The 288,358-nt window shown below is 41.5% G+C and overlaps 3 protein-coding genes and 2 long non-coding RNA genes across 9 annotated transcripts; 3 read left to right on the top strand and 2 right to left on the bottom strand.

The window, feature by feature from the left end:
- Positions 1-8,242: 8,242 nt before the first annotated feature.
- WASHC5 (WASH complex subunit 5) lies at positions 8,243-36,853 on the bottom strand. Its single transcript, XM_075023951.1, has 29 exons — positions 36,721-36,853; positions 35,362-35,662; positions 32,943-33,088; positions 31,766-31,850; positions 31,396-31,496; positions 30,255-30,447; positions 28,150-28,302; positions 25,560-25,673; positions 24,253-24,424; positions 23,243-23,370; positions 22,254-22,383; positions 21,014-21,126; positions 20,223-20,389; positions 19,518-19,593; positions 18,731-18,841; positions 18,466-18,606; positions 16,898-16,978; positions 16,109-16,210; positions 15,275-15,454; positions 14,445-14,569; positions 13,877-14,039; positions 13,011-13,113; positions 12,821-12,900; positions 11,694-11,797; positions 11,086-11,215; positions 10,872-10,968; positions 10,321-10,474; positions 9,952-10,039; positions 8,243-8,670 (listed from the first exon to the last, which is right to left on the bottom strand). The coding sequence occupies exons 2-29, from the start codon at positions 35,545-35,547 to the stop codon at positions 8,614-8,616; spliced, it is 3,480 nt and encodes a 1,159-aa protein (XP_074880052.1). The 5' UTR covers positions 35,548-35,662; positions 36,721-36,853; the 3' UTR covers positions 8,243-8,613.
- A 91-nt stretch (positions 36,854-36,944) lies between these two features.
- Positions 36,945-172,286, top strand: NSMCE2 (NSE2 SUMO ligase component of SMC5/6 complex). Its single transcript, XM_075023952.1, has 7 exons — positions 36,945-37,091; positions 40,204-40,351; positions 67,708-67,814; positions 102,080-102,233; positions 168,159-168,259; positions 168,588-168,694; positions 171,908-172,286. Exons 2-7 carry the CDS (start codon positions 40,219-40,221, stop codon positions 172,065-172,067), a joined length of 762 nt encoding a protein of 253 aa, XP_074880053.1. The 5' UTR covers positions 36,945-37,091; positions 40,204-40,218; the 3' UTR covers positions 172,068-172,286.
- Positions 108,082-115,459, bottom strand: LOC142029306 (uncharacterized). Of its 5 annotated transcripts, none has more exons than XR_012649900.1 (5): positions 115,276-115,459; positions 113,421-113,546; positions 112,485-112,730; positions 111,778-111,919; positions 108,082-108,265 (listed from the first exon to the last, which is right to left on the bottom strand). It is a non-coding gene; the product is annotated as an uncharacterized LOC142029306 (long non-coding RNA). The 5 variants fall into 5 exon arrangements; XR_012649896.1 differs by having other exon boundaries at positions 113,421-115,164; XR_012649897.1 differs by having other exon boundaries at positions 111,778-111,936; positions 113,421-115,164.
- A 9,646-nt stretch (positions 172,287-181,932) lies between the features above and the next one.
- On the top strand, positions 181,933-187,569 carry TRIB1 (tribbles pseudokinase 1). The gene is made up of 3 exons (XM_075023953.1): positions 181,933-182,516; positions 182,923-183,215; positions 185,306-187,569. The coding sequence occupies exons 1-3, from the start codon at positions 182,211-182,213 to the stop codon at positions 185,772-185,774; spliced, it is 1,068 nt and encodes a 355-aa protein (XP_074880054.1). The 5' UTR covers positions 181,933-182,210; the 3' UTR covers positions 185,775-187,569.
- Positions 187,570-203,767: 16,198 nt separating this feature from the next.
- Positions 203,768-204,778, top strand: LOC142029543 (uncharacterized). Its single transcript, XR_012649951.1, has 3 exons — positions 203,768-204,062; positions 204,171-204,424; positions 204,542-204,778. It is a non-coding gene; the product is annotated as an uncharacterized LOC142029543 (long non-coding RNA).
- The last annotated feature ends 83,580 nt before the right edge of the window (positions 204,779-288,358 follow it).

Below are 288,358 nucleotides of genomic sequence, written 5' to 3' on the forward strand. Positions count from 1 at the left end.
GGCATGACGTCACACGGTATGGAATACCCCTTTGGCCAGTTGGGGTCAGCTGCCCTGGCTGTGTCCCCTCCCAACTTCTTGTGCCCCTCCAGCCTTCTTGCTGGCTGGGCATTAGAAGCTGAAAAATCCTTGACTTTAGACTAAACACTACTGAGCAACAACTGAAAACATCAGTGTGTTATCAACATTCTTCTCATACTGAACTCAAAACACAGCACTATACCAGCTGCTAGGAAGACAATTAACTCTATCCCAGCTGAAACGAGGACAGCCCCTCATGTAAATTAGTGCTCAGACTCTGTCTTCTTCCTTCGTTGTCTTCTTTTGAGTAGGTGGTATCATTTGAGTAGGTGGTCAGTGAATTGGTGATCGCAATCCTCCCCTGTAGGAACTACCTTTTACGTACTTCTTCCCTAATCTTGGCAGTTCCAAGCGGTTCTTCAAGGTTTATTGACCAGCCCACAATCCATTACCTTTTCTGACATAAACATAAAGCCCCACTGTCTGGTAGTTAGCTCTTAAACCCTAAATCATGTCTGGTTATTGTTTCCCTATTTTAAATATTAACTGATGGGGGCTATACACAGGACTTTAGCAGCTCCCTGGTTATTTCAATCATATTATACATATTAATTGATAACAATTCTACTCCATATAGTGCCTACACAGGACCTGTCAGGTACTGTATTTGTCACATACCATCTTTATACTCAGATAAATTAAAGCCTGTAATGGGAAGGCATTTCTTATCTCAGACTTCTGTATTACCAGTCATCACTGCCCAATGCTGCTGAAGAGACACTTTTGATGCCCTGGAACAATACTCTGGGGAGCTGCACACCTTAAAAATACCCTTTGTGGTGGGTTAACCCTGGCTGGATGCCAGGTGCCCACCAAAGCTGTTCTATCACTCCCCCTCCTCAGCTGGACAGGGGAGAGAAAATATAACAAAGAGCTTGTGGGTCGAGATAAGGACAGGGGAGATCACTCACCAATTACCGTCACGGGCAAAACAGACTCAACTTGGGAAAATTAACTCAATTTATTACCAATCAACCAGAGTAGGGTAAAGGGAAATAAAACCAAATCTCAGAACACCTTCCCTCCACCCCTCCCTTCTTCCCGGGCACAACTTCACTCCCTAATTCTCTACCTAACCCCCCCAGCGGGGCAGGGGGACGGAGAATGGGGGTTTACGGTCGGTTCATGACATGTTATTTTCTGCCCCTTCATCCTCCTCAGGGGCAGGACTCATCACACTCTTCCCCTGCTCCAGCGTGGGGTCCCTCCCACGGGAGACAGTTCTCCACGAACTTCTCCAACATGGGTCCTTCCCATAGGCTGCAGTTCTTCATGAACTGCTCCAGCATGGGTCCCTTCCACGGGCTGCAGTCCTTCAGGAGCACACTGCTCCAGCGTGGGTCCCCCACGGGGTCAAAAGTCCTGCCAGAAAACCTGCTCCGTGGGCTCCTCTCTCCACAGATCCGCAGGTCCTACCAGGAGCCTGCTCCAGCACGGGGTTCCCACGGGGTCACAGCCTCCTTCGGGCACCCACCTGCTCCGGCGTGGGGTCCTCCCCAGGCTGCAGGTGGAGATCTGCTCCACCGTGGACCTCCCTGGGCTGCAGGGGGACAGCCTGCCTCACCAGGGTCTTCCCCACGGGCTGCAGGGGAATCTCTGCTCTGGTGCCTGGAGCATCTCCTCCCCCTCCTTCTGCACTGACCTGGGGGTCTGCAGGGCTGTTTCTCTTACATGTTCTCACTCCTCTCTCTGGCTGCTGTTTTCTGTCCCAACAACTTTTTTCCTTCTTAAAAATGTTAATACAGAGGCGTTACCATTATCGCTGATGGGCTCAGCCTTGGCCAGCAGTGGGTCCGTCTTGGAGCCGGCTGGTATTGGCTCCGTCGGACATGGGAAGCTTCCAGCAACTTTCTTACAGAAGCCACCCCTGTAACCCCCTCCCCTGCTACCAAAACCTTGCCACACAAAGCCAATATACCCTTATAACCGGCTTTCAAGGACTGGCATATCTGTAGAAATGATTGTCTTGATTTTATTCAGTTGTATTCAGACAAGTAAATGAAAGTGCTTATTTGCCAAATGCAAGGTAGAGAAGAACACAGCATTCAAAGGTTTAAAAGACAGGAGCATGCAGAAATAAGATTGTATCTGCATTAGCCTAGTGTATAACATCAGCTTTAAAAGCCCTGTGTGATTCAGCCAGGAAGATGCTTGAGGTTTCAAAATCTTTTATCCTCATACAGCCATTGCAGCGCTGGGGAGTCCTGCACCAGGGCATGTTTTAACGCTGGAAGAGCCTCGATGGAGATTCTTTTCTGGGATGGCAATGCAAGTTACAGATGCCTCCTCTCCCCAGGAAGGCGTTTCAAACGCCCCATTAACATGCAGGCTAAATAAATGCAAACATCCCCTGAGCAGATCCGAGTGTGAGTCTTGTACTGGAGCTTATCTGAAGCCAGTTAATGAGCTTTCTTGGGCCTTGTTAACCAATTAAGCAGTGGGTAATGGTGCTGGGAGATAACGCTGTCTGCCACTGTCAAAGGTAAAAGCAATATATGGGGTCTTTTGTTTCCCATGGGAACATAAACTGAGAATTACATTTTAAGCATACTGCTACTACTAATTTGCTCTTAATTCCCACCAATGCTAATGGGAAGCAAATAGCTTGCGGTGGTACTGGCTGTCGGGTGAGCTACAGCCGCGGCAGCTCTGGCTCGTGGGCAGCAGCGGGACGTGACCCCCTCGCAGGAAGGGTCCTGCCGCCGCTGTCGAGTGTCCCAGGGATGGGGTTCGCAGTGGCGTGGAGTGACCGGCACCCTCTGTGCAGAGCAGCAGCTCGGTCCTGGGTCCCTGCTCTGGTAGGGAGATGAGAATTTAGGGGTTTTTTTTGTTCCTGCCTGATCCTTAATTTTTGCATGACAAAGATGGAGATGGATAGATGGAGAATTTGAAGATGGAGGACATTATTTGATGTTGCTTCATTTGTATATAACTGGATTTTCATTAATGTCTTATTTGTTGTTACTTTTTAAAAAATACAGAATGTGAAAGCTGGAAGCCTTGTTTTCTGTAGACTTCTATTTATTTTGATTATATGGAAGGATGAGAAAATATCATGGGTATAACCAATAGATGTCTGCTAGAATCGTACCTCTATAATTATTCTAAGTATTAATTTTCCTGGTTTTGTCTGAAGAGCCACAGGTGTTAAAATTAAGCGTCATAATTAAAAATGGCATAAATTGCATTTTAACTTCCATGGCACGCTATGTAGTGGTCGGTTTGCACCTGCCTGAAGTGAAAGGGAATCCCTGCACTGGTGGTTTACACCCATATAAAGCACGAGATGGTAATTTCCAGGGAGGAATGCTGGTTAACTCTGGCACCGTGGGTACGTCCCAAAGCAGATGAGTTCACAGTCAGGTCTTCATAAAACATTATTGAGACTTCGGGCATAATATAATATTTTAAAGAAGAAATACAAGGCTATATTCCCTGCTGAGGCATACTGTGATGAGCTAGAGTGCAGGAAAGATGCTTGCTGATGTTTACAGGCTACTTCAGCTGCAGAAGCTAATTGTAAGTATTTTTTCAGAGTTTTTTTTCCAGTCCATCTGTGAGCACTAGTTTTCCTTAATAAAATCATTATTGATTTTTCTGCTTGCTGAGTCACAGCAGTAATTTACACTGCCCTTGAACAGCCCCTTGTAATCTGTTTTTCCCCCAGGGTCCAGTGTAACTCTTAAACAGGACCTAAAACTTTTTTTTTTTTCTGCAATCTTACCATTGTGTTCCCTTTTTCTCCTGATATACATCTCCATTTGCTTATCTGGTGTCACTGGTGAATTATTAAGAGAAGTCATCGTTATGGGGTTAACTAAAAGGGTTTTATTAATGATCAAACGGTAATTAATTGATAACTGAATGAAAATCAAATGGTAATCGAATGGTGATTAAGCAATAACTGAATGATAGTTAAACTGATTTGATGATGATTTAGATGGTGGTGGTCACTCTACTACTTACTACACTTCTAATAATAGCAGTATATATAAATGTCGCTAGCATACAATATACCTGTAGGCCTAATGTAAAATGTCATTTACCTCGTTATAGATATCAGACACCGACTGAGGGTCTCTGAACCTCGAGGAGTAACCTTGAGAGGCGTCCCTGCTCAAGGGGGAGATCACGACCGTGCAGCCCGCTGCCGAACAAGGGAGCTCAGTGGGCTCAGAGGGGCTACACATTTTTATGGCGTGAAGTGATTGACTCGTAGTCAAACTTCCCTTTGGAGCACGTGCAGGAGCGCAGCTGTAGCAGTTTTAACTGTATCTAGTCTCACCTCGGGCTGGTACTCTTAGCTGCTGGTAAGATTTCACCAGGATTCCTTAGTTCCTGAGAAGATGCGGCCCAGCACAGTTCTCACGGTTTGCACAGCAGGGCTGATCTCAGCCAGGGCTTCTTGTCGGTGATGCCTGAACCAAAGTGCTGTTCGCTCGCTCAGAGTCAGGGCATCCGTCACACCTGGAGGGACACGTGCAGGTCAGAAGGGCACCGGCTGCCGGCGGGGAAGCCTACGCTCTATCTCTGCTGGTAAGAACATGCCAAAGCTCTTGTGTGGGCAGGGACATGGGTGTTGGGCAAGCCTATGCCTGCTGGTGAGGGAAGGGCTGGACTCCTAACGAAGTCAGCTGCTGGCACAGAATGCAGGAGTTAAAATCCTTCCCCCTTGAAAGCTAAGCCACTGTGACACAGCTTCAGCTTTTGCAAAGTTTGATTTGGGAATAGGTGAAACAATTCTTGTTGGTGCTGAACCCCACAGATCAGTACTTGGTCTTTCAGCAGAGGAAGAAAAGCGGTTTGGGGAACATATTCAAACAATGTGGGCATACAGAAGTCCATGGGGGCTGGTGGGATGCACCCCGGGTGCGGGGAGAGCTGGCAGGTGTCAGCGTGAGACCACTCTCGATTATCTGTGAATGGTGGTGGTGGTCATCCTGGGGCCTGGACGACAGCAAACATCACTCCTGTCTTCAGGAACAGCAAGGAGGAGGATGAGGGAAGCTGCGGGATGGCCAGCCTCACCACGAGCCCTGGGAAGGAGATGGAGCAAATAGACCTGGAAACTGTTCCCAAACATACAAAGGACAAGAAGGTGACTGGGAGTAGTCAGCATCGATTTACAAAGGGAAAACCGAGCTTAACCAACTGGCTCAGTGGCTGGGCCCAGGAGCGTGTGATCAGCAGCACAACGTCCAGCTGGAGGCCAGTCACTAGTGGTGTACCCCAGGGGTGGATACTGGGGCCAAAACTGTTTCATGTCTTCATTAATGACCTGGGCAGTGGACCCTCAGCATGTTTGCCAGTGATACAAAACCAGGAGGAGCAGCTGACGTAGCAGAGGGTTGTGCTGCCGTTCAGGGGGACCTGGACAGGCTGGAGAAATGAGCCGACAGAAAGTTCATTGAGTTCAGCAAAGGGAAGCATGAAGTCCAGCACCTGGGGAGGAATGACCCCAGGCACTGGGATGACTGCTGGAAAATGACTTGGCAGAAAAGGCCCTGGGATCCTGGGGGATCCCAGTTCACTCCCGCAGTGGTGGCCACCAGCCTCCTGGGCTGCATCAGGCAGAGCATTGCCAGCAGGTTGAGGGAGGTGATCCTTCCCTCCGCTCAGCACCGGTGAGACACATCTGGGTGCTGCGTCCAGTGCTGGGCTCCCCAGTACAAGGGACAGATGGACTTACTGAAGGGCCATGAGGACGATGAATAGTTTGGAGCATCTGTCATAAGAGGAGAGGTGGAGAGAGCTGGGACTGCTCAGCCTGGAGAAGAGCAGGCTCCAGGGGGATCTTATTCATGTGGATAACAGCTGATGGATGGAGGGAGTGAAGAAGATAGAGCCCAGTAATAGTAAGTGGTGCCCAGTGACAGGACAAGAGGCAATGGGTACAAACTGAGACACAGGAAATTCCATTTAAACATAAGAATAAACTTTTTTCACTGTTCAGGTGGTCAAACATCTGGGCAGGTCACCCAGAGAGGTTGTGGCATCTCCACCCCTGGAGATACTCAAAACCTGACTGGACATGGCCCTGAGCACCCTGTGCCAGCTGCCCTGCTCTGAGCAAGAGGGTGGACTGGACAGTCCCGATGGGAGACTTCTGACTTAACTGCAAACCAATGGAGACAAGGAGGGTAGAGCCCAGCACTACAGGGAATAGGCAGGGATCAGCTAATCAGGAAATCATGGAGGAGTTTAGTCCCATCTCTTTTTCTAGAAGTTTTTCTCCTGATGCTTTCCATCCCTCGCATGTAAAAGCACAGAGAAATAATAGCGGTGATGCCTGTGCCAGTCTGCTCAGGGTATTCTAGAATTAAATTTACAAATGTAGTAAAAAACCAATAAAAAGTTACATTCATTGTACCAACCTGAAGCAAGCTGAGCATGAGCACAATGTTGTCTGTCCTTGAGTTGCTACCATTTGTGAGAGACTGAAAGAGTTAATGCCTCAAACATTGTGGTGGGGCAAGTTCTGCTTAAAGACAAACCCTGCACAGCAAGGAACCAAGGTGAAAACCCCATCAGCTCAGACATCAGCAACAGGAGGCAGAGGAGTGCTGGAGGTTTGCCAGCTCCCTGTTCTGATAAAGAGCAAACAATGGCTGTATCTGCAGGGATGGAGAAGTTACTCCAAGCCCAAAGGCTCACAAACTGCTCATTAACCTGATGAGTTCGGGTGCCCGCTTGAAGGAGGGGCAAGGATGATAAAAGGACACAAACTGAAGCCCTGGGCTCACAAGCCCACCGGCACTGGACCCCTCGGCTGACTGAACCAATGCTGGACCCAGGACCGGTGAAATCTTTCTCTCTTCCTTTTACTCTCTCTGTCTTCTTCTCTCTTTCCTTTTCCTTTTCCACAATCCCTACACCTCATCCGTTTCAAGATATAAACCGTTGACCAAGTCTGAGACTAAGAGTAGATCCAGCCACCCCTGGGCCCTTCTCTGAGGAGGAGTCTGGAAAGCAAGGGGGTCTGCTCTCAACCTCATGACTCAACAGGAGGGATCTCCTTATTCCCTGAAGTGATGTATATGGTTACACGGTTTACAGAAGTAGTCTTATGCCAATTCCTGTTGTGAGAAACCCTGCCGCCTACTACCACGCCTCCCCAGTTCAGTTTGCTTCTGTCATAATTAAAATCTTTAACTGATCATTTGGTGTTGTTTCACCTTAATTTAGCCCGAGGAAACTTCGAATTAAACACAACTCCCTGGTCTGTCCAGTCTGGGTCATGACACCATTGCACAAAGCCATTCAGCCTCCTGCTGCTTGCCTGGCCTTGCTGGAGCTGCCCATGAGGCTGCCAAGCAACTTTTTAGCTTTTGATAACTTACAGATGGCACCCTGCTGCACTACGTCCCAGCTTCGAGTCCATCTGTAGGTGCCATCAACGCCCAGGTGCCCAAATTTTTCATGGGCCCACTTGGTGAAAGCTTCATCATGGGGTGGCAGAGCATCAGGGGACGGGCTATCAGGAAGTAAAGTAGTGTCATTAATTTGACCTGATCAGTCTGCTGTAGCATTGTGCTCCTCTCTTCCCCGACACTCTGGGTGACATGAGCATCAGCATGTCAAACCCACAGGCTGAAATTCACATATTTCTGGGTTAACAGCTTCCATAAATCCTGACCCCACTTACCAGTAACCCATGCAGTTAATTCCTTGTGTACCATCCCGAAGGCAGTATGTAACTCAGGAGTGGTGGTGTGGGGTCTTTTCTAATATCATGAGCGTGGCCATTAGTTCTGCATACAGGCTGCCATGGTGGAGCCACAGCCCTCCCTGCTACAAGCTCTGGGGTGCAAGCTGGTCACTTACCAATGGAATATTGTTGTCCCAGTGACAGAACAACATCCCCCACTGGCTTTCCCACAGCAGTCCCTAGCAAGAAGATTATGCCAGGTATAAAAGATTCCATACCAAGACTGCAAGTTACATGAATAAACATCTTGCCCTGAACATTAGGCATGTTACAGTTGCACTGGAAGAAATATTTATGCCTATAAATAGCATGGCAACACTTTTCAGTTATGGCTATTTAATTATTTTTCTGTCCTTTATAGAGGAAAATTAACTTTTGTAGTACAGAGGTGGATACCACACCTCCTTTTCACATTCATTCTCACTAATGGTTCTAACACTTTGGAATCTTCAGTCCTGGCAAACTATCCAACACCTTTATTTCCAATTTCATTGTTCATTTGTGATACAAAAGTCAAACTTCCACAAATAGTTCTTCAGAACAAAAACCTAAATGATTTATACATAAACAATTACATACAGCATTTATAATGTGCAGTACAAAATGTACACTGTTTGGATGAGATACAAATTGCGTATCATGCCAAGATTTAAACAAGTGTTAATTATATAGACTAGTGCTGATGGTTGCATTTCATAGAGACAGTTGTAGGTACTGCCTTAAAGCACAGAAAAGAAAGAGTTCTGAAAAGCTGTACTTGTGTCATTCTCAGTCCCCAACTCCCCATTTCGAGTTTGGGTGAAAGACTTGGTCCTTCTTCATATTCATAGAACAGTTCTGAATTCATCAAAAATGAAGCTAGGCACATGTGCTTCAACAACCTAAAGTAAACAGGAAGGCACAATTAGGTGTTTTCTTCATTATTCATTTGTATTCTCTATTCATCCATTAACAAGACAATTAACCTATGAATCAAGCAGACAACACTATTGACCTGAACCACCCCAGCTTCAGGATGTGCTCCTGGATGCGTTCTTGCTTGGTGCACAAAGGGAGGGAGGAACACCATGTCAGGCAGGTAAGGCAAACCCTGAGCTGTGAGGAATTGCCAGGACCATAGGTACTGTGTAAGACTGGAGGAATGCTGACACCCTCACTGGTGTTTCTCTACGTAGCACCAGGCTGAAGTGGAAGCTAGCATAGGTACCACATACATCAGCTGCAAGACTGACATGGGGACCTTCTACTACATTGCAGTGTGGGCTGGAAAGAAGAGAGAAACTGGAAGAATCTCTCTCTCTCTTTTAGTTGTGAGTATTAGCTGGGAAATGGCTTATTCAAGAATCATTGAGGTACAGCCTACAGCAAATAGGATAATGACTTACTTTTAATACCACATATAAATAATATACCATCTTCAAATGCAGTTAAGTTGCATTTAACCCTAAAATAAAGTCTCTCTACAAGCCCAGACTTTCAGAACTTCCCTTGCACGTGAAATAAAGAAGCTGCCTGCTGTGCTTTGGCAGGAAGGGAAGGGAAGGAAATCAAGCACCGGAGATGGTGTTTCACCAAAATTTAGACTTCCTAATTAGCTTTTTGCCCTGCATTTAGAATACTGCTAAGCTTGTTACTACTTAATTCTGTAAGATCTCAGAACTTCTACTTTATTTCTTCTCTTCCCAAAAGCCCCCCAGCAATGTACATGCTCTCCAAAGATTAAATGGAACAGACTCTTCTTAAATCCACACCAGGCTGAAATCCTTTCTCTATTTTGTATCCTCTTTGTGTTTTCTAGAAATTAATTTTTCCATAAGGATACCATGACTAGTATAGGAATTGTTACTCAAAGTATGCAAGTAACACAATTTGTAATTTGTACAGGGTAAAAGAATTCATTATGACCCATTCCTATCAAGTAACAGATTTTTCATCTCTTTTTCCTTTTGGAAATCTTTCACAGAATATCTGAAACGGGTCAATACTGCTTTTTGGACAAAGTTAACAAGTCCATTATTTTGGATATTTGTTTACAGATGATGCCATGTTCCAGAGTAGATATGCGTAATCAAACTGCTAGTATGTAACCACAGCATAAACCAAGATTTAGCTCCTCTGAACAGCTCAGCGCTACATATAGGAGACATGGAATTCCTTCTTACCTTTCTTGGTAACTTTGTGTAGCGAATGTAATCTTCCAGAAACATGAGGGCACCCACTACATCAGCAGGCATTTCCGGTATCTTCTGGCTAAAATTAAACCACCATGAAGATCATATGCTTTCTAGCCTATCAGTTATTTGGATAAAATCACATGGAAACACCAGCCTTCAAATAACACTGTTTCCACTAGGTACCATGTGATTCCATTACAAAAATAAATAGTATTTTAATCTTGTATTTAGTCAAATATATTGTTATTATTATGTCAAATATACTCTGCTAGAAAAACATACTGAAGAAGCAGTGATAATACTACTGAAGCCCTCTTCACAAAGCTGATACTTAGAGAAAAAGTAAAACATGGATACCTTGTGCACTGTTCCATCGTTGAACGAATGAACTGACCGATCAGAGCCAGAAATTGTTCTGTGTATCTTGAGTGAAACTGTTTCAACAGGGTAAGGAGTCCCAGAACTAAAGGAAGCCAATCAATCTGATCAGCTGGCCGCTTGCACACCACTCCTGCACAGAAAAAAAAAACCCAAACAACACATGTTTATAAAACAGAACATATTCTTTATAGCAGAGGCAAACTCACATAATATACTCTAATGCTGTGCCTCCCCTTCTGCTTGCCCACATATAAAAATTAAGAACTAATGTAACAACTGCATGTCTTCCATAGCAAATAGCTTAATGATATTAACTAAGGGATAGGATGAAATGAGAAAATCAGGAGTTTGGATTCTGTTTCCTACTCCATTGTATTTGGCTTCAATATTATAACAAACCTGTCTGGACACAATGGACTAAAGTCAGGAACCAAGTATTTTCTATGCAGATAATTTTACTATCTTCTCTACAGATAATTTCACATAGGTTTTCATTAGATTTAGACAAACAACAACTTATACAATACCTAAATTTCTGTTGTACTGAAGTTTTGGAAACTGGGAAATGAGAAATAGGAAGTTGACGGTGGGAAAATAAGGCAGACATTTTGTTGTTATGTAGATCTGGGGGAAAAGAAAAAGAAGAGGAACACGGTTCAGCCACATATTTTTTTTTTCTCAGTTAATAATCAATGCAATAGAAAAAGCAAACTGTACCAAGCACTGGAATGTAAGCCTGACCTTATTTAATGGATTGTGAATGCCAGCTGCTTCCAGATAAGCTGTGATTTCATACAAAAGAGTGTTGTCTTCTTTAGGATAAGGTAGTGATGGGTTCTGATAATGTGCTTCAATGTCAGCCAGTATTGCTCTAAAAGGAAAAGAAATTGATTATATTAAATACATATTTAAATTATCCCCAAATAAACCTTACGCAATGCCACATGTCATATTAAAGTAAAAACTTCAAAGACACAATACCTGTAAAAGGTTACAAGCAAGATTAAACGACCTTTTTTGGAATATCTTTTTACAAACATCATATTTGTTTCAAAATCAGCACCACACATTTTCACTGTTCTTACTTCTCATCCAAATATGACCTCAAATCCAGGTATAACCAAATGCAATTAGAAGCTGCACCATCCATTAGCATGTTCACACAAATTACTTGCCAAGTTATTTATTTTTAATGTTTTTGTTGCGTTCAAATTCAAATACTCATCAACAAAAACCTAAATACAATCAGACTCCACATTTTTCCATAATTTAGATTTTAAGGATTGCCAAGTTGCTAACAATTACATCACAGTAATACATGCAGCTCTTCAGCACATTTTGCTTCTTACTTATTGAGATTTTCCAAAGCAGCAGCCAAATGCTTGGAGTCAAATCTGCAGGAATAATTTAATTCATTGGTAATCTGTCGTCTTAAAATCTGCATCTGACCAACCTGTTGAAACAAACAAACAAAAAAAGGGTGGGGCATTATGCTCAACACAAGGAAGGAAGAGTAAAGTTAAACTAAGGAAAAACAATTTACAGTTAAATAGATTACACAAAGTCCTCATTACACCTAACAGCCTTTGCAGGGCTGCCCAAAGCAGGGACATACACTGTGGTTGGAGATACTTCCTCATTCTGGTAACAGGGTACTGATTCAAACTGCCTGCAGTCAGAACTGACAGACCCCAACTGCGCAGTGCAGTCAAAGGAGAGGAGTAGTCACAACGCTCAAGATTTACACACAGCTCATGGTAGCAAATACAGGCAGTGTGAAAAGGGCACTAAAATGGTAACAGGTATAAAACCCCAGCTACTTGCTTGTTTTTCACTGGCAAGTGAAAATGCTTGTACTCTTTTCCCCATCTATCCCTAGACCGTAGGGTCAGCAATGGCAGGGATAAAAACCATCAGAGAGGTTTGTTGCAGTCAACCTTCCCCTTCCTTCCCTGACCATTCCTCTTCTCTTCAGTAACATAAGCAAACATTCACATCACTCTGAAAAACACTGGTTGCAAAATATTGTTATAAAGACAAGATAGAGAGACATGTTAATGGGCTAACTTGTTTAAATCTTTGGCATGGTAGACTGCCTTCTGTGTGAACAAGGCAAGTTCAGGAAATGCTACTGCTCCAAACTTTAGCCTCAGGTACATTATGTTCACAAGGTGCTGTGGGGATTCTCAGAGGTCCTGATACTGAGCACTAACTTGGTCTTCCCAGATCAGATCTCTAGTGCCAAACTCCATTTTTGGCGAACTGTTACATATGAATCTCAGCGCCAAGCACTTTGTGGAGTATGAACTGTCCATACAAACAAAGCTTAGAAGCTCTTGCAAATCCAGGCCTGCTTCACTCAGGATGTTACAGAATTGCAGGTCAACATAATACAACATTGTAAAAAAAAGCAGATTAGAGTATATAACTAGAGCCTAGAGTGAATTCTGTGTATCACTAAGTAACATAAACCTACCTTCATTATGGAGTCTAAATATGCTGTCCAGATCTTCTGAGTTTTTGCAATTGCTGCAGAATAAACCTTGTTTGAATTTGCTGAGGAAAGAAAAAGGGTAAGGCATTAAAAACAGAACACGTAAGAAGAGAAATAAATGCAAGCGTACAAAGACAATGGCTTGCTTTCATCTTAACCAGTAAGCACTTACCTATAATTCCTTTGAGAGGGCTGACAGCATTCATAAGTGCTTTTAAGGTATCCTGTACTGTCTTGTCACACAATATATTTTTCTGAAACATACTGAGGAAATTCTAAATAGAAGAAAGAAATAAGTAAGTAAAATCCTCACACATGTACTCTATGCTTAATCTTGGTGGTACAAGAGCCACATTTTTTGACAGCAGGGAAAGAATATTTCCACAGATGAAGAGTTGAGGAATTCTGTAGTTAGACTTTGTGCTCTTCTGAGTTATGCTAATCAGTGATGCTAATCACTGTTAGGACAATTAGCAGATCCCCCTCATCAATATGTAATACCCACTGTAGACAACTATTAATTCAGTTTTTGAGGAAGAACTGTCTTCATCCATACTTATTTTCCTTAAAATCTTTAATCAGCCTAGGATTGGATTCTTCTCAGAAAATAAAAAAAATTAGTTTCACATAGAGGTAGGTATTAGTGAAAAAGTCATTACAAGAAATTGACACTTTATTTATTTCACGGTAGACCCAAACAACCTAATTCTTTGTTGATATCTAGGCAGAAAGATAGAAGTTGACCTGAGATGAACTTTTAAGTATACACAAAGTGTACACCTTCAAAAGGCATTCCTTGCAAACCACTGCTTAATGTAACACATAACCTGGTGTTACACAGCACCATTTATTCAAGAATACCAACTTTCGTAATTATATCTGTAACTGAAATTCTTACCTTTGGGTTTGAATACACATTTTTCAAATGCTCTTGATTTCAATTTACCATTTAAAAAAATTAACAGATATTTTATTTCACTAGAAGTTACTAAACAATAAAAGCATCGTGACCTTGAGAAACCAAAGTTCGAAAATTACCTGCAGCTCCTTTACAATCATGAAACACAGCAGCCTGTCTAAACCATTGAGACCAAAGGTACCTAAAGTATCTTGGATCTCTGAGAAGAGACGACTATTGGTTACTTCCTGATGAGTTTTGATATCATACCAGGTGTTCATTTGGTCAATGTAACACGTGATTCTGAGGAAAGAATAAACAAACAAATACTTCAGAACAAGTTGCAGACAGTTCCTGTGAAAATCTGAGTGATGAGTTATCTTATTCAGGCAGAGATTAGAAAGACTCGCTAAGTATCTCAGGTGATGTTTAGTTACTCCTCTCTCCACAAGGATTCTGTCACCCTTTCCTGGTTTACCTCTCCTTTATTTGTGTAACACACTGTTTTCCTCCTTAGACTAAAATCACAACTTTTCTAGACCAGTTTTTAAAATGTATAGGATGGATTGTGTAAATTTGGTTTTAGATAAAGATGGTGATAAAACAGCTAAGGAAAAACTAGTTGTTGTATACTTTGTTTGTATATGGTGGAATTGGAGCAATCCAATGCATGGTGCTTTAATACAGCTTGTGACACACAGTACTTACTTTGGGTCTGTGATCCTCAGGATTTCTCTACAAAGCCGACCAATAAACGTTACAGATTCATCCACAGGTGTGAATTTTGGTATGGGAATGTGAGTAGACTGGTATATGCTTTGCCAGTCTTGAATCTGAAAAATAAGTTTTAGAGTAATTTGCAGTGTTACCATTGCATGTTTTTAATTTGCTTAGAAATTTTATCCCTTTTGTTTAATTTAAAAAGAGTACACTGTAAAACAATATTGTAAATTATACACAGCAGAATACTATAAATAGAGAATAAAGCAAAGAGTGAGTCTTATGACAAAGAGCAAGCAGAAGATAAGTGTGGAGGTTGAAAGAACTACCTACGTTTCTGGTGAGAATTCCATCTGCTCCTTTCTGCAGTAAGACTAGCCACCATTTTGCTAGCTACATTTAAGATCTATTCACTCTACCACTTATGAAATATCACAAAGAGCTGGTAACTACTGCAATCTTTCTAAGCCTGCATTCTGATGGCTAACAATAGATACAGAGAGGACTACTGTGATTCAGTAATTATTTTCTGTTTTCTTTGAGAAAGAGAGCAAGGATATTGTTCACTGGCAAGAGATACTAAAATACTCTGGGGTACTTTGCTCTTCTTATGTACAACTAATGCAGTGGGGATGCTGAAATAATTTAGAAAAAAGCTGGAGGCAGATGTTTTACATAGTAGTTAGCACATTTAGTTTAAGTCACAACAGTATGGACGGTGCACAGTGGGGTACATATGCTCCATCAGTCACAAGCTGTAACGTCCAAATATTAAGACATTTATCATCTTTTTACTCATTCTTGTTTTTGACTAGCACCTTTGTTCTTAAGAAGTTATTGCACTCCTGTTCCACATTGTAGTTAATAATACGAGACACTTCCTCTTGCCAAATTTTTAAACCATATATGTTGACATAATCCTGGATATATTCAAATGATCGATGGAACCCATCCATTGTAGCTGCCATTTCTTTCAGTTTGGGCATCAGTTCGCTTGGCTACAGATGAAAAAAACAAACAAACAAAAAAAGATAAACCCAAAACTGTGAACAGGTAGAATGCAAAGAAAATATATAAGGCTTCTAAATGCCTTTACACAAAAACCTCTAGAGGATTTCACTATGCCCCAGCAAAAACTGAAAAGCACTGAGAAATTTATCAAAGGTTGTTTGATACCTGAAGTAATTCTTACTAAATATTTTTTCCTCCTGCTTTTAATGTCTATTTTAGGCTTCAGTGGTACTACTGACTGATCTGAGAGAGAGACTCAAGAATCTGGACAGGATCAAAACAAGGAGTCACTCTCCTTATTCTATCATTGCCTTTCTATGTTTACCTGGCTTATACATATCATGTGCTGTCATCAGTCGTCACAGACAAAGACAGAACTGTGAAGTCAGAATTGACAGGACACTTGGCAATAGAATAAAAATATGTTTTTGAATTCTGTGTACTCTTAGCAGTTTATAAACTCATTTTAACATCAAATAAGGCATTCCAAATAACCTTTGAGTTCAAAAAGTGTACTTTTTTGCAAAAAGGAAATCTGTACAGAAAAGTATGAATTATTTCCTAGAAGGTACTATAATAAAAGAGGTCCCAGCAAACCCAAGATACATAAAAAAATAAAATAAAATCAAGCTGTTACACACCTTGGCTCTAGGATTAAAGATGAGTCCCCTGTGAAGAGCCAGAGCTACCCGTTTTACTAGCTCTTTCCTTATTCCATCCTCTAGTAACTGTTTTGGGTCCACCTAAGTCGAAGAAACATTTTTTTCTTAAAGTCAGAAAGGTATAAAAAAACCAAAAACCAAAAACCAAGTATTTCATTTGTACCAAGAAAGATACTAAGTACTTATGACAAATTGGAAAGCACTGCTAACAGATGCACTTTCCCACCAGTGCTTGTCCAAAGAATAAATATTTGAACACTTGTACTAGGTAATAAGCAGTTCCTTTAAGTTGAATGGCAAAGGTCTGCAGTTCCCCTATTCAATCTTTGTTAATGATCCATTGAGAATGTTGTACAATTCTAAGAAGCCAGTATGCATTAAGAAGTGTATATTTCTTCAATTATACTTGCTCCTGGTCCTGAAAGAGGTATCTTAATGCAGGAAGAGCAGTCTTTGCCAATGGAAGAAACAGCTCTTCAGAAAAGCTTGCAGTCATTTTTCCAGTAGGAAAAAAAAACACAACAGAGTGCCAATTAAGGCTGATTAATTTATTTACAATCAGCACTGTGGGTTCTTAACAACCTTAAATAATACAGTTCTTTTCTGAATGTCAAGTTAGGTGTCACCATTTGAAAATTTGTATGCAAACTTATTTTTTCTTGGCTTTTTATCTTTTCCTCAAGGTCTTGCTTAATGTGCTGAAATATCTGTGCTAAAGTGGTAATTGCCACTGAATGACGTTTTCCTACTAGAATAATGGAACATTACCTTGATGATACCAACTAAAGTAGTTTTCATCATGAGGATACCTTCAGTGAAGATTGAAATTGCGTGGGTTAGCTTGGCAACCTTCAATAGAAAGAGAAAATACAATATATTAAAGTGATTCAATAGATTAAAATAATTACACTAAAAAGGTATACATCTTTCCCAGTGGTAGCTTCCCATTTTAAAGTAATTTGCACTGATATACTTTCAACTTTACATCTTGTTCTAGACTTACTTATACTACAATAATAATCTTGCTTTTAATTAGATCAATATAGGTATGTTACCAGTAGGAAAGAACAGGTAACACTCAGAGGGCTTTACAGAGATTATGGGAGGAAAGACCTAGCCAGCTATATCACATGTGTACAAATCATGGACAAAACTCTTAAGTTGGTACCTTTGAGCTGGCTAGGGACACAGCTTGAAGTAGTTATTTCATAATAAAGCCTGCTGCCAGCAATGAGTCCACTTCAATATTTCCACTGATTTAATACAGTAGCACATTCACTTAGTTTTAAATTATTAGGTGAGCATCCTTAAGCTCAGAGTTCAGACAGGCCAGTCTTTTGCCTTTAAGACATTTACAACATAGAACAGAAACAACATAGTTCAGACTTATGATTCTACAGAAATCAAAAGTGAAAAGCTTTTGTGTGAGATGATTAGTTTCCCCTCTACCTCCTCAAAATAAAATAAATATTACTGAATACTGCCTCCTCCTCCATCCCTGCCTCCCTGCCTCCCCCCCGCCCCCCCCCAAATAAACTGTCTTTACAAAGTTTAATGAGGGAGTCTAAACCTAGTGTTTAGGTCTGAATGTCAGCTTAATCAGAGACCACAGCCTGTTTGTATAAAACTCCTAACAAGTAAGCACTTTGGCAAAAACTGCTGGAAAAAGCTGGCATCTTAACTGCTAATTGGAGAGATCAAAGATGCGTTCTTTGAGGGAAGGAGTTACTGGTCTACTCAGGTTTTTGCTGCTCATCTTTCTCTGTTCAAAATAAACCCAAGTAATTTTAGTGTTTGCTCACTCTTCCAGACTTATAACAGTGCAGAAGAAAAAAACCCATACAAAAAGCCAATGAGCAATAGCAGCTTTATCTGATCAAACCAACATGCCTCCATCCTGTCTTCACATTTGAGGGCAGCAAAAAGCTTAACCCTGCTGACTTATTCAGCCTTCAACCTTCTTCTCCTGGAACAAGCATTCCAAATGTGGAGAGCTTCATTTCAGACTTGGGTTTTTAGTTTGTTTTTTTTCCTCTCTACCTAAATAAATCCAAAAATCTTTACCCTCATTTATAAATATATTTAGTTTTCCTTCCCTTTTCTACGAGATCAAAAGTTCAAACTTTTACCAACAGAAGAGCAAAAGTTACTCATCTGTCCTCAGGAAACCTAAGATATACTCATGATAACACTAGTCAATTTTAATTGTTACTCAGTCAACAAATCCAACTTCACTGTTGAAGTATAACTCTATGGAGCTGTACCTATTTTAACTTAGGCTGGAGTTGGCCACTTATAACATATTCTTTTTCAGAATTCCCTATTTTTAACTGCACCTCGTATCGTGGTCCAAGCTGAGCATAATCTCGTAGTTTGTCCTTATCAAGGCGAGTAGGCACTTCAATAATATCATGAGTCTGAAGCTTTATAATTTTGAGAAGAGATGTAAACATGCTTTCTGGAATTATCTGTAGAACCTTTGTAAATGAGAGAACAAGCAAGCACAGTCAGTATATTCTCATTAAAAAAAAAACAACAAAAAACTTCGATTAAGAGAAAGTAATTAGAGAACAAGACAATTACACCTTTTCAAATGCCTACCTTTCTTACATAGGAAACCAACTCGCCCGAATAATACTGTGATACACTGAGAAGATCAGGACTGTTTGCTTGATTGATGCGGAGAAGTGGCAAGTCAAGTGCAGAAGCAAGCTAGAAATAAAGTTAACATTCTAACTTCACATGTCTGTTTTTCTAATGTAAATTACATGCTTGATCTCTCCTGCTCAGGCTCTTAACCTACAACTCAAACCACTAGATTCTTCTTAAAGAGCAGTGTTACTACATCAGGTTTGCCAACAGAAAAAAAAAAAATTGTTAAAAGTACAAAAAAGTCCAACAGCCTATAATGCTACATTCCCCTTACTAATTTTTTTTAAATCTTACCAGCTGCACAAGATATTTTTTTCATTGTAATTTTACACTCCCTTCCATGCTATTTCGCACTTTTATTTCTACAGAACATATTTTCATTTGATGTCAGATCTTCATGACAGACAAAGGGCATAGCCAACATAACTTTTGTATTTCCTTCAGCCTCCTCCAATACATATGCAGGGGATCCCATCTATGCACCAATGTCTGCAGCAAATTATTTGCCTAACAGCAGTAATATAACTGGTTGCATAAAAAAACATGCATAACTTGGTTTTATTTTCTTTAAAACTAACCTTGGGTTAATTTAATACAGTCTAAAAAACCCAGATATAGAAAATGTTAGTAAAAGGAAGTTTTGACTCTTCTGTGACTTCACAGCCTTAAGGCCTATTTAACAAATGCTTTGGTTGACCTGCAGTGTTCAAGTACCTTCACCGTTGTTCATGCTTACCTTTAGGAAAGTGGCTCTGAGTTTAGTTACCATAGAAGGACTGACTCTTATGCTTTCCTGCATAATAGATGTAAAGCTGGGGTAGGAAACAAACAAAACAAATCAACTTCTTCCCCTGAAACTCTCATTTTAAACTCTTAAATCACATGTCACCAGCACCAGTGTAATCTAGAAAGAGCACAGGAGATTGCTAAAGAACTTCACTAGAGGAGAATTTTGAGCTGAAGAGATATTGGCTCAAAAAAAACCCTGTAAGATAAAGGGGTAGGTGGGGCAAAAGAAGAGGGCATCAGGGAGTGTAAACAGCCAAGGCAATGAAGTAGCAGCTCAGCAAAATCACACCATGGAAAACGAGTTCTCTAATATTTGTCTTTCATTGTTTCTTTTGGTTGAAATAGGAACTCCAGTATTCTGGAGAACACTTAACTAGACTAAGGCTGGAGACAGAAGCTTATAAAAATTGTTATATTTAGAACAGGATAGAGAGCAAAAAGTTAAGAGTATCACTTAACCTGCAGGTAACAACATAACAAGGATGACTGTTAATTCTTGTTTGAGTTGATTAGGGTTAAATATACTCAACAACTCACAGAACAAGGCTGGTTTTAAATTGGAAATTTTATGGTATTAATATTTATGCATGTTATTTCCCACAAGTTTCGCAAATGATGACTGACTTAGAAGAAAAAGCTCCTGCTCAGATACCTGTCAATTAGTTGCCAAGCATAAGAAAGATCACCAACTATCTGCATGGTGATCAAGACCTCTTCTTTAATGTTGATAGTTCGGATCATCTGATGGAGAAATTTCCGGGTGTCAGCCAGAAACTGGCAAACTTGCAGGTTAGTTTCCAGCTGGTGAAACTCTTGGACCTATGTTTAAACAAACCAACCACATAAAACAATCCTTTTTTTCTGTTCATCTTTAAGGACAGCAATACAAATAGAATCAGTAAACTGACATTTCTTCAGGATATTATTACAGTAAGACACTTAACAAATACTAGCCTACTTTAGAATGGATTAAATAATAAATTTCACAAAGTTACTCAAAGAGGTGTACTGTGAAACACCATACTGAGTATTCTTTTATACCCTGGAAGTAGAAGACATGCATACATAACAAATACGGATATTTTTATTTTGCCTTTCGAATTACTTTTTCTAGTTTCAAATGAATTTATTTTCAGAATTTCTAATAAAATGAGTAATGTTGCCAAATAACATTTAATACTGAATTAATTTCTTAAAAAACCCCTACTAATCCTCAGATGCAGGTGGCATTATGTTTCATGCTATATACCTTGTTTTACAATCACGAGGTCTATAAGCAAGTCCTGCTGACTGTATATATAAAACTGCAAAGATCTACAGACTTAAACAGTTGTTAAAATGCGGATCTGTTTTTTAACTCATCTATCGGAAGTTGGTGCATGTGTATCAAGCCCTATTTTTCAAAAGGACAAGGTCATTTATCTCAAAAATTCTTTGCCATACCTCCTCTAGTGCCTGTATTAGCTGCACAGTTTTTCTGCCTGCTGCAGTGGAATCATCATAGTTTAGAGACATTATTTGCTTGGAGATTTCTCTGAACCAAGCCTGAAGGTTTTCTATGTAAGAACAAGAAAAATTAATCAAATCTTTGCATGTACAGTAAGCAACAAAGACAGGGTACTTGTTAGTAAAAAAAAAATAATAAAAATTCAATGCTATACATGTAGGAGATTATTTAAAATGTCTTCATCTTACTCTTAAAACTCTAGTCTTTCAGCATGTAGACTTGTAAAGAGGCAAATGCTCAGCTAAGTTTCACATACAACATTAAAAAAAAACAACTACCAACACAAATGGGCATTATAAAATCTACACAAGGATGATAAAGCCCTTTAAATCATAAATTTGTGTTTTACAATGTTAATTGCCTTTGCAGTTGCAATTTCTATGTTTTAGCTACAAGTTTGCTGACCTGAAAACGATAAAAGGAAATATTTCAGTAAGGTAATTCTGCTTTTAATTGGAAGCAAGTGAGAAAATTGCCTGTATTCTAAGTTTTGTTGTTTTGGATCGATCACAAATGTTGCCCTTATATTGACACTTTATGCAGTGTTCCTGATCAAATGAGAGAGTGATTTACAATTCTTATTCTTACGCTAGTTCAAGGGAAAAAAAAAAAGAAAAAAAGAAATGTTTCAAAAAACAGAGCAAGAAATTTGGAAAGAAATATAGATTAATTGCTTTTAAGTCCTTGGACAACTTGGAGAATCAGAGAAATACCACTCAGTGCAGAAAAGAAGTAAAAGAAGGTTTGAAAAGAGGCCGATACAACAGAAATCCAGTTTACAACTAGGGAAAAAATGAGAGGAGAGGTTAAACCACCCCCTTATTTAATGGGCATGATCTTCGCACTCCTTTGTACATAGAACACAGTAATGTGATGTCCATTCTACACAGAAAAGTGAACTGGCATTTCATAGTCTTACCTGGCATATCTAAATAAAGTGATAAAAAATATTTAAAAAAAAATACAGCCATCTAAATATTAGGTACCTAAATATGGCTTACATGGAATATATGCAGAAAACCTAAACAAGACAGCGTGTAAGAGACCTCTATGCCAGCTGAGGGATGTGAAAATTTTTCTTATTATCAGTATTAGCACCATGTATTTTCTTTGGTATCAGCTTAGAACTAAAAAACCAAAATTATTCCCCCCCCCAGTTTAGTTTTCAATAATTACCATTTTTCTCCACTCTAGTGAGAGGTTTAACTCCTGAGAAGACGTCAGCAAGCTCAGTCATCCTTTCAGATCCCTCTTTTTTATAGTTCTCCCATTTAGTTTGTTTTTCTGACAGCATCTGCTTGAACATCTGTTGAAAAATGAAGCATTTGGTTTACAAAACCAGCAAGAAAGCATATTACAACAGATGAAATAAAATACTGAAAACAGATGGAACCAACTTACAGTGATTACTACATAACTTCAAGATCTTGCCAGAATATTAAATACAAAATTAAAAACATTAAGAAATACAGCCAGTGTGATGGACATACAGTAATAGAAACTAACTGAATTTTAAAAAACAGTACAATGCAGATATTACTGATTTTTAGTCACTTATAAAAACATCCAGTAACTTTTTTAGCTTAGAGATCCTAGAAGACTCTGGTCTAATGTTGACTTACACTTCGCATAGTCCTCTCAGCCTATGCAGAGAACCCCAATTCAAAAAAGCACGTACATGAAGTTAAGCATGCTCTTATATATTCTACCAGGTTAGTACCAGAGCATTAATGGGGAATCTTTTAGAAATGGCAGAACTTCATATATAGGTGTAAGAGTTTTCTTAGCAGCTCATCCTCAACATACATAGGCTTTCATTTCTGTTTAAAAGAAAGCCTGAAAAAGAGAAGTATGGCAGGATAAAAACTTGTGCAGCTTGCTCAACAGATTCTATTATGCCTGTTATCAGGATGTTTATGCAAAATTCTGAGTAAATATAAACATGGTGGGTAAAGAACAAAACCTGCCAATTATTGGCAAGACTGCAAAGGTCACTTCCAAGCAATAGTAGTTTGTAATCTTCTTTACAAAACTCACAATTAACAAATCAAAATAATCGTTCTTTATGTAAGTGGACTGTGTGGTAAATGTGCCACTATTATACAAGTCTTCAGTTCTGTTCTGCCATTCAGGGGAAAATGTTGAAGAAGGCAGCAGCACATTACCTCTTTCAAAATAAATTCAAATTGAGCTGTATCCAGAAGCAGCTGGAAAAGGATCCTGGGATTGTACCTTGAGTCTGTTAGAATTTGATCCTTTATCTGGCGGAGACGTTTGTTATTTGGATCACAAGCTGAAAATGGAAAGACAACATTTCTACACTGTTACAGAATTTGGCCAAGCTTTTCAATCTTTGTAAATAGACTCTTATTAATAGCTTGAAAGCAAAACCATTTTGCTCTGATATGTAAGTCCCCACTTGTTCTCCATTTACATGGGTCTCACCACCCTTGTACAACACTTCCTTAGAAGTGGAAATAATTAAGGTTTCTGTGGTGCTTCAGCCTTCTTAAAACTCTTCTGCTGGCTTCTGCAAACTAAATGTGAATTTAGTACACCTGACTGAGAAGCCCAGAGATCAACATTTCTGAAAATATTACAGAAAACGCATGGAGGTATAACAGAAACCCTCTCACATACCAAGAAGCCCCAAGGACAGCACAAACAGTCAACCGAGAGAATGTCTAAATAGGTAAGTTTACAGACCCAAACTCATGTCAGAGACATTAGTCAACAGTTTCAGTTGAATTTCAGTTCAACAGAATAAACCCCTTAGTTTTAAACTATTAATTACCAAGATATTACAAAGTTGGCTACTGCTTTCCTTTTGGTGCTAGGTAAAACTTTCAGAATGATGCTTTAAGTGACAAGGCAGAAAAAGATACAGTTCTCAGACTTCCCCTGCAGAGTATTATTCAACAGGATCATGACTTCTCACACTACTTTTTATATCTGTGTCTAGCTTGCAAGAATTAAGGAAATGCACATGTGCCGTTTCAGCCAAAGACTTTAGAAGACTGTTAGCAAAAGAACAGCTCAACAATCTACTGCAAACAGTAGATGAAACTCTGCTGACTTCAACAGCAGCACACAGAGCTTCCCTCGGGATGCAACATGAAGCCCTGGTATAGCGGGATTGACAGCTCTGTACTACAAGCCTAGCATGAAGCCTTACCTGTATCTGCAGTGTGAAGCATCAGCCAGCGGATTGCTACATTGCAGTCTCGCAGGCAATTCAGCAGCTTGGGAATATTGTCCAGCACCAGCTCTTCCCTTAGACAGCCCTCTTTGAGAAACTGTTGCACCTGAGTGTGCACTCGCTCAGTGACTGCAGCGTATCTGCTTGCCTTAGAATATACAAAGCTTGCATCAGTATAATCCTTGCCTTGAATGGAATACATCATGTACAACGTGACTATGGCTTCCCAAGAACTTAAAGGTCACACAGATCAAAATAGTGCTATAAAAATTATTATCATTACTAGTAGGCAATATCAGACACTGCAACTGCATGACAAAGGATGCAAGCTAAATTTTAAAGCAAAGAGCCTACACAGGAAGCATAATGTTTCAAAAATGCAGAGTTGTTAACTTCCTGTATTCACTTATGTACTCTCTAGAAATCATTCCTAAAAAATGGTACTAATATTTTATTGCCTAATGAGGAAGAACGACAACAAAAATCTATTCCAGAATGGAAATACTTGTTATGCACTAAATGTCAGTTCTACTTAGTGAACTTCTTCCCTAAAGACTAAGGAAAAATGTCTGCTCGTATTCCCTAAGTTTACTGGACAATATATAGTACGGTTCTCCTAATTAGACACTTCTGTGTGTTCTTTCTTGAACATTAGGGTCAGATTCTAAGGAGGCATTTAGTTATCATCAGTCAACTGATTTGTTGATTGTGCAAACAATCAACCAACGCAATACTACCCACTGTTTTTTAGGCATGGAAAAAATGATTTCACATAAAAAGAACTAACTGAATTGCATCACACAGCATTCCAGTATCATTCTTTTAAATCAGATGCTTTTTCCAGATGATCGTTTATTTAATTTGGGAGGCCCCATTTAAAACTGAGTGTGACACTCCATCAGCATAAATGTGTAACTTCCAAAACTGTTATCTATGAAAGACCAAACACTACAGTCAGCTTAAGACACCCCAATAACGAACAAAATGGCGATGACTGCTAGCATCTATTCAGTTAAGTCACAACCCTGAAACTTTTACGAGAAACAAACACTGCAAGAGGAAGTGAAACAAGCAGTGCTGTGAAGACCAGATTTTGAAGCTTTGAAGTATCTTTAACTCAAAGTCATGTACAAAGTGATGTATTCAAAGAATTGTACTTGAATGTAATGCAAAGAATTGTGTGCAAGAAAAAAAGACCCATGCATTATTGATGTCATATAATATACTTGAGATGCCCACACAGCTTGAATCTTGCTAAAAATACTCAACTCTGGTTTATATACCTGCTCTTTGACATTTGAAAGATCCAGTGTGTAGTTGAGGGCAGTTTTAGCAGCTTTGTATGGTTCCCATGCTTCTGCTAGATTTACAGTGATTCCCATGTAAATGCTAATAACCTAAGATTGGAAGCAGAAAACAAGAAGTTGCATTGGTATTTTTATTAGGAAAAAGACATACTTTTAGCAATATGAGTAGAAAGTGATATGCTGTGGGTATAAATATAACTAAATTTTTTTTGCAACTGTACTTTTTGCTCCACCACCTTTGGAAATCAGGGAGTAAGACGACTTTGAAATAAAAGGCACACAGTTAATTAGAGGCTTAGTTCTGAAAACAAGCCCACAGTTCTTTCAGTCACTATGTATGATCCTTGGCCTCTATTTTTTCCTCTATGAATTTATGACTTTTTAATTTCCATGATGCTATGCAGAAGACTGATGAAAGCAACTGGGGAAGCGACTATGACAGTGGGGGAAAAATGATCTGAATGAATCCTACTCTGAGAATGCCCAAAGGACCAAACTGAAATGTAAAGCATCTTCTATGGTGAACACATAGAAAAAGAAATTATGATTCCACTCTGTGATTTTTAAGAAGCAAAGAAGAACTGATTTCAGACCTCTAGCCCAAGTTTAAATGTAATTAAAAATACAGAATTGTGGTTGACTTACAAGCATTTGTAAGATACTTGATTAAAAATGGAAGCCTTGGCTTACTGACAGATGGAGGATATACAGAGCTCTGGAATTACGAGCTTTGTCACACTATTGCTCCAATATTCCTCCATCCAGGAGTGATCACATCTAGGGGGACACTGTCAGCCTTTGAGCTCTTCTGACAGTGTCAGAAAGGAAGCCAGTAAAGGCAAATGGGACACTGGTCTGCTGATATGAGGATCCCTCTCATATTATTGAAGTGAAGCTCATTATTTCCTGTAGAGCACAGCTCCTCAAAAGGCTACACTTCAACTGCTAACAATCATTTGAAATCAGCCTAAGAGTCAAGTATTCTGTATGATGCAGCTTACTCATCCATACCTGATCACAAGAAGATAGGTGTTGTCTTAAAAGAACAGTTGGCACTATGAACTCAAGAGAATAAAAATGCTGGCATAATCAAAAATTCACAATGTCAAGTTCTCATTTCTAAAATAAGCTTGCAGTTTTTCAGAAACTGAGGGGTTCTCATGTCTATTAATAAGCAGCCATTACAGTTTCTTCCCTCCTTTTTTCACTGTTCTTCTTATGGTACAGAAGAATACAACTTGAAACCAATAGATACACACAAATTATTTTATAATTTCTTTGTTAAGTCTGATTCCCTTTGATATAGACTACGTGGGGACTCTATTGCTACATGCCAGCCTATTTCAGTAGCATTTTTTGCAGACTAGGGCTTCTGGGTGGAAACCCTAAATCTCAATACTGAGACACACAGTAATTCCATTTTGATCACTGCATCTGAAAAGGTCTATAGAATTGCACAGAGTGACAGGTTTTGCTTCTAAGTTATTTGGTCAATGGCATGGAATGAATCCTTAAACAAGTTCTCAAGTAACATCAGTGTGGGGGCACTTCTTGGAGAGCAAGGCTGTCATCCAGATCGTCCTTGACAAGCTGGTAGAATTCACCAGCAGAAACCACGTAATGATAAATACAAGGTCCTGTTACTTAGAACAAAACCAAACCCTTGCAACAGTACAATCTGGGAACTCACTGCTTATGTAACAACTATGCAGAAAAGGACTTAAGCGTCCTGGTGGACAAACTGAACATGAATGAGACATGCAGCCTTATGACAACAATGAGTAATCATACACTAGGCTATGTTGGCCATACTGTAGCCAGCAGATTGAGGGAAGTGATTATTTCCATCTAGTCAGCCTTCATGAGGTCCCATTTAGAGTAACGTGTCTAGATTTGGGCTCCTCAGTATGAGACAGACATGGACGAACTGGAATGAATCGAATAGGAGGTCACTAAGACCCTTAGAGGGACCCACTACAAAAGTGGAGGCTGAGGGAGTTGGGTTTGCTTAAGCTGGAGGAAAGAAGACTACGGGATCTGACTGCGGTATTCCACTACCTAAAGGGAAGTTATGAATAAGACTGAGCCAGACCCATCTCAGAGGCGCACAGTGAAAAGACAAGAGGCAACAGTCACAAGCTACAACAAGGGAAATTCCAATTGTACAGAAGGAAGAAATTCTTCACCATGAGAGTGATTAAGCACAGCCACAGGTGCCCACAGAGGCTGTAGACCTTCATTTTAGATATTTTCAAAACAATTGGACAAGAAGATGCCCATATTACCTTCCAGCCTACACTCTTCTACAATTCACTTTACCATGATGGTATCACAGTGGTTGATTTAAGCATTTTAGACAATAACTGATATTGTCAAAGGATAGTTTTCCACACTTATCCAGAAGGTTTTACTCAGACCACTTCATTCTGAACAAAGTAAAATTTCTCCAGAGAAGAACCTATTCTAGTTTTAGGACATGTTTTCTATAATGCACACTAAAAGGAAGGTAAATTTTTCCTATAACATTAAATCCAGGGGACAGTTTTAAAACAGAATTATTTTTTACCCAATTATCTGGAAAGTATTTATCCACTATCTCTCTCATTTTTGCTTGTTGAGTGTGAAGAATAGAAGGGTCAAAATACAGTATCACATAGAGCATAGCAGCCTGAGTTGCCAGGGCAGTGCTGCGGTGTTCTGGTAATGGATATGCCGAAACCTAGGAAAAGGGAACAAACCAAAACTGTACATAATATAATGCAACATAAACCACTTGCAAAGATTATGGGGCACAATAAAAAGTACAGTATATAGATAATAGGAGGCAAGGAGGATATGTGGGTAAGCTGGACATGCTTACACATGCAGCGTATTTACCAGACATATTTCACAGAATATAAAAGTTGACTGTGTAAATGTCTGCTAACTTTAACAGGATATAGTAAGATATTACTATGCTGTAAATGAGTCAAAGGAGGGATGAACAAAGAGCTTACGATGAGTTGAAAGGAGCAGAGTTAGAAATAAGTATTTCATAGCAACTGGGTATGTTTAGTTTTTCTCAGATAGAAACAAGTATTCATTTAACTGAAGTAATAGGCAATTAGGATGCAGGTAATTTAATTATTCGCCAATGCCATGTACCAGCAAGATCAAGAAGATTCAAATTATAAACTGAATTTTCATTTAAAAAAAAAATAGGATAATATATTAAAAGACCTTCATACTAACAAAAAAGGTTGCTATCAAAATAACATTCAACAAGGCATAATGATTTGTTGTTAGGAAAACGGTTCTCTGCTTTTATTTAATAACATTCTATTTTTCTTTAATTTTGTTTGGTTATTTTATTAGGTTAAGTGTGCAGACTAGTAAGAAAAATCAGGAGGCTTCTGCGCACTGCCATCAAGAATAAGCTGCAAGTATCAAAGGAGCTAATACCTTAGACATAACATAATTTAGTAAAACAGGCTGTATTCAGTTTGGGTTGAGCTGAAGATTTCTACCCTACTTTTTGTACTACATTTGGAAAAAGTACATAGGTTATAATCATGCTTTGTATAGAAACATTATGTTTTCCATTATCAACTGTAAGCATTACAAAATAAAATTAATGAATTGTAATATTTTAATGCAAAGGCAATAAACCAACAATATTCTATGAAAAAGAGGAAAAGTAATTTTGATACAACATACCAGCTGATTTAAGTAAGATTTCTAGGTTAAGTACTTTACAAGAGCATAGTCTCACAAACACTTTACAGTTTCCTGTCAGAGACACAGATTATGTCATAAAATGGGCTTTTTTCACAACTTGCTAAGTTCTCTGTTTTTTGTTTCTAGAATTCTGCACAACTTAAAAAATTCTTACAGTACAATACCAAAAAGGCAATTTTTCCCTGTTGAAGGTTAATATATCTGTCAATTGTATGAAAGTGTTTTTGATAAGGTCCCTACTTCTCAATTATTACTCCTGCCTAAAGTTTTAAGCCTTTATTTATTTCTTACAATTGTTCATTAATCTTCCAATGCTGGTTTTCTGGCATCTATAAACTGCTTCAGTTTTCCAGGATTCACTAAAAGTGTGCCAATAATTACAGAAATAAGATCACTTGTCCATGCTTAAGACTGAAACCTGCTCAAAGGAGTCATATTAGAAGAGACTGTAAATACAGTAGCCATTATTCATACCTTGCTTCAATTTTTGTTTTATTAATACAATTGTCATACTCAAGAACTGCAATAATAGTGTTCCTTTTTAAACACATTGTCTACTAATGGATGATGAATCTCTTTGCAGTAACTAAAAGAATGGGAATCTCTGAATGTATTAAGAGTTATTGAGAGTGAGCAATCATTTATGATTTAAAGACATTAAATAAAAAAGGTTTCTTTACAGTGAGATTGGCCAAACACTGGAGCAGGTTGCCCAGAGATGTTCTGCAGTCAGCACCTCTGGAGATACTTAAAACCCAACTGGGCACAGTCCTGGGCAATCTGCTCTAGCTGACCCTGCTTGAGCCAGGGGGCTGGACTTTGTGATCTCAAGAGGTCCCTTCCAACCTCCACAATTCTGTGATTTATTTTTTTCTAGGCTTCATGGTCGAGTAACTAACCAGAGAAACCATTTTATATTCAGTTTTAGATCCCTCTTATCTCATAGTAACTTACCTGGTTATAAATGTCATCTGACCGTAAACGGCCAATAACCATGCTAATGAATGTTTCACTTATGGGTACCCTGCTGAAGTAACTCTCAGGGTAGTTTGGAGGTCTTTTAGCTCCAGGTTGGCTTGAGTATCCAGTGCTTCGAAGCAATTTACAGATATCATCTAAATTGGAATCGGCAGAGGATCGGGCTGCACTGTTTTACAAAAGAAAGGAACAAAAATTGAGCTGTATGACCTAATTATTTCCTCTTCTTCCCCACCTTGTAACCATGCCTTTCCTCCAAGAAAATGAGCAGATACTAAGGTCTGGGAGATTTCCGGCTCTTTATTCCATGAATATAATGTTCCCCATATTATAGGAGGACACTGATAAATATCCATACTGGAATCCCAGATAAACAAACAAAGCACAAACAGAAAAATGAACTTTATTCAGGAACAGAAACAAGTAGCTTTATATTCAGAGGAGGAGGAGTTTTGTTCTGCTGTTTTTTTTTCTATTTCTTTTCTCCTCCCCCTTCTGAATTCCCCTTGTCGTTCCACTTCTGTATTCCAGAGTTAAGGAATTCTCTCTCATTATATACTGAGAGGCATAAACATAGTTAAAGAAGCATAGAAACAGGATACCTCCTTTTTTGTATGTGTGAAAGGATTTGCACTGATACCCTTTGAGACCCTAACTGTCATACTGTCATGATGCTGTCAACCTACCCTGGAAACTCATTATTGATTTGACTAATCAAGCACTGAAACTACAAGAAGCAATACCTTTGTCATCTAGATACTCATGACTTTTCACCAAGATTTCGCACACATTTGGGAACCTGTGATACTTTCATAGCTGGCACTTGCAACATTGAAACTTTAGCTGAAAGTTTACTTGTCATCAGACTTCAAATTTCTACTGTGACAGCATGAAAAATCTGTTGCTCCAGTTTTGCAGCTAGACCTGGAAAACCAGCTAATTCAAGGAGTTCTGTCAACATGCAGAAAGCTCTGCAGAATTACTAGACTGTATCTGTAGACAGTCAGAAAGTTGCTGATATTTCCATTTATCTTAATTCAATAATGTAGGTAACTGAATATACTTGCATGTTACATCTTTTCAGCCTCGAGTGCTTCTGAAAAACAATATACATTACCTGTATCTGTAGTAGGAAACCAACATTCTTTCTCTGACTTCTCCTTCAATCTTCTGGTCAATGACCAGTAGCATGACTCCATATAAATAGAGCGCTTCACACTGTTTAGAAAAAGGAAAAATGAAGGGAAGAAATCACATAAATACAATTTTGTAGTTACACATAAAGACAAACGTACTGGCAAACTAACCCAACATCAACTACATAGTCAATACAACATGAAAAATGGCAGGCTGTACATTTTTGGTCTTTGTCCTCCTAAAAACAAGTCATAGCATTTCCATGCATTCAGTAAATTTAAATCTTTGTCTAGTTTGGCACTAAACTAGTTGGTTCATTTTCTACTATTACAGAACTGTTCAATACTTACTAGAAGCTGTTTTCCATCTTCATTAAGGAGGACCGTTTCTAATGTTTGCTGAATGTAAATTCCTTCATTGAGGTCATCTAAATATCTAGGGATCATAACAAAGAGTTGGTCATTGACTATTTTGCTCTCAAATTGCATGTCCTCAGAACTCAATTTGCTGATTTTCTCTGGAAGTCAACAGTCACATCAGAACATTTCCCTAGTACAAGCAGCATGGAGTTTTTCAGCTAAAGAAGAGATGCTCTGCTATGAAATGAGAAGCTAAAACTCCTAGCTAGAGCCAACCAGTTGGCAAAAGCCTCCTGCCATATCCTGATGGTGTATGTGAAATACACCAGAGGATACTCTCTAACTTACAGCTAACATTCTCTTAATCTTCTTAGGGATGGGTAACAGCCTGAGAAGACAGTACTGAGAAGGCTTCTACTCCAAAATTTATTAAAACTGTTATTTTCAAGTTACCTCAGAAATATCTCCTGGAAATACCATAAATTTATCTCAGTTGCAATTTGGAAGGTAGAGCTAGAAATAGAGTATGTTCATCTTGATTAACAGAAGTCTTCTTCCTATTAAAGGATTTTCCAGTAACACTACTTACTAACAAGTAATGTTAAACACTTAATTTTTTAATTAATCTTTTCATATAAGATCAATAACAAAAACAATTCTTACACTTAAGATTCTCTGGAACTTTTCCTTAGACTATTTAATGAATCTTTCATATTGGTTTTTACAGGTAAGAGTAGCAAACTTGAGAATATGGCAACTCCACTGAAAAACTAAGTTCAGGAAAATACTGCCAATGAAAGTTAAAGAAAAAAACCCTACCTGATATTCTGTTTTGCCAGACCAAAAAAACCCTAGTTTACTAATACGGAGTCTCCTTTTATTACAAAAATCTTCAAGACAACCTCCAGGATAAAGAAGAAAAACTAGCTCTAGCTTACAGTTGAGGAAATGAGGTACAGAGGTTAAATGTTTTCAAGTCATTTATTATGCTGGTAAGCAACAGTAGGAGTAAAAGTTAGTGTTCATTCCAGCAATCCAGGTTTCCAGATGCATGTGAATATGGTTCAACAGCGAGTGTATTGGGTCTCTAAGGAAAAAGCTTCTCATTTTTAAGACTAAACAGTAGTCTAGTCTCTAAGAAAATCCACATGGATTTAAGATACCATACCTGTTTAAATCTACAATGTATTTATGTACACTCTGAAAAGCTAGATAAAATCTTGTCAAAATTTCAATGTTGTTTTCACGAAATTCTTCATCTAAATCCAGTAACTCAGGTTTGGCTTCCAGTTTGCCTTCACATGTCTCAGGCCCCTAAGAAAAGAAATTAATCTTTAGAGACAATATTTGACTTTGACCTCTATTTTACTTCTCTTGGTGAGCAACCACCACTGTGCGCATAACACCAGAATTAACATTTCTTATTAAAACAAAGATCTGTAGTTTTCCAAGCTACTTCATGATTGAACATTGATTCCATAAAGATGAATTTTACACTTTGTTACAATCTGCAATGATTTTAAATATGATTTATCCTATGTAACCAATGGAAAAGAATAGTTAATGCTTTGGGTAAAGCCCCAGTGCATCTGAAGCCACTGTGTGTTTTTTGTAGTGCTAACTATTTCCCTGCTGGAATTTTTTCCTTTACACATTTGATCTGATTGATTTCTCAGATTGAAATCAACACTGAGACCTCACAAAGATCAGTACCTTTTCATACATTTAAACTGCTTGAAAATATTAGACCTGTTTTTTTACAGACTCTGGATCTAGCTCAGCACTAGTCCCCCAAATTAATGCAGAAATTATGCCATTAAAAACCGCGGGGGAAAAAGGGTGGGATGAAGAGCCCGACTTCCTTAAAGCACTTGTACAAACTTTTCTAACCATTTAGCACTGTCACCACTTCTCATAACCACCATTTGGTCCTACCATCACCATCTAAATGAAAATACCATTAATGCTTAATTGAAAATATTATTAACATTTAATTGAAAATACTGTTAATGTCATTCCACAGACCACTTACAATAGCATGTGATCATGGCTTAAAAGGATTTAGTCAACACAAACTCCATAAAAATAGCTTAAAATAGTTAAAATAAAATATCAAGCTTAATACCCAGCCGACAATTTTTGTGTGGTTTTAAAAATGCTCTTCTGCTTCTCTTTTCATGCAAAATACCTACATAAAACAAAGGATAAAAGCAAGCCCCAAACTGCCTACAAGTTCAAATGCACAAAGTAAACAGCCTGTATTTTCAAAACATCAAATCTCTTCTCATTAGGTAATTATAAGAATCATGAATATGGAAATAGCGCATTCGCAGTGAAAATATCTGTAAACTCACTAATCTCTGCTTTATTAAGTAGGTCTTCTATGGATTTTGGGGTGATTACTCTGAAAAGCAGCAGCACTGTTGTGCTTTCTTAACATTCAAAAATCTTACAATTTCAAGGATAATGGTATTTCTCACCAATTATACCTATCTGCTTTTAAATTTGCAAGTAATTTCTGTAAAAAGAGACTTCTAACAATTACTTAGATCTAAAGATATGTGGGAAATCATTTGTGCTCAGGGTTTTCAGTGTCCAAGGCTCACAGTGCTTGACATTTACAACTCTTACTAAAAAAAAAAAATAAAATAAAAAAAAAAAAAAAATCCCCCGTTGCTTTACTATTAACACTTCTTGTATTGTACAATCCAGATAAAGTCAGATTAGATAGTCTCTGTAGTTCCCTCTTAATCATGCTGGAGGATGACAGAGGGAAATAGGTACTGCAAGAAGCTTACTTTTGTAAGGGAAATAAGGGCTTTTCATGGACACTACTCTTTGATTTATTTGTTTATTCAGCACATGTGACAAGTCCAGTGAATGAACAATCACAGTACTGTCAAACAGGAAAGCAGAAAGCAGTTTTCACGGCTGCAAAGAATAAGCTACAGATAACCAAAAGAAGATGGGCATACTGCCCACAGTACTGCTCCAAAGGAAAACAACCAACTGCACAGGCTCAGAACCTGCTGGTGAAAGTAGAATTTAATGTTCCTGCAGGAAATAATAATAATCATAATAATTATAATAATTAAACAATTCCCAGAACCTAATACTTAAGTTTCATATAATCGGTATTCATCAAAGTTCACAGTCCAGATGACTCGTCAAACATTTTGAAAGGTGTAGCTGGGACTGCTCTTGAATGCACTTAAAACTGCCACCCCCTTCTTGTCCTGATACTCTCCATGCAGGTACCAGTTATACTTATATTCTGCCTAGGGGTCCAAGCACAGAAACTTCACTAGACTGCTTCTGCTCACTGAAATGAGTAAGATGAGGCTGAGTATGACCAGAAGTATATAAAATACAAAACATCCCAGAAGTGGAACATTAGCATGCTAGCATATCCCAATTGCTATCTCAGTTTGGTGAATTTCTGGTAAAAACTAAGCAAGAAGTCATGATAGTAAATTCTGAAGAATGCTAGTAATAAACACAATAGTCAAGAATGGCTGTTTCATAACCCGAAGCACCCTCATGCAGGACAGGAATGCTTTAAGAAGTTTAAAAATAAAAGGATTTACCTTAAAATAACTGAAATCAAATATGATATCCCCATACTTCTGTTGATCAGCCTTGTCCTTCAGCCTGAAAACACCAGGAATAAATTCAGAAAGTCTCAGAAGTTCCGCAATGATGGCATTTCCACAGGACACAATCCGAAGAATTGCCTGACCACAGAGATTGTTTTCAGCTAGAAAATCGACCATTGTGGCGCTGGACGTGACAGAGCAGCAGAAGTCCTGCAGCTGGATTCTGATCGTTAATCTTTAGGTTATTTGAAGAAGAAAGTCTGATGATGAAACTAGCTGCGCCATTAATAACCTGTAAAAACAAACCCAAGTACATTCAGAGTGGTTCATGTTCGTATTCTTGATAGTTTAATCTACGGGGATGTTTAAGCATACTCTCAAATCTTTGAATTTATGAAAACTAAATTATCCACAGCTTTGTAAAATGAAAAAAAATGCACTGAGTTCATCTTCAGCACATATGCTGTGTTTGACTCAGTCTCCTGTGTGACCAGGCAAGGAAAGCACGACCTTTTATACCAGAAAAATTTAAGAGAACTATTGAAGAATGAAATGATCACAAATACTGAAGCAACTGAGACCACGCAAGGAGATGGCAGCAAGCAAAAACATATAACAGGATGTGTTTATAATAGCCACTTTAAAAATACAACCAAATTGACTGTAATAGGCTTTAGCAAGAAGGAAAACTTTTATAGCAAATGGAAAAGATAGAGTTCCCTTCCTTTATTTATTGCTGAAGGGTTAGCTTCCGTGCTGTGGTTGCATTTCCTAGTTGCAATTCCATTTACTGACATTTCCTGCAAGATAGGGAGGGCAGCGCTGCTAAAAATAAGCTTTTTATGTTTAGAAACATTAATGGAAGTTATGACTTGACTTTTCACCAACGACCTTCCAACCTACTGAGCCAAATTCAAGACGACAGTGCCTCTTCTGCCCCCAAATGAGAACCAGGAGCCCGGCCTTCCCGTTAGGCGGGGTGCAGGGCGTTAGCGCTGCAGCAAGCTGCCCCGCAAGGCCCTCAGAAGGGCCCTACACCCCACAGGAGCCGGCCGGGGCTTTGAACCACATCCCATCCCATCCCATCCCATCCCATCCCATCCATCCCTCCCCGCCAACGCCAGTCCCCGTGCCGCTCGCACCTTCCCGCCTCCCGCCCAGCCCGCGCTCTCCCTCACGGTTTGAACCTCGCCTCGGGGCTAACGGCCGCGGCGCGAGACCAACCGCCAACCCCCTCAGAGCAACAGCGGCGGCAGCGGCGGCGGCGGCGGCGCCCCCCGCCCCGCTCCCGCCGCCTGCCCTCACCCAGCGGCCTCCCCGCCAGTTCCACCCCCGCTCGGCGGCGCTCACCTTCCCCCGCCGCTGGTGCGGTGAGCGGCGGCAGCAGCGAGGAGGGTGCCCGGCTCCGTCAGCGCCTGCGGGCAGGGACGGCGGCCGCCCGAGGGTAAGCTGCTGCGGCGGCGGGTGAGGCGCGGGCAGCGGCAGGCGGGGAAGAAGGAGGCGGCGGCGGCGGAGCTCCGAGCGGCGCGGCCGAGCCCTCCCATCACATGACGGCGCCGTCATGTGGAGAGGCGCCGGCTGATGAGGCGGTTCCGCCGCCCGGCCGGCCCGGCCCGCCTCCCCCGGGCCCAGCTCGCCCGCCTGCTCCTGCCGCCGAAAGGGTCGGTGCGGGGGCCGCCGCCGGGCCAGGAGCCCCTTCGGGCCTCGGCGGCTGGGACTAGGTGAGCAGCAGCCGCTGGTGAGGGTGGCTGCCCTCGCCGGCCCCTTCCCCTCTGGCGGGGTGAGGGCAGCGCTCTCCCGGCCGAGGGAGCGGGAAGAGGCGGGCGGGGAGGGGATGTGGGGCCGTGGCCCTCCGTGCGTGACTGACGAGGGGCAGGCTGGGCCGGGCCCGCTGCCCTGGCTTGTCATGGACGGGGTAGGGCAGTAAGGTAGAGGGCTGGGAGAGCGGAGCTTCCTGCTCCGTGGGCTCTTCTCCCGACCTTTGTGGCAGGGGAGTAACGTCTCCCTGTGATAGATGGCCACCGAGCGCATCTAGGGTGTAGACACTAGCCCTGGTAGTCAGTGAGCACTTGTCACCTATAGATCTTGTGTTACAGAAGTAACTCTTTTTCTTCTTATCGCTGCTTTGTAGTTTGGTATGTTGAAGCGTAGAGAAATTCGGTGATTTGCTCAAATCTTTAAAATAAGAGGCAGAATAGAAACTGTAATTTAAGTTTGCTGCTTGGTAATCCTGTCTGGACCATTTGATCACTCATTGTTGAAAGAAAAAAACGCTGCCTCAGTAGTCTCACTTGGTCTCCTTTTCAACTCTGATTTTGCTGGTTGTATTTTCCAGAAGTGAGGGGCTTGGGGGCTGGGAGTTGCAAATTTTAAGTGCTACATTGATGCACCCATTGAAGACCTTCCTGGCAAAAAAGAGTGCCTTAAAAACACTGCTGTTAAGTCAATTCCAGTGAGGAATGTGGCTTTTCCTCTGAAGGCAGAATGAACAGCTGCAAGCTGAAGTTGAAGAATTCACTTAGAAAATTCAAGAGTGAAATCTTTGCTTGGGATCATAAACAGTTTCTAAGAACAATAATTTTTATTAAAAAAAAAAAGGGAAAACTTGTCCAAAAGTACTGAACTTACTTTCCAAAAGAGAATTTCAGATGAAACTACCAATGCAATGGTATGATTTAATATTGTAAACAGTAACTTATGTTCCTGTGTAGTTTGCTCAGTGTTTCCACAAATCTCAAGAGAAGAAAGAACCCTTTTTAACTTTGCACTGTTGTTTTTTTCAGATTCCTGCCTTTCACAGTGTATATCTGTGAAATTTCCAAAAGAACAGCAGGCTTTCTCAGTGACTGAGATTTACCAAGTTGAAGAAGGGAATTAGGTTCTCACTATTAACTTTGATACACTAAATGGGCCCAGAAAGATAAAGCTGCTAACTTGATTTTATGTGACTGTTTAATAGTGTATATTTGGATCACACAGCTTCTATACAGTCTAAGATGGCAAACAGGTGCTTTAAAAACAAAGTTAAATAATGTAACAGCTGAAAGCATTTGTTATTAAATCTTTAAGAACATCGTTTTCCTTTACATTCAAGGAGTTCTGTAAGGAACTTTTTCCTTGTCTTCTGTTGTCAGTTTGACAGCCTCTAAAGATCTCTAAAAATAGCAATTACTGTCTTTTGATGGGGAGAGCATGAGCTGACATAATGGAACTGTTGAAGGCTGCTGCCTCATCTGTGACAAAATGCACCTGTAGAAGGGGATAGAGAGGAAGGCAATTTGTAGTTCAGAAGTTCAAGTTGTGGTAGACTTGAACTGTGGTTAAAATATTGTTGGAAGCACGACCTAAAAATGGTGTCATAAAAGGTAGTCTTGAGTGGCCAAGCACATTTTTTTAAATGGAAAAAAAAGAAAAAGATACAGAAGAAAACATTAGGAGAGAAGAGAGCGTGACAGCAGGTCTCATAGTCTGCATGATATTTGTGAGAAATGTGGCAATGTTGTTTAGGTTAGAGGGAGCACAAGATGTAGTTCTGGAGTCCCAGGGAAAGTAGTAGAGGGAGATACAGCCTTACGTATGCAAAGCTTGGGCAAAGCTTTGTCCTTTCTATATAGATATTTTCCAGATTTCTGTTGGACTATAGCCTGTCAAAGGCTATTGTTGATAGAACAACTCGTCCCCTTGTTATTTTGTGTATGATTCAGGTAAAACTTCTGGTATACCCCAAATTTGGTTGTGGATTCTGTTCTCTACCTCCCCCAATATGATCTCAGTGTAGTTGTTGAACATATCAGTTATTCTTTACATGGACTAATGCAGTATTTCTGTCTATCCAAGACTTTTGGTGGGTTTTTTTGTTTGTTTGTTTTTTATGAACAACCATGTATCTAAAGCTGAGCAGAATTTTTCTTATCTCCTGCAACTTTAAAGGATAAAAATCCACACACCGGGTTCATGTTTCTTGTAATAGCTACATGTTGTCCGAGCAACTTATGGCAAAGCATGAAGAAGGAAGAGCAAAAGTTGAAATTTTTGAGAAGAAACCAACTGATGTGAACAGTGTGGATAGGCACAGCATAAGCAAACCCACTTGAAGGTTGTATTAATGACAGAGGAGAAGCAGTTAATGCCCCCAAGGCTGTAGGTTGCGGGTCTGTATTGGAAAGGAAGACGGTGGTAAAGAAGATAAACACGATTCCTCTGCAACACTATTCTGTGCAAATGGAACATCAGTACTAAAATTTTGTAGCATCTTTGGGGGAGGTAGAGAGCATTTGTAAGGTGGGCTTTTATTTAAAAATGGTGCTAGGTGTTTTACTGTTAAGTACATTCTTAGAAGAGTGGCCCTTTGGTAGATTATTTTTCCAAGGGCCAACTGTTGAAACAGGCTTGTAGTTGCTGGGCTGAATTGGATGTGAGAAGTCATATTTCTTTCTAGCCTAATTGATAATATACCTAGAAAACACAGATGAGGTTTTGGGCATGTGGGCTTCTTTGGATGTGAAATAGGGCAGTAATTTTCAAGTGAACATAATCATTGAGTTTGAACCTCATGGTGGTTTAGCAATAGGAATGAACAGATGAAAACTGCAAGTTGATTTTTGTGGTGCAGTTTTGCCTAATATTGAATAGGAGGTGAATTGAAAACCTCTGGTGAACTGCAGTTCCACTGAAATTACTGACATCTTGGGAGCTTAGATTTCATCCCTGCTTTCTGATGTTTGCAGTGGTTCTATCGACACTGCTTTATGGTTAGTTATCTGTACTTCTGTTTTCTCTCCCAAATTAATTGGGTGTAAACTGCATTCAAAATGTTGTATCTGTTATTTCTAGAGTAACAATTTCAAGATGCCAGGCGGTGCAAGAATCTCATTCAACTCTGTGGATTCCTCTCTTTCATCTTTGAAAAACTGCCAGTCTTACATAAATACCGGAATGGATATTGCTACTCATGTTGCCCTTGACCTTGTGGAAAGTTTTAGTAAGTATATTCTCTTTTGTATTGCATCCTGAATCTGACGGATGAGTCCTAAGCATTTGTATTTTGACTTAGTTACTGTCAACATCTATGTTCATTATAGGAGCTGTAGCTCTTCTGGCTAGACCAGGGTGTTTTCGTTCCAATCACTTCATTGCCTAAAATGATAAATTCAGTGAAAATATAAGTACCAGGCAAACATTATCCCAGCTTTTGTAACACCCAAAACTAATTGTGTTCCAGTGGTTGTTACCCTACAGCTTTGTAAAAACTTTAATGTTGCTGAGCAAGATGGAGAAGGCCTCTTAAGTGGGTGAATAAAATGACTTTTCATTCTAATACTGGTTCTTTGTGTGTGTTTTATTTGATGTTTAGGGCAAGATATATTAAAATAATGCTAATGATTTTGAGTACAAAGCTTGAGACACCTGTTAGGGAATGCAATTTTTAAAAATGCTGTCTCTTTCTCTGCTGAAAAGCCCTCTTAGGGTGCTTCATTTTGGACATTTGCAAAATGGGTTACCTTAAGTCTGTAATCACTTCTAACAGTCTTGTCATTGCTATTTCACTATAAAAGGTGCACTGCAAAGCTACTTCTCAAAGACAAACATTAGGCATCCTGATTCTCTGTCTTCTTAGATCTGTGATAATGTTTTCACTAGGAAAAAATAAAAACTTTAAAGCTCCAAAACCCTAATAGTTTTAATTACGAGTGGAAAACAAGAATCCTGTGGAACAGAGTTTTGCTGTTCATTATAGATCTTGCACTTAACTAAGCCAAGGGTTACATACAATCAAGGTGAATGCTTTTCTCTTTGTCTACTGTGATAGTTCATTTTCCTTTGACCTTTTTATCCATACTGCTGTCAGAGACAATTGACATGTCATTTCTAGCAGGGTAGAGGAAATGGAAAGCTTGTCTGAACTGTCAGGTGGGGATTCCCTTTGAGGTAAAACTGGTATAACCAGTTCTGTTTCCTTTCTGCTTTTGCAGTCACCATCTCTTCTACTTGGCCATAAGCAATACATGGAAATACAGTGAACGTACCGAATTCTTTCAGTCCCAAGACCACAGAATGATGCACAGAAATTAGTTATTTGTACAAAAGTTAAAAGCTTTGATTAATTTCACCTTTCAGTAGAAACCCCTGTTGCATTCCCATTTGGAGGGGTGAAAGGCAACTTAAGCTCCACTGTGCAGGTCTGTAGCTGGAAGTCTGTGCATTATAAGCCTAGGAAATGTAGTTATCTTCCTCACTTACCTGCTTCTGACACATTAATCTTTAATTACAACCTTGAAATTATTTTGTCCCTTTCATTCAGTAACCAAAGGGACCATATTTAGCATTCTATCCTGAGAGGAGGAGATTACACTTGATGAAATACCTATGGTCATTGTTACAGTTAAGTTATACCATGTAACTGGAAAACAGCTCCTAGACCATAACATTCATTTTATTTTAGCAGGGGCAACTTTCCTGTAGAATCATAGTTACAGAATTATCAAGCACGACCTTTTAACACAGCCCATCCTGTTGCTCTACAGAAAAGGTATTCCAGACTTGTATTTGTAGTTTATACCTCTTTGGTCTGGTGTTACGGTGTTAGCTTTTTACTTACAATAGTTGTCTTCACTCCTACACTTTTCTTTGCAGATGTATGTACATGTGTACATGGAACAAACAATGAGTGAAGCTCCTCACTTATATAAAGTTTGCTTTTCACTCCCTTGACTACTCCACTTGGACTTCAAGTTCTTATGTCCTTACGCAATGCCATCAGGAAAGATACAGGCTTTCTGTGGCATAACATACTTTAGGTAAACAAATACTTCCAGTGTTTTAGAAGTAGCATCATCTGATCTGCCATACTTGACTGTTCAGCCCTTGCCTCCAACTCATATGTGGCAATTTCTATTTCTAGAATTGTTACTCATCTATCCTACTTTGCTTTCGTGTTATGAGGCAAAATATTAATTTAATTTTGAGCTAGTGTTAGATAATATGTTTCTGCATTCTTGTTCCTGTCCCATTTGTAATTTGTTTTAATTTCCTTTACAAGATTTAACTGTCCAGCTTCGGATAGGTTTCCTTGCCAGGCTTTATAGAAGCAAAGAATTCTATTATGACTATTATTTTATGTTACAAGCACTATTTCTGTGAAAGTATTTTATTCCTTTGGACTTTCATATTGGACAATGCTGGTTTTAGGAATAGTACCAAAAATTTTCATAGCAAGTACATGAGAGAAGTTACATTTACATCTGAAGATAAATAACTGAAAAGGCAGGAAAAGTTAGTGCAGTTAAGTCATGTCTCTTTGTTAATTGCTATTCTCCACAAGCCTAATCCTGAAGACATTTACTGGTAAGCATATTTATTCAATAGTACACAGTTGTGTTTGCTGGACTGGCTACTGTTTAATGTGGTATCATGGAGGGACTTCCTATAAACGTACCTGATGCTAAGGCAGATCAAAAGATCTAACTGGATCACTTTTCCCCACTTTCTTAGGTATGATAGTGGGTTTGCTCTGGTGCTGTATTTGAGGTACTTTCTGGGCAGCGAACACCATAGGGTTTTTTTGTTTGTTTGGTTGGGTTTTTTAACAATTAAACAGTGATTTGTGAAAGAACCTGTGTGTGATTTTTCTAACTTCAAAGCTCTGGTAAAGCAGATAAATATAAATTAACAAATTTAAGTTTTCTTTTACATGTGTAAAGGGTTCTTATGGTATGCCAATTTTGTGGGTGTTTCCCTGTTCAGTAAAATAACTTTCTGCACATTAGCACTGTAGGGCTAGAAGAGGCTCTTCACTTTCTGATGCATTTAGTGGAGGACAATACTAAGAAGGCTTCCAAAGAATGTAAAAAGAAAGCAGTTTGGTGTTTCCGCACTTTTGTATGCATGTAAGTTATAAAGCAGCCACGATTGTTCAGGTAGAGTGAAAATCAGAGCTCACTAGGGGGCAGAAGAAGATAGGAAGTAAGCAGTACAAAAAGCGTCGGAAAGAAACTGGCCTCTTTACCTGGCCGTTCATCTGGCAATGATCCTTGGGTAGCCTAAAGTCCTCTCCGGTTAAATCATGCAGAGAACGAAGAACTCTTACACTGGTTATGGCAGCTATAAAATCCTCTCAGAATGATTTTGAATTTAAGCTTTGTAAGCAGATGGTGGTAGTGTTACATAGAATAAAGAGGGAATAAAACTGCTTGTTTGATCGTGAAACCAGAGGGCTGCGGATAGGAAGAGGTGCCAGACTTGTGGGCAGGAATTGGCTCAGGGTACTCCATGATTTATAGTAACCTCGTAACCTATAGTAACCTTTCTTCAAACATCTCAGATGCTTTGCGAAAACTGGCTAAGCCTCTCAACTCTCTGGGAGGTATATAATGGTTGAAGGAATTACTTACTTCACCACCACTAAAATGAAACCCTTTTGGGTGAATAATGGTTGCTGTATAGAAACATTGTAGCTGTATCATAATCCAAAAGAAAAAAAAAAAATTCCTTCAACTGACTCAGACAACTGAGAGAACTTTATTAGAGAAGATAGAGGTTTTTGAGTTGGACATCGGGGACATTAGATTAAATTGCTTACTCATGAATAAATATCATAACAGATCTTTCACACCTGTGTTTTGACATAATGTTTGAAAGTTTCAGAACTAAATCAAACACTGGTTTTTCATTTCAACAGTAATTTCATATGGAGAATGCCTCCTGTTGAACTGAGACTATCCTTTCTCTCTGCACCATAATTCCTTTTAGGAAACTGCTGTCTACCTACTGACTCACTTCAGTCCTGCTTAAATGGAATTTGACGGGGGTAAAGGCTGCATGGCTGCAAGCCAGTGCATGTACTGATGCTACCATTGACTACTGTGCCTACTGTTCATTACTGTGCTGCTGTAGTTAAATTCGTTCTGTCTTAAGAGCTCTATGTACATCTATTCATCATTATATTCTGAAAAATGAACACTTTTGCTCTTCATAGTTAACTTACATGAGGCCATTGCTTTCTGGCAGTAACAACAGAGCCTTTCAGTTTGGATACAGTTCTGAGGTTTGGGGTTTTTTGCCTTTTTTTTTTCTCCTATACATTAATTGTGCTCAGAACTTCCTATTAACTTGGTATTTTCCCCTATAGCTTTTGACTTTCTGTTCTGGAAAGATAAAGTAATCTCACTGGACACAGCTGTTCCAAGGAGTAAAACAACTGTTGGAGAAATTGACAGGGGAGGAAGGGTTCAATTAAGTAATTAAACATTGTAGCTCTGCAATAAGTAGTGGTCAGAGAAATGTAGAAGAGCAAGGGAGTCAGTTTCACGAATATAAATTGCAATTCAGGTGACTTTGAAAATCTAAAGATTTATAGCCTCTCATCACATGGTCCTCCATTTTGAAATGTAGGACAGAATGTACCAATTAATCTACTTTTCCATGACCTTGAAGGAGTTTGTTTTACTACTTTCTGCAAAATAATAATACTAATAAAAACAATGCTTTCCCATTTCATATGAATAATGGAAAGATTAAATACCCGCTATTTCTAGGCAGTTTCATGTTAATCTCTACTTATGCATATAGGATGTCCTCTTGATATCTGTTTGCAGCCCACAATAGTAAATTTAAAATTATTCCTGTCCATTTAAGCTTTATTTAGTGCTGTGAGATGTTTTGGGAGTCCTATTGAGAGATAATATGGAAGTATGGATTTTTTACTTGGAACTGTAAATAATAACAGACCTCACATGAAGAAGTCAAAAGGAAAATATTTCACAGTAGAATGAAAACAGTCTGAAATATCTGTGAGGCCGCTAATGATATAAACACTCAGAATCTGTTCCCAGCTTTGTACTACCTCCCCTTTCTTTTGTGCCTTCTAGCATCTTGTTCACTGCTGCTGCACTCTGGAGAGAAATCTTAAGTTAGCTTTAACCACAGTGATTCCCAAGTCTCTTTCCTCTAAGGAATCCACTGTTCACAGTGTGCCATAAGGATGAGATACTTAGACTACTGTAAGGTTCATTGCAAAAACTACACTTAACCAAGTCTTAATTTCATCAGTGACTCTATTGCTTAGTCCACTAATACATTTACATTCATTTTGTTCTAGTCCTGTGTAGATTTATGAAAAGAAATTACTAGTGTTAAATATTCAGGTCAGGCATTGCTCATTTATGAATATGTATGATCTCTAGCAAAATAAGGCAGAGTTTCTGTTAACTGCCATTAATTTAGGTGAAGAATAATTTTAATGCATTTGATCCTGAAAACCTTTTATTTTTCCAGTAACTTTATTGATGTCCATGAAGTTAAATTGTCAATTAAGACGTCCCTGTCCATTAAGAATCTGCAGACTTGTAGCATTGAGCATTTTCATGGTGTTGTGTTGTGAGCATGTGCTGGCAAAGAGACAAAATTTTAGAAGATCCTGTAAGGGATTAAGGATCTGTATCTAGATGTGAAAACTAATTTCACCAAACTGAATGTCAAAGGGAAACAGCCAATTTAAAAGCTCATTTTATTTAATGAGTTAAAAAGAAAGTTTTCTGTCTGTCTCAGTCTTTCTGCTGTTTATCTTTAGATACCAACATTGTCTAAAGCTAGTATTTTTCTCTTCTTTTAAGAATACCACTGTGGTATAGAAACATTTTAAAATGTTTCTATTACATCTAAAACCAAAAAATGTTTTTATATAGAAACATTTTAAAATGTTTCTATATAAAAAAATATGTAAGCAGAAAACCAAACTGTGCACAGTCTGTTTCAGTATGTCCTCCCTGTGCTCAAAACACTCTTGGATGTTCTGTGGCCCAAGCTAGCAAAATACTGAAGGCAAGGATACACTGAAATTCTTCAGTGGTCCACCAACTTTCAGAGTGGTCTGTATATTTTAAAGCTTAAGCACATGCTTATATCCTTTGCTGGATTGGAGTCCTAATAGATATGTGAATTTGAAGGTGATGGTGTTTGAAATCAGTTATAATGCAAGTAAAATCATCTAAGTTCTACTATAATTTGCATCTTCCTAAATTTAGCCTCAGTCTGGTTTTGAGCTTTAGTAGTGTGAGTGAAAAAAGAATTCACTAAGTCAGTACTTGTTTGGCAATGTCTCTCAATTGTAATGCTCCTAGTATTGAACTTTAAGCCCTGTGTTGACACCTCTGCACACTGAGGAACAAGCTGTTTGCACTGCTAATTTAACTTCTCTTAGTTGCTGAACTGTCTTTACTTAAACTACTTGAAGTAGTTCTATAGAGTTAGAAAGCACTGCTGGACATCCATGCGAAATACTTGAAGGATAAGTCTTATTCTCTGCTTTTGGAATTAGTGTAACCTGCTATGTGTGTTGAGTGATGTGCTGATAATGATATAAATATGCTGGCCCAGTATAGGTCTGCCATATCCAAGACTGGCATCTATTCCCAGCTCTGCTGAAAGTTATTGGGTGTGAATTCTATCAACTTGCTGAGGATGGCAGTTTTATCTAACTCCTCAGGAGAAAGCAGCAGAACTTTCTCAAGAATATGGGACTGTGAAGTGCAGAGAGCTGTACATAACGGAATGAAGAAGACTAACTTATGGTCATTGCCAGGCTTGCAGCCCAGCAGCTTGCTCTTTAGAGGGGCCGTTGCTTTTGTGTGGGCTGGAGCCAAAGCTGTGTGGGACTGGGAAGAATGTCCAGTACAAATGGGAAATAATTGGGAGGGCTTGAGAGTATGTGAACTACAGATGAGATGCTAAGAATGTCTTAGCATAAAACTTCTGAAAAGCATTTTAAAGCATTAACAGATAGGGTTTTGTCTAATTAGCTGAACTGTTTTTCTAGTAGAGAGCAAGATGCTTCCTTGATGTCTGGGACTTTCTTCCAACCATACATCATGTTCCCACTGTGAAGTGTAGAGGCCCTGGAGCGTAGAATAGCTGGGTGGGAAGCAGTTACTGCACCTGAACTCTAATCTCATTTGGGAACAAAAGATGAGCTGCTTTGCTTTTTCTTCAAAAACTTGCCCTAAAATGTCATGGTCAGCTGCTGCCTGTGGCTGCTTGCCACCTGTATTACATAGCAGTGATCTTCCTGTAACAATATCAGGGTCTGCGTGAGAATTCCTCCTCTCTTTCTCCACACTTTGAAGGATTTTTCTGCTCACCAGTAGGTACAGGGCAGGCCCACGGGCCTTACAGAGTGTTAGTGATACGATTCTTTGGCATGTGCCCCAGATTAAGTTAGCCCTTTACAGCTCTGTCTTTTCCTGCTTGTCTGCTCATTTCCTATTGCATAACCTGCTCTCTCTGCCAGCAGTTTACCTCAATTCCGGCTGCTTATCCCATTTGTCTGTTCCCCTTGCCTCAGAGTTGTCTGTGCGCTTTTCTTCATGTGTGCTGCACTGCATCTCACATGTGCAATGTCATCCCTTTACTGACTGCTTTCTCTTCTCCAGATTGCTTGGGATCCACTTATGTCATGGTGCCTATTAAATAGTAGCTAAATGGTAGTTGGTAATGTAGGATCTTTTTTCAATGTTAATTTAGCTCTGTGAGATTACCCATGTCACTTTGATTTCCCTTACTGCTTTCTTGAAATGGTGTTAAACAGGAATCACTCTAAATGTTGCTGACCCTTGTTGACATAGGAAGGGGTGTAGAGAATATAGACACAGCAGTTAGCCTAGTTTTATGAAATTATTGACAGCCTTCTAATAGACGGTTCATGAGTTTCTGTGGAATATCCACTATTCTTACATGCAGTGGCTTTCTAAACATACTGAAGCAACCTATAACAAACAGTCAGACTTGAACATCGTAAGTTCATTCATCACTGGGAGCAGGGAACTTGTCCATGGAAGTGTCTCTGTCGTTGACCTAAAACTTCTACCTGGAATGGTGGAAACTCCGGTATAAGGATGGACTCTGTAGCTGTGTCTGAATATAAAATGTTTTGGTTAATTTGTTTCCTTCATCCTTTTTTTTTTCTAGTTATTTTTCATCGAAAATTCAAATGCATGATTCCTGCAGCACCATAGCATAACATGAATCTTAACATTGGTGAAGTTCTTGTGCATGAAACAACCATGATGTGATTGTTTTGGGACCCAGAAATAAACCTGCTGACACCTGTGCTTCTAAAATCCTCATGCTCTGTTAATTTCCATGGTGTTAGAGATCATTGTGCTTCATAAAAACAATCAAAACATAAGGTACTTGTCCTGAGAACAGGCTATAGTATATAGGCTAGAATGATACTTTGCAACCTGCTTGAGTGAGGTAGCGTGAAGGTCCACTGACTGAGGAAATTAGTAGGACTAAACTTTGACTTGCTATCCTGTTCTTGTCCAGGGAGGATAAGCTGTGTGAAGATGTTTTCTTGGACATCCTACCTTCCTTCGCATATAAGTTGTGGTTTTGTTAGGTTGCTCTCCAACTCATAGTGGCCTCATAATGGATAAAGCTGTGGCCTGTGTTGTAGAGACCCTGCACAAGGAATCAGAACTTTTTTTTTGCCTTGTGAGCCCATATATCTGTGAAGGTGCTCATGGGAAGCAAATAGCAGTTTTATATGCAGTGTAGGACTAGCATTAGAATTGAACAATCCATTACTTCTTTATGGACACAAGGGAACAATCTTACCTGGATTTGAAATCCCCAAGAGTGTGCCTCAGTCTCTGAGAATTTACTTTGTCTTTAGGTTAGAGTAAATTCCAAAGAAGGGTTGCATGTTTTTTTTTTTTTCTTGTCGGAGAATGTAAGTGTAGAATGTCAAAGTCCATCCTGGAGATAAATGGCTTTTCATTGATGCTTGCTATACAGAAATGTTTTCTAGCTATGAGAGAAGGTACTGTAGAAAACAAAGGGAGTCCAGTAATCCATGAAGTTCAGTAACCCTTCTGTGTTAGCCTCTACCAGATGCTTCCTGTGAAGCTGCAAGAATTCCCTCATGATTCCAAGCTGTTCACAGAGGAAGTTTCTTTCTAACCCCAGGCATTTGTCTGCCAGAAGCTGTTTGTTAACTGGTCTGCTTTGTTGCTACACCAATGTCTGTGGTACTAATTGGTGGCATGCACAAGCTCAGTGTAGGGACCACAATTACATCTTTCTGTTTGGGAAGATTCTTTTTCCTGTTGTTTAGAGTAAACTTGTATTTTGGGGTATGTGAGATAAAATGTTTCAGATTCCCTTTCTCAAAAATACTAATTTTGTTTTCCTTCAAATCCCTCTCTTAAGATTCATCCTTTTAGGAGAGATGTTCTTCTTTATCTTATGCTTGTCCTCTATTATGTTGTGCTTCTTGGATTATTGTATAGGTATTTAATCTTTCAACTAACAGTGAGGAAGATATGTATGTCTTCTTGAAGTAGGTAGGTAAATGGTGTCACACTTTAACTATTTCTTCTTCAAGTAATTTTAATTTTTGAAACAAAAAGGACTGGTTGGGTTCTTGTGAAATGTTTTTCTGAAGACAAAAAATTACCTTCTGTGCATTATGCTTTTCAGTCAGTACCAAGATTTTGAGAAGAGAGGGTTGGATTAATTTTTTATCCTACCTTTGTGCTTCAGTAATTACAGTGTAAAAATGACTTACTACATTTATAGCCAGCACTGATGAGCCCATTGCTGGAATATACCAGTTGGTTCTGAAGGCTGTTCTTCAAAGAAGCTGTCTGAAAAATGAGAATTTGGAAATGTGCCTTGTTTCAAAATCTGGAAAAATATGACTTGTAATGAAAGATTTGCGTTCTTTTATATTTATCCAAAAACCACCCTGACCATAGTCTGTAATCTTACAAAGTGGGAAGAAACAAATATGTGGGGATGTTATTATTTCCTAGTTGGAATTTTGACTGTAAAAAGAACACAGTGCAGCGGGGAGGGGGAAAGTAGCTATATTAAGCAGCATGCTTTTTGTTCTGCAGGCTCTTTCGCGTTTTGGGTACTCGGTAAGCTGAGTGCATCCAAGTATCTTCGTTCCTCAATGTTTGCAGTTCTGGAAGGAAAGAGAAACCCATTAGGTGGCAGCAAAGGCTTTCCTGCAGCATGTGCCTTCACTCCTTCACCTGCGGTGGTCAGTTGCTGTGGCACTGCAGTAACTCACTCCAGGAATGGATTTAGAGGTGTTGGGGCCATATCACTGCACTCTTGCATTTAGTAACACTAAAATATAAATGGAGGATTAACATTAATAGTGGAGAAAAAGAATTTGTATTATCAGTTCATAGATTTTTAAGCCTGTTTGGGACCAGCATGATCTACTGGTTTGACTTCCTGCGTAATACGGATCATTGCATTTCGTAGAGTTATTCTTGCGTGAAGCTGGTATGTTGTGGTTGAACTAGAGAGTATCATTCAGAGTGAAATCCAGTCTTGATGTAAAGCTAGCTAGCTGAATAACTGTCTTTAGTGCATTCTCATAGAAATGTACTGACAGCTTGCACCTGAGCAGAAGGTCATACTCTGGACAGTCTTGGTTTTTGTCAGAACTTTTGTGAGTGCTCAGATGAAAACTGCATGATTTTTATTTCTCAGGTTTCGGTAGGTGTTATTCACATAGTCTGATTTCAAATACACACATACGTATGTATATGTGCATTTTAATGCTTTTTTCTTATGTATTTTCGTAAGCAAGTGGGTAGTTTTCTCCCCCAGAGGTCATTGTGAGTTAGGGAGGTTTGCAGTCACCTGGTGGGTTACCTCATGTACCCATAGTCATTATAAATTTCTCTGTGTCCTAGACCTCATAAATTCTCAGCGGTCTTCAAAATAGATCATAAGTGGGATTTAAATGCTGTATAGACCTTTTTGCAGACCCTCTGCATGCTAGTGATGTTAACCTTGAGAGAATAAGTGAGCTTACAGCTGTAAGTTATAGGCTTGAAATTGCTGGGTGAGGTTCTTTGGCCTCTACTATGCATGAATTCAGAATAGATGATCCTAATGGTCTGTTCCAGCTTCAAAATACTATGAAGTACTGCAGAGGTCTTGTGTGGGCTCTTTAGCACAAAGATAAATCAACCTCTTTGAACAAAAGCCAGAGAGGAATATTTTATCTGAGTAATTTACTGTATGAAAATATTCTCTGTAGTATATTAATCTGTCATTTTCTTATCGTCATATTTCTGCCACAGAAATGTGGCAAAGAGAAAATACTGCTAACTCCTGTTTAAATGTAGAGGCATACAGTATATATAGAAAGTAGTGTGGGCTTTGAAGAACCCATTCTGAAGGCTTTAATTTTTATCAATTTAAGTAGATCAGTATTTAGCTTTCAGTGATCTAATTGTATGCCTAAATAACTAGAGGGAGAGGAGGAACCCACAAAAGTAGAAAAAAATCTGGGGTTGGCAGCATTCAGAAAGATTAAGAATATAAAGCAATTGTATTTCTTTTCTTGATTTTTTCCATTAGGGAAAGATTTATCTGGGTTGAAAGTAAGCATTGTGTTGACATGTTCTCAATGTTTGGTCAAAACATGAGAGAAGCCCTTATGTAGACATGATCATTCTGAAACCTTCATCCTGACCCCTACCAATAGACACAGGACGCTCAACTTTTTTTTTCTTTTTTTTTCTTTTTTCCTTTCTTTTCCTTTCTCTTCTTTGTTCTTCTCTTCCAGAATTCAAGAACTTGTGACTGTTTTTTTTACCATTCTTTTTTTGATACTCAACTTTTTTGTCAGTGCACGTAGAATTAATTCTGAGAGGTTTTTAATACCTTCAGATAAAAATAAATATAAAAAGAAAACTTAAAAATGCACTCTGACTCAAATCCAGATTTTATTACATGTTTTCATTTACACCAATATTATATAGTACGCTGATGCTCTACTAAAGCATGGTTAAATTCCAAGAATCTAATTGGGAATGTTTGCTTTATCAGTCAGAATCACATGTAAGACTTGTGTGTTCCTTATGATTGCTGACACTGAGACCTATGAAAAATTTCATCCTTTGGAGGACAGGCAGAGGTTGGTTGTCCGAATTGTAGGTTTAGAATATTTTTTATTATAATTTTCATAGATTTTTTTTTTCCCTTCTCATTTTCATTCCCATTTTCTCTCAAGAAGAACAAGAAACTCATAATAGCATTATATGAAAGGGATAAAACAACTGAGATCCTCCAAGTCTGATTTTGCTGAGGCCTTGAGGGTAGGAACAAGTGTGCTTTCAAATTGGCATTGCACTGTGTGGCCTTGGGCAAGTCATTGAAGTTCACTAGGCATCAGTTTCCCTTCTATAAAAAGAGGTGTCAGGAGTGTTTTGAGAGGATGGATGAACATCTGAATATCTCAGACTCCTGTGTAGATACTCACTTCTGTTGTTGCTTGTGTCTTCCGTGCTTGTGGAAATGAAGTTGCAAGAGTCTAGAAATAATGTGAGTTGTCTATAATCGTGGTAGATGATTGGAAAAGGTAGGGGATAGGTAGCCAGGAAAAATATGTGTGCAGGGGAAATAAAAGGCAGCAGAAAACAACAGCCTAACAAAGATGTCATATTTACCATTTGTGAATTAACAAATAGGATGTATCACATCTCCAAGAACCATTATAGGTGATGTGAAATGGTTTGAACTACTGAAATATACACAGGGCACTAAGTGAAGATTTGCACTTAGATGAAATTTATGAGTGGATCCTACAGCCATGTCTACAGGAGGATAGTCTGATGTTTCTTAGTGGTCAATAAATGATACTATGTGAAGAGAGAAAATACTACACTGATTCAAAAAATGTGCTACTAAAACTGCTTATGGAAAGAAAATTTACAGTGAACCCCACAGTCCAGCAAAAGGTCAACTGAAGTGACAGAGAATCCATTCTATCTCTGAATAAACAGTTCAACCTTGCATTTTCTTTCTTCATTAGCTTTGTTTCAGTTTTCAGGCACTGAATCTTATGTTTCTGTCTGATAATCAAAGAGCCCAATATGTTCAGAAATCTTCAAGATGGTAGCGGTAGATCATGAGCAAGTCACCTTTAGCATATCTAACTTAAACTTTGAAAGTTGAGCTGCTTTAGTCAGTCTTGATGTAAGTCACACTTTCCAGGCATTGAGTAATTTGTGTTGCTCTTTCTTTGAAATACTGAAGGAGCTTATTGAAGGAAAATGCAATTAGCAAGATTTAGTCTCATGCTTGTTCGTTTAGAAAGAGCCTTTGCCCTAATTATAGACTATGTGCCATGTAAAGATAGGGATGCATCTGCAAAATTGTCAGCGTAAAATCGGCCCCTTTTTTTTAAAAAAAAAAGAACGATCCCTGTACCCCTCTTTAGATGTTGAACAAGGGTCTGTTATTCATCATGAGCATTGTACAGCACAACCTTCTGTGTAGGGCATACAGTAATAGACAGGTAACCTGCCATCACTCACATTGCTGCCCCAGCCACCCTTTCAGGCATTGTTTGCATTAGGTTAGTTCCCAAATTGTGCACTACATAGCAGTTACTGTTAATGACTGGTGAGCTTATGTCTTTTTTGTTATTGTTGTTTCAGTTTGTGGTTTTTTGTGTGCTAATGGACCTTCATGCCAGTAAAAGAAGATCAACAGCCATGAGTCTGTTAGAGCTGGTATTATATAAAAGGGTGGGAGAAAGTGGGACGTGACCCCCAAAGATTGTGATCACCAGGAAGGTATCACTTGCTAATAGAGAAAGAATCAAAAAGCAGGCTAGCAAGTGCTTAGGGAGAAAAAGAGCAGGAATGGGGGAACTGGTTGAGGAGGAAGAGAAGTGGAGAGGAGCAACTGGTAAAGAAATGCATAATGAAGGAGAAGGAGAGGTAAGAAATAAGAAAGCCACAGCAAAAGGATTAAGCAGGACAGTACGCTGATCGTGCTCTAGATGATGAAAGATATTTAAATGCCTTCCTAATGATGTTTCCCATGTAAGCAACTTCTGTAGTTTCCACAAAGGTGTTAGCTTTTGCAAATGGGAAGAATAGTCTGGCATATAAATTGAAGGAGGACTGGTTCATATGGCTGAAAATGAGAAGAGAGATCTGGTCTTTCTGATTGGTCTCACGCTAGAGTTGTTCAGAATATATGTGTGTGTGAACCTCCTTACTTTTTTGACATTATCAACAAATGCTATAGAGTGCGCTGAAATATGCATGTGCTGTAGCACTCAGTAGAAGGTGACAATCTCAAACTGTTCCATAAATTACATATCATGAACTTTCTTATTAAAAAAGACTTAACAAAAGGAGCCAGCTGGCTTAAGGGAAGGTGGCAGATGAAAAGAACACAATTCAAAGAAGTGTTCACACATTAAGGAAGTATTTTAACAGGCTTTCCCCAGACTGTAAGTGGGAATGGAATTATACATTGCATGTAAATGTCAAGTGACAATAATATCTTCTGAGTTAAATCAACCTTGCAAACTCTTTCCTATTTTTCTTAAGCAGATGAATAAAGTTTAACTTGTGATTTCCTTACTAATCGTCTTAGTAAGCAGTGGGTGAGTAGACTTTTTACTGTATGGGTAGATCAATGTGACATTTTCACAAGACTTTTTGTTTTTAAAGTTTATTACTTGTGGGTGTGGATCTAATTCACAGCTGGTTTTGAGTGAATTAGGTATGCCATCACTCATACAAATTCTGTATTTCTTTGGTATTTTTAGATTAATCTTTTATCCATGCTTTGTTGGAGGTGTGTAGTCTATCCTGATATCTCAAGGTAATCTCAAGGTAATCAAGACTTCTCCACTGAACATACTTTAGTGCACAGATTTGGCCCAGTCACTTTTATAGAGAACCAGATTTTAAATAGAACAAAGTTCAAAAGCATATCAGTATAAAGGGGAGAAAATCTCTCAACTAGTACGTGTCAGCTACACAAATCTCAAGCATAGTCATATGGCTCTGAATTTAATTTCTTTTAATAACACTATGTCTGATAGCTGTGTGATAGTTTACCAGTTCTGTTTAAGTACTGAACAGAGGGAGCCTTCTACTTCTTCCTATCTAGTTACAGCACATTTCCACATGTTTTCAATTTATATTCCTGGTTTTTCAAAACTGCCTCTTTAAATGCCATGAGGCCCCCACAAAGCTACTTCTTTCCTACTATGGACCAAGATAACAGCGTTATCTAAAAAACATGCTGAGACACCATCATCTGTGGTGTACTGTAAGCCATCAAACAAATTCCTGTTTCCTCTCAAAATCATAAATATTTGTGCATATGTGAGAGACCCAGGCAATACAGAATTGCATTGCCCTTTTTTGCACAGAGATGTGCATTTTCCACATGATAACAAAGTAGCAGCTCCTCATAGTAGGAGAAATTTTTGTATGAAGTTTGTGGGAAATGAAATTCCAGCAATAGAAAGATTTAGCTCTGTCACTTACCAGTATGCAAGCAACAGAATGAATGCCACATACCAGCAATTCATGCCAAAAAAGGGAGATCTGCCAATTCACAGAAGAGGTTTTATGCAAAGGAGGCCTGCTAGAGGCAGAATGAATTGCTGGTTTTCATTATGCTTGCAGTTTGTGTGCAGTCTTTGCCTTTGCCTTGTCTGTGTAAGACGATTAGGTTATGGGTTGTGTTTTTTTGTGTTGGGTTTTTTTTTTTGTTTGGTCATATTGAGGAATTATGGGCTCTGAAAGTCCTAGCTTTAGTATTGCCGCATGGTTAGCACTTCAAGTACCATATCAGTGTGTGATTCATGCTGAATTAGATGTTTTGTGTGGCGAACATCGCTTGACCTTTGCTTGCATGAGACATTGGTTTTCTAGACTCCTTTAGTTTAACCTTGGTTGTGTTGTCTCTTAGCTCTCTCCAATAGAAACTGGAAACTATCCAAAGTATGTGGAAGTATCTACATTTTCAACAAACAATTAACTTTGGAGATGATACTTATCTCTATTTCTACTAAAATTCCAATTTCTGATACTCTAACAGATCAGTGTTTCTAATTTTAAAACCAAAATCTTTCCATTGTTAGCTGTGTATTATGAATCTGATTTACCTTTTGTTTATTCCTCTATGTATATGGACCAGTGTCATCTCTGTTGTAAGACACATCACTGCTCTGTCCACAGTGGTGTACAATGTGGAGTTGCCTGTCAGCCAGATTGTCTAAAAAGCTGACTGTAAAACTGGATTGTTTTTCCACCCTGAACTGCTTGCTGCTGCAGCTGCAGTACGGCTAGTGCCCAGGCTAGTTAGCTGAAGTCCAGCCTTGCTTTGTCTGGGGCTACTGATTAGCTTCTCTAAATTCTGAAGTCAGTAATGCCAAGGGTAGTAGAAGCAGAAATGCAAAAACTTAAAATGGGAGACTGTGTGGGTTCAGAGAAAAAAAAAAGTTATATTTGGAAGTATCTAATCTAAATATTTGGCATTTAAAAACCAGATATATTTTGGCATTTTTCCTCCCCCAGCTGTTTCATTTTAGGTCAATAATGTTAAAATTTGAGTGCTGGAAGAGTGTTCATTTGTGTCTGCATGAAGCTGTTGCTGTTCGTTGTGGAAACTTAGTTTGGATTCTGTGGGTTCTTTTGTGGGGGAATATAACTATGGCCACTGAACTGAGCCAAAATAAGCTGGTGCTGGATTGTCTTGAAGTGAAGAATTGTCTTGGTCTTACCTTCCTGTTTGATACGTGTTCTACTGCTTTAACTTGTACTAGAGCTCATGCACGCTGCAGTCTGCTAATAGGGCTTTGCTTGCATTAGAAGGAACAGCTCGCTCAGTTTTAGTGGGACCAGTTTGTTGAGCAGTTCATGCACAAGCCGTAGTAGACATCTGTGAAGTACGAAGGGAGTATGCAATGAGGGACCAAGAGTGAGACTGCCTCTGTACTGAAACTGCACTCTCAGTCACTCGCGAGGCACCTCTCCCATACTTCTGTCCTGCGTCATGGCCCTGTTTTCTGGCCAGACCATTGATGATGCACCATGTGACTCCTATTTCTTGTGGTGCCACATGCAGCATGTCTAGTCTGTGCAATTAGATTTCTAATTGGATATATCTGCACCAGACTCAGATATTATGGTAGCTTGAGCCCAGATCCAACACAGTTCCGTTTACTGAAACGTTAGATCTGATTAAATAAGCTCTGATGAGGGCTTGGTAGCTTGGTCTCTGAGCTAGGCTGCCTCCAATTCTGGACAGAGAAGTAATGTTTCTGAGAATTTTGAAGGTCTTGGGTGAAAAGGGTTTGTTTTCCTATCTTCACTGATTTTTTTTACTGAAATGTCGTTCCAGCCCATTTCCTGTTTCCCCCAAACAGAGGAAATTCTAAGTAACTACTGCATTTCGTTTAATGTAGGTGCAGTTTGAATGAGCTTCTCTGAGATGAGAAATATAATAGGTTCATTAACACAAGCAAAGTTTTTTGTGAAAAACCTAATGGTATTGTTTACTGCTGTATAATAACAATCATGCCTTTTATTAGAGACAGACTTGCACTTCCCACTAAAATATTTATTTTCCACCTGTCAATAACCAGAAAGCATTAACACGATTGACTTGTGAGCAAAAGAGGGGTGGATTATCTCTGTAGAATTCATAATGTGCAAGTAGAGATCTTGTGTAATACAGAAGAAATTGTGCTTCTTAAAATAAATAAATTCTAACAAGTTGGAAATGAACTTGTTGGAATCATAAAAAAATCATAAAAAAATGATTTTGCTGGTATTCCTTTCCAGTGGAAATCATAGATAAAGCAGCCTGTGAACCTTTAATGGAAATTGTAAATGCCCATTAAAAGCCTTGAAATAAAATACTTCATTTGAAATAGCAGTTGTAGAAAGTGTTCTGAGGGATCAAAGAGTAGCAGTTACACCACCTTAACAAATATTTCACTGTTCCTTGTCAGGGAAAACATTTCAAGAAAATTTTTGCCTGAATTCTAATGTTACCATATCAAGTTCTTAGAGGAGAAGGTGGGTAGAAGGAGGACAGCAGTAGACCCCCTGTTTTCAAATATTCCCAGCCCTCCCATCTCTCATTCTGAGGAAGCCAAGGTCAGGAGCAGCTCGGGGCTCTGAACCATGCTCTATTGTGTGGTGTAGACATGCCCACGCCTCCACAGGCAAGAAGCTTGTTAGTCATAGGAAAATCCTTTCCCATTAAAATTATTAGTGAATGTTGTTTTCAGCCTTAATTTCATCATGTGTTGAAATCCACTGAGAAGAGAGGGATATATACATATATATATATATAGTTAGGAAAATAGAGAGGGTTTTGTTATTTATTTTATGAGAGATTGCCCAGATTTCTGTGTGAAGAGAAAATATGCCTTGTACTTGCGTAGAAAATACAGGTGTGGTTCCTCTACCTTTTTCTTGGCAAACAAGTTGGTTTAGGAAGTTATTTCCCCCCCAAATCCACCCTGCTACAGTTTGCCACCCCCTTAATTGTACTGGCACAACTGTTTGTATATCTGCACTTCAGATTCAATTACTGGAATACCTGGTTTGGGGTTTTTTTGGTTTGGTTTGGTTTTGGAGGACAGAATGCTATTTTTATCTTCGATTGTTTCATTAATCCGATTTACAGTATAACCCTGTGAAAAGTCATGTTATCCTAGCTGAGGGGCAGCAGAGGAGGAACACAGACGAACAGCAAGGAGTACCTGGGGAAGTGACCTGTGAAACTCCCTTTGTTGCCAAAGAAAAGGTACATGAACCTCACCCTTGGTGTTTTCTTGCTGCTTGTCTGTCAACATAACTTGTCCTGGTTTCTGTTCTTCTTGGGCCTGTGGATGTAGATAGTATTGAGGAGTGCTGATTTACTCATTTGCTGAACAGAGCATAGTAGTTCTGGATGGGTATCACCATAATGCCAGGAAAGTGATACAGAATTATGACAGAGGAGAGCTTGAATTGCTTCTCAAAACTGTTGCATCTTGTAAATGCTTTATCCTCCTTTCAGTGCTTTTGCTTACTAGTTACATTGCCTTTGTTAACTTTAAATTGGTCTTACTGCAAAATTAAGTAGGTGTTAATTGGTAAAATAAAGATTAACCTCACTGTGACCTTGGAATTTATTTAGTAAGGACAAAAGAGGTGCTGGTCAGGTGCTGGTCTCTTTTGTCTGAAGGGAGGGAAGTAGCCTGGGAGTTGGATCACCCTTCATATTTAGTCAAGCAAGCATCCATTTTTATTTGGGGAAGTGTGTACACACTACCTGTCTTCATGTCTTTGTGCTGTATGTGTGGCATTAAATATAGAGGTTACAGTAGCAAAAAATATGTAGATATGATATAAAGACTTGTTTCTCTTTCTGTTCCATAGCAAACTGTTGACTTGTATGAGAGATTAGTTGATGTCTTTTTACTATTTGTGTGCCTCAGCCTAAATTAAACCATCTTGATTTGTGTTGCATATTTTACTTTGGGTTTTATAGAGGAAAGCACGTCAGCACATGTTGGAGTGTTTTGCTAAATCAAACTCTCTGTGAGAACCCTCTTTACTTCATTAGGTATTACCACAGTGTCAATAGGTGTTCGGAGGTATTGCCCTTCTTTACGTTGCAGTCTGTTTTGGGTGTTGTGGCAGAAATAGCTGTTGAGATAGATCTTTGTTACTGCTCTCAAATCTAAACTGGGATCATTATAACTTTTTAGCCTTCCCCTGGTAGTCCTGAAGAAAAAAAAAGTACTGTAAGGAAGTTGCTTTCAAAAGCACTGTTGGCCTAGTTCTGCTGGCAGTGGAGTTAAGGGAGTTTCATGTTGAGCAAAAGTTTCATGATTACTTTATTACAGAATAATATAGTAAGTTATTTTCAAAAGTGGTTAGTAATACTGGGTGCCTCAACTTCTCTGTGCCCACTCTGAGATGACTCTGTTTTCAGAATGTGTGCAACACCCACTCACTGGAAATGCTGTCCCCTTGACATGTTTCAAAGTGGGCATTCCACAATTGAGATGTTTCAAAGTGGGCATTCAGACCCTGCATGGTCTGTTTCTGTTGAAATTCTGACTCTCTCTACAATATAATGTATGTGGGTTTAATTTCCATGGGATTGGCAGGAGCCTCCTGGATCACTGAATCTTGTCTCTTCCCATTTCAGACTGTCATAGCCTATAGGGAAATGGCTTGTAACACAAGATGAGTTTTTTTTGTCAGGAGTAGTCTGTAATCTAACAGACACTCTTGGCTCATCTTACTTGAAAAAAAAATAAAAATTAAGCAGGGAGAAATGGATAATTGAAAATTTTTTCAGTCACTTGCTGAGTAAAACAAATGTTTAAATCCAGACTGACAAGCATTGCCCTTTTCTTTCCAAAATAAAACCTCAGAAGACTGTACTCAGGTACAAGCAAAATGCTTGACCTGAATTCAAGTATTGTAGTTTGATTTACAATTTCTTAACAGAAGCTGAGTAGAAAATAAGATGAAACTTTAGGAATCATTCACAAGCAATAGTTCTGGTGCAACTGTGGGCACAGTCAACTAATGGTGGTGTTCTGTGCTGGTCTTTACAAGTTCTAGTAGTACTGTCTCCCACACTCCTCTCACTTTTATTCCTTCTACTCAGATTTTTTCTTTGACAGAATATAGGAAACTCAGATTCAGCTTCCTTCTTTGCTTGAGAGGACTTGAACTTGAACTCACTTTCAACCATCTTCCAGAAGAATGGTTTAGAGACAAGGTTATTGGATATTGAGGAATATCATAGAATTACAGGATGGTTGAGGTTGGAAGGGACCTCTGGAAGTCATCTTGTTCAACCACCCTGCTCAAGCAGGGCCACATAGAGTAGGTTTCTCTTTCTCTCATTGATGTATTTTCATTTTGTAAGACATACCTACTTTTCACTGGAGTGCTGGTACCTAGGTGAAGGTATTGGTCTGTAAAATCACTCATGCTCGCTTGGTCTCTAACTCCGTGTATATGAAAGCTTTCTACGCAAGCAGAATGGCTTCATTAGTGGACAGTGAGGGAAATCCAGCTCGAAATACTCTACAGCTAAGTTAAGGCATTTCCTGAGAAGTTGGAGGTTTCTTTAGGACTAGCTTCAGCAGTAAGTAGATTATGACTGTTACATGAAGGGAAATTTTGCAATTGCTGCCCTGAGTTCCCCTTTACTCCCATCAGTTGCCATTCCCTGTATGGTTGTTGGCCCTGTAATCAGCAATAATTTTTCTTCTCTTATGGATTGCAGAGGTTAGTTCCTATCCAAAGGGCTCCATGGAGATTTTTGGGCATTCTATTTTCAACCATTTCTCTGGTTTTAATGTGAGGACACCTGCATTCAGGAGATGAAATTGGTTTTCTCCAGTCTTTTGCTGTTCCTTTGTATTGCTTCTGATTTCTTTTAGTTCAGAATTTTCTGTACTAGCATTCTGCTCTTTTTGCAGCCTAATAGATAAAATGTGTTACAGGTCAGGGAGATGAGATTTAAAAAAAAATCTCCTTCGGTGAGAGTTTTCTGAGGAGCTGTCCATGTATGCGCAGGAGAAAAAGTGAAGATGCGCCCTCAGTGCTGCAGAAACAATCAGTCTCCTGTTTTAAGTTCCTCTTGGTCTGTATAGTCTGGAGTACTGTATTGGTTTTATGTGGCAAGGTTTTGGTAGCGGGGGGGGGTTACAGGGGTGGCTTCTGTAAGAAGCTGCTGGAAGCTTCCCCTGTGTTCGAGAGAGAGCGAGCCCATACCAGCCGGCTCTAAGACGGACCTGTTGCCGGCCAAGGCCGAGCCAATCAGTGATAGTCGTAACGCCTCTGTGATAACATTTTTAAGAAGGAAAAAAAGTTGGGACAGTGAGGAACAGCCGCCAGAGAGAGGAGTGAGAACATGTAAGAGAAACAAGCCTGCGGACACCAAGGTCAGTGAAGAAGGAGGGGGAGGAGATGCTCCAGGCGCCGGAGCGAAGATTCTCCTGCAGCCCGTGGTGAAGACCCTGGTGAGGCAGGCTGTCCCCCTGCAGTCCAGGGAGGTCCACGGTGGAGCAGATCTCCACCTGCAGCCTGGGGAGGACCCCATGCCGGAGCAGGTGGGTTCCCGAAGGAGGCTGTGACCCCGTGGGAACCCCGCACTGGAGCAGGTTCCTGGCAGGACCTGCGGATCTGCGGAGAGAGGAGCCCGTGGAGCAGGTTTTCTGGCAGGACTTGTGACCCCGTGGGGGACCCGCGCTGGAGCAGTGTGCTCCTGAAGGACTGCACACCATGGAAAGGACCCATGCTGGAGCAGTTTGTGAAGAGCTGCAGCCCGTGGGAATGGCCCACGTTGGAGACGTTCGTGGAGGACTGTCTCCCGTGGGTGGGACCCCACGCTGGAGCGGGGGAAGAGTGTGATGAGCCCTCACCCTGAGGAGGTGAAGCGGCAGAAAATAACGTGTGATGACCGTAAACCCCATCCCTGTCCCCCTTGTGCCGCTGGGGGGGCTTGGTGGAGAAATCCAGGAGTGAAGTTGTGCCCGGGAAGAAGGGAGGGGTGGTGGGAAGGTGTTCTGAGATTTCGTTTTATTTCTCATTACCTTACTCTGGCTGATTTGTAATAAATTGAGCTAATTTTCCCTAAGCTGAGTCTGTTTTGCCCGTGACGGTAATTAGTGAATGATCGCTCCTGTCCTTATCTTGACCCGCAAGCTTTATGTTATATATTTCTCTCCCCTGTCCAGCTGAGGATGGGGGAGTGATAGAACGGCTTTGGTGGGCACCTGGCATCCAGCCAGGGTCAACCCATCACAAGTACCATGGCAGGGTTCAAGTATATCTAGACAGAGGAGGGAAATAAGACAGTGGTCTCCTACATAGGCCTATATCCTCTCACTACTGAGCATCTAGACAGTAGAGGCACATCTCGCTACTGTCTTCTCCAAGTGTTTTGTGACTCTATTCTTAAAGAGTGTGGGTTGGCTGATAGTTTTTTTCAAGATGTCTTGTCCAACTTGAGTTACCAACAGTTCTGAGTAGACCAAAATTGGGGGCACAGAGGGGTTTCTTAGCACTTTTGGTTTTGAAAATGAAGTACTTGCTAAAAACAACAACAAAAATGCTTAGCTGTATCCTGAGTTGAGAATGTACATTCTCCTCCAGAAGACTGAACTAAATCAAGGAGTCGGGGAGCTTGTGTTCCCTTGCTGTCAGCAGTAACTTGAAACCTGCTGGCAAAGTGTGTATTTTATCTGCTGCTGGTGCATATGAAGAAGACAACTGTTGCCGTTGGCTCAAGTGACAGATGTTTGTGTTACATGTGTTTTAAAAGTATGAAGTCTACTGTCAAAATTTGTGGGCAATGATATACTATTCTTTTGCCTTCAATGATGGGAGAGCCTTGTAGAAAAAACAGCATGTAGCCTTGAAATTCAAAGCAACCTAATACGTAGCGCAAGAGGTAGAACTGACAATGTCCTGTTTTCTTTAAATTGAAAGTTTGACTTTTGTTAGCCAATATTGTAAAGATATGAAGTGTATATATATGTATATATCTATATTTATGCTAACCCATGTTGTCTGTGCTTAAGCATTCATTTTAAGTACTGTTATATTTGTAGGCTTAAAGCCTTCCTGTAATTTCATGGTATTCCAGACTATTTTGTGTTTGAGATAGTCTGCGGTGGAAGTGAATGCTTATTTGAATTGCTGTGTATTGGCTGCAGGACAGCTGTAATACCCTAAATAAGCAAATACTGATGTTGTAACTCTAGCACAGAAAAAGAGGTAGTTGTGAAAAATCTTTAGAAATTCTGCTAACTAGGGAACTAAGTATGAACTCAGATGTTAGACGGAAATGCAAGTTTTGGATAAATGGGTGGCATTTTAGATGAGTGTGAACATAGGAAGTATTAAATCAGTGCTGACTTGACTCTATCCTATTATTGCAACTTCTGTTTTAACACTGTGGGGTTCATGATATGTAACCCAGCCTACAGTTTGAAACAGCAGTAAGGCACCTGAGCATGATCAGTTTGGTCTCTTATTAGAAATGAGAAATTGAAATCTTGCTAGTCTCTTTACGTAATTTTGTTCTTTAATATTTAGGGAGACTTTTCAGAATAATATCCCTGTTTCCATTATAATAAGAGATCATAAAGTCATGCGAGCTGGAATTCATAATCATGAATTGTGCATATTCAGCCAGCTAATTTTAACATGATGCACATGGGCCTTTGAAAATGAAAATTATGGCCTTGAACTGGGCTTTCTGTGAGTGAAAGATGTAATATTGCAAAATGTATAATCTCTGGGTGGTGAGGGTAAGGACTTGTGGAGAAATGCTTACTAAACTGAACATATTTAGCCTAGATAACAAGGAAACTTAACTACAGTATGCAACTTTGATGAAATTTTGTGGCAGTAGCTAAAAGCATATGCAGAGAGTTTGGAATGCATTCCTTAGATATGAATTAGAAACAAGATTAGGATAAATTTTGATTAGATAACAGAAGGACATTGATCCAGCACTTGCAAAGCGTTTGATTTTGGTGTTGAGCTAGGTTGTTAGCCTGCAGAATGCAAGGTTTGAGTACTTTGGAGAGTTAGCTGGCTTTGTAGCTGGAGCCTGGCTGGAGAGTATTCAGCAGATAATGTGGTTATAGTCTGCTGGAAGAGAGACAGTACCTTGAATCCCTTTACGATGAATCTCCACTGCCTTCCTTACAACTGAAATAAAAGTAGCAGTGGGGCTTGCAGAATGGATAACGGACAATGCCTTTTGAATCTTTCAAAAGCCTGATATAATTATTAAATTTTGATTCTTCTCGATATTATAGTGCTGTTAAACTAATGGGTTGGTGGGATTTGGGAAAGTGAGTTGTGGGATGGTGGCAAGGAGAGGTAAGTCTTTCTTTTCTAGTTTCTTGTTCCCTAGTAAGATCAGGTCAACTGGTGTGTTCCGATTAGTCTATGATGGAGTCTGTTGTAAGGGAAACATTGAAGGTGCTGGGATCTCTGCCTTGGTGAGCTATAAAACTTTACATCCCTATGCAGTTCCCATAGCTTCTCATCATGTGCACCCAAGCTCTCCTCTGCATCTGCTCCTTACCAGGGAGGGGCAGAAGTGCTCTTAGCTCATCAGGGGAAGGAAGAGTGTGGTGGGAGCAGAGGAGCCATGCAGAGCAGGGTATTGCAGTGTGTAATGTGGTACGACCAGAGTTTTTTAAAGGCAAATAGAATAGGCTGTAATGTTAAGTTTTCTCTTAAATCTTGTTTAGGAGATGAGGAGATGAGTGGCTGGGAACAACATGGGAGAATTCCTCTTAGCTCTCAGCACCTTGGACTATGGGTTGAACTGCAGATAGAAAATGGATCCTAGTATCTGTCAAAGAGCAGAAATAGGGGATGGACAACAACTGACCTGTATACAGTCCTTCAGATCTATCTTCATGTCCATAACAACTTCAAGAGCAGGGTATGATCATGTGTTAGTGATGCATCCAGCGATTTCCCAGTATATATAACATACTTCATGTGCATGAAAAAACAGCAAGAGGGAAGCAGCAGTGAACATCAGAGGCTTAAAACAGGCCGGTGGATGGTTGGAACGGTCAGTACCTGAAGAATGTAGGGCAGGATGTAGTTACAGATAATGTCCCTCTTGCCTGAGCTGCATTCCTCCTCTTTGAGCTTTATTTTAATGCATCTCTCAAGTTGCAACATTATTATTCTTTACCTAAAGCTTTTTTTAACTTATAGGAAAGATGATGTTAATACAGCTCTCTTGGTGTTTAACAATGCACTTCTCTTCCCCTAAAAAAAGAAAGATTTAGGCCACTGTAGTTTCTTTATGTTGTGGATATGATTCATTTTGGCCATGGGAGGAGAATGACAGTTACTTGCTACACAAACCTTTCCTGTGATTCATGGAGTGCCATTTGTGTCAGCCTTGAAGGAGGCACTTCATATGCTTCCTAGCAGGAAGGAAAAAGAGCATGATCATAGTTACCAGATAGGATATGGAAATTGGGTGGGAGGGAAGGGAAAGGGGAGAGGGAAATGCTGATTATTCAGAAGAAAGTTGCAGGAATGCCAAGATTCTGTCTGCAATATGCATTCATCTACTTAATGAAAAATGGATACATACCAAGCCTATATATAATTAAGGGAAACATCATGACTGTAATTGCCATGTTCACAAAATAGTATGGCTTATTATGTAACTTTTTTGTGTAAATATATCTTAGCACTTTTCCTTCTGTCTCCTGGATCTATCACTGTTTCATATGGTATGAAGCTCCTATCCCCAAGTGATGTGTTTCAGCAACAGTTTCAGGTTTTGCTTTCAAGCTAAGGCGGCCGTATACAATGCTTTATGTTAGCTTTCTGCAGAGACAGATTTTTGTGCTCTAACATACTAATATAGTTAGCAACTTAAGAAGTGCAGTAGCTTGCCAGATCAGAAGATGTTTTCCTTTCTTCACAAAAAAGTAATTTAAAAAGCTATACCACAATTTTCTTCCTAAAAATAAGAGCACAGATTGGCTACTTAAACTGCTTGTAAAGAAGAATACTCCATTAAATGACAGCCCTTAATGCTGCACAGCAGACTTTGGGGCTCTTTAATGGCTTCCAGCTGCTTCCAGCTGTTTTCTCTATACCTAGAAACTGCAGGGTAGGAATAAATGGGAATAGAAGTGGAAAGTTATGTTTCCTAATTTCTTAATTTCCTAAATAGGTTAGGGGCTCATGGCTGGCTGTCCTCCCGCAGTTGGCAGTATTTGGTGTGGTACATGCACCTGTGTCAGGAGATACAGCTGTGGCTGTTCAGCCCTGTAGCATCTAAGAAGAGTCCTTATCCAGCCAAGCAGATGCACAGCAACATTAGAATGGGAAAGCAAAGGTGTAGTTAGAGATGAAAGGAGTGAAATTAGGAGGAATACAGAAGAGAATAAAAGTAGATGTGAATTACTAAGCACATGTCTTGTATTCATTGATTTTCACTGGCAATTAAAATTTTACTGCTTGATTCACCAATGCTATTCAGTCTTCCATTATTTCCTGTGTTATAAAATGCTGGCTCTGTTTTGATTTTGCAGTAGCTATGTTTATTGGGGATAAGGGGTCTAATTATAGCTGTGAACTATACTGTACTGAGAGGGCATTTAAGTTTCTTCTGACTATTTCTGAGGCAATGTGATGAGTCATGAAATATAACTTTTGCAGAAAATATCCTGATTGCCTAATGACTAGGTGTTGGTAGATGAAATTACACACACTCTCTCTTGTTCACATGAAACCAGGGAAGTGTCTTTCTGAGTAAGCTTTGTTCAAGTTACCCAAGAAATGTCAAGGTTTACAAGTTGCAAAATAGGAAAAAAAGTATATGTTTGAGGAACTTGAAAACACCTACTGTGCCTTACAGATGCTTGAGATATCACAGCATTAATACTTGTCTTCATATCTGTAAAGAAAACTGCTGCCTAAAAATAATACAACTGGTCATCCATGTACAAAATATTTTGTTTTGCAGATGATGTAGAGGATGTTAACAGTATGGAAAGTGTCATGTTAGAATATGCTGCAATGGACAGAGAACTTAATCATTATATGAGAGCAGTTGAAGAAACGGTAAATCAGGTAAACTGTCACTTCTATTAAAGTTATGAAAATATATCCTTATTTAAGTATTTTCTTTCAGTAGATACCAATGTTACATTAAAACAATACGGAGTTGGAAAGATAGCTCTTTGACAGGTACAAGATACTAAAGTTGCCAGTACAACTATTAATTTTTCCTCCTAGCTCGTGCAGTGTGATACAGTTTCTAATTCCTCCCCACCAAACTTGGGTCAGTTGAAATATGGGACAAACAGTGCTTTGGGAATGACCGAGGACTGTGTAGTTAAGACACCGTAGTCTCAGATGTTACCTGGTTCACGTATTGCAGAAGATGGAAGCTGCGTAATGAATGAGGCAGCTGATTTCAGGAATAAACAAGTGGTTGTGGCAGCGGGGAACTGATGAAGCCTGGTTTCCAGTGTCTTCCTGCCACATGAATTTGCTGGTGCTGTGAGGTTGTTAATTGTTCACACAATTAACTAGGGTCTCGTTTGCTACCTGACCGCTCATTTTTGCAAGAGCTGTCGCATTTCGGCCCGTTCAGGGGTTTTCTAGCTCGGCGTTGAGCATGACTGCAGTTGCGCGGCAGGTGCCGGGGCTATCCGCATGAAGCGCACCCAGCACGGGTTGCGTAAGCTCCTTTGCATTAGCGAACCGGGCTCGACGGAGGACGCCGGGCGTTAGGCAGCTGAACGCCAGCTTTCGGAGGACTTCGCCCTCTCTGCCTTTCGCGGACAGGAGGCGACGTCGAACAAACCCCCTCGTACCTCCCCGCTGCGCCCCGAGGGCCGGAGCGCGGCGCCCGGGGAACGGCCGCGGCCGGGCGGGGCCGGGGCGCGGCGGCGGCGCTGGCCGCCAGGGGGCGCCGCGGTTGCGTTCCCCGCGGGCCGCGCTCCGCTCCGCGGCGGCCGGCTCGGCCCGGGGCTGCCGCGGGGTCCCGCCGCCTGCGCAGCGCCTCTGCTCCCCGCCAGCGCCGCCCCTCCGTGCTGGCCCTTCCCGCTCCGCCCTTATCTCGTATGTCCTCATGATTATCGTCCCGTCAGCCCCCTTTGATTCTCTGTCGCTGGCTGTTGCACTCTGCGTAATCCACTCAGCTCTGTAACCTTGTTACCCCGATTCCAGTGCGCTGCTGCTGCTGCTGCTGCGTTCTCTCAGGCTGTCCCTGACCGTGCTCCTTCGTTTTCTCTTTTCTAATCATCACAGCCTGGCCATTAGCAAGCAAGGTATTGAAAGTGTAGGCTCCACGGCAGATCCAGACATTGAAAGAGTCAATTTCAGTGCAGTCTGTACTTGATCACTTTATTTTTGGGCCACATCATGCTTGGAGGACTCGACTTTCTAAGTAACCTATTTTAGGGTCTGCAGATAGACTTCTAGGTGTCAGTTTTGTATGGATGTCTCTAGAAAAGGCAAAAGCACATCCCTGATTTCCTTTCAAGGTGTGAAATCTGTGTTTCAAAGCATTAAGGTAATAGAGCTTTTCAATTAAACCTGTCTTGCTATTATCTTGCTGTTGTTTTTTGCTATTTTTAAAACAAAACAAAAACAGGAGAGCAAAGCAATGCATTTTCCACTAGTTCTGTTCTGAGAAATGCCTACATGGTTTTTATTTTGTAGAAAGGTTTTCCTTTAATTTTTAAAAGCATCCTGAGTCAGATGCTTAACCGAAAAATCTTCATTCAGAGAATTAAATATTACGTGCTTAAAAGGAGTTGAAAACTATGTATGCATCAGCAAATGTTGGGCAGCATTAAATACAGCCACTGTTCCCCATGCAGTCTTCAAATGTACTTTTCAACTCAGATGTCACCGTAATTGCAGACCTCCTAGTTTGTATATGTCAGAAACTGGATGGATCAGAACTTTTTCCTTTTATTTGGAATTTTCATGATTTTTAAAGCTTTCCTAGTAAAACATAATGTAGTCCTTGCATCATTAGAGATTAATCACGTGTATCCAGACTTGACTGAAACATAGTAGGTTTATATTTTGATTGTAAGCTATTAACTAACTGGTGTGTTATTGTTATAATAGGAATTTCAAGTAATTTTCAACAATGTAACTTTGTTAACTATTCCTATGTATCAGCAGAACACTTTCTTCATCCTTAGGAATATAGAGTAAGCCCGTGCCTTCACCAACAAAGCACTCAAATCCTGTTTACTTCAGATGCCTTCACTCCCAATCTTTTAAGTTAAGCAGAAGTTTAACTGCTTGACTGAAGTGAAGATATTTTTGTGGGTTTAGGTAGGACAAAGATACATTCATGATTTTTAGGACTGGATTCAACAGCATCTGTTGTGTGCATATATATGCTTGTATGCAAAACCAAAAAAAGTCCTGGAAGGGTTGGTTTTCATTTTTTCTCCCTTTTTCCCTAATGTAGCTCACTTTTGTTGTGTCAGAGACTCTTCCTTGCTTTGCTAAAACAGGCTCTTTCCCAGTTCATTCATTCCTTAAGTTTTACAAATGCAGCTTCAAGACATTTAACACATTTAAGAGACTACATGGATTATAGAGTCAGTCATGGCTGATCTATTAGCCTCTAGCCACATTTCTCCTATCTCTGTTTCCTACCTCGCTCTAGGGAATTTTCTGTACTTTCCACTGCCAGCATCCTGAACAAAACTTTCTGAGTAAGGAAAAGAAGGGTATATAAGCTTATGGAGTAAAACAGAGATACAATCTGTTCTCTAAAAAGTAACAGCTAGTGCTTTGTTTTGGAGGATAGCTACATGCCATGCCTCTAGAACTGCACAGCGTATCTCCAGTTACCTGTCAGAGACAGCTTAAAATCTGCTTCTGGAAAACAGGTACTGTTGCTGAATTTGAATGACTGCACCTGGAGGTAGCTGTAGAAAGGCTTAGGTTTAAAATAGCCTCCACTGGCTTGCTCCCGGGTTCCATCTGAATTCCTTACCTGAGGGCTTTCTCTGGGGAGTTGCAGCTGGTCATTCGTTTTCACAAGCAGACTGTTTTTCATATACAGCGTTAACAGTATTTGTCTCAAGCTGCAAAACACATTTTATCTGGTTATTTTGTGAGTTTGCATGGTGTCATTTTTTCTGGTCTGTAGTTTCTTCATACAGCAGTGAATCTGAAAGTATGTTATATTCTGTGTTTCACCTTCTAACCACCTGCTTGTAGTGAAATGTCCAACTAGAAGTTAGCAAGATAAGGAGACAGCAGCAGTTAGAATTCCTGATTTATTATTTTATTCGGTGTACCTTTAAATTATATTGACAAAAAGATGATATTGTACAACACAAGTATGTAATGTAAATAACTAGGCGCTAGCATGAGATATATTCACATGTTTTTAAAAGCCAGGTTTTTTTGTTGATTTAGGCTGCAGTAGGTGGAATGCAGAAGGTGAAACATACCAGCATCCTCTTCTGGTTGAATCAGCAGCCTGTTGAGCAAGAAATGAGCAGTTGAATCACAGTGTTTCCAACAATAGGCTGTGGGAAATCCTTTGTGGAAACTCCCTGTGCCACTGGATTTTCTCGTACCTGTGTAATGACTGGACCCCTACTGCTGCTTCTTTTTTCATTTTTAACGGGTATTTTTAAAATAAATTAGCCAATATTTGGGTCCTTTCCATGCAAAGTCTGGACAGCACTCTTGGTGTAACAACAAAAGACTGATGGAGCTGGAGTATCTCTTGCAGACTTCCTTATACTCTTGAAGTGGACCTAAGTGACTGGGACCCAAGCTGACTTAGCCAGTTAAGTGTCCCCTACTTAGGGAGAGCTCTCAAGTGGCCAGAGCGCCAGCGTATTGTGCCTGCTCTTTCACTCCCACTCTACTTTCTAGATTAGCAGGGGTGTTGGTGGCGGACTTTGATCACTATCTCAGCTTTTCAAGCATTTGGCTTGTTTGGGACTCTAAAAGCTGGGGTAAATTTTCTGAAGTCCCTGGACTTCTCTAAATAAAATGGATCACAATGTATTGTAGATCAATCTAGAGAACAAGGAAGACATAACTAACTTTCTAATGTTGCATTATTCCTGCCTCTCTTTCCTTCTCCTGCAGGGAAAGAGAACCTGGGCTATTTTGTTTCTTTTGCAGGTGAGAGCAAAGCGTTGAATGTGGTAGTGGCATCTCTGGCAAAGATTGCCTAGTACTTCCTCTTGCAAGTTACTGCTTTGCCAAACATCAATTTATCTTTATTGAATTGTGTCTGCCTTTTGCTAAGCCTGAGCGCTGTGAGGGAGGATAAAATGTAAACCTGAGTGAGATGGAAGAAAAACACAGGACGTGTTTAAGAAAAATGTTAAGAGCCATGTTAAGAAAGGACTGAGAGTGGGAAGAGGTAGATGGAAAGGTAAAGGACATGGGCTTGGGAAGTCATGAGGTCATATAGACAGATGAGAAACGAGACAGGTTGAGAGTGCTAGGAAGGAGGTGGTGTTGAGCTGGAAGAAAAAGGTGGAAATGTTAGAAATTACATTGATGCTTGGGTTTTATCCCTACTTCTGCTACAGCTTTCCCATGTTGTTCTAGGCAAGTCATTTCTATCACCATGTCAGTGGCTGCTGACATCTTTGTTTTCTGATTGTCCTGCATGGAAACTGATTTGAGCAATTATAACTGTAAATTAGATCAAAGGTAATTATAGTTTGAACACAGGAAGTTAAATTAAACATGTTCTTGTATGTAGTTTTACAGATAAACCCCAACAAACTGGTGTAGGTGTGTGTCTTGCATAGGGTTTGAAATCTGGATGTGTCAGTCATTCATGCCTGTGTGACTTCACACCTTGTCAAGTGTTCAGTGTTCCTTTGGCAAAGATGTGGAGTGCACCATGTTCCTTATACAAGAGCAGTTTTGTCCCTACAGAATATACAGGAACTACTCTTACATTTGTTTTGTATTTTTGATAATAGTTCCCTTTAAACTAGCAAGTTCATTGGGCAGGGGATAAGAGTGGGTGTTTGTTCACTTTGTCAGTAATTTCGAGCAGATTACTTAGTACTGGGGTCTGTTACCTTCATGGCCAAGTGTGTAGGTTTTAATTCTGCAGAGGAATAATTCCCTTCAGTGATGTAAGTCATATTAATTCCAAATGTGCAGCTTGTGAGTGATCTAAGGAGCATCTGCAGAAAAGGACAGAATTGTATTTAAAACTGCTGTACAGGAGAGTCCATGGGCTATGTTAGACTTGCAAACTATTCAGAAGAATTGCAGTTTCTTCACTTAAAACCCTTAATATAATGCTCTCGTGACTTGGACAGTCTTCCTTGGTCTCAGAAAAATGAAAGGGACTCAAAGGTAACATCTCTGTTACCCGGGCTCTGCCAGCATAGCTGTGTTGGCCATGGGTCCTACTGGAGAAGGTTCTGCAAATATATCCAAGTAATCTCTTTTGACAAAGCAGACTAAACCAACAAAACACTTTCTGTAGTGGTAGCTCCACCTGCAGTGTGGGTTTTGAACAAATAGCAAGGTCAACCAGGGCATGTGATTCCACTCAGCTCCCATCCTCCTTGGTGGTACAGCTATGGGAGCAGAACTAATGTGATGACGAAGTCCAGTCTGTGTAGCAGGCACTGACAGTGTCATCATTGACCTCCGCTGCCTGTTAGAGACAGGGCTGTGCTTCAAAATCAGATTGTCACTTAGTTTTCTGTAGGGCTAAGTAACAGGAAGACTATGAATCCCATGGGATTCGTGTGTTTTAGTTGATTCAGGACTCTTTTGCCAGTGACTGGCACTGTGATACCCATTACAGTGTTGGCAGTGAAACAATTTTTGACATGTAACTTGCTAGTTTCTTGGAACAAACAGCCTTGTTTGGTGCTGACGCTTTCTTAATGAGCACTTTGCTCTTCTTCTTGCTGCAGTGTCATGACAGCATGTTTTAGGGCAAAATCCACTGATGATATCCATATCTGCAACTGTGACCTTTACTGTTCCAGTTGAGTTCAGAGCATTTTCTCTGCTACGTGCAGTGCATTAGTGTTGCTTGATTCTGAAATCTTGTATGCTAGCCATGAAAATTTTGAGACCTTCTTTTCATCAAAAAAGTCCTCTGCTACACAGAAATGGCTCAGGAAGATGTTTGTGGAGTCTGCTACCATGAAAACGGGTTTAGTGAAGTGGATATATCTTTTCTTGGGCTGGCAGAAAAAATAAAAGAGCTCTTATAGTCTTTCACTGCATTTATTCTGACTCTGTAATTGTAGAAACTAGTGAATCTATCTTGAAGTTCACTTACAGTGCACCATCAGCAGCAACAAGTCAATCCCCTGGTAAAGGACATTGTACCTGTGCAGTGTCTTCTCTCCCATCAAACAGTAAATAGATTTCTGGAGAACTTGCTTCATCTTCAATGTTATTGTTAACAATGGCTGTCTCCTTGGCCATTATTCTGGTACTTTGAATGCTAACTGGAATTGCTCTTTAGTGCTTGTTTACTTGCCTACTAATGAAGCCACTTCAGATTCATAATTCATTTTACAGAATATGCAAATTACGGACATTGGATCAAATCCTTATCATGACTCGGGTAGGATAGTAGAGGAAAATAGTGTGTGACTCTATAGTTGTGCCTCTACATGTATATAATGCCATAGGGCTTACTGAAACTTTTACAGGCAAACTTAATTCTGGCATTTACTAGCTATGGAGTTCTTTAACATTTTAAAGTTTCTTCAGTGCAATTTCTTTGATATAATTCATAATCAATAGTGTAATGCTTGCTTATAATGCTTGCTCAGTCCTACTGCCATCTCCAAACAGTAATTCAAGCAATATTGCACTGTTGTAGGCATGTACTCCGTTTCCTGTAGAAACTGGGACAAGGATGCATTTCAACACATTTCTAATATTTACTTTATAATATTTACTTTACTTTTTTGTGTCTGTCTCTGTATGTGTTGGGCTAAGCATTTGATGGAAGCCGCTTTTTTATTTTCCCAGAATTAGTAAGCTGTGTGTATAGGTCACTACAATAACATGTTAGAGTCCACATTTGATGAGCTGCAATAAAAATATTTTTTTAGTGAGCAGTATATAAAGAAGTAGGACTAGTGTTTTATTTTATGTGGGTTATATAGCACATCCTCAGTAGTGTGTCTGAGTGTCTCATAGCAAGCATAAAAACGTGTCCTGCTTTTTGGAGACTAAACCCTGGAAACCCTTGCACATGAACATAGGTTTATTTGACTTCACTGTGGTTACTTACATTTGTCAAGCTAAACGTTTTCCTAAAAATTTGCAGTGTCAGCACTGTAGTTGCCTTGGCTTGCATAGGTAGCAGTGGGCCAGGAGGGGCCACAGCTGGTTAGCAGAGTGAGGATTTGGGTGAAACGAAATGTTCTGGACCTACGACTGTCACATGGAACTGGGAGATCCATAGACAGGGTGGCAGCAGGGATAGTGTTTAGAACAAGGAAATCCTCAGAACCCCATAGTAATTTGAAAACTGTGTTTGTTATGTTGGGCAGTGGTGCTGCCCAGTAGGTAGCAAACTAGCCTGGGATTAAGGAGGACTGGATACTATTTTCAGGTCTACTAGCAGCCTATGTGGTTGACCTTGACAAATTGTTTCACTCTGTGCCTTGGGCTACGGTCCCATGTTCATTAATACCATTTTTGTGCAGTACCAAATCACCTGGTAGCACATTCTCATCAAATAAGCCAGATCACATGATACCGTGTTTATGCTGGCTGTATGCCCGTTGCAGAAGGACAGACGCTACCTGATGGAGCATAACTCTGTGCAAAATTAGAATTGGCTGAGTGGGTTGCACTTAATCAGGGCGTCATGCAGCTGTGGTGTTTTTGATCTTGTACTAGACATACTGAAACTGAATTTACTATCTAGTTCAACCATGATCTTGGTCATGTGGATAGCATCCCATATCTCTTGTCTGTAAAGAGTTGGTTTTTTTTCCTACCTGAAGATTTCAAAGCAATTTGAATTCGTTTTTTTAATGATTTGATTTTAATACCAAGGATTGTAGTTGGCAGTCTGAACTGTTTCTGGAATTCCAGAAGGTCACAACAGAGAGCAACCGAAAGTCTCTGTGGTTTGGATCCCTGCTTTTCTAGGCACTGTCTGCATTTCAGAGTCAACATGAGTTAACTCTGTCTGGTTTAGTTTAGCCTAGAGGAAGAAGATAAAATTATGAAATGTAATGAAATTGGTAGGTGTTGAGGTAGATAGCCAGTGCAAATTAAAAGGCCATCTTCATCTCAAATCATGGATTATTATTTTTTTGTTGATGAAACTTATTACTGGAAACACTGGAGTTGTAGTTTCAGTTGATCAGTAGTGAAAATAGTCTTTCAAATTAACCATCTCATCTAGAAAGCTCCTGCTGACAGTCCAAGGATTTAAATGCTTGGGCCAGGGAGTAGGGGGGGGAGTGCTAAAGGCTGGATGATTCTCAGCAGCAGCAGGGGTTTTGACTTGAAATTAATTTCTCCTGTTAATTGAACACACCCAAGTTGATCAGTGTCTTTGGGGAGGCAGTTCTGGAATGCCCTCCATAAAATGTCTCTCTCCAAATGTTCAGTGTTGTTTTAATTACTGTAATTGTTTCCAGAAATTATATGTGTATGTTTGGTGTTTTAATATTCCTCTCCCAAAAGTTTAAATGTTAGGTCACTCATTTAAAAACATTTAGTCTTTCTCCTAGTATGTTTTTTAACTGACCTTATCAATAAAAATATTCAGTTACACAGATTTTTCCTCTGCAAATTTCTTAGCAGCTTTATAATGAATCACAGACAAAATGTTGCTTACAGCATTAACTAGATCACACTTTTTTGTAGCTGCTACTACCATGAATTTGTTTTTGTTAAAGAATTTCAGTTAAGAAGGAGTTCGTAGAAGTTGCTACTCTCATTCCTAGCTTCCTCATAAATTACATTATTTGGGACTTTTTCTGGTTGAGCTATCCAATACTGGGCATAAGCAGGAGGAGTGTGCATACAACATATTAAACGTAGTTTAGAATGTACCAAATTCTTGCAACTTTGTAGTATGGATTGTTCTGAATGTTTTAACTTCTACAGAACTGCATATTTAGGACCTTTGTTAAAATGGAAAGAACTAAAGGTTTGTGGAGCATTTCTTTGTTTTATTTTTTGATGTTGGGAGTTAAGAGCACCTTTTTGATGTTTATTTCATTAAATTGTATAATGGGTTTCTCATGATTTTTAACACATGCGCTGAACTTGTTCTGCAAATGTCAAATTGTCTGTCTTTCTCACCTTTCATATTGCTCCTGTTGATGGGAGGTAGTGCTTTGATTTAGAAGAAGCAGCATGACTTCTTTGTGTTTGTGATTTGCTGCAGTATGTAACTATGCCTATTCTAATGCCTACTAAAATAAAAAATAAATCTGCTTAATAGTATATATGCATTTTATTATCTTTCCAACTTGAGGCAGAGGTTTCAAAAAAGACCTAAATTCTGTGAGAAATCAATAACCAGATGTCACAGTAACTCCCAAATGTGGCCCCATTGTTGATAACCTACTGTGAGTTACAAACACTGTGCTTGATAATAAGGGTTGGCAAGTTGGACTAATTTCTGGGCTCTCATCTTATTTAACTGAGCTAAATGCGTAGCCTGAGTAAGCTGATTTAACCAGCTGAAGTATTTCTTTTATCCTTAGACTTGTGTGTTAACACTGACAGTGCATGAAAAATATTTTAAAAAACTTAAGAAAATAAGCGTGTACATCAGACACATTCAAAACTTGCTTGTAAAGTGTAAAGTTCCCATGTTAACATCTACTCACACATACTATCCCTGATAAATTCTACAAAAACAGAGAAATGAAAAGCTCAATGATGTTGCTACTGTTAACCCTTCTGGCTCTTTTCAAATGTTGGTGCCTTACTGCATTGCCACTGCTTCTGTGTGGTGTTTATTCAACAAGATACTCATCCTTTGTTCAAAGCTGTTATGATGCTATTTTTTCCCCAGCAGTCTGTTTTGTGGGAAGAGGGATAGTAAGGACTTGGATGCAGTGGTGAGTTTACAAGGGTTGCTGGGAAGATGGCAAATCTTTTAGGGAAAACTTCTGGGGTGTGGTTTTGTGGTGTGTGATAATTGTTGTAATGATGAAGCGTGGGCTGTAGATGAAATGGTTCTCCATGGATATTTTTATGCTTAGTTGGAGGTGATCAAGGGATACAGGTAAAGGCTGGGCTACACTAGAGGCAGTTTGGTCCAGTTCAGTAAAACTGTCTATTGAAAGAGGGCGTTTCTGGACTTAGCTATTAACAACCCCACTGTATGCTCTCATTCCCCACAAAACAACCCCACCTTCCTCCACTGCTGTCTGTTAAATTCCACTAGCTACTGAAGCCACAGCCCTCATCACCACCTCTTCTCCCCGGAGTCATGTTGATTATGTTCAGTTTGGTGGGCAGCTCCCCTTCCTCTCCCCTTGCTTCCCCTCTTACAGCCTGCTTATGCTTTAGAATCCCTTTCTCGTCTTCTTTTGACCAAAACCAGAGTTGCATTTTGTTAGTTGGTGTCATGCACTTGGAGAAGACTTACAGACGCATTGCCTTTTCTCCCTTCCACAGCACTGCATTATATCTCTTGGCAGACAAAATCTGACAGAAGAGTGGAGATCCTGTTGAACAGTGTCTTAAGAGAATCCGGCCCATCAGCTGGATTTGCACAGAGCTGCCCCATCAATTATAATGATATATGTCTCTGCCAACCGTCTATGAGCTAATTAGACCTGAGTATAGCTGGTCATCCTCCTTAATGTACCAGTTAGGTTTGCATATGCCTGGCCTCCTTCATCAGTCAGGCTTATAAACATATACCAGGCAAATCGCATCAACCAGGTTTATACTCACAGTATGGGTAACTATAGTTGTAACATGTATTACAGCTCAAAGTGAGTTTACACTCAGCCATTTCAAAACCCCACAAAACTCAAACTCAAGCTCCTTATATTAGTCCCTCCTTATGCTAGTACTTTTCAGTACTCATTTGTCTGTTAAATTTTTAATAGAAGAACAGTGTTTTATGGTAAGGAGAAAATCCAGCTAAGGCAAAAAGCACCTACAGAGGGTCACAGGTGTGGCTTTACTTCTGTTCAAGGAGAAACTGTCAGTGAATTCAGATAAGGGGTGACTATAGTAGAAATGTGTACAGTCATGGATGGAACAGAAGTGCTTGTTCACAATGTGTTGCATAAAAACAAAGAGCCATTTAATGAAATTATCCAGCAGCAGGTTTTAAAACAACAAAAGGAAGTAACATTTTGCAGCGTGAATAATTACATTGTGGAATTAATTGCCACAGGATGTTTTGGAGACCAGAAGCATTAATGGGTTCAAAAAGCTACTAGACAAATTCGTGAAAGGAAAACTCATTGACAGCTATTAGTTGTAAAGATTCAAATACAGTCACTGTCTTGGGAAATCCCTAAACTGCAAGTTGTTAGAAGTAGGGAAGGTATAAGGTGGGAAACGGGAAGATCCTTCTATTTGGTGCTCTTGTTGTACTCCTACTCCAGCTTTTTGCTTCTGCCAATGTCAAAGACAAGAGAATACACTGGATGGATCTTTGGTGTGATGCAGTACTCACATCTTTATGCAGCAGAAAACAAACTACATAGAAAATACAGAGTCCACAAGCACTACTGCATCCTAAAATTTATGTTGACTTGCTATGTAGCTTTAGATGAATAACATTTATACTCTGTTTCAAATGTGTTTTGGAACGTAATTCTATCTAAAAACTACCTTTTGCCACCACAATTTTAATATTTGGAAAGTCTTCGGGGTATCTAATAATTTAGCTCCTGTGTTCTTACTCATATATTTGATGATTTAAAAAATAAGTAAATGAACAGCTCCTGCTCTGGGCATTGTTACATAATTGAAAAATTCTTAATCTCAAAGCTCACTTCAAATCTGTATCATAAAACCACACAAACCATTTAATAATTAGGTACTAGCAGATAAAATCCAGCTTGAAGTTAGCAGAGCTACACCCACTTGGACCAAAGAAGGGAGGAATCTTCAGCTAGATCCTTGTCTTGCAGCCAGTTTTCTCCTTTAATTCCCAAGAAAAACTTACTAACTTGTTCTAAATAACAAATCTTGCTTGTAATATTGATGGGAGAAGGTGAACTACAGCTCTGGGTGAGTATCTGCTGGGACCCCTTCTTATAAATTTGATGAAATTCCAATTTACAAACCTGCTGTGATCTCAGCAATGCCAAATCTGATGAAATGTTTTCCTGGATAGTTAGGTCCCATACAATGTACATTTTGTACTTTTTTTAATAGATCAGAATCTGGAAGTTTTAAGATCAGTCCTTGAGATTCCTGGATCAGTGAACAGAAAAATGTCTTTTATATCCTCATCAACAGTGTTATAAACTAGAAAGGTGGTCCAACTGGGATTATATATATGGTCAACTAAGTTGTGACTATGGGCTGCTTATTACAGGAGATACTGAATAAGAGACAGCAAAGCATGTCATATTTTTTTAAAAAGAAAGCACTAAGTTGATAGCACTGTCAGAAAAAAATTGTGATTTTACATGCACTTTCATTACTTGAGGAAAGCTCGGCTCCACCATTTTTATAACTTTTCTTCAAGTAGTATTTGCCTCTCTTAGCCTCCTGTTTATCAGACTAAAAAACCCCAGCTGCTTCAACTTCTATCAAGCCTGAGCCCATGGCCCCTCCCCAGACTCCAGTTTCTCCATGTACCTCTTGAACTGGGGAGTCTACTGGATGCAGTTTTTCAGCTATTGCCTAATCAATGCTTCATATAGGGGGAGAGTAACTTCCTTTGTCCTGCTGGCCACACTGCTCCTAATGTAGCTGGTATCCAATTTGCCTCATTAGCAGTGAGAAAGTTTCCTCACGTTTTGCTTAGTATCTACCATAACCTCCCTGTCCTTTTCAGCAGAGCTGCTACAAAGCCAATCAGTTCCTAGCATGCATTGATGCATGGAGTTACCCTGCCCCTAGAAAAGGTGCAGAACTTTTCTTGTTGAATTTGACATTTCCAGTCCTGAATTTCCTCAAGGTCCTTGATCAAGCTCTGCTGCTCGATGTGTCGAACACCACTAGGTTAGTGTTGTCTAGAAGATTGCTGAGAGTGCATTGTGTTGCATCCAGGTCATTAGTGAGGATATTGAACATTTTCAGCCCTACTGTTCACCACTGTAATACTCTGCTTGGTACTGGCTACCAATTGGATATCAAACTAATGTTTACTGTGAGTGTTACCCTCTGAGCTCAGCTGTCCTGGTAATTTTCAATCTAGCTACCAGACCATTTGATTATATCCACCACTCTCCCCACATCTGCATTTCAGGTCAGTTCATCACATAAGGCAATCAGTTTGATCAAGCATGAACTGCCCTTTGTAAGTCCGTGTTTGTTGTTGCTGATTACCTTTTTGTTCTCTGCATGTTTGGAGGTGGATTCCAAAAGGATGTGGTATGTAATCTTTCCAGGGGCTGAGGTGAGGCTAACCGGCCTGTAGTTGCCTAAGTTCTTTTTCTCATGCCTTCTTTAAAGACAGGCATAGTGCTAGCCTTTTTCCAGTTTTCAGGGGCCTGTCCCAATAATCATGCTTTTTTTTTTGGAGATGACAGGCAGGACTCTTGGAGTCATATCAGCCAACTCTTTCAGCACTTTCAGATTAATCTTGTCTGTCCTCATAGGTTTGAATACATCCAGCTGCTCTAACTCATTCCTAACTTGTTGTCCCTAACCTGTTCCTTCCCACACCATCCTTGTACACCTGGAAATCTAGGAGTAATCTTTGCCTGTGAAGATTGAGGCAAAAATGTATTGAGTACTTCAGCCTTTTCCCTCTGCACAACCACTAGGTTGTCTCCCCCATTCAGTAACATCCCCACATTTCTGAACTTACACAATTCCATCTTGCTGCTCTTTATATCCCTCACTCATTTTAATTCTAAATGCGCTTTGGTTTTTCTAGTTTTGTTTCTAAGTGCCGAAGTAGTGCTTTTGTACTCCTTTTTTGTTGCCTGCTCTTGTTTGCTCTATGCTGTCTTTTTGCATTAGAGTTCATTAAGAAACTCGTTGCGTGGTCAGGTAGGTCTTCTACTGAAACTTCTAGTCATCTTGTACAACAGGATTATTTGTACCTGAGCACTCAATAAGTTTTCTATAAAAATTTACCAGCTATCCTAGGCATCTTTTGCGTTAACTTCCTGGGAGATTCTGCTGAGCTATCTCCTGAATAACCCAAAATCCACTTGCATAAAATCTGAGTCTTAGTTCTTCTCCTTACCTTCCCCGTCTTCTTCTGGATCCTGAATGCAATCAGTTTGTGGTCACTGCTCCCAAGCTACTATCTGTGACCACATTTGCCGCTTGTTCTTCCTTGTTTGTGCACAGAGGTCACGTAGAGTATTAACTTTGTTTGGTGTCTCTAGCATTTGCATTAAAAAGTTATCACCAATGCAGTCTAGAAATATCCGGGATTGCTTGCACAATGCTATGGTGCCTACATGGTTGAAATCCCTAATGAGGACCAAGGCTGGTAATTGGGTTGCTTTTGGTAGTTGTTTGTAGACAGCATTATCCACTTTGTCCCCTTGCACAGGCGGTGTGTAACAGGCCCTCACTGTTGCATGGCTAATGTTGCTTTTGCCTTTGCTTTTGACGAGAAGATTCCTGTCAGATACATCTCTGGTTTCACACTGGACCTCTGCATAGACAAGGAGGTGCTTTGTAAGAAAGTGCTACTGTCCTTCTTTATTGCTTGTTCTCCTTGATCAGCCTCCGCAACACTGTTCCAGTCATGGATGCTATCCCATTTGATCTTTGTGATCCTGATCACATCAGAACTCTCTGACTGTGCAGACTTCCAGTTCTTGTTTGTTGGCCAAGCTCTGTGCATTAGTATCCAGACACTTGAGGTGCATGCCCTCCCTCCAAGCAGAAATGTGTAACTTTCCCTTTTGGCCTTTTCTCACACAAACTTTCTCCTCCCCTCCTTTACCTCTGGGCCAAGTACCCATTTCTCAGTGAATTTAGTTTAAAGCCATCCTCACTAGAATAGCAAGTCTCTTCACAGAGATGTTTTTCTCTTTGTCAGGTGGCTTCCATATCTTTGTAGTGGTCTGTCCTGGTTTTGGCTGGGATAGAGTTAATTGTCTTCCTAGTAGCTGGTGTAGTGCTGTGTTTTGGATTTAGTATGAGAAGAATGTTGGTAACACACTGATGTTTTCAGTTGTTGCTAAGTAGTGTTTAGACTAAGTCAAGGATTTTTCAGCTTCTGATGCCCAGCCAGCAAGAAGGCTGGAGGGGACACAGCCAGGACAGCTGACCCAAACTGGCCAAAGGGATATTCCATACCATGGGATGTCATGCCCAGTGTATAAACTGGGGGGAGTTGGCCTGGGGGGCGGATCACTCTTCGGGAAGTAACTGGGCATCGGTTGGCAAGTGGTGAGCAATTGCATTGTGCATCACTTGGTTTATATATTCCAATTCTTTTATTATTATTATTATTATTGTCATTTTATTATTGTTGTTATTGTCATTATTATTTTCTTCCTTTCTGTTCTATTAAACCGTTCTTATCTCAATACATGAGTTTTACTTTTTTTTCCTGATTCTCTCCCCAATCCCACTGGGTGGGGGGAAGTGAGTGAGCAGCTGCTTGGTGCTTGGTTGCTGGCTGGGGTTAAACCACGACACAGTCCATCTTCATTGAATGACGCATTGTAATCAAAAGAAACCAAAGTCTTGGTGATGAGAGCAGCTGTACAACCGAGCATCAGTCTGCTTGATACATCTGCTAGCCAGGCCTCTCCATTCACTAGAAGGATTGAAGAGAGCATCACTGTGATTTCTGCCTTCTGATGTTTGCTCTGAGCTCTCTGTTCCATTTGAGCTGCTCAAGGTTTCCCTTGGCTGTGTTACTTCTGTCCCACAAGGGTTAGCAGCAAGAGGAGGAATTTGGAAGGCTGGGTTAGTGTTGGCAATTTCTCTGCAACATCAGTGATCTAGGTTACGTTCTGGGCAAGCAACAGACTCACTGGGATAATAGGGATGAATTCTTCTGTTTCACACAGGAGCATCATCAGCCACTAACACCAATGCTTTCTTTAGTGCTGGTACTAATCCAAAGACTTGAGATACCCACTCAGAATTTTCTCCCCAAACACTTCCTGCTGTTCCTGAAACTGTTTGCTAGGCACAGCTGGAGGAGGAAACAGAGCTTTATTCCTGTTACCTGAAGTCACAGGCTTCCAGCTTCCACCCTCTGCAAGTTTGTCTCCTCTTCCTGGTCCTTCAGTCATACCTTTCTTCTTAGAATCATAGAACAGAATCATAGAATCATTTAGGTTGGAAAAGACATTTAAGATCATGGAGCCCAACTGTAAAGCTAACACTGCCAAGTCCGCCACTAAACCATGTCCCTAAGTGCCACATCTACACATCATTTAAATACCTCCAGGGATGGTGACTCAACCACTTCCCTGGACAGCCTGTTCCAATGCTTGATAATCCATTCAGTGAACTAATTTTCCCTAATATCCAATCTAAACCTCCCCTGGTGAAACTTGAGGCTGTTTCTTATTGTACTATCACTTGTTACTTGGGAGAAGAGACCCACAGCCACCTCACTACAACCTCCTTTCAGGTAGTTGGAAAGAGTGATAAGGTCTCCCCTCGGCCTCCTTTTCTCCAGGCTAAACAACCCCAGTTCCCTCAGCCACTCCTTGTAAGACTTATGCTCCAGGCCCTTCACCAGCTTCGTTGCCCTTCTCTGGACATGCTCCTGCACCTCCATGTCTTTCCTGTAGTGAAGGGCCCAAAACTGAACACAGGACTCGAGGTGCAGCCTCACCAGTGCCGAGTACAGGGGAACAACCACCTCCCTGCTCTTGCTGGCCATACTATTTCTGATGCAAGCCAGGATGCCATTGGCCTTCTTGGCCACCTGGGCACACTGCTGGCTCATATTCAGCTGGCTGTCAACCAGCAACCCCAGGTCTTCTACCAGGCAGCTTTCCAGCCACTCTACCCCAAGCCTGTAGCTTTGCATGGAGTTGTTGTGACCCAAGTGCAGGACCCAGCACTTGGCCTTGTTGAACTTCATACATTTGGCCTCGGCCCATTGATCCAGCCTGTCCAGATCCCTCTGTAGACCCTTCCTACCCTCGAGCAGAGCAACATTTCTGCCCAACTTCGTGTCGCCTGCAAACTTACTGAGGATGCACTTGATCCCCTCATCCAGATCATTCATAAAGATATTAAACAGAACTGGCCCTAATACTGAGCCCTGGGGAACACCACTTGTGACCAGCCACCAACTGGATTTCACTCCATTCACCATTCCTCTTTGGGTTTGGCCACCCAGCCATTTTTTTACCCAGCAAAGACTATACCCATCCAAGCCAGTTTCTCCAGGAGACTGCAGTAGGAAATGGTGTCAAAGGCTTTACTAGAGTCTAGGTAGGCAACATCCACAGCCTTTCCCTTATCCACTAAGCAGGTCACCTTCTCATAGAAGGAGATCAAGTTAGTCAAGCAAGGACCTGCCTTTCATAAACCCATGCCGACTGGGCCTGATCACCTGGTTGTCCTGTACGTGCCACATGATGGCACTCAAGATGATCTGCTCCATAGCCTTTCCTGACACTGAGGTCAGACTGAGAGGCCTGTAGTTCCCTGGATCCTCCTTCTGACCCTTCTTGTAGATGGGTGTCACATTTGCTAACCTCAAGTCAACTGGGACCTCCCTGGTTATCCAGGACTGCTGATAAATGATTGAAAGTGGCTTGGTGAGCACTTCCACCAGCTCCCTCAGTGCCCTTGGGTGGATCTCATCCAGCCCCATAGACTTGTGTGTGTCTAAGTAGTGTAGCAGGTCGCTAACCATTTCCCCGTGGATTATGGGTCTTCATTCTGCTCCCTGTCCCTGTATTTCAGCTCAGGGGGCTGGGTACCCGGAGGACAACTGTTCTTACTATTAAAGACTGAGGCAAAGAAGGCATTAAGTACCTCAGCCTTTTCCTCACCCTTGGTCACTATGTTTCCCCCTGCATCCAATAAAGGATGGAGATTCTCCTCAGCCCTCCTTTTGTTGCTAATGTATTTATAGAAACATTTTTTGTCATCTTTTATGACAGTAGCCAGATTAAGTTCTAGTTGGGCTTTGTCTCTTCTAATTTTCTCCCTGCATAACGTCACAACATCTGTGTAGTCCTCCTGAGTTGCCTGCCCCATCTTCCAAAGGTCATAAACTCTCTTTTTTTCCCTGAGTTCCCCAAAGCTCTCTGTTCAGCCAGGCTGGTCTTCTCTCCTGCCAGCTTGTCTTTCAGCACATGGGGATGGCCTCCTCCTGCGCTTTTAAAACTTCCTTCTTGAAGAATGTCCAGCCTTCCTGGACTCCTTTCCCCTTCAGGTCTGCCTCCCAAGGGACTCTGTCAACCAGTCTCCTAAACAGGCCAGTGTCTGCTCTCTGGAAGTCCAAGGTAGCAGTTCTGCTAAACCCTGCTCCTTACTTCTCTGAGAATTGAAAACCCCATCATTTCATGATCACTGTGCCCAAGATGGCCTCCAACCATCACATCACTCTCAAGTCCTTCTCTGTTCACAAACAACAGATCCAGTGGGGCACCTTCCCTAGTTGGCTCACTCACCAGCTGTGTCAGGAAGTTCTCTTCCACAGATAGGAACAGGAACCTCCTGGACTGTTTCCTCTCCGCTGTATTGTATTTCCAGCAGACATCTGGTAATTCTTACCCCAATGGAGCTTAAGCTTATGTCGTAGAGAAATTTCTTTGAAGTTCCTACTGGTATCCTGTGCAGCACCCCTAACGCAGTGAAGCCCGCTGACCTCTCTTGGCAGCTCCTCACTGAGCATAGCAGTGACTTGATCTGAATGCACTTCCCCGGCTCCCTGCCCCAGGGAGGAGCACTGGGCATCTGAGCCGGCCAAGCCCTGGATGGCAGAATGTACCCTCAGCACTTCCATGGAGGCTGAGGTTGCCGACGTTCCAGAAAGGCTGCACCGGTGACCTGTGCTGTGTTATCACCATTTGGGAGCAACTTCATTTGGTGACAAGTCTGGGATTTACGCTCCCTGCAATCCAGCTGCCATATTAACTGCTTTGCTTCTGGTTTTGTGTCCTGATGGCAGGGCTCCTTGTTTCTGGTATTCCCTAAGGCACACCATCTCATCTCTAGGTGAGTAGGAAGCTGATACAAGTTAACTCTGCCCCTAGTGAGATTCCCACCTGGCAGGGAGCTCCTCATGCGTCTGGTTAGTTAGTTAGTTCCCTGCCCTGTTTGCTTGCCTTGTGATCACATCACACATTGCTTCCTCTTGCACTGCTGTTCAAAACAAGGGGTTGAAAGTGGACACGAGTTAGCCATGCTGCTTTAGGACTAGGACTAGCAGTTCCAGTTTCAGGATAGGCAAATTAGGGTGATTTACACAGGATTTGGTTTTATGTGCTTTCCACAACAACCATTCAGTAAAGTAAATATATGTTGTTATTTTTTTCTGTAAAGTATTTTTAGTAAATCCTCAGTCCCTGTTTTATTGAATGACTAATGCATTTTGGTACATCTGAATTACATCTATACTGAGTCATTTTGTTTTGTAATGACATATTTAAATGTTTAAATCTCTACAGAAATTAAATATTGTAAAAGACTTTAACCTTTTGTTCTGGGGGTTGGTTTGTGCCTGTATTATATCACCACAAGCCTCTGCTATGGCAAAGAACTGTACACTGAAGAGTAACAGAATGCTGTGTTGCAAAAACATTTCTGGAAACCATAAATGAGCCAGTGTGTTTTTGCACAGCCAAAATTTTGTTTTTTTGAATCAGATCTTCCCCTGCTTGCTGTGTAATGTTGTTGCATTTAACATTTCACAATACTGTTGTTGGACTCTTAATTTTTCCTAAGCCACTGTTCACCCAACATTTCTAAAATTTTCCCTCATCTCTTCTCAGACTGTAGTTACTTCACATTTTGAAACTAAGGCTTTGTTTATGGGGAAGGTTTTGCCAGTGATAGAACTAAAGTAATTATATCAGTGTTCCCTGCATTCTTGCTTTTCTTTTTGGTGTTTTTGGTAGGGTTTTCTTTTGTTTTGTTTTATTATGTTAAACTTTCATGTAGGACATGTAAGCTGAAATGATGTAAAAGGATCTGCAAGTTTTGTAGTGGGATAACTGTAAAATAAATATAAACATTTATTGCTTGTGTAGACCAGTTGAACAACCTTCCTTGAATTACTTTGTCATGTGTACTACTTCTTAAACTACTTCTTCCCTAGTCTGCTATCTTTCTTTTATCAGCTCAAGATGCCCTTATAGTCCTTGAACAAATGCCTGTTATACCAGGCTGTCCTTATTTTGAAATACCTTACAAGCTTTCACTTGTGCTTCATTATCCTGGATTTGTAATCTGTGTTTCTCCTGATGTGTGTTTTATATTGCGTCTTTGCTTGTGTGCCAGGTCCATCATTTACTTGGCGAGCTCTTTAGGGCAGAGAGCTGTTCATCACATCATGTGCTTTCTGAAGCCCATACCATATTTTTAGAATCCAAAGAACAATCATCAATCATTGTGAAAGACCAATATCCCTTTATTGTGATATCTATGAATACTGTTTGAGGCTTCTCGTTGCCTTCTCCAAGCAAGGAAGCAAAACTAAGAACCACAGAAGAAGTTGGTTTTGTACTTGCACAAATGGGTTGTATTGTGACAAAGGGTTTGAAAAAGACCCCCCCCCAGCAAACAAACACACACACACAAACCAGCTAGCTTTCACCACTGAGCAGGAGAGCTGGTACTATATATGAGAAGAATGGGAGATATTTGTCGTGGTAATTCTGAAATGAATGTGACTTTCTGCTCTGTGAATATTTGTATGTAAAATATAGAGAATGGGATTTTCAAAAGTGCCTACATTATTTAAGAACCTTGCAGAAACAAAATGAGAGACTGAATCCACAGCTGAATGGTTAGGCAATAACCTGGGATGTGGGAGAGTCAGGTTCAAGTACTTGCTCCAATTATCTTTTAATTAGTTATACAAAGTGGAACGACTTCAAACAGGAGAGACCAAGATGTCTTACCTCTGAATACCCAATAGCCTATGGGCTAGGACAGCTAATATGGGATGAGCAGAGATTTGAAAACGGGTCACTCACCTTACTGATGACTGTTTTAACCACTGAGATATTAAATCTGATAGCATGTGAATTTCTCTCATCATGGTTTATGAGGAAGGATTTGCCTGGCTTAAGCAACTGACTCAAGGAAAGGGTTTGTGGTGGAGGCACCGATTGCCATTAGAGGAATAGGACTGCCTGTCTCTTAGACAATCTTTGCTTAGATAGCTGGCTTCTGTGATTCCTGTCTTTTGACATTGGCTTTCTCTATCCATTTTATAAAAAGCCTGACTGTCTAATTTCGGGGGGGGATTGCGTTATGTAGCAGGATCTCTAAAGCTTAAGTGCTACAATTTGCATATTTGCTACGACTTAGTCTTTTTGTGCATCTAGTGGTCTACCACAAAGTAGGGACTTATTATGGTGCCGATGGACCAAACAGTGCAAAGGACTTTTAGCAGGGCTGACATATTAAATAACAGACATAAAGACATGACATATTGTTAAAATGTATTTATTGCTAAAGGAGGAAACCATGCTAATATACTAATTACATCATCTTGAGAGACTCATAATTATCTCTACAGGATTTCATGAGTCCGCATCCATTTGATTTGTCCTAATTCAGAGCTTTGTCATCCTCATCTGCAATCTCTTGCCCAGATGGAGCATGGAAATCGACACAAGCGTTCCTAATATGCAAATAGAGATCTGCAGTCCCACTTCAAAGCAGCAGCTTCTGAAGTGGGAGTTTTAATTATTCCATTTTGAGTTAGTGACTCTGCAAAAGAGTTTTTTCTTCTGCCAGTGAGTTGGGTGTTCTTTTTTTTCAGTTTTGTTACCCAACTTGGAGTAAGCATGTCTCATTCTCTCTGTCATGCGAACAATGAAATGGTTGACCAGTTAATGATCCATCTGTTTACTGATTGTAATCCATAACTTCCTCAGGGAGTTGTTTGTCCTGTTCTTGGGTTCTTTTGCATGTAGTATTTTATATAACAAGATGAGATTCCTCATTGCTTGTTACAGGAGTCTGTCATGAACTTGAGGAACAAGGGCAGATATCAACTGCCGTATATTTTGTAGAGATGAGCTGTGTCCGCTGTCAAAACTTAAGTCCCTTGGACAAGAGAATGTGCTGGCAAGGTTGGTGGAGAAGAGAAACTCATAAAGTAAGAAATATTATCATGTGACTGTATATTGCATGGCAGAAGACAAAAACAAAGGGGAGAAATCATGATGGGGATTGGTAATAGTTAATCTAGAGGAACTGACCAAAGTAGCAAGTGATTGGCTAAGTAGCTGAAATTTCATCTGATTGTGAATAACTACAGAGCAGTGTCAAGTCAAATTTAAATATTTTGCTGTGACATGTACTCATAGAGAAGATCCCTGTTGAAGCATGAGATGCAATTAAAAGGTTTAGTTACTTAGGGTGAGTTATACTGTTCCACTTTGGATGGTGTAGTTTCAATTTATAATGAGGTGACTTAAGGTGGTCACTGACAGTTGAGGAAAGTGTGCAGCAGTAGCACTTTCAGGACAAAATATTCCCAGGTACCAGTGGGTGCACTTGGGAGAGCACAGACTACAATACCCCATGAAGAGGTCAGCATAACCTTCCGTTCCTGTGAGGCTGCTGACCCATGCGTGGAGGGGAGGCAGTCACTCACTCCATCTGCTCCCTAAATCCTTTGCCTGTGACTCAGGACCTGGTGTTTGATGAGAACGTAATATATAAAAGGAATAATGGAGGCATCCCATAATTAGCACTAGTAATAAGAGAGGAATCAGTTTAGCATGTGATATACAGTGACTGAGTCAGAAAAATGAAGGAAAAGTGAGTTTGATAGAATTATAAGAAGGAGAGTGCGGTACTGAAAAATTGTGATGAATGGTGATGAGCTTGAAAAGAAGCTAAAAAAGGGAAAGCAAAGTAATATGAGAAAGAGGAAGGACGAGTTCAAAACCAGTACTAAATATAAGAGCTAGGACTGTAAATTCTGGAAGATGTAGGGAAAAGTTCGAATGGCAGGGGAGGTGTGATCAAGAGAGTTGGCTGGCATAGGGTTTATGCTAGCAGCCTGAAAGAATTTGGGGAGACAAATTTGATAGTGTTGCAGAAACTGAGGAGAAAGAAAAAAATGTATCTATTGAGTTTGAAAATAACAGAAAGGAAATATTTGCATGCATAGAGTGATAAGTTCAGAACAAAGTTACTTCTTTTTTATGCTTTTAAATCTTACGGTAAGTGATAGTTTCTAGTCATGGACAACATCACATTTCTGGGATTGTCAGCCAGCATAATGGGGATGTTTTTGATAGTCAAAAAAGTACTGAGTTTTTTCAGTATTATGGCCAAACTCATACTGGTTTGACTTCCTGTATGAGTTAAGTTCTTATGTAGACAAACAAGATTTCTACTCCATAACCTTTTTTTGTCAGCTGAGGCAGTATTAAGAAAAGTGTATTTAAATTTGAGGCTAAGCTTTTAAATTTATTTTGCTTTTACAAACAGTATTTCAACAGTATATGTGAAGACTACTCCATTTAGGAATTCTTCTATTTTGTGCTCCTTTTTTCTTCTTGCCATGCAGACAGACTCTCAGGTGGAACCATCTCCTTCAGCCTTATAGCTGCAGCTGAGGACTCTAATTTTTTTCCTGTTCCTTCTCACCCTGCTGTCACATTTTGCAGACATGAGTTAACTAATACTGCTGTCACACACCAGTGTCATTCACAGAAATTGTTATTTTAACTATGAACTATTTAAAAACTGTTTTAAATTAAAGTTGGATTTTAATTACTTCCAGCAACACATAAAAATCAAGGGCTTATGTGTAATGGGGGAGTCTATATGGGCTGGAGAGTTGGAATATGATTTCATTTTTAGTCATAATTTTAAACCTGGATTGATAATTCATGTTTAGATATTTAAAAAAGCATTGCATATAAATTGCAAGGGTGTTGCAAAACAGATGTCTCTGAATTTTTAAAAACTCTTCTTGTGTGCTTTCTATTCTACAGTCAGCTATCAGATTGCATCCGGTATCCACCTTATGGTTAGGTCTTACTATTGCTAGTACTGTGTTTAATTACAGCTTAATATATTGTTCACAGTTTTTCCTTTAATGTGGAGAGTATGAAGCAAGCTGGTTTTGAGCTAAGATGTGGAAGTTAATGTAATGACCTATAATAAAAAAGCTGTTTAGGTTTCATCAGATTTCTCAGGACCCAGTTTTGTGAGGCTCTGTATAAAAAGGGATGCTCTGGAATCAGGAAGTTGGGCTCAGTCGTGCAGGACACACAGCTGTCATAGCACAGAAACAGACAGTTACGAAGGGGTTTGTGGACATCATAATAAAGGAAGATGCTTTTAAACAAGGATTTTGAAGAAGGATTTAAAGATACATTGCCAAATGTTTATGAAGAGCTTTCTCACAGCAGGAGGACTGGGAGAGAGAAAGTGCGAATGCATTTGTTTTGAAATTCAAACAGGGTGACAGGGACTGGCATCATCAGTTATCTACTGGCAAGAACCAGTCTCTTGATGCTCTGATAGATAACAGGAAAGGTGTGGATAGACTCCAAGGATTTTGGAAAGTTGGTGGGAAGGACGTGTAGGGTGGTAATGTAGACAAGATTAATCCAGGCTGTTATGCAGCATATGTCTTTGCAAAAATTGGTGACAATAGAGGAATGTATAAGCAGCTTAATCTAGCATACTAGGAGCAAGGGCCCTTTCAGTTCTGATACAGTTCTGTTTCTGAGGCTTTGCTGAAACTGCGTTAATAACAAAAATGGGACCTATAAGCAAAGAGGAGGAAATGAATTGCAGTTGAAAATATCCTTCTCTGTCAGATGATATACTGCCTGCAGGGAGCCTATAAAAACTACAGAACTGAGATATTGTGGGACACCTATATAACAAAAAGTGTATGTTAGCATTCCAAAGTGTCCTGTGCAACAGAAAAGCATCACTCGTGCATGTACTAGGAAAGCACATAGTGTTTACCAAGACAAGGGAAGAGTGCAAGCTGTCAGCCAGAACTGGTAAATCAAGAAGGATAAGAATGGAAGTAAGACCTAGGATTTAGTGGCTAATAACTATTGAGGGCTGTCCCAATAGGAAGCTGGATAAGGAAGCATCACTAATAATGATTGAAGAAGGTGATATGTGGAAAGGCTCAAGGGAGACACTAGTCTCTAAGGCATCCGCAGTAAAGTGCAAAATAAAAGGCAGTTCTGCCACAGGGCACAGACTAGGACTGTCATACAGGTGAGGTGTTTTGTACCCACTGCAGTGTAAGGTAGGTACTCCCAGTTTATGAGGAAATTCGGGGGAGCTTACTGCAGTTACACTTGTCATGTTTTTTTTCTGCTTAGTGCAGCTCTGCACCATCACTGAGTTCTCTGTTCTGTGTTAAAGGTGGAGCTGACCCTGATGGAAGTATTGCCATCTTGATCCATATATTAATACAGATATATTAATTTGATTAGTCTAGGCTGTAAGTGTCAGCCAGGATATATGTTTTTCAACTAATGTCAATTCAAATAAAGCATGAGTCTGTACTTAAGAAATCTTACTGCTGTTTTCCGAAAGTGTAAAGGTTACATTTAGTCTTAATGAAAAATGACAATATGACTCACATTGCTGCTTTGGAGACTATGAAGAAGAAATGCTATCAGTGCTGAAGAACTTTTTGAGGACAAGGATATAATCAGATGAATGAAAAAAAAAATGAGTGGAATAAAAATTGAAAAAGACTGCTTGACTTTCCCTGGAGGAATACCCAAGGAATATGGAAAACATCCCTCTGGAAAATCAGCTGATTTTAACAATGCATGCTGTATGCAGGTCTCCAAAGGATAAGTTACACTTTGTATTAAACAGGGATCAGCTTCACAGCTGGCATAAATCAACGGTGTTTTGTAGGAGCTGGTGAAGATAACACTGAATTGTACTTGTTTTGGGATTTAGCCCTTTATTTCCACACTGTGGAAAACATGAGGTTTAGTGATCTCAGTCAACCAAGCAGAGCCATGCAAGAGTAAACAGGTTGTTAATCTGAAATCACCTTAGGGCCTTCTTCTGCTCCCACTGAAATCAATGTCTAAATTCCCATCAGTTTGAGTGGGATATTAAAGAAAAAAAAAAGCTCTAATATCCATGTTAATGTATTTTCTAAATATGTGAATTAATCAGCATCTTGGTAAACTGGTTCAACAGCCTGATGCATTTGCTGAATCAACCTTGCTAAAACAGATGCACCATCTGCCTCACAGTTTCTAACATGCTGTTAAAACAAAGCAACATTTTTATAAGAATAGTTATTTTTGCTGTTATATGCCTTAATCTGTGCTCAGGCAAAACTACTTAGAACAAGATGCTGTGTATCTCTAGTGCCCCCAAATTAGCTTGCATATGAACTATGTTTGTGGCAGAACTTTAAAGTACATAGAGAAGAAGGGATTAGTAAATTTATGTACTTGCTCCTCCACTGTGTCTCGAACCATATTTTTTAGGTGTTTTCATAAATGTCTCCCAAATACTGTAGAATTTTTTGCTTTGTTGTATTCATACTTCATATACTGAAAAACTACAGAGAAACAAGATGAGGACAGACTTCTGTTTGGTTGAAATCATTAAGAAAATTCAGTCTAACCCTCATGGCAAACCAGGGGCAGTTGGGCTTTCAGAAATGCTGAAGGGATTAAGGTGCTAAATATCCATTAACTTTCTTCCCTTTGGTACCTTGGGAAAACCTCACCTCTAATGCTAACATATATTGTCTTTATGAGCCAGTTTTACACTATTGGTAAAAAGTAGTTTCAATACTGGTATTTCAATAGGATCCCCTTTCATTGCTTCTCTTTACCCCTTTGCACTTTGTAAAGCAGCACACAAGGGGTCTTGGAGAGAAACAAAAAGATGTTCACAGTCTTGCCTCTACCGTAGTGGGTAACTGGGGAAAACACAAAGAGTAGGTTTTTTTCTGTTAAAACATGTGCAGAGTAAAGCATTTTGCTTGAGGTGAAACTTCTAACAGATGGGAACCCCAAGAAATGCTGTTCAGGCTGTAAACTTTGCACTTGCGCCAGACAATTTTGTTTCTTCACCTAGTGCTCATTTACTGTAATCCCACTCTGTATATATGGTTCCTTTCTAAACAGGAGAAAGAAAGCAAACAGTGTGGGCCAAAGTCCATTTCTAGTCTTGCCAAAATGACTCATGTGCCACGACTTGTGAGGAGTTCATTTGGATATACTCCAATATACATGGAAGCAGCGTGTGCCCCTCTGTGCTTCCTTTCTTTATAAAGGTTAAACATCTCGAGGTGTGTTCAAAGTAGGGAAGAGAAACTGTGGAAGGTACTAGCAATTTCATTACGGGGGACAGCTTACCTACAACCACCATATTGACATGCTGCCTTTGAACCATGGCAACCCTGCCTCACCTTCAGACTGTTACTCTGGCAGCGTTTTGGGATATTTGAAATGTGCTGACAGTCATTTTCTGTTGTGCTGGCCTGGTTTAATAGGCAGCATGTGTCATAAGTATGGGTCAGCCCTCATAAATATGCCTCTCTTGGCATTTCACAATTGTCTGCGAAGGTGTTGCTCAACTGGAGTCCCAGCCCTGCAGCCATGATGTATAGAGGTGTTGAATCTCCTGAATCAGATGTGGGCCCTTAGGCAGTTCTGACTGCGGCAAAGCTGTGTTCAAACTAGTGCAGCTCCTGCTGCTGAATGATGATATCCTTTTTGACATCCCTTACAGATGTTTCCAAGAGCTGTGTTTTATTTGTGCATCAACAAATGATCTGATATTTGCTAAGGGTTTGAATCCAGCCATTGAAGAATAATAAATGACTGTTTAGGTTGAGCTGAAATTTTGCAGCCTGATTCAGTTACAGTGGTGACTCACTTAGAGTCGGTTCTCACATGATTCACAAAGTATATGGGTGACTCAACCCACAAATTTACTTAGCTCCCATGTTATTTTCCCTCTCAGTGAAAAAAATTGGTTATAATAAATAATCACAGCAAACTTTGACTTACCCTGAGGTAAAATAAATGTGTGTGTTGAAAGACTGCATATTTGTAATAATAAATTATTTAGTGAGGTGAGGATGAAATAATAGGACATAGGAATTGTTAAACAAGAAAGAAATGTGACATGCATTTTTGATTGATTTTGTTGCATGGCAGATGTAAATAAAGGAAGAATAGTTATTTTTATCTGATGGAGGTGCTCAGAGAGGCTGTTTTGACAGTGTCCATACTTATTGCTATAGCCAGCCAATTCTTGGCATTTGTTCTCTGAAATAAGTAGTTTTAGATATGTCCATGTCTGAGTCAGACATTTTAAAGTGATGTCAATTCAGAAAGTGTGAGATACCTAGGTTCTGAAAACTGGGTCTTTGTAGGATGTCTTAGGCTAGTCACCCCAAGTCCCGAAGTACCTGAAGTTGTGTGCCTGAAAAATCTTGACTGAGTTCCTCTACAATATTAAATTCACAGAGATAAGAAATTCTGTCCTAACAGGATCTATAAGATACCAAGTTTTTCTCCAAAAGATGCAGCTGCTATCAGTGTTCCATAAGCATATGCACAGGCACATTGCTGTAGTGTAAATACAGTCTAAATTACTATGAGTTTAGAGTTAGCTGGAGACATCAGTGTATCCTTTTTTGGGTTGTCCCAAAAGCATGTAAATATCTGGGTAACTACATACCTCTGAGCTTCGTAGCACTGAGTGACTAATCACCCTCCCTTTCATAAATGAAACAACAAAGAATCTGAAAAATGAAGAAATTCTGCCATGTCAGCTGACTTGGTCATTAAAAAGGTCATTAGTAAGCAGGAATGTTTCTTTACCTCACAGATACCAAATGTCAATAATATCCATAAATTAAACTTTAAAAGTCCATATTTTGTAAGGATTAAGTTACAGGGAAAAAATAATGCATGATTTGAAAGATTAAGGTGAGAATTCTGAACACTTTGGAAAGACAGTTCTTTTGCAGATTGTGTCACTGGTTTGAGGAAACATCAGTGTGGTTTAGGTATGGCAAGAAATTTGTGAGAAATAAAATGGATGGCACTGGCAAACTCCCCAAAACCAAAGGACATAAACGATTGCCCTGAGAAATTAGGAACAGCGACAGAATTAAAAATATGCAGCTAAAGGACTTATATGCTAGTGAGAGAAGAAAGAAAAGGCTAAGAAATAATCGTGGAGTGTCACATACTGAACTACTGCAATGCAAAGTCCAGTGAAGCATTTTTGTGGTATGCAGAATGCCGCTCTTTTATCACAAAGTTTGCCAAGCAGCCACAAGGCAAACCTTGTTTCAGACCTCTTTGTAGAGAGTGAACCAAATGCACATGTTAATTTGAACTTTCCCTCAGCTAAAGGAGAAGGTAAAAGGATGGCTTTGTGCTCAAAGCACAGAACCGGGATTTATTTATTCTTGGTTCTGCCAGTCTCCTTGTGCAACCTTAGGCCAAGTTATTAATCTCTTCATTCCACGGTCTCCCCATTTGTAAAATACAGTTGATGGTACATATGTCACAATGGGCATTTGAGGCTAAATTCTTTAACGTTGGTAAAGTGTTTTGGGATATAATACTGGGAAGGACAAATTACTAAATGTTGCAATGCTACATGCAGAGTTATGCTAATTAGTGCATTTTTAGGCACTGATTCCTTACTGTATGTAGACTAATACCGCAAGCTGGTCCAATTTTAGTCTATGATACCTCTGACCTCACTGGTTCTGGGGTTGATCTGGAACAGAATAATTTATTTCCTATTTGGTGGTTGTGGTAATTGATGAAATAAAAATTGCCTAGACTGCCCCTTAGAATATCCTGAGTTTACTGTTATCTTAGACTGTGCAAGCTGGCCTTTCAAAAAGCCTGATTTTTGGAGGCATAGTCTAACAGCTTATGCATGGAATAGACACACTGCCAGTGAGAGAATCTACAAAAGGAAAGCTCATCCTTACAGATAGATATTGGCAGAAGTCAAAGACCTGCCATGAACTGGCTCATTTCATAAGCATTTCCCATCAAACGCAGTAACCTCTTTGCACATGTCAGCTGTGACCAGGTGGTGTGGTGTGTTGCCATGAACAAATGTATCTTTTGATAGGTAAACCACAGCTACGTTTTTCTAAACAATTATTTTTTTGGTATTTCTAAATGTGTTTTCCTGACAGCACTGCTGGTAGATCATGTATGGAGTATCATTAATTATCATGTATAACATGTCTGTTCTCCCTCTTATTGCTGAGCTCCCATGTAAATACCCATGTGGTTCTTTGCTGCTATGGGACTGTCACAGCAGATGCTTTTGCTTTTTCTATTGCTGTAAACAAGCTGTTGTGACTGATACTTCTTTTCACCATATGTCCTGAACACTCCCAGTTCATAGTTATATGTCATTTCGAGGATGCTTTGTAGGGTGTGTATGCCTCCACCCCATTTCAAAATCAATGTAACTCTCAATGGATTGACTAATGACTGCAAGGTGTTACTTAGCATGCTGGTTTTGGCTGACAGTGCTACTAAACGAACAGTTGTTTGCTTAACATGGCTTTCATGGTTCCCATGTGAAGTAACTTTTACTGACAAACTGAACATGCCAATGGCTTCAGGTTTGCTAGTAAGCATTTATCTGACATGCTGCTCAGACCAAAAAGAAGTATTACCCCAAGTTGTCTTGAATATTGGTGATTTTGCCCTGTTCCTTAGCCATATCCTATATTTGTATTGTCCTCGCACATTTTGTTATGCTGATCTCATCATCACTACATCCATCATGAATCTGTAGAGTAGGAGTGGGTGGTGGTAACTAAAGAAAACTGTAATGTACCTGTAAGGGTGTTGTGCTGATGCAGTGTATAAAATGTTGCAATTCTGTCCCACCATGAGGAACTGATGTCACATTTTCTTTCATTTGTTTTCATTTATGTTCTTGGGTTAGAACCATTCTCAACCCTCTTCATGGAATAGGATATGCAGCACCAAAGAGAAATTGCTTGTGCACAGCAAACGTATTTGCTTGTTATTACAGTGGGTGGACATGCCTTATTATTCACCTGTGACGTGTTGACCTTCCAGAAGGTCTACCTGGCATTTCAGTAATAGCATATGTGATGGTACAGTATTGAGTGTGGTCAGGAATGGTGTCTCTACTAATCATTTTAATGAAAGCAATCATTGGAAGTGAACAGAAACTGAATTTAAATTGTAAACATGAAAGAAGTTAAACTACAGGAAATAGCATTCTTTGAGCATCTCTCTCATCTGACTCTTTAGGTTTCTATATTAGATGGTTGTCTGAGCCTATGTCATATGTGCTGCATTGCTGGATTATCCTCACAATGTAATGTATTGCTATTGGGAATATAGCTGGTGTGAAAGACTTTTTTTTTTCTTGGTAACTGGTGGAATTGTTCATGTTCCCTTTAGCAAATCGCATGCTAGCTCTTACTTTGTTAGATATATGGCAGCAAGCTGTGTGATTATAGTTACGTAGCCAAGGGAGGGTGTTGTATAATTGTTCTCCTGAGGTTAGTACAGATGTCTACATGCAAATTTTTGTAGCTCCACAGTGGCAGGGGCAAGGCTTATTTGTGTGCATATAATGCAGCTTCTCAAACATCTGTCCTTTTTGCTAACAGAACAGTGTAAGTTACAGTTCCTGCTCTTTTTTTGCTCATATATGTAAAGACCTTTAATTCTGGAACTTGGAACTGAGAGAACCACTGTTTCAGCTAACATTGGCTGTGCCCTTCTCTTCACCTCTCACTCTGAGGGTATGATTGAAGATCCTATGTGGGTTAATTTCTGTATTCAAATCTTCCATGAGTCAAGAAAAAGATAAAAAGAGCCTGATGTAACTGTATCAATGTGTAACATAGTCCCTGTGGAGAGAAAAAGATTATTGACATTGTCTTTGCTACAGATGGGTGTCTGTAATGAATGTCCACATAATTTCTTTTACTCTTTGTGTGAGTATCAGCAACTTAGAAGCACTTTGTGAGTTGTTTTTTTTAGTATACACAGCTGGATCTTCTATATGGTATCTGGCCATAGTGCTGTCATTTGTGATGAGGGCAGGTCTTAGTGATGGGTTGTTATTTGGGCTGTGCTTGTGAGTGTGGTCCTGTGTTTATATGTTATTTTTATGTTAAAGAGAGAATGTCTGTAAAAACAGCCTGATGAAGTTGTTGCAGAAAGGAATATGTTTGCACCACATGTTGTCCGAATCAAATCATTGCTTTATAGTGTGTTGGATTATGAAAGTATTTTGATTTAGTAACTGCTTTCTTGTGCTTACATACACCTGATGGCCAAGTTTCTTCTTCAGCAGAGTACTGAACAATGTTGGTTTTGGTTGTGGTAGGCCTTCTTTTGCAGCAGTTTGCTGTGATGCTGACAGAGGCAAATCATTGGAGTGTGTATGATTGCCCCCATTGCCCTGGGTGCAGGATGTTCTGTTTTCCTTTGCTCCTTTTTTCAAGTTTCATAGGATAAGGACTGTATGCTACTTCTTACATTTATGCATCAGTTTGAGCGTCTGTGATGACATGTTGTTGGTCTTTCATAGTCACTGTGCTCCTTTGTTACAAAGCTATTCCTGAGTCTTTCCCATTCACAGTTGGATGTTGTGGTAGGTGATCTTTTATCTCCAGGTACCTTTGAAAACTGCATGGTATCACCTGGCAGTGCATGGTTTTTTCTTATTTTTCTTCTTGCCACAACTTGCATCTGCCTAAAGTAAACGTGCCAAACTGGCTTCACTCTTGGAAGAAGTAATAGTTCTATGGATTGCTTTGCTTTGATTAAAAGGAAAGTAAAGTTTTCTTGGCTACATAGCATTTTATATATCCGCAAAGTCCATTTTTACATGAACATTTATTATTTCTTTGGTTCCTGAAATAAAATATATTCTGTAGGATTTCCAAGGTCTCTGTAAACTCTGGAACCTGAAACAATTTGATGAAGTGGACCATTTTTTTCTCAGTAGGCTTTTTCCCTGTCTTTCACAATGAATAGTACCATGGTTTGGTGAGGGGCAGAATTTAATGTGTGCGGCAGGGGAAGAGTGGCTCAGCAGAAATGATGCTTACCTCTTTTTTTCAGATTGGCATGTTTTGCCATAAGTTTGGGATAGAAGTAGGCTTTGTCTGGTTCAGAAAATGCTTAGCATTACGGATTTGACGAATGTCCAACTTCGGTCAGAGTTTGTGCTGTTGCTGATCATCATTGCATAGCACAGTCCCCACCACCTGTAAGCTAGGTCTTATGAAGACCTGTCAAAGGTACCGTTCCCTAGAATTTAATGTTGGCTTGAGAAACAGAAGGGAAAACTCTTAGTTATTGTTTTTTGGGGTGCTTTTTGCATTCCCGAAGTGCTTTTTGCATTCTTGGAATATCTTACTATTGCCTACGTGATGACTTCCCTTTTATTTCTAGTTATTTATTCTTCAGGTCATTCCAGATGCAATTACTGTAAGCAAGTGCTTTTCAAGAAACTGTGTTTTTGCCTGCCTATATGGCATAATGCTTCTTGTTTGCACAGCACAAATAAATTGAGGTGGTTTCCTTTTACGTTAGCTATCTGTACTGCTTTTGCTGGTGTTATCCCACTAATCATGCCTGTAGATTATTAACTTCTGTAAAGCTGATTGAAAAATGGTGAGAGAGTGGAGGTTTTTAGAAAACTCTTAAAAATGTTATTTCTGTTTTTCAGTTATCTTCTCACTTTTTGGACAGACTCTTATTCTTTGGTTTCATTCATATTCAGTGTTATGCTGGTTGCTGTTAACGTGTTGACCTTTACCACTCACGGAAGTAAATTTGACTGTGGATTTGACAAGGTTCAGTTTTCCCTATTGTTAGTGTGAGAAATACCCTGTATACAGCAACTGAGTTAAATGACACTGAGAAGTTAATCTCTACATTTCACAGTTACTTTTGCTGAAATAAATAATTACCTGGAGGTTATGGTTTCACAGCAGGAAACCTAACTGTAGTCAAAAGAAACTGAGATTATGTTCTTGAGTTTTTGCTTGATGTCTTTTACTTTGCATTAAAATGTGTCATATTGAATAACATTCTATTTCTTATTCCTTACAGATAAAACGAGAAAAACCAGAAAATATACCAGATTTAAAATATTTAGTAAAAGAAAAATTTACTGCACTGGAGAGCAAGAACAGTGACTCAGATTTGCAAAGGAATGAAAAATATATGTATTTTAAGGATCAACTTAAAGAGATGAGAAAACAATGTAAGTCTTGTTTAAAAAAAAATAGATTCCTTGAATGCTAAATGGTAAGATGTGACTAACTGCCCTAAAATATAGAACTGCCAGTTATGGCTTAAACTGAGGTGAGTGTTCTTATTTAAAAATTTACTTAAATTGATATCTGTGTAGAAAAAAGCCAGTGTAATTATCTTGGTAGTTTTATTTAGACTCCTACAGTTCCTGATGCGTTTGAATACAAATATTATGAAAATATTGCTTCACATCTTTTTTTTGTAAGGTGGACCTTTTAATTTGAAGAGTTTTTCATTTTTTTTCTTAATTGATAGGATCTTCTAAAAAGATTAGGTAAGCTGTTTTCATTTGTCACTTAAACAAATTGCTCCTGTTTCACAACTTTAGGTTGTGTTGCAACTCTAAGAAGACCTTTGCTTTAATCGTAGAACTATATTGTTGGAAAATGCTTACTGTGTGTGTTCTCAGGTTTACAGCTTCTATGCACGCACCCGGTAACACTGCAACTTACAAAAATCTGTTTTTCTTAATTCATGTGATTTATCAAGTGTTAAAATTTTAAGTTATTTGTGCTTGAATTACCAGAAAAGTTGGAGAGTGAACAGTTCTAGTATTTATGCAACACAAAAAAATTGTATGCTTTTATTGCCCTGCACATATAACAGCTATTAACATATCACTGTGATTACTGTTGGCAGGAAAGTTCATGGGCTCTAACACTATTTGTGCTGTTCTTCCCCAATCATGATTATGTTTTGAAATTATATTATTCTGCTTGCTGTCCCTTGACCCCTGTACATATTCCCTCCCACCCTACATTTTGATTTCAACATAAACTGGTATCTCAGGAACTTCAGGAGTCATAGATTAATGATTTATACCATTGGAAAATTATATACTGGATGCTCTCCTGTAGCTCTCCTTGAGTTTTGTTTTTTCGGAGCCTTATCCAAAACCCACTGAAACGAGTGGAAAGAATTTCCCTGCTGACTTCACTGGACTTTGGATTGCTTCCCTATAGAGATTTACGAAGTGTGAGGACATGCTTGACAAGGTGAATTTTAGATCTGATATCTCAAGACTCCCTAGGATTAGAGCTTGAGGGCTTAATATATTTGTTTCCTATCTTTATGGGTTTTAAGATTTTGGATTTGAGTATTAGCGCTGATCTCTGAGTTTAATAGAGCTCTTGGCACTACTCTAAGAATGAACATACCAAGTTGCAGACCACAAAACAGTGTAATTTTCACTCCCTACATAACCATAAAATTACTACTGCCCCACCATTATGTTGTAATTCCTAATTTCCAGGTGTTTGTAACTGAGAAGATAAAATCTTGATAACTGACTTTGGATTTACTTTCCACCCTGTAATTGCCTGAAGAAGGGGTGTATGCCCTAATAATGCATTCAGCTTAGGCTATGGGACTGAGTTCTAACTGGCAGACCTATTGAAAAAAAACCAAATTAAATAAGCACAATAAGAATTATTCTTTAAAAAAAAAAATAATGAGGACATCATTCTGCTACTACTGCCTGAAATCCAGATTTGTCTTATTAGCCACTTGGACTTTTGTTTTGGTTGTGCACAGAGGTCAGATTGTGCCCCAAATGAAATGCATGATGATGTTGAATGGACTGCTGTGTTCAGTATGTGGACTATTGATCAGCTGGGACAGCTTGCGTTTTGTAGAATTCATGATGTTTTTGATGAGGTAAATCCATCACATTTGCTCCTATCGCAGCATTTATTGCAATTTAAAAGGTTGAATGGAAAGTTGTTAGTTTTCACAAACAGTCTTGGATGCAATATGATGAACATGTATTCAAATAAACAGTCTGGTGGAGCCCACCTTCTTTTAGAATCATAGGATCATAGAATCGTTTAGATTGGAAAAGACCTTTAAGATCATCGAGTCCAACTGTCAACCCAACACCACCATGCCCACTAAACCATGTCCTGAAATGCCTTGTCTACATGTTTTTTGAATACCTCCAGGGATGGTGACTCCACCACCTCCCTGGGCAGCCTGTTCCAATGCCTGACAACCCGACAACCCTTTCAGTAAAGAAATTTTTCCTAATATCCAATCTAAACTTTCCATGGTGCAAATTGAGGCCATTCCTCTCGTCCTATCACTTGTTAATTGGGAAAGGAGACCGACACCCACCTCACTACAACCTCCTTTCAGGTAGTCGTAGAGAGTGATAAGGTCTCCCCTCAGCCTCCTTTTCTCCAGGCTAAAAAACCCCAGTTCCCTCAGCTGCTCCTTCAAATTTGAAATGGAAAACTAAATGCCACCTCAGGTCTGCAGATAGAAAACAGGTGGAAAATTCAAAGTTAAATTTTTCAAAGCAAGCACAATTCTGCTGCCTTAAACTTGCATCAGTGTTGTGTCTTCTGCCTAAATAATCTGTGGATCCACCATAAATTCACTTTCCTACTTTACTTTCCTCTTCAAAAGGCTCTTTTACCAGGAAGGCTCCCAGAAATTCTTGAGTAATCATGGGTGACTGAAGATCAGTGGAATCTGTTTATATTCACATATGTAAATTTGCTTCTATATATATGATACAGTGACCTGGAACCAGTCAGACTGTCCAGTTCTCTAGTTATTGTAGTTCTGTGATCTTCTTGCCATTACCCTTATCCTCCCTCTCTCCTTTTGTGTGTTTTTCTCACTCGTACCTAGCCTTTAAAAAGACCCATGGAATTGAATATCACAAATTTATTCACAAGCTTAAAGATGACGGATACCCACATTCTTACAGGATCAGGGTCTCTGGTCTCAACACCGTTGTGAGAGGCTAAACTGACACATGGACTCCATCTGGTACAAAATGCCTCTTCTCATTGTTGAGCTCTATGTAGTAAATTACTATGCTGAGATGTGTAATTGAGCACTGTCAATACTATCTAACATATCACATATGCCATGTAGAAAGTACTGCAAAGAAAGAGTGGGCTCAGAGGTAGTAATTTCTGGGTTGTGATACCAGCTGAGCTGAAGATTCATAAAATCTCTAAAAGACATCTACTAGTTTTGATAAATTGGTGATTTACCCTACAGCACATTGTGTGTATGTGTTATTTTTTTTTAATTTTGCAAGGAGAACATTAAGGTCACCCTGTTAAATATATTCAGCAGCCATGCTTAAGTCAAGCCATCTCTATATTCTTTAGCTTCTCCTGTATGAGTTGTGATTTCAAAAGCATGAGTCCTACAATACTGGTCCCATAATACAGCATATTACATGTCTGCAGATTTTGGGACACACTTTAAAACTACTTGGTGTGAGTTACGCATATCGATAACTTCATCAACAGCTACCTGGTTAGTATTTTGTTTTCAACTATTAGTCTTGCCAGGTTTGGGCACAACTTAGTGCATAGCTCCTGGCCTGTTTCAAGCACATATATACAGTATGGTCCAATTTTTAGCTCTTTCCTGGGATTTGGTTTTATTGCTAAATCAGATAAAATACAAAAACTCCAACCAGGTTTTCCCAGAGGGGCTTTCCTGGACTTTTCTTTTGTCCCAGCCTTTTCTATCTCAAAGGAGCACATGGGGTAGATGCTAAAATGATTTGCCTTTCATGATGAGTTACCTTTAATTATTACACACCTTCTATGCAGAATTTGACATTTGTATTCTAGAATAGCTGAACAAGGAAACATTATATTCTCACATGGTCTTGCTACTTAGAAATTAACTAGGATCTGAAGGAGAAAAACTTTCTTGGCACAGTTTTTACGTATGGTGCAGAGTGTGAAGCAGTTAAATATAACCTTATTTTAACAGAAAATTAAGAAAGCTAATACATTATCTCTCTTGATACTTGCTGCCACAGTGATGAAGGGAGCTGCATGGTTGTTTCCTGCCACCTGACAGGTGACATGCAGTGCAGTAGGTAGCTCTAATACTCAGGGAGGAGAATGGCGCTGTATCACCTTGAGATTGTCCTCTTCTCTGGGCAGTTCTGTGGGAAGGAGACCTTCTTAGCTTTGAACTTTAGCGGCAGCTAAGGTGCAGAAATGAAATTGGGAAGGTGCATGTCTGTGGCAGTAAGAATGATACCATGCCTCAGAGAAGTTTCTGTTCTGCTCATCTTTCAGACAGTTTGCAGGCATTTTCCATCAATCTGTGAGCGTTTATTATGCAGCTACTTTAGCTGGAATTTGTGCAAAATGATGCAAAATCTCCACCTCTGATGATACGTGTCAAAACACTGTCAGACAGATTTTATGTGAATAGCAAGTGATTTTTCTGAAGTCTGTTTTCAGAATTATCTTACATTCCTAAATTCCCACTTCTTATTTTTAATGGAAAACATTTCATTTTTCTGCTCAAAACTGCTTAGAATGTAAACAGTAGAAAAGAATTGTTGATTAGGTTTTTTTTAGTATTATTTTAACTATTTTGTGTACCCCAAAAGGGCTGCATTATATTTTCCAAATAATTGAACACTTGGAGGGATATTGACTAAATCTGCTAATATCAGAAAGTTCTAAATTATTGCATGTGTAGTTTGTAAGGAAAACTTTCTGTGACCTTAACCCTACATAACTGATGCTCTCCTTACACATAAGGGTCCTGGATGTGCAAAGTGCTTAGTGATCTCCTTTTGATTAAATGAAATGCTTAAACAAGTTGCTTAAATTAAATTGCATGAGTAGGTCCTTTGAAATGAGTGAGATTGCTGGCATGTTTCACTTCCTTATTGGAGTATAACCACAGTACAGAACCTTGCAGGACTGAGCCCATAGGAACTAAGTCATGATTACTGCAGGAATTGTAACTTTGCGTTTTGTATCTTCTGTAAATTTAAAATCCACCTTCTGTTTAAAGTTGTATTACCAAGTCTTTTTATTTCATGCCAGTATATATATATCAAAGGCATCTTCTGGCACAGAGTATGAGAATTTTGCCTTCACAAAATGAAAGTAAGATCTGTCTTTAATCTCTATATATCAGTTTAAATTTCTGATACTCTGTGAAAAGAGCTAATCAGAAGGTATAATCTCTACTGCTGTGACCCTAACTGCCACTGCTGTATTTGCTGAAGGTTATTTAGTTTCACATTCGGTGAACAAAGTATGACAGGTTTCATAGCCCTTTTATAGCAGCTAATAACATGCACTTTGGAATCCTTGATAACTACAGCCTGTATGAACACCTAACAGATGCATGCTTCAGTAGTCATTTTGTAGAAAGTGATAAGTTTTGAGTGAAGGACAATATTTCTGGTTATGCCAAACAATTTAAGGAGTGAATCTGGTAAATGTAGGAAAGATAATATTTTTTTGATAGGTAACAAATCATTTTGAGACGCAGTAGTAGTTCAGGCAACTTTTGTCATAGGAAACTAGTCATTGTAATGTACTTTGGAAAGTAGCAACACTGCAGTTGTAAAGCTCTTTCTTGCCCTCTCCACTGAAGAAAAAAAAATCTCAGAGGTTCTGAAAGGAAAAAGTATGTATCATGATTCAACATTTTACTAGGACAGATTTATAGTCATTACCAATAAGCAAATATTTTGAAAAGAGAAGGTTTAAAATTTAATATTTAATGTTCAAGTAGACACCACTATGCCCTGTTGATACATGTATTTTAAGCCATGCATATGCTGAGAAATAATGATGTAAAAAACCTCTATTTTAGATGCAGTTTGGGGTAGAAAAAATGACACTGTGAAAGGAATAATCTTTAAATTCATAAAACAGTCTTTCTGGAGATACCAGGAAAGACTGAAGTCTTTGATTTGCTTTTAGTAGGATAAGAAAACAAGCTGCAACAAGACACTGTGTAGTATATTGCTTGACAAGTTTCATCCAATTAATCCTCACAACATCACATGGAGGTAGGGAAGTTAATTTTATTCCTCACCATATAACAGAGGTGAAACTTGAGTAAATAGTTGAAGTTACTTGTGTGGAGTCGCATAACTGATTTGCAGATCTGGGTTTCTCTTCCATTGTACTTAACTTCTTAGTTGGTCTATTTTCATCTTGATACTTAGATGGGTTGGCAGAGGATCAGCTGAAAAATAACGTCAGTGTATTTTTCTTTGTATCTTCAATATAAAATAATAATAATTTAAAAACCCTTTACTGACTAATTATGGGAAAACAACTTCAGCACAAAAGTTGCAAATTCTAACTGAAAGTGGGATTGGTATTATGACAATTCAATGGTGTGTGTGGGATACACACTTCTTGTTTATGTAAAATTCCTTATAGACAGCCCTTTGACTAGTAAAGAAATGAAAGATGATCTAGCACTTAGGAAGGTTGCTTGATGTTTAGGAGACCTCGGTTTAGTTCTTTGCTTTGTTACAGTCTTCTTGTATTAGATCAAGTCATTTAGGTTCCAAACAGATCACTGGGAGTTAGTGCCTAAAATCTTTGTGGGTCTGAACCTACTACCTGTGTCTGAAATTCAGCTATGTATCTATTGTGTTTGTAGACTGTGCAAGGAGAGACTAATGAACGTAGACTGGCTCATATCCATGCTGCTCCGGGCTAGTACACTGTGGAGCAAAGTACCCATGTCCGCTCTGCACTGCAAAACACTCAATTGCCCTGCTTCTCTTGAGGCACTAAACCATCATTATTATTTTTTGTGATTTTTTTCAGTTCAAAGAGCTGGAAATCGTAACATAACTGTGTTTTAATCTGCCAGAGTAATGTTTTCATGGCATGATACTGAGGGAGCAAATTGCAGCCCTTGAGGAGTGACATGAATATGTTTAGAGGCATTTGTGTGAATGAGATCTGACTTCTGGGTAGGGTTAAAGGACTACCCTGAGAGAGAAACTTGGCATGGTTTTGTGCTTTTGGGACTGTCCTGTCTGAATATGTTCTGGAAGGAACTAGTTGGCTTGCTCAGGAGTGAGCTAGCCCACTTGTAGTTTTGAAGAATTAAAAGATCAGGGCCTGGGAGTGAAATGGAATGAGTTAAAGTGATGATGATTATGTCTGACATACAAACCCTCTATTTCACAGAGTTACTGGAAAGAGAAACAAGCTAGAGAAACAAACTAGATAAACGGGATGCTCAAATACTATAGCAATGGGAGCTATACAGTACCTAAGATGAATACCCAAAGTGCAATATTACTATCACAGCAAGGACAAAGTGTCCTTGCTAGTTTGCAAAGAAGGACCCACTCTAGAATGAATGAAACTGTCAAAACTTTCTTTTGCAATCTCAGACAATTTTTCTGGGTCAAAAATTAGCTATGTTGATAGGATAACAGGCAGAAGCTTGCATTAACAATAATTCTGTTAGTGGATTAATGAAGAACATAATTGCCAATGGATCCAGTGAGGGTTTCTTGGATGAAATGATTGCCTTTCTAATGTGATTGATCAAAATAAGAAGTTTCTTGCTTTTGCCTTTAGAACTGTGATGTGGAATTTGTAGTTAAAAAGGAAGAGGAATCAACCCACCCCCTCAAACAGCCCTTCTCCATTGTAAGTAACCTGGAGTATAGGAGACCTGGTTTTCAGTCTCAGCGATTTAAAATCAGAACTTGACTGACTCTTGGCCTACGAGGTGATTGTCCTGTAGCTCTGGAATCAGTCTCCCTCTCTCTCTGTTCAGTGTGTATATATAAAAAGGAGAACAACTGCAGAAGGAAATACTGAGAGACAGTGACCCTTTAGCACTATGGTAAAGGCAGTCAGCTGAGGGAGGTATCTAAATCAGAAAGAGCATCAGATGTAGGTCTCTCCTTTTATAAGTATCTGCCCTTCCAATCAGTGAATACTTGAGGGTAAACTCTTTTTATCTCTTTCTGTGTCTCTCATCTGATCAATACATATATTTTAAAAACATGTACATTTTACTGAATTGCAAAAGTCTTTGCAAAATATAATTATTGGTTTTATATCAGCCTGGCTTTCAGATCAGCACTGACTATATAAAATCTAGAAAGGAAATGGAGTGTTGCGTAGAAATAATTTTTTATTATTATTATACACTTAGGGATAATACTTTGGGTAATTTATTGTTACTGTCATGGGATAATTCTGTCTTAAGTGAGCACATTGATGGCTACCAGGATGGCATTTTTACTGTTTGTAAGAACATATAGGTCAGGTAAGGAGCTTCTGGATGCTGATTCCGTTCCCTTAATGATGCATTCAATCACATTATCTAATAAAATGCCATCTTAAAATATATTAATTTTTTCCCCTTTACTTCTGTTGGAAGAGTGATGAAAAACCTTAGAACCTTGCTCAGATGGTGAGAAATTTTCAGGCAAATCAAGCCTGTGACCAATTTTTTGCTCATTTGTTCTTGTGCCAGCACTGCACCTTAGCTTATATAGATGTTCTCCCTCAATGGTGTTTAGTTCAATTCAGTCAGTTCCTGTTTTTCTTGACTCTATGGTAATCCATTTGTGCAACATGGAAACTTACAAAATCTCATGTCTTGTGACCATATTTGAACTCATCAGAAATGTTTTATAAATTTCAGATGAGTAAGAAGCATAGAGATAGATGCTAAAGCTTGCCTGTATCTGAAATTCTGAAAAATTCAATAGATGGATTATACCTTATGGAAAATTTGCTTTCTGTTAATAAAACATAAGCAATTTCACTGAGAGTTTTCATTCACTTCTTTCATGGTGTAATATTTTTCTTGTAAAAATCTGAGCAGTGAAAACGCAAGGACTGCCTCTGCCAGCTCAGTACAATTTTACTTGCCATTATGTCTTTTGCATGCTATTCAGACAAATTTAAAAGATAGAGGATGGAGGAATTCCATTTTTGTGCCATGAGGTTACAGCTTAAACTTGAAGTGTGATCACAGGACAACAGGTAAAGAACAGTCCAAAGAGAAGAAAACAAAGAAAGAGGAAAGAGAGAGCATCTCAGTGTTACAATTTTTCAGTTGAGATGTTCTCATTTTGAAGTTAGGATATTGAGGAGGAAGAAGGAAAATAAAGCTCAATGGAGCCTTAAACTTAGGGAACTTTGTTTTATTTACTCATTTTTTCTGTTACTTGAGTATTTGTCTTACTCCTGGAGGGACAGTAGGTTTTTTTTACGCTTCCTATATGTTAATTTTAATCATTTTTATGTGGGACTTTGTGCCACCAGTGTGCACAGGGATCAAAGGAAATACTACTTCAAGTAGAACTGTACTCCAAGTAATGCATTTGGATTGAGTGCCAGCACAAAAAGCATTTGAGGAAGAACAGGGAAGTAGATCTGAGATAATGCTGACTAAATAGTAATCCACCAGCGCATATCACACTGCATGGTAACTTCAGAGTACCCCAGTTCAGAGAAAGGAAAACACTTGGTGATTTTGTGCTTCCTGAAACTGTTTGCCATGTAGCTCTTTGGTGTGTCCTTCAAAAGAGCGGCAGGTTGAGCTAGATCTTGCTTTGGTAAGCATCAGTGTAGCTTCTGAAATCAATGGATTTTCCCTGATCTGTACTTGCAACATGCGAGTAACATGCAAACTAGTAATGTACAGCAAGATTAATAAACATCTTCTAATTCCTTATCAGAATTTCACGTGCAGTGGCTGCTTACTGTAATTTTTGGTATCCATATTGTTTCATTTCCTTCTTGAAAGCCGTAGGCACCAATAACCTCACAGTAAAGCATGATTTCTTTCCAACTTGAATTTTGTGCCACTAAATGTACTGGAGATCTTCTTCACACTACCCCAAACCTGTTCAATAAATTGAGCTGAAATGGAGGAAGAAAGCTAGAGAAGCGCTAAAGGACTGCAACACCCATCATGTAGGTTTGTGGGCCTCAGACTGGATGCCCGAGCCCAGAGTTAAGTGCCTTAGCTCCCTCAAGGAGGGTTATGGCACATTTGTGTGAACAGCTTCGTTCAGTGACGAATCTATTCTGTCAGCGTAGCGTGCTTTACATCTGTACATCAATCACAGTATTGTATAAGATGACTAAAAACCTGCCAACTATAAACTAATGCAAAGGGAATGAATCAGGACTTTTACTGTGAGACTGAGCACACATGCTTGTATTATGTAGCTGGAGAGGAAATGGACCATGGCTCTAATCTGTGGATTTGGGAATTTCAGGCGCTCAGATGATTACGGATGTTATCAGGGAGCTGAAGTGGTAATTGTGTGTACTGTATCTCAGCGGTAACCTAAGATAGGTTGCTTTCAGTCACCATTAGCACGGTAACCTAAGATAGGTTGCTTTCAGTCACCATTAGCACAAAATCAAAGAAGTCAAACACCTTCGTTGGTATTTATACTTACCCTAAAACAGCCTTGGAGCATTCAGATGTTCTGTCACAGCTGAGGAGCGGTTTAAGTTGTCATCTTTCAGCTGTTATTGGCTCTCATTTGAGACACAGCATCTGACTTTACAAGTGTGGATAGGTTTATCATGTCTTATCATCTCAAATATGGATGTAGATTTGTTGTGTTACCAGACTTGCCATGAACGATCTCAGGACTAAAGGCAAGTTTCTTAGCAGGTATTCCACCAGGCACCAAAAATACCTCGTGAGGGAGAGAAGCAGTTAGTGGAGCGATAGTGAGAGTGCTTATGTTTTATATCATAGCATTGTGTCTACAGCAGTTGCCCAGGAAGTGATGCAAAGGAATTCACAAATAAGCATCTAAGAAAAATCCCTTACGGGGAAGATGTCACTTTTGGCACCTCTCTGGATCCTCCAGATGCCCCAACCAGATTACTGGAGGCTGGACAAGAATACAGGAAAATGTCACTGTAGGCTTTCCCTGCCTTGTGCCCTCTGTAGGGATTTGCTATTATTATTCATCATCAGAGTAAGACTGCTGGATGGGATAGACCTTACGTCTGACATCACACAGTTGCTCACAGGCATTTGAGCAACCCCTTGGCGGTAGGTTAGTCTGTAGAGGGCACTCTTCGGCCCTGCGGTTGAAGCAAAATCTGCACCGTGAGCAGCTGGAAATGGAAGGGGGCTAGGAAGGATGTGAAGACGGTGCTTGACTGTGTACTCCAGTACAGCAAGGAATGGGAAACTGGGCTCTCTACATCTCCATCACCACCTTGTCTTCTTCTGCGTGGATGGAGCTGTGTCTACTTTCAAGAGCCAAAGAGGGCCCAGGACAAACAATGTATTCCTTGTTACCCAGGCTGGGGCAGCTCTGGGCATGTACAGAAGTCAGAACTTAAGAACCCTGGAGAACCTGGGAGGGGCTTACCAGTGTTAGATGCCTTCAGGGTTAGGAGGCCACTGAACAGGATTTTTCATCATTTTGGACTTTAGTGTCTGTAGTTTGCTTCAGTTCTTTGGATCCGTCCCAGTCTTAAGTATTCTCCCTCACTCCCTATTTGAAAGTTTATGGGTCAGTCCAAGACTTAATGAAAACAAAAGAAATCTTTCCAGGAAGGCTGTTCATCAAGATGTATCTATAAACTTCCAGTATAAACTAAGTGGCTAGTTTATAATCATATAGGAAAACAGGGGGAAAAAAAGCCCTGCTTATTGCAGCATGGAAGAAGACTTCATGCAGAAAAGCTAGAGTTTTCTTTGAGGGGAAAAAATGTAAAAGCTTCCTGATTGCTTTATCAACCTCTACAGTAAAAATAGTAATTACTGCAATTTAAGACCAATGAATAAATCACTGTATTAAAATGTGAACAAAAAAATTTAACAAGCAATCATATGTAATCATTTGGCAGCTCTGTTGTAAGTGTGGGCAAAGTAAACTATTCACCTAAGCTTTGCTGTAGCATCTATCGCTTTGGGTTTTTTGTTGTTTTTTCTCCCTGCAACCCAGATTAAATTCTCCCTTCCTGCTCTTCAGCAGAGTTTTGTTATGCCATGTCGGATGTCTACATCAGTTGGGCTCATATTCCAGAATTCCACAAATGCCTGCTCACCTAAGAAAACAGGGCTGTGCAGATAGCTTCATTGAAATCATGCCTGCATATGGGTTTTGTCACATCACAGCTATGTCATGGAAAGATATTTTCCAGCTCTGTTGTACTCTCTTTACCACTTCTCTCATTTTACCCAACTGTTCCCCAGCCTGAACCAGCATCCTTCCTCGTTTTTCTGCGGCAGCTTTCCCTTTTCACATGACGCCACAACCTCCTTCCTCCCTTCAGTGCTCCTCTTTGGCTTTCCTCCCTGCTAGCTCCTCCTTAGAAGTGTCACAGAGCATGTTACCCATGACTGATGTACTAAGTTTCACTAGTGAGGCCTTCATGTCAATCTTGTTTAGTCCTGAAAAAAATATGTGTAACTTCATTATCACGATAAACTGTTTGGTTCATTTACACTTGCTTTTGACTGCACAGTTACTGATATGCCAGCATGCTGCCAGCTCAGTTGTGTACACAGCACAAGCCATAATTTAGAGGAAAGTAGTGGCTATTGACCACTAACAGTACGGTTGGTGGTGTGCTAGCTATGGCTTTACATTTTTGTTAGAGTTGGAAAAACTAGTAGCTGACTGAGTCATGAAACCCAATGTAGCAAAATTCAGTTGTAAATGAAAGAGGAACATTTCCATATTCTTAATTTGGCTTAATTCCTGTGCCTAATGGCTGTGTATATACCATAAACATTGTGAAGGAGCAACCATGGAAACACTTGTTTTCTTGCATTGCTAAATTTACTCTGGGTTGAATATTAACACAGCGCCTGGCATTACTTTAAAAGCAAAAATAGCTAAAGCGTGACTCACTATGAGTCATTTACTGCTAGTCCTGCTATACTGCCTAGAGCTTGACATTGAACAAGTTGGCAGCCTGCATTGCTACATTTTTTTCTAGGAACTTTGAACACATTTCATTCTTGTGAATTCTCTTGTGCAACAATATTAAACACAGCAATGTGTTTATTTTGCTTCCAAAGTCGAATGAATCAGAAAATGGTGAAACAAAGAGTATTTTTCTTGGAGATTCTGGAAGAGCTGGATTCTGAGAATTATTTTTTAGCTGCAATAACAAAATGATTGCATGGATGTTAAAAGTTAATTACATTTTATCCAGATTATGTAAGATATACTTTAAACATTTTAAAATATCTTTAAAAAAAAAATTACTTGCATTTTCGGCAAAGGCATACGTGGAATCAGAAAGCTTAGCCTGTAGGTTGAGAACGTTTTCTCTTTGGTTGGCAAAGGTTTTATAATGGGAAGGCAGTCAACTCTTAAGGGGCAGACAAAACGAGGCAACTGTATTCCTATTGGCCTCTGTATTTAAAAGGCACACCCTAAATATGGTGCTTGGTATCTGACAGCGAGTAGCTTGCTGGCTGACTAGGGGAATGCCTATAAAAGATCAGCTGATTTCAGTCAGATGTGAAGGGGTAATGAGAGAGGGCTGAAACCAAAAGCAACTTGCTGAGGCAACCATGTGACGATATCCTGAAATACACTGGCAGGGCCAAATATCACTCTTCAGTTTGCTAAAATTTTGGTTCCAGCCAAATGTCATTTCTAACTAAAAGCCAGTTCATAGAGCAATAGATAAGGAAAACCTTTAATATTTTCCATAATTTTTTCTATTTAAAAAAAATATTACTATGATAATTGAAGAGAAATCTTATCAGCACACAACCTTCTGCATATGTTTAAAGGAGGTACCATAAATCAAATTAAAACACTAGCAATGTAAGTTCAAAACATCTACAAAAGTAAAATCCCACATACCTGGATACGGTTGAAAAGCTTGCTATGTTTCTCTTCCTTTAACTACAGATGATGGAAATAGAGACTATACGGTACATTCATCTGTACACTTAATAATACATGCTGTTGCAGGATCTTTATAAGCTAAAGCATTTTCTTTATCAGCTAATCTGTTAGAACACCAACTTCAAAACTTTCTCTTGAAGTGGTTTCCCTATAAAAAATCTCATTATGATGACTCAAGAGAGAAATAAGAATGATTAATTAAGCTTAACAGTGGCATCCTATGCATTGTCCTGATGTGCACTATTCTACATTATTTCAACATGAATTTGTGATTAAAAGTAGAGACATAACTGCACTGGAGAGAGTTCTGTTTAAAACTTATAAATGTTTAGTAAACTTAACTAAAATAAGGTTAAAGTAATTTTTCTTTACATTTTCCTGACTAACAGTCATACTAAAAAATGATACCATGTTATTTTCCTAAACCTAGAATGAAAAAAAAATTGTGTTATATCAAACAGTGTAAAGTGGGACAGGGTTTTGATTTTTTTCTGTTACCTCTTTGACAGTGACCCCCAAATCACTGTTATTAAAATGGTTTCAGTAGTTACTCATGGTATATGCTCTTTAGCAATCTCTTCATAGCTACTGAATAGGCTGTACATCAGCCACACCTCCAGACATGTTATGCAGAATATAGACATGAGAATTTATGTTAGGAGTAAGACTGTGCCTTTTAAAAGACAGCTCTGTGTAGGAGGTTTTTCTGCTCTGAGGATCATCAGAAACATTGGGGCTGCCTAAGGCATGATAACTGTTGGGCATCTCTATACATGTCGTGTAAGTTAATGCCTCTATTAAGCTATAGCAAATTATTCCCCTCACATATGCGTGTGTTTCTGTGTATACATTCACACATATTGACACAGAGAATATGGGCAGGGCAGTGACATGGAGTCTTTCTCTTTAGGGCCTATCAGAAGACCATGTGCTGAGCTCTAGATTAAGCACACAGGAGCACGATAGTCTAGCACTGCATGGGACCTTCATTACAAAGTATTAACTGTTTTTCATAAATACGTAAGAAATACTCTGTTGAACTGAAACCAACATCCTATGTTACATGTGCATCCTAAAACGACAGATGAAAACTCTCAGTTCTCAAATCACTTTCCTGTTCCAGTTATGAATCCAAGATGATTTTCTTTAATATTTTCATATGACAAAACAAACAGAACACATTATGCAAAGCTGTAAATCATGCACAGTGCTGAAAGAATTTATATCCACTTAACCACTACAGGCTGTGAGGATGTCCATCTTGTTGCATTCTTCTCCTGGGTCTTGAAGTGTGTTTAAGGTACAGTATAGGAACCAATATGTCTGGGAGTTGATGATAGAAGAGTGATAGGAATTTTTGACTAACAAATTGTGTTCTGTGGATATATTCAGTTTCAGCACTGCTTTTAACAGCAAAATGGAGGCTTTTTTTCCTCCCCCCTTCAAACTGATTTTATCAGGTACATCTAACCTGAGGAACTCTTTTTCATATATGATGGATGGCATGCTTAAATTCCTTATTCCTCATGAGTTGTGAATAATACAGTTATTACTAAGCAAATTTGCCATTACATGTAGTACTTGCATAGCGTGAGCGACAGATAGCCAGAAGAAACCTGTTCTTTGTCTGTTGCACTATTTTTTATGTGACTGTACCCCTGTAGAACCAACCTTACTGACTAAGGTTGTCCTGTGATCCTTTAATCTTAAAAATAGCCATTTTTGCTGGAGTTTGTCTGAGGTTGATTCATGAGCATAGTCATACAAGATCCAGTAGCATCATTGGACTGACTGTTAATCACTGTCACCTTTTGAGAAGAAGAGACTGAATGTTAAATTGCTCATTTCTAAACAGCTGCCAAATTCTTTTTCAAAAGCCATTAGTCTAGCAGATTTCACTGCTTCTGTTTTTTGTTTTTTCCACACTTAAAATCTATGGCAAGCCTTTTATACTTACGGTGGCAGGTGTTTTTGTGAAGTATTAGTAGACAAATTTGCCCTGAGATTAACTACAGACCAGAAACTGCAAACAGGTGTTTGCAGTTGAAAAGATCTCCCAGGTCATGAGAGTCCTTGGTCTTGGGGGAGTCAAGTCACCGAAGGCGATACGAATAAAGAGACATGCTTTTTACTAAGCAAGTTAGAAACTCCTACTTTAAGGCATAACACACTAGCTTGTGTATTTCAGATCAACTGTGCCAGTTGAGAAGTTCAAGATACTGAAAGTTAACTTTCTGCATCAACACTGCACATTACAAAGTTAATGTCCTAAATCCACATTTAGGAATCTAAATCTGGAGCCATATTTTTAGTTTATATATAAACTCAGAGTATCTCTTTAGCTCCCTCATAGAGAAAATTGATTATCTTCTTTATTATGTTGCCCTCTTTATATCAGGGAATGTCTGCAGCTCAGGATGAGTGTTTACAGACATGTGCAGACATATTGAGTTCCTCTGCCTGCGTTGTCTCTATATCTAGCCAGTTCAGTGCCATGCAAATGTGGCTATACAAATTCTGAATCAGCACTAGCCTCCATCAGTTCACCCAAGGGAATGGGCGAAGGAGCTCTGTTTACACCTACCTATGCAGATATGCTGTCAGATTCTTCAAAGTTCCAGAGAATGAAGATTGTAATTAGAACAATATGCTCATATTTCTGCTTATATAGATGTCTCTACATGTGGGTTAATTTGCTTTTAATGCTTGTTCGTTCTGAGCAGAGGTCAAGCCTCTGCTTGAGACATCAGCATGATTAATACTACACTGGATATCTAGCACAGCATCATTACTGTATTTTTTTAAGCACGTAAAAATAGGTAGCAAGAACTGAGAAGTTTTTAATAGGCTGTGAACCTGTTGACATACCTTCTCTTTAAAGAGGAGCACACAAAAAAAGAAAACATTCTGTATGTAGGATGTGTGAAGTTTATTCCAAAACTGCTTGAATAGAGTTGTTTAAAGAAAAAGATCATGTTTGCAGTTCAGGTATTGTTTTAGACCTTAGTAAAATACTACAGAATGTGAATCAGTCGATAGTTATATGTGATGAGCAGGTAAACAAAAGATTTATTTCCCAATGGGTTTTTCATATGATGGTGACAAACTCCATTGCACAACAATGGTCACATTCCAAAGCTGCAACCAGGTTCTGGAGGGCTTAATTTCACAACTGCTTGCTGTGTCCTATTGCATTACAGTGACCTTTCAATAAAGCAGGGAGATTGCTCGTTTGTTTTTTTGTTTTTTTTGTTTTTAACTTAAAAACTGAATGAGGATATAGTGCAGTGCCCTACATCATAGCAAATTTTGTCCTTGACATTTTTAAATTATGTCCTCTAGTAAAGTACTCAGAAGCTTTTGTGTTTTCTAGCTTTTTATTAAACTTATAATGTGTAGATCTACTTAAGGTTTGCATTTACATTGGCAATACAGTTAACTGTAAAAAAAAGTAATTCTGACATTGAGAGACTGACATTAAAAGTATGTTTTTCTGGTGTAGCAACTTATATATCATCCTTTTCACATATCAACACAACAAAATTATTTATTGTTTAGCTTATATGTGCGTGGTTTTTTTTCAAGGTGAACTTCCTGAAGCCCTGATTTCTAAAAATTATTTTTAGAAAATATTTTTTTTTAGAAAAAATAGCTACAAAGCAAAAATAAAGTAATGTTAACATGATATGATATAAGAAGGATATAAAAAGTCATCTAAGTATTATTTAGTTCTTGTCTGTTACAATTTATTTTGTGCTTATGACATTCCCTACATAGTGACTTATTTTGGAGTTTGAATTTTAATAACATGAAGCACTCTGCTACAAGTACACTCTTACTTCATAGTGTGAAACAGTTATGTAATCTTCAGAATAATGTCAGTGAAAAAATACTCTGAAGCTGATAAATGAAGACAGTATCCAACAACCTGCGAGCAAGCTGAAGAGGCCAGATCTGCAATGAAAAATATTTCACTATTGGTCCTGGGAAGGCAAGTTAGAGAGAAGCCCAACAGACACTAGCCATAACCAGCAAAGAGCAGCTAGTTAGCCAGTTTCTTAAAACAGGTGGGTCTTAGATCATCTGTGTCTCATAGGACTGTGAACATCACATTTAGACCTGAGCAGGCATTAAGTGAACAGTATATAGATTGTGAAGCTTGAGTAAATGCCTATTCATGATAACTGAATAGTAACTATTAAGCCCATTCTCAGCTACAACCTTGCCCATCATCCACATTGTTTATGTTGGGTGTGTGCTCAGGTGCAGACTTAGGTCTGAGCCTGGGAGATGCTCTCAATGAGGAAAGCTTGAGGCTGGTAGCCTGACCCCAAGCTGTCAATCATGTGGTCTGATCTGATCAGATGCAGGGAGATCTGATCACCTAACAACTGCAACTCACCAGCAGATCACATAACCTCTGCTGTTTGTAATCATAATTTGGATGCTTTGAGCCTGAGCTACAGCTGTGCTGGCAGCTGGCAGCATGGTGCCAGCTGTGACACCTAGAAGACTTTGCTTTCAAACAGCTGTTGACTTTACAGTATAGACAGAGGCCAAGAATTACCCCTGAAATTCAGTGAGAATTAAATTGAATGTGTAACACTAGCTTCAAAGTGGTCTGTAGTGTTAGTGTCAATAGATGCCTTCAGAAGAGTCCATGGCTCTAATGACATTCCTAGCAGCGAGAAAAGGTCACTTCCATAGTGAAGGTCTCCCCCCAATTTCCACACCAGAAGGAATCTTTCTGTGGTGCCAGTGAGTCTGAAAGCAGTGTAAGCAATTAGCGAGAAGAGCTTGAAAATTCCAACGCAAGAAGCAGGACTGCTCAGGAGTGGAGGCGCTTGGGATTTTTCAGCCTGATTAGCTCCACTGACAGAGAGGTGATGTATGCTAATTACAGCTCCTTAACCTCCTTAGAAGCAGTTGCATAAAAGCACAGAACAGCTCCATGTTGAAACATAAGGCACTGCAGCATTCCCTGGCTTCTCTACATTGGTATTCTCAGACCATCTGTACAATCCCTTGACCTGCCTGGATGATGCATAGAAAGGTGTGTCTGTGAGCCAACCCGCCAGTGGTTGTGGGGACAGGAATGGGAAAGTTTCTCATTAGGATATGTGGCTGAGTAATATAAGCCCTGATGCTATCTCTTTGGGTCAGTCAGCCTTTGAGAGTGGATCATGAAAACTGCCGTGCAGTATTTAGCCAGTACTCTGTCATGCAGGTCTGATCCAAGTATAAAGAATAGAAAAGTGCTTTTTTATGTAAAATGTCTTTCAGCTTTACCAGGTGACATTTTCTAATCTGGTGTGGTTTTTATGCTGTCTTCATTATAACAAGAAATAACGGCATTTGATCTATAATAGGCAACGTGATGAATTCTGATTGTTCACTATTGCTTGGAGGGGGAAGGAGAGATCAACACGATATTTAAATTAACTCTTTGTAAATACGAAAGTCTCGTCATAGATAATGACTGTCACATTTTTTCCAGGAATTATAATGAAAGGATGTTTTCCAACTATTTTTCAACACATGTTTTCCAGGTGGTTCGTGGAACAGATTGTTTAAGACTTAAAATAGAAAAGCAGTCTTTAGGCAAAAAATTGTTTTAAGATACTGTCTTTAAAATAAACAACCAAAGACTTGAACAAAAGATCTAACTTGAAATAATGCTTTCTGTTCTGTTTTTTTTTTCTAGGCAGTTCTCTTTAAATTGATGGTAGTGTTGTAACAGCAAAATGTAATTTCTGTATAGAGATTAATTCATAAACAATAATTAAATAATAAGGGATGTTTTATATATGTAGCACTACAGTTTAATCTGAAAACCTTGCATATTGTATGGACTTTTATGAGACATTACAGGAAATATGTGCCACAGCAAGCACTTCACACCATCAAAAAATGTGCCTAGATTTTATGCAGGTCGTCAGCATTGAGGTAACTGTCATCCCTACTCTATAGTGAACTTTTTCCAAAAGTTCTATACACATTTGGTTTAATGTTTGGTTTCAACATTAATTCAGGTGAAAATTAATATTTAAGTGAAACCTGATGACTGTAAACATGGCAAAGAGATGTTAGTGCACTTTTTTTTTTCTTGAGAAATTGCATCTTCTAACTGGTTAGGCATTGAGTGCAGGGATCCTTCTGTAACCATTGACAATGTCACTTCCCCAGATCCTGTTGTAACTATTGACATTGACAGTCTTTTTACTTCTCAGTTAGCTTTTCTTCAAGAACTGAACTGGAAGCTATTTGACTTCTCTTTCTCCAAAATCTAGCAAAAGTACAGTATTCTGCTGGGTTTAAGAGTAAATACACAAATGACTTGCTGTTCCTGGATGAGATGTATGAATTTTACATTAAGAAATAAGTATTTTAAGCACACATCAAAGGAAGTAATGATGTACTTGAAGTGCTGTTAGAAAGGCATGTATTAAGTTTGAACATACTATTAACTAATTTCAAGTCTGTCCAGAAACACTGAAGAATGCAAAATATATGAGCTAGGCCTATACCCATGGCCACGGTGGGACTTGATCCAGCACTGTTATTCTTAAAATTTGTGTTTATGGTCTTTTATAGTTATCAGTGTAGTCAATTTAAGCAGGAATTTTCCCCTTTTACTAATGTTTTTAAGATACCGTGTATATTTTACATGCTGTGTATATATTCACTTCTGTAACTGTGCCTGCTACCTACTCCTGTCAAGTGTTGTGCCAGCCATGGGGGATTCACTGATTTGAGCTCTATCTCACACTCCTTCCTTGCAGTGCCTTTATCTCTGCGGTCTTTCCTTTTCTGGTCAATGGCTGATGGATGTGTTCTGAAGTTTTGCTCTAACTGTGGCAGTGCCATCTAGCCAGATCCCAGCTTGAGAAGATCTTCCTAGGAGGTCCTTTCCTTGAGAAACAGCCTGGCACCAGAACCCCCTCTAGACATTCAATCTTGTTCGTCCTCACTGAGGATCTAGATATCCACTGCCCTTGTGGTTCGTCACCAGGTACATGGAGGGTTATGCATCAGTGTTGAGTTATGTTGAGACATCTCTAATGATGAGTCCTACAACCTTGCTCTTAAATCCTGCCTGCTGTTGAAGTAAGAACAGCAGGAGGAGCACTCTAGGTGATTCCTGCTAATTAGGCTGATAATCCAGCAAGGCTTTTTAACTCTTCTGTATGGAGCCTACAGTAAAAGCTGTTTAATATGCAGTCTAGCTTGTGTAATAGTAAATAAATCAAACTGCTTTGACAGTGTATTGTGACTGCATCAGTTTAGGAAAAAAAACACAGTGGATTCAAAATACCTGCTTTAAAAGTTAGGAAAATCGAACACAAAAAAATGCCTTTGCTGCTATTTTTATTAATCTTGTATTCTTGACTTACTTCTGTGAACTAATTTTCCTGGAAATAGATTTTGTGTTAAATCCTGTTGCTCACCACCACTTATGATATTAAGCCATATTCTGATAAGTATTAGCTGTTCAGAGATTGCACAGCAGAGCTGCCTGGCATGAAGCATATGTACTAGCACAGTTCCTTTTATTTCGAAAGGCTTAGATGTCCTTGCCAGTGCTTCACTGTAACTAAGTTTCCCTTCATTTTCATTTCCTTCATTTCCATTATTTTCAAAAGTAGTCTTATTTTTCTACTTTCAGTTTTACTCAGTTATTTTTCATCCTTGATCAGTATTTTTGTTTTGGGATGCTACAAATGCAGACACACAGCTGTGACAGCTGTGAATTTCCCGCAGATTTTGTCTTAAATACAGCAAATTGCTGCTGTCAGTACCTGTTGTAAAGCTGTGGTTGTCTGTTGCTTGCTACAGGGTAATGGTTGCAGTCGTATTTTGCAGCCACTCAGGGTATCCACCCATAATGTGAGCATGTAGTCTGACTTTTCTTTTTAAAAGCTGGCTTATCCGTACAGAATTTTGCAATACTGAGACCTCAAGTTCAGTGAGCTGTTTTTCCTGTCCTAGTAGAAACTGAAAATGACTTACATTTCCAGAAAGAAAGGACCATGTAATTGTGTAAAAGATTGTATTTACAGAAAATGTCATGGAACGTGGAAGGTACTATTTTTGCATCCTTATATTCAGTAGATATGTTGCAATGCTATAATAACTGTTTTTGCTAAACCTGAATTTCACGACTATTTAATCCATAGGCCCTGCTTATATAATGGATGGATTTATCAGAATGAATTGAAAATGAAATCCCAAGTTCTTTACTTCAGAATTGAAGGGCAGAAATCTAGACACATTGAATAAGTTCTGAATCTACAGATTTAGAAGGTTTGAAAGTGAATTGTGTATGACCATTCTATTTTAACTGTTTAAAATAGCAATTGCCAGAGTAGATGAAAGCAGCAGTTCATGAAAGGAGTTCATATATTCAGGTTTCCTGTCCTGAGGGAGACAGACATACTGCTTTGGAAGAAAGGGTAGAAACCCAAGCAGGGATCATTATGTCTAAGGACAAAAAAATATTCCTGACTTCCTCATTTAGAGAGGTTCATGTATAACCCCGAAGAAATATGTTTTCAGTTCTTTTAAATCATTTTCTTGGTGTTCACACTTCAATAAAGACATCTTCATTTCTCTGCAGATGATCTCAGTGCATTCTAAGAAGTACAAAGCAACTGTTCAATGCCAACAAGTTGAGGTTATACCCTTTCAACTAAGATAGCGTAACTGGAAATAGCAGTTTCCAGTCCATTGTAAATGAGAAGTAAAACCAGTTAGCTTAAACCACTGTGAAGGTGACTTTTAAAGGATGTTCTGACTGTGTGAGCAAAATCTAAACAAGCAGAATATACCTTTCTGACCATTTAGCCTTTCCTGTCTGTGACTCGTTATCTCACTACATCCTTGACACTTGCCTTTGTTGCTGGTCTCAATCTTCCAGCTCTCCTTGGGTACCTTTATCCTTTCTCTCATGACACCTTACTAAGCATAGGAGAAGCTCCAAGACAAAGTCCTGTCCTCCTCCAAGTGTCTCTTCAAAACTGCTCTGCTGTACTGCGTAGAGAGCACTCTAATCTAATTACAGGTGGGCAGATGGCATGTTGTGATTGTTCTTCCTCATTGGCTGCAAATCCTGTGCATCCTATTATTTGTTACCCCGTCTTTGCTACCACCCCCAGACCAACCCACTTGTTTGTCTCCTCCACCTGGTTTGTCTTGCCTTTTAGGTTGCATGCTTCAGAGCAGAGATTGTCATTTTACCTAGTATAATGCTGCTCTGATCAGGCTGGCATTCAGATGCTACTGCAATATAGATATTATGTAATTGTAATACTTCTGCAGAGATGGAACAAGTGTTTTATATAAAAAGAGCTTCATTCTCTTCCAAGATGCACCACATGCAAATATTTTGTGGGCTTAACTATGAGCAGAAGCTTGTATCATACACATCTAAATAGAGCTACTTTGGCAGACTCCCTGTGACAAGAGCCAGCATTCTATGAATGTAATTTAATCAATGAACTGTATTTAAACCACTGAAATTTATTCAGTCTAAACATATCCAGACTCTTTCATGACAAACATTTAATCCTTCAAGATTGCATAACTGAGAGATTTAGGGATTAGTTAGCTTTGAAAAATAGGTCAGGGAAAACATCTACATTTGGTTAAAAGCTAATCGGGCAAGGAAATAAGTAAAATAGTATAAAAGCTTTAGAAGAAGTCTTTTGCAAAATGAGTTTTATGTAATGGTACAAAGAATGTTTTCTATTTATGAGAGATGCAGAGCCTCATCCCCTCCCTTTGTTTACACTGCTAGAATTCAAGGGAAACTCCACTAAACAAGTGATGCAAGTGTGTGCAGAGTTAGGAGTTGTGTATTTTGTTTCTCTTGTATCCAATGCTTTGGAATAACTTCATACAATTTTATAAAAACTTCAAAATTACTATTAAGAGCAGTGATTTGCAAGTAATGGACACTATCAAAAGTTGCAGTGAAAATAGGATTGCAATCCTAGAAGGGGGATTATGAAAGAAAAGCTTAGGAATCACTGCAGTGGGGCTGTTGACCTAAATCTTATAATCTCCCCAACCACTGAAGTCTGAATTCCTTCTTTCAACTACTATTCAATTTTTCTTCCTCACTTCACCTCTTTTGCTCTCTGAAACAGACTGTCTGCTTTCTAGGGCTGTCTGGCATCATGGAATGGCTTGTATTCTCAGAGGTTATACAGTCTTACCATCTGGGTTCATAAGGGTTTTGTTCTGTCAGATTATTGGAGAAATAAGTTCCAAAATGCCCTACAAGCTGGTGCTCAGTTTAATCAAGGTCTTTGTGATTCATAGAGAAAGAGATGCTGTCTCTGAGGTGCACTGCATAAGTCTGTGTAACTTTGTGCTTTTGAGTGTTATAAGAAGCAAAAAACACAGAAATATCTTCAAAACTGCAGCACAGCTCACAATGCAAAATGTGCTCCCATGAACAGGGATTGCAGACTAAATTTTTTCACCTCATGAAATTTCATTGTAATACACTGAATACTTTGCAGTTTAACATCAGCAAAGCTAAAATCCATCGCAGCACTAGATCTGCACAGTCTTCTAGTTAAATGAACAGTTGAACAATATTTAAAAAAAAAAAAAGTTTTATTGTCTACAGTAAGTATCTCCATCTCCAACATATCCTGGATTAAAAAAATGAATGTTCTCAACCACTACATAGAGTTGCTGTAAAATTAGCTGGTATTATAATTCCTATGAATACAGTTCTTGCAACCTTATCCTTTCTCTAACAAAACATACATTTGCCCTGATTAAGGACTGTGGAGATTTAAGCGACTGACAGGGTGTATTATTGTTTATTTGTTCAAGGTTTTTTAGCTTTCTAAAATTTCATTATTTCAAGGTGACATGAATGTAACTAGCCAATTTATCTCTTTCTTTAAACAGTTACCATTGGAACACATGGAGTGTTTTATTTTTCTACCTGAAAAAGAGTTTTAGTAAGTGGCAGTTTGTATTGCAGGCATGTGATATCGAGATGGCAGCTTCGTTACAGAAACATTGAAAAGCATGCTAAAGGTTAGCTTGAGTTGAGCATTCAAACTTAGGTAAATTAATAATGAAGCTTCTTACTAGGCTGGGAAAATGAGAAAGGAGAAAAAAAATACCCAGCAATGCATGAATCATTGACTTGTGATCCAAAATTCAGCATTAGAGTCCCTTGTAGCACTATGAAAATCTCTTCTGTAGTTCTGTAGAACTGATTTCCTCTTTGTTCTTTGCTGTTTTCAAATCTTATTTTATAAGCTATTGTTTTCTGTGCTGTGCCTTCTCAGTTACCTCATTCCTCTGTTAACCGTCTGATCAGATGCTTTTATATGCATCTATTTTCTTGTCTTATTTAACACAATACGTTAGATTCTGATTCAGCTGAGAAGCAGGAAGATAAATGGCACAGGGTTTTGATTCCCGGTTCTAGGCTCAGATCTGAACAGCCCAGATGCTGTGAGGCTGTTGGGTGTCTATAGGAGCAGCAAAAGTCAGTGGAATGCAAAGATGGCCCATGCCACTCATCTCCTCTGTGAGCCATGCAGGTGCCTCAGAGAGGAATGGTGGTATTTTGAGCTTTATTAGCTGAGCTGCAAAGTTTAAAAAACATTGTGGAGTCTGCACAGATCTAAGCTTGATAGAAATCCCTGTAACTTTTTTTATTGAGAGCTTATTTTAGAACTGGAATTTCTTTGTGTCGTAAATTCTATCTCATTTCTTTTGTCCTTGTGCTTGACAGATATGGCAAAACCAGCCAAAAATAGGATTTTTGTTTGTTGAACTGATTAAAATAGAAAAATTCCTATGTATTGAAAATTGTGAAAATACTTGCTGGGAAAAAATGGACAAGTTAGTGCCCTGAAATGATACGCAATGTCCCAGAGTTGACTTGAACTGTGGTGTTCTTGTTTGTGTCACTGCTATGAAACTGGCAGGAATGGCACTTGCAGCTTCAAGAACCCTAACAGTGCTCTAACGCAACCACTCCTTACAAGACCTACCTCCAGCTTCTCTGGCCTGCCATATTCCAAGTCCTGAACACCTACAGTCCCTTTTCAGGGCAGTCAGAGAAAACAGGGTGGCAATGGAGCCTTTCCCATGCAATATGGCTTTGAATTAGACCCTTGGGCTTCCTTGCCTCTTACTGCTGCAAAGTCTGGCAAGACTAGGATCTTGTGGGCCTTGCAACGGCTAGATTCCTGAGGCTGCAGCAGGAAATTTGGGACATCTAGTACAGTGAGGCTGATATGTGTTTGGAGAAGTTCCTTTTTCCCCAGCAACTCATCAGAAAATCAGAAACATGCTGGTGACATGAAAAAGGTGTATAAATCCACAATGTTTTCTTGAAACGTATGAAATCGGTCAACTATGTTTTCCATTGCAGAATTTGTGGTTAGCTTCAGCTGATCATCAGTTGCTCATGAATTTAAGACAGAAGCATATTTGGAGCCACATCTGGTTTGGGGGACTTTCTGCAGCGTCCTGTGTAAGCTGGCAGGAGTTACATGAAATTGCAGGGTATCAGAGAAGCAGAGAACTGTCATTTAATGCAAATGTCTAAAAGACATTTAATTTCTGCTATTGAGGATTTTGTTTCAACTTCTATACTCAAATGCTGAATTTAGAAAATTCCACTGAGAGGCTGAGATAGCCTAGTCCCCACTATCAATCTTTGTCTTTATTTTCTCGAGTTCACCAGTCAAAACCAGTATTTTCTCAAGACCTTTCAAATTTAGATTAATTCCAAGCATTAGATTTAGTCATGAATCCCCTGGTATAACTGTGTACATAAAAATGTAGATAATGTAAAATATTTATTGTTCAGGACAATTTTTGCAGAAGCCAGCTGTTGAGTCTATGACATGATACAGACTAGACTCCCTTACAGGGGCATTCAATCAGAGCAGCAGGGTTTGTTTCATTATGCAGTGGTATATGCTTTTGATGTTGACTTTCATATTCAGTTGTTTATGACCCAAATTTTGGATTTAGCTTTCAGTTACTGTAGAGTTCACTGCATCATCTAATGTGAACTATCATAAAAGAATAATACCCTAGTGGGGGAAAATGAGACAACAAGCTGGCCATCTTGATACTTTACAGTCTAAAGACAAACAACTCAAATGTGTTTCATAGAAAAAGAAAAAATCTTATGCTAAAATTAACAACCTGAACTGCAGTCCCCAAGCTATAGCTATAGCTATAACTGTTTCTCTGTTAACTTCAGCAGATACTTGTCTTTTATTATCCTCTGACAAACTTGGGAACACAAGCACAATGACAAGACAGTCATAACTAAATGCTGTTCAAAACATAATAGTCATTTTACAGTCAACTTTTTATATTTGTTGCATCACAAAGATTTATTGAAGCGATAAAGGTGGTTATGGAAAACACTGTCCAGTAACTATGGCAACAGTTATTTGATCTCACAATAATTAGCTTAACATTTGGTTGCACAACACTTTCACAATACCTCCTTGGTTAGTTCATTAAACAAAATTAGCTTTTGTTTGAACTTTCATCATTTGTTGTTTTAAGATTAGTCTTAAGGTCATAAGAATTGAAAAATGTATTTTCAAGGTGCTATTGTACATGAATAATTGATGCTATAAGTGAATTTGTTAACCTCTATGCAGTAACACCAAATGTATTAGTTCTAGATGTATTTTGTTGGTTAAACTGAAAATTATGTAATATATAGATATAGGTGTACACACAGTGTCAGTGTGGAAGATTTGTGAGTGCTTGCATGAATATCAATATGTGCACACACATAATTCGAAGTTAAAAGGAAATTATGAAGGCTCTATGGGCAACCTTACAAACTAAGTGTCTGAATTAAAATTATTATTTTATCCCCTCCTCTTTCCCCCCCACATAAGCAGTCAGATAGCCTTTAAGTTACACGGTCACAGTTTACTTTTTCCTCTCAATTCTGATTCAGTATTTTGTATTCTCTACCTTGTTGGCTATATGGTCAATGCCTTTTTCTTACTGCTGTTACAGGTATTGTTTACAGTCTGTAAGTTATTAAATACCAAGACTTCATTGTGTTAAGATGTAAACATAGACAGAGAACAAAAGGCCCATTTGTTGTTTACTGCAGACTAATAAAACACTTTTCTTAATGCAGAGTTAGTGCTTCTGTTGTGCTTTTTTTATGGTACTCATTACTGCAGTATCTGCAAGCATTAATGAATTTGTTTTTACATTACCCATATGAGAGGATTATTATTATTCCCACTTGACAGATGGAAAACTGAAATTCAGAGAGATTAACAAATGTTTTTGGTAGCTTTTGAGAAACCTAGGACTTGGTTTATCAGTTGTTGATGTTATATGGCACACAGTTCCCACTGACTTCAGCATTTATGAAAAGCACGCTGCAGTCTTACGTCAGGTTTCATAGGTCATCTTGAATCACTCCTTTTCTAAATTTGGAATAAGGAAACTCCCTAACTTCCCTTTTCCTTTCCCTACCAGTCTTCTATTTGTTCAGTCCCCCTCAGGCTGCTTTTCCCAGTCTTCCTCTTTCCTCCCCAAGGCTTGCCTCTTACCCCGTTTTGATCAGAAAGCCTCGTCCTCCACTTAGTCCACTTAGTTTAGGCAGGGGAATGATCATCTTCCTTTCTTCTTTCTGGATGCATGCCCAGTCTAGATGAAATTTCAATATTACTAAGCCCAGAAGTCCAGAAGAGAATGTGCAGATTTCAGCTTTTCAGAAAGTTATTGTTGGGTAAAATGGACAGAGTCTTATAGGAAAGACAAAAATTTATTCCCAACACAGAGATGACTTGAGCTTAACTTCAGGTCCCTGCTTCAGCACAAATGGTTGTTGGAGCTGTCCAAAGAACAAATTGTCAGAATTATGGAGGCAAAAATGCATAATTTGCCTTAGCTTTGTGATTTTGGTGCTCTGGATGCACTTTTTTGACTGAAATTCAGTCAGTTTCAGTCCAAGTGGGTACTGTTTAGCAAAATTATAAGCCCTGTATTGCTGTATTACTAACACTGCTATTTCTAATAGAACTGCTGAATGTGATCTGTTTGTGTATATGTTTGAAAACAAAATATCATTAATCTAACTTACTTGATACTACCTTTGTCAGATGGTTTTACATTGGGACATGAAAGAAATGTAGATCTCTTTCTTTAGTAATTAATCTTTGATTAAATTGCTGCTATATTATTGCACTATATACAATAGAGTGCTTTAGCTTCTTCTTCATAGATACAGCAGAAAAGTGGCAGAAAACCCTGAGTATCCACAGGAGAAGCGAAGTCTTGGGGCTGATGCAGAATATAGTTATCCTCTGTGGTGATGTGTTCTAGGGTTGATCCTCTTGTAGCACTTTCAAGAGTCCAGCAGCAAACTTTGGAAAGATTACAGGTCAGAGTTTATCCATATTTTAATAGTATCCTGTCTCAGACAATTTGTTCATCTATGCAACTATTGCTTTCAGATATTAGCACTAGCAGTATTGGCAGGACAGCAGAAATACTGGAGAATTCTGCATGATGCCGTCATACCTTAACAGAATATATTCTAAGTGGCAGAAATTATGTACTTCTTGGGCATCAGGTCTGGTGAGGCCAGAAAGAGAAAGCAAGTTTCATCTGTAACAAATGGCGTGTTTATCTGACAGTACTGTAAACAGAAATCTTATCATGTAGCGATTCATAGCTTCTGAATTTGTGGGCTGAATTGCTATCACAAGTTTTGTTTGTCTGGATGAGACAGATAATGAGATTAACAGGGTTTACTAGAAAAATGGTTTTCCACTTTTCTAACTGAAGGCAAACTGAAAAGACATGCACGTGTAGCTTTAAGGCAAATTCCAAGTAGTGACTGTTAGCTGTAAGAAAAGAGATCTTTTCCCATTTTTGGAAGCAGAAAAAGAAAAGATAGTGAAATTTTTTGACAAGCAGAAGTCTAGACCCATCACCAAAGACAGCCTGATGAGCTAGTAAATCCAGTAGATAGTATGGACTAAATAATGAAGAGAGTATTAGGGGAAATCCAGGACACTTGGACTCTCATAAAGAGCTTCTTATTTGTGGGAGGGCTGGTCAATAGATCCTGGTCCTAGTGATACTGGTGTGATTTGTCTATTGCTAATGCAGTTGTTACCAATTTCAAATGCAGCCTTCACACAATGAAGGTATTGGCCCTTAGAAGGCAAGCCTCAGTCTCATAAAGATTAGTTTGCTTGTTTTAAACCCTACAGTCTCCCAGATGACAGACTGAAAACCATTGACCTACAGTCCATTAATAAATGGGGCCTTACCTTGCAAATCCTTGAAGACAGAAATGTTAATTTTAAGATATTTTTAAATGGCATGGATGCACAAAGCACCATGGTAGTAAATAACATTTCAGGACTTGTATTGTAAATGGTACTAAACTACTGAGGGAACTTTCAGAATTTAAAAATTCACAAGTGCTTTACATGGCATAACCAGATATATATAAAAAAAGACCATTATATTTAAGGTTAATTGTCCAAATTAGTATCTTGAGATTTTTAAAGGAAAGTTACATTCCGTACTGGCTAATTGTCTAAGGTTTGGCTGTCAGCTGCCCGGGTGTGCAGACACCTATTGTTCAAAATATTTGCTTTTGCAATAGCTCTATCTAGCTGTAGCAAAATACACTCAAAGTTGAGCTCTTTCTTAAAAAATGCTTTTGCTCATGATAGTATTGGCCCAAAACCTTTCAGGTAAAGGATTCATAACTACATATATGCATAGGAATGAAGGGTATTCAGCTCCCTTGGGGAGTGTTTGGGTTTGAATTTTAATTTAAATGCTGCCATTCTGGCAAACAAATGGTATCAGAGGAGAGATGAATGCTGGAATTGCTTGAGAAGGAATGGATTTGAAAGTGTAAAGGGAGTGTGGTTAAAGCTGCAGGAGTGGAAACCCTTTCTTTGCATAAATTAGAACAGAGTCTGATTTGCTGCAACTATGTGCATATGGAGACTTGCATTTACACGAGAGGCTGATTTCACAAGATAAGCAATCATGGATTTACCTGTACATCAAGGAACTTTACATTTGGTACATGCTATTTTATCCTCTTAGCAATCTCAGAAGAAAATATCTGGGCAAAGGCACATCATAGTTTCATCATTTCATTTGGGTTTTCTGTTCTGGATATGGAAGTAACTCATGTGAAAGCTATTAAACAACAACAGATTTTGATTCAAAAACTTACATGCAAGGTCAGATTTTTTGAAACATGTGTCCCCAGTCTGGTTAATCTTTGTTTTTTTTTTTAAATTGCATTTCAGGAATATTTTCCTTTTGGATTGGCTCCTTCAGAGTTGCATATTGAAAGAGTCAGTGTGGTCAGCAGTATGGGAGGAACAATAAGGGCATAAAAGATTTTGTTGATGTTTTATTATTTGTTCTCAAAGATCAGTTTTCAAGTTAGTTATGAATTTGGGCATCTGGAAGATTTTATCGTCCTCTTCTTGAGTTTTAAGGGAGTTTGTATTTACGTTGTCTTCTCTTTCTAAGAAAGAAAAAAATATAGCCCAGAGTTCACCAAAATGTGGCCTTCCAGTAATTATTGTTTCTGTAGTCCCCAGCCAAGTATTTGATTCAAGAAAATCTTTTTATCTAAGAGTTGTTTTTACCCCTTAATGACTGTAGCAACTGTGAATATAAGATATAGCTCAGGATATGTTCTGAACATGTGATTCTGATAGTTCTTCCAGGTATTATGCAGGTAGTCTAGCTGGAGGAGACTGGAGATTTTTTGTGTGAACACCTGTTCAAAAATTAAACACAAACACCAAAACCTACTGTCCTATCATTTACATGAATGTGAATCACAAATAAATAAATAGAAATAATAATCAAAATAAACCCCAAGTAATCAGTTACATTATTTAAAATGGGATTTTGCTTTCTTTTCCTTAGCTTCTAATTCATAGGGGAACTGTAAAATCAAATCCAGTCCTGGGAACTTTGAAAAGAAGAAAAAGTCTTAAATGCAGTCCCTAATGTACATAGTTCTTATGGACTAATTAACAGTGACAGATCTCTGCTCCAAGCAGCTTACAGTACAAATACTTTATGGAATGCAATGTGCAAGAGAAAATGCATATTGTTTGTTAATTCTGGAATATTCACTTTGGTGCATTTATATAGGATTAGCTATGGATTCGTTATCCACACAGTGTAGTGTGCATTTTCAGTCTCTTCTTACAGCACTGTGAATAAGCCTCTTATTTGAAGAAAAAGTGCTTAATTGAATTTTCTGTAAGCTGGATCTTTCTTCTATTGTGTTTCCTTTGATTTGAAACGCTTCTGAGAGAGCATGAGCAAAAATTTCAGGTAAAACACCTTGCACAGTTTGGGTGCTACTTGAATACAAATAAATCTGGAAAGTAACAAATAATAAACTTGCTTATTCTCTTCCAGCTACACAGAATGATCAGAAAATATTTCAGATCATAAAACATCCTGTGAGAAATGTTACTTGTTTGTAATCAAACTCAATCTGTAGTGTAGACTGTGGTTGGCAAGAAAATAGACTGTTCAACATCAAATACTCTGTGTTCTCTACACTTACTAGGCTTGTCAGTCTCATAGTTGTTAACAGAAATCAGAGCATAAGCATGTTCCTGGTGTAAGCAGCAAAACTGAATGTCCATCTATTGTGTAATCAAGGAAATATTTTTATTGCCCTATGAAATATGGAGTTTGATAGGTGAAACAAGGCACTAAACCTACATAGCTCTCTGCGCCAGTTGCCTGGGTTGTTGATACCCTTATATAATTCCCTGCCTTGGTCTGTTAAGTCTCGTTTTGCCTCTGTGCTTGGTGCCTCATGAAAGGCATTGCGGACTTGTAGAGCTAAACAGAAGTGAGATACGCATTGAGTTCTGGAAGGGCATGCTGAACATCAAAAAACCGTTCAGCAGTGCACGTTGCTTACTCTTGATTTCATCATCGCTTTTTCCTAAGCCTGCTTTTTTCTGTGGTGGAATTACATGTTTATTCAAGCTATTACCAGCTGAAAATGGCTTCACATGATGCCAAGTGCATCTGTGAAATAATCTCTGGACAGCTGACTTGTCTGTTCTAGAATCATGTTTCTTAAGCAGAAAGTGGTAGAGTACTCAAACGATCCAAAGCAGCTTCTTGCTTACTAGCAGCTGCAGATGAGGAATCATGAAGAGCTCAGACTGCAAAAAGGCCATCCTGATAGGGGAAGTAGAAAGGTTATTATTCTGTTATTCAAAATGTAGATAAATGCAGCAACATGGAAGCTGCTGCAATCTTTATCTACGAAGAAGAAAACTAAACAGAGATGCTGGGATCCTGCTACACAGTTGATGAATGTTTCAGGTATTACCCAAGAGGGAAAATGCTTGAAAGCCTGACAGTTAGTTTCCTGCAGATAAATTACAGGCACTGTTAAATGGAGAGTTTTGCTTTTGACTTCAGTAATACCAAGACTTCATCCATTTGGAAAAAAAGAGTAGAGAATAGTTTGAATTTGCCTGTCAATAGCATTTGGAAATGTTCTGGGCCAAGTTTGGCTTTCCTCTGTGTTTTGTGCTAGGTGCGTTGGTTGGGCATTAATTTCTTCACTCTCAGATCTAGGTTGCCTCATCATCACTTTTCTGCTGAATGTCTAAAAGCACATTTGATTGTGGTTTGTTGCTTTGGTGAATGAGGGACATTACTGATATGTTGGAGGCTATTCTTCTTGCTCTTCACTGCACTTCTGAGAACGGTCCTAACAGGTACTGGCAGACAACTGTATGTCATCATCAACTGTTTTGAAATGCAGCAGCCCTTAAGGCCATATTCTGCCTCCCAGGTAGTTTAATATGATGCCTTGTAGAGCTACCACTTCAGAATTTAGAAAGGAGGCTCATCAGTATGCTGGTGAAATACAGACGTGCCTCTCGTTACTCAGAAGAACCTGAAAGTTCAGCATCTCTCGTGAAGTAATGCTTGGATGATATTGCCAGCTGGCTGTGTTAAAGCTACCTTATTTTCAACCCTGGGAAAACTAAAGTGCTGCCACTGAGTAAAGGTCATTGATAGAAGGAGGTTTATTCTGCCTTTGTCTCCCTGTTTATCCAGGGTATGTGTTCACAAGTAACAAAAACAAGCTAAAGATCTCAGAATCTCTTAGGACCATGCCCTTTTCACAGAAAATCTTCTGTGTTGGATTGTTAGGATGTATTTTTTTCTCACTACCCATTTTTTTGCTGTCTGTGGTTTATTTTGTTTGTACTTGTATCAGAATAGCAGCATATACCTTATGCATCAGCGCGTACAGTTGGGCTTTTCTGTTGCCCATAATTCGTTGAATCACCAACACAGCTGCTCACCAGTTTGCATGCACCTTTACATATATGACTCGTTTTTGGATTCTTTATACTAACTGTTACCAGAGTAACAGGTTAACCGTAGAGTTGCACCATTTCTTTTTAATGAAGCAGATTCTAGCAGTCTATCTGTTTCTTTTGAGCTCTTTGTACTGGTATCCATTACCTTCACATTAGTTTATCTAATACATGAAACCTTCATTAGCTTCATCCATGGAGGCATATGTACTCATGCTGCCTGCCACTTAGTCAGTCTGTTGTGATTTCTTCCTAAATCATCAGCTTGATCACAATTTTAGTGTATTGAGACAGTGAGCATGAAATAAATTCAGTTGACAATTTAATCATGAAATGAGAAGCATAAGTCCTGAAAAGCCCTGAAATAAGGGGCTTTGGCACTGTCACAGGCTTGCTGTATTAATGTGTTTCTTTGAAAAATTGCTTGGGTGCTCTTTAATTTACAATGTCACAGCCTTAAAGTTCCAGCTGTTCAGCAGACTATTGAACACCCTACATGGTGATTTCCATTGTATATCACTGAACTTTTTAACACACACATTTTCTTTTCTAGCAGGACATGGAATTTACAAACTCTTCAAACTCCAAAGTGTGGCTTCTCAAAAACTTTTGCTGTCATCAAACCTAAGACCCATTTTACACTGTCTATTAGAAGAGACTGTGAATAAGTTGAGTAAATGATGACTGCTCTCACCAATGTGAGAGTTCATATAGAGAAAACTTTTTTCATACCTAATGAGATAACTCGATGCAGCAAAAATGTCTCTTAGCTTCACTTCTCCATGACATGCTAGGATATAACTGCACTGTGGAGTCATAGTGAGGCAATACGAAATAAGTGCTAAAAATAAGCAAAATGTGAATCAATTTAATTCTGCCTTGAACCTCAACTGAAGTGTTTATCCAGCTGAATTTGATCAGTATTTTCCAAATAATTGTCATGTGTAGGACTTTATTTTTCTCTTAAAGTACCTATCAGTAATTATTTACTATAAATAGCCATGACAAGCAAGCTGTTGGAACACTTAATATGATTTTGATTACATGCCTGCTGGAGAGTTTAAATAGGAACAGTAGGAAGTGGCAATAAATCAAATGCATGAAACTTAATGACAACAATATTTTGGCAGAAAATCTTTGATTCTGTTTCAAATGTAGAAATGTTTCCTCTTTCTATTAATTTTTGAAAATAAGGGTAGGTTGCCATACCCTTGCTGGTTATCTTTCTTTTTCCCATGCTAGCAGAGCCACAAAGGGTTTTGCTCTTCTGGAATCTTCCTAACACAGCAGCGTGTGTCAGAGAAGTGGTGACTGCCAAGACGCTGGGACTGTTTATTTTAAAGACAAGTACAGCTTTGGGACTAAAATGTATTTTTCTAGGTCTGTTTTTCTCCTGTCTATCCTGCAAAATCCCACACAGCCAGTACTGTCTTTACATTCTTCCGTACTGTAGATACTAGTGGGGAATATGTAAGCTGCTTCGGAAGAAATGCTGTTTTGCAGTAATACCTATTTTGCAGATGGATACTGGAGACCCAGAAAAACAAGACTTACTTCGACAAAAATATTTTCGGGGCCTTAACTCTCAGGGGTTTCAGTGGAAGTTAGGCATAGCATTCTCTTTGTGGATCTGGGTTGAAGTGATCTGTACAGGAGTTTTCAGAAAGTGTGTCAGAACAGAGAATTTTATCCACTTCTCTTCTGTCACAGGCTAATACTTTTTCTTCCAAATCGTGCTTTCTCAATCATATCTTTCCTTATTTTCTCTGTCAGTCTGTCTCTATACACACCTTAAAGCAGAACATATACCTGGAGAGTACTTGCTGCATGGTATCTTTGGCCACATGGAGCCCTAGTAAAATGCCTGCTCACCAGGAGTAAAGCTGTGCAAATGAAACTTATCCCTAATGAACAGGGACATAATTTTCAGAATTAGAGTGCCAGAACCCATAAAGCTTTCAGAAAGCCTTTAAAGTATTTCTGTTCAGGTGGTGAACAAGTTAACATTGTTGAATTTTCTAAGCATGAGAATAATTTCAATAGAGTACTATTAAACTATGGAATTAGTCTGGTCTCCTGACCTGTGGCACAAAATCTGAAATTGTTGTGAATAATAAAGTCTTTATCAGATTTGGAAAAATTAAGTCCCTTTCTATGGCACGCGAGAAGCCTTTTATTTCAAAAAGCAATTAAATATGGACCAGGAGAAGATAAAATAAAGAGCAGGAATAAGTAACACATTTTGTCATGAAGGAGACTCAGTTTGAGGTGACTTAGGGGTCCATTCAGAAAAAAGGTCGTAACACAGTAACTTATTTTATTGAGTAAATTTAAAAAAAAATAATTAGCTTAGGCCAGAGTAGAAAAACTGTGTGAACTATGGTAAGCATTACCTTAGATTAATTCAAGCTAGCACAGATAAGTTTAGGGGCAATGCCTACAGAAAAGAGAACAAGTCTGCATAAGTGTGATTAGACTCAAAACCTTCTGTCTGCCCGAAGGACAGCGGGGAAGTGTCAGCCCGGGTCCCACAGCCTGGCACAAGCACAGGGAGTGGGATGAGGTGCTTCTGCTTGGCAGCCAGCAGTCTCCTCTTCCAAAGGACCTGGTACAGAAAACCAAGGCATTTCAGAAGGAGAAATTAAGTTCTTTTCCATAAGAGATTTTCTTACTTGAGTCAGTACACTTTAAAACACAGACTCGGCTCATGAGGTCAAGTAGATGTTAACAGTCAGATGGCTTTGTTGTTCTGCACTTGTGTTCTTTAGAATAACTCTGTGCAGGAGAGCTCTGACTTCCCCAAGAATGGATCCCAGCAACACACTAGCTTCCTTGTATAAAAGCCTTCTTGATTGCAGGCTTTTCCTCCCAAGGTCTTTAGAAGCAGAAATAATTTCAGCCTAAACCTCTCCAGCTAGATGTTGCCTTGTTTTGTTACGAACAAATGGACAAGAAAGGCCCAAAACAATGAGTGCTTTCTTTTCTAGGTCCCCAAAATCAGGCTCATCACAGTACAGCAAGAGGAAAAGGATCATATTAAAAATGAATAGAGAAAGCTGAGAGATTATATACAAATTATGTATCCTCACCATGAATGCTGTATTCATCTGCAGGGATCTTATCTTCAAAGGGAAGGCAGTTAAACTAAAGTTCAGAGAGAGGCAGGAAAAACTGTTAAAGGCACGAAAAAACTTTTCTTCTATGAAGAAATCTAGACTGGAAATGAAATGACAGAAGAGAGGCCCATAAAATGATGAATCATGCCAAGAAAACAAATTAGAGTGTACAATTTACTCCTTGTTTCAGATAGAGATATGCTCTACAGTATTCAAGTAGGTTCTGTTTAAACCTGAAGAGTGAAGCACTTTCTTAATTTTAAATGTAGAAGCTTCGAGTAATGCAATATTAAAAACAAAAATTAAAGTATGTGTTTTGAATGCCTCCTCAAATGAAACCAAAAAACCTTCATAAGTAGCTTCCAGAAACAGATGTAGTTACATTAGGAAACAAAAGATATTCTGAAAACCCAGAAGCCAAACCTTTACAGAAATTCAAAGACCAAATAGGAAGAAGTCACGTGAGAAGAGTTATTTTTAAGGGCGTAATGATTTTAGTCATAAGTCTATGACGCTAAATAGCCAGCTATTCAGACTGAATGAATTCATTGTAAATATGTGAAAAGGAGAGTCTTACAAATATTTCCAGTAAATACTAAAAAATTAACACATGAATGTTTCTAGGTTGCATTTGTAAAGATGGCTGCATTTTTAAAAGTCGATCTCATTCAAAAAGAATTATTCAAGGATGGTGATGCAGGGGAATTACTCAAGACTGTAGTTAACATCAGATCTATTGAGAGAACAAAAAGCATTCTTCTACAGTGAATAGGAAAAAAGTATTTTCATCTATAGTGAATAAAGATGACCAATAGTTCTGGCACAGTTAGCAAGGTGTGTATGCATGCATTCATATATGCAGGGCTGAATTTAGTAACAGGGTAATGATCACCCAAGTTCAGCGATGACTTGTACATTGCTCACAGAAAAGGAGGTAGAAAGTGTGCTGCTGGAGCATGGTTGCAAAAGTGTTCTCTGTCCTCTCAGTACACAGAGTAACAGGTTCAGATGACATGCTGAGTCACAAGTTTTACAGGAAATCAGCAAGGAAATAAATGAACCTTTAACTGACATTTGTAGATGTTTGCTGCAATAAGAGAACTGTTGGAGGGTTACAAAGAGAAAAACAACATTCTACTTTTAAAAAATTGGATGCAACTTATAAATTAAAAACAAGGGAAAAAAGTTCAAGTTCTTGATTTCTACTGTGAAATCTGCAAATACTGCATATGTTTGTGCTGTAGAAATCCTGCGAGCAATGTCAATAGCACTGTTTACTGCACTGTTCATGTGCGTGTTTGTATTTCCACTTTGCAGAAACTAAAGCCACCTACTTGTATTTTGCAGTCTGCATAATTAGGCAAATCTTCAGTATTGTTTGGAGGGTTTTCTTGAGTGATTGCTTTGTTGTTCCTATTGTGTCTATTTTCAAGTTCCTCCCCACCCACCAATCTGTTGCTATAGCTGAACTTTTCATATTTATGTATGCATTCATGTTTTTCACAGCAATAAATTCTATTCATCTCAATTAAAATGCGTATCCCATCAGACCCAGTGCTACACATATGCATAATAAGAATTAATCCCGGCTCAGAATAGATTATAGTCTAGATGCAGAACTGACAGTCAGAGATTCAGTACTATTCCTAATTTCTGTAAAGCAAAATCCCAAAGATTACATGTGATAACGCCCAGATCTTCTGAGTTCCGAACTATTCCATTGCAACAAGAGTAATGCCTGCTTTGGGGTGCTCCTTGGGAGAAATATGGATGGCCTCTACTAATTTTTTGTTTGTTTTTTTTTTTTCATTATTATTACTTTGTAAAGGTTGGAGGAGAAGAGAGCGATGACAAGGGGTTTTGTTTGTTTTTTTAAGTAATTAGTATTACACACTTTGAGTCCTTTTTTGAAGTAATATTCTGAAAACAAGGTGGAAAACAGTGAATGGAAGGTCCAAATCTAAATTAACCAAGCAAAAGTATCCTGTAAGAAATTGTAAGGCAGAACACTGAGAGTCACAGAAATAATTTCTCAATTGAAGTCAACTTGTTAGATTGAAGAGTTTATACTAAAATAGAGAAGCAAAGCGTAAACATATGCTATTTACTAATTTTCAGCAGAAGTTTCATTAAGCATGCTTTATTTCATAAGTACTTGGAAGTCAGGTTTCATATCCTTTCTGAGTCTTTTGTAATATGAGGTCTTTGTTATGCTTAAATATCCAGCAGTCCCTTTTTCTAGCAGCAGTTTTGTCATTTTACTGTACAGAAAGTATTAGCAATATAGACTATATTTTAATTCAAAAAGATCATCTTCTATAGGGGTGTGATGGGAGGCATCTGTAAAATCTTCCCTGGGTGGCAACAGGACAAGTTACTGCTCTTCTATTCTCTCTTGCACCTTTGTCCCTCACTATTGCCACTGTGACAGTCCATGTGCTGATGGGCTTTTTAGGATGAGGACCAGCAATAAACCCCATTAGTTGGTTATTTTCTTACACTGCTACTGTTTGTATTGTTTTCTTTTGATTGTACATACTACTCCATTAAATATATTGAATGTATCTTGGAGTTTCTTTAAAACACTGGAAACCCTAGAAAAACTAATAAAGTTAGTTCCTTGTCAGCAGATTCACTGAGAACACATGACAGATGATGAATGAACTTGCAGAAGTCCATTGCTTTTAGTATCCTTCTTTAATGATGTTGAATTTCCTTACTCTAATCTAGTATTTGTCAGCATTTATGCCTAAAATAGCTTCTTTGATATTCATGTATTAACAAGAACAGTAGTCATTATCATGGGTACCATTGTGTCAAAACTGGTGGGTGTGCTGATGACATTACAAGCCTGTGCACCCTAAGTACAAGATAACTGGCTTTTACTTAATTACTACTGCATATATACCTGTTTTTAATCACTAGGTCTTGATGTGTTTTACCAACAAAGGCATCTCAAATGAGGAAATTCAGACACTGAAAGGGAAAGCGATTTTCTGAAGGTCACCCCACCAGTCAGTGCAGTGTGAGGAATACGGGCCAATGGCATAGAAAAGCCTAGGAGGAAATGGATCTTCTGTAATTCTGGTTTTGATGGCTTTAGTGAATGAGACACTGAACCACACACTGAGTCATGATGATAGAATTAAATGTTAAAGACTGATCTATTTATTGCTCTGCAGCTATCTTGTGCTGTCAGTAACACCGATCTCGTGTGGTTTTTTTTAAAGTATGAAACTGCATAATTAAAGGACTGTTTTATAATGCACGTGACAGCTTATCTTCAGGAAAGAGTGATGTTTTTAAAGTATTTTTTAAAAGTGGACATGTAACATTTGATGTGCTCCGATGTGATCCTTCAGAAGATGCAAGTAAGCCAATACAAAATTTGTAAAACAAATATAAAAAATTCATTTAACTTCAAGTTCAAAGGTCAAAAATGCACGTGGTTTTTAAGAGCAAAAACATAAATTATGTGTATTGGAGATTCTTTAGCTTTCTCTCTTTTCATAACTTCCTGGAGAATTTGTGGACAAGTACTAATCTCCCAAATTTAGATTTCTGCAAATAAAACAGTAAAATCAATGAGTTTCTTTTTCTTCATGTTAAAGTACTCTAATGTTGTTGTGCTTTACTTTTTTAAAAATCTCAGTTCAGGAAAAAGAGAGACAAAAAAATATGCATTACAGGAAGAACAACCCAAATATTTTTTTTCTGAAAGGATAAATAAGAAATTTAAAATAAGTCTAAAGTAAGTGGAATAAGCTAAAATAAGGCAGAAAATAGGCTAAAAGTTAAATTATTGACTTAATAAAAAAATATAAGTTTACATAGAAGCTTTTAATATGAAAAAGCCAAAACAAAACCTGAGAGGATAGTTGTGAAACAACTGGTGCATGAAGTTATATCTAAGGCATTTAGAACATCAAAACTATTAAACAGATCTTAAGCTGTCCTCATAGGAGATGGTAGCCTTGTCAAAGTTAGATTGCTCTTTACATTCATGTATTCAAAATGATTGTGAAATACTTGGAAGGTAATGGGAACAGAGGGCTGGAGGACTCTCATGTAGTGAATACAGTGCAGCTATTATTAAGATTTATTTGATGTTTTACATCACTGAATTTTAGATGAGTAGTCATTAAAATAACAGGAAGAAGTTAATTGAGTTGGTAGTTCTCTTTGTAGCAACAGAATAGATTTCTCTTGCTGCCTGAGAGTTTTAGGATATGTAGAAATACTGTTAACAAAGAAATTGAGTACTTTAGACAGTTATTCTGTTAACAAATATTCTTGATGTGATATCTCCTACTCTTTTCTTTGGATTCTAAGGCTTAAGAAAATGTAACACAAAATATAAAGATAGGCAGTATAATGAATCATAATTTGGGAAGAAATATATACAGAAAGTAGTTTATGTTGGCTACTTGGGGTGGTTAATGTCTTTCTAAGTGAACATACAGGATCACTTAAGACTGGAAGAAGATTTGTATGAATACTTTTTTGACTGCATGTTTTTAAAATGAAGGACAAGACAAGTGGTGTCAAGGAGTGTTCTAGCAAGATGTTTCAGAGGAATATTGCACAATTCCAGCACTTCAGGGTGGAAGTATTTAATCACACTTACTGTTATGAGATATTTTATTATTCAAGTCAAAACTATAGATATGAATAAATATGAATGGAATTATATTTGGATGTGGCAAATCAACCTAGAAGATTTTTAGTTTGATAATCTCTTGAATAAAGCCATTTATTTACTTAGATGTCAGGTCAAAAGGGTAAATTCTAAATGCATAGAGAAACCACAAATATATTTACATAGCTCAACATTTTTAATTTCCATGCTTTTTTGATTTTGCTTCCAGTAAAATTCTCAGCCATGTATGTTATAGTAAAAGTGTTATTTTCTGTTTAGAAATTTTTTTTATTAAAGAGTACATAGGCAGCTCATAGAACTAAATTTGTCACAGTTTTCATCAAAGTAAATCTGTTTTCTATTTTTCTGATGAGAAAAAAAGTGATTGATTGTGTAATGTTATGCCTGGTGTTTTGTATTTTATATTAAGAAGTGTTCCTTCTCTTTTACAATAGCCATTTCTTTTCATAGTAATGCTAAAAATATCTGTCCCTATAAGGTGGCTGTAGTGAGTTTATTGCCTCCTGACACCAGTTACACATGCAGAATGCAACCTGTTGAAGTCTTGTCTTTGTGGTTCACATGGTCATCAAAAACCAAAATAAAAACATATCCGTATGTCATAACGTTATACCTTGTAATTGGTATATCTTGTGCAATTCCTTCAGTGGGGATTTCCCTTTCTTTCCTGTAAACTGAAATCTTTCATGTAAGCAGTATTTAGACATACTCTTTTGTTAAACTGATCTTATCAGAATTATACAGAGCTTCCCACTTTTCTACAGGGGTTAAGGAGTGCTTATCACAAATGGTACTAGTATTTCAACTGGAAAATGGAGATACTTTCAAAAAGAGGTGGGTTTTTTAAGGCTTAATATTTGATTTTTTTTTTAATGGAACAAAAGCCATTGTATTTCCATGAAGACAGTATACTGAATAGCATATGTGGAGTTAGACAACTCCCTCTTAGGGATGTAAGGAATCCCTTGTTAGTTTATTATCCATTATTGCAACAGCTTATAAACAGGCTTGAGTATTTTGTAAGTTTTATTGATGTTAGAAAATGATTCATTGAAATGTCACAGAAATAGCCTTATAAAACTTCAGAAATATGTCTCATTGTTATGCCTTACTCCTCCCTTCTTTTCCACCTACCAACCTTCTGCTAGCCCACTACCCCACTTCATATGTATTGTCATGCCAGAACACAACAAAACTCTTACAAGACTTGCAAGATGAAAACTTTAACACTTAAACTTAGGAAATACAAGAACTGGCATTGTTTTTTATTTGGCTTTTTGTTTGGTTTGGTTTTGTTTGGTTTTTTTAATTGGTTTTGATCTCATGTCAGATATATTAAGATTAGAATTGATTGAGCAAAAAAATCCAACTTTTTATTCTGACTCAGAATGAAAACTAGCAAATTTGACTTATGTTCATGGGGAGGGATGAAAAGAAATGCCAGAAATGTTTGAATAATTGTACTCCATTATAAGCAATAAAAGAGAATGGTGCAGCTGGCTTGTCCTCACCTCTTGAGAAGATACCCCCAAACCTGCTGTGCGGGGGATCAAGCACTGTCAAATTCCCTTTCAATGTGTTACTACGGGCAATTTAATTCACATGGAAACATACAGAAAAGATTGAAAAGGTAATATTTTATTGAGCCTGTATGTTATCAACTGATTTGAAACATCAGGGTATATGGTGTCCCCTGCCACTAAGGCAAAGAAATACCAGCAGAAGCAACAGTTCATGTTCTGTTTTCTGACCAGCTGCTAGTGAGGGATTTTCCCAGTGCTGAGGTTCTGGAATTTCAAGTTTAATTTCAGACTCAAGGAAAATATGTTGTATTTGTAGAAACTCTCCTATTGCAGCCTTGGATATTTCTCCCTGCTACCCTTTGCAAATTTTCCTGACATTCTTCAACCTAGCCCCTGCTTGTGCCTGTCACTCCCACCTCTTCTCCTTCAACCCAACTGCTACTATATTTTTCATCTTACCATCCTAATTCTTGCCCAATTCAGCCACCTTGTGCATTCCTGCCACTTATCTTACTTGCTACCCAAATCTGCCTCACTTCCCCTTTCTTCTCCTATTCCTAGTTTCCTGTTTTCATTCACTCATAATCTCTGCAGACTCAGATTCTAGACTACAGAAGAGTTTCAGCATTTTTAGTCTCTCCATGTAAAGTAGTTTGTCCCTGTCCTTGATCATCCTATTTGTACTTTTCTGTACCTGTTGTAAGTCCACTTTGTCCTTGAGTTGCAAAAAACAGAACTGCACATAGTACCCTAAATGTGGGCGCACCGGTGTTTTATGTACAGGCAGGAAGGCACTCAGTGTCATGTTCTTAATGCCATTCCTGGTGATGCCAGTTCAGCACTGTGCAGGCATGGTTTACATTATTTTTCTGTAGATTAATCACCTTACATTTGGTTACATTGAAGCTCCTCTGTCACCTTTTTGACCACTTACTTCTGTAAAGTCTTGATGTAGTTCTCATTATCAGGGCAGCACTTGACTACCTGAAAGAGTTTAATAACATCCTCACACTTTGAGATTTCACCACCTCATTTCTCTGGGTCATTAGTGAATATGTTGAATAAAATTGGTTCCAGCAGGGATCCCTAGAAGGAATCACTGGTCCTACTGCTGACTCTTCTCCAACTTTCAGTACGTAAAAGCATCTTTCCTTAGTCCTGCAGAAACAAAGTCTCTAATAATCTTTGAAGTGGAACCTTCTACACCTCATCTCCTGCTTGTGAGGAAATTTTTAGAAATTTTAATTTCCTAAGTAATAATACTTCAGTAAGATATGCGCAGAATTATTTTTTTTTTTTTTGCTAAGCTTTTAACATGCCAAGTTTTGGGGGTGGGGGGACGGTGCCAAGTGTCAAATCCATGACATGATGGTGTCCCTTTCATTGCCAAATATCTGACACTGGATATTCTTGAAATCATCATTTACAACACAATTTTGCTAATCTTTGTAATTCTCACTGTGTGTCTTAGCCTAATCTAATCTCAGAACAGACTTGTACCACGTTTGTGGGATTTGGTATCAAAACATAGGTAGCAGCTAGAGGCAGGCAGCTGGCTCAGAAAATTTCTGTCTGTATCCTTAAAATTTAACAGTATTATATCTGCTGAAAATTGCTATCATTCTGCCCATGATTTCCGTTAGTAAGTTCACATTATGAGTCTGCTGGGAAATGATGCCAAGTATTAAAGCTATGAAATTTTGAAAACATAATTTGGGAAGAAAGGTAGCTAATTTACAGGGATATAGTGTGAGGTTTAATTAATTCAGTTGAAGCATCATTCTGGAGAATGATTCTGGTCTAAGGAGGTCCAGGAATCCTTACAAAGTCATATATTAATTGAATAGTTTTAGAAGGGCAGAGAGTTTAGAGGGCCAGAGAGTTTTAGAGGGTCTTTGTGTTTGCTGGAACTGTAGAAAAGTGGCCTTTCACAATCTAAGCAGGACAAATTAATTCACTTTTAGTCCTGCACTTAATATCCTTCTTCATGTATCTGCCAGGTAAAATACATAGTGAACATTTCCCCCTCCCATTCTCTCACTTTGCCCACCCCAGAGCATAATGCAATTTATGGTGGTAACTAGCCAAAGGAGCTAATCAGGGAGTCGTACGGAAACTGAGACTTGTTTAAATCAAGTCTTAACTCCTGTTTGGCCTCTTCTGGCAGGCCTCCACAAGTGGCAAAGGAAGTTTGCTCTATGGCCTTGCTGAGCTTCGCCAGAAACTATTGGCAGGATGCAGAGAGCAGATCCTCCAAGACAAAATCATTAAGAGGAAACAATGTTAATTTGTGTTGTGAATAAAAATATTTAAAAACTAAGAAGGAGTTCAAACATTTTTAACTGTGCTTTTAGTAATATGGCAGGAATACTTAACTTTCTTTGCAGTTTTCCCTTGAACTTTAGAAATGATCTTGAGCCCTCTGAGATCAGTAGTTTCTGTTAATCCGCTCTTGCACTGCAAAAATACTTAGGTAACTGTAACTGTTTACTTTTAAAGATTTTGTTTTATTCTCAGTAACGCAAGTCTGCAGAAGGAGGCTGTGTAAATAATTGCGTTGGTATGTGGATAAAGAATTACTTTTGTTGGAACATTTTGTATGGAGACAGGAAAATAATGTATGGATAGATACTTCTGAGCTTGTAGATAACTAATGTTCTAATCTGAAGGCCAGTTTTAACATAAGGTTTCATTCAATGCATGAGGTAACTAGCAATACTGTTTCTTAGAAGAGATGCCGATTGACTGTACAGCATTTACTGGCATAAACTGACCCAGTGTTTAGACATTTGAGTAGGTGTCCTGATTTCTTTGAAACACTGAGGCCTAAGTGAAAGGAATTATGCATAAGTGAGCACCTCAAGAATCAGGACATTTTTGTTCAGGTGCCTAAAAATCAGTTTGCAAATAGTATGTTAGACAAATTTCAAGGTGTTGGTCTTTCTTTTATAGGTTTTCTATTTATACAGATGCTTTTCTTTTTCCTATGGGTTTTCTATTTATATGCTTTTCTTTATCTTCTGACTCTAATGAGTTTCTATTCCATATTTGCTTGTTGAATGGTATCTCTCATCTTTATTTCTCTTTTCCTATTAGTTTTGTCATCAGTTGAGAGAAGTTGAAAGAGACAGAAGTTGGCTTTGTCAAAGTGAATATGTATATTTTGTGATCACAAAAAGGGCAGAAGCAGTTTGTTAAACTGGGTAGTGCAAATACTGATAACAGAATTTTTAGCCCAGCTCAGGCTAATGTGCCCATGCTAAAACAGGCTATCAAAGACGCGACTAGAGGCAGGTAGTGGAAGAAGTATAGGGGTTTGAGAGGAAATGTAAGGGGTGCTCTCTCTCCGGTGGTTTAGAACCAATATTCACTCACTAGACTTCCAGTTCTAAGGAGCATAACAGATGCTTCTGTGACTTTCTTAGAAGTAAGGGGCCATCATTGGAAAGGCATCCCTGTGTTCTTGTCATCACCAGGCTCCAGAATAGCCCCTTGGGTATCATTGGTGGCCCTCTTCAAGACCAGGCAGACAACGTGGTTTCTCTAATTCATGTTTGGTGTTGGACTCTAGAGAGCTTAAATATTTTTTACTTTCTCATTTTTCATTTCATAGGCTATTGTGCAAATCTGTCTGAACAGTATATTCTGGCCTAAAAATTGTATTTCTGCCCTTTCTATGTTGATCTCGGTGTTGAGGTATGTAAAAGGGAGAGAGATGGGTTGAGATACAGGACCAATGAAAAGAGGGAGGTTAGAAAAGGAACAATACATGTATGAATTGCAGATAGTAGTTGAAGCTATGTGAGTGGTTGAGGTCACTCACTGATAAAAGGTTAGTGACAAAAGATATGAATCGTCTCTGACACAGAAATGTTAAATTAGCGGAGTTCTTTAAATAGACTGTGAAAGGTTTGGGGTTTTTTTTCAGGCTACCTCTAAAGGTTCTGTCATTGTTTGCATACTAATGAAGCACCCTAAAAGGAGACAGTGATTAAAGTTTTGCATTAAATGGCTTATATATTTTGAAAATATAAAACACAGATAACCTGAAAAAGGAAAAATCTTTTAAAATAAGTATGTTCCAGTATTTGTAGTTGCAGAAAGGAAAAAAGGATAATTGAATGAATCGATCAACATGGTAAAAAATGTTCACTATAGCTCAGCTGTTGGATATTTTCCACAATTAGTTTCTAAGCAAGTATAGTTTTGGATGATAAGCTTTTTTTGTTATTGTTTTTCCCCTCATTCTTTGTTTTCATTGTAGTGAGCACACAAAATCTGCACTTCAAATATTTGAAGATTGCCATAGAATAGACAAATCTATGCTAAAAGAGAGATATGCCATAGACTCCATGAAGTCCATTAAGGATTTAGATCCTGAAAGAGTCAAACTAAAGAGAAAGAGTGGTTGGTGAGACGTTTGTAGATTTAGATATACATTCCTTAAAAGCATCAGAAGACCAAGTCATGCAGTAGAATGCCTAATGCTGAGTTAGGCACCTGTATGTTCTGAAATGAAAACAGACCTTTAAGGATAGGATTTACAACACATAACAAGCTTAAGCAGCAGTATACTTAGAACACCTACGTGATCTGAAGTGCTACATGGAGATGAAACATGGAGATGAAACAGTGTGCCTCCTTTAGACACAGGTACCTTGTTCATGGATGCAGCTAGTATGTTGTGCCATGTACTGTTCCTGTGAGAGACGCTTCCATGTCTCCAGTGAGTAATCCAGAAGCCTGAACTGAGACACAGCATTTGTTTATTTGGGTGTAGATCCCTGTCTCCCTCTTCTCTTCAAGAAGAGCAGGGGTGGCAGGAGGAGACCAAGCAAAAAGTAATGTTTTTGCTTTTTAGTGGTTGGGGCATGCAGCTAGGTGTTGGCACTGGTACTGTTCTCAGAATACTGAAGACTGCGTTTTACATCAGGCAGCATGTGAGTAGTTACTAGAAATAACCCAGGGAGCTAAGGGAGAAGCTCAAAACTTTCTCCTTCCCAGTTGAATGCCCTGCTCTTGGAGCTGCAAAATCATGCTCTGGATTTTTTGGCTCACATTTTCAACCCATTCCTCCAGCTTCAGCAGGAGACATCAGAGTGGCCCCCTACTTCTTCCTTAGTAGGGCTGCAAGCCACCCATGAATACCTGAACTTTTTTTCTATCTTCTTAGTTATTGAAAGAAAGGGAAAGAGTGGCGGTATTGCTTTCTCTTCCTGACATGCTTTGAAAGAAACAATATTGTCTCCTATTATTTAGAAAGAGCTTTGAACTCCAGAAAAGCCTTAGAACTCTAAATCTCTGGTGGTAGGACGCTTTTGCAGAATAAAGCACCAAACTCCCAAATATGAGAGATCTGAAGTGCTGTCATCAGCATGTGCTGTGTGATATCTTTAGCAGTTTCAAGGTTGGTGGTAGTTGTAGATCCCTTTGCTAGTTAGGTGACTTTCCTGAGGCACTATGCAAGACTCTTTAGCACCTAACTTGGTGCTCTCTCTGCCAACGCAGTGGCTGGGCACCTTTGGTGGAATCACTCATAAAAGAATCACTTTTAATTTTACATAGCAGGTACCCAAGAGAGGCATTAATAGAAAGTTATATAAAACATGAAGACTGACAAAGACAGGCAATGATCTGGGTTGCTTTGTGTGTCCTTGTAATAACAGCTTCTGAGGCAGAGCTAACTTTGGCCACAGGATTTATATAGTTATCTCAGTCTATACTGATGATTACTATACATCTTCAATTAGCAATTCGGACTATGGTAACAAAGAACCTTCCTTATACTAAAATTTCTTTATCAGCTCTCCCAGCCCACATGTGCATGGTGAGGAAGGGACCCGCATTGCAATTTGTGTCCCCAAAAGAGATTCGCACCCTCAGAAAACTAGCAAATCCTTATAAAACTGTACTGCATGGCAGACTGGTGTGCCATTGCAACAAATAGTAATTATAGGCATGCTTGAAGCAAGACTTTCATAAAACTGAATGAAAAGTATGATTCATTTCACAGGAAGACCCACCCACCCATTCAACCATTGACATGTCTGTCGTCTTCTTTGGCTTCTTCTTTTTTTTAAGTTTCAAAGGGAAATAAAATGTCTGAAATAGACCTGCCTGAACATATTCCTCTTCTGTATTTAAAACAATTTGTAAAATAATGTTTTGATTATAAGGTTTCCTAATTTCTCAAATGTTAATAACTCTCTGCATTTCCACCCATCTAGTTGTATACTAATCACAAGTATTGCTCAATGGATTAAATCTGATGCTGGCCTCTGATAAAGAAGTTTTCATAATTTCAAATCATATTTTAGTATAAGTTGCTAACATTGGTTAAGTAGTGTATCTCAAAAAATTGTACATGTAACATTAGATCTGTGCATTATCTCAAGACAGTTATTTCCTTTTGGAAAGAAATGCATGTTGTTGTACTGCTAAGATTTCAGTTAGAAACTAGTTTTTACAATATTATAATGCTCAGCCCACTTTAAATGTTCAAGCATCCAATAACTAGATCTTTACAATGTTGCATATTAGAAAAGATGCCTGTGGATACCTATGCCAGACAAGTTTGCAGGATTAAAGCAAGAGTGCAGTGGGGTGGTGCTAATGCTACTGGTTTATACCAGTTTTAGTATGTTAGTGCTGCCTGATTTCTGCACCTTTTTCAGGGGGCTAGATCAGTGTGAGCAGGATTCTAATTATGTTCTTCCAAATAAAATTTCCCCTGCATCTTCAAAAGCATTTTTGTATTATTTGATATTTGTAATTGTATTTGATTTTTCATGCATGGATATGCTTTGTCTAAGTATGACTTAAATTCTAAATTTTGTGTGATCAACAGACTAGACAAAATTCTTCTCAGGATGTTAGCCATGACAGCAGCGTATGTAAAGAGGGATTTTCATCCTTCAGTGAGCTTAGGGACAACAAGATGATTATTCAACACAATTAACAAGACTGCTGGTACTGCTCTTGTGGAGCTCATTTCATGGTCAGGATCATAAGACAGAGTCAAATTCCCTAGTTAAAAACCAAAACAAAATAAAAAAAGCTCCACTCCATTTGTGATTTTATTGGAAGAGGAGAAAGTATTTCACAAGGTCCTTAGAAATTCAAACTTGTCAAAAATGAAAAGCAATAGAGTAAAATAGTGTACATTGTAAGATCTATTTCTGGGCCTGTATGCAGATAGCAGAATCCATAATTTATATGGGAGCATATAATATTGTGTATGGTCAATACTGATATCTCAAATGCAGCCTCAGTTTACCAAATCCAGCTGATCAAAACACCCAATTAGTCAAAGATGTGTTCTTGTCTCCGGACTGAACTTTACTCTTGTGGAGACCTGATTAATGTGCTTTGGAGACCTGTAATGAGGGAGAGCTTAATTATTCAGATTCATCAGCTTGCAAAGGTTTTGAATGATCCCACATAAGCCTGCTCAATCAGCATTCCAGAACATGTGCAACCTGCGTGTGTAACAGTGGTCGTGGTTTGTTTTAAGCATACATTTTAAGGTTAACCCCAAGATTTTCAGTAATGTTTTTCATTACCTGAAGAGATCCCCTCTTCTAGACAACTGATTTTTAATGCTTATTTGAGATGTTTCACTTTATGTACTGAACTGATTATTATTAATTATGCATGTAGTGCCATAAAAGCACTGCCTCTTGACTAGAGAAAGATGTGTTCCCTGCCTCAGAATGCTTGCGATCCAAGATAAGTGAGACAAGACAATGAGAAAGCCATACAAGAATAGGAGGGTGTGGAGTGAAACAAGAGACAGATAAGTGGGAAAAAAGAATCTGACAGATAGGACTCTTGCAGGAGTAGGCTCTGGGAATGCTTTAGCCATGAGGACCGTCAGACTGCTGCCGCACCCAGCTGTGCGCTGTGCGACTTGATGGAGTCACCCACTTCCCCTCTGCTTGGGCAGCACTGCTGACCTCGATTGTCAGCTTTGCTTATTTTCCCCTAAGTGTCCCTTTGCTTTTTCTTGTGCCATCCCTTACAGGAGAAACGCTCTCCAGAAGGAAGGGAGCCCTGGGAAGGAAATTTACCTTCCCTCAACCACCCCCCTTTAATGACTTCCATTGTAGAAACACTAGTAATCCCTGAACCAGTGCTAAACTAAAGCTAATAATACCTTTTTACTGATTAAAAGAAACTAGAAATGCTCTATAAGTAGAAACTGTATGCCCAGCTAATCTGTAGAAGCAAACATGCTGCTTGTACACCATCTCTCTCACTCCACCATCTGTTTGCTTTGCATACCCATTATGTTTTGTCTTTAGTGAAGTGTTTTGTGGCTTTTCTAAAGTTGTTTTTAAACTTACACAGCTTTGCAGCTGGACACATAAACTTGTAGCAGTGAAAATTATGAAGAAGAAAAGTGGAAGATGCTTTTGACAGAGAAGTAAGATACTGTTCTGAGCCCAAGAGAAACATACCCCAAAGTAGGTAGCAGATTTGAAAATAGCACTAAAGAGGTACAAGAAGACTGAAGGTTGGAAAGAGGGAAGAAACCCATTTTCCTACTTTTGACAGAAATCTGGGAATAATGAACCCAGAACCCAGCAGCTCCTCTTTTATGAAATCTTCAGCCATCAGCAGGAGCCAGAATTTCCATTTCTATCCACCAAGTAGCATTCTGTCTGAGGAGAACTGGGCAAAATTCTCATTGGCTTTTATCAGTGAGATTCCCAGTGTACAACAAAGTGAATTCAGAAGTCCCCTATGAGCACAGACAGTGTATCAGGGTCAGAGAGCTGAGGAGATGACCTGTTCCTCCTTTTGAAGAGCTTTTGTGATGTATCAACCTGCATAGTCTTTTACAGGAAAGTAGGCTAAAGCTTTTGATGGCAAAAATATGAATAGAAATACTAACCTATTATTCTGTCTTTGACAAAATAATGCCACATCTAGGTTTTAGCAGAATATCTTGGGCAAAAAGGAGCTGCTACAGACACCTACTCTAGCTTTGGTTTGTTTTCCACCTTTCTTGTAATTTTCTGTATTCTGTTATTCTTGCGATGGCTGCAGTAGTTCTCCAACAAAGACTTGTCAGGGAAGATGCTTAGTGACCTATGGATGCTGCCAAAGCCAGGGAAAATATGCAGAATCTAGAGGTACCAGAAAGAACTTGTGGACTGCTGAAAACAGTGCATCTTAGGTGTTCCACAGGAACAGCAAGAGAGGTACTGAAGCAACCACATATACATGCAAAGTAAATAGTTTTCTCTGCCACTGCATTAGCAAGGAAACCACTTCAAACAACTCTCTCCACCTAGGGAAAAATGTAGTAATAATAAGCAATAGCATAAGTCTCCACTCCTTGCCCCAGAGGTTGTCTACTAATCCTTAGGAGCCTTTGCACTCTGCAGGCTTCCTTTTTCTATCCTCATTTGTCACTGGAAAAATATTTGTATGGGTCAGAGGCATAGTGCAAGTCAAAAAAAATATTATTAGAGAAAAAAATGAACAGTTCTCCAATGAATCCCTTTATATATGAGAAGTAAACAGCAATTTTTCTTCTCCAGGGAAAACAATCTTGTTCAAGAAGCTAGAAATGCCTACTGCTTCCGAGTCTCTGGTAGACCATTGTGCTGATGCTTCTGAAAGGAAACTGAATGCACTTGTGAGGGTTTTCTTTTCTTTCATTTCAAAAGCATTCTCTGGTTTGAGATCTCCCCATGGCTAATTAAAACAGAACACAGAGCGACTTTAGTTATGCACCAGAGTGGGAGTCAGAAGATGTAAGTTCAGTTCCCAGCCCTGCCACCAACTTCCTGGGTGACCTTGGGTAAGCCTCTTGATGTAGATTTTCAAAAGACCTCTGGGCCAAATTTTCATATTGAAGTTTGGTTTTCAAACGAGCTCAATATCTAGTGATTTCCATGATGTTGATTATGGCCAGAATTTCAAGTGAGCTCAGCAACAAATATGCTGAGCTCATTTGAAAATCGGGCTCTTAATCTTTTTCTGCCTCAGTTTCCCATCTCTGACAGTGCTGGTAAGATATTTTCCTTGTCTGTCCTGATTGTTTAGACTGTAGCTCTGCAATGCCAGAAATTGTCTTTTCATGAATGTGTGTAGTGTCTTGTACAATATTGTTTGATCTCTGTTACGGTTTTTAGGCATTACTGTAATGATTGTTACACCAGTGATGTGTTTTAGAAAAAAAGAAACTGTAATCAGAAGAAAGCTTAATTATTGTGTTGTTTCTTGGATCTGGGTGAAGATCTATACTAATTTCTTTAGTTTGCTTGGGAGAAAGTCATCTGGAGAGCATCAAAAGCTGTATTTAAAATCAGCAAATATATGTTAGCTGACTTCTCTCAGCCTGTAGGGACAGTTAATCTATCGAAGAAGCAGGTTAGATCAGTTTGGCATGATTTGATCTGGCAAGAAACATATTGATTGCCTCTTACTGCCTTGTTATCCTTTAGCTGCTTACAGTTGAATTGTTTAATAATTTGCTGAAGAACATTTTCACCCACTGAGTGGTGTGGAATTCCATATGCCTTCCTGCCCCCAATGGTAAATAACGTGATGCCGTTTGTAGTTTCTACTGCACCAGCTCTGTTTGCACTTTTCCCACACTGCTTGCATGCTCTTGCAACATCTCGGAGCAACATAACATTCTCTGTTGGCAAAGGTATAGAGTGCTTCTTCACTTCATAAATGCTGTTTGCTTCCCGGGACCCACTACAACCCATTCTTGAAATTCCAGATCAGCATTGTCAGTGATAATCAAGCTCCTGGTTTCAAGCTCTGTGCTGTACAAGCCAGAGGCCAAATGTAGTAACCCAGGAATGCGTGATTGCAAAGACTGTCACTTCCCAAAGAACTCTGCTTACTGCTAAATGACTGCCCTTTCCACATACCTGTGGGTGTCACTAACACGGTGACTCTTCCCTGTTAGGTTTGTCATATATGGGTGGACAGCACCTCAAGCAGCTGAAAGTTTTGAAGCGATCATTTCCTATGTTTACAAAATCAGCATGCGACTCGCTGCTGTTTTCCAGGTTCCCCTGTACTCCCTGGCTAGAACTATTTATTACTCAAGTATGTGCCCTCTGAACAGCCCTTTTAATACTTTATATGTTTTCTTTTATTTGAAATGGGATGCTGTACCATGATCAGCTTTGCAATGAAAAAACTAGCAGGACCCCTCTAGGAAGTGTACGTTGCAGCAGTTTTTCAGTTAAGGCTGAGTGTGTTTTGTCATGGGGAGAGCTTAACTGTGTTATTTTTCTGTGACTAGCATTTTCTATTGTTGTACTTTTTAAAGGATATAGTCCCATTATGGTCTTTACTAAAAGTGCTTTTCAGCTTCTTAATCTAAAAAATAATTTCCTAAATTGTGTTGCATTTTCTAGTATTGGCACACATGCCATATCAAGGTAGTAGCTGATCCCAAAGAGCTGTAACTGCCAGTGCTGGTATCTGCAAATAAAAGTTTGGAATCAGGGAAAAATTATAGAATCGTTTGGGTTCAAGGGACCTTTAAAGATCATCTAGTCCGGCTCCCCTGCCATGGGGAGGGACACCTTCCACTACATTGGGTTGCTCAAAGCCTTGTCCAGCACTTCCAGGGGTGGGGCATCCAGAGCTTCCCTATTCCAGTGTCTCACCACCCTCATAGTAAAGAATGTTTTCCTCGCACCCAATCTAAATCCACCCTCTTTAGTTTAAAACCATTTCCCCTTGTCCTTTCACTGCAGGCCCTGGTAAAAAGTCTCCCTCCATCTTGCTTACGATCCCCCTTTATATATTGATTCTGTCCTTAAAGGTTTTCCATTCCTTCCAGTCACTGAACCAATTTCCCATATATTTTTAGTAGCTGTAGCCAAATGTGTAGAAAAGGAGGAATCTTAATTACCCATACAAACCAGAGAGTCTCAGTAACGCTGACCTAACCTAAATTCTGAGTTGCAGGGCTGTGCTTAATTTCTGATGTGAAAGTAGCATTGACAAAAACAGGGTGTGCCTTATCTTCATTGTTTTGAAATGGTGATTCCTTAGTGTAGCTCTGTTGCGTTCAGTTTTGGTTTCCTTCCTTCATTAGTGCAGTTTGATTGTTTCTGTTACATTAAGCAGTTTATGTCAAGATAGAAAATCTTGATCTTTCTCAGCGTACATGTAGGGATTGTATGTGTTTCTGCAAGTGCCAGCTAAAGAGTGCAAGGGAAGTTAATAGTTCTTAAGAGGACAACTATAATGTTTCTCCATCCTGGTAATAACTATAAGATTGAAATAGCGAGTGTGATGTTAACTGCTTTGCTAGAAAGATGGAGACTGTGCAGAATGCCATGTGATTTAACTATGTGCTCATTATCCTTATTATGCAGCACAAGTGACACTGCAACTGCTGTCCCATCAATTCAACATTAGGTTCCCTTGCTCTGCTTGTCTTGCTTAGCCATTCTTATTTGTGCTGCAGTGTGCATCTGTGCTGAGGGTGTTCAAGTCCTTTCTCTGTCCCACTTCACTACCCTGTTAAACCTGATCTGGAGAGGAAAGTGTAGACAGAGAGAGACCTTGAGGGCTTAAAAGACTGCCTCATGCTTGACCTGTGTTAAACCCCTCACAGTCTTCCCAGCACATTTCCCATAAAGCACAGTCATTTCCAGATTGTCTGTCATCTGCACCATGCAAAAATGTCAAGGTGAAGTCTGAAATGCATGTGTTGCTTTATAAATGACACCTATAGAATCGTAATGATTTTCTGATGCATGTGGCATTAATAAAGATGCACTCTGGCAGTTACACTCCTGGCAAATGAGAATCTGCAGAAAGAGATTTAAAATAAATATCGATCAGATTTAAAATTAACTAATTACCATCAGAAGCTAGTAGGCTGCTGCAGTTATAATACATGAATATTTATAGCTCAGGGCTTTAGCATTAGATTTTTTTTTACTGACTGCCATTCAAGAAGCCTAATCTTACATCACAGGAGAGGTTGAGAAAAATAACTGTTCAGCTGTTGCTAACTGATGATAGCGTTATGTTTAGCTGCACAAGCCCCCTGTGACATTGTTTTGGAGGATCCTGTATAAATTGGGATTAGCAACATTTTTTATTTCTTTTAGGGAACAGTTTACTGAGGGTTATTGTAGTGAAGATCTGCTCAGTGTACACAGCATAGTTTATGCAGAATGTCTTAGTAAACACACATGCAGTATGTTCCTCTGGCTTAACCTAAATGAAAACCTTGCAGTTTTATGATAGAACAATGGCAGATCTCTAAGTTCCTCTTTAAAAAGAAAAAAATATGTGAGTTTTATTTCTTAACTTGTTTCGATATATTAAATGTTGATTTTTTTTTCCTTTTCTCATGTAGTTTAGCAAAGAAGCATTATTTTATAAATATGACTTACCAGAAAGTGATCTTGTGTTTTTCAGTGCAAGTGTTAGTTTTCTCAAAATAAACAACCAGATATTGTGCAATTACTAGAAGATACTGGTTTCTGTATTGTATTTTTTGCTTTTAGCATGGAACTGATGCATTCCCTAAGAATGTATTTGGCAACTGTTCATAGCCTTAGTTACTCAAGGGGAAGACAGTGTGGTCTAATGGGAAAGACAACAGTCTAGCATACAAGATGTGCTAGTGGCTCTCATATATTCCTGCCCTGTGCCTCAGTTTTCCGCCAGTGAAACAGTCATGGTAGTAAAACTGACCTTTTTTATAGTGCTTTGTGTTCAAGAGAAGAAGGAATTGGGTGTTATTACTTCCACAAATGATTCATTGCTTTAGGAAAATTCCTCTTTTGAGGAGGTTGTTGGGGCCATGGGCTGGTGGCCAAAGGCAGAAGCAGAGCAGGAGATGCAGCCCCAAGCAGGTAGTCAGCCAGCGCCTGGAGCAGTGACCGCAGCAGGGAGAAGCTCTGAGATGGTGCTGGAGTAATGACCATGACATGCAGACAGCTGAGTCTTCTTGCCCATCCCAGAGGCCATTTCAGCAGAGGCATTTCAGGCAGTGCAAAGCTGCAGAATTCAGGATAACTGGAGTGGTAAAGTTTATATCTGAAATACAGAAGAAATTAATTTCTATAGAAAAAGCTTGGGAAATGAACACGACTTCTCTCTTTATATATGTAATATAACTCCAATAACTTATGTGGATATATATAGTGCTTCACTGCACATTGAATTGTAATTACTTGATATTATATATTTCTAAATGAAGGAAATTCATTTTTTAAGTAGCTTTAGAAAGCACTCTGAAGGATTGAAGTGCATCAGTAAGAACAGAATTGCAAATGTTGCTCACTTCATTAATATTAATTTTGAAATAAAATATCTCACCTAAAAGTTTCTTTCAACTGTTTCAACATTGGACTTTAGGGGGTGGAGAAAAGAATATTTTGTCTCCACCATTTCAGTTTCACTTTTTCTTATTTGTACTTCTGTCTTTATTCAAGAGCGATATAGTACATCTGTCTTTTCCTGGTAAAGAGAGGCAGATCTGTCTCTCCAGCTTCCTTTGGGTGAAGGGGGCAGTGGAGCTGGCTTCCTGTACTACAAACCTGCTGATTCCTCCAGGTGAGAGATTGCTCTTTCCTGGGCTCTCTCTGCAGTTTCAGACAGCTGCTGAGTTGGTGCCATCCTTCCCAATCACAAAATCAACAGGCTAATGTTCAGGGATTATAGCTTCATGCCCTCTCACCATATACATCATAAATATTCTTACCTAACACATGACAAACTACATGTGTCTGTATTCACCACTCCCCTGACACCAGGGCTGGGGGAATTATTTTGGTGACTTCTTAAAGGTGTTTTTCAACAGAGCTGTTTAGGATAGAAATACAGTGAAGTCTTTGTCAAAAAGTCTTGTGAGGAGAACATGAAAAGGCAGATTGAAAAGATAATCAGAATGATAATCTTCTAGGGGTGTGATCATTTGGGCTAGCTAGGGGCTTTTCTGCTCACTGGTTCCATAGCAGCCTGTTGGATGGACTGCTAGGAAGCTACGCTACCTGGTCTGCTTACCTGATCACTGCTCTTTTTGTTTTCTGTCCCTGTTACACTGGAACAGTTCTGTCCAGAAGTATTTTCTAGCGGAAGCTTGTTCCACCTGAAAATCTTCCACCAGTTCAGCTTTTCAGAAGTGAATGATTAAAAGAATGCACAAATGACATACTGAAATGGGCAAAGCCAACCTCCAACCATATAGGTTACAAGATACATGATGTTGGTTTTTGTTCAGAGATGTCATAGACATGGTTTCTATTTGTGAGCTAATATGTAGAGAATACTTGGCATGGATTGTTCTAAGAAAATTCTGAATTAAATTACAGAATAGACCATCCAAGGACTGCTAAGGACTCATGCATAAATGGATGTGGCTCCAAACTGCTGTCAATACCGAGAGCTTTCCTCTCACTACTCCTGTCCACCATTAACAATGCCTTTCTCAAGTCCACTGTGGAAGTGGATTAGGCTAAACAGCCAAAAGGCACTCCTAGTGCAGAATAAGAGCGTCCACACAGTGAGTTAATGCCAAGTAGCTAATGCATTCTACATTCACACCCTTGCTTATTTTGCAACAGCTTCCCTGTGTAGGCAAAGCCCTACATGTTCATGTCATTTGATGGTTAGCATTGCATCAGTGACATTCCAGATTCTGACCACAATGTTAGTAATGGAAAGTGGTTCATCTTCTAATGAAATGGTAGGCCTTTTTTTTTTTTTTCCTGGTTGCATCTTTTGCAACTTTTTCTTTCATGTGTCTGGAGTGAATTTCTTCATTTTTTAAATGTGTGTGATATTATTCTAATTGCTGATATATGAAGTGATGCTCTCTAAGCATGGAAATTGCCTTTATACAGTATACTGTATGAAGCAGCGATTGTTCAGCCTTTTTTCTTCTGAAGAGCAGGAGAAAACCCAAGTAATAAAAATGTGCTTTACATATATTTGCAATTTAGTAGCTTGTGTCTGATATATTTTTTCCTCGTAAGATATTCCAGTTTTTGTCTTGCTTTGCTGTACTGTGGCATCCCTAACACTTTTGCTCTATTGTCACATGCCTGGCATGCTTTCATGTAGACCTAGAGTTTCATTTAAGTAGTCTGTTATCAGTTAGGTTCATTTTCAGCAAGCCTTTGGTGTTTAACTTGCTTATGAAGATTACATGCCATTGTGGGTGATGTGTGGAAGAATATGGCCACCTTAGATTTTTCAGAAAGAGTGGCTCCTCTGAGCTTAATGATGAGCCTTCATGACATCTTTTTAGGTAATCTTCACCTCCCCCAGGAGCTTCTTCAGCTAGAGTCCAGACTGCAGTGGTGAGGAAACTGTTGTTTGAAATGTCATCCACGGACTTTGAAGTGTGGATTTCTCATGTTTGTTTGCAATAACAGAGGGAACAAGAAAGCTGCCTCTGTGTGTTTGCCTACCAAACTGTTTGAGTTGCGTGGTTTATAATCAAAGATATCCTTTCTGTTCACATTTCTAAGGACACAGTTCCCACTGCACAACAGTCTGAATTTCCCAAAATCTAAAGGCAAAGATGTTGTCTTACTTCTCACTTTGAATATTGTATGAGTTGAAGGTTTCACAGGGCACCTCTGGAGTTTGGTTTTTTTCTAGGTGGGATTTGTAGTCACATTTGATTTATTAATACATTAAACAGCAAATTGTATCTAGCTTCAAGTGCCTTTCCATCTCCTTCACTTATATTTCTGTGATGAGTGTCCTATAACATTTCCATCAAATCATAATCTCTTTTCAGTTTAAGGTCATTCTGGAAAACTGGCATCAGCCAGCTCTACCCTGTAGTGAAAGGATAAAATGGGAACAGTATTTCTGTTTGGAATAGTGTATTTTAAAAGGGCTGTAGCTTAGTGGGACAAAATACTGTAAAATATGCAAGTGCTGTGAATTTGATGGCATTAAAGGAGTTTTTAGAGGATTGTTGCTTAGTGCAGGATACTGTCCTTTCCTTCCCCACTCTTATAATGTAAAGGGATTTGTTCATCTATTTTGTCTTTCACACTACAGGAGAATCAGAATGGCTTATACTTACAGGATTGTCATTTATTTTGGATTGACCAAATGCATACCTATGTACTTCTTACACAAACATGTGTAAAACAAGGCACATACAAGGGACTTGTCAGTAAATTACCAGCAAATTGCTTGGCCTGGGCAGGAGCAAGTAAATTTTCAATTGCAATCTGGAGCAACATGTTAGAGGCCACCTTCCTTAGATCAACTTGTATATTGCAACACCAGCAAGTAATCAAATTGTGAAGTACTTTAATGCAAAGCCTAGTTTGGCTTGGTTGGCAAATTAAACTATCACATGCCTCTGGCAAAAGCAGAAAGCCTTTGAACTGTCTGACTGCAGCTGTAGCTCGCACACCTTATTTTCCCTCTTAAAAATCAAATTAAACTGTAACCTGCAGCCTCTGTGGTAAGTTTCAAGGAAAATTAAACTGTTGCTAACCTTTCTAGCAAAGATAACTGTCTCAAATCAAGCTGAAAAGTCCAGGCCCAAATTCCCCTCTCCAAGTTTAGACAAATTCATTGGAGGAAAACTCTAGTGCTTATTAAGTACAAAGATATTACCTCTGACTCAGGAAGTCCTTGGCCACAAATTGCTAGAGACTGGGAGAGTTTGCCAGGAAGGTATTACTCTGTGCTTCCCCTCTTCTTTCACTCCTTCTACAGTATTTACTGCAGATCCATCCCAGGGGCAGGACACTGGACAGTTGTTCTGGTCTGCTTCTCTGGATCTGAAGTCTAACCCAAGTTCAGAGCACTAATGGGCATGCTGACCCACCCTTAAGCATTGCCCATGGTGGTCTCAGCAGTGTGTTTCATGGAAAGCAGTGTCTGGGCCTTTCCCCTCCTTTAGACTTCTCCTTGCACCTTTCTCACCCCATGCCAGCAGTGCCCCAGACTCCTTCTGGCTCTTAACTCTTGGATGTGATGAAGTCCTTCACCACCCCCACCTCTCACTATTTTCTGTGTCCTGCTGGCAGGAACACTTGGCATTTGACTTGCCCTCATAACATTCATGTTTTTCTTGGAGCTCTCAGAGATAGGATTTTTCCCAGCCTGGATGAGTTGCTGTTATTTCTATAGAGTCAGCAGTACAATAGACCCTCTTGGGAGCCAAGACCTTGTCTGTCTAGTGGCTCAGGCTTACAAAGACTAAATCCGGCATGCTTAATGTTACCCTTTGATTTCCGGGATTAGTGTCTGACGGATGGCAGGTGAGAAGGCAGAACAGCGCGGCACAAAAGGAAAGAAATCAATTAAGTTTACATTGCAACATGTACTCACTCAGGGCCAGGTTAGAGAAACAGGAATTGGGTAGAGGACATTGGCACTGGAAGCAGTGAACAGACAGCAGTCTGTCTGTCATAGAAGTGACAATGACAACGAAAAGGATCTTTCCTCTAATGCTTTTTTAATATGTATACTATCCATGCTTTATATAATTTACAATATTGCAGTTAATGTCTCCACACTATGGTTTTCTTATTTTTAAAAGTTGCCTTAAAAGTTCTCAGTCTCTCTCAGCAGAGTAGATAAAACTGAGCTAAGGCATATTAGTCACATTTTTATCAAGAGATGAAAGTGATAGAGATATAAAGTACTACCAGCTTTTAATTAAAATTGAATAAGTAAAAAACAGTTGGCAGCTGTAAAATTCATTATGATGTGTTACCAAAAATAGATACCTTTATGAGAATGCAATTTTATTACAACAGTGGGCACTAATTAGCTGTAAACATCATTGCTGAGATAGCCAGATAGAAAATGTGTTACTAATACTCCTAAGAGGTTTCAGTTGGCTGGAATTGAAAACTAGAAACTCTGAAGGCTCTTAAAATGTAATCTCTCAGACTACCAAAATAGTTGTATGTACTTCTGTTACTTAAGGCAACATCTGAATTTTAGGAACAATAACTCAGTGTTTTCTGCATCTGGTTTTAATTTGCAAGGAAAACTCAATTTTACAAAAATGTAACCTGACTTAGCTGAAATATATATGACCTGGTGTTTTTATTTCTTCTTTCTATAGAATAGTCAGACTTGCAGGTTAGATCCTCCAAACTTTTATACATTTCATTTGGTAAAAAATCCCTTTGACCTTGATAAAAATATCTTCCAATATGAGTCTACAGGTATAGATCTACGGTTTAGAGCATCTTACTGACCAGTTCGGGATGTATGTTTGTCTTGCGTAATGTCTGCAAAATTCACTGTAATTGAAAAAAGTTATTTTCCTCTCTCCTCCTGTAATCTAGAACATCAGGCAATAACAACAAATCTGTGGGTGGTTTATCTGATTTATGCTAATTTGCTATTGACTTGTTTGAGGTATCACTTGCATCATCCCAGTCTTGCATATTTATTATTAAAAATATTAGCTGCTTATGAAAAGTAAATATTTAAAATAATTATTCATTTGTGCTGTGATAACCTCTTGAAACCAGGGACCCACTCTGGCAGGCTGTATATAAAATCATTGCAAATGAAGTGCAATCTGAAGGGTTTAAGATAAGCTTGCAGCAAGAGGACAATTTGAATCCAGGAAGATTAATATATCCCACCTACAAGGAGTGGGTCTCGACTGATGGAATTTCAACCATTAAACATGAGGCATCTAAATCACCTCCAAAGCCAGTATGAGAAAGAGGTAAACCCAGCCTTTGATTTAGGTCACATAATTTAGAGACCTGAGGCCTTCAGGGGAGACTCAAGCACCAGTACCCAAGCTTGAGCTCCTATTTTCAAACTTGGCTGCTTCAACATAATCTCCTAGATTCTTGTGTCGGTACCTAAGTAAGCACACACAGAAGTGATGAGTGAAGTGGTGACTCCTTAGCAAAGTCAGAAGGTGCTGTGCGAGGTGAACATTCTTCCAGAAGAGGCCACTTATGTGCCTAACTTGGAGTGCTGAGCTTTAAAAGTAAAATAACAGGCACAAGCCCCACATTTTAAAACTTTACCCACCTGCCTTGGCATCTACATACTGATACAAAAAAAAATAATCATCCTTTGTAAACAATCACCTGTCCTAGTTTTAACTTCATTGGCTGATGTGATGCACTGGTACACTGGAAAAACATGCCAAGTTCATGGGTTGAAACAAAGTACAACATAGAAAAAGATGAGTTTCCACATGTTTTCAGCAGGAAAGATTAGAGCTGCAGTATGTCAAAATTTGCAGATACATGAATTTAAGGAAATTCTGAATCTCTTGTTCTTTGTTGGCATTACTCATGGGGAAAAAAAATCAGTATGGTATTTAAATAAGGCAGCCCATACCAAAGCTGGCACCTGCCAATATTTGCAATATTGTTTAGCTTTTCTGTCTCAGTGGGATTTCACCCATTGCTTTGTATTTCAAAAGCTTCATTAAAAACCCCGACTTTTTCCCCCCCAAAGTTGTTTTTTTGTCAAAATACTTTGTATTTATGCTAGAATAAACCTTATGTATGATCAATCTAAGAATAATATGTGACAGGTTTTCTGTTCGGAAAACTGGTAACTGATGCAAGTCTTTTTCCGATGTCTATACCATTGCAGTTTTGGTATTTACAGTTAAATTGTGTCCACTTTTTGCTTCTGATTTGCAAGTGTTTACTTTTATTAGGGGATCATTATCTGATGAAGGTGTGTTAATATTCTTGGAGATGAAAGCCTTAAAATTATTGAAGTTGGACATTTGAGCTCCTTTTCCCCCTTCATCCACACTCTGTTGATTGACTGAGGCCTTAGTAACATCAAGAAATACCCTTGATGCTTGCCTGAGTATTGCCTAAGTATTTGCAGGAGTACCTGGGTCAGAAGCATTCCTGAATGCTTGGAAAACTCTTGGTATATTGGAATGGAGGGAAGGGCAAGCTCTGTTAAAGAGGAAGGAAAAATATGCAAATAAAACCAGCATACCAAGAGGTGCTGTGATGGAGTGATGGCTGCAATACCGATGCCAAGAGTACCTCAATCAGAGATGTGCTTGCTCACATGGCAGTGTGCTCAGTCTAGACTGGGTGTGAGAGATTGTGATTGCTCCAAGAGTGATGTCTGCTGTTATCATCCGGAAGGTGATGGTATTATACAGGCATGCAGGACTGACCATAAGTTAGGAAACACTGGTCCTTACTAGATGTGGAAGACTGAATACCAGGGATGCAAAAATGCAAAGATCAGCTGATAGTGTGCAATTAGCAGCAAAGGGAACCAAGGCTGAGACTTTGTAGAAGGCAAATCATGAAGTAACTCTAAACCTTCCATGTTCACTTGTGTTTCTCACTGCCCCCTTGGCAGTCAAAGCCAACACAGGCCACTGAAGGATTTCATCCTCTCCAAACCCTGTGTTGCTACATTGCAAACTAGCTTGTGCAGCTAGAGAGAAAAATGTTCTGTTCAGCTTGGGACACCTTGAGGACTACACCCCAGGGCACTGCTGCAAAAACATTGCAGAACTACCCCAAAGGAATGGAAAGCGATGGCGGGTGTTAAGTTTGCTATTATTACCAGATAAGATTTAAGGATAAACAAATGTGTTCAACTAAAAGCCTAGATTCACAATAACAGAGCAAAGTTAGGAAAAGATAAAACAACATGTATACATTTATTAAGGTTATACTTAGCAATATATATCCTCCTTAGCTGCTCCTGTGTCTCAGCTTTTGACTCTGGCTAATTAGTTTCTGCATGAAACCCTGGGCTGGCGTGCCCCTGGGTACGCAGAGTTGCTTACACCTTGCCTTCTTCTTCTGGTAAAGGTGGGGACCTGCATCTTCTCTAGCTCAAGGTGGATTTCTTCTTGTTTGTCTGCCCCTCATTCCCTGGCATTGGGCCATCAGGTGTTTTCTGGGAGATTTCAGTATCTCATTCTGCCCCTCCTCCTTAAGGTTACGTCAATAACGTTTCTACTGTCCATCTCAAATAACACTTTCTTGGCTTTTGTTTTTCACCAGTTATAGTCTTGTTAAAATACAGCAGCATCACTTCACAAATGATGCATTATGATAAATAGTACAAATTCCTTTTAAAGTATATGCTGTGTATACAGGCTATATAGCAAGCCCATTTATGACATTCAAACACAAACTGATCTTGAGGGTAGAACTGACAAATCTGCAAAAGCTCCACCTCACCCTTTGTTAGATTTTGGGGATTCATCTGCATGTTACTGTTTTTTGGTGAACTTGAACAGAGAATACCGAAGGCTTTGCATATATTCAGGCCAGCTTGCTTTCTGTCCCAGCCCTCCTTTCTAGCATTGGCTATAAATAGCCATGCATGCACACACATGCAAAAAAAGTGGTTACCATTTTAAAATCCACATTTTCTAACAGAGACTATGGTACAGTATTTTTTGCAGTATCTTGTTCAGGGAGTGGTACAGAAGTGTGTTGTGGCATCTTAGATATCACCGTGAGATAATGCTTGGCAAATGCTGGTTTTTATTTGCTTGTTTTAAGTATTGGCTACCTATATTAAATATTAAATGAAAATTGTCTTGTTTCCCATTATAGTTTGTCGTCAATCAGATAATGATAATGAGGCCATTGAACAAATCGATGAAGATTTAGCTGTGACTCAGAGTCAGATGAACTTTATTTGTCCCATTACACAGGTACGCTATCACTGCTGCTATAATAAATTGGGAAATAGTTATTTCCTATTCTTCATTGGATTGTTTATTACAAATCTGTAATACTTGTTCAAAATCAGTATAAAAAAAAGTGTAAATTAGAAGCATTATCAGAGAAGAGCAACATTGCTTGGGAAAAAGCCTCATGTAAATAGGAATGCGATTTACTATGCAGGACCTGACCCCGTAATTTGAGTGGAATGCCATGTACGAATGGCAAACACACTTCCTGCTGTTTTACATAAAATCTCATAAAAAGCATTTTCGTGGGCATTATCAGTTCCTTTAAATTAAACCTTGTTGATTACAGATGGAAATGAAGAGGCCAGTTCGAAACAAAGTCTGTGGACATACTTACGAAGAAGATGCCATTCTAAAAATTATCCAGACTAGAAAGCAGCAAAAGAAAAAAGTCCGGTAAGCTAACAAGAATGTGTGGAAAAGCTATTTGCTTTGCTGTGTAAGTGGAATTTTACTCCACTTGTTCTAGGAAATGTATTTGGATTGGCAAGGCTGCAGGAAGTAATACCTCAGTGTCTGCCCAAGTCACAGTCTCCTCATTAGTACTGTGCACGTGAAGGAGCTTTTCTTTTTAATGAAAACAATGTGTAAGGAAATATTCAGGAAGTGTGTGTGGAAGTTACAGCTACTCGAGGTACCTGCACAACAGAAGTGAAGAGATTTCGTATAGCCATGAACAACAAAGAGAAACTTCAGCTTCCTATGATTTAGTTGCTCATTTTGTTCCCACTGCTTATTTAGCAAGCCCTGAAGTTAATGAAAAGAAATAAACATCTCCTCTGTGCACCCTCTTTTGCAGTTATATTCCAGTACAACTGAGAAATACTAAAACACTTAAATGAGTGTTAAAGTGAGAAATATTAAAACACAACTTTTTATGTAGTTCAGAGTTTAAGAATGATCAGACAGAGCTTTAATAATGATCAGACAGGATTGTGCAGTTCCTACTATGATGCAATTAAGTACTTCTTACTTTATATCATCAAAGCAGTCTGCCACTTTCCACACAGGACATATTTTTTTAAATGAAAAGATGTAACAGTTGAATTTTTAAACCTGAAATTCTCCCCAGTAAGTTTCAAAATTAGGGTTGTTTTGATTAAAAAAAAAAAGAGACAAAAGGGGCTCAAACACTTTTTAGAAAAAGTTTAGAGGACATAACATTTCATCATTAATTTCACTTTTTTTTTACACCGTATGTGCTAGAACCTCATGCTTTGGGGTTGATGACCTCATGGAAATTTACCAATTGTGGACTTTTTAATAAATGCGCAGTTTGCACATGCTCAGGAAGGTCTGTCAGAGACTAGCAACCTGATTTCCCCAAAGATAATGCCACAGGCAGCTTACTTCCTCCATCTGTTGCTCTTGCATTTCTGTTGGACTCTACATACTCCGCCGTGGGGGATACAAAGGTGGAGTGGGACTTTTTATTCCATGCTTCTTCCTGGCTACAGGAAAGCACTGCTATGAAATTGAGCATCAGTTGGGGTGTCTAGCCACTACCTTAGTGTCAAGACAGCTTGAAGAAGAAGATGGGAGTGCCTTGCCTGTGTTATGAGATCTAGGGAGAAAAAGTGGAGTGGGCACAATATCCTGGGAATAACGACAAAAGCAGCAACATGGATGGACAGAAACTTGGCTGGAAAAATGAATGGGAGTTGGGAAATACCTCACAAGTCGGACAGAAGAAAGTGAGTGTTCTGGAGGATAGGGACAGGCATGTGCTCAACAGCCCAAAACCATGACAAAAACACCTTCTGTACTACAGAACTGAATTTAGGATGTTCATATCTAAATATTTCTTTGTGTTGTTAAATCCATCAGGAAAACGTCATGGTAGTAGAGATTGTTGTGGTGGATCAAAAGTTTCAGCACTGCTTAAAAACTAATGGGGTCACATGATTGAATTTTATTTTACCTTTTAAGAAATTAAAGACTTAGAGAAATTCTAGAGTAAAAAAAAAATAATCATGTAAGCCATACAACACCTACCTTTAAAAGCTACCTTATACCCAAACTGAAGTTATTTGTGCAGTCTGAATACTGGTCATTCTTAATTTTGAGCTTTTAGCTTGCAACCTTACCATTTTTACAGCAGTTATTCCAGTATGCTAGAAAAGCACACACACAGCAGTAACTCGGCTTTGCTGTAACTAAAGTAAGAAAGACTACTTGGTTTTCTCTGCCCAGTCTCACTAACCTGCTATAATTTTAACCTTTCTCATGAAAATGCAGTCAATTTTGAAAAACCATAGTCTGCTGTGGTGGGAAGACAGGCCAGCTGATGCAACAAGTTCCCCATTTAAGTACCCCATTCTCATGGTCTTGCTACTTGACTGCACTCCCGCCAGCAATATTCAAGTGGAAGCAGGTATCTTGATAGTGCGCAGTCGTGGTTAGGGGTATCCTCTCTATCCTGACTCTGAAATCAAAACTGTTCCTCACTCTGGACTTAGAGAATTGGCTGTTTCCTGACACATACTTTCCAGTTTGAATCCACGGGATCCCTTTGGTGCATTTGGCATTGAGCTGGCTGAATGTCAGCTCTTCAACTGATGTACACACAGCCACCGGTTTTGTGCTGATAAACTTGCTATAGACTCCTTTAGGCAACTCTTACGTGTCTCAGTTTGCTCATTTTTTTCCACTGCCTGGAAGGACATACTAATACTTTATGCTTACAGGAAATGTGAGAAGCTTTCTGAGCACTTGTTATTCATTAATCTGGCAAGCTATTGCTCTAATAAGGTGATAAATGGGAAAACTGAGGTACAGAGAAATTAAGTGACTTATCCATGACAAACATAGTAAGCTGTGGACAAATCTGGAGTACAAGCTATGAGTACTGAGTGTAGATAAGTTCAGCGCCTCAGACAAAAGTTACTCCTAACAGAAGAAAAATCCAGGAAAAGTGTTCTATCTGACTACAGGTACCATCTGTGCATGTCTGGGCCACTGCCAAAGGATAATGACCTTTGGTCCCTGAATATCTTTCACCTTGCTGTCTTTATCTGGCTGTTTCAAGTAGTTGTAAGACTTTTTGCATTTGATTACCATTTAGAGGCTGTTAATTTGACCCCATCTCTCCTTTCTGTTCTTTCTGAGTTCATAAAAGGCCTGGTAAATTTTTACATCAGCTAGATAGTCCACTGGTTCACCAATCAGCCTTTGCAAGTCTCATTCTCTTTTATCTATTTTCCTAGAAATTTATTTCCCTATTTATCTATCAGTGAAGATTATACTTTTCCACTGCAGTTTAATAAGGTAAGAGGTAGTTACCTGCAGTTTGTAGAGGGCTGCAAAGAGAGAAAGCAACACAGAAACATGTCCATGCTATGCTAGTATCATTACTGATGCAGGCAGCTTGTGTACATGAAGCAAGAGAGTGATCTACAGGTGAGAGGCTCTGTCTCTCGCTGTGTTCCTTTCTTCCTTCCTTCGGCTGTTGATTCCCACCAGTTTAGATAAATGGATTTATTTTTCCCCACCTGACAGAGAGAGTGAATCCCAGATAAATACAATAAACTAGCAGATGTTATGTAAAAGCCTATATCTGACAAACACAATTCCTCCGATTTAATAGAGTCTCTCTTTTCTTTTTAACAGATGCCCTAAAATTGGCTGTAGCCATGCTGATGTAAAAGGATCAGATCTCGTGCCAGATGAAGCACTTAAAAGAGCGATTGACAGTCAGAAAAAACAAAGCTGGTCAAGACTGGAGAAGTCAGCTGGATACTCTGCTGCCACAAACAAAATTTGTTGTTAGAGGTCTTGTGAGATAAGCTGCTGATTGTAAGTAGGTTGTGTAACTGATTGTTATTTAAAGTGTTTCATTTATAGGCAAAGTCGAAGGTCTCAGCTGTAACTGAAAGCATTTTTTAAACTGCCGAATATGAGAATTTCCAGTTTAACTTGTTTGGGTTTTTTTTAACCTTCCTGAAATTCTAAAAGTTTGCATTTGATAAATAAAACATGGTTTGCAGCATTTAAGCTTCCTTGTCAGTGTGCTAATTTTTTCAGCATATTAGAGATGCAGATTCTGCCGGCATGTAATAGCAAGTGCTTTGCTCAGTATTGCAGATAGTTCTGTTACTGTCTCTGTAACTGCTGGGAATACTTGGGGTAGGGCATTCTGACCAAGGATTTGCCCTGCTTGGAAGCACGTCCATGTTTTAATACAAACCTCAGGAAACCTTAATAGAGCTTAGTTTGCAGGAAGTGCTGCACATCTATACCTTGTGTGTGGACACACAAAATTACCACTCAGCTTTGAGGATCTTGGCCTTGTTCTTAGAATTTTTGAATGCTCTGCCCTAACTTAGGCTTTTCTTTTGATATTCAGAAGCTTTTATTTCAGGTTTTTTGCGTTTGGAAGTCCCAGAGGACTTAACCTTAATACTGTAGGTTAGGAGACTATAATTATTTACAAATGTATTTCAATAACTAATTTGTAGATAATACAAATATATTATAAACATATGCCTTGAATTGAAAAGCAGTTAATCTCATTATATATAAGCTTCAGATAGATATCTATGCATTTGGGCACAGATCCAAAAAAGGACTTAAAACTTTGTGACACTCCATGTTGATTACCTAAATTGATCTTAACAAATCTAGCAGATAAGGCACTATATATATGAATTAGAAATAGCCGTAGGTAAAAGGAGCTGCCTTGGTGGTCAGATGGCAATTATCTTTTGGCATATGTGAAGCAGAAAATATAGGTTTCTTTGAGCTTTGGGATCCTTAGTGGGTTAGATGGTATTTTCCTAGGTAATTTTTCTGAATTTACAATCTGACGTTTAGTGTAAAATGTAGCTAAGGTACCTAAATGCTAAGCTTTTCACTCTGGGTTACTGTTTGCTAACAGCTTTCCTTTCGTAGACCATTATTAACCCCAATTGCACTTAAGAATGCAAACCACTTCAAACTGAAATTGTTATTTTGTAATTCAAGAATATTAATCTGCAAGCTGATTTCATAGCTAGAAAAGGGAACTGAACCATTATTATTTGCACTGAGCTTTTGTGTTCAAAACACTTCATGGGAATTATGCGTAATTTTCATAATGTGTTCTAACCCCAAAGGTCCATCTTTTCAAAACTCAGCAGTGATCATGAGTGCTTCTGTTTGTGGGAGCCCAGCTGAAATAGCTGAAAGAGTCTGGGGGGCGGTTAAGCAGTATGTACTTATTTGTAAAAATCAGGTCCCTTTTAAGACATCTCAGGTCTCAAACCTATAGTTTTTAAGATGGGTCACTGATTTTCAGTTAAATACCACAAAGGAGAATGTTAACTGTAGCATTTGTCAAAAAAAAAAAAAAAGGAGGGGGGAGGGTGAAATGTCCTAAACTGTTCATAGCTTTTTGTTTCATCTTTAAGTTTGTGGTTAAATTTACTCCAGCATCATTTATAAGTAGAACACTCAGAAACAGAAACTTGCGTTGGTTAAACAATCTCTGCAGTTTCTGACAGAAGTGCATTAATGTTGTCCTCATGGCTCTAATTCAATCCCTAGTGGTAATCAGCCTCCCAAGTTTTCAGCTGCAGAGATGTACATACATTTTACATAGCTGCAGTGTAGCACCTCAAATTTAGTTTGTGTAGGTGTCTGGATGCTTGAGTGTACCTTCCAATAACACATAACATTATAAATGCTAAATTATACCCAGATTCATTTGTACTGACAAACTGGTGGCAGCAGGTTTGGTTTGCTGCCTGTGGTGTTTGTACCAGTATACCCTTAGATAGCTACAGTTCCTGATATGGTCATTACCCTCATGTTCCAATGAGTAATGCTCTAAGGGAGATTGCTGTCTTGGTTACACCTTGTTGTCGTATGTTAGAGGCTTGACCCATAGCAATGCTGGTGGCCCAAGTGGAAGCTGCACTCAATCTGTCTGTCTTAGCTAATCCACAGGCAATAATGTGAACTGCCTGCTTAAGATGATGCAGCTGGGAGAAAAAACAAATAAATCTGAAGCAACACTTTAAATGAAGAGAACAAATAGTCAAGCACTTACTTATTGCCACTCTAAGTGGAAAGGTATTTTTGAACGTTCACATTCCTGCCTCAAAATACATGATCTTCCTTCTCTTCTTGGCTAGGCTGAACCAGGCAGCATCAGTGAATCAGAGAGCCTGAACAACAAGTGCAGGTACAGCCTAAATTCTGAAATCCTTCTCAGTCTTCAGCTGAAAAAAATGGACTGATTTTTGGCAGCACTTACCTGCTTAGCTTTAATGAAAATCACATATTAGGTGAAGAGGCATGTGTATTAAATTGAGGTAGGTTTCCTTCTATCATCAGAGATACCTCTTTTCAAGTATGGCCACAGCCATAATGTCCAGAAAAAGACAAATACTCATGCACTTGTGTCAGGATTGCTGACGAGAGTACTTGAGTCCCATCAAAATCAGTGATGCACCACATAGATTCAACTGCTAGAGAAAACTGCCTCTATTTACTGAAATCAATGAAGTTCTGCCCAGAATGTTTGGCATTTCTGAATTTAAACTATACCATAACATCCAAGGAATGCTAATATGATGAGTGATTTTGTTTTTTTCTCTGAACCTGGAATTTGAGCCATCCTGTTGATTTTTCATGGCTGGTTCGCTCTTGTTGTTGGTTCTTACAAGTAGTTTTCCTCTGAAATTGAAAGATTAGAGGCTTCGTCATCAGCATGAATTGCAGCTGGCACTTGACTAGGTGGAAGGACAGACTGGCCTTGGCATTGGGGAAAGCTTCTGTGCCTGTCAGCTGACCTGATGGAAGTTATAAACCACTACTGATTTATTGGGGTGGCTGTAGTTACTGGTAGCTCTTTGCTCTTTGATTTGCAAAGTTGGGGGTTTGTTATGCAGTTGTGACCTCTCTGTTTCTATGTGTCCCATGTCCCCCATGAACTCCCCTCTGGATAGAAGTAGCTTGAAAGAGTTAAAGAATAAAAATAAGTCTCTGTGATGAATAAGCTGATCTGTATGATTCACAGCAGTGGAAACTCAACAGCAGTTAAACCTTCAAATCTTAATCTGTTTTGGCTATAAGATATCATATGTAAACAGGCATATGTTAACGGTTCACAGGGTAATTTGTGTCTCATTGTTTGACGTCAGAAATTTTGCAACAATATTTAAGGAAAGAAACTCAGAGGTGAGGTGGTTTGTTTTTTTTTTTTTTCATTTCCATAAGGGGTGCTTTATAAATGCAGTAAACCTCAATGTAGCTGAGAAGAGTCTGTCACTGAAACCTGGTGAGAATCTGTCTTGCCAGCGAACAGAAGTTCCACATAGTATTTTGAGTGATTAAAGAAACTTCTAATCAAACATTAAAATAAAGAAAAGGCAAGAGAGATCCATATGCAACAGCTTTCAGTGGTACCCTGAGGCATGAGCCATTAACACAGCTCTCTCACTTGAACAGATTCTCCCCGTGAAGCAGAATTCTCCATTTTACAACTAGAGACTCTGAAGTTTTCAAATCAGTGGAGCCATGACGTGTAAAGATAAAAACTAATCAGGCAGGCATCTCATGGAAGATTTAGCACACTTGTGCTAAAAGGAGTGCACATTCCTCTGTATCAAGGACATATTCATCATTACTGCTCCGGAGCTGTGATCTTATTCATTCTAGAAGAATCAAAAAGACTAGGCTAAGTCAGCACTCCCTTGAGAAATACCCAGAGCAAAAGCAGGGGCTGCAGGAAGTGATACCGGTGACTCAACAGCCAAGGCCAACACACTGCCTTATTTTAGACAATGTCCTCTTGGACGTACTCATGTTTCCTCATGAGTGGCTGATGACAAAGGTCTTACCTACCTGTGGTCACAAGTGCCTCATGAGGTTTTTCTCAAGAATAGCTCTAGTATTGTAGCCAAAACTAGCTTGGAATTCACTGTGCAACTTGATTAACTTCCACTGCCGTTTCAAGTGAATCTTAATCTCCACCTTCCCTAAAAACTTCTATGTATGGATCTTGAGGTACTGTGTCATTCATTAACTGAACATTTCCATAATGAACAGTGCTTTGTTACACAGTGAAAAAGATGCACCTAGGAAAGGGGCTTCCTGGAGTGGAAAACATTAGAATATCCCAAGGACAGGTCTTCCTTTATCTTGCTACAGCCAAAGCCTTAAGCTGATGGCTCCTCACTACAAGTACAAACTAGTACTGACTGCAAATTCCAAGTCTTCCATAAATAATGATTTATTTTCTGGTCATAAAGTACTCACTCTTAATACATATTATTTCAAACACACGATGTGGTCACAGCAATGCTCAGAGGAGAATCCTATGTGTAGGTGCCAGCGAATTCTAGGCTGCCAGCCAGTAACTATAAGAAGTAAAAACATTAGATTGATTGTCAAGCAAGTAAAATTCTGGGATGTGTGTACATCGTACAGTAGTTACCTATGTATGTGCTTAGCCTCTTGGTGCATGAATAATCTCAGTGACTTGACAGGACTGCAGCAACATACAGAAAACACAGTGTGTTTCATCATTTCAAAATGCTGCAGAAAATGCTGCGGTGGGCTGAGAAGAGAGCCTGTCTCACTCGCTTGTTCTGATGTTAGTCCAGACCCAAAGACAGAGCTTGAAAGCACTCACATGAATTGAATTGCATGGGAAGCTTACCAAAGGAAGTGTTTGCTTGTAAACTCAGTATGAATAGGATCTTCTCTGACCGCAAGGGAAATGGAGAGACACTCATTCACTGTCCGCTTGTGCAATCAACTTCTGAAGTAAAAACAGGATTTGAGGTTTAAAACCTGAACCTTCACATGTCCTTCAAGCAACAGAAGAAGTCTTCATGCTCTTCAGTCCACAAAAGAACAAAGTCAGGAGGTGCTGCTCATGAGACTCCTTGGATTTGATAACAACTGGCTTATCAGAAGGGAATTATTTAGATTTCCTAGCAACAGCAACCCTCAGAGCAGCTTCTGTGCGGGCTTGAGGGGAGACATCTGAACACCATTACATTGCACTTCTTTTGATGTCACTATGTGCTCATCATGTGTTTTATATCTTAACAGTGAATCTGCTGCCAAGTCCCACAGTGTCTAAGGATGGTTGTGGGTTTATCACAGATGCCATGCCTGCTGTAAAAAACATTACTTTTAAGTCATTTATCATCTGGCCACATAACTACTCTTTGAGCCCTGTCTGTGCAGGGTGATTCTGTACACTAGTAGATTATGTGCAACCCGCTGGTTTTAAATTGCTGGCTTTCAATCTAGCAGTAGTTTAAGTTTCATTACATAGCTTGAGATAACTTGTAAAATAAAGATATTTATTTTTCATCATTTGCCTGGTAGTTTAATATTAGCTGAAGTATTTGTGTGTCACGCCTCTCTCATACGATAACTAAAATAATGGCTTTTTAATTTCTTCCCATAGCAAGCAGCCGGTTTATTTATAAGTGGCCTAATCTAATAAAGATTTACTCTGCATGTCCCATGAGACATGTTATCAAAGTTACCAGACCTGTCCCAAGCACTAGGGAAGTGGGGAGATATGGTTACACAATTCTCATTGCCTCCGGCTGTTCTAGTTACAAAGATAAAGGGTCAGAGAACTGGAGCAGCGGAGATAATTTTGTGAGCATCTAAGGAAAAGCAGCTGTTCAGGTGAGTGTAGGCACTGGCTGAGGGCAAGACAGGCTTGAATACCATGTAACAAAAATCCCCTTAAATAAAATAACATGCCAGGAAAAGAGAATGTTGATGCCTGACCAACAGAAATTCTAGATTCTTCATCTGGCAGATGCAATAGCACTGCTTGTCTGTTTTAAGAAAGAGAAAAAATATATGGAGAGCAACATTCAGCTTGCCACGGTTTGGCAAACCTGTGCTGGGCAAGACCCTTCCCTTTGCTGGCACATGCCAGATCTGTGATGCATATCCCACGGGATCTCATCTCTGCTCTAGTCCCAGCTCCTCAACCTAGCAGCTGGGACTCCAGGAAGAGAGGAGACAGCGAGCCGTCCTGCTTGCTTTGACCATCCTTTTCCAAGGCAGGATCTACTTTTTGTAATGGTTTTGTAATATCCTTTGACTGGGAGCTCCTCAGACTTCCTTAGCATTTGGAAGGTGCCTGTGGCACGCTGTTGTCCTTTGCCAAGCACAAAGACTACTGATCTGTGCTCCCAAAGGCCATCCCTGCCCCACCTCACTGGTACGGGGCCCCTGACAGACCATCCAAGGCTGGGTGTTGGGTTCCTTGTAGTTTACTGGCTCATCGCAGTTCATTTTTCCAACACCTGGATAGCAAGACTCATCCACAGAGTCAATGTTTTATCCCAAAGTTAGGTCTGTAGAGTGTAATTCTGCACTAATCTGTGCTCCACAATGATTTACAGTGCTGTCCATTGGAGATGCATAACACTGCCTTGGTTGATTTGGAAGGGCTGTAAAGCCATTCAGTCTCAAATTCACCGCAGGCACAGCTAAGAATTGCCATGCTAGTATTCATCTCATGTATGCTAAGCAGGTAGCCCCCAAACAATCTTTCTGGGGGGAGGAGGGGATGAAATGATGAAGGCTTGTGCAGAGAATAGAAGGAGGACCTCCAATGGCTTTTGATTTAAGGAAAAGACTAATGCAGGAGATACACCTGGATGCTTAAAATCCTGTGGTGAGACCTACAATGAACAAGAGACTGCTATGGCAAGTGTGGTAGCCCCATATTCTGCAAAAATCTGAAATGCTGCAACAATTCTTCTGTTCTTCACAAACCTCTCCCTGGAGTTCCTCCTGTTCTCTGCACTGGGTCATAACCAAAACAGTCTTGCATGCAAGCACTGGTGGAGATGGGTAAGGAGGACAAATTCCAACCCTTCAAGAAGCACCATGCTGTGCATATCATCAGACACCATTCTTGGCATCCCCCTTTTTTTTCTGCATTTTGGGGAACAGCCAAAATTAGAAAAAATGGAAAAGCCAAAGTGGGAATCACTTCTCTGCTCTGCATGTTGGAATGAATTTGGTGGGGATGGAGAGGAGTCTGGATGTGGACCTTTTCTTATGATCCGTACCCAAAACATAAGACTGAGAATAAGGTAGTGAGCATTATTAATTTGGTTAATAATTGCTACTCTGTGTTTATTCCTGACATTAATGCTTTGAGTACCTGAAGGCATGCCAGGCATTTTAAAGAAGCAATGAAGGTTTCCTGCTGTCAAGAACTGCCCCCATTTTGCAAAGACCTGATTGCTGGGAGATTTAAGCTTGGGTTCATCTCAGCCACATGTGGACAACTGAAGTTTGGTCTATACAGTCAGCTGGGAGAGGGCACCTACCAGCCCTTCTGGGATGAATTGCCCAGGGGTTATCTTTTCCTGGCCTTTGGGGACTGCACGCCCAGTTTCTGTGCTCCAGTTAGCAGGGACACCCCCACAGAGTGTGAAATCTGGGGAATCCATGTGAGGAGAGGCTGCCCAGACACCAGGAGCTTGTGGCAGGACTATGGTGTGCAATGCTGTGTGTACCTATGTGCTCTGCTCTCCTCTCACACCCCAGATGGTTTTTTGGGGGGACAGGATGACGAGGGGGGCTTTTTGCCCTTCTTAAGGACCAGTGGCTGCCATCCCCCATTTGGCTGCCAGTAGCCTGAACCAAGTACCTGTGCTGGTGGCATAGGGCCAGCATGAGGTGACCCGCTGTGGACTCTAAAAGGCTTTAAATGGGTGGGAGGCTGGGAAGGTGAAAGATACGGCTTCCAGCGATGTGTGCAAATGGATCCTCAGTACGGCCCTTCTCCTCAATGGGGACAGTGAGCTGGCACAGGAGCTGAGAGAGGGGGGTCTTTGGGAGGGTGAAGGCCGAAGGCAGGTACTTATCCCAGGTGCACCACTTGTTTTTTACACTGACATCTTCCCTCCTGCTCACACTGCATCTCAGTCTGAGCATGCTACAGGGGATGCTGTTACACGCTAATAATGCCCGTGAGTAAGTCTATGTAGGTCCATCGCTATTTTGATGTGTCTATACCTTCCCTCTCTTCCCAAAAGCACTGATATACTCCCCCCCCTCACCTCACACGATCTCAGATGTAGAAAGGAGCCCACACTTGAAGCATCCTACCAGCTAAATTTACCCGGCAGTGGCATCCCAATCATAAAACTTCCAGGAAAGGAAAAGTAAAACAAAGGTCTGATGGATACTCATGAGTGTTTTACCTATGAGAGGAACAAAATAATATAGCGTGCTTTGAGAGTTGTGGTGAATTGCTCAGAAACAATCTGCAGACATTAATGGAATTTTTTCGGGGGAAAAAAAAAGAAAGGAAAATGCAGGCCCTGGGATATCCCTTTATGGCATATGCATTTTATGTTTAAATGCATTAATGGGACTGCTATGTTATGAGTCATCCCGCACCAGAGTTTCATGTGTTTCTTAAAATACACTAGAAGTAGCTGAAGGCATGCACGGGTTTGCCGTGCAGTTATCTATCAGGAATCTAAGCGAATACCTGCACGCGTGGCATCACAGGCTTCGGAGCTGGGGGGGGGAGAGAGGCTGTCCTGGGCTCTCTCTGCTGCTTAAACAGACCAGGGTGGGGGAAACAAAAACGGGATAGGAACTGATACTACAGAATAACAAAACGCAGGCTCCCTGTGTTATTAGGGAAGCCTCAGCACTGAATTACAGAAAATTTGCATATATGTAAACAGAAAAGCTGGAGAGTTTCCTTCTGAAGCACTCTTGTCAAAACTACAGCTGTCTGCATTTTTTCCGGGGATGATTTGTTGTCTGTTTTTTTCTCATTTTTCTTCCGTTTACTAACAGTCCTGGCTACAAATCTATTTACTATTTCTTTAAACCCACACTTCTGAGCCCGACTCTCTGCTCCTCACAGGTCACTTCTTCGGCTGCTGCTAGCTCTCGATGCTATTCCTTTTTCGGAGAGCAGAGAGTTTTAGCATAGGAAACACCCAATGCAAAGTATTTCTGATGGTGCATGTTAAGTCCGTGCTCGTGAACGAGCGTTGCTTCGCGATGCAAACCTTGGGATGAATGATGGTTAGTTAGCGATTAGCGAAAAGCAAGAATTGGGGCTGGGGAGAAGCTGCGGCAAACGGATAAAGGAGACGCTCCTGGGAACGGAGCTGGGCTCGCTTTTTCTCCACGATTAGCCTGCCTTAACTTTTTGGTTTTACGCATCGCACGAAGCGATGCTGTCTCGAAAGCAGCGCAGCGGCACCTGAAATTTCTGGCACCGTTTCCCGCTGCTGCCATTTCCAGAAGAGACGCTCATCCTTCGGTTGCCGGTGACTTTTTGTTTTGTTTTGTTTTGTTTTATCGCTCAGCTCGGCTAGCAAAACGCTCCCTGCCTCTTTATCTTTCGGTTTACGAGCGGGAGGCGGAGGCTTCAGGGTTTTGGCGAGCGCTCTGGGTTTAGCCAGGGGCGAGCCCCAAAAGCCCAAAGGGTGATTCCCCCCCCCCCCCAACTCCCAAGCGCTGTCGTCCTCAGGATGGGGAGGAACGTGAGATGTTCCTTGCTCCGGCCGGAGGACCACGGGGCCGGGGTCCACGCCGCGTCCCCCGGACACGGCGGGTCGCGCAGCCAGGCGGGGCGGCGGGGTCCCCCGCCGCCCCGCCTGGCTGCGCGACCCGCCGTGTCCGGGGGACGCGGCGAGCCGCGGGTGGAGCGGAGCAGGCGTGTCCGAGCCTTCCTCCTCCCATTTCCCCGTGCGTCAGGGCTAGGAGGAGGAGGAGGAGCCTCACTTTTTTTTTTTTTTTAATTTTTTTTTTTTTTTTTTTTTTTTAAAAAGCCTCCAACTACTTTAGCGCGGAGTCGGCAGCAGATGGTGGACACGGCCCGAGGTTTCGGCGGGGAGAGCGAAGGGATGCGCCAAGCGCGTACCGCCCGCCCTTAGCTCCGCGCCCGTTCCCGTTCCCCTCCATGAGCCGCCCCGCGTCCCTCCTGCCGGCCGCCCGCTGCCGCAGCGCTCCGGCTAAGCGGCTCCAACCTCTCCACGACGGCCCCGCCGAAGAAACGCCGGCCGCCAAGTCCCCTCGCCTGGCCGACTGCGGACCCCCGGATTGCTTCAGCGCTCCCGGCTCCCCTTGTTCGCCGGCTTCACCCCCCGCCGGCGGGGGAGCGGCGGGTCCCAGCCTGATCGCCTCGTACCTGCTGCTGCCGCTGGCCGAGCGGGAGCAGGTGTCGAGGGCGTTGAGCGTCAGCTCCGGCCGGGAACTGCGCTGCAAGGTGAGCGCCGAGCTCCGCGGGAGCGGATTTTTTTTATTTTGAGGGGGGGGGGGGGTCTCTCTGAGCGCCGGACCCGGGGAGAGCCTTGCAAAACATCCTCCCCGGTTAGAAACGCCCGGCTTGGGGATTTCGATGCGCTGGGGGCAAGCTGTAACTCCGGGTTGCCTCAGAGGACCTTCCCCGAAAGGCTTCGGGGATGGTGGTTTGATTTATTCTTCCCCCCCCCCGCCCTCCCCTTTTCGATATAAAGTGAACAGGAAGGGTCTCGGTAACCGCTTTGAACGGCACTCCTGCCGAGCCCTGGCTCCCCTCCAGCTCCCTCGTCATTGTTTGGGGAGAGTTGCTACGCGAGCGGCTGCTTTCAACGGCCTTGAGAATGAATTTTGGTTTAATTTCCTCTTTACAGGTGTTCCCCCTCAAACACTACCAGGACAAGATCCGGCCTTACATTCAGCTGCCGTCGCACAGAAACATCACCGGGGTTGTCGAAGTCATCCTCGGGGACACCAAGGCCTATGTCTTCTTTGAAAAGGACTTTGGGGACATGCACTCCTACGTGAGGAGCTGCAAGAGGCTGAGGGAAGAGGAGGCTGCCCGGCTGTTCAAGCAGATTGTCTCCGCTGTAGCTCACTGCCACCAGTCGGCCATCGTACTCGGTGACCTCAAGCTCAGGAAATTTGTCTTCTCTAATGAAGAAAGGTAAGCGGTTATCACCAGCCAGCTCCGGGGTGAGTGGGGAGGGAGGAATGCCGCATCCAGAGACGCAAAAAGTGTCCCAGGGAGCGGAAACAGCCGTGTCAGCCAGGCATCACCTGCGAGCGATCCGAGTAGGTCTCCGTCATGTGCGTGTAGTAGGTCACGGATCTAACCGGCACGCACTTACTCTTAGTTAGATCTCGACTGATGAAAGGGAGGAAGCTCGCCGGGAGCTTCCTCTCATTCAGCAGAAGTTCAGTGAAACCCACTGGTAGACAAAGGGACAATAGTTCGGATGCTCATTAGCGCCAGAAGATGTCATGTGTGCCACTCATTCAGTGTAAAATGAATAGAAGGCAGAGAGAAAGAAAGGAGGGAGACCGAGGCGTTGTGCCCGGGAGGGGGAACGGCCCTGCTGGGGGAGCAGGAGGTGTGAGGAGCTGGAGCTCTGGTCCCTGCTCACGCCTGGGAGAGCTGCGGCTCTGGGGAAGGGTCTCCTTGCTGAAATCCCCTGCTGATCAGGGTTACGCTGCTAATAAAGACAGGCTGTGTCCTTCGAGGCTTTTTTCCTTCCGCCGCTACCGCTGGCTGTCGGTGCTTTCCGTGCCCCCTGTGCCCATGGGTGTGGGCACTCATGGGAGGGAAGGGGGGACACAGTTCAATATTGCTTTGGGAATCCTGCACCGAAGAAGAGCGCTTTCGTAAAACTTAGCCCAAAGCCTAGGTTTATAGAGAGGAGATCCAGAATCTAGCTGTTAAATTTAGATTAGGGAAATAATTCAGTATTTCCCTGGAGTGTTTGCTGCTCTTTTAGTGCCTCACCGCATGTGGCAGAGCCAGAAATACATTTTTAATCAGCAAAACTGACTCTGACTGGCTGCTTATCCTGTGGAAAGCTAAAAAAATAAGTAAAAGCTGTAATGGAGTTGTGCTTAATCTGATGAAACTGGAGGTGATATTACTGAAGCAGAATAAAACGCATGTGTTTTTTGTTTTTTGTTTTTTTTTTTAACTGGGCTAACGCTTCTTCAGGATATCGTTTATAAACGTGATAAGAAAATTAACCAGCACTGCCCCTCTTAAACAGAAACAACCATATGTTGACATGCAAAGAAAGTAATTCCTTTGAAGGAAAATATTGCAGCTTTTCCCGCCCATAAGAAGATGAAACATTTGTTGAAATGTTACATTGCACACAGTCTCGCTCATTTGGAAATAACGCGTTGCACAGGCGAGTGTCATGTGCATCCCATTTGGCAAGAAGAGGGTTAAGCAATGGCAGGCCGACTCGGGCTCCCCGGCACAGGTGCAGTTTCAGGGCTCCCGCAGCCAATCCCGGGCCCACGGTTCGCGTTGAGTCATATTTTCCGTTTGCAGAACCAATGGGTATTTGGCGAGGTCACGCTGAGGACAGGCTGCAGCCAACGCATCTACACCCCAGCGGGCTGCAAGGCAGCGCAGAGCCCTTCCAGGGCGAGCCGATGGCTTCCTCGCTGATGCGAAGGTCCCCTTTGCCCCCAAAACCGGAGGTTTAGGGTGGACCCACCTCCCCCTGGGAGGTGGGGGGTGCGTGGGGGGTGCGGTGGTACCCTCCGGAAAGGCAAAAAGAATAAATTACAAAATAAAATTAAAAAATAAAATGCAAAACAAAGGAGAGCCGACGGTCCCTGCATGCGCAGGAGGGAGCTGGACTTTGCAGTTTGCAAAATCACGCAGCTGGACTCTGTTTGCTCAAAGCCTGAACCTCAAATAGCGGCGTGCGCAATGCTTTGCAGCCGATTAACCCCCTGCAGTTGCAGTGCAACCTGCGTACACAGAAGGTGACTTGCTGATGTTCCTCAAGAGCCCCCTGTGTTGTTGAAACCCCCGGCAAATAAGCAGGCGTCACTGAGCGCCTACCCGATGCACATAGCTGCGCTTCCATTACACGGGTCCAGGAGTCCAGGCAACTTCTCCGCTGCAAATTAAAAAATGTTTCCTCTCTTTTTCTTTATGCCGATGTGAGAAGAGGAGTGGGGATTGCCGTGGCGGGGGCTCGCTTGTGCCTGGGTGTTGCTATTTCTAACCTTGGCTTCCTCTCCTGCCCTCCCTAGGACTCAGCTGCGGCTGGAGAGCCTGGAAGACACACACATCATCAAAGGCGAAGATGATGCGCTCTCAGACAAGCACGGCTGCCCGGCGTACGTCAGCCCTGAGATCCTAAACACGACAGGGACTTACTCTGGAAAATCGGCTGACGTGTGGAGTTTGGGAGTGATGCTCTATACTCTGCTGGTGGGACGCTATCCCTTCCATGACTCGGACCCTAGCACTCTGTTTTCCAAAATCCGGCGTGGACAGTTCTGTATTCCTGACCACGTCTCCCCCAAAGCCCGATGCCTCATCCGCAGCCTCCTGCGGCGGGAGCCCTCTGAAAGACTCACTGCTCCGGAGATCTTGCTTCACCCTTGGTTCGAGGCGGTCTTGGAGCCTGGATATACAGACCAGGAGACGGGAACTTCGGATCAAATTGTTCCAGAATACCATGGAGACAGTGACGATATTAGTTCCTTCTTCTGCTAACCGCGAAATCTCAAAAACCTCGGTGGTTCTCACCTCCAGCATCTTCGTAGGGTTTCATTTTTCCACGTTTGCAAACTCAACAGCATCTTAAAGTGCCAGTATGGTCAGAAAAGTGACCTTGTTTAAAATAAATGCCAACCCATAGATCTCCGCTCCCTGAACATACTCAGAGTTTCATCCTCCTGCTCTGCTGGTAGGTGCGTCCCGCCGGCCCCGGAGGACCCGTGCAGCTTTGCAAGAGCCACCTGGCTTCTCTCCTGCCTCCCGCATCCTCTACTGGTGTAACTGGTCGCATCTTGGCTGCAGAGTCTTATGGCTGGCGAGATGTGAGACAGAAAGGCAGCCCCGTCTCTGCTTTCCTGCGGTGGCTACGGGGCTGCAGAGCCCTGGCCGTGACGTGTAGGGCGTGGGGGACACGAGGCGCGCCTCTAACTGAGCAAACCTGACAGAAATGGGTAAAAAGGGGAATTGACTCGGCGTGCCACACTGGCCGGCTTGCAAAGTAGCTTTCTGACTGTAAGCGCACTTTAACGAGGGAAGGAGGTCTTCGCCCGCCACGGCCAGCTGCCTGCTCACTGCTGCACCTCTGGCTGGTGTTGCTTTCAGAGGCATGAAGCTCCTAGATCCACCCGTAAGACAAATCGCTGCTCTGGCTCTTTCCGAAGCAGAAACCAGTGGATCTCCCAGCTGGATCCCCTCCGATGCCATTCGCTGACCAGGAAAGCATTTTGAATAGACTTAAGCCTCACGTTACCATGGCATAGCCTATATAACTTTATGCCCTCAGCGAGCTTGTCAAGTAGCAGGTCTCCTTAGCTCCGAGTGCCAAAACATATCCGTTTACCAAACCGTAACACTATCGGCTGGGGCGTCTTCCCTTGGAAAACGATAAGGGGTATCTTGTACAGTACATGTAAACATGGTTGTGTTTTCCTACAGGCTCAACTCTTAAAAACATCACAACCCCTCTCCTCTTCCCTCCTCTACCCCCCCAAAAAAGTTAGTCTTAAGAGTAAAATCTCCACACGCCCTTAGTTGATTATTCAGGTATGTTGTTTGCCTCTGGCTACATTTTTTTTTCCCTTAAAATTTTTTTTTTTTTTTTGCATGATTATTCATAGACTTTCCAATGTGCGTGGATAATGAATATATCTAAATCATTAGCTTCCTGGGTTGGGGGTAAGTAAAGTTTAGTCCTGCCTAAAATTTCTGCTTTGTTTCACAATTGTGTCCAGTGGCTTATGCAAAGAGATGTCCATTCGCCTTAGGCGAGAGCACGGCTTCTGAAATGGCCGTGAGGTGGCTAACGTATGTCCCCAACACGGCACAGTTCCAGTGAAGTCATTTTAAGGGTTAACCCCCAGCAAGCTGCAGTCCCACCACGCGTTGCGAGAATACCATGTATACCTCATGGACTGTGTACTTTGTACATACCTTACTGTTTGGGGTTTTGTTTTCTTGTTTTGTTGTACTTTGTTTGTCCTACTAAGAGGTGTTGAAGAGCAATTTAATGTGAATTATTGTTGGCAATACTAACTTGACAGAATCATGAGCATTAAGAGCAGGGCGCTACAGCTCTCCGTTGCACTAAACCTCTCATGATTGCTTGACATTTGTATCTGTGATACAGTTTAACCCTTCTATGAAAAACAGTACATTTGTATATATTGGTGGAAAACTCTGCCAGAAAAGCTAAAAACACTATGATGTCCAACTTGTAAATATGTATATGTATGTGGAAGCCTGGATGATAAAGTCTGACTTGTAGAAAGTTTTAATAAACTTGGTTTCATAATGTTTGTCCCTATTTCTTGTCGTGTCTCGAGGGGAATGCAGCATGAGTATGTTTGGTTTAATCTGAAAAGATGGGGTTTGGCCTCGGAGAGGATCAGCTCATCTGCGGTCCCCAGGCGTGCTCCATCGTGCCGGAGCCACCGCAGCCTGAGCCCTGACTCCCCCAGCAATGCCTGGGGTTAAATCCCCCTGGAGATGAGTGGGGACAGGGGATGGCTCCTGCCTTTTGGGGGGTGGAAAGGGCCTGAGATGTCCCCAGAGCTACATGAAATGGGGTATCCCGTTCATCTGAGAAACAAGGGGGAGAGGAGTTACGGCCCTGCCTCTGAACTTCAGAAACCCTATTGCCTTTCAGCACGTGCCTTCGTTTCCATCTGCGCCCTGTGAGCAGAAAATGCTACGGCACTGCAAGGCTGTCGCCCTGCACCTGTGTGCGTGGCAATGTGATGCTCAAGCCAGTGGAAAATCGGATCTCAGGTGTCTAAAAGTGAGCAGCCAGAAGCAGAGGCAGTGGTCGAGAGCATTGGCTTTGACGGGGAGCCGGAGCCAGTGGGCAGGGGCTTGACCCTGCTGCCGGGAGGCAGCGGAGAGGCCGCCCGGTGCTCCCGTTAAAAATGAAGGGAAAGATTATTACAGCTGCTTTTCTTTGTGGCAAGAAGAGAGGAGTATAAATAGCAGCAGTATCAAGGTTAGAGAATGTGCTTTCCTGAAAGAGATCAAGCCACCCTTGTAATCCACCCGGAGCGGTGAGATCATCGCTCACAAGTAGAGAGGAGGAGGAAGAGAGTCTTGATTTTTATTTATACTTTGCCTCATGTTTAACTTTGTCCTTTTGCTTGAAATCTGTTCACCAGAGCAACTGCTTCCAGGCAGCTCTTTTGAGCAGGAGCAACTTTAAAAAGGGTTTTGCTTTTAGAAGGGGAGTGGAAAGAGAAAAGGAGGGAATAGGGACCCAGGCAGTGAGAAAGCAAAGTGCACTGACATTAATTAGGCACCTTGACTCCCACTCTGAGAAACCAGCAATCTGTGCAGTAAGCATATTTTCTTAGCACTTGCTGAGCGAATGTCAGACACCAAAATATCTCAAGTTACTTTACTGATGTTATTCTTGCAAGACTTGTAAAAATACATGCGCCACATAGCCTGGCTGATTAAATTACCCCCTGCCCTACCATGCTTTCAGGCTTGGACAGAAGCCCTGATGCATCCTTTTCAAACAACTGCAGGAGGTTTATGTTTTGGTGAAAGCTTCAAAACTTCCAACCCCCCTTTTTTCTTCCCCTTGCAGTTAAAGTCACCCTTAGTAGGTGAATGTGTAGGTCATCCCATGACTTTATTTCACATGAGCTATGCTGCAGAGCAATTAAAATAAACGCCAAATTGTAGCAACATCTGCGAACAGCCTCTGTGTTGCTTTAGGGATTATAATGCAACATCCGTTTGTACAGCAGAATAAATTGCTATTGCTTCGTAACCCCATCGTTTGTATTATTGTATACAAAGTTTCAGAGCATGTTGAAAGAACCAGCATATTAAGTGATTAAACTTTGATGGTGGGTGTGAGAACTTTGATTTATGCAATGCATACATTTCTTTTTGAGAGAGTCATAATTTGTCTATTTTTAAATGCTGCTTTTGGATGAGGACTTGATGAATCTCTTATGTGTTTCTCAGACCTGGTCACCATTTTCATCTTGAAGTTGAAAGATATTTCTGGCCTCTCTGAAGAGTGCTGGGAACCTTAGTCATCCTCTGTTTACTGCTGAAAACACAAGAAAAGTTGAGGTTTTTCACAACATCCTGGGCTCCATCCTAAACTGGCATCAAACCGCCTCCCAGTCAGGGTAGAACTTGCATCCTAAATATATGCTTTTATCAACTCTTGATACTTTGGCTGCATTTTAGGCACCAGTTCAATAATTTTCTTTTAAAGTAGCACAGGAGAATTTATAAACCAGCTTCCTCTTAATGCGCCAGGTAAAACAGCCAGCTCAGCAAGCTCAGGTTTAAGGTCAACATCTCTTTGCCAAGCAGGTGATACTGCTGAGGTTATTTGCAGTTAATTAGGAAGGATTGGTAGAGGTTCAGTTCTACCTATGCTAAAAAGTGCCCTGATTTTAGGAGAACACCTTCAAGTCAGTCAAAGGCACTTTTGCATCCACGTAGTATTTATGAAAGAAAAGGGAGAAAAGAACAATTTTTTATACAGATGTACAAGATGAAGATTCATTGCACTTGGCTGGATTGCAAAGCCAGTGCAATGCTCTTCTCAAGCTCTGCTTTAATGCACTGAGGTTAGGCCTGAGAGACAACTTGAAAAACACATTTTATTCAATCAGTGCTGAGGGCATTCTGTCAAGCAAATCTCTTCAGAATATCTCTTTATACAAAAGCAGATTTTTTTTCCCCACTGTTTTCATGCTATTGCATTCTGTCAGGGAAAAAACCCCAACGTTTAACATTATGGCACTGCACAGATTTAGCAGCACAAAGAAATATCCTATGCAAATGCTTCTTACAAATACAATGTTTTCCTAGCGAGCATTGAGAAGAATAGCTTGACATGTAACCATGGTCTGAATTAATGCCTTGCAAAAAATGGCTTTGTTAAATGCAACATCTCTCAGAACTATTGTTGGTAAAAGTGCCGTGAAATTTGCAACAGTTCTAACCATGATTCCTCCATAACTTGCAAAATCCTGTTCTCAAAGTGAAATCCAGTGTTCAAATTTCAGCCAGGATCAATTTTTTTTTGCAGCAAAACGACAAATCCTTCAGGATATGAGTTCACAGCAGAAACAATTTTTTTATTTTTTTTAATGAAGCCAGCTACTTAGAAAATGCCTTAAAGAAAACTCATTAGTTTTCATTGCCCTGTATGTATTTATTTACAGTATTTAACCAGCTAAACAAGCTAATGTGCAGCACTTCATTTCCTAATTTGGCTTTGAAGCCGGAGCAGCCGAAGTATCAATTACATTCTGTCAAATGCAAACATTAACATAACTGTATGAAGCAATCATGTTTCTAACAACAGCAAGCACTGCCCAGAGGACCAAAATAAATAAAATTCATAGAGCAAGAGGTAACGCTTTTCTTTACGGCAGGATTAGGGCTGGCGAGTGCCCGTGCGCTTTCCTCTCCAGGGACGTTTGTCTCGCAGGGCTGCGGAGGCAGCCCCGGCGCTGAAATGCAGGTGATTAATAAGGCACTTGCTCACCCAGGGCACAGTCTCATCACAGCGGGTGTGGATTTCTGCATGCAACTCCCACTGTTATTAATGGTTAATTAATGTGTAATTTGCAGAAAGAGATGAAACTGGGACCTCGGCGGTGTGTTGTGAGCACACACACGGGCTTATCATTCGAAGAAATATCAGGGTGACACGAAGGGTGGATGACAGAAAATAAGTGCGGCATGAATCAGCTGCCCCGTGTTTATCATACGGCGCTGTTGTGGGAAAACATTCACCTCCACTGACTACCGTCTCCTGCCAACAACAAAAGTCGAGTTTGATAAATTATTAGTGGAGATGTTCTCAGTGGCTTTGCTTAGATTTTACTCCTCTTGCGCAAATTGCAGATTAGGAAAGGATTAAGTAACAACAGTGTGGCTAAAGTATTACACATCGCGCTGGCGATTAGCCAAAGAATGTAGCATGCAAAAGCTGACATTGCCTAAGAAATCAAATATAGCTCCGGTCACCACAGAAAATGACTCTTCCCCACCACCTAAGGTAGTTGCTCAGTTTCTCCTGTGTCACCCAGTGTCTTGCACCAGCAAATTGTTCATTACAGGGCTTTTTTTTTCCTTTCTTTTTTTTTTTTCTTTTCTTAACTTCCAGGTAGTGACAAAACCATAAACATTTAGATGAATCACAGAAACCATAAATGTAATTGAGTGTAAAGCCATTGTTGGGCCTTGTGATAACATCCCCGTCAAGTCTTGACTTGTCAGATTCCTAGTCTCGCTAAGGTTCAAATACTGCAAGTTTTCTTTGCAGTGCTAGCAAACAGGGGCAGAGTATCAACGTAATTTGGGGCAAAAGGCTGCCCAAGACTCTCAGGCCCGGTGAAAAGGACTTTGCAGATGGGCAGTGGGACACCTGGTGTGAGTGAGTGTTTCCCCCGGCAAGTACAGGCAGCAGAATAAGGCTCACGAAGGTCAGCTGGCAGCCTTTGTTGCAAAGCAGGGGGGCAACAGCCCTCAAAGCCCAGGCGAAAGGGTAAACCCCACCCTGGCGCTCCTGTGCCGTTGTTGGATGACAAGCAACAATTCCTCAAGGTGGGAGGATGAAGCCTCACCCACCCTCGTGCCTGTGCCCAAGCTGCCTGCACCTGGGGGAAGGCAGAATGCTGTCGGGCCAACAGGTCCAGCCAGCCCCAGGAGAAGCACCAGCAGATGCAGATGCAGATGCCTACAGATGTGCGTGGGAGCAGGGCAGGTGCCCGTCGGGCTCCCCCTGTGATGTGCCCCCTGCAGCACAGGGACACTGTCCTTCAAGGGGGCCTACAGGAAAGATGGGGAGGGACTCTATCAGAGCCTGTAGTGATAGGGTGAGGGGTAGTGGTTTTGAACTGAAAGAGGGTAGATTTAGATTAGACATTAGGACAAAATTCTTTACTATGAGGGTGGTGAGGCACTGGAGCAGGTTGCCCAGAGAGGTTGTGGATGCCCCAGCCCTGGCAGTGTTCAAGGCCAGGCTGGATGGGGCTCTGAGCAACCTGGTTTGGTGGAAGGTGTCCCTGCCCATGGTGGGGGGGTTGGAACTAGGTGATCATTAAGGTCCCTTCCAACCCAAACTGTTCTATGTTTCTATGACACCGTGGCCCACTGATGCCCACCCTGGTGTTTAAACATCCTCCAAGGACCTTCCTATCAAACAGTTGCTTGGCTGCCCTTGACCCTATCTGCACTTCGGGGTCTCGAAATGCTGCAGCAGTGAATTCCACAGCAGAGCTTGGCCCTGCTCCATTAAATTACCTTGCTTGGAAAAGGGATGAGCTCCAAAATACAACAATAGGACTGGAACGGCTGAAGAGGACCAACCGGCCCAGTTTTGGAGGGACTTTGTGCTGCCCTCGCTCCTTGTGGGGACCGGAGGCGATGCAGAGCGGCCGTGCTCTGTGCAGGGCAGAGACGGCTGCGGCGCCCGGGGCAATGGGGACTCAAACCCAGTGGACAGAAAGGCTTAATCAGCGAACTCATGGGATGGTTTATCATGGGTCTTGTGATCCTTAATATGTAAAAGCCCTGTTTGCTGAAGTTAATGATCTCTAGGAGATTTCAAACTTTCATGTGAGGAAGAACGAACAAGTGTCCGGTCCTCGCTGTTACAAAGCGGGATTTGAAAGGATGCGTCCTGTGATCTCTTTGGACTATTCCCTGCTTGTCACCGGTGTCCCAGCCAGATGCTCCATGCTGCAAAGGCATGTTTGACCGGCTACCTCATTACAGCAGGCAGAGCTTTGTCCTTTTATCTGAGCAGCTGGCAAAACAATAAATTAAAAAATAAGGCAAAGTCAGCAAATAGTTTTCTTTCCCCATGTGCAAGGTTAGAGGAACTACTCCCCCTCCTCCAGAATGATTTCCTGACTTGGTAATATTTTTCTCAATCTCTTCTTCTTCTTTTTCTCCGGGCACGTGGGGAAAAGCAGGATTTGTGATTCAGCCAGAGGGGGAGCACCTTTTCACGCCGTGCTGCAGCCCAGGCGATTCATGGGCATGTGCCAACCGCAGCGAAAGCCCTGAAATATCTTTCTCTAGCATGGAGCAAGGGTGGTTTTGCAGGGAGAGCGCTTTCGACACATCAGGATGGGACCTGGGCTCCAGCCATGAGGGACCCCCCCCACCCACGGCTGCAGGCTCGTCAGGCAAGCCGTGCTTGCTGGAGACAGCTCTGCCTTCAGTAGCCACGGCCAGGAGATGCTCCCAGGATGGAGCGTCCATCCTGGGACACCTTTCCGTGCTGGAGGGAAGATGCTGGAGTTGCATCTAGCTTCAGTCCCTGGTGCTGGCTATGGCTCGGGGTCGCCGGCAGAGTTTCGGCTGCCGGACGCAGGCAGGGCTGCTCCCGCAGGGTGCCGGGGGCCGAGCTGGTGACCTGGGTCTGGCCCGTGATGCACGTCCTGCTCACGCATGTGGGCATGAGTCAGAGCCCAGGAGGAAGAGGCCTCACCCAGCAGCAGGCAGAGCGGCGCAGGGAGCTGGGGCTGCGTTGCCGATGGAGGTGATTGATTGCTTATTACTGCTGACAGCCTCCCTCGGTGAAACGCCTGCACCTGCGGCGCGGGGAAGGGGGTTTGGAGATCACCAGGTAGCCCACCGCGTTGTCAGAGGTTCAATGCAAAGGCTACGGGATGGGTTTGTAGAGGCAGCTCGGAGCCTGCCTTTTGGCATCTGTGTGCCTTAGAGCTGAAGGACACAAACATCCCACGCCGCGGCCCATCTCCCACGGTGAGGAGGCACAGCAAGGCTGAGCAGATCCACGTCCATCCCCCTCTACTCCGCTCTCATGAGATCCCACCTGGAGTACGGTGTTCAGCTCCGGGGCCCCAACATAACAAGGACATGGACCTGTTGGAGCAGGTCCAGAGGAGGGCCACAAAGATGATCAGAGGGATGGAACACCTCTCCTATGATGACAAGCTGAGGGAGTTGGGGATGTCCTGTCTCAAGAAGAGAAGTCTCTAGGGACACCTTATAGTGGCTTTCCAGTACTAAAAGGGGGCCTACAGAAAAGATGGGGAGGGACTCTTTATCAGAGTGTAGTGACAGGATGAAGGGTAATGGTTTTAAACTGAAAGAGGGTAGATTTAGATTAGATGTAAGGAAGCAGTTCTTTACTGTGAAGGTGGTGAGGCACTGGAACAGGTTGCCCAGAGAAGCTGTGGATGCCCCATCCCTGGCAGTGTTCAAGGCCAGGCTGGATGGGGCTTTGAGCAACCTGGTCTGGTGGAAGGTGTCCCTGCCCATGGCAGGGGGGTTTGGAACTAGGTGATCTTTAAAGTCTCTTCCAGTCCAAACCATTCTATGGTTCTATGCTAGGCAGAGGCCTCTGGAAAAGCAATGCAGTCTTTACCTCTCTTCTTTCCATCAGCTTGACCTCAGTCTTGCTATCTTCAGCACCCGTCAGCTGCTCTTTACCCAGGTGCTAATCTTGCTCAGGCACTGAGACAGCTGAGCGATGGTCCAGCTGCCCCCCCTCCACCTTGCCAGGAAACAGGTGTCCAGATCTTTTGACCCCTGCAAATGATTGCATTTAATTATTTCTGGAAATTCTCCACTGTGGTCTTAGCGTGATTCTTCCAGAAATCAGGTTCATCTTTGCTAGGAAGCTGTCGTGTGTCTCAGGCAAAGGTCAGGATGAATCATTTTGGAAAGCACTCCAGCTGCAATGGACACCCAGCACCGGGTGAGTGGAAGCATGTCCATGGTTTGGCACTTGCTTAAACACAAAGCCCTGAACATCCCCAGCGCTTCTCGGAGTCAATGGGATGACTTGCATAGAGCAACAAATGCCGGGTATGACTGTAAGCAGTTCAAAAACCAGCGGTAGATGGATCACGGTCTCGCAGCTGTGAGATTAAAAGGGTTATGGATTCATTTGGAAACAACTAGCAGGAGTGACTTTGTAACAGACAGGATTATTTAGTCTCACCACATGCCAAACATAGACAAAATACAAGTCAGCACTGAGATTCTTCCAGTGACCATCACATAAACCACCCAACAGGATAACGCACCGATGTGCTGGATAATGCACTTTCCTTAGGTATGTTTGCAGCCAGTGAAGGACGTGTGCAGCCCTCAAAAGCAGAGGGAGAAATTCTTCAGTTAAAGACCTAATAGGGAGGAGTTCAGTTGGGAAGCAATCAACCAAAACAAAAAAAGTATGCGGATAATGGTACAGCCATGATCCAGGCTGCTGCAGCAGTTCAAAGTAAGGAGAAATAAATCACTCTGTGTGTGTATAGAAAATGCATGCTCTGAAAACACACAGGAACAGCTTCTCATCTCATATCTACTTCCTAGGCTGGGCAGCCTAAGGGAGCTGGAGTTTTCCTTTATGGGCCAGCTGAGGATGCTTCTGGTGACAAGGACACACAGCATGATACCAGTGGAGCCATCTCATATCCCAGTTGCTCCTCCTTTGCTAGCAAAGTGTCAAAAAATGCCAGGGAGTTACAGAGGCAAAGACAACCAGGGATGGGAACGACCAGCATGTTGCTGAGTTGTCTGCTGTGAGCCCTTGTGGGTCCTACCCTGTTGGTGCAAGTTAGAAAGGCTTCACTCAAACCAGATGCCTCTGCGAAAGCAGAGAGCTGCAATTAAACCCTGGCAGCCCCACCGTGTCTTCTGCAGGGAAGAGCCAGTTTCTGTGCATGGGGTATCTGGTCCCAGAGATCCCACATGCAGAAAATCCCCAGCCGGATCATAAGGGTATATCCAGAAGTTTTGCTCTGACATGAACTATAGTGCAACTATATTCGGCATATACTCAGGACTTTTGCTCTGGCATAAATTATAAGGCAACCACTGCAATCTGCAGCAAAGTTAGGCTTGGCCTGCCCAGCAGCCCACTGCATTGCCATCCTGCTTGCTGCGTGCTGGGTCAAACCTAGAGATCCTAACTCAGTGTTCACCCAGTGGAGCCTGAGGAGTAACCCAGGGAGAAATTTTCCAGTGCATGCAACATTCCTGTCTAAATCAATGGGAACTGTAGAGTCTGGCCTGAAGTCAGGATTTCAGGATTTGACCCAATTTAACCTTGGCATAAATAGTTGCCCAACTCCAAATTTTTTTTTGTGAGGCTCAACAATTAACTTTCAAAACAGCTTTTAAAAAAAAAAAAAGCGGCTGGGGTTCAGAAGTGCTGTGTTAGCCAGCAGTGTTTTGTTAAAGTTACTTCCACTATTATGGTATTTGTTGGCGTCAGCACTTTGTGCAAAGTAAAGCGCTGCTCTGGGCTCTCCATCCAGGGCAGAGCTGTATGAGCCCGGGGCAGAAGTTGTGACTCTTCCCATATTGGACACACAGGCGCGGTAGTTCCTTTTACCAAATTCAACCATCGGGTTTTTTTTTTACTCACTGGAGTGAAATTCAGCCATGTGCAAAATGCAAGGACTGCTCATTGCTTGGGTCCGATAAGTCCCAGTGTTGAAGGTTTATTGGAGAGGCTTTGGGGGGGACCAAGGGGTGGGATAAGAAGATGGGAAGAAGTAGGAGATGTTTAAACCCTTGCAGAGGGGTGAGCTTTGCCTTGGGGACTCACAGCCTCTCTGTCCCTTCTTGTTTCTGTCAGGGAAAGGATACCGCTTCCCAGGCTGTTTTCAGGAACCTCTTTCAAAGAGCTGATGCAGATATAAAGCTCTTTTTTTTTTTTGCTCACCTTCCGCCCACAACAAAAGACATCATTTCAACCTTAAAGATTTTATTGTTTTAATTACTGCACTGCATCTTGGAGTGTACTATGCCACTACTTGTTAATATATTTAATAGAGCACAGGGGATGCCAACACCATCGGAGCCTGCTGACATTTTGTTTCACCTCAGATCCTGACTTGTTACCCTGCGCTGGGCAGTCCCGTGGCTCCGGATCCGACCCGGAGCAGCTGCCAGGGATGGGTGTCTGGCTGTGGTGGCAGCTGCTGCAATGGGAAGGACAAGCCCAGCGCTGAGAAGTCACTCGTAGCCCTGTTGTGCCCGTTAGGCAAAACCAAATGTATTTTCAGGGAAAACTGGTTTTATTTTCCCTGGGGCAAGTAAATGCATCATTTCTTTCAGGTTTAGAATAAAATCGGTGGGATGGTCAGCTGCAGGGTGTTAAGTAGGAGTGGGTTTTAATCCATGTTTAAGTGCTTTACTGAGTTTTGGTTCAAAACTCTGTCCTGATTTTTAACACTTCCAACTATGAGACATCTGGGCTCTTCAGCTTCACTTGCAAAGGACCATGAAAATAAGAGAACAATGGCGATTTTGGCAGTAAAACTGGCCCACGGAGGTTTAAGAGGCATGTGGACATCCTGCCTCAGCTCTCTGAGATGTTTTGGCACTGGAAGCATTGCGTGGCGTTGGCGTGTGTGATGGCACGAGAGATGCTCAGGAAGAACGTGGCTTCTCCCTTGCAGCGCCCGTCAGGTGGGGTCATCAGTTTTGCGTTTTACATAGGCCTGGGCAACTTTTGGCCTATGAAGCAATTTCTCCCTCACGGCACTGAGCCCTGGGCTGCCGAGGAACACAGGGGAGGACGAAGGTGAGACTGGGAGCTGTGGTGGCCGGGGGACGAAGAGTGCAGTTATGGAGGGGAGATCCAGGATGGGAGCACCTGAGGGTGGGAATTTTGCTGGTGATGCCAGGGTTGCCTGGGCTGCCGGTCATGTTTTATAGTCGTGTGCGTGATGCCAGGCCACCGGCCACTTTGCTCCCGCTGCCCCTTGCCTCAATAAGCGACTGGAGCTCAGCCTCTGGGCTTATTCAGACCAGGGAGGGGAGAAAAGGGGGTGGCGGGGCACGTGTTTGGATGACTCTGAGGTTGCACCCAGCCTACTGAAAGCCAAGAAGAGCTCTTTGACTCACTCTCTGGGCTTGCAAGGGTGATCAGAGAACGGGAGGGGTTCAGTAATAGCGAAAATCTCAGATTCGTGTAGGAACTTTTTACTTTTAGCCTTTTACTTTCCCCTCCGCCTCCCCGCCTGTGACTCAACGCCATCACCGCACGGCAGCGTAACTCCAGGCACACAATCGTCCTCCAGATATTACGACTGTCAGGCAAACAGATTGCTCACTCCATTCCATACTTGGCTGAAAGGATTACAATATAGATTAGGATCAGGATTGCCTTCCTAATGTTCTCAGCCTCAAAACAGGTGTAAGGGGAAAACACGTGAGGGAAATTATTTGCCAGTGGAGAATCTCTCCAGGAGGAATTGTTGGATAAATACTAACTGGAGATTGGGATCAGGCAGCTGCTGAGTTAGGCTTTTCCCACTCGGAGGTAGTCTGAGAGCAGCATTACAGACTGCAGGCCCGTGCAAAGCAAAAATGCCGTTGCATGCATGCATGACGGTAATTGCCTGTGCACTCACACACTGCATCCTGAGAGACTCTGGTAAAATGGTAATAAAATAATGGAAAAAAGAACTGAACACACTCCTTTGCCAGTGAAGCGGCCAACGTATGTACTCGCTGTTGGAGGTGGGTTAAAGAATGGAGTGAAAAGCGTGACTACAGAGCAAGATCCCAAGGATTCATGCATATATACAGCCTTTTGTTCAGGTAATCCTACATATGTTGAGGTTGTCTGAGAACTGCAAATGCAAAGAAAGAGCCACAGGTCCAGAGTCAATACGTATTACTGAGACCCTGGCATCTTTGTTACGGAGTATTATTAACTCTAGCCTGCATGTGTGGGATATCAATTTAGATACTTTCCTGTAAATACATCTGTGCTGGAAAGTTCAGATTGGATTCAGCATGTATTTCTCGCCTGCTTTTTTCAGCTGGATAGACTTAAGCAAACTGGGATCATGTGACTTGCCAAAACCACCCAGTGAGTCATTGGCTCAGCCCAGATTAGATCTCAGGAGCTTTCTAGCTTTGATCTAGCCACAAGACCACATGGCCTTTTTCTATAGTCTTTGATGAAAGGCTACATAAACACACATAAGGGAGTTTACTAAATTTTTTTAGAGGTTCTGAAAAAAGTTTTGCCCCTGCGGCAAGCAAAATTGGAATGGGCTATAAATGGGTGCCATGCACGTATCTGCTGGAGTAAAAAAAGTAACCGGGAGAAAAGTATATGTCCGAACACCTGAAAGAAAAACTGTGCAAATGACAACAGGATGCTCTGGATAATAGTGCGTGGATGCTGTACCTGCCATATGGGTCTTTCCACAAGAGCTGGTTACCTTATAAAGAGACATTGTTGCGTCATCCTTCAGAAAGTATAAACACATTAAGCAATGTTATTCTCTAAAACATCAACACATGAGCTACTTACAATGGACTAAAAAGTCATTGTTGCTTTGAGGATGTATTTGTCCCAAGTGATTCATAACAATCTGTGGCACTGAGGCTATGAAGACTTCTAAAGGATGCCTCCACTTCCAGGCAAGTATCCACGGAAACAAGCCCACAAGTTTGCTTTGTTTGCCTTCTTTTACCTAGGATAACCTTTTAAGCTGCTTTGTAGACAGCCAGGCTTCCTGACTGAAGCATATGTCTATCCCCTCCGGATGCTGGGCTTCGCTTTCTATACCTGCTGCTGACCACCGCAATCCCTCCTGGAGGAAGGGCAGCGGTGCCCTTTGGTGGGGCCGGATGAAGATGAGGACATCTCGGTGGCAGTAGCTCCTATAGTACAGTACTAATGTGGTTCCAGAGGCGGCTGCCAAGAATTGCTTGCCCATGCCTGCCTGCGCCAGGAGATGCGTGGAATGACGAAACCGAAGCTAGCGGAGGGCAGGGGCCGTGTCGCCGCGACCCGGGGATTTGGAGCAGGACCCGAGAGCAGCTCAGATACCCTCGTGCTCTCAGGATGGGCAGCTCAATTAGGCAAAGTCCATCCTCTGGGAAGGGAAAGCTCGATCATGACCACTGATGCCAGAAGACTGTTTAGGCCTGTATATCATCTTTTTAAAATTATTTTCTCCCCTCCTCCCCCCTCCAGCCTCCCTGTCCTTCTGAAATCAACTCTGACATGTAGGGAGACATCCTATAATATTTTGGATCCTGTGTAGCCCCCATGGCCGCCTGGAATTTAGCTCTCAGTTTTCAGAGAGACCCACGTCATTAGGGTAAACCAGTGTGTGTGTGTCTGTGTCAACACATAACAAAACAGATTGTACGCACCCTGAGCTCAGGAACTAATACGTGCTCTGGCAGGAAGACAGCTGTACCAGCGAGAGCACAGGGTCATAAGCAAAGGCAATATTGTCTCCTGTGGGACTAATAAAGACAAAAGACAAAGCAACTGTTTACTGTACTATTGAGGGGGCTGTTTGGGACACTGTACAGGGGAATGCAGCAGCTATTGTCACATGGTCATTAAGCACAGGTAAATGTTCAACCTGAAAAGCTTACGGGAACTCAACCCCAAACTGTACACAGATGTTCTGGGCACTGAGGAAAGCGCATAGCTGAGGCATGTTGGAGAAGCTTGTCTGCTGTCCTCCTCATACTGGTATTAGCTCATCCTACCTTCTTGATTTGAATCAGTTGAACAGCATCCACATTGACTCATGCTTTCTATTCACATCAGTTGTAGAGATGCAGAGTCAGACCCTTTCTGATGCCCTGGGGAACCCAGTTCCTCTGTGCTTCTGCACCAGGACTGGGCTCTGTACAGCTGCCAAGCTCTAAAAGCCTGCACAGCATTTGTGCCCAGTACCAGCAGGAAATGTCTTCCTTCTGGTTCTGCAAGTAACAAGATGTGATTTATGGAGTGAAGTTCTACTTAATAAAACTGGAAATGAGATACTGATGGGTGGCTGTGAGAAGACCACCTCACTGCACAAGAGAACAGGGTGTTCAGTCCTCCAGTCACCTCTTCACAGCTCAGAGGAGGAAACCCCACCAAGATTTTAATTTGCTGTTAGTTGGGTCACTTCATCCAGCCAACAGCAGTTCCCCAGAGTTTAAAAAAATAGGGGCTCATTTCTTAAACTTCAGACAGCTCTGGCTAACTCAAAAAAGAGCCTTCTCCTGATGGAAATGGAAGGATTAATCACTCAATCTAAAAATTAGAAGTTGTTTTTGTACCACAGATCGTAATCAAATTAGATTTATCTCATGCAAGCAGATTAGAGCACTAATTATCAGCCTATGTATGCAGTGTGCACACACACATCTGTGAATGTAAACACCGTATGTTTCTATATTCAGAAATACACACAAGGTTGAACCCAAAAACCCAAGGGGAGGTTATTACTGCCCTGTGTGGGGAGGAGGATCTCCACATCTGTGGTGCTGAACAATCTCCACATCTGTGGTGCTGAACAATCTCCACTTCATCAATGGCTTTTGATGCTTCAGACATCTGGGCTTGTCCATAAAGATGGTATCTTGGAGGTGGAGGATTTGGCAAAGCTTGTGGTGGTGGTGGAACAACAGTTAAGCCATAGACAAGTGTATGGCCTGGTAGGAGTGGAAGAAATTGCATTGAACGTTGGGCTTCTGCCAATGAAACATTAGTAGCCATGGGGCAAGTTAAGCCCTTGTGACCTTGTGGTCAAATTTCTAGCTGTAGCCTCTTCAGGAGAAAATCCAAGTGATGCTGGTGCCCTTGTTGAAGTCAGCAGACCTGAAGAACATGTATCATTGTCAGAAGCCCAAGCACACACTGACAAACTTCATCACTTCTTGGAGACACAGGCTGGTACATCACATTACTTCACTGTGACTGATGGAACTGAGACCTCTGCGGAGCAGCAGAGAGCACCGTCCGGGGGACAAAGATCACTGACTTTTTTTAGTAATGACATGACTGAAGGCCGGCTCACCATATCGAGGGTGGGTTAAACGCACTCTCTCACTCCAGTGTCATAACAGCACATTGCCAAGTCTGTTCTTTGGTGTTCCCACTTCATACAAATTATTGCTAACACACCTTTTTTTTTGTGGTCCCCTTGTGTCTCAGTTTTCCAGGTTACGCTGTGTTTATGTGTGTGTGCATTTGTGTGTGTATGCACATATTTAAAGCAGCTGCTGGCATAGTTGAGTGGGAACATAAATGTAAAATGTGAAGTGTTAATGAAAACTGGAAATTATGCAGGACTTCTCTACTGGATGTTCAAAAATCCATAATATCATGGAGATGGAAAATAGATATGTGGGGTAAGAAACACCCTGTTTAAAAAGAGATGTAGACAGAGCAATATAACATGAAGAAATGATGTATAAAGCAGGCAACCCCCACCAGGAAATAGAACAACGATGATTATAAATTACAAGTCAAAGCAATGTAAGTGATTGATAAAAGGAAACCAAAGGATTAATAGATTATCAACAGCCAGCAGAGTGAAAGAAATGCAGAAAACATTCAAAAAATCATGTCAGGAACAATGCTGCCTCCTCTCTCAAACCCATCCCCATGGCAGTATAGATCAATTATTAAATGTAGATGGTAAAATCATAAACAGTGGTGCAAAAAAAAAGGCAGAAATGTTCAACAGCTATTTCTGCTCTGCATTTGGAAAGGAGCGGGATATTCATCCCATATGATGTAGCGGATGGAGTACAACATTTACCATCTGGAACCATGGAGGATGTGAGGCAGCATCTGCTAAAATTAAACATTTTTCACATCATCTGGCCTGGCTATCTTTGGGTCTTAAAGGAGCCAGCTAAAATGCTCGGTGAAGTTTTATATTTACAAATCTGGGGAAATTCCAAAGATGTGGGAGATTGCCAGGGCAGCTTGGGGACTTAATAGGTGTAAAAGGGACACTCCAGGGAGCAATAGGCTGGTTAGCGGGACAGTATCCCTTGACACAATTGCCAAGAGTTAATTCAGGCCTCCAACAACAAGGCATTAGAAGCTAAAAATAAAACCAATGCTAATTAGCAGGGTTTTGTGGAAGGTAAGTCTTGTCAAAGAAACCTGTTGTCTTTTTCTCCAGACAAGATTAGAGATCTGGTTGACACAGTATTCTTGGCTTTCTCCACCACATGACAGGTTGATTAATGAGCTTGCATTATATGGGATAAATAGGGCACACACTACCTGGATTAAAAGTTGGCTGAGTGACAGATGTAAAAAAGTAGTTATTAATGGGGAGTTAATGGGGAAGCAGCAGACCAGGGATGTTTGAAGGGGTAAAGTCAGCCATATGGAGCTCAGTGTTTCTGTAGCTTTGGTCTGGGTAATTCAAACATATCCACATAACGTTGCACATTTGTCTTGGCAAGATCTTGTCTGTTTGCACAGCACTAAGATACAACTGAGCAATTACCTCCGTTATCCAGGTAGAAAAGCAAGGAGGTAACAGACATGGGCTGCTATTTTAGGAAGCTGTGAGAAACAGTGGCTGCTGAGAAACCAGCTGCTTTTTAAGGGACAGTTTGGGCAGGCAATATCAAATTTCTGGCCTGACAAACCCACCAAGGCCATAAGCAAATCAGTAGCAGAGCTGGGAAGATAGCTCAGCAGTCACTGGCTGCGGGCCTGACCCAGGATGATTCACTTATCTTACACATGTTGCATTTTTCCATGCAGGGAGCAGGCATTGACATCAGCAGAGCCCAGAAGAACTTCTCCCACTGACCAGCACTGATTGTTCACTCTCTTCCCAGCACACGCCTCAACTTCCACCATCAAATAGCTGGAGCAGCACTTCATTTAAAAAAAATCCAACATCCTCCTTTACTAAATGTTTGGTAAAAGATTAAAGAGACAAGTTCTTGTATGCTAATGTGCTCATCAAGTATTTGCTCCTATTTATCACTTCACTTGCTTTGTTGTCGCTCCTGACAACTCGACTATTCACAGGAAATGTGAGTTTGCAGGGTGCCGCACAGGCCGATGTGACTGTTAAACGCAGATGTAGGAAGAAGCCAGGTAAGGTAAACTTTATTACGTGCATTAATATTTTGTTTCTACAGCTGGCAGAGCAAAAAACTTGTGTCTCAAAGTTTGCCAGTACCCTGTCAGCAGCAGGTAGTACCTGGTTTAATGCTGAGGGCTGGCTGCGAGTCTGCAAGTAGAGCCCTGTGCTGTCCTGGGAAGGCTGGAGAAGAAACGAGAAACCCCTCGGGAATGCAGTGCTTACGGCAGAGCTACCCTGCACCCTCCCTCCGAGTGCTGCTCCCTGCCAGGCTTGTGCATGGCAGGGAGAGAAGCAATAGCTGTTCTGAAGGTGAGGGCGAAATTGTCTTTATAAAAAAAAGAAGTGGGAAATGAGGTGAAATAACTGGCTTGCAAATGTTTTATTATCTGTTGGAAACCAGCAAGATTGATTTTATTTCCTCTGCAGTGCCTGTGCTTCACGTAGGAGAGCTGCCAGCTATGATATCTCCCCTTGGATCAACAACCCAGAGAGCAGGAATAACCGACAGCTGGACCCGTTTGGGCTTTTCATAAAAAAAAAAAAAAAAATAAAAAAAATACTATGATTAATAAACAAAACACAGGGCAGAAAGCATCATACTGGGTATGCTCTGGGAAGGGCAGGGTGGTTACCAGTGGCACTGGGGATAGCAGCAGGAGCAGTGGCAATGAAGATATGGGTAGAAATCCTCTCTGGGTGCAGGGGTCCCCAGGGGCAGGGGAGCTGAAACTCAGCGCTTGCCCACACGGCAGCTGAGGTGCTGAGCTCAGAGGGCAACCAGGAAGCCCTACAATACGTCCTGGCATTTATTTTTATCAGTAACAGCACTCTCCATGCTGTAATTACAGCCAATCACCCGGGAATATCAGCAGAAACTCTAACCCCTCCAGCAGTACGACTGCAACAAAACCCAGGTATGCAGCTGGCGCACCCCGCTGCTGCCTCCTGAGGTCCCAGCACAGGACGGAACCCCCGGCCACCTCGTTATAGTGGCAATGGCTAACTTCTTCTGGAGACCCCAGCATGCACCCACCCACACCCTGCAAGTGAATGCCGAGAGCACGGTCAGGGTAATAACTAAAAGATAACGTGTTGGGACTAGGAGAACCTCCTGGGGACCCTCAGGGCTCACATGCAGCTGCAGCATCGTGAGTGAGACTCTTCCCCTGGTCATCGGAGACACCTCCGTGGAGGTGGGGTGACTGGGCAAGGAAGCCTTGCCAGCAGTGTGCTGGGGACAGGGCACCTGCCGAGGTGTTCCAATACCCCTGTTTGTTCACTCACCACACCCTTGGATGAAGAAAGCCTTATCGTTCTCAGTTATCTCAAAATTGCCCGCAATGCCAGACAGCATGACATGAGATGCAGACAAAAGCACTGATGCATAGTGGAAAAAAATAGCCAGGACTCATTTCTAAAGAGTGGAGGTGGAGACCCCCTTTCCTTATCTGCTCACACCAGGCTGAAGCTGCAGAAGTTGCCCCGGACACCGCCAACGCGCACAGCTTCTCCTGATGTGAAGGTGCAGGGGCTGCGATCCTTCCATGGCTCTTACACCCCTGGGGCGTCCTGGAAAGACCATCCGCCTTCCTGGTGGATTAGGGTAGTTTCAGAGCCTGCCTGCCCCTGGAGATCCACTAAGAGGACCTGGCAGCACTTATCCATTTTTCCCAGAAACTGCTTCATTTCTTCCTTTTGCAGGGGATGGGCTGATAGCTCTTGGTTAAATTAAACCTCTCTTCACCTCCTTGGGGGTCAGCTCTGTCGCTGTCAGATGAGTGCTCACATACTGTCCTTCACAAACTGATGGCCAATCCTCCTCTCAGCTACCTGTTTGAGTGGAAATCCCTGTCTCTTTCCTGGAAGCAGTGCACTACAGCCCCTGGCATGTTACTGTACGTGAAATTAAATTTAAACACAATCAATGTGTGTGTCAGTGCTGGTTTCTGGTTGAGATCATTTACTGTGAGAGCAAGTAGCGTGTCCTGACTCCAATGTTTTTCCTCTAGGCAGAGCTTAACACACATTTCAAGAGCACCAGATTCATGGGAGAATCCCGGAGTGGTGGCATTTCTGTGTCTCCATCTGGTGCACAGACACCCCAGTATGCTGCATGCTAAGACATCTCCTGCCATATTTGTAAATAATACTAATTACTCTGAGCTCCTTCAGAAGCACTGGAATTAGAGGGAATAATGAGCAAACTCCAAAGCTGTCCTTCTGAGGGGTTGCAAGCCTGGGTTAATCAGATGGTTTTACTGAGCTCAGAAAACTCAGCAGCTGCAGTGGTGCTACAAAGCCCCGAAAACAAAACACAGCCGTGCCGGTGGGGCAGAATTGGCAGCCCTCACCTAGGCTCAGACCTCCCTAAAACTCCTCAGTGGTAGAGAAGGACATCAAAAGGCTCAGTTCTGAGCTCAGCTGAGGAGTTAAGCTGAAAAGGCTTTTTCTCTTGAAGCAGCAGTGGGAAGCAGAGGCCCCTGGGGAGGCTGCGGGATGAGCTGCCCTGCGGCTGACAGCAGCCCCAACATCGCAGCCATAGGAAGGGGCTCACATAGATGTGGGGTCCACAGCTGAGCTATGAGATCAGGAGTTTGTCAGGAGTAGTACATCAATGAAATCCATGAATCGATGCAGAGGGTGTAATCAGTGCCTTGCAAGGCTGCCAATAGGCCACCAGCAGCTAAGGCTGCAATGCTGAAAGCAGGAGGCTCTGTTTCTGCTACAACCAGGCTGTGTAATTTTTCCAGATTGTTTGGTGCTGCTTTTTTTTTCTTTATCATAGAGAGAAAAAGAAAAATCAATCATTTTCAAAGAGCATGAAAAAGGGCAAAGACCCTCATTTTTTTTGTATAAAATACATATTTTGCAATATTAAAAGAAATGTAATGCTTATGGCAAAATACCATTCTCGTTCATTCATGGGTCAGGCACAATTCAACCTCATTTATGCCCAAGCACCAAGATTCATTTTGGTTTGTGCAGCTGCAAATTTGTCACTCGCTGCCTCAGCCACATGCATTAACCACGGGCTCTCCCCAACAGGGACACACATCTTCATGCCGTGGTCGGTCCTGCGGGGCTGCCCATAGCACAGAAATACCTGGGGGAGCTTCACAGGTGAGTTTTGCAGCCTGCACCGAGTTCTGGCTAAAGGCAGGTAGTCCCACACTGACTCGGTTGCTCTAACGTGGACACGTCCAGACTGCGGTGGCCGGGAGGTCAGCCTGTGAGGAGGACCTACGCCACGAAACGGGATTCAGCGTGGGGCGGCCCGAGGTAGCTGCAGCCCAGCTGGCACCCCCACGGGGCACAGCGAGGGTCTGGCTAGCTCTGGGATGGAGGAGCCAGGCTGTACTGACACGGCGCTGCCTACGAGATCCCAAGCCCTGGCTCTTGGCAGCTACAGCCTGATTTGACTCCACTACATCTGGACTCGACCTGGCTCCTGGCCAGCTTCGAGCGAATCTCTCAACACCGTGCTTCCCACACGTCCAACCCTGGGATTAGCATGGGCAGGGAAAGCTCCCATCTGCCTGCAACAGCCAATGTAGTCAGTCCTATAGGGGTTGATAATATACCCTGGATTTGCTAGAACACTTATCTCCCCAAACCTTTGAAATAGACACATCGTGTTTTGTGTTTGCAGCTTGTGCAAGGGTCCCTGTCCTTGACTGGCATTCCTTGGCAATGCTGCAACATAAATACTAACAATATGCACTATAAATATATATTTTCTAGCAGCTGAGCCAAAATTGAATGAAGTCCATAGAGAGGCATAGACAGCCTCTGGTTTTACAGTGGGACATTTATTTTTGTTCTGAATAAAAAAAATTAATTACCATCTAACAAAAAGTTTTCTGGTCATAGTTGACTCTCAGGCTATGTCCATATTAGTATATTAAACAGCACACATTCCTGGGCCCTGATACACAATCATCCATGCTATTGAATAGTTAAAATGTTCCATTGTGCAGTGCTGGCCGGTGTTAACCTTCAGGCTTCCAAACAATTCCCAGGCACCGTTGTTTGGGAGTCAACAGAGGCTATTCAGCTCTCAATGGGCAGGTTGGATATGGCTACCCTGTTTTGATGGGTAAGGGAATTTAACTGCACGGACATGCTGTTCCATGCCAGTTGGCCTCAGGGTCAGAAATGGTCCCAAGCACATTTATTTTACTGGTATAGACATAGCCTTTGGTTGTGACCACTTATTTAAGTGTGTGTAAACAGGTAATTAGGATTGCACAATTGTTGCTTGGATTAATTGTGTATACCAGATCTTTAAAAGAGGGTGGGTGCTCAGCACCCAATATGCACCTTTTTTTTTTTAAAAAAAAGAAGCAGTAATTGTGTGTAATAAACACTTGAAAACCTGGCCCCAGGGGTCTGTGTAAGGCTGGCAGAATTCAATAGGAGTAGTTGACTTTGCTATTTCCATGGTGGTTTGGGTTGGGTTTTTTTGTTTATTTGTTTTATCTTTATTGCAGTTTCTGAAATTTGTGGCTTATTGTGGCTGGCCAGATGGATGTGAGAGTAAAGAAAATTGGCTACTCAACATTTTTCAGAGAAAATTGCCAAGCTAGAAAGTGGAAACCTTGAGAGTCCAGGAGGGAAAAAGAACAGGAATGGTTAAAAATAGAGGCCTGGGGCTATTGGAGCATCGTGAGCTCTGGCTGTTGGAGACCTGGTCCACAGCACTAGAATCATGGCAGCAGGTGATTTAAACTGATTATTTAAATAGTGTTAATTAGCACTGTAACAAAAAACTTATTTTTTTTTCACTGGGGATCATAATAGGATTTTTTTCTATTAGCAAAATATGTCTTCTTCATATTTCTTCAGCTCGTTACATTACCTACTGCTCTTTAATTCACATTAGATTAATAGCCAGGAAGATTTCAAATGCAGCTTGGTGTGTTTTACCATATTCTCTCTTGATCAGCCTGGATACTTGGGGACTGCATTCCTCAAACTCTTTCCTGCTGTGCTGGTCATTCAGTGCAACCCCAGGACTAGGATAAATCCTGGATTACAGTGAGTTTCTGTCAGACTCATGACCCCACTTGAAGTTGCAGACACTCCAGTTGGGCTTTTGAGCCTTTTATTGGGAATCATGGTGTTAGTGTCAAATTTTTGAAAGTGTTCTTCAGTTCAAGTTGGCTCTAGTTTAACTGTACAGATAAGGTTGAGAGTTTTCTGATTCAGTTTATCTGTTTGCAAAATGAATATAATGCTAATTAATTAATCATGAAAAAAAACTTATTCTGTCTATAGATCCTTTTTTTCGTTCCTTGTAGGATTTCAGAACCTCTTCAAAATGTCACAAATAGTTCCCAGAGGTCACTTTATCTCCTGCTGAAGTACAGCCAGCTTTGGAGTGATCTGTGGCAAATATTTAACATTCCAGAGCAACAATTTAGGCTAGGAAGTGGAAAGGAAAGCCTTGTTCAATTGAAACTAGAGGGACATTTCAGATAGGCGGGATATAAGTACCTCAGTTGTGCTTTGATTAATTACGGCTACCTCCCTAAGGTAGTCATAAGCTTGGTCACCTTTTATAAACAGTCATAAGAGGAAAGGAACTATAGAAAGGGAATTTCAGAATCATCCTTTGCAAACATGAATGAGTTAAACACTATCTGATAAGAAGGCAGTGTTTTGGGTTTTATTTTCAAAACATCCCATGTGTAAATGAGTAATGCAACGTTCAACCTCTTGAGCAAGTGGCCATGTACATAACAAGCTGTTTACTCAAGATACTTCCATCAAATACAATCAGGTTGCCTAACTAAGTTTGCAAGCAAATGTTACAAGACCCCCGTTGCAACAGGTACTGACTGTAAAGGCCTCGCACAAAAGTCTAAGAAAGGATTAAAGCTAAATGTGACATGGGTAGATAGTGAACATTGACGTACAGAAATGTTATCTCTGGGAAAACAGGGTTGGTGACAGGCGGGCTGCTGGAAAATAAAGCCTGACAGGGAGCCAGCAAGTGTAATACTCAGGGAAAACCTGCCAGTCAGGGGAAAGGTGAGAGAGGGGAAAGGTTTAGTGGGAGATTTTGCCCTTTTCTGTGACTGATTAGATCCTTCACAGCACAGAGCCTGGAGCAGTTTGATCTGATTTGACTGCTCAAGGTAGTCTGGCCTGGAAGTACACATGTTCTGCAAGAGCATACTTTTAAAACTACATCTGATACATGAGACCCATGATATAATGTACCAGTTTATCTCAAGAAAGCCATAAAGCAGAGCAGTAATCAGGAAAAGATTCATAACAAAATGCCAGGACATAGATGTATTATTCTGAAACCAATTACTCTCCAGTATTGGAAGTATAAGATACCTGCATATTAAAATTCTTGGTCTTTCCAGATTTTGGCGCAGGAGCCATCAATTTCTGCTAGTCAGACATTATTCTCCAAGTGCTGACATTAAAAGGTGGGCATTTTGACAGTGTTATTCAAATTTACCCATACATTAGCAGGTCAATGTCCTCTATCTAATGCCAGACAGGAGAGCCAACTTATGGATCAGAGACTTGGAGCTGGGACAAGAGTTTCACAGGCCTGGCCAGTCCTGAGGTTCCAGTTCAAAGCTCTGACACATCTTTCTGCATCATTTCACTCTAGACTCTTCCATGAAGTAGGCATGCCTTGGGCAGTATTAAGATTGGCTGTATGTTTAAAACAGGGAGCAGAGGAGAGGAGAAGGAAGAGGTGGAAGGATGTCCACTTTCCAAACCCTGGAAAACTCTGGGAAAAGTATCGAAGAAACTGCAAGCTCAAGAGATGGGCAGCAGGCAACATGGATTTGTTAAAAGCAAGTCATGTAAAATGGATCTTTCCTTTTATAGTTGGGTAAAAGGTTTAGGGGATGGGGAGAAGGTAATGGTCCTCCATCTTGATTTTTGTCTTAATGTAGTCCCACATGACAGGCAAATACGCTCTAGAATAAAACACTATGTAATAGCTAGCAAAATGGCTTGTGCCTGGAAGATAACCTATTAGTTTAACTATAAGTTAATCAACATTGAAATGGAAAACTGTAACCGGTGGAGTTCTGTAAGGGTCTGTCCTGGGTCACCCTTTTCTATAACAACCTGGGTGATGACAAAGCTGCATGTATGTTAGAAGCTGTGGTCAGAATTCAAAATATTTGGGACAAGTTGCAGAAATGGGCTGAAAAAGGAAGAGTTCAGTGGTGCAGGTGCAAAATGTTACATATGAGCAGAAATGGAGTAACTAGACCAATTTGCGACAGGGAACAATTGTTTAGCTGGCAGTTCTCTTTCGAGAAGACTCTAGGGTTATAGTAGATCACATGCTGAACATGAATCAGCGGTGTCATGGGATTGCAAAAAAGGCAGACATTGTATTGGGTTCTGGTAAAAGGAATGCAGCTTGCGAGACAGATGAAGTCATCCTTCTGCTCTACTTATCATTGGTGAGGCCTTAGCTGGGGTATTATGTTGAGTCTGGGGCACTTCAGTAAAGATGTGGGTCAATTGGGAAGAGCCCAGAGGGGGGAAATAGGAATGATCAGAGATCTGAAAAGAATTACTTTGTCATGCTGAGACTGAAGAAATTGTGGTAAGCTTAGAGAAAACTGAAGTGGAACACAACAGCATTCTCCAAATACAGAAAGACTACTTAATTTTTTTAAATGTATAGTGCACTATAAGAGTGGCTATAATTTAATTAGAAAAGATTCAGATTAGTCACTGGAAAAAAAACCCCTAGCAATCAAAGATAATGAAACACTAGAATCAATAGCAGAGCTTGAAGGACAAGCTAGGCAAACATGACAGGAATTACATAGGTACAGTTTCTTGTTTTTAAAGGATCTTTTTTTGAAACAAGGAGGATCATCTTTAGAGATCCTTCCCCTTCAGTTTACCTGGAGTATTGGACAGCATATTTTAGGTAACCCAGTATCACAGCATCACATCATGGCTGACGTTGGAAGGGGCCTCTAGAGATGGCCTAGCCCAACCTGCTGCTCAAAGTGGAGGTGACTAGAGATGGTGGCTCAGCACCGTGTCCAGTCAGGTTTTTAATATCTCCAGGGGTTTAGAATCCACAATGTCTCTGTGCAACCTGCTCCAGTGTTTGACCACCGTCATATGATTTTTTTTTTTTTAATTTAATGGTATTTGCTGCATTTCAATTTGTGCCCATTGTCTCTTGTGCTGTCACTGGGTGCCACTGAGAAGAGTTTGGCTCCATCTTCTTAACTCCCCCCATCAGGTATTTATTCATATGGATAAGATGCCCCCTGAGCCTTCTTTTCAGGCTGAATGGTCCCAGTTCTCTCAGTCTTTCCTTGTATGACAGATGCTCCAATCCCTTAATCAGCCTCCTGACCTTTCTCTGGCCAGTATACCTGGCACTGGACACAATGCTCCAGATCTGTCTCACCAGGGTTGAGCAGAGGAGTAGGATCAACTCCTGATGATGATCCATCATCCAGGTCATCAATGAAGATCTTGGAGTATTGGCCCCAGTATCAACCCCTGGGGTAGACCACTAATGATTGGCCTCTACCTGGGTTTATGCCAGTGATCACAAGTTTTTAAACCTGGCAATTTAGCCAGTTGTCAGTCCACCTCACTATCCAGTTATCTAGTTTGTACTTCATCAGTTCATCCATGAGGATTTTATGGGAAACAGTGTCAAGACCCTTGCTAAAGACAAGACAAACAACATTCACTGCTCTCCCTTCATCCACCAAGCCAGGCATCTCATCATAGACGTCTATTGGGTTGGTTAAGCACAATTTCCCATTCATAAATCCATGCTAAATACTTCTAGTCACCTTCTTGCCCTTCATATGTTTGGCAATGCTTTCCAGGATTATTTACTGCATCACTTCCCAGGGACCGAAGTGATGCACACTAGATTGTAGTTCCCCAGTTCCTCCTCCTTGCCCTTATTGAAGATAGGAGTGACATTTGCTTTCTTCCAGTCCACAGAAACCTCCCTGATTGCCATGACCTTTCAAAGATAACTGAAAGTGGCCTCACGACATTGGCCAGCTCCCTCAGCACTCGTGGGTACATCCCGTGGACTTGTGTATGTCTGCTTTAAATTACCTAACTTGGTCCTCACCCACCAACGATAAGTCTTCCATGCTGCAGAATTTCCCTCTGATCTCAGGGCCCTGGTATTCCTGAAGGCAGGTCTTACCAGCAAAAAGTGAGGTGAAGATGGCATAGAGTACCTTGGCCTTTTCCGTGCTCTTTTCACCATGTCCTGTGCCCCATTCAGCACCAGGCCTACATTTTCCCTAGTTTTCCTTTTGCCGCTGATATATCCTCAGAAAGCCTGAAGTCCAGGTTGTGATCCTGCTTTTTCCCTTCTCCCTCCTTTCAGGATCCTGTACTCTACCACCTTATGGTCACTGCAGTCAAGACAACCCCTGACATTTGCATCCCAGATCAGTCTTTCCTTGTTTGTAAGCATGAAGTCTGTCAATATATAAAGGTGTGTCAGTGTGTGGGGAAGTGGGAAATTGCCATGTGGGGAAGTTCAGGAATCAGATTCATTTCCTGACTGTGATCTGAAAAAATAGAGAATTAGGGTATGGATCTCCTTATTTTCAGTCCATCTGTCTGTCCCACACATCTGCCATTGCATCTGGACAGGAGCTACATCTGAATTCATTTTTTCTGTCTGGCAGGAAAGCAGGCAGGGTTGGCAGGTGTCTGCATTAGACTTTTGAGTCCAGTCCACCATGGTCAATCTGACTCACCTTTCCCCAAATCCTCTACCTGGACTAGGCAAAGAGAATTATTAGAAACTTCTGCTGGGGCTGTGAGGGGAGGTAAGGTGTCTGGAGAAATGGTGAGGGTGGGGATTAAAGAAAGCATGAGTAAGGGAGAAAAGGCAAAAAGAAGGTTAAAAAAAAAAAAGGCAGGACAAGAAAACCTTCCTGCATGTAGAACATTATCCTGGGATCCAGAAGGCTGGTTCAAGTCATACCTCCAACACTGACCTAGAATACAGCTTTAGTTAAGTCCTGTTGTTTCTTTGGGTTGTTCTACCCCCTCCCTCCAGCTGCAGAAGTGTTGAGGGCAGAAGAGGGAAGAGGAAGGGTTTGGCCAAGGAAGATCTATCTATGCCTCCACGCCGCTAAGCCTGCACACAGTAGGCATGTGTAGCCCGTCACATGAGGTTAGCAGTTACGTGGCTGTGTAGCTCTCTTCCTTGTCTGCCTCAACTAGATGTGTAAGCTTGTCTGCTGAAGGAGCTTTTCCTCATTCTTGTAATAAGGTTGTGACCTCAGGCCCCCGCAACGTTCTGGCTAAGCATTGGATTTCCACTGCAGAAGGCCAGGTTTGGTCCACCTTCTCCACACCTGGGAATGGTCTGAGTTGAGTGCTGTGGTGGCCCTTCTTTTCCTGGCTTAGCAGAGAGGGAGGATATTTGGGAGGCTGGAAATGAATGAGGTGAGTTGGAGGATATGGAGGTGACTTTGTCAGGGAAATACAATAGGTTAGTTTGTTTTTCCTGGTTCCAGGGAAATATTTTCTTTTCTCCTAGGGCAGATAGGAAAGTTTATTCCTCTGCAACGATAGCGGCACTTTAACTGAACATGTCCAGTGTTTGAGATGGCTGCTCTGAGGTGTAGTCACAGGAATTAAAAAAAAAAAAAGCAGAATTCCCTTGTTCTGCAAATAAAGCATGCAAAATAAAACCTGAATGAGGTGTAAGGGAGAGGAGGATAGGCAAAATTATCACCCTCCATAGTCAAACGGCACAGCCCCAAGAAGGGATATGGCTTACACTTGCACAAACAGGCGTTACCTTTTGCCCTTGCTAGAAGTGACTCAGCTGCAAATACCATCCTCAATTGATTGTTACCCTGGAAAAACAAATGATTCAAACTTTGTAGAAGGGCATGTGCAAGGCATTGGAGTCCTGCAACAGGACACAGGAGAGATCAGCAGTCTGCTTGCAAAAGAGATCTTTCTAAAGACCACAGCAGCCTTTGAAGCACACTTGAAGGCACAGAGTAGCACTACAGGCAGGCAAATAAAACCTGGCTCTCCCAAAAGTTAATGAAAGTATTGCCACTGGCTAACTTCCTGGGCAACAGGCTGGGAACTGTCCTGCAGTCTCTAAACTGGGATTATATACACTGCAGCAGTACTTACTGGCCTTGGCATGTGAATAAACAGCAGGAACCGGCTTCTATGCAATGAGCAATGGAGAAATATTTAACCTCGCTGAAAAGTCAATATTTTAGCACAAACGCGATTGGGAGATTTTATGAAGGTATTTTGTTTGTAAGCAAACTTCAAAGCTTTTCATGCATTAGTTTTTTAGCTACTATTATTTACATTTTTTAATGGCAAAACAGTTCCCAGAAGACTGAATGGGATGAGTTTATGGCTCCAGCAAACCGAGTGACACATAGCACTTCAGTGCTGGCCATGCAGTGGGAGTGAGAATACTAGGATACCAGGCCAAGCTGTTTCCCAAGGAGATGTTCAAAGTGATGTCCTCAGCCTGAGTTCTGGATTCTACTGAGTGACATAATATGCAAATACCCTGCAGATTAAAGAGAGCTTTCCAGTGCTCCCCACTTCTAAAAACTGTGCAGATGGACTCAAAGTTTAGTTGGCTGTTTTTTTAATCCTGTCTAATTCAATTCTTCAGTGTATTCCTCTAAAAGAATACTTCTTAGTATCTCAAGAGCTATTTTAGGGTTCCCAAACCTTCTGTCAAACAAGTGGAGGGACTCAAGAGAGGTGACCTTGGAAATAGAAGGAATGACGCCAGGCCAGCCAACTGTAGTAGCGGGGGTCCCTACAGCTGATAGAGACATTACCTTAAGTTCTCCATAGCCCCTGAGTTTAGGTAGCAGTTCAGCATTATTAACTCTTTCCATTGACAGTACAGGGAGCTGAGGTAACCATTTTCCCAGCTTAGCAAAGTACCAAAAGCTGAGTGATGAAGTGGCTAACCTGATGCTACTTGGCAAGCCAAAGACTGGAGCCTTATCCCCCAGCCTCCTTTGTGCCTCACTGTGCAGACTCCCTGCTTAGTTCTGTAAAACCACTTAGAGACAAATATTAAGTGTCTCTCCCTCTGGCTTCCTTACCCAAACCTCTCACTTTAATCTTGAAATGCTGTAAGAAAATGGATCCAGACATGTGCTTCGTACAAAGGCCTGTGGCTCTAAATAGATAGTTTAAATAAAAGATGAGGTGCAAAACTGAAAGGTCATGGAAAGATCATTAACCATGTGGAACTGTAGAGTCTGCAGTTTTTCTCCTACCTCACAAATTATTCATTTCCTGCTTTGACGACTTCAAGCATAAATGTGATATTAGTATGGCCTTCTTTAGCACCTCTGTCCCCTAGATTCCAGAGGAAAAATATGCTGTGATTTGCATTGCTTGCTGCATATGAAAAGACGATCTATTTCTCACATGTAGTGCTTCAGAGCTGCACCACTTAAATTTGTCCTGATAACTCCATCTAAGCAAATCCCAGCTGTATAGCTGTTGCTGCTGCTGTTGCTATACCCTGCCCTGTGGATGGCTAACATGACAAAGAAGCCAGGGTTTCCTGGAGTATCTCAGTGGTTAGGATGCTGGCAGATGATTCAGGCACAGAGGGGTTTAATTTTGCTTCTATTCAGTGACCCTGCATAAATCATTTCCCACCCTCTGAAAGTGCTTTGAAAATGATGGCTGACAAGTGGTATATAAGAGCTTGGTGTTTTAGCAGGGCCTGGTAGTCATTTCAACACAGCCATTTTGTAATCAGAGAGACAATAGTTTATACTGGTGCCAATGTATTTCATTAGGGCCCTCCAGTACTATGTGGTTCCCAGTGGCACAGCTCACTGCTGTGCCATGTACACCTCAGCTCTCTTTCCCACTGCCCTGAGCTCCCCATGCCTGTGTTGCCTGGTGAGAGTGATGACTCCAGCTTTAAAGAAAAACTAATATGGTTGGTGGGCAAACACAATTTTCAGTTCTCCTGACCAAAGGGAAATGTGCAGCATGGGAGGATGGCAGACAGTTAGAGAAAGGGAATATGAAGATGGATTTCAGGAGAAAGCTTTCTGACAATGAGATTTGAAGGAAGAAGCTCATGCAACAAGGACCCAAACCACATGGAAATTCCAGGCTTGCTTCTGAGTGTTGAATCAGTGGGAACCCTTCTCAGGAACAGAGCGGAAAGGAAGCACCCGACACTCAGAAGAGTCCCTGCAGCTGGGGCAATGGGTGACTCAGTGAATGTCTGCTCCTTACTTAAGCTTCCCTATGTGCAGAGAAAACCCAATATCTTGTACTTTCTTTAGCTACTTCAGGTTTTTATTACTTCTGGATACTTTTGACCTTTTTGGTTGCCATGAACTGTGTCCATGATTGCATTCTGGAAAAGAGATTGCTCAGCTGGGCTGTTACATTGAGAATCAGGTGGTGCACAAACAAGATTTATACTTTGCTTTTGGTCACTTTGTCTCACACATGGGAGTATTTTCACATTAAGCTGTCCAAATGTTTCTTAATCTGTATCCCTCCCTGTCACGTCTCCTGTTCTTCTTGGTCTTCTCTTTTTTCTCCTGCAATCCTAAGGCCTTTTTTTTTTTTTTTTAAGATTTGTTCAGATGAGGGGGCTTGCTTGCAAAAGTCCAGTTGTAGGATAGAAAAACGTGACCTCTGAATGGTTGTGCCTGTACGACACCATTGCATCAAGTGCTGGCTGACTACAAAAAACATGGATCATTAATTACCAACTGAAAGCTGCTCTCTGCTCTAGAAGAAAGGGCAGTTTTCCAGTAGAAAGCTGTCTATATGCAAATCACCACCTCTGTCGGCATTAGAGACCAGATTGAATGGGTACAGGGGACATCTTTCTGAAGGACATCTCTGTTTCTCTATCAGGAGACACAGAGAGCTGAGTAAGAAGAACACTGACCTGCTCCATCTCTTGTCTCTGTTCTGTGGAGAGTAAGCAAATACGTATTTTGGAGCTAGATTACACCAATGTCCTTAACTAACATCACATTGCTAGAAAGGACAGGAAACACTAGAAAAGAGCTTTTTTTCCCATGTCCTACCTACCTCTTTCACACCTGAATGCTCTCTGCTGCTGCTCATTGTTTCAGGCAGGTTCCTGAGATCCATGGGCTATGCTTTTTACACTGCTGCCTGATTATGTACTCTGAGAGGTTGTGATCTAATCTTGTAAATTGTTCTGAAACACTGCTCGAGTACAAGGTGCCCAGCCTGACATGATGGCCCTAAGAATCTTTTTTCAGTGTTTGCATTTCAACTCAATGCTCTGCCCTGACTGGGTTTCTCTGTTTAAGTGCTCCTTTTCATAAAACCTGGAGGCCAAACAGTTATCTCAGGGTTACAGATAAAGGATTTTCCATTGTGTTGAGTGTATGTGCTTGATTGCTATGTTCTTGTTTTTCTACAAAATTTATGTATCTCTTTGCATCCTCTACCATGTAGCCCTGAAGAGGCAAACTGTTGGCCCAGTGAGGTGTAAGTTGTATTTAACCTATTGGGAAGCCAACACTGTTTTGCTTGTGTTGAGCACCTTGTGTTGAGCACCTTTAGCTTTGAAATTCCATTTCCATGCCGGGATGAAGAATTAGGAAGAATCCCAGAGTGAGAAAGTGAAGAAATGACCTGGCAGCCTCAGCAGCACTGCAGTGAGATTCAAGCAGACGTTGGATCATTGTCACCTACTGTGATAAGGGACCCAAATTTGGCTTATGTACCACATATTATTGTACAAGTTGGCTCGGGTACATCTGCTTGTTTTTCAATTCCATTTTGCATGCCTGCCTTGCTGTGAACACAAAGTTGAGCAGTACTCCTTCAGGCTTGATTTCTATAAAGCAGTTTGTCATTTGGGTTTCCTTTGCTGCACATGACAAACTATGACAAGAACTTTCTGAAGGCTTTCATCTAGTACTCCTGCACACACAAATGATATTCCACCCCAGTCCCAGCAAACGGGCATTTTGAGAGAGCACCTTGTTTTCCAGTGTGCCAAATGCACAGAGCTCTACCAATTTCAGCTGGATTTCAGGTGACTTGAAAGGAACCAGGAACAAATCCAGTACAATCTGCAGCGCTGAGACTGAATTTCACACCAGTGTAACTCCACAGATATGTAACAACACAGGTTCGAGTTAATATGGGAGTGAACAGGAATCCACAGAGTTCTTGTGACAAAGGTGCCCCTATCCTGATGGCCTGGGCCTGTGGGCTAACCTGTGTGTTCCTCACATTAGGGAGCAGCTCCTGCACTGAACAACACCCATGGGTTCAACGGATCTAGCAGCGGTTGTAGTTTGTTCGTCAATACAGAAAAGGGGCTCATCACTTGGCCCTACAGGTTCTCCTTTGAAAGTTTTTTAAGGGTAGCTGTGAACACTGGAAGAAACCCATGCCCCTATCCAGGCCCCCAGGTCTCTTCTCTGTCTGCGTTTGCAGTTGTGTGGTGGAAGCATAGGGCCTGGAAAACCCCCAAGGCATGCAGGACAAGGGCCCCATGTGTGAACCACAGCTCAGCGAATGAGGTCTGGCAGGTTGCTTATGTGTGTAAGGGCTAAACCCCGTATGCTTATGTGTGCTCTGAGCCATCCTTCAAGTGGTCCTCATCAGGGTGCTGCTGAGCCGACACGTGCTAGGCTGCACGTGCAGCAAAAAGTGTAGAGCTGGGCCCAGACAGAAATGGAGAAAGGATTGGACAGCACTGGTAGAAAATGGGTGGAAAAACATATGTTTCTTCATACCTTCCAGATATGCCTTAGCTGCTCAGTTTAAAAGTAAAGAAAAACATCAGCTTGGCAAAATAAAAAAAAAAAAAATAAAAAAAAAAGGTTTCTACAGATTTGTCTCCCTTTTTTCGTTGAGTTTGCACATTTCACTTCTACAGGGGGAATAACAGCTGCAATCTTTCCTCATCACAATTGCAAAGAAATGATCATCCCCTTTCGCTGCATTTCCTAACTCCCCCAGTTCCTCTTTCAGGTTTATGCCTTTTCTGTATGAAGTTCTCTTGGTGGCATGGAAATTAATTGAAATGAGTGTGACTAAGAGGGGAAGACCCAATAATGTCAGGATTTCAGTAGTAGCTCCTGAGTTGCGTAAGTGCTATTTTTACAGCGATTGCAGACAATCTCATGAATCATTGCAAATGTACACAGCTAAACACAGGCTGTTTCTTCCCAAAGGCTGGACCTCAGTGGTTAAAGCTTGTACATCCATGGTGCATGGGTACTAATAATAACCACTGCATTTAGACAGCGCCGTGAGCTGGTGTCACTCACAAACATGATGGGGCCTGATCTACAGAGGTGTAGCGAAACCACAGCACTCATTGAAACAAATCTCCTGCAAGCAATGACCAATTCCTGTAGCCTCCTTGGACTTCCTGAAAAATACCTCACCCCCACAGACCATTAAAAATGTCCCTGCCAGGAGTCTAGAGGCAAAAACGTGTCCAAATCCTCACCTGCTGTATTACTCCCTTCCTTCCTTCGCCTGTACATTATTTAAGTGTCTTCCCCTTGCCTTCAAGGCCAGCTGTAACCCTTAGAGGCCCCTACTGGAGGCAACTTCTGTACTCCACGTACTGTTTGTCTAATTTTCCTGTGGAGGCATTTGACTTTCTTCCGTCTGCATGTTTTGCTGTCTGTAACGGGAACTTCTTCCTGGACTGAGATCGGCTCATTGTTCAGGGCCCATCTGCAGAATTGTCAGCCTAGGCTGTTTCTTTGGAAAGAATTAGAAAAGGAAAAGGGAGAGAAAAAGCTACCCTCTTTACTACATGACAGGTACTAATCATTATTAAGTTCCTCTATAATCTTTATTGCTATTACTGCTTGCTTCCCTTTGCTCTGCACTCCTTTTTTCCTTCTTTCAATCTGAGCAAGCTGAGAGTTTTACCCTGGTGTGCTTTTTCATTCACACTGACCTTGAGATGGCATATTTCATTTTGGGAGAGGCAATATTAATCAGTGTGGCTGCATGAGTATCTCTAATGCCTCATGGAGAAGGCTTCCTGTGCTTCCAGTCCCGACTCCTCTTGGGCTTCTTGGCCCCGTGGCCGCATTACATTACCCTTACTTACCGCACTGTAGTCTCCATGCTGTCTACACTGACAGGATGCATCACGGCAATTTGATGACTGCAGTGCATTACAGAGACGGACTCCAGCCAGGGAGTCTAGCTCATGCAGCAAGAAGCAGGCGTGAGGCTAGTAAATGATGGGGACTGGGGAGCAGAAATGACATTAGCTGGGACAGACAGGTACAGAGATGTGTGAGAGACTCACTTTCATGTAAAGGCTATGCTTGTTTCCTTCCATATTACTGTAAGGGTTGCGCAGGCATTAATGGGGTCAGGGAAACATAAAATACAGGGTCAGGAGAGACTGTGTGTCCATTCCCCAGCTAAAAGGTGGGAATCAGTGACTCAGTGGTGAGGGACAGAGGAATGTAATTCTTGCGCCATTTATATGGCTGCCAGTCTGTAGCTCAGAAGATGAGATTGCTTGGAGTCAGTTTTACAACGTTGCTGTCCTCCTCCAGGCATTTGTGAAGCATAAGGGTGTATGCTCAGAACATTGCAGATTGAGAACGTGTTTCCAACAAGATGTGTATTTACAGTTCGCTGTTGCTCTTGAACCGGATCGGCTTCCTGTTTTTCTTCTGGCAGTTCTGGCTTTGGATGGCCGAGTGTGCTGCTCCTCTTTCACTGCCCATTTGCTTTTGTGCTGAAGAGCAGAAGGACACACTCTGAAGATCCTTAAATCTAAAGGTTAAAGTAGGTTGCAAATTGCTTCTCCTAACCCTGTTATTAAGATTAACAGAGAGAGTTACCCATAAATCATGACAGATTGTTTTTTTTTTCTACAGAAGATGTATAGCTGTATCTATAGAGTTTAAGAGGTTGTGAAGTCACTGCAAGCGTGCTTCCCCAGCCAGAAGCAAAAGATGCTTGAATATAAATTGGAGTAGGATATTTTATTACTAATAATACATCTATTTGTGAAAACACTGTACAGCAATGTTGTAAAATATTCTGCTTTTAAGAAGTACATGCATAGCCACAGGCAACACAAAATATATCTATGTATGAGGTAGAAATATGATAACAACAATGCAATAGAGATGTGCATGTATGTTTACTATAGTATGTAACTGTACTAGTCTCAAAGCATTGGACACGTAGTGAATAAAACATGGGCTTCTCAGTTGGAGGGCTAGGGCTCTGGGACGATCTAGGCATTGATATTGATGCAGTGTCTGATATGATATGTACATTTAATGAAATTTTCTCCAGCTGTGAGCCTTCCGCTCGTCTCTGACCATGTGCACATTTGCTTGAATTGTTTTCATTTCTGTAATTTTGAAGAAACCTCAAGATGTTAAATTCCATGAAAAGGGATGTTGTAAACCTCCTCTCCAACCCTTTCCTTGCTGTCTGTAAAAACTGGGCAGTATGTTACATAAAGGCTGCTGAGAAATAGGATGGAAAAACGCGAATGCTGTTTCAGTGCTTTTAGAGATGAGTGTTTCAAATGCCCAGGGAACAAATTTTTTGAAATTGCTGCTCTAACGAATCCTCAAAGTACTAAAGATGGTGAAGATGTGAGGAATGGTAGACCTTAACTGTAACGTGCATCAACATTCAGGGTGTATGCCTCCTTGGATTCCTGATAAATTAGCTAGTTAGCTACCCTTTATCTTAATCTTACCTAATACTAATTATAGAAGCGCGGGCCCTGTAGGGACTGGGGATTTGTGGCAGGAGCTACACAAGGACAAAACCGTGGAAACCAAAGACTTAGCAATGTAATTAAAAGCAATCTCCTCCCGTTCCTCCTCCAAAGTCCGGGGAGGAAAGCGGGGCCGTGTGAGGCAGTCGGACAGTTGCTGAGAGGGGCTGGATGAAGCTGGGCTCTTCTGAGGGGGAGCTGAGAGCCTGTGGGCCCCCAGAGGGTCCTGTCAGCTGGGAGGGTTTTACACTGGAGCTGGGCCAGCTCGCTGGGATTAAAACCTTAGAGCCTTAAAAATGGTGTCAGGGGGACACTGCGGAGTGGCTGCCGCTGGTGCCCGTGCCCGGGCGAGCGGGGTGCTGCCGCAGCGCGGGGCGGGCGCCGGTGGGGAGGGAGAGCCGTCTGGCACGGCGGGTGAATCACCCGCGCTCGCCCTTTGTTGTCCTGCCTGGGCGCCGGCCAAGGCACTCAGCCATTTTCTCTGAGGTGATCTGACGAGATCGCAGCGCCAGGAGGGCAGGCCACCTGCCAGGAGCCGGAGATCTCTTTTTCTGCAGATGCAGGTCCCGGTCCCCCTCCCAAGGGCAGGTGGCCGCTCAGCCCCGGTGGCCGTGTCACCGTGCCACGTGTGTCACCAGCACAGGGGCCTGTCAGGTCCTGTGGGCCAAGTGCCGCCCGCCATCCCGGCCCTCGCCTCATGTTTGTGGGCCATGGTGGCAGCAGCGTCCGATGGGGGGGCCCGGCTGGCCCACACTGCAGCCCCAAATGTGAGAAGGGTGCCGGCTGAGGAGTCCCACTGCTGCCGGCCAGCCGTTGGCCCCGTGATTCTGTCAGCCTCACTCCCTCCAGCCTTCGCCCTCAGCACTCCTCTACTGCCTGCCCATGGCTGCAGCGTCCTGGGGCTCCTGGAGGTGCCCGGTTATGCAGCAGTCGTGTCCATCTGTCCCTGGAAACATTTACCATTGTCCTTTCTCCCTGCAAACACGCGAACAGTAACCCGTGCTGCAATCCAATCTGCTTCTCTCATCAAGATAGCTGCACATCCCAGCTCTTATTTATTAATCACACCGCCTGCAGCCCTTCGCCTAGGTGGCTGCTGCGTACACAGAGGGTGAGCTGCTCTCCTCCCCATACCACTCGCACTGATGTCACGCTGGGCTGCTCCTGCACGCAGCGAAATGCCTGCCCTGATGCACTGCAGGACTGTCAGCACCTGATGAAAGTGCATGGGGATTTGCTGGCTTTGTGTGGCCCCTGCGTGCTGCTCGAGGCAGAGACCAAGGCAGGCCACCAGCGGCTCTGTCATGATCACACTGTATGGTCTGCTGAGGAAATTCAGCAAGAAAGCAGAGGTACAAGGCCACAAACACTGGAGGACACATGCAACCTGGCGAGGTGGAGCCCAGTGTATTGCAGTGCAGGTTGGGTGGGAGAACTGTCCTGTATCTTGCTCTATTTTTTCACTCCAAACTATAAACACTTAAAGATGTGAATATTTCTTTCTCCTGCAATGAGTGTGTTACAGACCAGATGCTCCTGCCTGTGCACCATGATGCCTTTGGTGGGACAGCTGGGCGCCAGGGGGATTTCTGCATCACATTGCTCAGAGCGATGTTTTCTCCCTAATACCTCTTGTTGACAAAAAAGTGCTTTGGGGGATGTTGGGAAAAGAAACAACTCGACTCTGTGCCTACATGGCTTACAGATAAATTCTGTTTGCTGAAGAAGCAAACTTTTCTTGCTGGATGAAATCCACCTCTATGCTAAGGTGCAAGGGAGCATCTTGCCATTTTGCTGAGCTGGCACCCAGGGGTGAATGGCCTGCCTGGTGAATATAAAAAGAGACTTTCTAAAATGCTGCTTATTGAGCCATGGGACACAATTTATTTTTCTGAATTTAAGGTGAGTCTGTGGTGTTGAAGATGTCAGGGACAGTGATACATGGTTAGAAGTTCACAAAGTGAGAAAGAGCATGAGAGACAGTAATTTAATTTAATGTGTTTAATTTGTGGTATGACAATGTATTTCATTATCCACAAACGTAGTCCACATAGGTTAGAAATCCCCTGGGGACAAGATAAATCAGGAAAGTGCTTGCTTAAATATCTATCATCTGCGGGGACATCCACAACTGGTAATTCCTGGGGAATGTAACAAAAAGAAAAGTGTAAAGTTCTCAGATTCTGCGTAGTTACTTGGTATCACTTCCCAACTGATATCATTACTGTGAAGATGGCAAGGCATGAAGAGGTTTAGTGGAGTAAGATTCAGTGGAAGACAACATTGAAATGCCTTAAGTCAGCGCTGAAAAGTTCATTTGTCCTTACTGATGTGCACTGCCAGGACTCTGCTGTGGTGTGCTCTATCATACCACCTCCTACTTGAATGTGAAATAGTAGGTTTCAACAGGCAGCCTCTTTCTTCATGGGACATTACTCCATTTCAGTGTCTTTATATCACTATGTACTCTGGAATTTCTGAAATGTTCTGGAGGACAAGTGATGACTGCTTGGAGCTGATTATGGATGGGCAGGAAGAGAGCAGGTCTTTCTGTTCAACTTTTTCTTCTGGTACACTTCTGGGTGTGGGGAAGTAGCAGGATTGCCTTCTTCCTGAAGTGCCCTTACAAGCATCAAGCAGCAGGTTGCCTTCCCATGACACATACTAAGGCAGGTTACAACAGTGTTTGGTGGTTATGTCACACAGTATGATGTGGTGTGGTAACACAGCGTGACAGCAAGATGAAATGCAAGACCCTGTGTCAAAAAGTCTGCTTTCAAAACATAGCCTGCTCCTTACCATCCCACAGTGCAAGAAACTTTTCCCCCAGATGTCACATGCTCTCTTGTTGGTCTGCCCCTTTATTAGGAATGTATCTCTAGAGCTTATTTGCGATGGTTGAGCAGGACCTGAGGACAGATCAAAAAGGCATAGGGAGAAGACACTGTGTTTCTGCTGCTTCCCCCTCCTCTCCTACACCCATGTCACTTTAGGAAGAATAGAAATGTATTAACAGCTCTGAATATGTTGTTGGGCATTTCTGAACACCCTGCTGATCCCAATGCTGTTGCTCTAAATTCACTGGATTTTTACAGGTAACACAGGACAAAGTCTAATGCTTATGAAAAAATGCCCTTAAGTCCCCCAGGGAGTATAGCACAAGTTATTCTCCCCCTGCTGCTCTGGTGATGGCCCTCAGCTCTGTCCTGGAGGTATTTAACTGTGTGGGCAGGACTGTGGTGTTAATTATTATGCCCCAGGAAATAAGGTAATTGTGCAATATGTTAAGGAATAGTACCCCTCAACCCAATAACCACTTTCCATTTCATCTTGTTACCTTTTCCAGGCAGGATCCAGGACTTACATTGGTGTATGAAGTACAGAATATAATGATGCCTTGAACCTAATTGTCCTGCCTCACTACAAGTATTTATATCCATGCATTTAATGGATATAATAGTTTATTTACCTGTTTCTAATGACCTCATTTGTAGTCAGCTCCCTTGCTTGCAAGGATGATGTATGGAGACAACAATATCAATATTACTTCTACTAAACAAACCCAGGTAGTGCAGAAAGGTGCTGAGCTGCTGTAAGTAGAAGTACACCTAGGGTCCTCATGACCTAGAATGATGGAGATAGGCTTGGAAGGAGGATTTAAATGGCTAATGGCCAACTTAGAGCCTCAAAACATATCTCTCATTTTTTGTTTCTGGGCACTGCCATTTCTGCCAGGAATGTCTGCATTGCTTCATTACTGCTATACATTTGCATCTCTGGATAACTCTGTGGAGAAAGCAAGCCACGGTTTGCTTCTTCATTAATGAGATTCACAAGGTAGGTGTACTTCCACCTGTCTTGCTGTGATGGTCCAGTCTGACTCTGAAAACAGCTTATGAAACAAAATTCCCTCATGTCTGGACAGGATGAGAGTGTTGGGGAGCACTAACAGCATGTGGGAGGCTAGGGCTTGGATCTGCTTTTGGCTGGCGGTAGAGTACTGGGGTATGCATGCAACTCCATGTCAGCTGGGACTTTGTGAATCATTATGAATGCCTCTGGATGGTGAGCTTCTGTTTTACATTAAAAAAAATTATTTGGAGCAGGGACGGGAACGTGACTCTCCCAGATGTTGGTATTGGGCTCTTAGTACATCAGCCGTTTAATTATAGTCACAATGAATTCACAGAAAGACTTCAGCATTGAAGTCTCACCCCTAGAGAATAGCAAGCCCAGACACTAAATGAACTAATCTACTACAAATTAGGAGGTACATAAAGCTAGCAGGCATCAGGTTTTCACGAATGAAGTTCTGGCAGTCCCTAACAGCTCTGCTTCTAGGCATGTCTGCTTTGTTTCTGCTTCTGCTTTGCTTTGAGTAGAGGAGTAGCTACACCCCTACATGATCCACAAGCCTTCCTGCTCACAGTTATCACCTAGGGCCTGAGCCAAAAGGCATCCCAGGGCACACGTACGAAATCAGACCTTCCCCCTAAAAGTTGCATCCAGGCATTCCTGCGGTTAAGACACTTGGCCAGAACGTGCGACGCACGACCTCCACCTCTTTCTGTGAACCCCCATCTCCCACGGGGCTGTCCCAGTCAGCAGGTATAGAAGCTGTCTCGGGGTGGGACATTCCCCATCCTGCTGCTGCGTACGGTCCATGCCGAACGGGGCCGGAGTCCATCGCGCCAGGGAAGAGAGCCCCACTCCACGACCAGCGGTCAGGGCACACTGCCTGGAAGGAGGCTGAAGCTCCTGCACGAAACCTCCCCGTTTGGGGAGGAGGTGGCCCCGTTGCCCGGGCTGGGTGTGAGTGCGGAGCAGGGCCTGACACATGGTGGCAGTGCCGAGCCGGTTCGGCGGCCGAGGAAGCCCCAGGGCGGGCGGGCTGCAGGCGGGGGGCTCCCCGGAGAGCTGCTCCTCCTCCTCCTCCTCCTCCTCCTCCTCCTCCGAGGTCTGTCTCAGGGCTGGAGGAGGTCGTCTGGGAAGGATGGACTCTCAGGGAAGCCGAAGTAAGAGTGCAAGTACCTCAAGTGCCTCAAGCCAACCTTTTAACAAGAGGGATTGGAATAAGAGGGTGGTCCAAATTCCTGATGCACAGAATACACTCGCTTGTTTTCCTCTTTGTAAACATACAGAGGGCTATCAGAGGTCTTCGTATTGTTCTCCCATCAAACAGGGAAGTACGTGTGATTCCACATTCCTAAAAGCCTCTTGACAGGTGGCAGAGGTGACTGGGGAGGTTAATTTTACTTTCCTAGAGCCACTTGTGGGTGGGAGCTCACACTGTCGTTTTATTTAATTAGCCACGAGGACCTCCAAGCTGACTGAGCAAAGGCATCAGAAGTCCTAAAGAGAGAACTTCTCTGGGAAATGCACAGTGAAAGCGCTTCTGTGATGTGGGCAAAAAATGACCCTTTTGAGAGCAAGTGACGTTGGGCTTTCTGCTATGGTGTTTGGCCTTTTCATGCTAGAGAGACTTGGGAGCTGCAGTCACCAGAGGGAAGCTGGGACATTTCGCTGCTGCTAGTCTTTCTGGGAAGATGTAGTTACGACTAAGTGGGCAGTCATGCTCTCTTTTGTCTGACAAAAGAGATAAGTAAGATGATACATTTGCTGAAGAAGCAATTTCAGAATGTCTAAATATAACATTGGGCAGAGCGTCAGGGTGGTCCAGTTCTTGGGTCAGGTTTTGGTTAAGGGTGTCAGGAGGCAGCCACTTACAAATGCTTGTACAGAGGAAGGCTTATCTGGGAATACTTCAGCCTTGGTGGGATGAAGGAATAGGGACTGGGTTTTTTTTTACACTAGACAGGGCTGAAAATATTAAAAATTAAACATATTCAAAACTTTCTTTTTTGCTTATTGGGTGGAAAGAGCTCATACTACAGTAAAACCACCAGGTTCTTTAACCGCCAGGGAATCTGAGAAAATAACCAATTAGCAAAATAACAGAAGGTGGGTTGCTTTTTTTAAATGGGGCCAGTTTCTGCCTGTCATGTAGAAAAATCCAAACCAAAATAGAAAGCTGTGCCAGTGTGCCTAAGATTAGATGTTACGGTATCAATTCTGTAAGATGTGGAAATATGAAGGGAAATATAGATCTAAACCAGAGTGCATTAATCCCAGTGGTGTCTACAGTGGGATAATCCATCATGATCTGACTTTTTCAAATCCTGTGATGCAATGATCCCCCAGGAAACTTCCCCCAAATGCTCCCACCAACTCATTTCACAGTGGCCACTGACCAGTTGTGAGGTATCTCCTTGGGAAGGTAGGGGTTTATGCTGGATTAAATCTGGCAGACTAAAGCTCCAGTCCTCCAAGTTGCCTAAACATCTCCATTTTACAGTCTGAACAGGAAAAAAATAAATCTATGAAAACCAAATGAAAAGCATCAACCATTTATTTTAAAAACATTGGCGGGGTTTCCTACCAACTGTAGCACTATCTGGTTATCAGTTTTACAGTGGCTCGAATTTGACCTCCATGCAGAGAATTAGCTTCAAGCAGGCACCACTTGAATGGGTGAATTTTAGTCTGTATAATTTTATTATTCCTCCAACTATCACAATCAAGGACATTAGCATAGAGGGCACACTTTGAAGAGTTTATTACTGAGCATTCAACATTTGCTTAAATCCTCAGATCTTTTAAATGTAGCTATAGAGAACACTTTCATGAGCTGGAAGACTTTTTCTTCTGGCTGTTTTTCATTTCCAAGGAAACAAATAAGAATGACTTTGAAGAGCTGATTAGCCTATGAGCTAATTTATGGATATTTCATAGTCTAGTTCTTTTGAGCCTCTTTCATGGAACTGATTTTTGTTTGGAGTAAGACTGTAGATTTTAGTCAATACAGACAGGATTTTTAAAGTAGCTTAGCACTGGCTGCAGTGTTCTCCTCAAGCTTAATGGGAATTTTGCTGCTAATTTTAATGAAAACAACAGTGAGGGCTCTTGAAAATCTGATTTTTCCTGCTTGCTGAACCCTGTGTGTTCACATAGGACATCTATTTAAAGCTCTTTTTATGAAAGAACAGACCACGTTCCATCAACAGTAAGTTGGTACTAAGATATTTGATGGCAAAATCTAGGCCAGGATATTCAGGGAAAATGCTTTGCACTGAGTAGGGGGAAGAGGGAAGGGCTGTAACAAGGCAATTGGGAAAAGTCCTGATGCCTCAGTTTCTGCAGGTGAACATAGGCAGAAGTGCCCAAGGGCTGACATATGGGATGTGTCACAGCCTCTGCTCACAGTGGCACTTCACAGAATTCTCAGATTTGACATTCTGGGATATATTTGACTACGCAGTTTCTTTGGAAAACAGCTAGGACCAGGCCTCCTATAAAATGCATTAGGAGAAAGCTTGTTGGTGTTGTCTAGATGGTAGCTAGTGAATATTGCATGTACACTGGTGCAGCATTACTCTGGCACATGGGAGCTTTAAATTCAAGGCCATTCCATTCCTCTTGACTCCAAAATGTCAGAAGTGTGAATCCAAGAACTATAACTGTATGGTGGTTTTCTTTAATTAATTTATTAGGTGGTTTTCTTTAATTTTTGTTGTTGTTGTTCCTCTTTTTGTTTTAATGAGAAAAGGCTGGTTTGGGAGCTTCACTCCAAGAATAGCTCCTGACTGATAATCCTGGGAGCCCATAGGTGTGTCCTTCTGACATGGAATCAGACAGAAATGTCTCATTTAAAACATCTCACATTCAATTAATTTCTGCTGAACATAAAGCTTCAGCCATTAAAACCTCGCCCGGGTCCCTGGCAGACTGCCTTGCCTTTGAGAACTTAATGCCTCCACGTTCAGCAAGTGAACATGGGGTTGTCCAACAACATTTTTGCCCACCCAGATAATTACAAGAATCTGAACCTTAGAGGGCATTTTAGACTTCCCCTTCCCCCTTTCTCCCCCTGTTCCTTTCTTGTGGATACTAGCAAAGAAGGCAATCAAGAAGCCATTAGAGCAGAAAATCTGCACTGTTCTTTGTTCTTGATGTCTTGAGCCTTATCATTTTATTTTGAACACTGTATGTAGAATATAATGTGCTAGAAAACTATGCATATAGCTCAGAGGCTGTGAAAAAAACAGTCCTGATCCTACCACTGACCCACTGGATGTTGTTAAATAATTTGGTCCCCACTTTCTCATCTGCAAAACTGGGAAACTAATTATTTACTGACCTTGCAGGTCTGATGCAAGATGACCCTCTCCACTGTGCTCTATTCAGATAAAGCACTGTGGTCTGGCTGGCAGCTTGCTGTCTCATTGCAGCCCTGGGGTACTTTTACCCTCTTTTTCTCCTCTTGCACATGGACAACTCTTTGAAGCACAGCAGCAGCTGCTGCCCCTTATTCCGGTGGCAGCACTTTGTCCTGCTGGCAATGATATTAGCTTTTTCCTTTGGTTTGCCTTAGCAGGCCCAGGAGGGGGAATTTGTGTTTGTTTGCCTGGCTAAAGTTAATGCAATGGATTTGGAGTCTGTAAATGCTGAGGACCTCAAAAAATAAGAGAAAAGGGGAGAATAAGACACATGATTTTTAAGATGACCAAAATGTGGTGGAAAGGAAACATCTTTCATGGTTTTTGGTTTCCTTAAGTATCCTGGTACCTTGGAACCACAGACTATAATACAGAGAGTGAAGCAAAGTCAGCCAAACAGATAAATTGATGTTATGAATCCAGGACAGGATATGTCTGATTATCCTTTTCAACTTAACTGATAGGGTTTGCTCTATTTATGGCTAAGCCATTCTGTGATCTTACAGGAAATTGCTTCCTGTACATGCCATTCTTAATAGATTTTTAAATTCATGGCTGCTCTAGGAAAGTGGATTATAATACAACAGATTATGCATTTTCCCCCAGCTTTTAAGAAGCAGCCTTAATGATGGTTATTGTTGATGAGGGCATTACAGAGCATTCGTGTAGCAACCACCTTGAATAGCTTAGTGTTGAAAGCTTTAATTTTCCATTTAATAATAGTGAAACTAGTTAATACTAATTTTATACAATCACTTCCTAAGCTTCTTAGAAAGCATGCAGTCATGGATTTAGTCTGTGCCATGGGGGAATGCCATACATCATGAGGCTCAAAAAACCCCAGAGAGTTATTAGAGCTATGTGTAATATTTTACATCCCGCCTCGGATCCACTTTGTAAGGCCTCTGATTCATGGGCAATGATGACTTACCTGGAGATGGCTGCAATGATTCCTGCCGCCGGCTGTCTGCCCCACCTCTCTCTCGGAAGTTTTCATTCGTGCTGTGAAGGTGGCTCAGCTGTTTGGGAGGCAGCTGTTGAACCAGCACGGTTTGCAGGCCAGTAATATTAACAGAAAAACTGGCACCGGCTTTGGCTCTCCTGAATACACCAAGCTGTAATTTACAGTGGTTCAATTACTGCCACACTAGCAGCTGAGCTGTCTTGAAGCAGGGGCAGGGCTCAGAGGTGAAGATGGGAACCCCTACAGCCATCTCTGCCATCCCTATTCATTAGCCAGATACCCAGATCTGGGTTGGGGTTTGTAAACATGCACGGTGGTTTCTACATACATTCAACCAGCTCTTTTCTCAGACTGACCTCCCACCTTGCCCCACAAGACTCCGCAGGGGTCTGTGGTATCACTGTGTCCCATGGGGATTTCCGTGGGGAGGAGGCAGTTCTGCCTTTGGGACAAGGACCCTGTGGAGCACTGGGGCCTCGGGAGGGATGAAATACACTTTCTTGCAGGAGGCCGGTGCAGGACAAAAGCCCTACGTGTGTCTCGCTGAAACCTGCTTTTGAGGTTTCTGTGGTAACTTCTTCAAAAGCAAATGTCAGAGGGTAATATTGGGTTGGGGATTTCACAATTCACTCTTACCTAAGATGCCCAGCCAAGGGGCAGAGTCAATACCGTGTTATTTAACCAGCTCATGTGGGACATACCAGCCTGTTACTGGTTCACGGGAAAGCCTCCCCCTCCCGTGGCTGTCTCGCTGCGGGTGCCAATAATCAACACCCAAGACTGCCTCGCTGCTGAAAATCACTCACATTTTTTCCCTGCAAGTCACTCATGGGCTGACGATCTTTTGTGAACAGCTTGTGCTTTCTGCCTGCATTTGGTCTCAACAGCAGGACAGAGCATCAGGTTTGCCATCCAGTCAGACAATAACTCACAGCTGCTTTTAGAAAAAAGGAAAAAAAAAGGGGAATGAAGCCCAGTTTCGAGGGCTTCAACAGCTCCTGCTTTTTATTGGACATGTCCTTTTCATCTCTTTTTAGGTGCCATTGAGGGAGATTTTTTGAGAAGTGTGGCTGATGCCCTAATTGTGTGCTTCAAAGCAAGGACTAAAAATTGTTTATGTGGGAAGAGCAGGCCAGGCTTGTGCTCGGTTGTGGTAATCAGCCCTGCTAGCCCCAATTACTGCCCTCCTCAGGGCAAAGTCTATTGGAGGGGCATCCTCCTCCTCCTATGGACATGCAACCTGTCTGAGCCCTCCACTGTCTCTGAGTGGGGGCAGACCAGAGAAGGGAGGAGAGAGAGATTCGGGGGTGGGATGCAAGTCATTGGGATGGGCTGAGAGGGTATGTGCAAGTAGAGAGGGGTGTCTGGCAGAGTAAGAGAGCGGGGCTTTTCTGGGGCTGGTTGCTGAGAGTGGTAAGGGCTGCTCTGGCGTCAAGGCTGGGAGGGAGGGGTGTATGGTGATGGAGAGGCTGCAATGGGAGGTCTAAATCATGGGGACTGCAAAGTGACAACCACAACACTGAAGCAGGACAAGTAGGGGGCTTAGAGAGTAAGGCACCCTGTCTCAGACTGGTTTAAATTTCCTATGGGACACCCCTGCTTCTTCCCACAGCCTTGCCTCTTCTTGGCTTTGAAGCAGGATGCACACAAAAGCCTACCACAAAGTTCCCATCCCTTTTTTTTTTTTTCTGCAGGAAGCAGAGCAGTCCTAGTTGCATATTCAGTAGTAATTTACATGGTTTTGGTTAGTTACACAAGATATGTGGAGTTTCTCTTCCCCTAACTTGAATGTCTTGCACAACTAGTCAGCATAGTGTGAATTGTCAGTGTGAATTGTCAGCCCTACAATCAGGACTACCAACTGCAGTTTGCCCTGACAAAGGAGACAGCAGAAACACAGGGGGGTTGAGAACAGGCAACAAAAATAATTAAGCATGGACAGACTTCCCTCAGGAAGAAACTGAAAAGAATAGGACTACTTTGTTAGAGAGCAGATGACTAAGAGCTATACAAATTAATGAATGGGATAGAGAAAGTCGGGGGGGGGGGGGGTGTTCCTGTTTACCCTCTTGAGCTATAAAAGAACAAGACAATGTTCAGTTAAAGGGGAAGCAGAAAGTATCAGGTGACAAGCCCCACTTTGCTTTGGATGGGATTGAGTGGCGTTTGAGGAGTCTGTCTGACCAGGGAGAGTGGATGGAGCCTCGAGGACTTCACAGTTTGTAGGCACTTAAGCAGATGAATCCCACAGTGTTGGTTTTTTTAAAGGAAATACTTGTTTACATGGAAAATGAGGGTAAAAATAGGAGATAGTATGTGTTTGAAAGCGTTAAGAATTCTTTTTCTAACTGCTGGTTTCATGAATGCAGGGTAAAAATTTCCTTTGTGGACAAATATATAATTTTTGAGCATCTTTCCCTACTGCAGCAGAATGCATTTTATTGATTCCAGCAGTCCTCCTCTGCCACTATCTGACAGTTATATGGTCATTTAAGATGACATTTTCCTTTGTGCTAATTTCCTGCTATTAGCCTCCTGGTATGGGATGTCTGATTATTGGCTCCTTTGCTCACAGCAGGTATAAGCATTGCCATTACAGGCACTGGGACCAGAAGCTGTAAGAACACAATGAAAGGCTGATAAATGCTCAAGAGAAAGACTTTCTTTTCCACAAAGAGCTAGTGCTCATAAAACAAGAGAAAAGGATGGAAAAAAAAGAGAAGAACATCTAACATCTTAGTTAATATATTATATTGTGCTTAAAGTCACGGATTGAAACTGGAGCTGCACTGGATGCTTCAGATATATGGGAATGCTCTGTCCCAGTGCTGTAAAATGGTACCCAAAACTCATCTGAAATATTGGGTCACAGCAACCAATTCACCTTAGATACAGCAGATGATATCAAGGCTCTCTACTACCTGAATCAACTAGAACTTGAATTCTTTGAGCTATTCTACAGTGTCTTGCACAAACATGATCTGATGCCTAAAGGCTCCAATTAGGAAAGGGAATACAAAATGAGCTGCTCACCTTATTGAGATGATGCTCAGCTACCAGAGTAAATGTGGGTGAGGTAGAAACAAACTGATTACTAACTACATGGGAAGATAAAGGACTTGGCAGAACTGGACTAGTGCCCAAACCAGCCTCAGTAATGAGAGAGGGTAGGTTTTCCTTGCTTGTGTAGTGGTCACATATTGACATATAATCACCACAGAAACTCACTGTGTGCTCGCAGGGCTCTAGCACAGTTCTTCTGGGACTAGAGGTCATGCCCCAAGTAGGTTACAAGTGGCGTCCTGACTCAACAGATACTAAACTGTTTGGATTAATATTTAGAGTCATGAGAATGTCAGAAACTGAGTTATAACAGGGAAGTGTTTGAGAACTGCTGTGTGAAGAGCTTTGCCCTGTAAGATGTTGCATACCTGACATACCTGTCCTAGCAAAGTCAATGAAGACATACCTGTGCACTGAGTTGAGCATGTGCTTAAGTGCTTTGCAGGGTCATTGCCAGCACACATAGCCGAGAGTCAAGTCTTGGGCAGTTTCTGGTGCTTCCTCCCCCCCTCTTTAAAAATCTTTGGGTCTTTGGATTGAGTGAAAAAAAAAATATTGAAAAAAGTTCTAAATGAAAATATGTCTTCCAATAAACATGAATAACTGATATCAAACTTTGCAGTCGTCTGGACATTTCAGACAGTTTGCAAGATTATAAAGCAGGAGACCATGATAGACCCTGAAACATCCTGACATTACTAGGAGGTGAAGGGCCAGGTGGGAATGCCAGGGATGTATTCTCTCACTATGCTTTCAGTGGTGTTACAACGAGAGTGACAGTTGGCCTGAAGAAGCTAAAGACTATGTTTTCAGAGTAGCTGCTTGAATTTTAATATGTGATAAGTGGCGTGACTTTCAGAGACACTGATCCTAACGGTTGTATCTGGAAGGTAGGGCATGTTTTGTAATTTTTAGGGTCAGAAGTGTCAGGCAGATGATCTCATCTGGCTACTTGAAATGGGCCATACCATTTAACTTAGTAATTCTTTTGGCTGAAGGATTTCTTCTCCTTTGTGTAAGCAGACACACCAGAGCTCAACAATACATGCTAGCTTTTCAGTTCCTTAATGCTTACAGTCAACAGGACTAATTCTCTTGATGGCAAGATGAAAAACAAGGAGGTAGTTCTTGCCTGATGTTTCTCTCCCCAGTCCATACAGACAATGATCAACTTTACCATGTTTTCTTCTATTAACAAGATATTTTTGTAGTTTACAGGCTAAGTCCTTCATGTAAACTCTTCCTACTTTTTTACTTCATGTAGCCTCTATGCCCAGCTCTCTGTGTCCTATCCCTACTGTAAAGCTCATGAAAAGCAAATCAATGCAGCAGACTGGCAATCTTTTGACTTTGCCTTAACTGAAACCAGAAGAAAGCATACTGGGAAATGGTTGTGAGAAACAAGTGAAATTGGATTAGAAAGTTCAGTTGGAGTAGAAGACCACAAGGAAGATTTCTTCTGTGAACATTTGATGAGAAGGTTACTTTTTTTGGGAAGAACAGAGGCTTGGTGAATTATATGCTCATTTTCTACTGTTCATAGGTAAATCATGCCACTTAATTAATCCTTCAAAAACAAAAGTCCTTTTCTGTTTGTTTGCATGCCCCTGTTCAACTGAGCAGCAACCTTATTTGTTGATCTGACTACTACTGCTTCTAAGTGTTGCTCCTATGTGTCTCTTACTACAGTTCCAAAATTACTTTCCTGTTATTAAAATTTCGGGTCCCTGCAATTTTCTAACAGCTCTTCTACTTGGATCAGAACCCTTGCCATGAAACTGGAGGGAGAGTCCACTGTGCTGACCAGAGGAAAAAAAATCTTATAGGATTGTGAGATTTATTCCTCCTGGTTGCAAAATTAGTGTCCCTTTGATGATGTTTGTTATCTCATATAGCATACCTGGCACATGGCTCAGAAATCTGACATAACAAAGACTTTAATATGTACCTGGATTTAGATGCCAGCCCAATTTTTGTCAGTACAAACAGTACTCACAAGCAGATATATATCCTAGGATTTTCTGGGATATATTTTTTGAATGCTTGAAATTCACAGCATGTTTCCAATCTTCTGCTGTGTGCTTAAAAACCAGGACTTAACAGTAAAAGAAGAAGATGATATTTCATTAGCACAATGTGTTGCAGGTCTTGTAATGAGAAGACCTCCATCTGTGTTGAAAAGTATGTTCAATGCTGAATCTTTAGATTCACCTTGTGGTTATCTGTCATGTCACTTCCCTGCTTATGGGTCATGAAAATCTAGGTTCTGGCTAAAATTTGATTCTTTTTCTCCAGTTGTGCTTACTGCATTGAAGTACAGCTAGTCCAGAAAGAGTCAAATAAAGGGAACTGTGGGGTGTTTTTTTTTTTTTGTGTGGACACTTTAGGTTTATTGTTATAATATAAAACCTTTGTCCATTAGTGATCCGAATCTGCCATTCAACTCTTGAAATCATCAGCCACATACTACAAAGGCAGGCGTGACGATCTGCACCTCAGTTCATTCAGACTGATAACCCTGTGTGAAAGCACTCCAGTTGAGCAGTATGAACACAAGCACCAGAATGGAAGAAGAGTCATGATGGCCCTGATTCCAACTTCAAGGTTTAGTCTGGAGGATGTGTGACTAAGCTGTCATTGTGTATGTGATGGAGGGTGCATGAACATGTGTCACAGGGAAGACATCTAAGTCTGACCTAGTCAACATTGAATCTTCTGTATTAAGTTGATGGGAAGAAGAAATTGGGGTGAAATTGCTTCTGACACTGCATATAGTGAGCCTAAGGTGATTAGAGCAGACATTGGTGTTTAATTTTTGGAGAATGAAGTGAAGGGGAAGGAATCCCACCCACGGGGTCTAGCTGCCTGTCATGCAAACCTGACTCACAGATGTAGCAGGGTCAGCACTGCCACGTTTGCTGAAAGCAAAGATGCTGTATTGCATTCTGAGGATTTTGCTTATCTGGAATATTTCTCAGAGCTGTAGTAACTTATTGCAGCCCACAGTAACAAACTGCTGTTTTCTGAGGAAATCTGAGCTTGTGCAATTCACTTCTAACAGAAAGTGTATTCAAGGTTGAGACAGTGCAGACTTCCCATGTACCCAGAAAGCCTCTCCTGCAGGCTGCTGAGTGTTAAAAGATGCTTATTAACTTTACTTTTCTGGGCATCTCTTGTAAATGGAATGATGAGGGCTTCATAAAATCATTTGTCTTGGCAGTATACAGGCCTCCTTCTTGAAATCCAGCTACTGCTGGCTGCATTCATACCAGAACTGGAAAATCAAGACATACAAACAAAATGGTAGGAATGATTTTCAGTCTCTTGATATTGCTCCAAAGCTGAAAGAAGTTCCAGCCTGAGGATCATGTTTTAGTGTGTCATTAGTAGTTGGCTTCTTTAAATTCCCCTAGGTGGGCAGTTGCATCATTTAAGCATTAAAACTCTCCAGTTTATATCAGGCTTCTTCCAAGCTAACTAAAAGAGTTCATGCTAATGAGAAGCAGTTTTTCTCTAGAAGAATTCAGTCTAACAAGAGCGAGGGATGACAGAGCTGGGGGAGGGAAATGGAATCCCACAGAGATGAAGGTCAGGCAGTAAGTCAGGACCAGAAACAAGTTCCTAGCGTACCAGATCAGGCCACTCTCAGCTTCTGTCAGCTGGTGGGCTGGAAAGAGGAGTTTGAAAGAGGCTGTCAAATGGAGAAAAGAGCACGCACTTACCTGTTTCACTGACTTTACCAATAGAGGTTTTTGAGAGAGGCTTTTCTCTAACAAGCAAAGCAGTTTCATTAACAATAGTGGAAAAGGGAAAAACAAAACATTTACAACATTTTCAGCCTAGTGCTGAGGATGTTACAGTTTCAAAGCATGTATAAGTAGAAAGCACAAGATGTCAACGCTTGTGTTCTCCAGCAAGTTTCTCGCAAAATCAGCTGACTTTGCAGTTTCTGATGGCAAGTGTTGCAATGGTCAGAGACTCTGTTTCATTTCTCTGTGAAATACCTCTGAGGCCCTTTGGGCTAACTCCTTATGTGATCATAGTCATTGTATTGCTTAACTTTCAGGCACCCTGCTGTCTCGTGGCATCCCCAGCCCTGGGTTAGGCACTCAGACTTCCTTCCCGTGCAAAGCTGGGGGAGCGTTCAACCTCTAGCACAGGGTTTAGCTCTTGTTTGCCTGCTAGGGAAACCCAACAGTTAGGCCCCTTAAATGGGGTGCCTTCCTCCAGGACAGTCCCAGTACAAACTGTATGTGATGAAGACCTCTTCTGTTGTTAGAACTTGCCAGCACAATCCTTCCCCATTGAGGAGAGGAGCATGTCTTCTCACTGGTACCAAGATATTCAGAGCTAAGTGTCATTTGGGAGACAAGACACCCGTTTTCTAGTTCTTCCACCTCTTGAGTTGCTGGAAAAGAGAATAAATTTAGATATTCCTCATTCTAAGGGCAATCACCTAGGTATGGCTTAAAATGGGATGGTGATAAACATAAAATTGCCTTCTCATCAGTGGTCTTCTGTATGAGGACTGGTGATGAAGTTGTGCCCATGTATAGAGTATACCTAGAATATACCTATTGGTTTGGGACCTTGGAGCCAAGTGGGAGAACATCTAGGTTCAATCCTGCCCAGACAGGATTTCAGCATTAGTTAAGATGCTATCAAAAAGCTCGATAGTGTCAGAAGCAAGAGGTTGCTTCTGGCATGAACTTGGTTGCCTGTAGCTCTAGATGTCAGCTGAACAGGGTTTTTGAAGATCTTAGTGATAGTAAGAAGACTTCTGAAGCCCTGCTGAAAGTAGGCCTTTTTTGAGTCACACCCTCCTTGTCCAGTCTTGCCACTATTTCAGTTCACCTTGCAAATAATAAATACAAGTCTCATTTGGTACTAGCAAACTCCAAAGGACAAAATGTTAATGTCCTAATCTGAACATAAATAATTCCCTTCACTAAAGTTTAAAGAGCTGTAGAATTTTTTTCTGCAACATTAGCTAAAGGCTAAAACTGTATTTCAAAGCCTGACTGGCTAATTATAACATGATGCTCTTTTAATGGAGAAAAGTAGTTCTGCACGTGGCAGGACAACTGTCTCCTCTGTACTGAGATCTATTTCTTTTCACAAAACAGAAATGTGCTGGACTGGGTAAATGAGAAGTACCCTGAACTTTTTGTTTACTTCAGAAGTGTAATGTATGTTTATAGGCAAAACCTTCTGACTGCAAAGATTTTGAGGCATCAGGAAAATACACGAGCCCTGTTTTCTTCCTTTTTGGGCAAGAAAGCTGACTTATGAGTATAGAAGTATACTGTGTACTTTTGTCATTCAAGGGAACAGACAACTGACTTTCCATTGACCTCTGCTTTGCACAATCCTTTATTGCATTGCAGAAAGGATGGACCATCATTTACTTGTGACAGCATGATATCCTACCTCTGTGGTGCACAGCTGTAAATTGTAGTACCTCATCCAGGACAAGGGCAGGCTGGACGTCCATGTGGAGTGAGCTGAAGCTGAAGAAATGAACCTTTACTCCATAAGGAGGTAGGGTGCAATAGAAACGGAGCTGGTAGAGGAATGCAATCTTTGAAGAAGCTAATGACCCACCTACCCTACAGGTGAACAGTCCTGAAAAGTGGAGTGATGTTCCAGCCAAAGTGTTGCCTCATGTCCCTGCTATTGTAGGATAACATCAGTTTATGGTCCTCTAGTAGCTGAAAGCTGAGTGTGAATTCAAGAGCTTGGAAACTAGGCAGGGTCTCTAATGGGTCAATAAATATAGAAGAAAAGTCAAACTGCTGAGATACACCAGAAGTTGGCCAATATAGTGTAGGCTGTCCCCGTGGCATGAAGTACCCATCCCAGTAGGTGTGATATTAGTCAAAATGGAGGGAAAAAAGCACAGCGTCTGTGACAAAACATGTGGGAACACTGCTGATCCAGGTATCATTTAGGACTAGTCATTAATTGTGATTTGCGGTATCCAGTAGTGGTACTCTTGAGGGACAAAACAGCAACATCTTCTCTAGCTTGGCCCACTGAGGCTGGGGTCATGGAGGTGCTGGAAATACTTTCCCTGCAAAGAGTTAGTCTAGCCCATTTTTCAACTGAAAGAGTAAGACCTATCAAACCCATGTTTCATTACTGAAGCCCTTCAGCTAATGGAAGCACTAGGATATTCTGGGGAGATTGCTGGTCACCATTTCATACATAGCTTCTTGTCCAATTCATACACCTTTTCCTTAACCACACAAACAAAACTCTCTACTTGTGGGAATAAATATGCAAATGCAATCTGTCCACAAGAAAGCTCTCATTCTATTTCCCCGTTTTTTTGGAAAAAGAAATCAAGAAAGCGTATACTCCCTGCAATCCTAACTCTGTAGCATTCAGCTGATTTGATGCAGTTACTCCTGATTTATATCCATATGAATGAGCAAAGAATCAGGCCCTGGTTGAGAAATACGTATTTCTACAGCACCACATTACAAGAGTCCTTAATTCCCTGATCCTAACCCTGGAATGCAAGGAAGACTTGAAGTTTGGCAAAGGTTGTAGCCAGATGCAGTGTGCTTCTATGTTCACACCCTCCCTAATTGTTACTCTTTAAAAAATAATAATAAAATGCAAATAACTTACACCTGGTAAAGCTGGAAAGGCAAAGAAAAGCAGTAAAGAACCTGGAGGTTGTGGGAGTGTTGTTATTATTATTATTATTTTTAATCAGACGAATACACACCTGTCTAAAAGTTCCTCAAACATTGTCTGCTATTGCTTTGGTATCCCCTGTTAATACATTGAGGTAATGTCCTTTGGTTGTGTTACTTAATTGAACAGATGATGGGGGGTGGAGGAAGCTATGCAGGGAAACATGCTAGAGATAGAAGAGAATTCCCACCCACGCAGTAGGCATGTACTGTAATAATGGAATAATTATGTGCAGTTTGTTTATAGCTGTCTTCCCCTAGCATCGATGCCTTGGGCTAGAAGTGAAGCAGGACGGGTCCTGCAATCAGTTTTCACAATCATGTTTTCGCTGTGATTTGTATTTTATTCTCCATTAGAAAGCAGAGCATGTCTAGAGCACGCAGTGGCTTCAGGCCTTCAGGATACTGCAAATTTGCTCGAATTTGGGGAGGGAGGGGGTGTTCATGAGTGACTGGTTTGGATTTGTCCCATGACCTGTGGACCCAGAAATCTATAATGATGGTTCTCACTCCACGCTCCCAATTTGCCCAGAGTTGCTCAGAGCTGGATCAGTCTTGGCCTGAGAAATTTGCCAGCCTTTCAAATAATGAATGCTGGGCTGTGGATAAAAACCAAAGCCAGATGGCTTTGTGTGGTAGAGATGGCTAAGGAACTGTTACTGCAATGGGCTGAATGGTGGCAATCTGTTCTTGGCGTCTTTGAAGCAGGTTGGAAATTGTTCTTGTGGATTCTTCCTGCCGCTTGTTAATAAAATGAATCAAGTCCTGGTTTTTGTGTTTCATCATGCACTCTCAAAGTGCTGATGGTAAAATGCTGATGATTTTCCTTCAGAGGCTGCTGTAGGCTTCATGCAGCTGCCATTTTGTGTTCAGTTCAGCTGCAGTCTGCCACAGATGTATACACAGCATTTCATTTCCACTGGCACTTAGGAAAACATTTCCAGACAAGTGGAGTATCCACATGATGAACTTTATCTTTCTATTGCAGAAGGCTGCATACCATGCCCGTGTAGTCAAGAAGAGAAATGGGAATTATTCACAGATTAACTGCAGGGAGGTCAATAAACAGTCGTTGGTCCGGGAAACAACTGGAGAACTCCTGAGATAATTTTGATAGAATAGCCACACCTGCTGCATTGGATCTGTCACACAGGTTGTGAACTTTGGCAGCAAATGGCTTATTTCATATGCATTTGTGCAGCACGTGACATGACCAGGGGCTTGATTTGAGGTCTAGTGAACATAGCTATATCTTGGAAACTCAGAGCAACCTGCAGATATTAACTGATGAAATACCCCCACCCTATTTATATGCAGAGTAGACAAGAATGTGTACACCACACGCTAGCTTTGGAAATTAAATAGAACTGTTATTTAAGGGGTCAGAGAAGTAATAATCATTAGCTGACAATGAACAATATGCGAGGCAGCTGTTAACATCACCTTACACATGCAGCAGACATATCCCTTTCCTGAGGATGTTACAAGCTGGAGTGCTATTTTAATAAGCTAAAACTGTTGAGAGGAGTGTAGAAAAGCATGATTTTGTTATCAAAACTGTTTCTAACCAAGCTGGAATGAAAAATCAGCTTTGCCACATTAAAAAAGATTTTCATAGATCTCATTTAAAAAACAGTTTTGGAATATATAATTTCTAATTGTTTAGACAGTCCTGGTGCCCATGCCTTGTGCTTCGGAGAGGGTTGCTGGAGAGATGTGGCAATAGAAAGCCTGCAGGGTTGCAGGTAGATGCCAGCCACTGCTGTGGGCATATCTGTGCCCTGGAGCGCTGCTCAAGTCAAGTAGCCGGAACAAACCGAACAATAGGTACACCAGCCGCCTTGGCTTCCACTGGGGATTTCGATGGAATGAGTGCACTTTTGTGCAATAATGATCTCAAGCAGCCCTTTCTGATGGGCAGACTTTCTGCTGAAATGCAGTTGCTCTGTCTCACAGTGTTCTCCCTTGGATTCCATCATGGGTAGGGCCATATAATTATGAACAGTGGTCGTCTTCTCTTCCTATTCCCACAGCATATCTAGGAAGTTACCTAAAGCGAATGGGTGAATCAAGAATAAATAACAAGGTGTGGTGGGCTAACAGAGATTTAGGAACTAGCATTTCTTTGTTTGACTTACTATCAATGATTTACCAAGGGGCCTTGGGTAAGTCACTTCATATTTCTATGACTCAGTTTCAGCCTCTGAAACAACTGTCTGCTGATCTCATTGGGGTAGTTTTAAAGCTTAATTTACTTATATTTTATAGCACTTTGAAGATGTGAACTACACCATATTATGGGAAACATTGGGAGTCATAAAAGAAAGAGTCGGTGTTGCAAGAGGAGGTATGATAATGAAGCCTAAAGTCAGAGACTTAATGCCTCAGTTCTTTGCTGAATCAAAGCCTAAGACTGCAAGTTCTTTGAAACAGACTCTCCTCAATTAGAGGCCTGCTCAGAGCTGAACATAATAGGGCTACGACATAGCTGGGGCCTCTGAGCCCTTCTGTAACGAATGATTAGGAACATAAGCTTGAAGATGGCACCAGCTGCAGGACTGCTACAGGTCCCTGTAAGGTCTATCTCTTTCTCTCACGGCTCTTAGGTTTTTTATTATCTTCAAATCTCTGTACCTTACTGCTTGTTCCATTCTCCAGGTCATTAAAGCATTGTTCATGCTATAAATAAAGAAGATGAAATTACAGGGTACTTATATGCACACTAGCTAGGAAGCTGAATGGGCATGAAAGGGCTTCCTGGTTTCCTTCCAATTCAAAATGTTATTGAGTTACTATGTAATCAGATAAATGAGTTGTTAATCAAAGTGATGTCAGCTTGGGACATACTATAGAAAAATGATTCCGTTGTAATCAGAACTGTATAATTAAGCAATGAGGCATGACAGGGCTTGAATTATAGCACGATAATTTTCACCTCAGTGCTACTGATGAGGGCTGTGGCTGTCTGCCATCCAAGTACCTGACTATGTCGTGCTGTACAACAACCCCAGTGCTGAAACATCTAAGGCAAACTGGAGTAAAAATTATTCTTTCATCTTTGCCCCCCCCGCCCTGCTCCAGGGTGAAGCATTTCTGTGATCAGCTGGGTCAGGCTGAGCTCAGTGCATCTGGGAGCGAGTTTGACTATGTGTCTGTCTGCTATTAGAATATTTATGGCATGAATACATTTTGCTTAACATGAGTTTAACATGACAGTGGGGTATGGGATCCTTCACAGGGCCAATGAATTGATCCATAGCTAGTATTAAACTTCAGCAAAATGCTTGATTTTACAGAAGAGGCCCACAAAAATGGTTCCTACCTAGCGATGCTTAGAGTTTCCTAGACTTAAGCTCCCTTGTTCTCTATGTCTGAGAAATTTAAATGAGGAATTATCTTAGACATTCAGAATCCACTTAATTTTTTTCCCTACCACACTTGGGATAGAGAGAAAATTGGGTAGACTTAAAAGAAGAGCTCGGAGGAAGCGTCAGAATAATATGGGCCTTTGCAACCTCTTCCATGAACAGGAGAGAAGGTATCTTGTGAGTTAAAACAACTTTTTAAAGTACCTACTTCATATGGAGCAGTGACCGAATCCTGCAGTCATAGCTTGGGCAAAACTCCCACTGAAAGCACTGGGCGTTTGTCTGAGTCAGCAGCTGAAAGTTTGTTCCACAGACTCGGTTTGGAGGTGAAAATGCCGGGGCTGAAAAGTTCCCCTTTCTAACGGAGGGAAAAAATGTCACATAAGAAAAATAAAACTGTGCCACCTCATTTTTCCCCATCAAGTGCCGGCTTTGCTGAGGGGGTTGGAAATATTATGCAATTTACCCTTTCCCTCAATGAACTCTCTGCCATCACGTCACCATCAGCCTTGCTCGGCACGGGCATTGCTCACGCTGCTGCTTTAGGAGTGGGATTTGCTGGTGAGATGATGCACCGCACTGTCAGCTGCCTGGGCAGCGCTTCCCCAGTCTGCTTGTGGTTCATGATCCCTGGGGCTGTGGAAAAAAATATTACACCCAAATAAAGCATTTTTGCACCTTCTTCCCAGTCTCTTCCAAAGCGTCCCCTGTGATGACAGTGCATGCGCCCTCATGGGCACCTTGGTCTTCTTGGAGGGGAAGCTGGGCCAGTCTGCCCCGGTGCTGGCAGGCACGGGCAACCCAGCGCAGCTGCCTCCTGCCTGGGGACAGAGAAGGGCAGCGCAGGGCTCCTGTGGCCACTCGACACACCTGCACCAGACAGTTTGGCTCAGGTCCTCTGTGTGACGGCTGCAAAAGCGTTTATGAACTCCAGTCAGGACCGGTGAAGCACATCATTCTCCCAGGGTTGCCTCTGTTGCAAAAACGATGTGCTCTTGGCAATACCGTCAGGAAACTGTTCCTGAGGCTAAGTGCATGCAAAGCAAAGCTTCCCATCTGACAAACAAAATAAAAATATCCTGATCTTGGCTGCAGTAGCAAAAGTGCTCCTGGCCTGTTAAAATTATGTCATTGAAAGAAGTGTCTCTGTGTCTGCTGGTGTACCTGTAAATCAGCTCAAGTGAATGGTCCTTTGAAACTCATTTCAGCTGATATATATGCTCTTGAGGATGAATGAACTTTTGAGCTGCTAATGCTGCCATCTCTCATAAGTCAAATCTCTTCTCCAGATACTTGAATCCCACGATGATAGTAAAAACTGGGAGTTTACAAGATACATCAGCATCAATTTTTTGAGAGCTTTCACCTTGGAAGGCAAGCAGCGTCCTTGGGTTGAGTGCCTGTCAAATGAGTGCAGTTGTGATAGAGGAAGAGAGGGATTTTTTTTGCTCTCTCCTTTCAGTACTGGCAAAAGAAGCTGGCTTGAGAGATCCTCCATTAACAGAAGAAGAGGTACAAAGAGGGCAGTCATGATACAAGCTTCTCTCTGCCTTATGATTATATACATGTTTCTCTGAATGTGGCCACCAGAGAAGCTTTAATTATGGCATGCTCAGATTCCTGCCTGACTTCCTCTCCCATAGTAAGGAAAGCAGCATATCTGGGGGGGAAACCTGAAGCTTCTCTGGACTGATAGCCTGGACAGGAACAAGGTTTTCTGGGTAGCATGTTCCAAAAGCTTATGTGTCCCTGCTGGTTACTGTTCCTTATATCTGGTGACAAAAGGAACCAATGAAACTGAGGGTGACAGATCCGTAATTGATGCAAGAGGAGGATGTTTTCGTAACATAATATCTGACACGTGGGACTTCCTGCCACATGATGCTCTTGAAACAAAGACTTTTTCAGGAATCTGAAAGCTTATGAATTTACCTACACTATTTGATTAGAAAAATATTGACCTTCACAGGATAGGTTACATATCAGATATTAGGTAGATAGGGTTAGCAGGCAAACCAGCACGTATTGCTGACATTTTAATATGTATGCTTGGATCTGCATGGGACTGTCCTTCTAGTGTCAGCCCATTGCTAAGCAGTCCACTGACAACTTGGGTTTGGCCCTTGCATGGTAAGATGTTTTGGAGGCAATTCTCGTATCCTCATTAATGTACGCTGTGTGCAGATGCACTGTGGTTCTGTTGTGCAGGGGTTTGAGATGGGATGCCCAGAGCTGATAGAGGGTGAACAGTCCCCAGAGGGATTCATCCTCTGCCCTCCAGATGGCCTTTTTTGTCCACTGCCACTTTGATTTTTCCATCTGTGACTGACTGTTTTAGTTTGCTGCAAATATCAAGATTTGTCAGTAGGGTTGGAAAAGCAGAAATGGTTCTTCTGCCGGAAAAGGAGCATCCTGGCGCTGTGGTACTCTCACAGCACTGTTTGTGAGGCACTGAAATTGTGAGCACAATCTAACAGTAGGCAACATGTCTATTTAACACAGGCCATGAACTGAAAGAGGAGCATGTGTTTTATACTGGAGACAAGGAACGGCTCTGACACATCCACATATCACTGTGTAACCTAGAAGGTAGAGAGAGATCCTAAAATTGTAATCCTGAGAGGAAATCAGATCCAGAATTCTCCATCTGGACTGAAGTCCTAGCAGGAAAGTATTCAGCTGATGACACGAATACAAGTCTGACCTTACATCTCTTTTTGCCCTAGACTTTCACTGGATGTAGGGTCAGGCATAGACTTCTTTGTGTCTGTGCGAGGCATGCTGCTGTGACAGGGAAATGGCTTGCATGGTTTAGGTTTTCCATTCAGATAAGATTACTAAATGATTGAGAACTTAGTCAGAGTTCACAAAATGGACTTTTGTTAAAAAATTTAGCAGTGCCACCTGCAGGAAAGTGCCGGGAAACTCAGCGACTGTCCGGTAACTGCAGGACGAACTGTCCTTCCCTCCCTCCTCTGTAAAAGGAGATTTCGCTGTCAATGTGGTGCTCCCCTGATGAGCAGGTTTCTCATCGACATCAAAGGGAGATCTGCATGCACAGATAATGCAGAATACCTGAGAACAGAACTTTGTCCAGAAACCACTGTCTTTGATAGCTATTGACTTTTGATTTTAAGAGCCTCCTTCCCCCCCCCCCCCCCCCCCCCCCCCCCGCCAAAGAGCTCTCCCAAACACTATGCATTGCATGTATAAGCTCTGGTCCAACTCCCAGTGGAAATGATGGCAGCTTTCCATTGAGTGCGATCCAGTCCTTAATGCCTTTCATGTATGCCAATGAAAACTCTTTATATTGCATACTAGCACTCTTTAAAGGCTCTCAAGTAGATAGACAGATTAGATTATTTAGCACTATACAATGCAGCATAAGTGGTGCTGGTGAGTCATTAAATGGCATTCTTCCCTCTGACTCAGTGCAGAGTCAATGCCCGAGCATGTTGCTATGGGGCTCTGTGTTGTTGGAGGTGCTCTTTTCAGATGAGAAGTAAAACCCAAGGTTCTGACCCACTATTCTTGCTAAAAAACCCATTTGCCTGTGAGCCACTTGGTTGAACTTTGCAGAATTTTTCACCCTAGAACAAATTATCCTTAGCTTCCAATAGAAAACTATTGTTCTCATTGCCAGGAGGGAGCAGGGTTTTGAGCTATCTGGAACAAATTGTTTTAAAAACAAGAATGGGTTATTGCAAATACACTGTGGGGTTTAAATCCTTAATATTGAAGGAAAACCTACATGGTCACTTACTGCACATTAATATTTAGCGTTCTGGTTTTGTTTACCACTTCAATGACTGTTTTCAATTACTGTTCCCTGCATGAAACCACTTTACTCAGGCCTGCTGCATATGCAGGAGAACTGACTTAGGAGATGACTACTCTGTTTTGCAGTAATTTTCAAGGTTTCAGACTGTTTTTTTGTTCCCTATCTTTAAGGCACTGGGTGCCTGGAGTGTGAGAGTCCCTTGTTTGAGCCTCATCCGTCTTCCTGGTCAAAAGATTTCATTGAAGCTCTTTCTCAACTGTGCAGGGAAAGGAGTTTCACCTGGCTCTTTTGTCTCCTGGCTGCTGTCCTAACCACCAGGATGTAAATTACGTGACTCTCTTGCAAAAAAACTTTCTCAAAACCTGATGTCTTGACAAGAACACTTCAGTTTTGAAATCTCACTTTGTGGAAAATGTCCTGACCAGCTCCGGTGTGCAGCCAAGTTTGCTTAACAAATTACATAAGCAGCCCTAAGATGTCCGCACGGCTCCTTCCGAGGAGAAGAGCTGCCCAGGCAAAATTCCAGTGTACTTCAGGGCAGCTCTATTCTCTTGGTAATGCCCCAAATTCCCTTCTCAAGATGATAAGTGGTTCCCTACATCTCTTCTTGAAAATAAATCCACTGAGGGATAGGGAGCACTGAATGTTTGTCAGTGAGGAATTGGCCTTGTTTAAGAGGGTGGTGGATGAACCTTAGGTATGATGCCATCCACTCCCCTGCGTCCCTTTGCCAGGCTTGCTTCCAGCCTCAGAGAAACTATTTGAAATCTAATAATTGAGATTACAAGGAGTCATTCTAGGTTTGCGCTATTGCAAGCGAGGCGATCTATTCCTCTTCAGTAAGGACAGCTGAGATGGGGACGGCTCCTTAGAGGTACATCAAAACAGGTGAGATGGAGACCAGGGGGGAGGTCAGGGGAGCAGCAGCAGGAGCAGCTCCTCAGCTCCTTGCTTGAATGTGCTTGTTTCACAATATGACATTCCTGGCTAGCCCAGTGACTGCCTTTGTCCCTTGTAACATTTGTGCCAGCCTAGTATGATAAACCACCTGAGTTAGCTTATTTTATCTATGTTCAGTTCTTCATGTTGAAATTCTTATGTGGTCCCAAAGAAAACAGAGATGGCCCCCCCCCCTCCGTTAAAATAATGCTTCATCTGGGACAGGCACCTTAATCATCTTCCTGTGCTGTGGTTATTGTCTGTAACCACAGTTAGTATCCGTTAATGATTAGCTGTGAAATCCAGAGCATTCGGAAACACAGACTTTTTATTAAGAATCATTTAATCAAGGCAGATTAAAGAAATGATGGCAAAATGCTTGGTCCCAAAGCTTAACTTGGAGAAACTATTTTTAAGGGTGAAAAACTGTATTTGGGACAGTGCTCACTGATAGTTTTATGTAAAATTCACAGCAGCTGGAGGAGCTATTTCCTCACTGCTTTGGACTATAAGCTCAGTTGTGTAGATGCTTTCTCAGAACCTAATTGTTTTCATATGAACTCAGAGGGGGACACAGAGCTATTGAAATTATTTTGATTGCCTGGGGAAGCATTTAGAAGTTCCAAAGGAAAGTTTTATTGCAAGGTCACATAGCCAATAAGACTTACCTCCTAAAAGTCCTCTTGCTTAAAAACCCTGTAGAGTAGGCCGATTAATGCTGAGCAAAGCAAGGAGACTGACATTTTTTAATGCAACAGTTACACCATGCAGGGATTGACTTGCTTTTATTACATAAAAGCATGCTTAACACAGTACATTTTTCAACCTAGTCAGAGATTTTTTAAACACCTACTAAGGGGCTGTTCCTGTAATGAAGAGTTGATAAACGAGAGAAATGGGAGGAAAGCAATAACCTGCATTACCAAGAGGCAGAGCTGATTTGGGATCAAGGGAATTAAAGAACAGAGCCTGTGACAGAGCCAGGAGCCCAATGCAGATGCCCAGCCTCAAGGTTAACTGCAGAGTCACTCGTTGTTCTCGGTGCTTTTTCAGAGCTGTGACATTTGCGTTGTGGCTGCTAAATCACAAATACAGCTGGACAAATTTAGTACTGGAGAGACTTGAGTGTGCTGAGCTGAATTCCTCTGGATTTATACCATGTTAGATGAGAACAGAGTTTCGTCTTGAAGTTTGTGGTTTATGTGATATATGGTGCATACCGCTAGTAATGACAAAAAATCCTCTAGTGCCTTCCTCTGAGTTATTTCTGATTTATACCCAAAGACATTAAACTTTCTTGATATTTATATCCTGGTAAATGAAAACACTCTGAGGTATGTGATCAGGAAGGGAAGTCCATCACTTCTGTTCTGCAAGACCAGGCCTAAAATTGCTCAGTATTTTGGTGCAAATTTTATCCCTCTCTAAGTAGACTGTGAAATGTTCGTGGAAGAAGACATAAAGATGCTGCAGAACAGATATGTGGTTACTAGATTGAAGTTTGCTCACTGTTCAGAAGGGGAGGAAAGTGAGTGAGTGTGAGATGACTCACATACATATCTCCAACAGATCAGGTTTAACTGCTCTGAAAAGCAAACTGCAAATGATCCTTCCCTATGTGCAAATTCTACCCTCTGTCTGCAAACAGCTGCTGGTGACTTCAGCGGGAGCCACATATTGGGAGGCAGGATTTATATCTCCAGACTTTATCACGAGGAGAGGTTGTTGCAGGAGCAGAAAAAAGGACTGCCTCCTGTGTGAAAGCCCACACATCAATTCCTGTAATATCTAGGCTTCATTTTGGCTCAGTGTTTTTAATTTGGACTCTCACAAACAATTGCAGACACTGCCGAGGGACAAAAATACTATCATATGAATGAGAGAATCATTAATCTAGGAAAAATGAAAATGCAGGAGGGAAAGCACATGTAGGAAGAACAAGGTCTATTCAATCCATTGCTGGGAGAGGGGGGATCACAGGCACATACGTGAGTGTGTCCTGAGAATACGCTGGTGATAAAAGCATTGCCGTTGTGTCGTGCTGCTGTTCCTCATGCTCTTTCCTTGGGGAATATCTGTAACTGTAAGAGCAATGCAATCAAAGCCCATGATGGCTGCTCTGCCCTGAAACCTGGGACTTCCTAGGGCTGAAAGCCTCCAGTCCTTCCCCCAGGAGCTGAAAAGCCATTCTGTCAAACTCTAGCTGCTGTAGGCTTGCCTCCATGCATTGGGAATATGCCTTCAAACTAGACATGTGGTGCAGTTTCTTGCTGAATTAGGGAGCTGGGGACTCTGCTTGCTGGTCACTCAGGTTATGTCTCAGATTTAGTCTTAGAAAAAAGGTGCAAATCTGGGAATGCAGCCTAATCTTCCAGGGCAGAGGACGAAAGGGTTTTATATGAAGGCAAGTTTGCTGCTTTTTAAGAGGCAATTACATTGCCATAGCAGAAACGAAAAAGAGTTCTCACAGTTTTTTTCCACAATTGCTATGAGTAATGTTTCCAGTCGCTTGGTTTGTGTTGTGCATAATGAAATATAAATACTGCGTGGAATGCTTTGTCATAGAAAAATATTTATTAATAGCAGATTTGCAATCATCATCTCGTCTTTGATTTGAGCAGGTTTTTTCTTCTCATAAGGTTCTTTCAGGCTGCTGAGCTGTGACTGATGTGTGTTTATTTCAGTTGAGTCATCAGTATCATTAATATTATCTTATTTACCAATGTTTGTCATTTTATAGCGTTTAACTGGTAGGGTGACTCACCTCAGAGAGAAATGAGAACATGAATATAACAGGCTTTTTTCCTTCTTCCCCTTTGGCTTGGGATAGGAACAGAGAATGACCTTTGAGGCACAGCCTGAGTCATACAGTTATCGTATTTACCTCTGCTGTTGTGAGATTAATAATTACAAACATCCATATACACAAGGAAAAAAAGCTTGAGCTTTTGTCCGCACTTTCGCTTGCCTCTCCACGGCTCACGTGGAAGGAGACATTTTCAACAGGCCACTGGGAAAAGAAAGCTCTCAGCGCCTCTCTCCCTTGCACTGGAGCAAAAAGAGGCAGCAGAGAAGAAACTGAGGAGGAGCTGAGGAGGAAGGCTCCCTGGAGGAGCCATCCTGCTGGCCCTGCTTGAACTTAGTGAAATTTGCTCAGGGCACTATGAAACATTTGCATTTACTTTTCGGCTCAAGTGTGGGAACTGACTTAGCAGTACCTCAGCCAAACCTGCTTCTTTACAACTAGAAACAACCTTTTCCTCTTCATATCTGCCTGGTATTAATTACTGCAGTGCACCGCTTGCATCGTGGCAACCCGCAGAGAAAACGAGGGCCCTTTTGTAACAGGCGTTGCAGAAACAGCCCAAGAGTGCCACTAGTCAGTCCTACCACTCCGTAACTCGTCCTGAGAGGGGTATTAAAAGAAGAGACTCAGCAAAAGACTTAAACATCTAAAAGTGAGGTGACAAGAGAGATTACAGCAGAATCCAGAGACCTCGCTGTCTCCAATATGTAAGGAGGGTTGTAAAAAGGGGCTTACTGAGGCACCCCATAGGATCTCCTTCCTGGGGACACTTTTCTCTTATACAGTCCCCTCATGTCTGTGCTGTCCCTCTAGATAAGGACTGAGGCAAAGAGAAGTTGATGACCCCAAAAGCTGGTGCATTAAGCAGGGAATTACCCAGAGTCAATGTATTCAGCATGCAGCTACCTACAGCTCGTTAGTCAGAGTGGCTGAGAACAGGGGTAGGTGGTAAATCCCAGCCCCAGAAGCCTTAATTTAAGCACCTCCCTGTAGCCCTGTGCCTGCTTAGAAACCCTTGCCCCAAAACTGGGGTGGTGTAGCAGGGACAGGAAAGAGTAAGGTTGGGAAATGCACATCCTTTCTAACTTTTGAGAAGGATTCTCATTTTTCTGTTCAGCAAAGGACTTGGAGGATACCACCTACTCCCTTGTACCACTCCAGCAGCCATGGAGCAGCTGTTCTCCCCTGAGCTTCAGGTCTTTCAAATTGGCAAACAGTAATTCCTTGGAAAATGCTCTAAATATGGCAATACAGGCTGCTATATGGGCATGGCACCCTTTTTTTCCAGCCTTGCCACTGCAGAAAATAAGGTTATACTTGCTGGCTCAGAAAGAGCATAAAGTAGCAGTGGTTTCACGCAAAACTGACCCCAGACTGAAACCCAGCCTGTTCCTCGCAGGCAAACTCCCAAACTATTGGGGTAGAACTGCATCTATAGCTCTGTTTCAGAACAAGTGTTTGTGTTTCAATGTATAACCTTGTAGGGGAGAAATAGGGCTTTTCATTTCTGCTAGCAGAAGAAATAATTCAGCTTTCAGCTTCCTGCTTATTGGCTGAGGGTGTTAATCATTAGACTGTTGCTCTGGAAGAAAAGCATCAGGTGCTGCAACTTTCCCTGAGGGGTCTGATCCTGTCTGTGAATAAGCTGTGACTGAACACCTGGATTCTGGGTTTAGGTTTGAACAAGGCCTGAAATTGCTCAACCTCACAAAAACCCAGCATTTTGTCAGAAGGTGTTGGGTTATGACCTGAGATGCTCGTGTGGCAGCTGAGCAGGGATGTTCATGTTCACAACTTTGAACTGAGCTTACAATTATTTCTAATGTGGGTGCTGGACCCAGAATAAAAGTAGTATTTGATGATGTGCCCAAAACCATGCAGGTTGGCGAGGGCTAGACAGCAGCTTTCCTGTGCCTTAGCTGAGTGCTGTGACCCGAGAGACCTTTACTTAAGAGCTGTTTTCTAGGAGTAGGCTATTGCAATTATATTTCATTGCAAACCTTTGTCCTGCAGACTACTGTAACGTGTAAGTTCAGTGACTGGAACCAGGGTCCTGAGTTCATCTTATCAAACAGCCACACCCCGCCTGCTCTGCTTTTCAGAGAAAGCTCTTGGATAAGAGGATCTTTTTCATCAGTGCCTACCTGCTTCCTAATAAATCTATGTATTTAAAGGGCTGGCATCTTAAAAGAGTTTCTCTCTAATGTGCTGTCAAGGGACCGATAACTTGGCATACTTAAGTAATCATAATGCTAATGTTGCCAAATGGAACTTCTTAATTCTGGAAAAAACCTTCCTTTTTTTGTCCCAGCAGACAGAGTTGTAATTTCCCCCATTCTTAATGTTGCCATCCAGGCTCACCCAAGGGTTTGATAAGCCAGAGCTTTAATGCACCATAATCATACTCTGTCCAGACATGATTAACTTTTACATGTTTCTAAAAATCTTCAGCTGTGTTGAGGATACATAGGAATAAGAAAGGATGGAAGAAATTCTTTGGTTTTATCTACTTTGAGTGTTTTTCAGAACATGGCTGTCTGTTGAAAACTTTCCCTATTACTCAGTGTTGCCTCACACAGGGACAGTAATTTTCTTTGAACATTTTATCAAAATTCACTTAAAGCTACATGATAACCTGACTCATCCATAGCCGCTTGGAGAACTTTTTGTTTTCAACTGGTTTAAATCTGGATGTGTTTCAGAGCTGGATTACGTTATTAAATAAAGCCTTTGCTATGCTGATGCGATGAGCCGACTAGCTGAGCGTTACTACCCTTTTATCATCATGTGGGAAATAAAATCGCACACCTAGATTCAGAGGGCATGACTCACTGCTCGCCTGTACGCGAGCACAGAGCTGGCTCTGTTCTGGGGTGTTTGCCTAAAGACCTTCTGGCTGGGTGCTTGCAAGCTCTTGGTACGACAGGCCACAGGGGCAGGTATTTCTGGCTGACTCAAAGCCTCGCTGGAAGCAGTCAAGGCAGGGAAAGCTGAGGAGGGCTCGGGCTTTTCCTCGTCCCTGCACTGCCTGTGCAACAGGTTGATGCAGAGGAGAGAGCACTGCCATCACTGCTCCCCGCGGGCTGCCATCTCGGCAAGGGGGAGAGACATTTGCTGAAATGCTGAGGGCCAGCACCTTGGATGTTTAAGCCTTTGGCTTTTCCTTTGCAACCAGAGAAGGATGCATCTATGCTAGAGGTTTTTTTACTGTGAATTGACTGAGTTTAGCTCAAGACTAATATTTGCCAGGGCTAGTCTGGGTGTCTGTTTTCCTAACCCTGTCCACCCTCTGCAAATGCCCACTCTCTCCTTCATTGCCTTTCACCTGGCGTATTCCACAGCAGGCCCAGTAATCAATCATAGGGCCTAATTATCCTAATCTGCCTCCTTTTCTGGCTTATTAAAGCCTAATTAGTTTATAACAACATAGAGGCTGGAGGTAATTTGGAAACTTGGAGGAAAAAAAGCCAGCAACAATTGAACTGCAATAATGAGGCTTCAGGAGAGCCCAAGTCCACAGCTGTGTTTACCCTACCAGTTTTTGGGAAACCTGGATGCAACTGCCCAAAGGGTGTAAGGAAAGGACAGTGGTGTTGCTCTGGGCAGGTTAAACAACTTTGTGTTAAAGGGTGCTACAGGTTTTCCCTGGTGCTTCTGTGTGCTGCCAACGTGCTGTGTGGTGTAGCTGCATTTATTGGTCTGTTAAAGGTGTGTGATAATGCTGCAGTGTGGCCAGGGTGCTCAGGTCTTGGTTAAGAACCTCTAGTGCCTGCTGAGGTTGGTGGGTAGAAAAAATGGTGAAGGTAGCCTATTAGTTATGAATTAAGGTGTGGTAGGAGAAAACTAGTGGGTGCTGTTTGCCATTGTGCTAGAGGAAGGAATAGGGATGAAAAGATGCTCTTTGCCTGATGGTAAAACCAAAGGATTTTGATAGCTGTTAAGACAGTGACACTGCTAAATTGATCTGAGAAACACTTTGAGGAGACCTATGGTAGTGGTATATAAGGGGGGAGTTATAGAGCAGATAGAAACAGGGTAGCAGGGATAAACCTCTTCTTTCTATTCCATCAGGAGTTTGTCACCTGAACAATGGTGGGGCAAAGAAATACTCCTCAGAAACTTGTCCTGCAGAGACAGTTCTCTAGGATCAGAGTGACTGCTAGGTATCAGTGACAGTAGCACAGGCTTGTCAAACATGGCTTTTGAGGGGTACATCTTTCATTTAGCTTTTCAGTATTAGCAGGGTGTCCCACATAGTGCATGTTTTGTATTTGACCGGTTAAAGAGAAATAGGAACCTTTGCATCTCTAAATTATTTCGATTTTTGATGGTGCACATAGTAGTTGGATGAAGATCCCTGATTCTTTAGGAAAACATGAAGATCTAGCAAACCTTGCCCATGAATATTGTGATCTGGCAGTTGTTTTGGGCTCCCACAGCTCATTTAAACATGAGGATTGCAGAATAGGGTTCAGCTGCACAGATAGTTTTGCTAAACTCTGCACTCAGGGAGGCATTGACCTTGTTTTTGTAACAGCTCTCAGTTTTTGCAACCCCGATGCTGTAAAATAAATAAAAATGAATAATGGACAGACTCAAATTGGTATGGGAAACATAAACAAAGCAAGCAGTAGCAATGTGTGGCTGACTCATCCCCTCTGTTATCATCCAGATGCTGTTACAGATTTCAGTTTCTCTTGCAGAATATCTCTGTTGCAGAAGACAAAGTTTAGGAGTTGGAGGTTTGGGTTTTTTTCTCAGTGTCACTAACTTTATTCTCTTCAGAAATTGGTACTGATACTCCAGGAATGTAGTGGCCGGGGTAGCAGGGGCGAGATCTCGAGAATACTGATGACGCCAGCTCTTGCTTCAGCAGCCCTCATCGATTTGGATATCTCCGTTTGCAGTTTGTACCCGGCTCCTTTCATGCCGTGTATACTTGGAAGCTGGGGAATTCTTCCAGAAAAAACAAGTGCTGTGTGACCTTTCTGCCCATATCACAAAGATATATCTAATCTACTAAAACTTTCTAGGAAAGACAAGGCTCTGCCAAGATGGCTGTGTTGATGTAAGCACTTTCTGCATCAACAGCACAGTGGGATTTATGTGAGGTAGCTTCTGATTGCCACTCTTTAAAATGGAACCCAAATGTAGACAAAACCATACCGAATCCCCCTTAAGAGTCATGCATCACTGTGCTGTGATAGAGGAACAAACCGAAGTGCAGAACAGTGCTTTAAGTTTTTTTCTTACTGTTCTAGAGCAAGTATTGAATCTCAAACTATAAGCTGTTTCTCCTTTTACATTCCCACCCAGCTCTTCTGATTGTTAAACTAACTTGAAAACAAGCCAGACTTAGCCTGCCCTTTCACCTGTGTTAGGCAAAACCACAAACAACAACTACACCAAAACTTGCCTAGAACAAGTTCATTAACACAGCCTAACAAGACCTGACATACAACCAGAAAAACAGGAAAATATTTTAGCATTTGGGAATCTTTATTAGAACTCTCCTTTATTTTTCTTTTTTTTCTTTTTCTCCCCCCCTTGGGGTTAACATCAGTAAAAGACATTATTTTTCAAAAGCACCAAATGAGGTGGGGAGATCAAGGACTGGTGCATCTCAGCTGGCTCAGGATCTGCCACGCTCTCCCCGTCTGGGCAGTACAAGGGGCTCTTCCAGAGGCTGATTCAGAGAATCTAATTTAACCTCCCCTGGAGAACAGTTCAGAGGTGTCTGCCTCTTTGATGAGCGAATTAAAAGACTGAGGGCAATGACTGGTTAATCTAAGGGGAATTCATACCACACACTGAGGTGCCAGAGGCATTTTAATAATAGGACTTGAAACCCTTGGCTCGTGATAACCGGACTCTGTTCACTTCAGTCAAGGTGAGCATCCCCAAATCGTTGATATCCCTAGTGTAGACCTGTGCCCTGTTGAATTAGAGCTGTTCTGGCAGGGGGACTGGGCTTTCTTCCAACAACCTCAGCTCAGAATATTTTCACATATATAAAGCATATCTTTCCATGGGCAGACTTGTTGTTTGCATGAAGGACGTAGTAATTTCAGTGTTGCACAGCCTCTGCTCTGGCCCTAGGAGTGTTGCTGGGAATATTGCCTACTATAAAAGGGCTGGATCCACTTCTGGCTACAGATTAGAGGATGGCTTAAGGTTAAGAGCTTTTTGGGCTCGTATAAATGTTCTCCTCTTCTGACTCATGCATCAAATAGCTGTTTTTACGTACAGCTATCTTCTCTCCTTCTGAATGTAATACTTTCCGTATTCAGTGCGGGACTGCAAAAACAGGCTTTGACTGAAGTCTAGCTACTTCTTTCTTTCCATGTGGCAGCCGAAGCCAAAGACCGAATAGCGGGATCCCCAGGGCATGCCCTTGGCCAGAGAAACTCGATATTAAGAATCCATTTAGCTCAGCCATACATCAATTTTTTTGCAAACAGCAGGGGGAGCTCAGATTCTGCCTCAATCCCAGCAAAGCAGAGAAAGTACAGTTTGCTGAAATCCTTTCTATTTTAACCAGGGGAAAAAAACCCCACTTGTGGGGTTTTTCTTACAAAATGTCATTTTTTTCCTCAGTATGCCATAGGGAGACAATTAGAGCATGTAAAACAGATAATATGGTAATTAACATGAACAGTTCTGTAACAGAAGCATTGCTGGAATGGTTCTTGTGAACTGGTAAAATGTGTGTATTTAATCTTTCTACTTTCACGGAAGAATGCCAAAAGCAGTTTTAATACTTGTTTCATGGAATCAGTTCCCAACAGGTTCTGAACTTGGGAATGGCTGAAATCGCTATTTTTTGGGTGAAAAGTAATATTTGTGAATGATAGACCAAATCCATCCTTCAACTTGGCTGTGCAGAGGTGACTTTGGCTTGAAGGTATTTAGTAGCACAAGGCTGCTTTGTTCTCCGAGTGCCACACAAGTACTAATTAATCCATGCTGCATCCCCACACTTCTGTAGGTAAATGAGCACTCTCAGGCTTTGTTTGGTGCCAGAGAAATCTGAATGCACGGATGGCAGTGACTGATGCAAGATCACACTGTCAGGACAGGATTGGGAGATTAGGATCTGGCTTCTCGGTGTTTCCCTCAGAAAGGTTGGAGCAGTTGTCAAGCTCTTTCATCCAGGATCCAAAATCCATTCATAATTGCTTCCCCACAACCCCCTGAGATCCCACAGCCTGTCAGATCTCTGCACAGGCAGGTGGGAAGGCTTGGTGGGGGCTGGCAGAGGATGACAGGGGGATTGAACAGGTTTTGGATGGGTACAGTTTTGGGGAGGATAGGAAGCATGTTAATCCTCCTCCCTGGATCTGCTCCAGGGGGAACCCTGTGGGAAAGTGATGATTTTGCTGTCCTTCAGGCCACTGGATGCAACATAGGGGATATTCCCTCGTATCCCTAGTGCATGCCTTCTGATTTGGAAATTTTTCAAGTGAACTGAGTGGCCCCCAGTTCTGTAGGATTATGGTTGTTGAGGGCTCTGTGGGCAAGGAGAGTTTGCTGCCAGGCTTGTAGCAGGGAAACAAATAACACACAGAGCCAAGAAAAGGAGCAAATAGTCCTAGCTGTCAAGCCCCAGTCATAGTCTTCTCATTCTTTGTGATATTTCTTCGTGAAATATCTTTGTGATATTTCTTTGAGCGACTATATCCTCATGAATGTCTTTGGTAACAGGCCATGCAGGCTAACTATGGTATCCAATGCAGACAATGCTGATGCAGTCTCCAGGGGGAGAAAATAAACTCTAGACTAACCAGGAAATTCAATGATAAAGCTAAACTCTTTGCTTTTACTATTACTGTTCACCATCTGCTCAGCCAATATTCTGTTATCAATTAGTAGGGACTGGAATTTCTTAGACAATCTAAATATAGGTCCTTTTTTTTTGTTTTGTTAGAGCTGGCCCAGCTTTTAACTTTTGAAAGCCAGCTTGGCATTTCAAGGAGTCCTACTGCATTATGGAATTTATAATAAACCTATGGGTGAACAAAGGAACAGTAGTAGCAGAAGGGAAAAATATGGGATACTGAACCCAGTATTCCTTGTAAAAATCAGAGCCATTGATTATGCTGTCAGGGATTGGAGATGCAGAAAACATAGCTTGATCGAGGACTTCAGCCTTTCAAGTGGGTGGGAGATGAAAGCTAGCAGAAGCAAAAGTTTGCTCTAAGAGGCTGAACGGAGAAAGCCAAAGCTGGATGGCAATCCATATGCCTGTGTGATAAACTTTTGACCAGTGTTGAGATGCCCCAGAAAGAAGAAAGGCCAAAGATGTATGAGCCCCATGGCTCCCCAGAGCAGGGGACAGTAAAAGCCAGTTGGCCAGCTTGTGTGAAAAGTAGCTTGCATGGCATGTGAGTGTGAAGCATGTGCCTTTCCTGCTCTCTGTAAGAAATGTGTCCTTACACGCATTGCCGCACGCAGCCTCCCTATCACATGGAATGAACGCCAGACTGCTGTCTGTGAATGGGTAATGGTGCTTCCCCACCACTTCAAAGTCTATGTATTTCACTTTTTTTTTTTCACCGTGATGTTGAAAGAGATGATTTTTCTCCTCTAAAACCACAGCCACTGAGAAGTTAATGAAGGGTGCTGTTTTTGAAACTACCAGGGGGCTGATCCTGCCTCTTCCAGTTTTGCTGTGACTTTTGCTTGGGAACCAAGCACTGGATTGGATCCTTGCTGCTGATTAAGACTCATAACCGCAAGCACAAGTGGCTGAGAAAGTGCGATGAAAGAGTTAGCACCTGATGTTGTGTTGGCACAAGAAGACACCAGTCTCGCCATAGGTTTGTGTGCTTTGTTGCCCAGTGGTGCAGGGCACCAGAACCTGGGAAACCCCATTCTTGGGTTGCATCTTGCCCATTTGCCTAACTCTACTGACAAATATCTGGGTCCTTTGTGTGCTAAAGTGGAGAGACAGCAGTCTTACTGTCTTAGAGGAGTCATACTGAGACAGCTGAGGAGGATGAGGGGGAGTGGCAATCAGCTGAGAAAAGAGCCAAGTTAGGTTGTCTTTTTGTTTTTCATTTGATGGCAAGGGAGCTTTAGGCCTGCCAAGTCCTGTAATAAGTATATTAAATAAGAGAAGCTGAATAAAAGAATGAGGAAAGGAGGAGTGGTCATTGACAAGGGGGCAGGAAAGGAGGCTGAGTTGAAGAAAGGCATCTTGTGCATGGTGGGAAAGGACCGCGATGGGCTTTTGGCCCTGGGGAGGTGACATCCCCCACCAGTGCTGCAGAAAGCAGCCTGGTGTCATCACCCTTGCCTGACTCCTCTGAGAGAAGAGGTTGCTGCCACCTCTTGCACCTCATGCTGGTTTCCCTGGGGTGCTGGCTGCCAAGCCGGTGTTGCTGGGAGGAGCAGGAGCCTTGGGGCCACAGGGAACTCGTTGCCTCCCTTGTGCATGTGTGGTCTCCCCTACATAAGCTTGGCCCCGAAGGCTTTTGTGGAAAAGGGCAGTCCCTGCTAGGACATGTTTCTGCTTCTTTATCAGTTGCTGTGGCTGTTGTCGGTTGCTTTATTGCGAGCAGATGCCGTTTGCTCAGCTTATTGACTAGAAATTGCACACAGCTGCACTGGGGAAAAGCAAGCCTGAATTATCTTACCTGCAAAGACTATTTAAATGGAAAGCTTCAAACTCCCCTTCATCCTCCCATAACACTAATTTATAATTGAGATCCAGATTCAGAAAGCTTTTGAAACGTGCTTATAGGCAGTGGTGAATTGAGATTTGGGCAAAACTGATCCTCCCTTAGCGTTGCTTTGCAGTTACATGCCTCACATGTGCCAGACAATATGGGATTATAGAGCAACTGATGCTACTGAGCCTGCTGCTGTAAAAGAAGTAATGTACTCCTTTTCATTAACTTCTTCAAACGCCTCATGTCTATTAACTAGCCCCCTCAAGTCATATCACTATCATTGAAATAGCACTTTGAAAATATGTGACTGCAGAGAATGGTTCCCCATTAATTTAGGGGAAAGTATATAGCTACAGTCACAGTGAGAGCCTGACTCACCACTTTTTTAATAAACTGAACTATTTTGGGTTTGAAGTATTCAAGCAGAGGAGAGTTCAACTTATCCAGAAGAACATAGTTTCTTACAATGTGTTGGAAGACCTGGTTTATTGTTTGCTTATGTTAAAAATTTTAATGAGAAAAGTTAACTCAGACTGTAGTTACCACATCAGCACTATAACCACATTTGTCTTTTTTGTTCTTTTATTTAAAAAAAAAAAAGAAAAAGATGGAGCATGATTTCGGGGAGGCAATGGAGGAGACACTGCCTAACTTTCCATATCTAATTCAAGGGTCTCTAAGACAGGAGGCCCCAGCAATCAGTGGAGAGCAATAAATTCCTCCAGAAGGAAGTTCAGGGAATGTGACTTAGGTCTCTTCTCTGGAAGAGCAAGGGCTCATCCATGGGATGTGCAGGGAGAGAGCAGCCTCCTGCAGTGGGGTCTGATGTTAGTCCGAAAATCCTCTGTTCGCCTTTTCTGTAAATAGGTTTTTTTAAAAAAATTTTGAACCTACACATTTACATTCTGTTTTTTAACATACTGTGTTCATACAAAGTGAAGCAATGTGTTAGCAGTCTTTGGTTTTAATGGGTCTGCTTAATGAGGTTGGTGCAGTTTAGCTCGGCATGTTCTGCTTGGCAGAAGCAACAGTTACCTTAAGGCCAGGTACCTAACAGAAGCCATCGCACTTAAACAGGACTTTCCTGGCCATTGTAGTAATCATTTCTGTAAGGTAACATTCATGTTGAAGTACTCTCCTCATTCGAAGATGTGTAACCATGCCAAATTCTGCCTGTCCAGTGGAAAAGCTGGAAACAGAACTTAAAAATGTTGAACCACTTTTCCAAGAAAATGTTAATCTGCTCTCCGTTGCAAAATCAGTTCTCAGCTCATGTTTATATTCCAGACAACAGGTTAATGCATCACTGAAATGTCAAAGGACACAATGTTTCTAGTACTTAGAAGAGAATTACCAATATTACTGGTAAATGGGAAACCTTTGTGTTTAAGCTGTGATGTGCTTATATGCGTATAGAAACAGCCTTAAGAGACCTGACAAATAAAAAATAGCAGGAAAAGATTTGAAGGCTTATGCAAAGACGTTAAGGAAGGTATTAACTTTTTCTTCTTCCCTAGAGTAGACCCAGACATTTCAAATGAATTCTGACCTGTAGTTGGTAAACAGATAAATCCTTTTCATCTTATTGTTTATGAAAGCGAGAAGAAGGCTTATTGGAGTAGCCTGGCAAAATTACAAGGATACAGTTTCTTGGCCAGTGCCCACTATGGGACTCCCTTTCTCCTTACTGGGTGCATCAGGCTGATGTACTGCATGCACTGAAACAGCTCCAGTGGGAACTGCAATAATGGTCTGCTGTGAATAGCTCATGGAAAATACTAGGATGGTTCATTACTGAATATTTCACTAACGTGCCTGTGCAGAGTAGTAAGCAAATATATTTAGTACATTAATCTGTTTCCTTAGAAATTGATGCTGCCTTACAGGATATGCTGGATTGTGGCCTACTGCAAGCATTTCAAAGAGTAGCACAGACCTTGACAAAATAAGCATAATTATAGCATATGTAGAGTTCTTGGTTTTCAAATGCCATGCATTTGGAAATATATCTATTTCAATAGACCAGCAGAGGAGAGGATTTGCAAAAGGTCACAATATGAAGCTATAAGAGTTTTCTGGGATGAGGAAAACTCAGCCTTTACTTACACCACAGCAACTCTATTAGCATCACCTAGAGTTTTGTGGCTGCAACAGTAACTAAAACCAAGTCGTGAATAACTACATGGGCAGGCTGCAATGAAGAGGAAAACAAGACTTAGGGTTTACAAACTTCCTTTCATTGTAACTGTGCAGTAAATTTAAGGGAAGAATCATAATATTTGGAACTTTTTTCCCAATGGACAATAAAATACAGCATCATAAAACTAGAGAAACTGCTGTTTTGGAGAGGGAAAAGGGAATTGGCTCTGAATGGCTCAGAATTCTGGCGGAAGAAATGAGTACTGGGGTCCCTTTGGGGAATTCAGATGCTGTGATTCCTCAGGTAGATGTTAAGGTGAGGTTTGTAATGGTAGAACAGAAACCATAAAACACCCTCCTTGGAGAAGCAGTAATGCCTGTTGGATCAAAGGCCTGATGGTCCATCATCAGCACCATACGCCCTCTGGCTCCTTCTGCCTGTTCCCTCTCCCAGCTCCATCCAGGTCAGCACTGGACCAAGAGTGGAGCTGTGATCACAGAACTGCTACAGACTGCTTTTTTGAAGAGAGAATTGGGACTTTTGGCTATGGCATGTTCTGAACCTTGGGACTCTGCAGAAGCAGGCCTACCTCAGTGGTCCTTTCCAGGACCAAGATGAGCATGTTTCATTCCCTGCTCTCTTGTTAGTACAAGTATTTCAAGCACCATCCCCTTAGTTTGTAATGTTTACTAATACATACTGAAATTCTAGGCATTTAGAAAAGTACTCAGAAATATTTGCAGCTCATTGCAGCCAGAGACAAGAACAGAAATTACTGAGAACCTTTTTAGGATGTCAGACCACTGGATTTCCAGCTGGTTTCCTGTTTCAGTGCAACTCTCCCATTACAACAGGAGGCTGGAGCAGGGTGACATGTCACCTGGAGAATTCTGGTTTGACTGGGCTGTGGGAGAGATAATTTTGTGCGTCTTCATCCTACAGCATCCCAGCTAAAAGCTGCTGTGTCCTTGAGCTGTCTATGAACTGTGCACCAAAGAACTCTGTGCACCTCTTCTCAAGTGGAAGAGCAAAATTAGTAAGTAAGCCCATCGTCCCTCCCGACCATATCATATTTTCTCACATCTCAGTATGTAACAAGCCATGAAGCTTGAGGCCAAAGGTTTCCAACTCTAGTTAAGGATGTTTATCTGCCCAAACCCATGTGCCCTTGAGGCTGTGATTCTACTTCCAGTGGCCAAAACATTCTAGGAAAAAAAGGCTATTAAAATACATTCTGTATTTTTTAAACAACCACCAAGCCATTAGAGAGATTTTAGAAAACCATTGTAGAGGAAGGCTGAACAACAATAGCATTCAAGAAATGGGCGGTGGATAGGCAGCTGCTTTAACTTCAGCAAAATGAATTCAGCTATAAGAAGTGTAGCAGTACGTAGGAGCTCAACATCAACAGCAGAAGAACACATGAGTATTATATGATTAATGGGGCACTTGTGACACTTTCTGCACCTTGAGTAGAGAAGGTAAGACAGAAGTATGTGTTTGTTTTTCAGCTTTGTGATCAGTACATTCATCCTTCCTGAAGCTACTGCTCAGTTCAAGTCCTTGTGTTTTCATCTTTGGATCTGACGATTGCAATCATTACACCATGTATCATCTGAAATCCCTCACCTTTAGATTTTTATTTTTAGGCCTACTGCATGCAGAAATGATCACACTCTGAGCTGGTTTCCATTTATCTGCAAGGAATGGATGGGTGTTATAGGAAGATTACATGGCAGATGGAGGAAGACATGCATTTCTATTTTGATGCAATGGTTGATGTAAGGAATGCACCTCTAAAGCAGCTCACTTGGGAATGAGATTGGAGCACAGCAAATGAGGAGAACAGACCAGTGGATCTTCATCTAACATCAAGAGAGGGGCAGAATCACTTGGACAGGAGAGTGTCTGGAGGCTGCTAGGGCCATCTGTCTTCTCCTTTGGCGAGAGGAAGGTACAGTTTATCTCGGTATATAAACACATGTACATGTGTTCACTTCTGATAAAGTACAATCCCCCAACAAGAATAGCAGAACTGAGCAACTGCCCTTCTTTCCATGCAAGGCCCAGGTAGTTTGCAGTCATCTGCGGATCCTCGCCTTCAGCTTTCCTAATCTGTGCTGCAAAAAGCTCTTTCCTGAGCCAAGAAACACAGGCTTGAACCAGTTCAGAGTTTCTGTCAGCAGCAGCAGTAGCAGCCTGTACTATCACCACTGGGCAGGGAGCTGGCAAGAGGCCAGGGCTGAGGTGCTTTCAGCTCTGCTCCCGATTGCAATGTCTTGAATGAGTTCAAAGTTGGGCAAAATGCCTTTGCATCTGTGAATACGAGCTTTTTGCCTTTTTCTAAAGCCAATATGTGTTTCTACATAAAAAACCTGCAAGTCTGATGCTAACAGTCCCATCTGTTACTATAATAAATTATTGCCATTATACAAAATCCCAGGTAAGTTTATAAGGAACCATCCCCAAACCCTAGCCTGATCTGTGTGGGACATCTCTGCGGGAGGTACTAATGGGGGAGCAGAAGTCATCAACAATACAGATTGCTGCTTGTGAGCAAACGCCAAGCACTGCCTCCTTGAATGGGCCCAGCTGAGCATCTTTTGTTCCTATTGATGACACCAAAGCTGGAGACCCTCAGCATCTACAATGCAGAATAGACTGCAGTTCTTGGTGTGAAATACTTTTATATTTCTCAATAAGGACAATGTTATTGCTCAGATCTGATCTTGTGAAACAGAGGAAGACACCAAACTGTCAGGCTGATCACCTAATACCCATTCAGATATTAGCACTTGCAGTGTAGTTAGGAAAAATGAAATGCTAAATCTCCTTTCTGCTCTATATTGCAAGTAACAAGGTCTTTGGTTTTTTGCCTAAAACTCCAAATGATCTTCATTCCAGGACACTGTCTGAAAACCTACCAGAATGATCTTACAGACCCGGCTAATATCATAGGTTTATCACTATCCCCACATATTCAAAAGGTGCTTTGTTTTGCAACAGCTATGAAATAAGTACCGTGATTTCACAAACTGAGGTTTGTGGAATCCCCTAATGTTATGCCTATATATTATATAGCATTCTTGTACGTTGCAGAGCTGTGAGTTTCACCTTTTCCATGAATTCTGTTTCTGTGTCTTACACGAGTGGTATCAGGCCTCAGTCTGTCATTCAAGTAGGTTACATTATTTAGAAAGATGCCATTAGAGACATCATTGTGAAAAGAAGGAATTATCGATTCCCTCTGATAAACTGCTGCCAGGATCTTCCCATTGATTTTTCCAACCAGGGTGATGATTTGAGTCTTTTCTTTTGCTCCATCATAGCTAAAAATCCATCCATTTCTGTTCAAGAATGAATTTTCCTTTTTTTAGCACTGTTTTTTAAAAGAAACTGTTAATTTTTTACTTTGTTCTTACACAGTTGCATGCAAAATTGAAAACAGGTTTGAAATAAAGAGAAACATCAAAATAACTGAGAAAGAAATTGGGATCTTTTAAAATCTATTGACAGAAGAACCGTTTTGAACTGTAAGTCTTCCCAGTGTTTGGATTTTTTTCTCTGAAAGGTCCTTAAATTCTTGAATGAAGAATGAAGAAAAAACACCAAGATTTGCTTTAATATTAACGTATAGTCAAAACTTTCCTTAATGTAAATCTCAGAATAAATTAATCCTGTGCTATGCTTTGACTCAATGACGCAGTGTTAATCTGGAGAGTATGATAGTGACCTATAGGTCATAAAACAGTGTGGAAAATAGCTCTCAGAAGAGCTCTACTTACACCCTGTTATCTATTTCTTTTTCTTGGCCTTATGTCTTCAGCTGAATTCTTCTTCCTTCCAGCTTTAATCTGTTGCTCCGGTGGCCTTTCTGTTATACCGAATTAAATTTGTGAGACTGTTGAGCACGGTGTGGATGAAGAACTCAAGCTGAACTCTAGCAAATGGTGCAGAGACTGGGAACTCCACGGAAGGTGAAATCTGAATCCAGTACTACCTGAGGAACGAAGCCTCTTTGCTTTGTGCTCGATTCCCACTGATGTCCAGAGGATGGTGCTACTTGTCTTGTTAAGAATTTTTTGTCTGAGTAAGAACTGCAGAAAATCTCTCTCACATTGTGGCATTGTCTCTCAGCATCGTCCGTTTGTCAAAACCAGCCAGCACCCTCATTCCCAGAGGTGAAAAGTGAATTACAGCAAATATTGACATGTGTCTGTTCTGACTGGTTAAAGATGAGTTTTAGGGGTTTGAGTTAGGAATAAAATTCAGATGGGGACATGCCATTGTAGCGGAAACTTTAATTCAATATAATTTTCTCTTTCTTTCCTGCAGGCCGGGATCCTTATGAGAATATATGTTTCCCGTAATACACTGCATCCCTTCTTGTGGCAAGGGACAGCACCATCTGTCCTGGTTTCAGCTGGGATAGAGTTAATTGTCTTCTAGTAGCTGGTACAGTGCTGTGTTTTTGAGTTACGTATGAGAAGAATGTTGATAACACTGATGTTTTCAGTTGTTGCTAAGTAATATTTAGTCTAAAGTCAAGGATTTTTCTGCCTCTGATGAGTTGGGAGGGGACACAGCCAGGGCAGCTCACCCAAAGTGGCCAAAGGAATATTCCATACCATGGGATGTCATGCCCAGTATATAAACTGGGGGGGAGTGGGGGTGGGGGATTACTGCTCAGGGACTAACTGGGTGTCGATCGGCAGGTGGTGAGCAATTGCACTGGGCATCATTTGTATATTCCAATTCTTTTATTATTACCGTTGTCATCTTACTAGTGTTATCATTATCACTATTAGTTTCTTCTTTTCTGTTCTATTAAACCATTCTTACCTCAAACCACGAGTTTTCCTTCTTTTCCTGATTTTCTCCCCCATCCCACTGGATGTGGGAGTGGAAGTGAGTGAGCGGCTGCGTGGTGCTTAGTTGCTGGCTGGGGTTAAACCGCGACACCATCTCAGGGTAGCCTGGTCCAGATGCATCTTGTCTTGACCACAATGTGGTCTTGAAAGCCGCTACTTAAAGAGTAGGATGGGGTGATGTGAAATTAGCTAATAACACATTATGGGAGTTTTAGGGAAAAGATTTTTTTTTCAATGGAAATATGTTTCTTTCACAAAAACTTTATTTCGGTAAAAACTGAAATTGTAACAGCTTTGACAACTTGTTTAGATTCCCCTTCATGTTGGATGCAATATGTGGAGTGAGGAAGCGAGGAAGCCAGCTTTGTCATCCTCCTGGAGTCTACTGGCAAGTAATGTCAAGGAGAAAACTGAAAAATATGTTTCCTGCCTCTCCCTGAACTTGGGGCATCAGCTGTTGCTAAACTTAAACAAAATTGATGTCTAAAAGCAGTTTGGACACAAGAGGCTCTTAAACTGTTGGTGTTTGCAGGGGACAGCAGCTGTGGCCCAAATCCTTCTGTCTGCTCTGCCAGGCTTGTGAATGTGCTGTGTTTGGAAATGATGTACAATGAAATGGATGGATATTTCAAGACATCCACTGCCAGTGAGAAATGCCTCCTTGCCAGGAGTGCCTTTATCAGAGGGAGCTTTTGGCCCACGGGGTCTATCTGAGCAGGACCCCCGGGGTTGCCGAGCTGTGGGGAGCAGGAGCATGGGATGCCAGTGGCTTCCCCGTCACTCCTGCCCGGCTTGAGAGCCTCGTGCTTTAGCAGGGTGACTTCAGACTTGGTAACTGACCTTAGGATCCTTTTGCATTAACCACTCTTAGCTGGAAACCTGATGACTGCCTTTCGGATTCCTTTCTTTCACTCTCATATCGTTTTCCTGGAAATCCATAGGAACCACCAAGCTCTTCCTGAGCTGCAATGAGATCAGAGGTGAACGCAGTCATTTCATCCCGTAAGTCCTCTGTCCCTGCTAGTTCCCTGCATACAGCTTTCTCTTTTCCTCCAATTTCAGGAACATATGTAAATAATTAACTTACAAATTATACAAGCTTATCACACTATATCCCAACAGATGGAGAAACACCATTAAGTTGATTTGTTCAGGCAGCCACATGCTAGACGCAGACCCAGAAAAAACAAGGAAATGAGTAGTTACCACTCTTAACGGTATGTAACTGATCTCACGGCTGCTATTGCCACATGTGACATTACAGCCCATTTACTGTAATCTTAACTCTGACCCACCCAGCCCTTTCACCATACTCTTTCCCCTATCAAATAGCTGTTGTGAAAGTTTATTTCCACCGCAACAGGGTGATGTGGTTACAGCATGTATCCGAATCATGAGTAACCTAGCTGGTTCATGTCACCCTAGCAATAGCACTGAGATGTGGGCATCAGTCCAGTCTTGCGCTCAGTAGCTATTTTAGAAGCACTGATTCAAGCATGGCTAGGGATCGTGGCTGATCTGCTTGACATCTTGGCCTGGTGAACTCACATACAAACCTTGCCCCCTAATAATAGTGGTAGGTGTGAGACAAAGGTGTTTTAATGCTGGGAAATGCTCTAGCACTGTTGTGTGTGGAGAAAGGGTTATGTAAAATGTGGATGTCACTTAGGTTAAGAAGAGCTGCCAACTAGCATAGAAAAAATGTGTTTAATTTTTTCAAAGCAAGGAGTAGCTCTTCCTAGAGCAACAGAGATATTGAAGCTAGGATTTAATGAAAGCAAACCCATTTGCTGTTGCATGTGATACAGGCAATGGCCAGCTGAGAAGGGTATGCTATACTGGGCACAGTTCTTATGGAGCATTAACATTTCTCTTCATTTCATTTGCCAAGGGAAATGAGTGCATCACTCAGGTAATCTAGTCAATCACATGTAAATTTGAAACCTGTCTCTCTTGCTTGATGGTGAATAGAAGAATAATGCAGCACTTGGAAACTGAGAAATTATTGGTTTTTAGCAAGAGGACACTACGTTGCTGGGTATCCACCATTTTAATGTGGAAATTGTGCCAGGACATCACAGCAGTATTGTGCAGAAATACCCAACGGCTTTTCACTTGCTGACTTTGGTATCAGTTGCAAACTAGCCACAGCAGATCACAGCTCAGGTGAATTTGGCAAAATGGGCTGCAAAAGCTATTTTGACTCTGTGTTACTGCAGCCAAGCTGCTCCAGACTGTCCTTGGGTACCCAGAACACAAGTAAGCGCTGAGGGGAACGGTGCCCTTTGCCTTCACTGTGGCCCTTGAGTCAAACCTTAGTATCTTCCTATGATTGCCACTGCTCTGCACTTGCATTGAGTGCCGGGATGCTTATTTTGTATAATGAGCTTTGTATCCTTGTTTTGGGGGCAAAGCTGAATTTGTGAATGTCTGTCTTACAGTGGAAATTTGTGCTTCTGTACTTAGGAATTTTCTTTATTGAGTGTCTGTTACTGGGACTGACTTTTCTGCTCTCTGTTCCCTGCTGGAGTGGTCCATGTAGTCACACTCCCTGCAGAAGGCAGCGATGGCCTGGCAGGAGAGATGATGTGGGTCTGAAAGCACTTTCTGTGTGTACATGTGGGCAGTGTGTCCAGTCTGTGGCTGTTTTCTGACATGGGAGAGCTGCTTATCAAAGTCTTTGCTTGGTTCTACACTACTGCTGCTAACTCAAAGTCAAGCCAGTGAGGGGGTTTCACTGCTTTGGAGATACCTTACGTACTCATAAACAGTCTTTGGTTGGGATTTTGAAGCTCTCCACAGTTTTTGCCTCTGGGCTACTCTCTTTTGGTGTCTCCAGGGTTTTTCTTGAGGGTTTTCCCTCTTATAGAATCATAGAATCATTTAGGTTGGAAAAGACCTTCAAGATCATTGAGTCCAACCATCAGCCATGCCCACTAAACCATGTTCTGAAGTGCCTTGTCTACACATTTTTTGAATATCTCCAGGGATGGTGACTCCACCACTTCCCTGGGCAGCCTGTTCCAATGCTTGACAACCCTTTCAGTAAAGAAATTTTTCCTAATATCCAATATAAACCTCCCCTGGCGCAACTTGAGGCCATTTCATGTTGTCCTATCCCTTGTTACTTGGGAGAAGAGACCAACACCCACCTCACTACAACCTCCTTTCAGGTAGTTGTAGAGAGCAATAAGGTCTCCCCTCAGCCTCCTTTTCTCCAGACTAAACAACCCCAGTTCCCGCAGCCACTCCTCATAAGACTTGTGCTCTAGACCCTTCACCAACTCGGTTGCCCTTCTCTGGACACGCTCCAGCACCTCCATGTCTTTCTTGTAGTGAGGGGCCCAAAACTGAACACAGGACTCGAGGTGCAGCCTCACCAGTGCCGAGTACAGGGGAACAACCACCTCCCTGCTCCTGCTGGCCACACTATTTCTGATACAGGCCAGGATGCCGTTGGCCTTCTTGGCCACCTGGGCACACTGCTGGCTCATATTCAGCCGGCTGTCCACCAACACCCCCAGGTCCTTTTCCACCAGGCAGCTTTCCAGCCCCTCTTCCTCAAGCCTGTAGCGCTGCATGGGGTTGCTGTGACCCAAGTGCAGGACCCAGCGCTTGGCCTTGTTGAACCTCATACAATTGGCCTCGGCCCATCGATCCAGCCTGTCCAGATCCCTCTGTAGAGCCTTCCTACCCTCGAGCAGATCAACACTCCCTCCCAACTTGGTGTCACCTGCAAACTTGCTGAGGGTGCACTTGATCCCCTCATCACCTGTAAGAAATACTTGTGTACTATTTACTTCTTTTCTTTCTCACTTCACTTTGAGGGCTACATAAATCTTAGGCAAATATTGCCAGATGACTACCTGATACCTCAATTCTAGTTCACCCAAAGGGTTGTTGTTTCTAGTACCTGCTGCTACTTCCCTAATTCCACAGCTTTTGTACTCATTTGACATAGATTCGCCTACATCTCCTCCAGACTACTTTTCTGACGTGAAAGCTTCCCTACAGTAGTTTCTATTCCACCACTGAAACTGCTTTGACGTTCGAGGGCCATGTGGAGGGATGCTGAACTGGTCTTCGCCCCATCTTCCTCTGCTGCCGTCTCCCAGCTGTCCTATTTTCACACCTCCATCCCAGCATGCAACATTTCAGCTGCATCCCTGAAACCTCGCAAAATGCCCCAATCCCCTCTGCTTTTTTTTTTTTTTTTTGGGTCCCTGTTCCACCTTTGAAAACGCAAGTCTGGGTTTTTCTGGCTTACCGTTTCCCTGAGTCCTGTGCACCAGTGGAAATACAAGCCAGCCAAGGGGATGGAGCCCTGCCTCCCCCACCGAGCCAGCCCTGCCTGTATCCCTGCCTCCAGCCCTGCCCGTATCCCTGCCAGTATCCCTGCCTGTATCCCTGCCTGTATCCCTGCCTCCAGCCCTGCCTGTATCCCTGCCTGTATCCCTGCCCGCATCCCTGCCCACAGCGGTGAAAACACCGCTGATGCCCGGGTACACGTTTAATGCCAAAGCGAGTGTGCGTTTGGGCTTTGGCCTGTTTGGACAGCAACAGCCTCAATTTAGCTTTACGAGGAAGGGCTGAAGTGTTGTTTGCTGGTAATTGGTATGCTAAGTGCCGTGGTGAAATGCCACTGAAATTCCAGTTGTTGCTGGGCATTTCTGCTCTGCTTTTGTCTGTCAGAATCGTAACGAGGTGATGCACTGTGTCATTCTGTGCCGGACTGTGCTCAGCCTTCCTTCTCCGTGAGACCTACCTCAGTGGCTCACTTGTGCAATGCTTGGTTTTTGCTGTTACTGAGTTACTCTGTCATTACTCTGTGCAACTGGGACAGTGACTTTATTGAGATGTATTCCAGGCAATATTTTCAATATAAATATTTATGGGTAGAATTTTCAAATACTATCTAGGAGCACAAATCCTGCTGAATGTCACTGTGATTCATTTTCCTACGAGAACATTGGGAAATGCAGCTCTGCACGTTTATAATGACAAAAAACTGGCTATTGCTGTGGTTCGAGTAGATGGCAGGCTAATATGAGTTCCCTGTAGAAACAGCTTTAGCCCCAGCTAGGACTGTATGTCTGTGTGCTGTATCTAGCTGAGAATAAAGTAGATTTTTGAATTCTAAATTCTGAAGTTGCAATGTAGCATTTAGAAAAGAAAAAAAATAAATTATTCCTAGCTTTTATTCAGTATAAAACCCTACTGCTTTTGAGATTTTTCCAAAGCTTTCCTTTTAGTGTAAGACACTACTACATTTTTAAGCCTTTAAGCTTTCTTTTCAAATGGTCTCATGATTGCCATTCTAACTAGGAAGAGAAGTATTTGCAAATAAAAAAAAAGTATGAGTGATGGTTGCTCACAGTGTCTGCATCCACAGCAGAAGGCTGGGAAAGGAGGGGAGAGAGAAAGGAAAAAGTATTTTTCCTGACTCACTGTTTAAATGATAAAGTGTTCATTAATAGGATCATATTATAGAATTATAATTCTAACCTTTTCAAAGGGTTTCAATCATTGCAGATCTTGCAGCTGGTGCAATTACAGTATGGCATAAACATTTTGCTGGAGAGTTTGATTTAATTACAGGAAGACTTTTTGTAAGGTCAGTGCTGTGGTACAGAACTCATGTTCTTCGGGCATTCACTCTAATTACAGTTTTGTTTTTGATGCTGATCTTTGTCTTATGTGTGGTCACTCCTGTGCTGTATGTGTTAGAGACATCACTCACCGCTTACAAACAAAGGATCCGGTTTTATCTCTGGGACAGCTGCTTGCTTGCATTTTGGTGTGGTTTTTTGTTCTCCCAGTGGGTGAGACCTCCTGTATCTGGTTGTGAAACGGGGATGCTGGGCTGGAGGTGGGAGTATCATGTTGTAGAGGTGCCACATGTGTAGTAAAACTCAACTAGATGGCATATGCCAGGTGCTGCCTCCCTCCTGCACTGTGACCCTGTGTGCCCAGTGCAGTTGCGTGATGGATGTGGGTCACCAGCTGAGTTTCATGTGAAGGGGGCCATGACACCGAAGGGAAGCCATGGCACCGTCCTGTTCATGCATGAGGTACAGGCCAAGCATCTGGCAGGAGAGAGATCTGTGAATCTTGATGTCTGGTGGGTGAGATATTGGCAGAACTCTGCAGGCCTACGGGCATGATTTCGTGCTTTGAGTCTTCCCCTCTGTCCTTTGCAAAACCACCCACTCCCCTGCTAGTGTTGGTTTTGATAAGCCCCTTCTAGATCCTAATGAAGACATTACATCAGACTGACCTCACAGCACTACCTGCAAGTTTTTACCCGTTTTCCGTTATCTTTCTCTTTGTAGGGTCTTCCTGTGACAGAACTTGCTATGTGGCCCAATCCAGAACAATTCTTTCCAGAAAGAGTTTGAAGTGCACCAAAAATGCAGGAAGGGGAATGGGTTTGTAAGGAACAAGTTGTGCTAGACAAGTTCAATTTTCTTTTTTTTTTTTCTCTATAATTACAAAATTTGATTGTATTGGGAGCAGAAAAGGCAGGAGTGCTCATGTGTCAATATAGTATACGTGTTCTAGAGACAAATGAAGGAGAGGGGAGGAGAAAGAAAGGGTTCTGGTGGGCGTAAACATTGCAAAGGGGAGGGAAGGGACATACTGTGGTGCATCTGCTTTGTGTCATGTCTCCTCAGCTGTGTGCACTGTGCGTGGCAGTGCTAATGTGGGGATACAAACACCTCCCTCTGCATCTCACGTATTTTCCCCTTCCCCAGCAGAAAATCCCTGTGAAAGCCATCTAGTCCCCCCATCATCAAGCATTTTGTAACTAGGTGTAACAGTTACTTCTTGCCAGTTAAGGACTGTTCTCTACAGACTATTTCCTACTTGTTTCTTTGTTCCTGCACAACATGACATCTTGTTTTAAATTTTTCAATCAATTGGACTTCTGGCATTTCCCTCAGGAGACTACTCCACTCTTGCTCTAGAGAAAGCAGCATTAGAATTTCTTCTCCAATAGTCAGCAAATTTTTTCCTTTGCTAAGCCAGGGAACAGTGCTACAGGAGACAGCCTGTAATGATGGGGGAAGAAAAGGTGAAATGGCGGGGGGGGGAAGTACAGAGGTGAGAAATAAAAAGAGCATGAAGGAAGGTACTGATAACTGGCCGGACATCTGAGACCCTGGTGAAATTAAACATTTAATCTTTGTTTCTTGTGTTTTCCACTTTTCATAGCAGCAAGAAGGAAGAAGATGTTCTTCCATTAAAAAAAGGAAATTAAAACCCTGCTGATGTTCTTTTCCGGTGCTGAAGAACTCTGAAATATGAGGGTAGAAAAGGGAAATGGGTTAATAACCAGGGCTGGCATTTTTGAGGGTACCTAAAGAACTTTGGTGCTGAGCTCTCCCTAAAGCCCTGGAAGAGTGGAGTGACAAGATACATAAGCTCTTTTTCAAAATCCTCTCCTTAAAGAGCGTATTAAAGCAGAGGTGGAAAGCAGAAGGCAGGCAGAGTGGCACAGATATCCATGTAGTGATTAGTCCTGAGGTTGGCAGAAGTAATACTCAATTATTTGTTTTGCAGCTTTGTCTATGACCTGCATGTTTATGGCAGGGCCCCGCTGGGCAAAGACACAGGGAAAAGAAAGTCTCAAGGAGCTTGCTTGAATGTTTTATTCATTGCATTAATTTTTGCCTGAAGAGTTTTTTTCCCCTTGGGGATGGAGGCCTTAAGATATGGTTCAAAGGAGTGTGTGGAACTTAGCCAAGAAGCTGTCCCTGAAATTAATGACAGAGTTGGACTAAACCCTTTGTACCATTTGGAAATCAGCCACTGACACTTAGATAGGTTTGCCCTATGGTAAACCCCTTTTCCTTCCTAATGATTGAATTGGCCTTTTGGCTTTACCCTAAAGGGTAAACATACCCCACAGTGCTATTCAGTACTGCATGCGTATGACAGGCAGGAGAGAGAACCAAGCAGCTTCAAGAAATATAAAGAACTGTGGCCTTTTATACAAAATGAAGCTGTGAGCAGAGTTTGGGTCATAGAGGCTGGTCCAGTCCTTCAAGTTTAGATACATCAGTGCAAAAGCTTAGATTTCAGAGCGGAGCTGGTGATTGAATTGCAGCTCAGGACTGGGAGCTGCTGCTGTTTCTATTCAGGGAGTATAGAAATCTTCAGAAACGTTTAAAAAATCAACCAGGAAAATGGTTATTTGAAAACAATTTCAGGTGGATTTAAAGCCCAGGTAATGCTGTTGCTTCACTCTGCTTTTGCTGGCGTGCCCAGAACAGCTGTGTTTGATAGCTCCCCACAGGCAGGATGGCTTTGAAAGTCAAGTAGTGTGGTTTTGTAGTGTCAGCCTTCCTGGCATGTCTCAAGGATGTGGCTGCTTCGGATGGGATTGTGGGGAATACGAGAGCTGCTGGGGGAGCTAGGGAACTATGGGGATAGACAGGAGAGGGGGAGGAGGAAGCGGGAGTGCTCTTGGATGTGTCTGCTAACTTTGCGGCACTGCTTTGGCAGATGTTTGGCAGATGTTTCTCTTCTCGAAGCAAAGCCCAGCTGCTAGCTAATGAAAGGTGTGTCAGGGGGCAGTATCAATTTGCACATTGCTCAGGAAAGCCTTGTGGATGTCAAGATGACAGCGTAACAAACCAACTAGACAGAAAGCAGGCAACTGGGGGGCCCATGGCCCTGAAGCTATGGGTTCTTCATGTGTGTGCATTTCTCAGGGTGTGAGACTGTGAGACAGGTCAGTCAGGAAGGCCCACTCTTGGCCATGACCCAAAGCATGAGACGTTTGTCACTGCATTTGTGCTGCGGACAGGGAATGGAGCTAGAGCTGGAGCTGGGCAGTTGTGGGTGGCAGGAACCTCACTGTGGTCAAGCATGGGGACCTCACTCATGTTTCTTGATCTCACACTCCAGACATTGTTAGTCAGTAGAGAACACGAGGACTTGATAAGCTACATGCTGTAATTTGGACCAAGGAGCAAGAGCAAGACTCCATCCAGGCCCTACAAACACTTGAGAGAAGGCACATGTGCTGGAAAGGGGGATGATCTGGAGGTTGTCGTAAGTCTAACTTGTTAATAGATACATCGTGTACAATGCAGGCTCCAGGCTCTGTTGCAGTGCAGGCTGCAGACTCCTTCCTGGCTCCTGAGGGCTGTCTGCCTGCATGGTCCAAAATCTACCTACGTTCTTTGATTGCTCTGAAATTTGGTGGGACATGCAGAGGGCCAGCACAGGGATATTCTCCCACTTTAGAGTCATTTAAGCAAGGAGATCCTAAGATACAGCCCCCTTCTCCCCATCCTTGTCCTTTCTTTCTCCACACCCTTGTTCTCTGCCCCAAAAGACAAAGGGAGCCAGCTTCACTTCTTTGATTCTTTACTTTTTATGTGCTTGAGAACCAGACCTTTGACTTAAATGTCCAGGGCTATGACTCTGCATGTCCTGGAGGAAAATGCTAAAGGATTTCTAGCCTGGCTGCTCTTGCATGAGCTGAGAGGACTCCTGCAGGCTCTATGCTAGCATGGCTGGTGTGGACTCAAAGCCAGCCTGGGCAGAAATCTAGGAGGGGGAAAGAGGAATTTTGCTGTGCTTCTTCCTCACCAAGACTGTTTTTCATGTTTTTTTTTTGTTTGGATTGCATTCTATGGGAAGTCCAGAAAGCCTGAAAGCTGTTTTCAAAAAGAAAGAAGCTAAGGGCTGCTGACAGAGGAAGGATGAAAATTTGGATGGAGCAAGAAAGCAGGACAGTGGAGATGATTACAGTAAGGGAGATCTGGTTAGTCTCTCAGGGTCCTTTCTTTAGGTGTAAGCAACAGGGGTGGAGATGGGAAGAGGAGGAAAGACAAAGACAGACCCTGGAGGCATTTGAACCCATTTCCCACCCCCTCCTTAGGATAAAATGAGATATGGAGCTTTCAGAGACTGCCTCCACCACCCTCCCTCTTTCTCTTATGAACAGGGATCCAGGGGTCTGGTCAGAGTTATGTGAGACAGGGTTCACCTCCATGTGGTACTTGAGGTAAAGAAGGGAGATGGTGGGTAAGCCCTCCCTCATATGCTGGGATGTGGGTGACGCTGGAGCCTTCGTGTCCCTTTGTCCTGAAGAAGGACTGCTCTTCTGCAGGGACAGCTGATGGCAGCAGGCTTGGCAGGTACCTACAGGGCTTCCAGCCTGGCATGACAGGTAGAGTGATGTCGCCTTAGACTGATCTTCTCTCGCTGCATTCCTCTTGTGGGGCATTCTTCAATGGCCCACTTCGCATTCCCCACTGAAGCCAAACTGACTGTTAGCTAAAGAAGCTGTTTGTTGAAGGACAAAAACATTCTTCCCTAAATGGTGGGGTCACCTGGTCCCATCTCATGCCTTTTTACAAAGCCAGTGCCACAAAAACTCCAGCTTGGTTGTCAGAAAACAGACCCCAAAGGGCCACACCCTGGAGATCTTAATATACCTGGTTTTATGTGGCATTTCCATATATCCTGATGCCATTTTGCCCTTGTACTAAGGAGCATATGTTGCCACTTACTACAGAAATGGTGAAATTCCTGCTTTTTCTCCAAAGAACTGGCTTTCACTACAGAAGGAAGCCATCTTATGAAGTTTTACAATCTTTCTCTGGATAAATATGAGGCCACAGGATGCTCTTTCCCTTTCTTATTGTTAGACCTCTGCTCTTTACCTCTGTCCTGTTAAACTGCCACAGGTGCTGGGATCTCTTAAAAGCTACCTCACTGTACATGGAGATTGGACAAATGGACGTGACCAAAGCAGATCTTCCCATCTTTGACAAGCTGGACCAGGCTGATGTGCAACCAGCTGGAAGGATGGCAGACCAAATCCATTAGCAGCTCTTGAGTCACGGGGCTAGTCTTACCTTTGCTGCTAGCATCTGCCTTTTTGCTTATCTTGTTTGTGCCCTATTTCTTGATGGTTTCACCCTTTGCATGGGCAGGTTGGAACATCCATTGAGCCTTACTGGTGGAAGTCTTTTTTAATCCACTACATGTTTCTCACAGTATCCTGGTGAGTCAGGCTTCTTTCAGGATAGAGCTGTGCTTGCAAAACTTCACACATTGTTCCATGCAGCAGGACAGACCCTCCCTCTGGATATCATGCTTCAGTGTTTTACAGTGGTGTATCATTCTGCAGGGAGCACATGTGGGCTGAGTCACAGTATTAACAATGTCAGTGTTTGTTTTTAATCAGGCAGACCAAATGCCACCTTCAGAACCAGCCCTGTGTCAAAGAAGGCAAAGCATAGGGCCGAATGTTTATTTTCTTTAGTGATTAGCTCTATTTTCTTTGCATTCCAGACAAACAGCATCCCCGCTGTTCTCTGACTCAAAGCAATATATCCCCTTAGCATGTGGCATGACAAAATTAACCCCTGGGCAACAAAGCGACAGGAAACAAAGGGTTGTTTGTTAAACAAAAATCTATTTATGCAGGATCAGACATCCAGACATGGCAAAATAAGTTCCTGTATTTATCAGTGATTGTGTAATCCTACTTTGAAGCTACAACAATCAACCTATAATGATGAATTCATTTTTGGGTAAAAAAAATGATCTTTTTGAAACAGGCAATTTTGCAATCACGACAGCAGGTAAAAGCAGAGCTAGATGTTCAGCAGATGAAAGGCAGTGTAATTCCCTTCGAAAGTTCTGGTTATGTCTGCACCCACTGAGAGTCTAGCTCAGAGTGTTTTAAACTTTAAGCACTGTCCCAATTTGAAGAAAGTGATTCTTTAAGACCAAGCCTGACTTTCTTCATTTTCTCTAATGGAAAATGGAAATTGGAAATAATGGGGTGAGCTTTAATATATTTAGATGTTGCCTTATATCTGGACTCTTAAGCTGCAAGCTGAAGGGAGATTATTTTCACGCTTTTTCCCTGTTGAAGTGCTGGCACAGCATCAGTGAGCAGTAGGACCAGCAGAATCGTCCCTCCCTGCCTTCGTTATTGCCTCAAGCTGAATCCTGTTGTGTTACATTTTATACGCTGCTCAGTAAGACCTTGAAATGCAGTTGCTGAACACACTGTTAAGAAAGTTTCTCTCTCCCCTTGTTTTTTATTTCCCTGTGCCTTGTTCTGCTCATGAGGTCTGCTTTTTTAAATCCAGCTGCTCTACTGGCTTGAAGGAATTAATTCCCATTTTGCTGGGAAAGAATCCATCTTTCTGAATCTGCTTGTTGGCAGGTAATGTCTCCTGCCCATTGCTTTGCTCTAGATGTCCTCTGAGTGTTCAGAGCTCCCTGAGGATTACATGGATATAATCATAAGTATGAAGAGGAGAAAGTCCTGTCTTGGAAAAGAAACAGCAAATTGCATATTGATATTTTGTGATGGAAAATGGGAAGAAAGGGATGGCTTCAGTGCACATGACCTTGCCTTGGTAGACTAAGTGACCTCTTAAAGTCCTTTTCATCTCTGTTTTCACTTAGTCTGTGATAAACACATGTTGTGACATGTGTGCATTGTGTGTATATTTTACCTCTATGTCCTTCTGCAAGGCCTCTCCTTTAATGTCTCTCTCTTGCCTACTTTTTCTTGAGCACAGACTTGCGGGGGGGTGGGAGGGGAAGGGAGGAAAACCTGTTCAAGTCTGTCCTGCATGTCAGTACTGTCCCTTCTCCTCTCTCACTAATTGAACTTGAAATGGCTGGTGAGAAAAGGCTGAAGGTATTAGATTAGGGTGTCTCACACTTCAATGAGCTGCCTTGATCTGAAAGGGAGTGAAAAGGCAGAGAGACTTGCGTTCAGAGATGATGAACCTGATATGGAAGTATCATTTTGGTGTTTTGCAGGTCACACCACAGAAAAGTCTAAAAAATTTGTTGATCAAATGGATGAGCTTTCTTCATGGTGAAGGAACCTCTAAACAAGAGTTTTTGAGAGGTGTGTTGAGGGCCCCAGGGAAAATGCTCAGTAAGTTAAATATTGACAGCTTTATTCATTACTTGACTTACACTGTGCAGTGCTTAGTGATGTGCAAAGTTAGGACCTGCTATGCTTGGTGCTGTATAGAGCAAGGAAAATTTAAAACTGCCCTTGTGAAGACCTTGAAATTGCAATGCACAAGGAGCAAATGTGCCTGTAGTTTTTGGGGCAAGGAGCTTTGCCGTGAGGGAATAAAGGAGAAGCAAGAACAGCTTTAACTTGTTAAAATGAATTGATGAGATATGCTGATGGTGTAAATGGTGAGAATGCATTTCAAAAGACAGAAGGTATGGTGGGACACAGCTTTTGAAGGTTGTAAAAACTCAGCATGATGCAGGCTGTACTGCTAATTTGACACTTGTGGCAAGCAGCTTTTGGCTGTAGAAGTCAAGCATCTTTTCCTGTCCCAGAGACGGGGGGATTATTTAGGAGGTGGAGACTGGAGGGATATGTGCAGATAACATTGCACATAGTGGCGTAGCTGGCATTTATGAGCTGTTCACACTGGAGGAAGCAGTTCTTCAGTGATGTTTGGTGAGATTTTCAGCTCTTGGGGTTGCTGCAGAGCTTAAAGCAGCTTGTGAAAGATAATTGCACAGTGTGAAGGGAAGGAAGAAGTTCTGAGCAGGCAGAGAGACCAAAGTACACATCTTCTGCACAATGGGGGGGGGGGGGAAGATATTTCACCAAAAAAAGAAGGGTGATGTGTGAGAAATCTTTGTAGTTAGCTTGTGAGAATTGGAATAGGAAGAAGCTATGTGACCAGGGAGAGAAATCAGTTTGTGACAAGGCCTCTGAATATGCCATAGCAAGAAAAGGCTATAAAAATGAAAAGACAATAGTCACCAACAATATTTGAGAAACCAGGGTGCTGAGAATTCACAGCACAGCTATCTTTACAGACGTTTCTGCCTGAAGAGGAGTAATGGGGATCTTTGGAAGATAACAGGCTGGCGTCTTGTTGGAAGAGAGAAGTTGCTATACATAGTCTCTGAACGTGGAAGAACCATTGCTCAGGAGGGTCTGAACTGGAAAGGCAGATAATTTGAGTTTCATAGCTGGTGGTCCTATGGCCATGGTGTAAACCTCTGGAGATTTTGGAACACAGGTTATCTGTGGCTTGAGTGAGTTGTGAAAGGGTGACATTTGAAGTAGTTAGCATTACTGATACCTGACCTCACAGCCTCCTTACTGTTATTAAGGTGAGGCTAATGAGTTCAAGTATCTGTTTGACAAGTTGCTATTGTTTCTTCCAATGTAAATCCTCTTATTCTTTTACCTCTCTTGGTTTTGCCTGGTCACTTAGCTTTGTTTTGTTCCCTTAGGCTTCAGTACTGTTGTATGCATCATTTTCTGTCAGCAGCTGATTTTGCCACTAAGCAGATCCCCAAATTGAAAGCCATAACCCTTGCGGGGAAGGGTCAGGAGTGGTAAGTGAGATACAATATGTGCATTTAAAGGCTATAGTAGTATGTGACAAAACTTCCTGACTAAGTTACATCAGAAGAAACAAAGGTGGGAGGCTAGAAACTGACATTTCTCCCATGCCAAGAGACTAGCTAACAAGTCGCAGGTGGTCACAGCAGGAGCATGGGAAGAGCATGATTATGATGGGTTGTGGTGATAGCTTGTGTGCACTTGCACATTTCAGCTGCTTGTTTTTCCCAGCAGTTCTTAAAACTTTTTATGTAGCTTGCTATTTTGTTCAGGTAGAGTGCAAATTGGGAATTACCAGAGTGCAAAGTCCATTTTGATTGCTTGACTGGGCTTTACCCTCCTACTGTCCTTTTACTTTCAGCTTGGTCTAATACCCCTAGGGGATGCTGGCCTTGCTGCAGTAATCCTTTCTCACTGCACAGGCCTACTGAGGTGACTCAGGACCGTATTCAGTGAAGATCATTGACTTGAGAGTGTTCCCATCAAATTGCAAACACTCCAAACCACTGGCTTGCTTCTGCTCAGGAGAGAAAAAAAGTGTTTTTCATGTGAGAAATGACCTGGCAACTAAGCCCCTTATTAGAGGGCACTTGTTGCCCATTGGAGCTTGTCACCTGAGTAAGAGGGCTGTGACTGTGCATTGGGCAGAAGCTTTTCTAGTTGCTCTGTTGGATATTCCTAGAGGGAAATATCACATACAGCTATCCAGAAACGTGAAATGGAGGAAAGAAATTTTGTCTTGAATGTAAATGGATCCTCAAGGGCTTAATAGAGCAGAAGCCTCAAAATACTTGTTTTGCCAAGGGAAGTGCAGCAGCATGCTCAGAATCCCTGCACAAGTCTCCTGGTTTGCTTACATGGGATGAGAAGCAGCCTGTGTCCTATAATCTTGCTCATGGCACTGATCTAATTTTGTATTGGGTTTGTGTGGCAAGGTTTTGGTAGTGGGTGGGGGCTGTGGCTTCTGTGAGAAGCTGCTAGAAGTTCCCCTTATGTCTGACAGACCCAATGCCAGCTGGCTCCAAGTCAGGCCCACCACTGGCCAAGGCCAAGCCCATCAGCGATGGTAGTAGTGCCTCTGGGAGAACACATTTAAGAAGGGAAAAAAAGTTGCTGTGGGACAGAAACTGCAGCTGGAGAGGGGAGTGAGAACATGTAAGAGAAACAGCCCTGCAGACCCCCAGGTCAGTGCAGAAGGAGGGGGAGGAGATGCTCCAGGCGCCGGAGCAGAGATTCCCCTGCAGCCCGTGGGGAAGACCATGGTGAGGCAGGCTGACCCCCTGCAGTCCAGGGAGGTCCACGGTGGACAGGTGGGTGCCCAAAGGAGGCTGTGAGCCTGGAGCAGGCTCCTGGCAGGACCTGTGGACCTGTGGAGAGAGGAGCCCACGCTGGAGCAGGTTTTCTGGCAGGACTTGTGACCCCGCGGGGGACCCATGCTGGAGCAGTCTGTGCCTGAAGGACTGCAGCCTGTGGAAAGGACCCACACTGGAGCAGTTCATGAAGAACTGCAGCCTGTGGCAAGGACCCATGTTGGAGAAGTTCATGGAGGACTGTCTCCTGTGGGAGGGACCCCACACTGGAGCAGGGGACGAGTGCGGAGTCCTCCCCCTGAGGAGGAAGGAGCGGCAGAGACAAGGTGTGAGGAACTGAACCCAACCCCCATTCCCTGTCCCCCTGTGCTGCTGAGGGCGGAGGAGGGAGAGAATTTGGGAGTGAAGCTGTGCCTGGGAAGCAGGGAGGGGTGAGGATTTAAGATTTGGGGTTTTTTCCTCATTACCCTTCTCTGGTTTCATTGGCAATAAATTAAGTTAATTTTCCCTAAGTCGAGTCTGTTTTGCCTGTGATGGCAATTGGTTGAGTGATCTCTCCCTGTTGGTATCTCAACCCGTGAGCCTTTTGTTATATTTTCTCTCCCCTGTCAAGTTGAGGAGGGGGAGTGATAGCGCAGCTTTGGTGGGCACCTGGCGTCAAGCCAGGGTCAACCCACCAAAAATTTTGTCTTGAAATGTCATGTTTGGTGTTTTGGATGGGGGAAGGTGGACATTGCCACTGTTACTCCTATCAGTTCTGTGCTTCTGGAGAAACTGCACACCCAGACTGCTGTGAAGGTGGAAGTGTGTTAAAGTGCATAGGAGCCTGAGGGGAAGAGGCAGTTGGGCCACAGATCCCAGTTTGGAGGGAAGATTCTTCATCCAGATGTGGTGAATGGATGGGAGGAGGGACAAGACTATATCCATGGCACCACCAATTCTCTGCATCTGCTCTCAGTTGCCCATAGTCTGTACCCAAGCAGTGGATTGTCTGTGCCGCAGCAGAAGAGTTTGCTTCGATCTGGCAGGGCTACTCAACTGAGGTGCCATGTTTCACCAATCCAGAAATGCTGTTTGTTTGTCAAACTCAGCTTCCAACACATCACCAAGACTAATAAACAAATCCTTCTGGATCTAATTCAGGTCTCTCTGCATCACATTTCTAGAACAGGAGTGCAGCCAGGGCCATGCTGCATTTAATGCTGATTTTGACTGGGTTTTATCATTGCTAGCTGTGCAGGATCTGAGGTGATTTCCCCCAGAAGCTGTACCTCTGCACCTGCTCCCCAGGACTTGGCTTGGAAAACCTCTTGGTTTCTGTGCGCTGCTGCTGAAGGCAAGGAGTGAGCTTTTGAGTTGGCCTGCCCCAGACACCACACAGCTCAGCGCTGGGGGTGTTTTGTAGAGAGGCTCTAACCACTCAGCTGCAACCAGCAGGAGCAAGTTTGGCAAAATTGATCCTTTGCAGGGACCTTACTAGATTTCCTAACTTATTTTAAAATACCCAACAGATTTCCCACTCTCTAGGATGCTCCAGCCCACTCCATGACCATGAATTACAAAATAATGTTCTGCAGATTTGAATTGCAATGGCAGCTTAGTCAGGGTACTAACCCAGATCCAACTTGGGCCCTGTAAAAGTGACTAAGATACAAAGCATCCACAGTTTCCACTGCTGGGGTTTGTGGCTGACCTGCACTTCTGAAAATGAGGCCAGTTTGAGCTAAAACAGAAAAGCAACCAAACCTTCAACAACTTTTAAAATATCTTCACATTAATCTCTTTGCACTCAATTTCTTCAGAAGCTAATGAGGTTAGTATCCTGAAGGAGTGTTGTGATACTTCATAGTGGCAATGCTCTGAGATCCTTAAATGGAAAATGCTAGAGAAATGGCCAGTTGTGTAATTATTCTAGAAGAGAGAAAGAGGGAGGGAAATTGCAGTGTAACTGTGCCTGGACAAGGGTGGGAAATAATAATTCAATGTGTAATGATTGAGCCGTCTGCAAGATACAGTGTAAAAATGCTTATTAGCAACACATTTCAAAAGACCTCTCATCTGAATTGCTTTGCAATATAAAGAACTTGATAAGTTGTTAAAGAAATAAAGAATATTCTGCACAGACTTCTCTAATTATGCCTAACTGTAAGTTTTAACTGAGCAAGGAGCTCCATCTGCTTCAACAATACGATTTATGATACAGTAGCTTGGCATCCTCCGGGTGCCTCAGAACAGTGAAATGCAGTAGCATATGTAAATAGTTCCTAATTATGCACAGCAACGGGAATTCACAGATGGGTAACACCACCATCTACCAAAGACCTGCTACCTATAAATCCTCCTTGAAACAGTCTTGTATTACAATGGATTCTGGTAGTTTGGGAATGGATTGTTAAGATTCCATTATCTAAATTGAGTTTCAAGCACGGGTGGGCTTGAGCTTGCTTTTATAGGAGGATGTATTGCAGACGATGGCATGAAGTACTGAACTGCATTGCCGAATACGGCTGCTACCCTATTGCTGCAAAAGCAATGTTTGCTTTGTGGTGATGGAAATAGGAATTTACGCAGATGCAATAGTGCTGTGCTTAGACAAAGAAGCCAGTTCAATGGGCCCATTTCTTTCTCCTGTAATAGGGTAAAATACCAATGACTTTTGCACTCAGTTGGCTGTCAGATATTCTTGAGATAATTAGGGGTGAGTTCAGAAGTTGGGTTAATATCAGTGAGTCTGGGCAGCCAGTTCATCCTGTAATGAATAAGAAGTAGTGGAACTGGAATTCAGAAGGTAAATGCTTCTGAATTAAAGCCTTCTCAGCAATCTCAGCTTCAGAGACCGTTATCATTTAGCCTGACTAAATCTATCATTTGAGTAATTTCACTGTAAAAGTATAGCTGAACACAAAGCATTTAAATTGTTAAAAATCTGAAAGGATTTGGAAAATCCCGGACCTTAGAAGAGTTCATGAAAGGTCAGTGTTATTCTCCAGCAACAACACAGCAGTGACTTTATATACAGACCAGCTTGTTACTCCTTGTTTTTTAAAGAGATAGCCCTGTTGGTTAAGTAAAGAGGAGGCAAAATCCATTCTCCTGGCCCACCCCCCTGCCATTTATCTTTTGGAGAATAGTAAGGGGGTAAGTTTAGAACTTCCATGATCTAGGAATATGGAAGAAAATCTTTAATAAACCTAGCAA

The sequence above is a fragment of the Buteo buteo genome, chromosome 3, assembly GCF_964188355.1.
Source record: "Buteo buteo chromosome 3, bButBut1.hap1.1, whole genome shotgun sequence".
NCBI classification, from domain to species: domain Eukaryota; kingdom Metazoa; phylum Chordata; class Aves; order Accipitriformes; family Accipitridae; genus Buteo; species Buteo buteo.

What these genes read in the sequence shown, in the direction of transcription:
- TRIB1 (XM_075023953.1), top strand. Translation starts at nt 182,211, where the DNA reads ATGAGCCGCCCCGCGTCCCTCCTGCCGGCCGCCCGCTGCCGCAGCGCT. An exon ending in GCCGGGAACTGCGCTGCAAG is followed by an intron (nt 182,517 to 182,922) that starts GTGAGCGCCGAG and finishes TCCTCTTTACAG; the next exon opens with GTGTTCCCCCTCAAACACTA. An exon ending in GTCTTCTCTAATGAAGAAAG is followed by an intron (nt 183,216 to 185,305) that starts GTAAGCGGTTAT and finishes TGCCCTCCCTAG; the next exon opens with GACTCAGCTGCGGCTGGAGA.
- NSMCE2 (XM_075023952.1), top strand. Translation starts at nt 40,219, where the DNA reads ATGCCAGGCGGTGCAAGAATCTCATTCAACTCTGTGGATTCCTCTCTT. An exon ending in TTGAAGAAACGGTAAATCAG is followed by an intron (nt 67,815 to 102,079) that starts GTAAACTGTCAC and finishes TATTCCTTACAG; the next exon opens with ATAAAACGAGAAAAACCAGA. An exon ending in TTATTTGTCCCATTACACAG is followed by an intron (nt 168,260 to 168,587) that starts GTACGCTATCAC and finishes TGTTGATTACAG; the next exon opens with ATGGAAATGAAGAGGCCAGT.
- WASHC5 (XM_075023951.1), bottom strand. Translation starts at nt 35,547, where the DNA reads ATGGTCGATTTTCTAGCTGAAAACAATCTCTGTGGTCAGGCAATTCTT. An exon ending in TTGATTTCAGTTATTTTAAG is followed by an intron (nt 33,089 to 35,361) that starts GTAAATCCTTTT and finishes TTCTTTTCTTAG; the next exon opens with GGGCCTGAGACATGTGAAGG. An exon ending in CACTAGAGTGGAGAAAAATG is followed by an intron (nt 21,127 to 22,253) that starts GTAATTATTGAA and finishes GTTCTTACATAG; the next exon opens with AAAACCTTCAGGCTTGGTTC.